General features: G+C 43.8%; 1 protein-coding gene across 3 annotated transcripts; it reads right to left on the bottom strand.

The window, feature by feature from the left end:
- Positions 1–65020: 65020 nt before the first annotated feature.
- LOC137378719 (cadherin-8-like) lies at positions 65021–259598 on the bottom strand. Of its 3 annotated transcripts, none has more exons than XM_068049077.1 (12): positions 259095–259598; positions 234778–235274; positions 194883–195177; positions 159338–159457; positions 130953–131120; positions 112263–112450; positions 108214–108467; positions 102427–102563; positions 96975–97096; positions 95263–95380; positions 69308–69559; positions 65021–66897 (listed from the first exon to the last, which is right to left on the bottom strand). In XM_068049077.1, exons 2-12 carry the CDS (start codon positions 235027–235029, stop codon positions 66404–66406), a joined length of 2400 nt encoding a protein of 799 aa, XP_067905178.1. In that variant the 5' UTR covers positions 235030–235274; positions 259095–259598; the 3' UTR covers positions 65021–66403. The 3 variants fall into 3 exon arrangements, with proteins under 3 accessions (XP_067905178.1, XP_067905179.1, XP_067905180.1); XM_068049078.1 differs by lacking the exon at positions 259095–259598 and adding an exon at positions 258703–258800; XM_068049079.1 differs by lacking the exons at positions 65021–66897; positions 69308–69559 and adding an exon at positions 88226–88532.
- Positions 259599–288358: the final 28760 nt, after the last annotated feature.

Raw genomic sequence — 288358 nt, 5'->3', positions numbered from 1 at the left:
AAATAGGCCAGGAATAATTCTACCCTAAGTTTTACTAAGCCTGGTAATAAAATGGCATTGATCGACAAATAAGAGACTGATACACTTTGGGGACTCGTTATTTTGACTTTGTGTGATAGTGTAAGGCAGGTGATATCATTTCAATCACCCAGTATACATCGCTCCTGATTTTCATTTCTATTGAATTAGCAAATGAAAATTGGGAGAAATGCATAACAGGCATCAGAATCAGTGCTGGTCATAGAGTTATACAGCACAGAAACAGGCCCTTCGGCCCATCGTGTCTGTGCCGGCCATCAAGCACCTATTTACTCTAATCCCATTTTCCAGCACTTGACCCGTAGCCTTGTATGCTATGACGTTTCAAGTGCTCATCTAAATACTTCTTAAATGTTGTGAGGGTTCCTGCCTCTACCACATCTTCAGCTAGTGTATTCCAGATTTCAATCACCCTCTGGGTGAAAAAAAATTTCCTCAAATCCCCTCTAAACCTCCTGCCACTTAACTTAAGTCTCTGCCCCCGGTTATTGATCCATCCGCTAAATGAAAAAGTTTCTTCCTATCTATCCTATCAATGCCCCTCATAATTTTGTATACCTCAATTAGGTCCCCCCTCAGACTTCTCTGCTCCAAGGAAAACAACCCTAGCCTATCCAATCTCTCTTCATAGCTGAAATGCTCCAACCCAGGCAACATCCTGGTGAATCTCCACTGCACCCTCTCCAGTGCGATCACATCCTTCCTATAGTGCGGTGACCAGAACTGTACACAGTACTCCAGCTGTGGCCTAACTAGCGTTTTATACAGCTCCATCATAACCTCCCTGCTCTTATATTCTATGCCTCGGCTAATAAAGGCAAGTATCCCATATGCCTTCCTAACCATCTTATCTAACTGTGCTGCTGCCTTCAGTGATCTATGGACAAATACACCAAGGTCCCTCTGACCCTTTGTACTTCCTAGGGTCCTACCATCCATTGTATATTCCCTTGCCTTGTTAATCCTCCCAAAATGCAACACCTCATACTTCTCCGGATTAAATTCCATTTGCCACTGCTCCGTCCATCTTACAGCCCATCTATATTGTCCTGCAATCTAAGGCTTTCCTTCTCACTATTTACGACACCACCAATTTTCCTGTCATCTGCAAAATTACTGATCATACCTCCTATATTCACGTCTAAATCATTAATGTACACTACGAACAACAAGGGTCCCAGCACTGATCCCTGTAGTACACCACTGGTCACAGGCTTCCACTCGCAAAAACAAGCCTCGACCATCACCCTCTGCCTCCTGCCACTAAGCCAATTTTGGGATCCAATTTGCCAAATTGCCCTGGATCCCAGGGGCTCTTACCTTCTTACCCAATCTTCCATGTGGGATCTTATCAAAAGCCTTACTGAAGTCCATGTAGACTACATCAACTGCTTTAACCTCATTGACACATCTAATCACCTCCTTGAAAAATTCAATCAAGTTTGTTAGACACGATCTCCCCCTGACAAAGCCATGCTGACTATCCCTGATTAATCCCTGCCTCTCCAAGTGGAGATTAATCCTGTCCCTCAGAATTTTTTCCAATAGTTTCCCTACCACTGATGTTAGACTAACTGGCCTGTAATTACCTGGTTTATTCCTGCTACTTTCTTGAATAATGCTATCACATTCGCTGTCCTCCAGTCCTCTGGTACCTCTCTTGTGGCCAGAGAGGATTTGAAAATTTGTGTCAGAGCCCCTGCTATCTCCTCCCTTGCCTCACATAACAGCCTGGGATACATCTCATCTGGGCCTGGGGATTTATCCGCTTTTAAGCTTGCTAAAACAGCTAATATTTCCTCCCTTTCAATGCTAATTTGTTCAAGTATATCACACTGCTCTTCCCTGATCTCTACACCTACATCGTCCTTCTCCATAGTGAACACAGATGAAAAGTAATCATTTAAAACCTCACCTATGTCCTCCGGCTCCACACACAGATTGCCACCTTGGTCCCTACTGGGCCCTACCCTTTCCCTGGTTATCCTCTTGCCCCTAATATACTTATAAAACACATTGGGATTTTACTTTATCTTGCCCACCAGTGTTTTTTCATGTCCCCTCTTCGCTCTCCTAATTACTTTTTAAGTACCCTCCTAGACTTTCTATACTCCTCCAGAGCCGCCACTGTTTTCAGCCCTCTGAATCTGCCATTAGCCTCCTTTTTTTCGCTTATCCAATCCTCTGTATCCTTTGACATCCAGGGTTCCCCGGACTTGTTGGTTCTCCCCTTCACCTTTATGGGAACATGTTGGCCCTGAACTCTCACTATTTCCTTTTTGAATGACTCCCACTGGTCTGATGTAGATTTTCCTACAAGTAGCCGCTCCCAGTCCACTTTGACCAGATCCTGTTTTATCATATTGAAATCAGCCTTCCCCCAATTCAGTACTTTTATTTCCGTTCCCTCTTTGTTCTTTTCCATAACTGCCTTAAATCTTACAGAATTATGGTCACTATCCCCGAAATGATCCCCCACTGACACTTCTACCACTTGCCTGGTTTCATTCCCAGGGATTAGCTCCCGGACTGCCCCTTCGCTTGTAGGACTTTCTAAGTGCTGGCTCAAAAAGCTCTCCTGGGTGTACTTTAAGAATTCTGCCCCCTTTAAGCCTTTTGCATTAAGACTATCCCAGTTGATATTGAGGATGTCGAAAACCCCTACTATTATTACCCTATTATTTTTACACCTCTCTGAGATTTGCTTACATATCTGCTCCTTATCTCTCCCTGACTGTTTGGAGGCCTGTAGTACAGTCCCAGCCAAGTGATTGCCCCCTTTTTGTTTTTAAGTTCTACCCATATGGCCTCATTTGAGGAACCTTCTAAGGTATCATCCCTCCTTACTGCAGTAATTGACTCCTTGATCAACAGTGCAATTCCACCTCCTGTCTTATACCCTCCCCTGTCATGCCTGAAGATTCTATACCCTGGAAAATTGAGCTGCCAGTCCTGCCCTTCCCTCAACCGTGTCTCTGTAATAGCAATAATACCAATTTCCCATTTGTTAATCAATGCCCTCAATTCAGCCGCAAGCTGAGATGAGTGAGCAGGCTGTCTCCACCTCCTCCGAGGCCACAAGAGGTTCACTGCGTAGGAGTGACTGAGCATTGAGGCAACATGTCATGCAGAGCACTGAATGAGTAACTGGGTGTCTTCTCACAGTCTGCCTATTTTTTTTCTGTTTTTGTACCTTATCAATGATGACACTTTAAGCCACACATCTGGGACTCCTTTTATTGTTGTTCTGACAGGAAAAGTGGCATGAGGTGGTGAAAGAGATCATGGGATCCTCCACAGTGAGGGAAAAGCCTCTGGAAAGATGTGCTTCCGTCATTGGCAGTGAGTGATGTTCCTTTCAGGCTGCATCTTCCATCCATGTGTTAGCACAGGTATCCCAGACTCCGGTCCATGCCATATCCCTCAACTTGGGTCAGAAGGGCTCAGTTGAAATGTTCTTGAATCAGGAGATCGCCGACATGCATGGCATCCTCACAAGACCTTCACCACCCACCTCCCCCCAAACCTCCCATACCATGCCAGGCTACCTAATTGTGTACCTAGGGCACCTCTCCATTCAGTGTCATCTCCCTCCACCTCCAGTTCCTCCTCCGCTCTCACCTCCTGCTCCTACATTTCCCCTGATGACCTATCTCCTTCCAGGGACTCACCATCCTCAAGATCCAGACCTCTCTGGAGGAGCATGTTAGGGAGAACGCAGCAGACCAACATAATGACTGAGACCCTTGCAGGAGGGTATAGCAGGGCGCCACTAAACTGGTCCAGGCACTGGAAGCACATTATCAGAAGCCTGATGGCCTGCTCAATGGTGTCCTAGTGAGCAGGTGCCATTGCTTCTATTGCCTCTGTGCCTCTGTCTGGGGCTCCCATAGAAGGGCGAGTAGCCATGTCTTCAAGGAATATCACTTGCACCTCGGATCCATCATGGACTTTGGCAGTTGGAATGAAGATCTGAGGTAGCGTGAACTGCTAGAGAATGAAGAAGACATAGCAGCTGCCAGGAGAGTGAGCACATATGGAGGAAGCTCTTGTAGTGGCCACAGACCAGTTGAAAGTTGAGGCCCTTCTTGTTGATGGATCTGATTGGGTGATCGCTAGGTGTTTGATAGCCACATGGGCACAATCGATGATGCCTTGCACCTGGGTGACTCCAGCAGTAAAACCCAATGCCCTCTGTCCCTGTGAATGTACTGTCACAGCTCTGGCAAAGAGAGCATCAGTGACATGTGAGTTGCTACTAGGATATGCAGCTAATCCTCGGAAGGAGCCAGAAGCGAAGAAGTTCAGGGCCACAGTGACTTTGACAGCTACTGACAGGGCATGGTGACCAGCGCTGCGAGGTGTGAGGTTATTGGTGACGAGGTCACAGATGTCGGTGGCCACATGCCTGGAGAGTGCAGTCTCCTCCAGCACTGGGTCTCAGTCGTCACCAGATAGCTCTGTCTTTGGTGGTAGAACCTGTGTTGAGGGTACAGCCTCCGTTGCTTCCCTGCCCCTCTTTCCTCTCCCGTGTACTCCCGCTGCTCGGTGTTTTGCCCTACTGCAGAGGATGGTGTCACTCATCGCCACTGACAGTCGTGCCACCGTTGTCAGCTGCAGCCTTCCTTTTAGACAGGTGTCCACCCTATTGTGATAGGCAGGCTTGTGCCCTGCTCTTATGCCCCAGAGATGCCAGGAGGGTGATGACCCTGTTCAATGCCCAAGCGCTGACTGCCCACTCTTCCTCCCACCTGTGCAGTACCAAGGACAGCTCCTTTACAAAGACCAAGTCCCCCTTTGCTCCGCTGACTCTCTTATGGGGCTGGGGTAATTCCCTGGGTGGCCATGACTGGCTCCCCACTCTGTACCCACCTCCCTTCAGCTGGTCAGCAATAGACAGCGCATGTAACCCATGCGTCCCTGCAAAAATATCAACCTCTCCCTCGAACAAGCTAGGAATGAGCTGCTTGAATAATTTAACTAGCCTCAATCGGGAAGCGAGCAGGATTGCTGTCCCGTCCTTCCGCTGGCCTGGTGAACAATGTCGATGCTGGGAATGGCGTCTCGGAGGCAACACGCCTGCCAACGCTGGTGATTTTGGGCCCCGCTCCCCCCTCCGTTCCCAACCTCAGAGGATGGGGCGATGCCTGAAAATTCAGTCTTTCGAGTCATATAGCACAGAAGGAGGCCATTCTGCCCATAATGCCTGTGACGGCTCTTTGCCAGACCTACACGATTAATTCCAATCCTCCGCTTTTTCCCCATAGACCTGTATATTTTTTCCCTTCAAGTATTTATCCATTTCTGTTTTGAATGCTACTTCTGAATTTATCCTATCAGACTGAGCTGGAACTAATCACAGGTACCAGAAGTAAAAAGCAATTGCAAAACCCAGACCTATCGTATTTCATTTAAAAAACAGTTGCAGTGATGTCTTATACCTTAATTAAACTCTGTTATATGCTTCTGCAAACCAACAAACAGTGAGTAGAAAGATTACATAATGGACGGAACTCCTTATTATCAGGAACTATAGTCATTAATAAAACTGGAGTCTGGAGTCTGAACTGTTCAAAACTAGAAATAAGCTTCACTCTGTTGTTGAAGATAATGAGCAGTGAAGGAACGTGATGGAAAGTTCTAGCCTGTTTCTCACCAATTTCCAGCTCTCACTGATAAGGCCTGGCAACTTAAGCTTTCAACACTTACAAACAGCCCACACCTCAGTGCTATAGTATGGTGAGTAAAGCATGCAACCTCACCCTCAATGAGTTGTGGATGTGTTATGTTAACAAGGTCCAATCAATCAACTCATCCCTTTCATGACAGATAATCACCTCCAAGATTGATTTGGTCTTGTCTATGATACAGGAAGACTGAGAAAAAACCCGGAGAATGACCAGAAAGGTTTGCATTTATATAGCACCTTTCACAACTTCAGGCGACTCCAACATGCTGAAAAGCCAATTAAGTGCTTTTGAAATTAGGCCAGAATTTACCAGCACATCGTGGGTCCTGCTCCCGGGGCCAATTGTGACTCCTGAGCCTGTGCAGGCAAAGGGTGGAACTGCGGAGGGGATTTTACCGGCGGCGACCTCTTTGTTGGCTGTCACCAGGACTGCCATCCCATTAAGGACGGTGGCCTGCCTCGCCAAGCAGCCGGCCCAATCAGAGGGCTACAGCAGCCTCAGCAGTGCTACCGTTAGATTGAGGCTGCCCTTGAAGGGCCAGGAAGAAGTTTTCTTCATGTGTCAGGGTCAGGTAGGTAGACCCTGGCAATCGAGGGGTGAATGCTCCAGCAGTGGTGTCAGAGCCACAGGGGCAGCCTTTGCTGTCAGGAGCCCCACTACGGGCCATTGAGCATCCGGAAAGGGGATCTCCCTCCTCCATTTCCCCCACCTCAGGAAGCCGCTGACAGGCCACCTCGATGTACCTGGTGACCTCCCAATGCGGCGGGGGGGCCGTGACGACGCAGGTAAAATGCCGGCTGAGATGTAAAATGGCCATTAATAGGCCAGCCAATTGGATTAATTGGCCACCCACCTCTGGTAGGTGGGTGGTCGAGCTGCTGCCATTGCTGTCTTTCGAAGCATCCCGTGCGGCGGGAAGACATTTGGTTCCCCTCTCGACGTCTTCCGCCACCATTTTGCCAAATCCCCCACCTCCCAGCCCATCTCCAGAGAGCGAGTAAACTCCCGGCCATATTCACTGTCGTAATTTAGGAAACATAGGGCTGGATTTTGTTGTCACAACCGGGAGCCCACTTTGGCAGTATGCAGGACCTAGGACCACATCTTATCAGCGGCAGCCAATTAATTGGCGGCTCACTCCCAAAGCTGCTGACCAATTAGAGGGCCAGCAGCTCAGTAGCCTCAGCAGTGGCAACGGGAGCGGTCGCCACAAATGGGGCTGCACCTAGAAGAAGAGGACGCCATGGATGGACGGCACATTCACAATCAGTGAGCCAGACCCCGGCGATGTTGGGAGGTGGGGGTTCCTTGTTGGTGAGGACAGGCGGTGCCTTTGCCGAGGGGAGGAACATTGCTGCCGAGGGGTGCCTCCATGGACCAAAGAGCTCCCGAGTAGAAGGGCACACCCCTGAACAGGCTGGGAGGCCACCAGGGTTTAACTGCTGGTTGCCCCACATGGCGTAGGACCCCCCTGCTGCTGGTAAAGTGCTGGTGGCGGCGGGAAGAGGCCCTGATTGGCCACTTAAAAGTGGCTCAACTGGTCTCTGGGCAGGAGGGCCCTCCTCTACTTTTCTTCCTGCTGGCAAGATGGCACGGTGGCAGAAAGACGACGGGCTGTCCACCCACCTGCATTCTCTCGCTATCTTATGGGCGCCTTCTTCCCCGCCTCCCAGCATGGCCCAGAGGACTGGTAAAATTCAACCGGTGGCAGTTAATTTGTTCACAGCAATCTCCAACATACAATACTATAAGAATGATTGGAAATTGTGTTTTTAAGTGTTTTGGGTAGATAAATATTGGTCAGGGCACTGGGGACAACTGCCTTGCTCTTCTTTAAAATAGTGTCATTGTATCTATTGGTCCTAAGGGTCAGCTTGGTGATATCCCATGCTCCAAGCTGGACCAAGCTGATGGTTTATAAGGCCTGTGTTCTCAGCACCTTGCTGTATGGCTGTGAAACATGGGTGACTTACAGCTACCAGGAAAAGAAGCTCAATAATTTCCATCTTCTCTGTCTGCAGCACATTATGGGTATATCCTGGCAGGACACAATCACAAATGTGGCAGTTCTCTCAAAGGCAGAGCTCCCAAGCGTGTTGACAGTAATCAAACAGAGGCAGTTTCAGTGAATCGGACATATCCCCAGGATGGAAGATGGTCGCATACCCAAGGACTTTCTGTCTGGTGAGGTAGCTGGGACCAGACGACCAGTGGGACACTATAAGTATAGTATAAGGACATGTAAGGGTTAATGCTGGAGACAGTGAGAGCAACCCCTCCCACTGTAAGAGTGATGATGTAACATGCACAGGGTAATGGGCTGTAAAAGAAGAGAGTGGCAGCTCAAAGGATGCCAGCTAAGGGGCTTGAGGAGAGCATCAATCGGGATGTGTAAATAATAAGTTATTCGTTGACCTTATCCAGACTCTGAGACTTTCTCTCCCTAGCTACACTGCAACTGCAACAACAACACACAACACAAAGCTCCACTTCAAGGATGCTGGCAAGCGTGACATGAAGTCCTTAAATGTCGACGATCGCACTTGGGAGTCACTAGCTGGCGAAAGAGGGAAATGGCGACACATCCTGTGGACTGGTATGCACCACCACGACCGACCAGTGGCAACAGCAGCTTGGCAACTGGTGCCAACACCAAAAAAACAACTCACAGCATCACTGGGCAGCTTCACGTGCAGCACTTATGGAAGAACCTGTCTCTCAGGGATTGGTCTTCACAGCCATCAGCAATGGTGCACCAAGAGAAGACACCCCACTTGAATGGATTGTTTGTTGCGTGACCATCATCTTTCATCGATGGAAGGATGTCAACCAGTATCTATTACATACACCTGAGAGGACCTCCGATTAACATCTCACCCACTGAGTCACAGAGGGAAGGATAGCAGCCTGGAAAGGGGAACAGCAGCCACAGAGACAGCGAGAAAGAGAGACACACAAAGCAATTCTGAGTATGCTAGCCCGAGCAGCTTGTACATGCCAATTTATGAAACTCAGAAAAGGTGATGAAAATCTTCAAAGAAGCTGACACAGCCTCCCTCTCTGCAACCCCCCACCCCCACTCCCCCACCCCCCGGCCCCCCCACAAAAGACGATCAACTCAAACAACAAAACTGAAAAAGCAGCAAAACCATTATTCGTCATTAAGAGTTTGGCAAGAGTTAAATAATATGTGACATTTTTTCAACATTAACTACTAGAAACATGTTTTAGTTGGATGTGCACGTACATCTTGAAAGTTAACCTTTTAAAACAAAACATATAAACCTAAACATTTACTATACATAGCCTTTAAATTGTTATATACAGTTACTGCATTTTACTACAGATGCCAGATTTCATATATTTTGAAAGCCTCCCCTCTAATGATGGCCTTTTTGCCTCTAAGCTCTATGAAGCTTTGACAATGTGATCTCTGTGATCTTTTGCTGTGGACTGTAAGTGATAGGACTCCCGCCTCTGAGTCAGAAGGTTTTGGTTTAAGTCTCACTCCAGCTACTTGAATAACTAATCCTACCTAACACTCCCAGTGCAGTACTGAGGGAATGCTGCTTTGTTGAAGGTGTTATCTTTTGGATGGGATGTTAAAACAAGGCCCCCTCTGCTTTCTTGGGATGTAAAAGATGCCATGGCACTACTTTGAAGAAGAACAAGTCTTCTACTCTTGATGGTGCTCACCATTGAAATAAATGACCGATTTTTCAATCTGCTCCTCTAATACACAAAGTTCTGAGCTAAGAGTGTAGCCTGACTGAATTTACTCTGCTGTATGAAATATTTTTGATGCAAGTCTATTTCTCATAATCATAAAAGATTTTGTCGAGAAGAAAATCATTCGGCCATTGTACCTGTGTGAATGTTGCCTCTCCCAATGGAACTGTCTGCTTTAATTCCATTACCCTGTTCGGTTCCCATGCCGTTTAATATCTTTCTTCTTCAAGTACTTCACTTATATGTCATGACTGACTTGTCTTCAATAGCCACTTATGGAAATGCGTTGCTATCCTAGTAACCCATTCGCATGAAAAGATTCCTTTCTAACCTCCCCCATCTGGTATTAATTCCAAGTTTATGTCCCTTGTCACTGATGCACTGACTGGTAGAAGTAATCTTTCACTATTTACTCTTATAATGCTGAATGCGTCTATTAGATCACCCTTAACCTTCTCTGCTCCACCGAGCACAGTCCTAGTTTTTTAAGTCTCTCATCTCACTCTGCTTTTTTCTCCCTGGCATCAACAGAGATGAGGAGAATTTATTCTCTCAGAGGGTCGTGAGTCTTTGGAAATCTTTTCCTCAAAAGGTGGTGGAAGCAGAGTCTTTGAATATTTTTAGGGCAGAGGTAGATAGATTCTTGATAAGCAAGGGGTGAAAGGTTATTGGGGCAGGCAGGAATGAGGAGTTGAGGTTACAATCAGATCAGCCCTGATCTTGTTGAATGGCGGAGCAGGCTCGAGGGGCCGAGTGGCCTACTCGTGCTCCTAATTCGTATGTTCGTATGTTTAAATGTTTGTATTAAATCTTTTACACAGCTCTAATATCCTTTCCATAGCATGATACCCAAAACTGCACACAATAAAATACTCCATCTGTGGTCCAGTGACTGTCTTGTACAGATTTGCTTTTAATTCCTTACTTCTGTGTTCTGCACTCCTGTTGTTCTGCAAAGAAGGAAAAAGAAGGCATCATGCCTTAGAGTGAAAAATGCAAGCAATTGGTCTGCAATATTTGAAAATGTTTTAGTTTGGCTTAATAAAGTTTTGTTTGGTAGACTGTGCACAAGCAATTTCCTCCACTTATTTATTTTATTTTGAGACATAGCATTGAAACAGACCCTTCAGCCCACCGAGACTGTGCTGACCAACAACCACCCATTTATACTAACCCTGCATTAACCCCATATTCTCTACCACATCCCCACCATTCTCCTACCACCTACACTAGGGGCAATTTACAATGGCCAATTTACCTATCAACCTGCAAGTCTTTGGCTGCAGGAGGAAACCGGAGCACCCGGCAGAAACCCACGCGGTCACAGGGAGAACTTGCAAACTCCACACAGGCAGTACCCAGAACCGAACCCGGGTCACTGGAGCTGTGAGGCTGCAGTGCTAACCACTGCGTCACTCATTTCTCTGATGTGGCTTGTGCAGGAATGGAGTCAAGAGACAAGTGACCTCACAGAAGTCCAGCACTGGCCAACTGTTCCATGGGACCACTTGGTCTAAGTGAAGAAATAATATGTAAAGTATCCACACTTGGGGAGTTTTTTTGGTGTTTGTTATGGTTCAGTTGGTGGCACTCTTGTCTTTGAGTCAGGAAGTTGTAGGTTTACGTCCCATTCCAGACTTAAGTGCATAATCCAGGCTGACACTCCTAGTGCAGTACTGAGGGAGTGCTGCACTCTCTGAGATGCTGTCTTTTGGATGAGGCATTAAACTGAGACCTAGGACCGGATTTTGGAATGGGAACGGAGGTGGATGGGCCCACAATTTTCTGCTGCCAGCCCGTGTTTTTGAAGAGGCTGGTTGGGACCAGTGGGGGTGTGATGATTATCTGCCCACAAGTGGTGGGAGGTCAATTAAGCCCCTTAAAGGGCCCATTAAGGTCACTATACAGACACCGGCTGGAATTTTCCAGTGGTAGTTGGGCCCTCCACTGAGGCCAAATCCTGGCTGATGAATGGAGGCGACCTCTTGGTAGCAGACATGGGGGGGGGGAGGGGAGAGGAGGTGGGTGGGCGGCGCTAGCACTCCTTCTATCATTTTTAATCTCCACCCGCCCCGGCCGTAATTGTCAGATGGCCACAGCTGCGACCGTAGGCTGCTATGTAGAGGGATTTCCCATCCACGCTGAATGCCTGGTAGCTATGGCCTTGTTCTATTTCTAATTATTGTAAAAGTCTTCAGAGGGTGCTTCCATCTTGAGGTGTCCTCTCTTTTGCCTATCTATGCTGGCAGCTTCCACCACCGACAGTGGGGCTACTGATCTGTCAGTGCTAGAAGACCTCCTATTGTCCCTCGAGCCCTGGGCATCCACGGTCCAACCATAATTGGATGGCGAGCACGCACCCTGGCCACTAATCGGCCTGCTCAGGCACCAGCATGGTGTGGGGTCAGTTGTGTAGTGGTAATGTTACTGGACTAGTAATCCAGAGGTCTGACTGAATGCTCCTGAGTTCAAATCCCAGCTTGGTTGCTGGGGCTGTTTAATTTCAATTAATTAATGCATCTGGAATAAAATGCTGGTCTTGGTAATAATGATTAGGAACCTACTGATTGTTGTAAAAACCTGTCTAGTTCACTATGTTCTTCACGGAGGAAATCTGCCATCCTTATCTGGTCTGGCCTTCATGTGACTCCAGACCCACAGCAATGTAGTTGACTCTAAAATGGCCGAGCAAACCATTTAGTTTTGGTGGCTCACCACCACTTGCTCAAGAACAATTATGAATGGGCAATAAATGTTGAACTTGCCAGCGACGCTAATATCCCAAGAGCGAACAAAAAATAAAACCTTGAAATGCACCTGACATCAGGGTCTCAGTCCCAGAACAAAAATTCAGCCCCCTGTCATCCCTTTCAGGTGAACACAAAAGATCCCATGGAACTAGTTGAAGGAGAATAAATGGAGTTCTCCCTAGTGTCCTGACCAACATTTAGCACCCAACCAGTGTCACTAAAAACAGATTAGCTGGTCATTATTGCATTATTGTTGATGGGACCTTGATGTGTGCCAACTGGCTTCTGTGTTCCTTACATTATAAAAGTGGCTACACTTCAAACGTATTTCATAGGCTTTAAAGCGCTTTGGAATGACCTGAGGTGGGGAAAGGTGCTATGTAAATACAAGTCTTCTTTTCGTTCTTCTAGTTGTCTCTCCCTGCCCACTCGTGAACTTCTTGGGCTGCTGCTGATGCACAATACCAGAGACATTGACCAACCCACAGTTCCTCACTGGGAGTGCCACTATTCACGCACGAGCTTTGGCACTGAGCGTTGGCAGGTGAGTGGATCAGCTAACCCTGCACAAAACAGAGATGGAACCTGAGACCTTTCAGGACAGTGCATTGCTAGGATCTACTCCAGAGTAATTTCTGCAGCTTCTCTGTTCTTTGCCTGTATTAAGTGTCGCTGAGCAATGTTGTCAAAATAAAAAAACATAATCAGTGTCAACACAGTGCAGTTTTCACAGTGTTTGCAAATTCTCTCCGGGTGCTGGAGGCTCCTGTAATCCGATTTTCCCCTAATTGTCATTTTGCTGCTCCACGGAGCTTTGTGAATATCACCTGCATGCTAATCTGGGCTTGTGCACCTGTGAGAATGAACATTACATGCAGTACTGAGCATAGAAAACCACAACAAAGGAAGTTATTCCACTCACCCCCCCCAACCCAACCATATTTGTCTACCACAGGTCTTCAAAAACAATCAACAAGTCAAATTTTATAGTACTGTAATGGAAAATGCAAACTCAGGTTTGACAAATTTGTGCCATATTTTTGCTTTAGTGGTGCTTTAGAGAATATATTTTCAAGTTTTTATTTTTAAATATATATGGCTGCATACTGTGACAGCACAACTTCCAGCCAGGATGAAGATGATTGGCTAATTGTCTGGTCAATCATGTCTGGAAACCACAATGCTGTAAATGACTGGGATTGATTTGACGCATGTAATTTGTATTATGCAACTATCCTCTGCTCACTGCATATTGCTGGAGAAAATAATCCTGCTTTACTTGGGAGATTCTGTTTGCTGTAGTTCAGAGACTCTTTAACACCACAAGTCCTGTCCTGCCTCCAATTCATTGGTTGACACAATAGTGCCAATATTTATTCCGTAGATATATATGTTTTTTTTTTTGTTCATTCTTGGGATGTGAGCATTACTGGCAAGGCCAGTATTTATTGCCCATCCCTAATTGCCCTCGAGAAGGTGGTGGTGAGCTGCCTTCGTGAACCACAATCCATGTGATGTAGGTACACCCACAGTGCTGTTGGAGGGGAGTTCCGGGATATTGACTGAGCGACAGTAAAGGAACGGCAAAATAGTTCCAAGTCAGGATGTTGTGCAGCTTGGAGGGGAATGTGCAGTTGGTGGTGTTCCAATGCATCTGTTCTTCTAGGTGGTAGAGGTCGTGAGTTTGGAAGCTGCCGTTGAAAGAGTCTTGTAGAGTGGCTGCAATGAATCTTGTAGATAGTACACACAGCCACTACTCTATACCTCAAGTGCACATGCCATTTCAGAGTTGTACTGCGAGTCTGACTAGGCATCTATCACTATCTCCAACTGAGGGGGATAAAAAATTGAAGGGATGAAGAAAAAAGCCCTTGCAACGAGATTTTCAAGATTTTGCATGATGGTATGCCAAGTATTTTATTATAGTTCTTCCTTTTTAACTGAGTAAAGTGAAGCCATAAACCAGCTTTGCTTTATGTGAGGAAACTCACTTTAGTTAAATGGTTGTGCAGTCAAAGAGCTGGGTCCTGATTAAAAACTATTTGTTCCAAGTACGTAAGAAATTGATCGTCAATAACAAAAACACAACAGTTTGTGCGGAGTGCAGAATGAGCATGGTTAGAAATTTATCAGTGCTTAGCTGAAATTACAGATGTTGGTTTAAATGGCTAACGCCTCAGCATTCACGCCAGCATCAAAATCTAGGCAGCCACTCTGTGTGTTTGGATGCTGATGGGAGAACCCAAGGATGTAGTTCACCAGGTTTTGCCACTCCACATTGGCTCAGAGAAATAGCCAATTCAGTTTGACAACAACCTTGGCAGTGTAAATGGAGTTTGGAAATCTTATTCCTGATCCCATTGGAGATGATCCAGGCTGCTCTTCAATGTCCTAAAAATGGGAATGGCCTTAAAATTAAGCTGATATTGTTAATAAAGAGGGTATTTAACTTCTTTTTAACTCCTTTTTCCTGCACTCCTCCAATTTGGGCCTTTTGCATATCCCCAATCCACCATTGGCTACTGTGCCTTCAGTTCCCTAAGCCCTATAATTCCTTTTCTCAACCTTTCCACCTTTCTTCCTCTTTCTCCTCTTTTATCACACACCTTAAGACCTACCACTTTGATCAAGCTTTTGGTCATACGTCCTAAAATCTTCTTATGCGGCTAGGTGTCAAATTTTGATTGATAATCGCTTCTCTGAAGTGTCTTGGGACATTTTACGTTGTTGAAAATGCTATATAAATGCAAATTGTTGTTGCTCAGCCACCTCGGTCACAGTCTCTGAAATTCCCTCCCTTAACCACTACACCTCTCCTTCCTCTCCTCATTTAAGGAATCTCTTCAAAACCCAGCTGTTTGAGCAAGCTTTTGGCCACCCCCCTTGTTCTCTGTGGTTCCCATTTCCCTTACACCACTGTGAATCACTTTGGGATTTTTTTGCATTGATGGCATTATACAAATGGTTGTTGCTTATTTTGGTGCAATTTTCCTGCATCTTCTCCTGAATCCTCATGCAGGAGTACATCTCCACGATTACCTACATCCATCCAGTGCCTCAACAACATTGGCATTCAACAATGAGGTGCGGGCGGAGTGGTGCAGGGACATGAGGGAACATGGAATGATTGAGATGAGTAACTCAGATACATTTAAGAAGAAGCTGGATAAACACATGAGGGAGAAAGGAATAGAAGGATCTGCTGATAGGGTGAGACAAAGTAGGCTGAGGGAGGCTCCTGTGGAGCATAAACATTGGCATAGAGCAGTTGGGTCAAATGGCCTGTTTCTGTGCTGTAATTATGCATAACGAAATGCGATCCTGTATATCACCTCATTGCACAACACACAGACACAAATTGGAAAGTAATCAAGAAGCTCAACACCATCCAGGACAAAGCAGGCCACTTGACCAGCATCCCATCCACCACATAATTCATTCCCTCCACCACCGGCACATAGTGGCAGCAGTGTGTACCATCTACAAGATGCACAGCAGCAACTCACTAAGGTTCCTTCAACAGCACCTTCCAAATCCACAAACTCTACCATCTAAAAGGATAAGGGCAGCAGACGCAAGGGAACACCACCACCTGCAAGTTCCCCTCCAAGCTACCCACTATCCTTGGAACTATATCATTGTCCCTTCACAGTTACTGGGTCAAAATCCTGGAACTCCCTCCCTAACAGCACTGTGTGTGCACTGACATCAAATAGATTGCAGCAGTTCAAGAGGGCGGCTCACCACCACCTTCCCAAGGCCAATCAGGGGTGGGCAACAAATGCAGTCCTTGTCAGTGATGCTTACATATCATGAACAAATGAAAAAAAAGTCTGGTGTCAGAACGATCGATGATTTCTTCTTTTCCCCTCCATTTTCAGCCCCAAGGTAACACTATAGTTGAGCTTGGCCAGCAGATTGGAGACTTGCTTTGCACGGATAAGATTCTTACAACCCTGCCAAGTTTCACCTTCACAAGTAAACAGGGATAGCGAAGAGCATACTGTATTTAAAGATTCTGCAAAGAAGAAAAAGCTGGTATGATTAAATTCTGTGGAGCCAGGGTGCAAATATAATATGTGTCCTGAGGCTGAGACAGCTCTTTGGAATAAAATGCATATCTGATCATTTTGTTTTCTAAAAGCTGAACTGAAAGGTAGAATTTTTTTGAGATAGCATCAGTAATTTCGAAGAGATCTGTATGACAGGAAGATAGACAGTCAAGCCCATTATCACCACGTATTCTGAAGAGGCAGAATAATTAAATGGGAATCGGTATTGATCTTGCTGAGGATTAAGCTTTAAGGGGAATAAAAAAAGAATCAAATGATTTTTTTTTTCGGGGAATTCACCCAGCAATTTTCTCAGGGCCTTGTCTGGCTTTCAGCTCTTAACATAAAGAGGTAAATGTCAAATAACTGTCCCATCACTCAAGCATGAAGACCAATCTGTATCTGTGTTGCTTTTTATGCTATCAACTCAGTAATTCAGAATGATACAAAATTATATCAATTAATGTAGACAACATCATTTACTTTGGAACATAGGAAGATAAGAACAGGAGTAGACCATTTAGCCCCTTGAGCCTGTTCTAATATTTAATGAAATCATAGCTGATCTGTGACCTAATTCTATACGATTAAGCAGTTGTGAAGATACTAACTTTTTTCAATCTTCTCTCCTCTCCTCATATTGCTAGAACAGCAGCTATAGGATCTCAGAATCTGCAGCAAAGAGGGAGGATATTCGTACCATCATGCCTATGCTGCTGCTGCTCATTATACCTTGAGTTCTCTAATTCTTCCTGCCCTTATATCCTATGGCCTTGGAGGGAGTACAGCATAGATTTACCCGAATGATACCTAAATTCCAAAGGTGAATTTCTTTTTTTATTCATTCATGGGATGTGGGCAACGCTGGCCAGGCCAGCATTTATTGCCCATCCCTAATTGCCCTTGGGAAGGTGGTGGTGAGCTGCCTTCTTGAACCACTGCAGTCCATTTGGGGTAGGCATACCCACAGTACTGTTAGGAAGGGAGTTCCAGGATTTTGACCCAGCGACAGTAAAGGAACGGCAATACAGTTCCAAGTCAGGATGGTGTGTGACTTGGAGGGGAACTTGCAGGTGGTGGTGTTCCCATGTATTTGCTGCCCTTGTCCTTCTAGCTGGTAGAGGTCGCGAGTTTGGAAGGTGCTGTCTAAGGAGCCTTGGTGCATTGCTGCACTGCATCTTGTAGATGGTACACACTGCTGCCACTCTGCGTCGGTGGTGGAGGGAGTGAATGTTTGTAGATGGAGTGCCAATCAAGAGGGCTGCTTTGTCCTGGACGGTGTTGAGCTTCTTGAGTGTTGTTGGAGCTGCACCCATCCAGGTAAGTGGAAAGTATTCCATCACACTCCTGACTTGTGCCTTGTAGATGGTGGACAGGCTTTGGGGAATCAGGAGGTGAGTTACTCGCCTCAGGAATCCTAGCCTCTGACCTGCTCTTGTAGCCATGGTATTTATATGGCTACTCCAGTTCAGTTTCTGGTCAATGGTAACCTCTCGGATGTTGATCGTGGGGGATTCAGCAATGGTAATGCTGTTGAATGTCAAGGGGAGATGGTTAGATTCTCTCTTGTTGGAGATGGTTATTGCCTGGCACTTGTGTGGCGCGAATGTTACTTGCTACTTATCAGCCCAAGCCTGGATATTGTCCAGGTCTTGCTGCATTTCTACATGGACTGCTTCAGTATCTGAGGAGCCACGAATGGTGCTGAACATTGTGCAATCATTATGCAGAGAGATTATACAAACTAGAGTTATAGTCCCTGGAATTTCAAAGGTTAAGGGGTGAAATTTCCAAGATCTTAGGAGGACCAGATAGGGTAGATCGGGAGAAACTATTTCTGCTGGTTGGGCAGTCTAGGACTAGGGGACATAGTCTAAAAATTAGACGCAGAGCTTTCAGGAGTGAAATTAGGTACACTTCCTCAAGCAAAGAGTTATACAAGTTTGGAACTCTCTTCTGCAAATGGCAATTGATGCTAGATCAATTGTTAATTTTAAAACAGAGATTGATAGATTTTTGTTAGCCATAAGCATCAAGGAATATGGGGTAAAGGTGTGTTTTTTGGAGTTAGGTCACAAATCATCCACGATCTCATTGAATGGCAGAACAAGCTTGAGGGGCTAAATAGCCTCCTTCTGTTCCTATCTATTTTATATTTGTCCCTTTTAAATGTTTTTCCATTCCAGTTGAAGTGATGTTACAATCTCTGCCTCAACAGTCTCTCAGAGTATACCATTCCACACATAAAGCTGGACTCTGTAGCATTGCTGGTGTCAGCACCAAGAAAGCCCCGACGGCGTAAGTGGCACGAACTGCGCTGTGGCCATTTCAGGCTCATCCTACGTGTTGCACCATGCTGAACAGGGTGTTAGCATGAGGAGAAGTCATGTATTGATGTTGATCAGCTGTTCTAGCTGATTTAACCCACGTCTTTCAAGTACAGTCTGCACAGGTCCCCTGAACACCTGCATTCAGCTGCATGAGAAACCCCCACTAGCGCTACCTAAAGGGATAGCCATCCACCTCGCAGGTTCCGATAAAAGGTCACAGACCTGAAACATTAACTCTCTTTCTCGCTCCACAGATACTGCCAGACCTGCAGAGTATTTCCAGCATTTTCTGTTTTTATTTCAGAATTCTAGCATCTGCAGTATTTTGCTTTTACAACTTACAGGTGTGGTATTTTTGAGTTATTTCTGCTATGGAGAAGTTCGTGGAGGGACTATGGCTTGTTTTTGGAGGTTTGTTGGGGAGTTTGTGTATCCATTCAGGGAAGGCAAAGGATTTGTCATCTGTAGCCTGCTAGAGGTATGGGGGCTGTTGTTGCAGTGCCTCTGGATCTACAATATGACCAATAAATGACGTAGAGGCTGCAGAAAGGGAAAGCTCTGTGAAGATGGAGGAGGTGGAGGAGGAGGGCTTTCCACTGATGGCCCTACCCACCACAGGTTTTCCGAGAACACGTCTCATGCCTTAATCTGAACCTGGAGGTGACTCGGATTCACCAAGGAGTTGGTTACATAACTGTGCTACCTCCTTTAACACCACATGGAGTCTTGCACCAGGGTGAGGATGGCACTGCCAGTGGCCGTGAAGGTCACCATGACATTAAATGTCGATGCGACTGGAACTTTGCAGGTAGGCGCAGGCGACATATCCAACATCTCTCAGCACACTAGTCATTGATGCATCCGGGAGGTGACAGAGGCCCTATGCGCACAGAGAGGGAATTACATTGTGTTCTCCCTGTGCAGGGAGAAACAGGAAGAGCTGACATGTGGCTTTGCTAGAATTGTGGGATTCCTAATTCTGCAGGGAGTCATCAACTGCACACATGTGGATCTGTGGGCCCCGATATCAACAGGGAGAGATATAGGAACCACAATGGCTATCATTCCATCAATGTACAGCTAGTGTGCGACCATGAACAAACCGTCATGTCAGTGAACGCCTGCTACTCTAGCAGCAGATGCAATGCCTTCATTCTGAGGTAGTCCTCTATTTCCAGCATCTTCATACCTCCAAGACAAACCAGGGGGTGTCTGCTCGGGTACAAAGACTGACAACTCTCCACCCAGTAACCCAACCATGTGAGCACAGCAGGCGTATGACGAGAGCCATGGAACCACCAGGAACATCATGCTGAAGCAACACCTCCATTGCTTGGAACACTCAGGTGGGCCAGAGCGGGTTTCCAAGTATATGTTTGTCTGCAGCATCCTCCACAACACTGGCATCATAAGGGCACAGCCACTGCCTCCAGTAATCAGGAGGCCATCTCAAGCGGAGAAAGAGGAGGAGGAACAGAAGGACAATGAGTAGGGATCAGGCATCCAGGATCCCATGCACTCCAGATGCACTATCTGAGAGTTGCTCCTCAGACTTCACTTCCCATTGGACAACTTCCCATTACCACCATGGCTCCACTATTCCCCACCTCACCATCCGTCTGGGACATTCCATTACAGCATCCCTTCGGCCAAGGTTCTACAATAAAAGCCACCAACGAAAAGCTTTTCATTAACATCCTTATCCAAAAATACATTCATTCATACAAACAGAAATGAATTATTTCCCTTGTATACTCCCTTCGTGCATGTGTTGTTGGTGCGTTTGCTCCTACGCAGTGCTACCCCAGTGGCTGCAGTATGGCTGGTGGAAGGCTGCTGACTTTTAGTGTGGGCAACTGCAGATGGCCTTGCTGGGGGCCCTTGAGCAGCTCTGGGCCTTGAGGGCCTGGTTTTGGACTGTACCAGCTCAGCATGGGTGACAGCAGTCTACAATGGCTGACTGAGAGGCAACAGCACCAGTGCAGTGACAGTCAGGAGAGCAGAAATGTTGTTATCATGAGAGAAGACAGCACGTTTGTGCTCCATGGAGCCACTGGCACTCGCCTGGGGCAGTGCCTCAGCAAACCTAATAATCTGCTGGAGGACCAATTGCTGGGCGGCCAGGAGAATCTGCATGACCCTTTGAGATCCACAGCCATAATGGCAGCAGTCTGGAAACCGGACAGACCACCGACATCGACCTAGGCATCGGAAACAATAACGACAAACACAGCCCTGTCGAACTATATTGGCATTCCTTCACTGTCGCTGGGTCAAAATCCTGGAACTCCCTTCCTAACAGCACTGTGGATGTACCTACACCACATGGACTGCAGCAGTTCAAGAATGCAGCTCACCACTACCTGCTCAAGGGCAATTAGGGATGGGCAATAAATGCTGGCCTAGTCAGCGACGTCCTCATCCCAGGAATGAATTTAAAAAATAGTCTGAGCCTGCATGGAAGCAAGCATGGCCTCTGTCTGAACTTCGACTGCAGCACTGAGACATTGAGTGGTTGCAGTGGAAGCTGACACAGCCGCCACCAGGTGTCGCATCCCGGTCGGGTTCGCAAGTGCTGACATGGAGTTGGCCACCACTTCCACAGTGGAAAGGATGGACTCCAAGCTCTGCGGAATGCCTCTGCTAAATTAGAGCTGGACTCCTCCATGTACCTTGACAGCGACAGGAGGCTGTGTGGCAAGCCTGCCATTGCACCAAACATCTTGGTCTGCATCCTCATCAGCGATCTCCAGAACACTGCCATATCGAAGTCCTCAGCTGGGTCCCCTGTCGCAGAACTCATCTGTGACCTTGCCCTCCGGGGAGCTGGTTGACTAGCTATCCTTTCTCACTGACCTGTCTGCAGTTGTAGGCGACCACCATCGAACCCGTAAACTGTATGTAACCTGGTATATGGGAAAAGTAGTGTGTGTGGCTAAAAGTGGTAAATAAGTGTCCACAACAGGGAAGTGGGACGTACTGAAGCAGCAATGTGGTGTAACTGAACTGATAAAGAGGAAGTGAATGAAGTGAAAGCTGCGAAGTGGTCATTAAGGCATGTCTAAACTATAGTCAAATTTGTAACTGACACGCCATGTAGGGCTGATTGCTTAGAGACAGGGTGGGGGGAGGGGGTGGGGGGCAGGGGTCAGAGAAGTGAAGTAATGCCTTGTTTTCAGACAAGGGCTAGAGAACAGAGAACTAGTTATGCAATGTGGTCGAAACTTGAGAGATGAGGCTACCAAAAAGTAGATGTCAAAACCGATGAAAGGTTGACTGACTGTGGCTGACAAAGTGCATCCACGGCGTTAGCAACAGCTGACCAACCAATCACTGTACATCGGGTCGTCAGATCCCGCCCAGCCCAAGCTGATCACGCAGATAGCATGCACGAAACATGGCATAAGAAAGCATGCTCCGAAGGGCTGGCTAGCTAGCTCAGGACTAAGTAGTCTGGTCAACTACTTGGAGACTCGGAAGGGGAGGACTGATCATCTGCTCCGTTCCAACTCTCGGATGAACCGAAGTAACCGAGCTTACGTGGACGTATGAGTATAATCTCTGCTGAAGATAAGATTTTGAAATGCTGAATAAACGTACTATGTGTGAACAATAATTTGGTAGACTTGAGTCGTTGATACCCAGAGTAAAGCTCCGGATCAGTAATGGGGATAGACTACAGATTAATTGGCAAGCCAGCCAGATGGTTAGAGTCATAGAGAGATACAGCACTGAAACAGGCCCTTCAGCCCATCAAGTCTGTGCCAACTATCAACCAACCATTTGTACTAATCCGACATTAACCCCATAGTCCCTACCACATCCCCACAATTCTCCTACCACCTAGCTACACTAGGAGCAATTTACCTATCAACCTGCAAGTCTTTGGCTGTGGGAGGAAACCGGAGCACCTGGCAGAAACCCACACAGTCACAGGTAGAACTTGTAAACTGCGCACAGGCAGTTCCCAGAACTGAACCCGGGTCACTGGAGCTGTGAGGCTGCGGTGCTAACCACTGTGCCACTGTGCCACCCACTGAGCCACTGTGCCACCCCTAAAAGGTAACAAAATGACGAGACTAACCATGGGCGCATCAGTACAAGGTTACATCGGGAAAAAGGTGTCCCTCAAGGAGCGATGGGTGCAGACCATCCTCCAAAGTGAGGACCCGATACAGGAGGCGGTCGAGTGGACACAAGGGTCACACTCAGAAGTCAGCCATAGAAAGGGCCGTTTGGCTGATGGTTTATCGGCAAAAGGAACAAAATGACCAGGAGGAGATGCAGAAGTTAAGACAGAAGTTAGAGGAGAGAGAGGCGGTAGTGAATAGATTATCAAAAGAACTGGAAGAAGAGCGACAAGGTTGCAAGGAGGATTTAGAAAAGCATGAGGTTGAAAAGGAAATGTGGTGCAGCCGACGACAGTCTGTTGAGAGTCAGAGTGTGAACAATCAGCACCAGAGTGACTCCTGGGCTGAGGAAGCACACACTCAATGCTGCATGGCGGAAGAGGCCGAGGGACAGTGCGCTGACCTAAAGGTTGCATACCAGTGCCTGGTTAAGGAGAAATAGCGTAGTCAGTATCAAGAGGGAAATCACGGTCCTTGCTAGGAAATGGTGTGTAGATTGAGGGAGGTGCTGAAACGAACTAAGGGCATAGTATGTGTAATGGGAGGAGTGGTGGACATGAGTAATAGTGAATCTGATGATGGGCAAGGAAACAGAAGGGCTGATGAACTGGCAAAAGAGGGAGCCGGAAAAGGTAGCCCCTGGGACCCCTATGAATCTGGAATGATGGCAGCCATAACAGGCAAGCAAGAGGCCGTATCAGTGCCCCTACCCCCTGATCTCAAGGAGGTTCAACATAAGGATCCAGTTTTGAAGGCTATCATCAGGGCAAAACAGGAAGGGAAAGAATTGGAAGGACCATGGCAAGCTAGAGACATAATGGTGAGGAAAGACATGCTATTCAAGGGAGACAAATGGGTAGTGCCCGAAGGGTACTGACAAGAAGTGAGGGAACTTGGGAATGTATTAAACAAGTAGGATGGTGGCCTGGGATGAGATCAGATGTAGAGGGTTAAGTGAAGGGATGTTTGGTATGCCTGGCGAATAACCCAGATCCCCAGAAAAGGAAGGCAGAATTGGGAGTGACCCGAAGGGTGAAGGGACCCACAGTGGAATCGGATCAGGGAAGTTACTTCAGCGGACAGGTGATTTAGGCAACACCAAAATTGCTGGGGATAGAGGGCAAATGGCATGTGTCACACAACCCCCACTCATTAAAACAGCTTTGTGGAAAGAGTTGGAGGGACGGTCCCAGCGATGGGATGAAGTACTGCCCCTAGTCCTCATGTAGATCAGAGGACAGAAGTCCAAAGGGACAGGATAGTCCCCCCATGAATTGGTGATGGGGAGGCCCATGCGTACCCCCACCCACCTGTTGATACTCACATGGAACAGCAGGCCCAGGAGGTAACTAAACATAAATTCACCCAAGATCTGTGGAACTAATTGCAATTGTTGCATGAAAGTGCCACTAGTAATATCGGGGTGAAGCATCGGCAGAAGAAACTATTGCTGATGCCAGGCAAGTCCCAAGAATGGGACACTGGGGACCAGGTCCTGGTAAGAAAATATGCAAGGGTGGGAGTATTTGAACCCTTATACAAAGGCCCATACCACATTGTGGACAAGGCCAGTCCTATGGTTTATGCCATCCAATTGCACAAATGTGATAAATGGTTCCACATTAACCAAATGAAGAAAGTGCATCTGCCAACCCATGAGACAGGAAAGGTGGCTAGTAGCACACCCCGAAAGGAACCTGACTCCTCGATAAGCCCATTAGTTTTGGACGAGGATGACAATAATAACGACTCAGAAGGGTCGGAAGAAGACGTCCCTCTGATACCCCATTGGGACCAACGAGGGCGACAGTGAAGTCAGTGACAATCCGATTGTGGGGAGGATACCCTCCGACCTTTCGGTCCCGTCGAAGTAACTGGAAACGGCAAAAGCCGCAGCACTGGGCTGAATTCTTTATGGATTTCTAATCCCTCTGGCAAGGCCTTTGAGTAAAAGAGCCTTAGCAATGTGTAAATATTTTGTCTTGCAGAATTAATCACAGCTGACCAGTGATACTGGAGAGGCCCATTGTACCTTGCAGAATGCTACTCATCATACTGATACCAGTGGGATTGGGGATAGGCGGAAGTTCAGTACATATTAATCGCAAAGAAAACTGCTATAGTAACAAAGGCTCAGGTGGCATAAAGATAGATGGCAACAACCAGGGCAATATGGACACAACCAGTACGATTGTGGTGAACATCACCATTCGGCAATGGGTATGTGTCGAGTGTCCAGAGGGAAACAAGATCAAGGTCCCCTCTGAGGATGAATACCCCCTCCTGCTCTCTGTGAGAGAGCCCGACAGCGAGAGTGGCTGTAAAGTCCAATTTAAGTGCGTAAGACCAGGGGGCAGGTTGATCCTCCCCAGAAAGGGAGGGGTAACATTGACAATAGCATCGTGTATAGGCAAGAATGAGTAAAGGCAAAACACCATGGACAGAATTAACGGATTTGCCTTGCCCAGCATTAAGCCCTGGACCAGCGAATGAACTAGTGTTAACAAAAACGAATTAAGTTTTGTATGATAATATACGCCATGAGTTGTTACCCGTAGTCCTAAATATCTCAGATTCGGATTACCCCTGTGGTGCTCAAATCTGACTAGGACAATATATGAAAGATTGGTGAAGTGAGTGATCGAACAGGAAACTCAGAGACAGGGATCCCAGACCAGAGCTCCAGAGGGAGACTGGGCTTGGAGACATGTGACCGGGCCGAGATAAGGGTTTTGGGGAAATTTGAGAAGGAGTAAAAGAGGATTGGTGAATGATGTAGTAACAGGTTTTAATACTGGGACAGGAGTAGTAAACACCCTAGACATAGCCAATTTGGACCAAAAGGTGAGGACCCTCAGTGCTCAGCTGAAAGAAATTCTAAGGGATGGACAAAAGATCCAAACAGATGGATTCCAGAATGCCAAAAGACTGAACAAATGGATTAAATTGTTGGTGTCCACCGTGGAGGATCATGCAAAAACAATCAATAAATTGTCTAGGGAAGTGGAGGAGTTAGGGAAGAGAGCAGCTAAGAACGACACCTGTTCTATCTATGATAGTTGGGTTGTCGAACAGGCCTGGGAAAACCTGAGGCAAATTCACCAAGGAGAGGTACCACTCTGGATCAGTAATGATCAGGTTAAGAATTTGGTTTTGAAACCCACCAATCTGACTGGTTGTCAACTCAGGGGATTAACGTGTGTGTAACTGTATTGAAAAGGGAGGCATGTTATTGGGAATGGTACTGGCAATACCGATTATTACTGTGAATCATGCACCTAAGGATGTATACCGCGTAGAGAACATTGGAGTAATGAGGGACGGCCACCATGTTGTGTATCATCACATTCACCCCTATGTGGTCCGCTCTAGGAAAGCAATGCTGGGAACATCATTGAGAGGATGTTGCATGGGAGAATCGAACAGAGTGTGTTCACGTCCTGTCTATGCCACTGAAGAAGCAATCTGAGGTTTTAATGCGACAGTTAACTGCACTATGGAGGCAGCATCAGTGGTTATGAGTTCAACTCGGTTGGCTTACCTGAGTAAGGGGAAATATTGTGTGACTACCTCTCAGACATCATTCTGGCATGGTAGGACACAGTGCCCCCTAGAGAATAGTACAGTATGTCTTACCACAAAGCTTCTCTCAAGGTTAGGCCACGTGGAAATGGTGGACATACACAGGCAAGATGTAGTGGTCCTCAATGCCACTAAAGGTTTGAGGACAATCTGGAACTGTATTTAGCCAATTCTCATACCCCATACCCCCATTGCCAGAGTGTATGACAGGTTAGACAAGGATTGGGCCAAGTGTATAAGATTTATCACATCCTCCAGGAAAGGAGTGGGTGAGTGCAACGGGACATTGAGAAAATACAGGTGACCACCTGGTGGGAGGGGGAATGAACTTGCAAGTTCACCCCTGGATCAGAACATTCTCACACGTTCTGATTGTAGTTCAGCTTGTGGTGTTGCTCTGCCTCCTCATCATCCTCTGTCAGCTAAGGTGACAAACTAAGAAACGGGAAAAGCAAGCACTTATACGAGAGGTTTTCCAAGAAGGGACTCCTCGGGGGAGGTTAGAGGATCACGAGTTGGAAGGTTTTATCTAAATCTAACTGGACCCTGCAGGGGCCAGGTAAGATTCAAAGGGTGGAGCTCTGGAGGTGACCACCATCCAACCCGTGAACTGTATGTAACCTGGTATGTGGGGAAAGTAATGTGTGTGGCTAAAAATGGTAAATAAGTGTCTTCAGCAGGGAAGTGGGATGTATTGACGCAGCAATGTCGTGTCACTGACCTGATAAAAGGGAAGTAAATGAAATGAAACCTGCGAGGTGGTCATTAAGGCATGTCTAAACTATAGCTAAATTTGTAACAGATGCGCCATGTAGTCTGGTTGCTTGGAGACGGTGGGGGGGGGGGGGGGAGGCAGTCAGCGGAGTGAGGTAATGCCTTGTTATCAGACAAGGGCTGGAGAACAGAGAACTAGCTATGCAATGTAGTCGAAACTTAAGAGATGAGGCAACCAAAAAAAAACAGATGTCAAAACCGGTAAAGGGTTGACCGACTGTGGCTCACAGCGTTAGCAACAGCTGACCAACCAATCACTGTACATCGGGTAGTCAGGTCCGGCCCATCCCCAGCTGATAACGCAGGTAGCATGCATGAAACAGGGTATAAGAAAGCATGCTCCGAAGTGCCAGCTAGCTAGCTCAGTCTTGAGTCATTGTCACCCAGGGTAAACCTCCGGACCAGTATTGGGGATAGACTAAAAGACCACTCATGCCCATTTACTCACCACGTGCTGATCCTGACTCTATACTAGCCTTTAAAGTTGACACAGTGCCAGTATCTGAGCTGGTGGCTGCAAGTGGCAGATCAAGTGGCAGTACTTCATTATCAGTGCTGTGGTTTTGATCTCTCTCTTCCTCCTCAGGCTGCTGTGGCTGGGTAGATGGCTGTTCTTGGGTATCAGAAGGTATACAATTATAAGGACAGGGCTGGAGTGAGGCAGGGTGGATGGTGTGTAAAGCAGAAGGTCCATCGTCACACCATCTCCAGCTTGCAGTTCATACCAGATAGCGGGATGGTGTGAGGAGGGCGTTGAAAAGGGGCGTTGGACAGTAACATACCTTCATCCTCAATGCTCCCGGCAACACCGGATACTCTGGGCATTGTCGCTGCCCATCCCATGATGTGCTACACCATCTCCTCCATCAAGCTCAGGGGTTGACTGTGTGCTTGTCCCCCACCAGTTCAGCTTTGCTCCCTGTGATTGTGGGTGACCTTGTCCTGCAAGACAGAGTTAGTGATTATGTTGTATTGCATTTGGTTGCTCTGTCTGCTATAGCTGAATAGCTGGAAGAATATGAAGAAAGCGATTGGTAGGTGTGAGGCTGAACATCATTGTATGAGGGTGAGGTGGAGTATCTGGGTTGAGCATGAGTCCTGAGTGCCAGAGAGTGCTGCTGGGGGAATGATGGGGGTTAGTGGCGTGCTTGCATTTGAAATATCTTGCATTAAACTCCTTCCAGCACTGCTGCCAGGGTCTCCAGACCAAATTCCGGGATTCACCTCCGTAGCCACGCATTCCCTTTGGATGGTGTTTCTTGAGGGCCTCCCCAGGCACTCACAGAAACATGGCATTTCTCTTCCTGTGGACCTACATGACTAAGGCTTCTCGCTCCACATCTGTGAACCCCAAAGTCTCTCTCAACCCTGGTACTTCATTTCCCTTCTCTCCAATTGCAGCACTGACAGTCAGCAGAAGCCTTCTGTCATTCAGTGCAGCTTCCCTTTAAGAGGGACAGAGTGCCTTTAAAAACTAGAGGCTCGGGTGTTAGGTTAAAATTGACCTGTGATTTCACCTGGGTCAAAGACAGTTTTATCATGACCTCTGTGGATCTATATATTATATCCCTTACTGTGCACCCCAATATTCTCTTTGTTTTTCTAACAGTCTGAGAGCATAGTGCTGATGATTTCAGTGACCAGTCCACTAAAACCTTCAAGATCTTCCTCCTGTTCCAATACCTCAAGTATATTTCCATTTGGCATTTAACTCACATAAACCTTCCCCCGCCAAATGTCAACACAGTTCATTTCTCTGTATCAATCTGCATCTGCCATTTCTCTGCCCACCAAAGCCACCTTTTGAACTTGTACGTACTGATAATTATTGTTTGCCACTGCTTCAAATTCAGTATTGTCTGCAAATTTGACCTTTGAAAGTGGCAGGACATATTGAGAGAGTGGCTGCAGAGCAGGTCAGTGACTGGGAATTCTGTGACGGCCTGAAAATATTCTTACTGATTTCACTCCTGAATGGCCTCTAAGTTTAAGGTTATGCCCCCTTGTTTTGGACATCCCCCACCAGGGGAAATAGTTTTTTGAAATCATTTCAGATATCTCGATTCGACAACCCCTCAACTTTCTAAACACATAGGAATACATGTCAATTTACGTGCCCTGTCCTCATAATTTAACCTTTCGAATGCTGTATGATCCTGGGTAATATTCCCTCCTCCAACCAACCTCCCCCACCACCTCTCAGGCAGTACAGAGTCTCACCTGAGTTATAAATTACAATATTACCAAACAAATCCTTCAAGCATTCTTATCACATTCCCGATAGTTATTTTCAATGGGTTAAGACCTCTACTAAAGTCAGTAATGGTCAACAGACTGTCATATCAGCATATTAGGTGGTCTCCTGTTAATGTTGGCAATTGTAATTTTTAGGTTCAGTTGTATAACTCAGGTATGCATTAACCCAAATTAAATCTCAGTCCCATTGAGGAAATATTTTGCACAGATTGGCTTGGCAGCACTTGTAATTATATTGACCAACTTGGGATCACTTTTAAAGTGCCTTTGTGCTTTCACTGGCTGCTCCATCACTCTCTGTTAATATTAAAGTTGATTTCCCTGGCCAGTCAACAATGTGAAAACTGACTGTGTGACATGGGTCTGCCTGGCCGCTGTATTATAACTCAATGTTAGTAAAGATGATGGCTGTGGGTCAGTGCAGAGCAACTATACCTCTGAACGCAAAGGTTGTGAGTTCAAGTCACACTCCAAAGACCTAACCTAGGCTGAAACTCCAGTACAGTACTGAAGGAGTGCTATACTGTCAAAGGTGCCAATTTTATATGTTAAACTGAGTTCCCTTTTAATACAGAGAGGGTATCAATTGACTGTAAATTGAACAACCCTGGCTCCAAGCAAAACATAAAAAAAAAGTGGATATGCACATTAGAAACAAACTAAACAAACTAAAATAAAATAAACAAAGAAAAAATAAAAAATAACTAAAAATAAAAAGGGGGGCTCTTCATGCTCTGAAATTATTGAATTCAATGTTCAGTTGGGCAGGCTGTAGCGTGCCTAATCGGTAAATGAGGGGCTGTTCCTCGAGCTTGCGTTGATGTTCACTGGAGCATTGCAGCAAGCCAAGGACACAGATGTGAACATGAGATCGGGTGGGGGAGGGAGGGGGGGGGTGTTCAAATGGCCAGCAACCAGAAGATCGGGGTCATGCTTACGGACTGAACGGAGGTGTTCCGCAATGCCTGCCCATGCCTGCCCATTTACCTCCTCTCTCCTCACTATCCAAGGCCCCAAACACTCCTTTCAGGTGAAGCAGTGATTTACTTGTACTTCTTTCAATTTAGTATACTGTATTTCCTGCTCACAATGTGGTCTCCTCTACATTGGGGAGACCAAACGCAGATTGGGTGACCACTTTGCGGAACACCTCCACTCAGTCTGTAAGCATGACCCCGAGCTTCTGGTTGCTCACCATTTCAACACCCCCCCCCCTCCCCCGCTCTCATGCTTGCTGCAGTGTTCCCCTTCTTATTTTTAGTTATTTTTTCTTTTTTATTTTGTGTTTTTCATTTTAGTTTGTTTAGTTTGTTTCTACTGTGCCTACCCACTTTTTTTAATGTTTGTGCTTGGAGCCAGGGCCGTTCATTTTACAGTCAATTAACACCCTCTCTGCACTAATGTTTTGTCTTTCACCACACCATTAACATACCGTTTGCGTTTGTTCCATGACCTTCTGGTCAGTTATTCTCTGTGACCTTGTCCTATCAACACCTTCTCTTTTGTTATCTCTTGCCCCACTCCCGCTTTACTGGCTTAAAACCTTTTACATTTCTAATATTTGTCAGTTCTGATGGAGGGTCACTGACCCGAAACGTTAACTCTGCTTCTCTCTCCACAGATGCTGCCAGACCTGCTGAGTATTTCCAGCATTTCTTGTTTTTATTCCCTTTCGCCCTCTCAGCTAGATCTAAGAAGCAGTTGAAGTGAATAGCATAGATGGATTTAAGAAGATGCTCAATAAGTACATGGGGGAGAAAGAAATAGAAGATTAGTAAGACGGGAGGAGGCTCGTGTAGAACATAAATAGCAAGTGGACCATTTAGGGCCAATGGTCTCTTTCTGTTCTGTAAATTCTATCCTGGAGCATCTTTCTACCATGTCCGAGGACAATGCGAGCCCATCTGTATAACTTGGAACTGCCTGCCCCATGTTGCTATAAGCAATTATTGATTCCTAGCTGGTTGCTGTAATGTAGCAGCACTTTTAAACATAAATAGACAATAACTCTGCATTATAGTTATACCTAATAACAGCAGCAGACTGGTGATGAGGTTTAAGCAGTAATTCAATCACCAACTTCTGCTGACAAACAGAATCTACGGAGCTTTCGCTCTTGTGGTTGAAGACGTCACCGCATCTTCTTGATTGAATTACGGCCTTGTAACTCACTGCATGCCATTTATTACCTGATACAACATGACTGTTAGAGGTCACGGATTGCCAGTCTGTGCAGTGGTACAATCGCTGTTATCCATTCTGTGGGGCAGCTGGTTGACATTACGTTTCATCATAATAAGCACTGCAGAATCACAGAATCACATTTATATTAATATGATTTTCTGAAACACATTTAAAAATCCCTTGGTAAAGATTTCATTTATCTGCCTTGTTTGAATGAGTTACTCAGGGAGGAAATGGAGGGATCGATATTACGGGTGTCTTTTTCATGAATACAACTTGGTACAAGGACCTTTATAATAGTTAACTGTTTAGTTCATTTTAAACAAAAGAGAGCCCATCGGACCCACTCAGCCTCTCAGCTCAGCTCCTTCTGTATAGAAGCTGCTTAATCATGACTCATTCCCACCCATGCTTGTCTATATCTCCTAACCTCACGATCATAGGATTTGCATGATCTCCTTCTTAATATCAGTACAATTTGGAATATTCTGAATACTGCAGGATGCAGTGCAGAAACTCACCTGCGACCCGCACTATCAAGAAGGACAAGAGCACCAATGCCGTGGGAACACTTCCCTCAAGGACCCTGAAGGTTCCTCTCCAAGTCACAGAGTACCCTCACTTGGACAAATGCCACAGTTCCTTCATCATCACTGAGTCATGATTCTAGAATCCACTATCTGATATTGTAATGGGAGCACTATTAGCCTAAGAGCTGCAACAGTTTAAGGAGAAGGTCCCTCGCCACTCTCTCAAGGTAGCCATGGATGGACAATAAATAGGGCTTTGCCAACATTGCCCACATCGTGAGATCAAGCAAGAAAAAAATTAATATTAAATGCTGGAGTGTAATTTGGTTAATTACAAAGAATATTTTTTACAGTTCAGAAACAGGCCATTCATCCCAACAGGTATGTGTCAGCGCTTATTCTCCATGCAAGACTTCACAGCCTACTTCATCTAACCCCATCAGCATATCCTTCTATTTCTTTATCCCTCATGTACATGTTAAGCTTCCCTTCAAAGCATCAGTACTATTCGCTTCAACCCAGAAACCAGAATTAAATATCTCCACAGTATTTAAAATAATTGAAGATTAAATTATTAGTTAGTTCGTATTATTGTCATTCTCAGTGTTCTAAAAAATACAGCCATGAGCTCACTTCCAATCCTTCAAATTCTAGTTACTATTTTTGATTCCTTGGGCATTCTATGAGTAGGGATTGAGTAGATTGGACCTACATTCCCTGGAGTTTAGAAGAATGAGAGGCGATCTAATTGAAACATATAAAATTCTGAAGGGGCTTGACAGGGTAAATGCTAAGAAAATGTTTTCCCCGGCTAGGGAATGTAAGATATGGGGTCACCGTCTCAGGGTAAGGCGTTGGTCATTTAGGTCTAAGATGAGGAGAAATTTCTTCATCCAAAGGATTGTGAATCTTTGGAATTCTTGACCCCAGAGAGCTGTGTGTGCTCAGTCTTTGAGTATATTCAATACAGAGGTCAATAGACTTTTGGATAGTAAGGGAATTAAGGGATATGGAGATAGTCCAGGTAGGGGGAGTTGAGGTAGAAGGTCAGCAATGATCTTGTTGAATGGTGGAGTAGGCTCAACGGGCCAAATGGCCTCTTAGAACCATAGAAAAATTATGGCACAGAAGGAGGCCATTCAGCCCACCGTGTCCTTGCCAGCTGAAAAAACTAGCCGCCCCTTCCAGCATTTGTTCCATAGCCTTGCAGGTTACAGCACTTCAGGTGCATGTCCAGGTACCTTTTAAAAGAATTGAGGGTTTCTGCCTCTACCACCGTGCCTGGCAGTGAATTCCAGACACCTATCACTCTCTGGATGAAAACGTTTTTCCTCATGTCCACTCTAATCCTTCGACCAATCACCTTAAATCTGTGCCCCCTGGTAATTGACCTCTCCACTGAGGGAAAAAGGTCCTTCCTGTCTACTCTATCTCGGTCCCTCATAACTTTGTATACCTCAATTAAGTAACCCCTTAGTCTCCTCTGTTCTGAGGAGAACAACCCTAGCCTATCCAGTCTTTCCTCATAGCTGCAACTTTCTAGCCCTGGCAGCATTTTTGTAAATCTCCTCTGTACTCTCTCCAGAGCAATTATGTCCTTCCTGTAATGTGGTGACGAGAATTGTACGCAATACTCAAACTGTGGCTGAACCAGTGTTTTATACAGTTTCAGCATTACATCCCTCCTTTCGTATTCTATACCTCGACCAATAAAGGAAAGCGTTCCATATGCCTTCTTCACCACTCTATCAACCTGTCCTGCCACCTTCAGGGACCTGTGGACATGCACTCCAAGGTCTCTCACTTCTTCTACCCCTCCCATTACCCACCCGTTTATTGTGTATTCCCTTGCTTTGTTTGCTCTCCCAAATGCATTACATCATACTTTTCTGGATTGAATTCCATTTGCCAGTTTTCCACCCACTCAACTAAATCATTGATATCATTCTGGAGTCCACAGCTATCCTCTTCACGATCAACTACACGGCCAATGTTTGTGTCATCAGTAAATTTCCCAGTCATGCCTCCCACATTTAAATCCAAATCATTAATATATACCACAAACAGCAAGGGACCCAACACTGAGCCCTGTGGAACACCACCGGAAACCGCTTTTCATTCGTAAAAATATCCGTTGACAACTACCTTTTGTTTCCTGTCACTGAGCCAATTTTGGATCCAACCTGCCACGTTCCCCTGTATCCCATGGGCTTCCATTTTACTGACCAGTCTGCCATGTGGGGCCTTGTCAAATGCCTTACTAAAATCCATGTCGACCACATCCACTTCACTACACTCATCAATCCTTCTTGTTACTTACTCAAAAAACTCAATCAAGTTAGTAAGACCTGACTTTCCCTTAATAAATCCATGCTGACTGTCCCTTATTAATCCATGCCTCTCTGAGCGGCAGTTTATCCTGTCCCTTGGAATTGATCCTAATCATTTACCCGCCGCCGAGGTCAGACTGACCGGCTTATAATTATTTGGCTTATCCTTTGCACCCTTTTTAAAAATTGGTACAATGTTCGCAGACCTCCAATCGTCTGGTACCTCACCTGTATTTAGTGAGGATTTGTAGATGATCCTCAGAGCATCTGTTATTTCCTCCCTGGCTTCCTTCAACAACTGGGATTCAATCCATCTGGCCCTGGCGATTTATCCACTTTCAAAGATGTCAGACTCTCTAGTACTTTCTCTCTCAATATGCTGATCATATCTAATGTTTCACACTCCTCCTCCTTAACTGCAATGTCTGCATTATCCCTCTCCTTTGGTAAGATAGAGACAAAAAACTTATTAAGAACCCTGCCCACATCTTCTGCATTCACACGTAAGTTCCCTTGTATATCTCTAATCAGCCATACCCTTTCCTTAGTTATCCTCTTGCTCTTAGTGTACTGATAATACATCTTCCAGCTCCTATTTCTGAAGCTGTTTTTCTAAGTGAAAGGACTGTGGCCATGAGCGTGGTAGATCAGTGAGATTGAAAAAAGTGAAGAGATGAAACAGAAATTTTCGCAAATTCTTCCATGGAACAAAGGAAGCTGCAAATGTAGATTGATAAGGTGGTGGAATGGACAAAAAAATGGCAGGTGGAATTCAGTGTCAGTATATGGAGGTGGTTCAATTTAGTCAAAAGAAAAACGGTAATCATTTTACTTTGAATTTGGGCAGGAGGCTTGATGATATGGAAAGAAAGAGGGATTTGGGGGTTAAGAAATGTCACATTAAAGCAGAACCTAAAATGGATTAGACCATAAAGAAAACACATGGAATACTAGCAATTATAGCAAGAGACATAGAATATAAAAGTCAAGAGATAATAATAAAATTCTATGAAACCTCAGTAAGATCACAGTTGGAGTGCTCTGTCCTGTTACGCCATCCACACTACACAGGAAGGATGTTGAGGCAATAAAGAAGGTACAGATTCACAAGGATGTTGCCTGGTTTGAGGAAATCCAAAGATAAAGATAGACTTGAAAAACTGAAGCTGAGCTGAGGGGGAGTTGCACTATTGATTAGGGAGGACATCACGGCAGTACTTAGAGAGGATATCCCGGGGGGAATGTCCAGCGAGGACATATGAGTAGAACTTAGAAATAAGAAAGGTGTGATCACTTTGATGGGATTATACTATAGGCCCCTCAATAGTCAGAGGGAAGTAGAGGAGCATATAGGTAGGGAAATCACAGATAAGTGTAGGAATTATGGCGTTGTAATAGTCGGTGATTTTAACCTCCTTAATATTGACTAGGACTGCCTTAGTGCTAAGGGATCAGAGGGGGAAGAATTTTGTAAGCGTGTCCGGGATAGTTTTCTGAAGCAATATGTGGATGGCCCTACTGGAGAAGGGGCTACACTCAACCTCCTCTTAGGAAATGAGGATGGGCAGGTGGTTGATGTGTCAGTGGGGGAGCACTTTGGGACCAGTGACCATAACTCTATTAGTTTCAAGATAGTTAAGGAAAAGGATAGGACCGGTTCTCAGATTGAAGTCCTAAATTGGGGGAAGGCTAATTTCGATGGCATCAGAATGGAAATGTCAAAAGTTGAATGGGAGAGGCTGTTTACAGGTAAAGGGACGTCAGGCAAGTGGAAGGCTTTTAAAAGTGAGATAGGAAGAGTTCAGGGCCGGCATGTTCCTGTTAGATGGAAGGGCAAGGCTGGCAAGTTTAGGGAACCTTGGTTGACGAGGGATATTGAGAGTCTGGTCAGGACAAAGAAGGAGGCATATGTCAGATATAGGCAGCTGGGATCGAGCGAGTCCCTTAAGGAGTATAGGGGATGTAGGAGTACACTGAAGAAGGAAATTAAGAGGGCGAAAAGAGTCCATGAGATTTCCCTGGCAGATAAGATAAAGGAGAATCCTAAAAGATTCTATAAGTATATTAAGAGTAAAAGGGGAGCTAGGGAGAGAGTAGGTCCCCTTAAAGATCAGTGTGGCAACCTATGTGTGGAGCCACGGGAAATGGGCGACGTCTGAAGTGAATATTTCTCATCCGTATTTACCGTGGAGAAGGTCATGGAAGCCAGTGAGTTCAAAGGAGGGAACGGTGATATCCTGCAGCATATCAACATTATGAAGGAGGAGGTGTTGGAGGTTGTGAAGCGCATTCTTCTTCTTTGGCCTCCTTATCTCGAGAGACAATGGGTAAGCGCCTGGAGGTGGTCAGTGGTATGTGGAGCAGTGCCTGGAGTGGCTATAAAGGCCAATTCTAGAGTGACAAGGTCTTCCACAGGTGCTGCAGAAAACTTTGATTGTCGGGGCTGTTACACAGTTGGCTCTCCCCTTGCGCTTTTGTCTTTTTTTCTGCCAACTGCTAAGTCTCTTCGACTCGCCACACTTTAGCCCTGCCTTTATGGCTGCCCGCCAGCTCTGGCGAATGCTGGCAACTGACTCCCACGACTTGTGATCAATGTTACAGGACTTCATGTCGCGTTTGCAGACATCTTTAAAGCGGAGACATGGACGGCCGGTGGGTCTGATACCAGTGGCGAGTTCGCTCTACAATGTGTCTTTGGGGATCCTGTCATCTTCCATGCGGCTCACATGGCCAAGCCATCTCAAGCGCCGCTGACTCAGTAGTGTGCACAGGCTGGGGATGTTGGCCGCTTCAAGGACTTCTGTGTTGGAGATACGGTCCTGCCACCTGATGCCAAGTATTCTCCGGAGGCAGCGAAGATGGAATGAATTGAGACGTCGCTCTTGGCTGACATACGTTGTCCAGGCCTCGCTGCCATCGAGCAAGGTACTGAGGACACAGGCTTGATACACTCGGACTTTTGTGTTCCGTGTCTGTGCGCCATTTTCCCACACTCTCTTGGCCAGTCTGGACACAGCAGTGGAAGCCTTTCCCATGCGCTTGTTGATTTCTGCATCTAGAGAAAGGTTACTGGTGATAGTTGAGCCTAGGTAGGTGAACTCTTGAACCACTTCCAGAGCGTGGTCGCCAATATTGATGGATGGAGCATTTCTGAAGTCCTGCCCCATGATGTTCGTTTTCTTGAGGCTGATGGTTAGGCCAAATTCATTGCAGGCAGCCGCAAACCTGTCGATGAGACTCTGCAGGCACTCTTCAGTGTGAGATGTTAAAGCAGCATCTTCAGCAAAGAGGAGTTCCCTGATGAGGACTTTCCGTACTTTGGACTTCGCTCTTAGACGGGCAAGGTTGAACAACCTGCCCCCTGATCTTGTGTGGAGGAAAATTCCTTCTTCAGGAGACTTGAACGCATGTGAAAGCAGCAGGGAGAAGAAAATCCCAAGAAGTGTGGGTGCGAGAACACAGCCCTGTTTCACGCCACTCAGGATAGGAAAGGGGTCTGATGAGGTTTGAAGCACATTAAGGTGGATAAATCCCCAGGGCCTGACCAGGTGCATCCTCGGATGCTATGGGAAGCAAGGGAGTAGATTGCTGGGGCCCTGGCAGAGATTTTTGTAACATCGTTAGCCACGGGTGAGGTACCGGAAGACTGGAAGATAGCTAATGTCGTGCCTTTATTTAAGAAGGGCAGCAGGAATAAGCCAGGGAACTACAGGCCGGTGAGCCTTACATCAGTGGTTGGAAAGTTATTGGAAGGGATTCTGAGTGACTGGATTTATGTGCATTTGGAAAGGCATGGTCTGATTAGGAATAGTCAGCATGGCTTTGCGCGTGGGAAATCATGTCTGACGAATTTGATTGAAATTTTCCGAGGAGGTGACCAAGAGGATTGACGAGGGCAGGGCGATGGACGTTGTCTACATGGATTTTAGCAAGGCCTTTGATAAGGTCCCGCATGGTAGGCTGGTCCAGAAGGTTCAAACACATGGGATCCAGGGTGAGCTAGCAAATTGGATACAAAATTGGCTTGGTGATAGGAGGCAGAGTGTGGTAGTGGAGGGTTGTTTTTCAGATTGGAGGCCGGTGACCAGTGGTGTGCCGCAGGGATCAGTGCTGGGCCCTCTGTTGTTTGTCATATATATTAATGACTTGGATGTGAATGTAGAGGGCATGATTAGTAAGTTTGCAGATGACACCAAAATTGATGGTATAATGGACAGTGAAGAAGGTTGTCTAAGGTTACAACAGGATATAGATCAACTGGGAAAGTGGGCAAGGGAGTGGCAAATGGAATTTAACGCAGACAAGTGTGAAGTGATGCATTTTGGGAAGTTAAACCAGGGCAGGACGTATACAGTGAATGACAGGGCTCTGGGGAGTGTTGTTGAGCAGAGAGACCTTGGGGTGCAAGTACATAGTTCCCTGAAAGTGGCAACACAGGTAGACAGGGTGGTGAAGAAGGCATATGGCATGCTTGCCTTCATCGGCCGAGGCATTGAGTACAAGAGTTGGGACGTCATGTTACAGTTGTACATAACGTTGGTTCAGCCGCATTTGGAGTACTGTGTGCAATTCTGGTCGCCGCACTACAGGAAAGATGTGATTAAGCTGGAGAGGGTGCAGAAAAGATTCACAAGGATGTAGCCTGGTTTGGAGGGCTTGAGTTACAAAGAGAGATTGGATAGGCTGGGTCTGTTTTCCCTGGAGCAAAGGAGGCTGAGAGGGGACATGATAGAGGAATATAAAATTATGAGAGTCATAGATAGGGTAGATAGCCAGAGTCTGTTTCCCATGGTAGGGGTGACTAAAACTAGAGGGCATAGATTTAAGGTGAGAGGGAGGAGGTTGAAAGGGGATCAAAGGGGTAAATTTTTCACACAAAGAATAGTGGGTATCTGGAATGAGCTGCCAGAGGAGGTGGTGGAGGCAGGAACAGTAGCAACATTTAAGAGGCATCTGGACAGGTACTTGAATGAGCAAGGCATAGAGGGATATGGAATTAATGCAGGCAGGTGGGATTAGTATAGATAGGCATTATGGTCAGCATGGACGCGGTGGGCCGAAGGGCCTGTTTCTATGCTGTACAACTCTGGCTCTATGACTATTATAATGTGAATAGAAAGGATTATGCCGTGATTTGATAGAGGTGCTGGAAATAGAATGCTGGATTTTACCAACCTTTTGGATATGGACTGGGAGGCAGGAAGACTGGCAAAATGCCACGGGAAATCATCAGGTGGTGTGCCCATCATCTTCCCACCGCCATCCCATTTTGCCAGTGGCGGGAAAGTAAACAGACAGCCTGCCTGCCCGAAACCCATTTGGAACCACTTAAGTAGCAAATTTACCAGCTGCTCGGGGGCCGTCCGCCAGGTGGAGAGAAAGTCCAGTGAAAACTGATGACCTCCCAGCAAGCTCAGGGATGGGGGTGGGGGGCTCTTCTTTTCGGGCACCCTTTCAGGCAGTGCATTCCAGATCATATCATCGTACTGCATTATTTTTTCTCCTCATGTTGCCTCTGGTTCTTTTGCTGATTACCTTGTGCCTTGTGCAAGTGAGTACATGAATAGAAGGATAAGACAGATGAATGTGTGGCTGGAGGGAGGGATTTAGATTCTTGGGACATTGGGACCAGCTCTGGGGGTGATGAGGCCAGACGTGTTGTGCCTGAACAGAGCCGGGACTGAGTTCGTTGCGGGACGTTTTGCTTGTGCTGTTGGGGAGGGTTTAAGCTAGTTTAGCAGGGGAATGGGGACCTGAGGGTAGACTCAGTTGGTACAAAATCAGAAATGAAAATGGAAGGCAGAGAATTAATGGATGGTCTGGAAGACAGAGGAAACAGAGGTTAGAACATAAAAAAAGAGTTTGGAAGTGCTCAAGGTTATCTATTTCAATGCAAGGAGTATAGCAGATGAGCAAAGGCACAGATAGACATGTGGCAGTATGATATCATAGTGTGATGGAAGTGTGTTTTTATTTTGTTTAAAAACTAAGGGGGTCCGAAAGGAGTCTTTACATTGTTGGAGGTAACAAATTCCTTTCTTTTACTCCCATCTCTCAGAAGTCTCTTTGTCTTTCTGTTGTCTTTTATGTTTCTGGGAGTTCTGGAATTCTCAGGAAAGTTTCTACCATTAGACTGCTCATTTAAAAATCCAAATAGACCTGTTGCTATACTCCTTGTTGAAAGATCTGCATGATGCCTGATGCAGCTGAAGTGCCTTGAACACCTATACATTACAGACTATTCATCAAACTCGCCTGGAAACTTCGAGTGACATCTGACTCTTTGACTCTGGGACACCTCACTGATCCAGGAAAGTAACCAACCAGGACTTATCACCCAGTTGTTTTATTATTCCTAAGAAACAGTTCTAATTTAAACATCATTTTTGAACTGGTTAACCATTGGTTTTTGAATGTATGTGTGTGTGCATGAGGGTTCAGAGGAATAAGAAATTATAAAGTCTTTTCAGACATCGATTTATCTCAGTATTATTTAAATAGTTAAAATAGTTAAAACTAAAATAGTTTAAATAGTTATAGTTTAAATAGTTAAATAGTTATTAAATAGTTAATTTGTTGTTGTTTAAAGATACCTGGTTTGGTGTGGTTTATGCTGGAGGTTAATAAAGTGTTTAATTTGACCAATTTCCAGTAGGTGGGAAACTTTAATAATATGCTGTGACCTGTGGAGTAATGGGACTGAATTGACAGTGCATTACTCCCGCCTCAGTCATAACAATAGCTATGACAGAAACATGGCTTAAGGGGGGTCAGGAATGGTATCTCAACGTTCCTGGTACAGGTTTTTCAGACGTGATATGAAAGGAGGGGGAGTGGCAATTTTGGTCAAATAAACTATTACAGCTGTGAGGAGGGATGATATGTTGGAAAGTTCATCAAATGAGGCCATATGGATTGAGCTAAGGAACAAAAATGGGGCAATCACACTGCTGGGAGTGTACTATAGACCCCCAAATGGTTAGGAGGAGATAGAAGAGCAGATATATAGGCAAATCTCTGAGAAGTGCAAAAACAATAGGGCAGTAATAGTAGGGGATACTATTGTTACTGTGGGGGATAGTAGTAACTACCCTAATATTAACTGGATAGGTTTAGTGTGAAAGGAATTGAGGAAGCAGAATTCTTAAGATGCATTCAGGAGAACTTTTTTGGCTAGTATGTAACAAGTCCAACAAGAGAGGGTACAGTTCTGGACTTATTTTTAAGAAATGAAGCTTGACAGGTGGAAGGAGTGGCAGTGGGAGACCATTTTGGTGGTAGTGATCATAATTCAGTCAGGTTTAACATAATTATGTGCCACAAAGACCCCCACCTGCCTAGAATGTGGCATATTAATTTCGTCATTTGGACATTAATTGTAAATTGTTGCTGGAGTGAAAAAATGACATTTAAAAAGAGATCACCAGACACTTGGCTGCAGGACATTTGCATACTAAGAGACAGTGCTTGGAGGGACAAAAGAATTGATCACTGATTCAATTAGCAGGGATTGGGCTGGGCAATGGTGATCCACATCTTGTCAGGATAAGAGAAAATACTACACCTGCCACCCACCCGCCCCCCCCCCCCTCCTCCCCCCCCAACAACCGCTCCCCCCACCCCACCGAGAGCTTTGGAATCCACAAAGTCAGGACTGGTTAAGCCAGCTGGTCACATGACTAATCAGCTGGTTCAGGCTTTTTGAACTAGACACAGGACAGTTTGAATTCAGACTGCAGATTGTAAGTGAACCTGGAACAAGAGAGCCTCTCTCCTGGCTGGCTCTCTCTTGCTTTCTCACAAACCTCCAGACCCACTGAAGTCACTTAAACCTCAAGAGAGAAACGACTCCTACACTGAAACAAGTTGAAGCGTGCACTGGGCCCCAACAAACAGCAAGACTTATCGGCAATCAAAGACTCCACCTTGAACTTAAAGGACCGTCAATAACTACCACATATTGCCTCAGACTTTTCCCCTTTATTCCTTCTACTTCTTTTGTCACTATCTGCGTGTGTGTTTATCGCATATGCATGCTAGCATGGTTGCGTCACACTTTCATAGTCATTAACCGAATTAGAGTTTAAGATTAATAAACTTCCACCTTTCCTGTTTAAATCTAAGAAAGCCTGTCTGATTTGATTTATTTGCCTTGCAATTGGAAAGCAGTGAACAAGGATTCACTGAGGGAGAGCTAAAAATACGGTGTTTGTAAAAATTAAACCTTGGTCCTGTTAAACCAGGCAAAGGCTGAGAGGAAACCCCTAGCCCCCTTCTCACCTGGTCGTAACATATGAAAAAGGACAAAGATAGAACAGGAGTTAGAGTTTTCAATTGGTGCAAGGCCAATTTTACTCAGCTGAGGAGTGATTTAGCAAAAGTTCACTGGAAACAGCTACTTGAAAGTAAATCAGTGTCAGAGCAATGGGAGGCATTCAAAGGCAAGATTCAAGGAGTTCCCATGAAGAAAAAAGACGGGATGGCCAAATCTAGAATCCCATGTATGTCAAGGAGCTTACAGGGTAAGATAAGGCAGAAAAGGAAAGCTTATGCCCGACACAGAGAACTCAATCCTACAGAAAGCTGAGAGTATAAAAAGTGGAGTGATGAAATCAAAAAGGAAATTAGGAAAGCAAAGAAAGGGCATGAAGGAATATTAGACAGCAAAATCAAGGTGAACCCAAAGATGTTTTATGAAAACATTAGGAGTAAAAGGATAACTAAGGAAAGAGTAGGGCCCATAAAAGACCAAAAAGGTAACGTATGTGTAGGGGTGGAAGATGTTGGTATTGTTCTTAATTAACACTTTGCGGTCTGTCTTCACAAAACAGGGGGATGACGCAGTTATTGTAGTTAAGGATGATGGGTGTGACATATTGCATGTGATCAACATAGGGAGAGAGGACATATTAATAGGATTAGCATCCTTGAAAGTTGATAAATCATCAGGGCCAGATAAAATGTACCCCAGGCTGTTAAATGAAGCAAGAGAGGAAATAGCAGAAGGTCTGACCATCATTTTCCAGTCCTCACTGGATGCAGGGTGTGGTGCCGGAGGATTGGAGGACTGCTAACTCTGTATCTGTTTAAAAAGGGAGCGAAGGATAGACCGAATAATTACAGGCCGGTCAGTCTAACTTCAGTAGTGGGCAAAGTATTAGAATCTCTTCTGAGAGACAGGATAAACTGTTTTAGAAAGGCACAGGTTAATCAAGGATAGTCAGCATGGATTTGTTAAGGGAAGATCTTGTTTGACCAACTTGAATATTTTGAAGATGTAACAAGGAAGATAGATGAGGGTAGTGCAGTTGATGTGGTCTACATGGATTTTAGCAAGGCTTTTGACAAGGTCCCACATGGCAGACTGGTTAAAAAATAAAATCCAATGGGATCAGGGAAATGTAGCAAGCTGGTTACAAAATTGGTTCAGTGGCAGGAAACAAAGGGTAATTGTTGACAGGTGTATTTGCGACTGGAGGGCTGTTTCCAGTGGTGTTCCACAGGGCTCAGTACTGGGTCACCTGCTTTTCGTGGTATATATTAATGATTTGGATATAAATGTGGGGGGGCATGATCAAGAAGTTTGCAGACGTCCGTGTGGTAGTTGGCGAGGAGAATAACTGGAGGCTGCTGGAAGATAGTGATGGTCTGGTCGGATGGGCAGAAAAAATGTCAAAGGGAATTCAACTTGGAGAAGTCTGAGGTGATGCATTTGGGGAGGTCAAATAAGGCAAAGGAATACGTGATAAATGGGAAAATACTGAGAAGTGTAGAGGAAGTGAGGGACCTTGGAATGAATGTTCGCAGATCCCTGAAGGTAGCAGGACAGGTCGATAAGGTGGTTAAGAAGGCATATGGAATCCTTTCCTTTATTAGTCAAGATATAGAATATAAGAGCAGGGATGTTATGCTGGAACTGTATAACTCATTGGTTCGGCCACAACTTGAGTACTGTGGCAATTCTGGTAACCTCATTACAGAAAGGATGTATTTGTACTAGAGAGGGTACAGAGGAGATTTACGTGGATGTTGCTGGGACTGGAAAATGAGCTATGAGGAAAGATTGGATAGGTTGGGTTTGTTCCCCTTGGAACAGAGAAGGCTGAGGGGAGATCTGATTGAAATGTACAAAACTTTGAGGGGCCTGGATAGAGTGGAGGTGAAGGGCCTATTTACCTTAACAGAGAGGTCAGTGTCTAAGGGGCAAAGAATTAAAGTGATTGGTAGAAAGATTAGAGGGGGGATGAGGAAATATTTTTTCACCCAGAGGTTGGTGCGAGTCTGGAACTCACTACCTGAAAGGATAGTTGAGGCAGAAACCCTCAATTCAAAAGAAGTCTGGATATGCACCTCAAGTGCCATAATCTGCAGGGCTACGAACCAAATGCTGGGAGGTGGGATTAGAATGGGTGGAACATTTTTCGGCTGGCACAGACACGATGGGCCAAATGGCCTCTTTCAGTGCTGTAAACTTTCTATGATTCTATGATTCTACCTTAAATGTATCTTTCAGCAAAGGTCACCAATAATAGTCACAACTGACATTTCATTTTCCCTCTCAATTTCCCCTTTTCCTGCAATGAGTCCAGTAACTTCTCTAGTGTTGTAGCCAGAGGTCCCCTTTGGTATTTCACCCAAGTACGGCACAGTGGCGCAGTGGTTAGCACTGCAGCCTCACAGCTCCAGGGACCCGGGTTCGATTCCGGGTACTGCCTGTGTGGAGTGTGCAAGTTCTCCCTGTGTCTGCGTGGGTTTTCTCCGGGTGCTCCGGTTTCCTCCCACAAGCCAAAAAGACTTGCAGGTTGATAGGTAAATTGGCCATTATAAATTGTCACTAGTATAGGTAGGTGGTAGGGAAATATAGGGACAGTTGGGGATGTTTGGTAGGAATATGGGATTAGTGTGTAGGATTAGTATAAATGGGTGGTTGATGTTCGGCACAGACTCGGTGGGCCGAAGGGCCTGTTTCAGTGCTGTATCTCTAATCTAATCTACCCATTCATGAGAGATATGCCCAAACAATCAACTTCAGCAGAGGCATAAATCCGGCGATATTGTATTGGCCATCTGTGAAACACTACCCAATTTTCTTTTGCATTGAACACCAGCTTCTCAGGCAGCTTGGGATGTGGAATAAATGTTAGCCTTGTCAGTGACACACATGTCATCGAAGTAGAAAACAATAATTCCCAATGTTCTGAGGGACTAAGCAGGGTGACCAAATGCTTTAAAGAGCTGGGAACTACATTCAATAGCGGCTCAACTGTCCTCATGTACGTCTCCCCTGTCAACGTGCTGCCCAGATTCATTGAATGATACAGCACAGAAAGTGACCATTTGCCCTATTGTGCCTGGGCCAGGTCTCTGAAACAGCTGCCAGTTAGTTCCACTCCCCTGCTTTTTCCCTATATCCCTGCATTTTTTTTTTCCTTTTCAAATATGTAATCCGATTTGCTGTTGAAAATTACTGTTGAATCTGCTTCCACCACCCTTTCAGGTCTTAAACCTGTGCCTTTTGGTTATTGACCCAGCTGCCAGTGGAATCAGTTTCTCCCAATCTACTCTTTGTTTTGCCAGTTATAATTCCCCCTCTGATTCTCTGCACTCTCACAAAATGTTAGGGCTTCTTCTCTGTCCTACTAATTGTTCTGAAGCCCGAAGCAGGCGTTGAGTGGAGTACTGTTTGAAGTGCTGGCAAGAGGTGGATCTGCACTCTTGTGAAGTGTTGTCATTGAGTCTTGTTCAGGATCCAGCTTAGCACAACCAAATGGCCATCAGTAATGTTATTACATATGTTCAATGGTGCAGATTAACAATACTACAACTGAGGCAATTTTCATTCAACTATGGAAAACTATCTCCAAAATAATCACTATTAATGATTACAATAGCATAGTCTCAGATAGGTTGTGGCTCAGGAAAGCAAATTTTGATCATTAAAGACTGATCATTATGAGCGGTGACTGGCATAACATTCCACTGTGCTATTGATTAATCAAAGCTGGGTAGGTGTTCTCTGATCTCCTTGTGTAGCACAATGGACATCTCATGTATTTAAAGAGAAAGGAAGATTTACATTTATAGAGCATCTTTCACAACCTCTTGACATCCCAAATTGCTTTATAGACAATTAAGTACTTTTGAAGCTGTTTTAATGTTGGAAACACAGCAGCTAATTTTCCCACAGAAAACTTGCATAACTGCCATGTGATAATGACCACATAACCTGTTTTAGAAAGGTTAGTTGAGGGATAAATATCAGGACAGGGCAATAGGGATATTTCCCCCACTCTTCTTCAAAAAGTGTCATGCGATACACTATATCCACCTGTTTAATATCGCAACTGAAAGATAACACCTCGACCAGTGTAGCAATTCCTTAGTACTGCAATGAGGTGTCCGTCTAGATTTATTTTGTGTTGAAGTCTCTGGAATGGGAATTGAACCCACAACTTTCTGAGGTGAGAGTGCTCACAACTGACTCGCAACCAACAACTTTGACTGTTACTGTTACAATCTACAAGGACATTCCAGTGTTTTGACTGATTTCTTTCTTCATTACCACCTTTCAATTTGCTCTGCCTCATACAGGTAATCACTCACTGAATACCAGGCAATGACCATCTCCAACAAGAGAGAATCTAATCATCTCCCCATATCATTCAATGGCATTACTGTCATTGAATCCCCAACCATCAAAATCCGGGGGGTTGCCATTGACTAGAAACTTAACTGGATCAGCCATATAAATATTGTGGATACAAGAGCAGATCAGAGGCTAGAAATTCTACAACAGGTAACTCATCTCCTAACTCTGCAAAGCCTGTCCACCAGCTGCAAGGAGAGTGATGAAATAATCTCCACTTGCCTGGATGGGCGCAGCTCCAACAACATTCAAGAAGCTCAACACCATCCAGGACAAAACAGTTGCATCCACCACCTGAAACATTCACTCCCTCCACCACTGGTGTCCAGCAGCAGCTGTGTGTATCGTCTACAAGATGCACTGTAGAAACTTGCCAAGCCTCTTTCGACAGCACCTTTCAAACCCGTGACCTCTTCCACCTGGAAGGACAAGGGCAGCAGATGCGTGGGAACACCACCACCTGCAAGTCCACCTCCAAGTAACACACCATCCTGACTTGGAACTATATCACCGTTCCTTCACTGTCACTGGGTCAAAATGCTGGAACTCCCTTCCTATCAGCACTGTGGGAGTAGCTACACCACATGGACTGCATCTCCATCTTCACAAAGGCAATTAGGGATGGACAATAAATGCTGGCCTTGCCAGCGACACTCACATCCCATGAATGATTTTTAAAAACTTGACCAGTCATTATAAATATTGTGGCTACAAAAGCAGGTCAGAGACTGGGAATTCTCCAGCAGGTAACTCACCTGTTAATTGCCCAAACCCTGTCCATCATCTATAAGGCACAACTCAAGATTGTGATGCAGTACTCTCCACTTACCTGGATGATTGCAGGTCCAACAACACTCAAAATGCTCGACACCCTCCAGACCAAAGCGCCCCATCTACCACCTTAAACATTCACTCCCTGCACCATCAAGTGTGTACCATATACAAGATGTACTGCAGCAACTCATCAAGACTCCTTCGACACCACCTTCCAAACCGTGACCCGTACCCATTAGAAGAACAAAGCAGCAGGTGCACTGTAACACCACCACCTGCAAGTTCACCTCCAAATCGCACACCATCCTTATTTGGAACTGTATCGCTGTTCCTTCACTGTTGCTGGGTCAAAACAACAATGTGGATGTACCTACACAATACAGACTGCAGCGGTTCAAAAAGGCAGCTCCCCAACACCCTCTCAAGGGCCATTAGGGCTGGCCTTGCCCACATTCCATGAATGTGTGAGAACAAAAAGGGGATGGGAGTAGGACTAATTGAATAGCTCATTCAACTAGCTGGCAAAGGCACAATGGGCTGAATGATCTCTTTCTATGTTGCATCATTGATTCTCTATCATACTAAACCGAGGCAGATCCCATAATATGGGTTGGATTTTAAGGAGCCCTTGATGTCGGGATCTATGGCAGGGGTGGGGGGCCCTGAAGATAGTCCACCATGACCTCGACGCCAGCAGGGCCTGGACCGATCCTCAAGGCAGTGGCGAAGCACTGTGGTGGCCACCCTGCCACTGGGCGATAGGACCATAATTTGAATATTTAAATCAATTAAAATAATTAATTTAAATAAACTTACCTCGCCTCCCGATGTCCCGCTACGACCTTCAGCCCTGCGGCCGGCACTCCCGTGCCTTCGGATCCCGGTCCGGGGAAATGAGGCGCAACACTGGTGGGAAGGGGGGAGGAGGTAAGTTTCTCAGTGCAGAGGTGGGCAGGGGTAGGAACGGGTCAAATTAACGTCATGGGTGTAGGGGATGGTGGGAAGGGTTGTGGGGGAAGGTCAGATCGTAAAGATAAGTGTTTTGTGGGGGGGGGGAGCAGAAAAGGGCAAATAATTTATTTAATTGTTATTGGTGGGGTGGGAGAGTGGCAAAAGATATGTATTTATTTAATTTCATTAACTCTTTCTTTAAACATTTAAATATGCTGATAGGGGTATCAGTCTTTAAACATGGCATCAGTGGCTGCACACCTGCAGCTAACACCATTGCCAGGGACGGACAGCCCACCTCCTCCATGTGAGCGTGAGAGGTGGCCCACCTCAGCTATTTAAATGACCCGCAGCGCTTGGAATCGCAGCGGCTCTTTGCTGTGCGGCCCACATGGGTGAGCCGTCATTTGTTTTGCGGCGGCAGGCTTATAAAATTCAGCCCTACAGTACTGAGGCAGTACTGTATTGTTGAAGTTGCTGTCTTTCTGATGAGGTGTTAAATCAAGCTCCCATCTTCCTGCTCAAGCAGACATCAAAGATGCCACAGCCCCATCCGAAAAAGAACAAGCGAATTCTACCTGATTGATTCTGGACTTTTTAATATGGACTTTTAATACCTATTTCTTGGGAACACATCTTGACCAAAATTAGAGTGCGTGATAGTCTTTGTTTATTTCACAGGATGTTAGGAAAGAGAAATGTATGTGTTAGCAAGACTGATTGGAGCCTTTGGTAATCTATGTAACCTGCAAACAAGGCCTGAGGAACTGTTAGAAAATTATTTAGTGTCAGAACTGAAAGCAACTTAAATTTGGTATTACGTTGAATAGCAGACCTGAAGGAAAACATATAAAACAGCACGTTCTGCAAGAATTTTCAGCTGTATCACATACAATACCACAACAAGACAGGACAGGAGAGGAACCTTCTTATTCCCCTAAGACAAAGGACTTGATTAATCTTTTGGTCTTGAGTTGTTATTGTTGGATAGTTTGCATGAGAAGCTATTGCATTCTTTCTGATCAAATTGTTGTCTCTGTATGTCAAAGAAAATTCTTGGAAGTTAGGAAATGATGACAATGTCTCACTTGATCCTTGACTTTTTGTATTCTGAACAAGAGGGAGGTGAAACGCTGGTCCCAGTCAATATTTGTCCTTCAACCAACACCATCAAAAATAAATTATCTGGTCTGAGATTGATAGATTTTTGTTGGTCAAAGGTATGAAGGGAATGGGGCAAAGGCAGGTAGATGCAGTGGGTCACAGATCAACAATGATCTCAGTGAATAGCAGAACAGACTCGAGCAGCTAAATGGCCTAATCCTGTTCCTATATTCCTAGTTATCTTATTGCCCATTGAGGGATCTTGCTTTGAGCAAATTGGCTACTCCAGTTACCTGCATAGTAACAGTGACTGCACTTCTAAGGCGATTCTTTAGCTGCAAACGGCATTGTGGCCTCGTGAGGAATTGACAAGTGCGGGTTAAATGCAAGTTCTTATTTTTAAAAATGTCTTTCCTCTTTGATGAAAAATAATCAGTGCCTTTGAATCAACCAACACCTAGCTGCACCTAGTTAATGGGACCAAGCTGGTTTTCCATAGTTTCATTCCAGTACACACACAGAATCTTTCACGAGGAAACCAGTTTTTTCTTTACTACGTCTGCAAACATGCCATGAAGTCCTGTGACATTGATCACAAGTTGTGGGAGTCAGTTGCCAGCGATCGCCAGAGCTGGCGGGCAGCCATAAAGGCGGGGCTAAAGTGTGGCGAGTCGAACAGACTTAGCAGTTGGCAGGAAAAAAGACAGAAGTGCAAGGGGAGAGCCAACTGTGTAACAGCCCCGACAACCAATTTTATCTGTAGAACCTGTGGAAAAGTCTGTCACTCTAGAATTGGCCTTCATAGCCACTCCAGGCGCTGCTTCACAATCCACTGACCACCTCCAGGCACTTACCCATTGTCTCCTGAGACAAGGAGGCCGAAGAAGAAGGACAAGTCAGAGGAGGGATTCTGATCCAAATCAAAATTAATTTTGATTGGAAGTCCAATCACTCATACTTATTTGACAGCTATACAAAGAACTAGCTATATCATTTTCTTTTTTTCTTTGTCTGTACTTTAACGCTAGAAACCTTTAGATTAATTTCAGCAAGGATTGCCCAATGGATTTATTCATTGTCTCTTCTCAGCTTAGAAATAGATTTTGAGGATCAAATGGGACTAATGTAAAATACAGTGAAGTCTGTCTTACTGATGAATAGCCACCTCTCTTAAGCAGCTTGCTTTTTTCATTTGGAATGAAGAGCTTTCTCTTCAATTTAATTAAATAGGACCTTCACCTGAATTAAGCATCTGTTCACTAACAGGGGAAGCAGCCACCAGCAGGAATGAAAGATCAGCATTGCAGGTGAATGGAAACTGTGGTCAGATAATGTAGCCATTCTGAAATACGCTAATAATCATCTTCCCCCGAGAAACAGTTAATTCAGACAGTGAGCAACTCAGCCTAAGGTCCCAGGTTTTATCTCCGTTTTTGTGGTACCACTCTTGACCTCTCTCGATCCATCCTCTGTCTCGAAATTGGCAAATTGCTTGTCCAACATCCATTACTGGATGAGCAGAAATTTTCTCCAGCTAAATATTGGGAAGACCAAAGCTATTGTCTTCAGTAATAAAAACAAGAAATGCTGGGAATACTCAGAAGGTGTGGCAGCATCTGTGGAGAGAGAAGCAGAGCTAACGTTTCAGGTCAGTGACCCTTCCTCAGAACTGACAAATATTAGAAATGTAAAAGGTTTTAAGCAAGTAAAGCGGGGGTGGGGCAAGAGATAACAAAAGAGAAGGTGTTGATAGGACAAGGTCACAGAGAATAAATGACCAGAAGGTCATGGAACAAAGGCAAACGGTATGTTAATGGTGTGGTGAAAGACAAAGCGATCGTACAGAGAGGGTGTGAATAGACTGTAAAGCACAAAGCACTCCAAGCACAACATTAAAATTAAAAAACAAACAGGAACAGTGGGTAGGCACAGTAGAAACAAACTAAACACACTAAAAAACCGAAAATAAAATAACCAAATGAAAAAGACCTAAAATAAAATAATCAAATAAAAAATAAAAAATAAAAAAAGCAAAAATAACTAAACATAAAAAGGGGGGTCATCATGCTCTGAAATTATTAAATTCAATGTTTAGTCTGGCAGGCTGTAGCATGCCTAAATGAGGTGCTGTTCTTCGAGCTTGCGTTGATGTTCGCTGGAACACTGGAAAAACCCCAGGACAGAGATGTGAGCGTGAGAGCGGGGATGGGGGCGGGGGGGGGGGAGTGGTGGCGGTGGGGGTTGCTGAAATGGTGAGCAACCGGAAGCTCGGGGTCATGCTTACGAACTGAGCGGAGGTGTTCCGCAAAGTGGTCACCCAATCTGTGTTTGGTCTCCCATTGTAGAGGAGACCACATTGTGAGCAGCCAATACAGTATACTACATTGAAAGAAGTACAAGTAAATCGCTGCTTCACCTGTAAGGAGTGTTTGGGGCCTTGGATAGTGAGGAGAGAGGAGGTAAATGGGCAGGTATTACACCTCCTGCCATTGCAGGGCAAGGTGCCGTGGGAAGGGGATGAGGTGATGGGGGTAATGGAGGAGTGGACGTCTTCACTCCCTGCCACAAACTCCGTTCCCTAGCTACACTGGTTCCTGGTCAAGCAATGCTTCAATTTTAAAATTCTCATCTTTGTTTTCAAATATCTCCATAGACTCGCCCCTCCTCCCACTGTAATCTCCTCCAGCCCCACAGCCCTCCAAGATATCTCTGTTTCTCTAATTCTCGTCTCTTGAGCATCACTGATTTTAATCGCTCCACCATTGGTGGCCATGCCTTCAGCATCCAAGATGCCAAGCTCTGGAATTCCCTCCCTAAGCTCTCTGCCTCTCTTTTTTCTTTTAAGACACTCCTTAAAACCTATCTCTTTGACCAAGCTTTTGGTAATCTGCCCCAATATCTCTTTGTGTGACTTAGTGTCAAATTTTGTTTTGTAATGCTCCACTGAAGCCTCTTGGGATATTTTATTACATTAAAGGTGCAATATAAATACAAATTGATGTTGTTGTTGTCATTTTCAGAAAGATACCTGGACTTCAATGGGTTAAATTACGAGGAGAGATTCAACAAATCAAGGTTGTATTCCCTGAAATTTAGAAGGTTGTGGGGTGATTTGATTGAAGTTTGCAAGATATCAAGAGGAAACAGATAAAGAAAATACAGAGAAACTATTTCCGCTGCTTGGGGAGTCAAGGGCTAGGAGACATAATCTAAAAATTAGAGCCAGACCTTTCAGGAGTGAAATTAGGTACCACTTCTGCATTCAGTTTTGAAACTCTCTACTGAAAATGTCAATTGATGCTGGATCAACTGTTAAATTTAATTCAGAGATTGATGGGCTTTTGTTAACCAAAATTATTAAGGGATGAGGGTCAAAGGATTAAATGGAGTTAAGATGCAGTTTAATCATGGTCACATTGATTGGTGCAAAAGGCTTTAGGATCTAAATGGGCTACTCCTATTTTTATGTTCTTATGTTTGTTGTTGCCTCTGAACCAGAAAGTTGGGGATTCAAATCCCACTCCAGAGACTTGAGCTCATCATCTAGGTTGATACTCCTAATACGGAGGGGGTACTGTACTGTTGGAGGTGCTGTCTTTCAGATAAGGTTTTAAACAGAGGCCATGTCTACCTCCTCAGGTGGACATAATAGATCCCATGGCACTATTTTGAAGAAGAGCAGGTGAGATCTCCCTTGTGTCCTAGTCAATTTTTATCCCTCAACCACATCATTGAAAAGCAGATGACCTGGTCATTAACTCAATGCTATTTTTGGGATTTTGCTGTGTTGATTTTCCCACATGGCAACAGTGACTACACTTCAAAAGAAGTACTTAGATGAGCACTTGAAACGCCATAGTATACAAGGCTACCAGCCAAGTGCTGGAAAATGCGATTAGAATAGCTAGGTGCTTGATGGTCGGCACGGACATGATGGGCCGAAGGGCCTGTTTCTGTGCTGTATAATTCCATGACTCTATGACTCTATGAGAACGTAATTGGCTCTTCAGCACTTTGGGCTGTCCTGAGGTCATGAAATGTGCCGCATAAATCATAAATGAAAGTATTGGATTTGGTGGTGATGCACCACCCTCAACCCCCATAGAACCATAGAAACATTCCAGGACAGAAAGAGGCCATTCAGACCATCATGTCCATGTGGGCTGAAAAAACTAGCCACCCAATCTAATACCATCTTCCAGCACCCGGTTCACAGCCTTGCAGGTTACAGCACTTCAGGTGCATGTCTAGGTACCTTTGAAAGGAATTGAGGGTTTCTACCTCCACCACCATTTCTGGCAGTGAATTCCAGACACCCACCACCCTCTGGGTGAAAACGTTTTTCCTCATGTCTCCTCTAATCCTTCTAGCAATCACTTTAAAGCTGTGCCTACAGTAATTAATCTCCCCACTAGGGGAAATAGGTCCTTCCTGTTTACTCTATTTAGGCCCCTCATAATTTTGTACTCCACTATTACGTCATCCTCAGCCTCCTCCATTCTAAGGAAAACAACCCTAGCCAATCCAATCGTTTCTTATAGCTGCAACTTTCAAGCCCTGGCAACATTCTTGTAAATCTTCTCTGTACTCTCTTCAGAGCAATTATGTCCTTTCTGTAATGTAGTGACCAGAACTATACGCGATACTCCAACTGTGGCCGAACCAGCATTTTATACAGTGCCAGCATTACATCCCTGCTTTTGAATTCTATACCTTGGCCAATAAAGGAAAGCATTCCAAATGCCTTCTTCACTACTCTATCTACCTGTCCTGCCACCTTCAGAGATCTGTGGACATGCACTCCAAGATCTCTCACTTCTTCTACCCCTCTCAATATCCTCCCGTTTAGTGTGTATTCCCTCGCTTTATTTGCCCTCCCCAAATGCATCACCTCACACTTTTCTGGATTGAATTCCATTTGCCACTTTTCCACCCACTCAACTAAACCATTGATATCATTCCGGAGTCTACGGCATTCCTCTTCACTCTCAACTACACGGCCAATTTTTGTGTCATCAGCAAATTTCCCAATCGTGCCTCCCACATTTCAGTCCAAATCATTAATCTATACCACAAACAGCAAGAGTCCCAACACTGAGCCCTGTTGAATGCCACTGGAAACATCTTTCAACTCACAAAAATATCTGTCGACTACTACCCTTTGTTTCCTGGCCCTGAGCCGATTCTGGATCCATTTCATTTTACTGACCAGTCTGCTACGTGGGACCTTGTCAAATGCCTTACTAAAGTCCATGTAGGCCACATCCACTGCACTACCTTCATCAATCCTTCTTGTTACTTCCTCAAAAAACTCAATTAAAGTTAGTAAGCCATGACCTTCCCTTAACAAATCCATGCTATCTCTGATTAATCCGTGCCTTTCTAAGTGGCAGTTTATTCTGTTCCTCAGAATAGATTCTAACAATTTACCCACCACTGAAGTCAGACTGCCCGGCCAATAATTATTTGGCCTATCCCTCGCACCCTTTCTAAACAATCGTACAACCTTCCCAAACCGCCAATCTTCTGGTACCTCTCCTGTATCTAGTGAGGATTTGAAGATGATCCTCAGTGCATCCGCTATTTCCTGTCTGGCTTCCTTAACAACCTGGAATGCAATCCATCCGGCCCTGGTGATTTATCCCCTTTCAAGGATGTCAGACCCTGTAGTACTTCCTCTCTCATTATGTTTATCGTATCTAATATTTCACACTCCTCCTCTTTAACTATACTGTCTACATCAACCCTCTCCTTTGTGAAGACAGAGACAAAAACTCATTAAGAACCCTGCCCCCATCTTCTGCATCCACACATAAGTATCCATGTACATCCCTGATAGGCCCTACCCTTACCTTAGTTATCCTCTTGCTCTTAATGTACTGATAAAACATCTTTGGGTTCTCCTTGATTTTACCTGCCAATAATTTTTCATGTCTTCTCTTTGCTTTTCTAATTTCCTTTTTTACTTCACCCCTGCACTTCCTATACTCCTCTAGGCTTTCTAAAGTGTTAAGATTTTTGTGATCGTCATAAGCTTCTTTTTCTGCTTTAATTTACCCTGTAAGCTTCTAGATAACCAGGGGTCTCTAGATTTCACAGTACCACCCTTTATCTTTGTGGGGACATGCCTACACTGTGCCTGTAGTATCTCATTTTTGAATGCGTCCCATTAGTTTGCCACTGATTTTCCTTCAAGTAGCTGTATCCAGTCCACTTTGGTCAGGTTCTCAGGTTTCTCAGTTTCTTAAAATTTGCCTTCCCCCAACTTAGAACTTTTACACCTATTTTATCTTTGTCCTTCTCCATGATTATGCTAAAACTTACTGTATTATGGTCACTATCTCCAAAATGGTCACCCACTGTTACTTCCTTCACTTGCCCAGCCTCATTACTGAAAACTAAATCTAGAATTGCTCTCTCGTTGGCTTTGTTACATGCTGGCTAAAAACGCTGTCTTGAACATAGTTCAAGAATTTTGTCCCCTATGTGCCCTTCACACTGTTTGTATCCCAGTTGATATTGGGGTAGTTGAAATCCCCAACTATTACTGCCGTATAGTTTTGCACTCAGAAATTTTCCAATGTATTTGTTCTCCTATATCCCTCTCACGATTTGGGGGTCTATAGTACACTCCTAGTAGTGTGGCTGCTCCTTTTTTATTTCTGAGCTCCACCCATATGGCTTCATTTGATGATCCATTGAGCATATCATCCCTCCTCAAAGCTGTTATTGATTCCTTAACTAATAATGCTCTCCTTTTATATCTCTCTCTCTATCCCACCTGAAAACTCCATATCCAGGGATGTTGAGTTGCCATTCTTGCCCCTCCTTAAGCCAAGTTTCCATTATAGCAACGATATCATGTTGCCGTGTGTCTATCTGTGCCCTTAGCTCATTGGCTTTATTTAACATACCCCCTCAGTCATCCTTTGGGCAGCCCACACTTACTGAGTCAAAATCCTGGAACTCCTCACCAAACAACATTGTCCAAAGACCCTCACCACTGGGAATGCTGCAAGTAACTCGGGATGGGTAATAAATGGCAGCCTTGCCAGCAATACCCATATCCTGAGAATGAATTTTCAAAAAGGTTTGTATGTGTTGAATTGCCATTGGGGTGTTTGGCATTGGTGGACATGTACCCCAAAAGGGATTCATTAGGAAAGCAAGATGGGAAAGAAAAAAATAGAGATGTAAAAGAAATATGTAGGAACTACCTTTAAAAAAATCAAAGTAACTACCCAATGCACTCTCATAGTTGTTGATGCCTTTAGAATCCAGGGGCAGGATTTTACCGTGTGCTTCAGGACCCCAATGTCAGATCCAAATGGGGTTCCTAAGCCCACATTTGCCAGCGGTGAGACCAGTTCAGCGATATTCCTGGAGTCAGCCTCCTGTTTGGCCACCTCCCTGCTTGCCATCATTGGGCTCTCAATGCTGCAGGCCCAATCACAGGACTGGCAGCTCTAGAGCCTTGGTAACCCCACTAGGAGAGCTGAGTGCTGCTGAGACACATTGGGGAACTCGAGGGTACCTGATCAAGGAGGCATCTTCAGAAGGCTAAAATAAAATTAACAAATCAGAGAGGCCAGTCCGTTCAGATTAGAGGGGAAACTCCTGCGGATGGCTCGTTCGGGCTGTGGGGGCTGCCTTTCCTGCCATTGGCCCCCTCAGGCTCCAAGAACCACACCCCACCCCCTCCCACCCCCGTCTGCTGCAAGAAGGCTGCTTCCATGGAGCTGGCGGCCTCTGCATGGGGTGGGGCGACCACTTCACCACCGGCAAAATTCCAGCGAACCCTCTAAATGGCCTCTAATTGGAGCCTTAATAATTTACATTGGATGTCCTCCTCCTTGGTGTAGGCAGCCGATCGACATTCCTGCCTGGCCCCTGGGAATCTTCCCTGTTGGTGGGAATAAGTCAGGGAGCCATTCCGAGGTGGCTCCCACTATTTTCCCAGACTCCCTACCTCTAAACGTGCCACCATGGGGCTGGGAAAATTCTGCACTAGGTTTCAGTCAGTCCACTGGGCTCAACAGCCTGACCATGTCTCCTGAAAGCATAGTTCCACAGGCCATTCCCCATATCAGAGGCTCCAAGGTAAGGGATAACAGGTTGTTCTACCAAACTGGGACACAGAAAAATAATCGTTACCCTCAAACGATGGCCAAACACATTCAGCTTCTTGCGGGGTTCACAGGATGGTCCTCAGGAGAGGGACTCCAGCTTGACTGTTTCCCTCGCCAGTCCACTAGCCTCTCTAAACCAGCATGGACCATGGGAAGTGAGGTGCTCATTAAAATAACCTCATCCTGCCCCAGTGAGACAGGAGATCTGGAACTGTTCTGTCATTTTCTGTTGGGTTGAGAGTCCAATCCAAACAATACTATGACTGTGTTGCGATGCAGTTTACAAGTTAAAATGACAAATAAATACATATTGGCCAATTCTTTTTTTTAAATTAAAGTAGCATCCCTTTAAACACTTATTGCTTTTAGATCTGAAGGTGACTACTCCTCAAGGGTTTGGTGGAATAGATTGAAAAAAAAAATCATTACTAATCTTAAGACTCATACGATTTGGAAGCATGGTTCAATTTTCACTGTAAAATATGAAAAATGTCTCGAGAAAAAAAATCAATACATATATTTGCAGGAGAATTTTCTTGCATACAGATCACTAAATTAAAACAGGTTCCTTTAGAGGCCCGAGTAAATGGTAGATATCAAATATCCCAATACATGCAAGCACTAACCTCATTTAAACAGCTTCTTGTAAAATATTCTAAAGGAGTTGTATCAGGAGTGTGGTAAAATGCTAACTTTTCATCTCAAAGAACTAAATCATAATACATTACACTATCTTCAACTTATTGATACTTCTAGAATATTTCAATTGTATCTAATTCCTTGCCTTTGTCCTACAATTTACAGGATCTTAAAACCTGAGACTTATCATGCAACAAGGACCTCTTGACTTAGCTCATCTTTTATCTTGGTGCTATCCAGCTATGGATCTCAGCATTTCAATTGGATTTCTCTAAATGATAGAGATGGTGAAAGCCTCCACTTGTAGAACTGGGGCTAGATGGCACAGCAGGTTAAGGCATGGACCCTTTGGAACCAGATTAGACTTTTATTTAAGGTTGCTCAATGCCTAGGAAATTAGGACTGTCGTTGAACTTGAAGAAATATAATTTATTTGCAAAAACTTCACTTGTCTTTTTAACAATGCTCCATAGGAAAGAAATGCATACCAATGTATTACTGTGGGGGATGGAGGTTAGACATTACAAAGAGAGGAGTGATAGACAAGCCAGTTAAAGAATACAAGGCAGCAGTGAAATAAAGAAAAATATTAATGATGGATAGGAGAGAATGAAGAAAGACAATGGCAAAGTTTCCCAAGTTTGGATTATTTTGCTTTCCAACACGCCAAAGCCAGAAAATAACTTGAGCTCTATAGGAGAGGCATAAATTATAGTTTGAATTGAAGATTCATTCTCTCAATTAATGCTAAATATCAAGGTGGTGATAATACTGAAATTGTACTGTCAAAAAAAGATGAGCGAGGATCAATCAGAGAATAATACAGAATAGAAGGAGGCCATGCAACCCATCATGCCTGTGCTGGCTCTTTGGTTGAACTGTTCAATGAATCCCACTTCCCTCCTCTTTTGCCAGAGTCCTGTATTTTTTTCCCCATAAGGTACTTATCCAATTCTCTTTTGAATGTTACTATTGAATCTGCTTCCACCACGCTTTCAGGCAGTGCATTTCAGATCATAACAACTTGCTTTGGAGGAGACTCAACTGAGATGTTCTAACTAGTATCATTTTAACATTATAAATTTGTTTATTTTAAGTGAATGCCAGTCAGAAATTCTCATCTCTAATCTGTGTCCCTTGAAAGTTTATGTAGGTAAAGTGAATGTAATGGGAATGATTTTCCAGTTCAATAAAAGACAAATGGGATTTATGGTCCCAGGTCTTCTGGTCGATAGTGTCATGCTGTAAAGTTTGTGAGTTTATGTAGATAAAGGTAGCTTGGCAGTCACAAGTTCCTAGGCATATCTTTTCTACTTGAACCATCTCTTCCATAATGATTGAAAGCAATGCATTTCTTTCTTGTGATTGGTCAGATTGAAAAGTGCTTTCCTATTGTTTTAGTTTAGGTTATACACCTGACATATGCCCTATACACCAAGCTCCATGAGTTTTTCATTCCCTGCTGGGAACAGAGCAGAATTCCACAGGATCTTTGTGATGCTGTTATCATCACTGTACAAAAACAAAGGAGAAAAGTCAGACTGTTCTAACTACCATGGGATCACCCTCCTTTCTATTGCTGGGAAGATCCTGACTAGAATACTTCTGAATAGGTTTTTTTTTGTACAATCTATTCCACAGAACCCTTGAGGAGTAGTCACCGTCATACCATTGTGGAAGAAAACCTCTCAGAGAGCTACTGCGGTTTCAGAGCAAACAGAGACACCACAGACATGGTATTTGCACTCAGACAATTACAAGCAAAGTGTCATGAGCAAAACAAAAGCTGGCACGTCACTTTCGTAGACCTCATGAAGGCATTCGACACTGTGAGCAGAGATGGACTTTGGAAAATCCTTGAAAAACTTAATGCCCACCCAGGTTCCTGGCCATGGTGAAGCAGTTTCATGAAAATCAGTACGGACAAGTCAAGCAAGACAGCGACCTCTCAAGTCCCTTCCAAATCTCCAGTGGCATGAAACAGGGATGTGTGCTGGCCCCAACTTCATTTACCATCTTTTTCAGCATGATATTGCAGCAGGCAACAGAAGACCATAAGGAGGGAGTTTATGTACGCTTCCAGACTGAGGGAGGCCTTTTCAACATCAGGCGTCTTCAGGCTCACACAAAGACACAAGAAAAATTCATCTGTGAACTTCTTTTCGCCAATGACTGTGCTCTCCTGGCCCACAGTCAGTCAGACCTGCAACCTATAACAACACATTTTTCTGAGGTGGCACAACTCTTCGGAATAAAAATCAGTTTAAAGAAAACTGAAGTCCTGCATCAGCCTGCACCTCAAGAAGAATATAGACCACCAAGCATTGTCATCGAGGGAACCGAGCTGAATGCCATCAAGTAATTTACTTATTTGGAGAGCGTCATTTTGTTTGATGCCAACGTAGACAAGGAAATGGACAATAGGCTTTCAAAAGCAAACAGTACATTCAGCAGACTCTACAAAATGAGTGTACAGCAACCACAGCCTTAGGGCATAGACCAAACTCAGTGTACAAAGCCATAGTCCTCACCACCCTTTTGTATGGCGCCGACTCATGGCTCCTATACCGGCATCATGTACACCTTCTAGAGTGCTTCCATCAGTGCTGCCTCTGCAGCATCCTCAAGATTCGCTGGCAGGACCACATCACAAACATTGAAGTCCTGGAAACAGCCAACATCAACTGCATTGAGGCCATCCTCCTGCAATGCTAATTGGTTTGGTGAGTCATGTTGCCCGGATGAACAACAGCTGCCTGCCCAAGATCATGTTATATGGAGAGCTGACGACATTTAAAAGGAACAGAGGGGCCCAACGCAAACATTTCAAGGACTCCCTGAAGAAGTCCCTCTCTGTGTGCCACATTGACCATCGTCAGTCGGAAGCGCAGGCCGTAGATCGTGATGCCTGGAGATGCTACATCAGGAATGCTACAGACAACTTTGAGACTGAGAGAAGACCTAGCATGAAAGAGAAAAGGAGGAGAAGGATAGATCCATTTGCCCCCAGCAGTGACTACGCCTTCACTTGTACCCTCTGTGGGAGAATGTGCCGGTCATGGATAGGCCTGACTAACCACCAGCAAGCCTGCAACCGATGACAACAACCTTCCCAAAATCTTTGTCCGTGAAGAAATGCCAAAAGAGTTTAAGCTCCACAACGTTCATCTAAATGAAAAGACGTTAGAACGTTATAAGCAGGGATTCAGAGTTTTAAAGAGGTTTTGAAGAGTTTCAAGAATTTGGAAAGAGAACAAAAAGAATGAAGCAGAAAAGAAAACAATAAAAGAGTATTGGAAAAACTGGAATCAATGCAGTATTGAAACTGACTCAAACATTCAACACTCTGATGAATCTATTGTGATATAAAAGAGATTGTATTTTTGTAATTGACAATCTACGTTAAAGACTTAACCTGAAACAAAGTAATTCTTTGCTCTCTGTCAAGAACATGCTGTAACCTTGGAAATTAAATTTTGTTATTGTAATGTTGGGTTAAATCTACCTAAAGCAAAGCTATTCTCATCACGTTCATGACTGTGCTTATATTGATTCAGATTCTGTTTATTTACACTAAACATCAGTTACCTTTATTGTGATCACAAGTACTGTGTTACAGATATAGTTAAAGAAAAGAAAGAACTTGCATTTATTTAGCACCTTACGTGACCCCAGGACATCCCAAAGAGACAATGAAATAATTTGGAAGTGTTGTAACTGCTGTAATATCGGAAATGCAGCAATTTGCACAGTAAACACCCATTAGATAATGAATAGATATCATAAAGATGCTGGTTGAGGGCTCAATGTTGGCTAGCTCTCCTTTGAAATAATGCCATGGGGTCTTTTATATCCACCTGAGAGAGCAGACAGAGGCTTGGTTTTATGTCTCATCTAAAGACAGCACCTTAAACAGTGCAGCACTCCCTCAGTACTGCCTGGGGTAGTGTTTTTGAGCTCAAGTCTCTGGATTAGATTTGATCCATCAAGTCTTCTCACTCAAAAACATTAATACTACCACTGAGCCAAAAGTGACACTTCTAGTTGTGAGTAAGTGAATTAACATTAGCTCAATAATTTATGTTTTCCACATGAATTAAGCATTTATAATAAATCTTCTCAATACTGAATTCTACTCATTATTCACTGAATGAGGCAGTTTTTTTTTAATTAAATTGTTTTTGTAGGAAAGTTCCAGAACTAAACAACATCACAAAACCCTAGATCTAAACAGCAAAACCCAATTCAATTATTCATACTTCTTTTTGGGCATCATTGGCATTTTTCCTTTAATTATTCCTAGTCAGAAAGGAAAATGCTTCTAACCATAGCCCTTTTACTAAATCAAGTAAGCTTGATAAAAGTTAAAGGTTTCAAGGCTGAAAGAGTAGGAGAGAAGACAAGGTAAATCAAGAAATGGGAGATGATTGAGACAAGCTTGTGTCTTTAAAAACCTGTAGGAGGAAGACTAGTTTGAGGGAGATGAGGAGTGCCCCAGTCCTTGGAATAAGCTGGAGTAGAAGATGATGAAATCTTGTCATTTTAACACAGTGAGCATTCAGGGAGGAGGAAGAATGTGTAAGATCGAATAATGAGATAACTCCTACCATTTTGGGCTGCTAAGTGGCAAATAACATCCACGCCACACAAGTTCCAGGCAACAACCACCTCAACAAGAGAGAATCTAATCATCTCCCCTTGACATTCAAGAGCATTACCATTGCTGAATCCCCCATTATCAACATGCTGGGAATTCCCACTGACCAGAAACTGAACTGGCCCAGCCACATAAATACTGTGGCTACAAGAGCAGGTCAGAGGCTGGGAATTCTGCGGCGAGTAACTCACCTCCTGATTCCCCAAAGCCTGTCCACCATCTACAAGGCACAAGTCAGGAATGTGATAGAATAGTATCCACTTGCCTGGATGGGTACAGTTCCAACAACACTCAAGAAGCTTGACACCATCTAGGACAAAGCAGCCTGCTTGATTGCGCACCATCCACCACCTTTAACATTCACTTCCTTCACCACCGACGCACAGTGGCAGCAGTGTGTACCATCTACAAGATGCACTGCAGCAACTCACCAAGGCTCCTTAGACAGCACCTTCCAAACCTGCGACCTCTACCACCTAGAGGACAAGGGCAGCAAATACATGGGAACATCACCACCTGTAAGTTCCCCTCCAAGTCACACACCATCCTGACTTGGAACTATATCGCCGTTCCTTCACTGTCACTGGGTCAAAATCCTGGAACTCCCTTCCTAACAGCATTGTCGATGTACCTACACCCCAAGGATTGCACTTGTTCAAGAAGGCAGCTCACCACCACCTTCACAAGGGCAATTAGGGATGAGCAATAAATGCAGGCCTACGCCCATTAATTAATTTTTTAAAAATCCCATTCACCCATCGCCTCTGTGTTCGCTGACTTACAACAGCTCAGAAGTCTGGCAACTTCTCAATGAAAAATGCTCATCCTTGCTTTCAGATCCCTCCATGGCCTCACCCCTCCCAATCTCTGAAACTTCCTCCAGCCCTACACCCATCTGAGATACCTGTTCTTCGTCAATTCTGGCCTCTTCCCCAATTTTAATTACACAACTATTGCCTTCGGCTGTCTAGGTTCCAAGCTCTGAAAGTCCCTCCCTAACCCTTCACCTCTCTTCCACTGTCTCCTCCTCCTTTAAGACAATTCTTAGAAGCTACTTTCTGTCACCTGTCCGAATATTTCCTTATGTGGCTCGATGTCCAATTTTGTTTGATAATGTTCTTGGGAAGTATCTGGGCATGTTTTACTACATGAGGAGTCTGGACAGAGAAACTGTTCCCACTCGTGAAAGGATCGAGAATGAGAGGGCACAGATTTAAATTATTTAGTAAAAGAAGCAAAAGCGACATGAGGAGAAACTTTTTCAGGCAGCAAGTGGTTAAGGTCTGGAACGCACTGCCTGAGAGTGTGGTGGAGGCAGGTTCAATCAAGGCATTCAAAAGGGAATTAGAGAGTTATATGAAAAGGAAGAATGTGCAGGGTTACGGGGAGATGGCGGGGGAGTGACACTCGGTGAAATGGTCATTAGGAGAGCCAGTACGGACACAATGGGCTGAATGACTTCCTTCTGTGAATGAAGGTGTTATATCAATGCATGTTGTTGTTGAGAGGAAATTTAAGGGGGTAAATGATCACAGAGAAAATATATAAAGACAACAAAGCTTGTGTGGAGGGAGTTTGAAGGAAGGCAGGCAGGAAGGATGGAATACCTATCAAAGGACAAGCTTGTTTTTACCTAGACTAATTCTAATCTTCTTTGTGTAACACCACAGGCCATCCAAAGCAATAGGAAAGTGGGGCCCAACCAATCAGAGGTCTTACTAGCAAAACAAGCAGAGGCATAATCTGCAATATTTATAAAAATATATTTCACAAAGTAGGAAACAATACAGAGGTTCCTCTGATGTACAATACATGGAGTAAAATAATTGAAACATACAAGTAAATAGCATTAAAGCAACGTATAAAATTAATAAGGGCTCTTTTTGTGTGCGTAATATACAATACTCTGAAATGTAATATTTCCCATTAAAAATTGGCAATGCACGTAGCTTTCAGTGCTGTTATCATCAAATTTGTGTGCAAGAGCTATCGTGCATAGCCAAAGTACATTTTCCAAAAAGAAAAAGCCACAAAAGTAAACAATAAATCTATATATACATAACAAAAAACATTTTTTAAACCATTTTCATTTTTTTTTTGAAATTACACAGTGAAGCACAATAAGCACATGTTTGACACCGCTACTGTACTGTGTAATGAGTGTGTATCTAAAGGTTTGGGATTCAAATATTCACATGATCTCAGCTCCATTCCAGCTGTTGTACTTGGCTTACTGGCAATGGGCCAGTAGGCCTGTGCATGCAAGTACTTTACATAACCCAAAATGATCATTGCCATACATTTTAAATTGTCTGGTCTTCTGGCAAGTTCTCATCGAGAGACTCTCAGGTATTTTATCAACTTTAAACTTGGCATGAGATTTTTTTTTTAAAAGTCCCTAAAAAAGATTTGATTGTTTTCAGTGTGTGTGTGTGTGTTGTATCCTTGAGTCCCCTACCTGAGTTGGTGATTTGCTTCTGCCGTCCTTACTTGCCGCCTACTTTTAGATGCACTCTTTTGACTGGAATGGACATGGAGCATGAGCATATTATGAAGCCTAAGGGCACTCTGATAGAGTGCACTGTGTCTACTTGTGTGACTACCAATCACAAAGAAACACTCGATTACACCTCAGCTAATATTACTGCAGGGGGAAGGAGCTGGTATTGGTTTCAAAGCTTTATGATGTCCTGTCACAGCTATCCCCTTCATTTCCTTTGGTTACTTTCATCAGTTCCGCGATAAAGACATCAATATTGCTTCACTTTGGCTCGGCAAGATCTTGGTCTGCAAGCAGAGAAAAGCCACGGTCTACGGAACCAGGTAGGAAGCACTGTAAGATTCCAGCGTGTCCTCCGCTTGAACATTAGTCTGTACAAGAACCAGGAAACCAAAACCTGCCTAAACAATCCACATAAATCCACACTTCACAAGAGTAAAACACTCATACAATCTGCAATATTTTTTAGTTCAATATTACAATGAGCTGGACTTCAAGGATGAAAGGAGCTAATGTTGACTGCATCTAAAAGACTGGCCAGCTTATCCATTGTTAATGATTGGCAACCCTATAATTATACACCACTGTCCTTTAAAATGTCGGGCAATTGTTAATTCCAAGTTGGAGTCAAGTTTCTCTGTCACTCTCTCCAACTGCATACATATCTCCGAGTTTTTTAAACCGTGGGCCCCACTCCTTGAGGTAGTCAAAGTTCTGCTCTGAATCTGTTGATGTTGTTTCTAGTGAGCTCAGTGAGCCAGCTATTGATCCTCTTCCTTCGTAGCCGTAGATCTGGATGGAATCATAGGGAGGGGCAGTTGGATCAATGTCGGCATCGTGAAGCCTTACATTAATGAACTCATCCACGTCAACTCCATTAGGGACAGGTGGGAAGCCTTGCCTGGGTACGTACTGCAGGTCAGGTTTGATGTCCTTCCGAGGCAGGAATCCATTGAAACCATCAGGGTTTTGTAAAGTGGCGATATCAAATGCTTCTGTGTCCTCTTCTCCACCACCTTCGTCATCATAGCGAATGATGTTTTCTCTCACATCTTCATCGTCCTTAATAATAAGAGGCTCATTTTTGTGCCTTCTTAAAGTTACAAAGAGTACCACAATAACTGTGAACAAAACATAACACAGCAATTAATTCAAGAATGTAGCCCACCAGTCCAATTTTGTTTCCCTTTTGTTTCCAGTCCCCCCCCAACCCCCCAACACACCATTATTCTTTGACTTCTTTTCGCTCTTCCTCTCCTGAAGATACTAGGTGAGAATGGACTGCCCAGGTAACTAATGGAGACAGATAGAAGGGAAAAGCTGATGGAATAATTGGATGGATTTTGAGTGAGTTGGCAAATAAGATGGAACAAGCAAGATGAACTGCAGGTTCTTATAATGGACTGTGATGCATTAATTTCCTATGTTGTGGTTATATGGATGCTGGCAGCCCTCAGCTCCCTTGACCAAGTGCCCATTCTCCCACATAGGACCCTAGACAATAAGGGTTGGCAGTACGCTTGACCACAGTACACACTGCAGCTCAACCCAATCTGTCTAATTGTGCACACTTTCCAACAATAAGGAGCACTCTAATCACAGATCCAGTTGAGATCTGGTAACTCTGCACAGTCTAAGGTTAGAACTTAGAACCTTCTGGGCTGTATGGAAAAGTGTCACAGCTGGTTAGCATATGTACCCACTGAGCTGAAGAATCTCTTGGCTGTCTAACTGGAGAAGACAGTTATTGAACAACATGTTGCATGTTGCTAAACCACTGTCGCCATATTGTTTAGTTTAATATTCAAATTCTGCAATGGGAAAAGTTACACATTACTCTAGTCTCTCATTTAATACAGCTCTTCCATCCTTTGCAAATAGGTTTTGCTGCAGAGAGGTCAGGTGGAAGGAACACACACAATATGGGATTCCATAAAGTGTACTGGCTTTACTGGCTGGACTCAGTCACTGCCTAATGTGGAACTGAGTCATACAGATCAGGAATTCCCAATGTGATCCTCAGTCTGTGTTACATTACCAAATCACAACTACAGTGGTGATAAGGGAACCACAACTGGCTTGAGTGCTCTTGGGATAATGAGAGGAACAAAACATCTTCCAAAGTTCCTACTTTGATCTCAGCTGGAAAGTGCATATGCCTCGGTGTCAGCTGAGGACAAGGTTAGGCTTCGTGTCCTTCTCAAGGCCAAATAGAATGTTGGTATTCACTGTCCAGGGTCACATATGAAAACTTGTAACTTGGGGAGGATTTTGTCGTGGGATGACTTTAAGGGGGGATCATCTTAAGGACTGCAAGTGAACCTCAACAGAGGAAGCAATGTCGAGTCACACATGACCAATTAGTTGTGGGTGGAGCTCGAGATAGTACGATGTGTTCAAGACTAGCTCATGCAATTAATACTTATGTATATATGTTCCAATTCTGTTATAATAAAACCCCATGTTTATTTTGAATATTACTTGTATTCCCATGACTCTTAACAATAGATCACACACCAAGAGACGAGTAATATGACAGGTTTTGTACTCAGAATCAATACTCTAATACTGATTGTCTCTCCGAAGCCGACATACAAATTACTATCCTTTGAAAGCTTTCCATGCACGGCCCTACGGCAGGATGGCACACATAAGGGTTGCAACTTACATTTGAATTTGTTACAACACCGAAATTTTAACAGCAAATTCTCTAACATAGCTTACCTGTGTGATGGATGTTCAGTTACTGACACATAATGCGGGCTGTAGGATAGTCACATTCAAGCCATCAAAGAGCCAGCACTGCGAAAAGTGCATTGGTGCAGTGAAATTTAGCAGTGATATCTGTCGCTGTTGAGCAACATAGATACGTGCTGGCCTTGATCAACAATGCAGTAGTTAATTGTTTGATAGATCTATGAGGAACAAATTAGTTGATACTGCAAATGATGCATAAGTTAAGGGGTGAATGTAGAAAAGTTGAAGGAGAAAGTGACTTCAATTGCATCAAGTGACATTTCCCACTGAGAAAGAAGGGTCACTAGATTTAAGAAAAAAGGAAGGAATGGCTTGCATTTATTTGGCACCTTTCAAGAACTCATGATGTCTCAAAGCTCTATCCAGCCAATGAAGTGTTGTTGAAGTATAGTCACTGTTGTTATATAGGAAATGTAGTAGCTAATTTTTGCACAGCAAGCTCCCACAAACAGCAATGAGATAATAACCAAGTCATTTGTTTTAGTAATATTGGTTGATGGAAAAATGTTGCCAGGACACTGGGAAGAACTCCCCTACTCTTCTTCTAAATACAGCCATGGGATCTTTTATGTCCACCTGAGAGGTCAGATGTAGCCTTGTCTCATTTGAAAAGATGGCATCTCTGATAGTGCAGCACTCCTCAGTCTGGATTGGAGTGGGACATAGACCTATGACCTCCAAACTCAGAGGTGAGGGTGCTACCACTGAACTACAGCTGATAACTCCAAATGTTACTGTTAGCTTATGTATGGCATACTGCAAATTCATACATACCCAGGAGGAGGATAATGCAGGCTAATATTGCTATTAAAGCCCCCATGCTTAGCCCGATGGGCAAAACGAAAGCTTCCACATTGCAGGACTGTACGCTTCCGTCAGTGCTGCAGCCACAGACCCTGATGGTAAGTGTGTTGGTGCTGCTCAGGGGTGGGTTCCCACTGTCTGAGATTATGATGGGCAAGAAGTAAACATCCTGTTTCTGTCTGCTGAATCCATTGTGTCTTGTCAAGATACTGACTGAGTTATCTAGAGGAAAATAAAGTAAAAATCAAAATCCAGGCCACGTTGATTTCCATCGCCACCACAACAGTTTTTCTTTAACCCAGTTCAGTGTTTGGTTTCTATAGAAACCCATGACAATATTTAGCAACAATTTGTATTTATATAGCACCTTTAACATAGCAAAAAAGATGCTTCACATGAGTGTATCAGGCAGAATTTGACACCGGGTCATGTAAGGAGATATCAGGACAGCTAAAAAAAGAAAGAATTGCATTTATATAGAACCTTTCATGACCGAAGGACATTCCGAAGTGCTATCTTTAGAGCCAATTTAAATACTTTGTCATGTGTTCTCATTACTGTAGTCAGGCAAGCCCCCCACCTACCAAGACTGAGGCACACATGATTTCGCCACATGAACAGTAAAACTTAAAATTACAAGCCCCTCTCCATTTTATTTTTCTTCTGTTCTTTTTTGTCCCTATTTGCATGTGTGTATCACGTGTGCATGCTAGCGTGGGCATGTCATATATCCGTAGGCATTAACAGTATTAGAGTTTAAGTTTAAGGGTTAATAAATTTCACTTTTCTTCTTTGAACCTAAAGAAAACCTGGTGTGCTCATTTCTTTGCCTTATAATTAGAAAGCTGTGAACAAGGATTCACAAAGGGGGAGCTCAAAACACAGTGTGTTTAAAATTAAACTCTGTTACAATAAACATAGAAACGTAGAAAATAGGAGCAGGAGCAGGCCATTCGGCCCTTCGAGCCTGCTCCGCTATTCATTATGATCAGGTCTGATCATCCAACTCAGTAACCTGTTCCTGCTTTCCCCCCATATCCTTTGATCCCTTTAGGTCCAAGAGCTATATCAAACCCCTTCTTGAAAACATACAATGTTTTGGCCTCAACTGCTTCTGTGGTAGCGAATTCCACAGGCTCACCACTCTCTGGGTGAAGTAATTTCGCCTCATCTCAGTCCTGAAAGGTTTACCCAGTATCCTTAGACTATGACCCCTGGTTCTGGACTCCCCCACCATCGGGAACATCCTTCCTGCATTTACCCTGTCAAGTCCTGTTAGAATTTTATATGTTTCTATGAGATCCCCCCTCACTCTTTTGAACTCCAGGGAATGTAATCCTAACCGACTCAATCTCTCCTCGTGAAGACAGTAAAGGACACCTAGACACATTTCTCACCTGGTTGTAACAGAAATTTGGGTGCTAGCATCCAGAATTTTTCCCACAAACGAGTGAAATTGGAAATGGGAAGCTAAATTGTTCCCAATCAAAAAGAGAAAAATTTTAATACAGGTTTTCTTGTGGTTGTGTATGATTGAATACTAACATGTCTACAACTGAAGCTAGTAGCTCTCCAAGCCAGGCTGAAGTAACTTGGGATAAGTTAAAAGCACTGTCTATGCAGGAGTTGAGGAAAATGGCTGAGCAGTGTGGGATCACTGTACGTGGCAAGGCTAGGAAGTCTGAACTCCTGAGGCTAGTGGCCAATCATTTTTCCCTTGAATATGAAGAAGCGGAAGCAGTGTTAGAAGCAGACCCCGACAGGGTATTGTTAGCAAAGATACAATTGGAACAAAGGAAACTTGAATTAGGGGAAAGAGAAAAAGAGGGAGAGAGGCAGGAGAGGGAGAAAGAGAGAGCCTTCCAGAAGGAACAGGAAGAGAAAGAGAGAGCCTTCCAAAAGGAACGTGAAAAAAATTAAAGACAGGAGAAGGAACGAGAGGGAGAAAGAATATTCCGGAAGGAATGGGAAGAGAGAGAGTTGAATTGGTTTGAGTTAACTAGGGGGCGACAGAGTAACCCTAGTGAAAGCATGGTCAATATGGAGGAGCATAATTCAGGGCTGGGTACAAAATTGCTAAAATGCATTCAATTAATTCCAAAATTCAATGAGGAAGATGTGGAAGCATTTCACATGTAATTTGAGAAACTGGCAAGTCAGCTAAAATGGCCAACTGAGACCTGGTCCCTTTTAATACCAAGCAAACTAACCGGAAAAGCACATGAGGTTTATTCCTTGTTGCCAGATGAGAGTTCATCAAATTATGTACTGATCAAAAAGGGCAAATGAATTAGTACCTGAAGCCTATCACCAAAAGTTTAGAGCCGTCAAAAAGCAAGCCAATCAAACTTATCTGGAGTTTGAAAGAAGTAAGCAGCTGTCTTCTGACCAGTGGCTGAGGGCTTTAAAAATGCAGCTCGGCTATGAGACTCTCAGAGAAGTAATCCTGTTAGAGGAATTTAAAAACTCTCTCCCATTCTCAATAAAAACCCACGTAGAGGAGCAGCGGGTTCAGGGAACCCGGCAAGTGGCCGTTCTGGCCGATGAGTTTACTTTAATTAATAAGTCGGTTTCCCAGGGAAGAACCTTTCCTAATCACCCCCACAAATCCAAAAAGGACAAATGGTGGGAAGGTGATCTCTGCCCAGGCAGTCCTGGGAGGGAAAGGAAAGTGGAGATACAGGGAGCCCTCCTCTAGCCTAAAAGGAAGGTGCTGTGAGCAAGAGTGCGACCTGGAGATCTGTGTACTTTCATTGTAATAAGGCAGGGCATTTAAAAGCTGACTGCTGGAAACTAAAGGGGGAAACCGGCAGGGTTAATCCGGGCACACCCACTCAGTGAAGGTGAGGGCCTGATGCAAACACAGAACAAGCTGTGGCTTTAACTGCAGTCAGAGTGCAACCCAGGAAGCTTACTATGGCCAGTGCTGGAAAAGTTAAGAGGATTCCTGAAGGTTATCAGGGTTTTGTATTTGAAGGGAAAGTAACCCCATATCCCTTGAGTGGGGCAAGCAAGCCCATAGTGATTCTCAGGGACACAGGGACCACTAGATCCCTTTTACTGGGAAAAGGCCTGACCTTTCCCTCAGAGAGTGCAGTGAACACCAAAATGGTCTGAATGGATTGGAGGGCAGTGTATGCCTGTACCTGTATACCAGGTGCACCTGGAGTGCAAATTAGTTTCGGGACCGGTGACTCTAGGGATCGTCTCTAGTTTGCCTATGGATGGTGTTGACCTGCGCCTAGGTAATGATCTGGCGGGGGTAAAGGTGGTAGCCATCCCCCGGTAGTGAAAGACCACAGGAGGTCAAAAAGACAGGACAGTGGGAGGAAACGGTCCCCTGCAGAGTCCCTGAATGTGTAATGGATTAGTCCATGATCAAACCAGCAACCCCAGAGGAGACTGCATTGGAACTGCAGGCAAATAACCATGAGCTCTGCCTGTCCAAGACTTTCTTTGGAAAGTTAAGAGACCCAAGGAATGAATTAAATGGATTTTCCCTAGCTGAGGCTCAGCGAGCCGACCCAATATTGCAAGAGTTAGCACAGGCTGCCCAGTCTGCAAGTGAAACAGAGGGAGTCCCTGACTGCTACTATTTAAAGAATGAGGTACTGATGACAAAATAGAGTCCTCCTCACAGACTTGAGGGCAAGGAGTGGACAGTAGTTCACCAGTTAGTGGTGCCACAGACGTACTGGGGAGAAATATTAAGAAAGTCCTATGGGACTACAGTGGCTGTACATCTGGTATACGAAACACCAAAGCCCACATAAGACAGCAGTTTGATTGGCCAAAACTCCACAAAGATGTGGTGGAGTACTGCAGGATTTGCCACATGTGCCAGGTTGAGGGGAAACCCCAACCTACAGTGAAACCTGCACCCCTAAGTCCTGGACTGGTGTTAGGAGGACCCTCCAGCAGAAGGCTGGTAAACTGTAAGGGAGACAGGCAGGCACACGGCTGGCAAAAGTTTAGAAAGAGAAGGGGAAAAAGTGACCAAGAAGGCAGGTTAAAGGAAGTCCGGGAGGAATCCCGGATGAAAGCCCCTAATGTCTGGTCAGCCAACCCCAAAAAATTTGAAAAGTTAGACCCCACATCCTCCTATGTAAATGCAGACTCTCGAATCACCCCACTAGTTGCTAACAGCATTTACAGGAACCTGCAGAGACAAAGAGAGACCTCTAAGGGGCAGAGAAACCGTGAGTGTGATGTCTCACCTAGTTGAAGTGCCACAGGAGAGTGCAGCCAAGTCTGCACAAATACCTACAGGTAGGAGTGTCCCTGAGAACAAAGGGGAGAGTAACAAAGACTCCTCCCCCACAGTCAAAGGAAAAGGGAACCACCCATCCTCTGAAGTCAAAAGTCTTTGCATGACTCAGAGTTCAGGATAGCCTCGCCCACTATCAACTCTCCTGCGAGATAAAAGGGGCAAATTAAGACAGCCCTGACACCCAGAACACCATTCTTAATACGCTTTAAGATTGGTGAATGAATGGAAATGGTTGAGAGAAATGCATGGTTTTTCTTTCTATATCTTATATTTCTCTCAAACCCTGTAATGAAATGTGTCATTTTTCCTCAAACTGCATTTCATTTCCTTGAGTGTGGAGTGTCAGGCAAACCCACCACCCCCCCCCCCCCACCTACCAAGACTGAGGCACACATGATTGTGCCACATGAACATTAAAACTTAAAATTGCAAGTCCCTGACTGGAAAGACATTTGCATAGTAACATACAACGTTGGAACAAAGGGACCCAGTCTTTTGCTTCCCTAATAAGCAGAAGAAGTGGTCAGACTAGCTTTAGTCACATGACTGACTGACTGTTGGAGTTTTTATGAATTTGAATTTCCAACAGGGGAAGAAATCAGAAAACACTTTTCTCCTGGACTGAGAACACCTTTCTCCTGTCTGCTCTCATCTCACTCTCACCAGCTTCGGAAACCACTGAAGACATAGGAACCCCAAGATAGAAAAGTCTCCTAAAGTGAACAAGGTTTAAGAAGAATACTGGGCCTCAATGAAAAGTAAGAGCTGTCAACAATCAAGGACTCTACGGCGAGCTGGAAACACAGAACCAGTAACAAGAAACCCCCTTTTACAGACTGTCTCAAACCTCTCCATTTTATTTTTCTTTTGCTCTTTTCTGTCCCTATTTGCATGTGTATCAAGTGTGCATGTCGTATATCCGTGGGCGTTAACCATATTAGCGTTTAAGTTCAAGGCTTAATGGGGCGCACAGTGGCACAGTGGTTAGCACCACAGCCTCACAGCTTCAGCAACCCACTTTCAGTTCTGGGTACTGCCTGTGCAGAGTTTGCAAGTTCTCCCTGTGACCGCGTGGGTTTCCGCCGGGTGCTCTGGTCTCCTCCCACAGCCAAAGACTTGCAGGTTGAAAGGTAAATTGGCCATTATAAATTGCCCCTAGTGCAGGTAGGTGGTAGGAGAATGGTGGGGATGTAGTATGGAATATGGGATTAATGTAGGATTAGTATAAATGGGTGGTTGTTGGTCAGCACAGACTCGATGGGCCGAAGGGCCTGTTTCAGTGCTGTATCTCTAAATAATAAAAATAAAATAATAAATTTCACTTTTCTTCTTTAAACCTAAAGAAAACCTGGTGTGCTCATTACTTTGCCTTATAATTTGAAAGCTGTGAACAAGGCTTCACAAAGGGGCAGCTCAAAACACAGTGTGTATAAAATTAAACCCTGTTACAATAAGACCAGGTGAAGACAGTAAAGGACCCCTAGACTCATTTCTCACCTGATTGTAACACTGTACTGTAGAAAACGTGGCAGCCAATGTGTGCACATCAAGTTCCCACAGACAGCAATATGATAATGACCAGATAATGTTTTCTGTGATGTTGATTGAGGGATAAATATTGGCCAGGACACCGGGGATAACTCCCTTGTTCTTCTTCAAAGTCATGGCATGGGATCTTTTACATTTACCTGAGCGAGCAGATAGGGCCTCAGTTTAATGTCTCATCCAAAAGACAGGACCTCCGACAGTGCAGCATTCCCTCAGTACTACATTAGAGTGTCAGCTAGTATGTATTCACCTGTTTGCTGGATATTTATATATCTGATTTATCTCAGAGCAATGCAGAAATGACACGAGTTCTAAACCAACAACAGGTTTATTTCCAGTACTTTAAAATATCTCAGCACTTACAAGATTTCTACACATTGTCTCTACAGAACTCTCGGTTTTTATCAGAACATTCTTCTATGTAGTTTCAGTTTCATAACCCTGAATCTCCTCCCACAGGCTTAAGCAATTAAGCAGAGTGAACACTGATCAGCGGACAGACTAACACAACCAAACACAGATCAATTAAACTATTGAACAGTCCATCAGCCTGGATTTTTGTTCTGAAGTCCTGGCGTAGGGCTTGACCATAAGAGATTTTAAATAACATCTTAAAGCAGGAGAGATGGAGAAGTTTAGGGAGGAAATTCCAGAGTTTAAAGGCCTGAGCAGCTGAGGACAGCATGAATCACTATCACAAAGGATGAAAATTAGGGAAAATAAATTCATACAACAAACATCTTCCTATTGTTTTATTGGATCTCATTTCACAGGAACCTATTGCTGCAGAACATCTAATATGATAATCCACGTCACTTTCCCTTCTGTCAGACATTTGATTTCTTTATCACTAAAACTGATTAGAGGGTGACCAGATTAACAATGAAGTCACCCGATAAAACAATTCTTTCAGATGGTTTTCAAAAAAAAATCCAATTTGTTTGTTGTCAGGCTGCCAGCAACAACTGTACAATTGAATATCTTGAAGGAGATTGGAGGTTCTCCGCTCTAACTGGAGCGACAGACACCCCCAGGGAGGTTTTCAACATTTAAACATGCCCTTGAAGCAGATCCCACTCACCCATAAAATAATTTTCTAAAACCTGTAGCTTTTCTCGGAGCAGAACATTTTAAATTAAAATGCAAGGCCAACGAACTCCCTTTAGACTTGATTCAAAGTCAAGCATGTGGAACAAGTCACATAGCATCTCACCATTGCAATCAGGCCAAGATTTATACCTGCTGATGCCTAATTGGAAAATATACTCAGTGGGGGCAAGAGTCCAGGGAATGACATAAAGTCAGAGAGGTTTGATAGGTGCCTCATGTTTTTTCTGAGGGCAGTGTTGAAGAGCTGCCAATTCCTGGTTTGGTGTTGTTCACTTGCTGTAAGGTTATTGCTCAGTAACCTCTGAGGTGGGCAGTCTTAAGGACACTGGAATTTTCAGAGAAGGACATGGGGGTAAAATTCATCTTGAATGATAGCGCAAAACTGGACAATAGCAAATTGGCTTCCTCATTTTACATTCCATTAGATATTCATTTCCAAACAGGCTGCTGATTCTGCTCTAATGCCCAAGGCGACTTTCACCTTCAACAACTTTATTCCTTACTGAAAGATCAGTTCCACTTACCCACATCCTCACCTTATTTCTCAATCTGTTCTCTCTCCGGATTACATCTAATTATCTCTTGACCCATTTATACTGTCTGCTTCATTACCTGTCCCTGGTAAATTCTTCCACAACTCTATTAGCCTTTGGATGAAAAGTTCTCTCTGGATTCCTTTTATTCCTTCTACATACTTAATTTTTTTAATATCTTGTGTCCCGTAGGATTTGAACCATTTAACCACAATGAATAATTCCTCTTGATCCAGCATCATCAATTTATTTGGAAGCTTTTATTCTGCAACCTTGAAGTCTCCTTATGTACAATGAGGGCTTCCTTAATTTTTGCTCATATCTTAAATGCTTGATATCTAGTCATTTTATTACTCACTTCTGTCCCCTCTCAATGGTAATCTGTAGGGATAGATGGACAAGTATTTTCATCCTATTGATTTGGGTTGGATACAAATCTGTTTCCTTTAGATCCAAGAATGATATGGTAGGGTGGTTAGAATAAGGAACTTGCGACCTCAAGGAGTAGTTGATGCAAATGGTAAAGATACACTTAAGGAGAAGCTAGATAAACACATGAGGGAAAAGGAACAGATGGATATGTTGGTAGAGTTTGATGAAAAGGGGGAGGAAGCTCGTGTGGAACACAAACATAGCCTGGACCTACTGAGCTGAATAGCCTTTTTTTTATCCATTCTTGGGTTGTGGGACCACTGGCAAGGCCAGCATTTATTACCCATCTCTAATTGCCTTTGAGAAGGTGGTAGTGAGCCATCTTCTTGAACCGCTGCAGTCCATTTAGTGTAAGGACACCGACAGTGCTGTTAGGGTGGGATTTCCAAGATTTTGACCCAGCGACAGTGAAGGAACAGCAATTTAGTTCAAAGTCAGGATGGTGAGTGACCTGGAGGAGAACCTGCAGGTGGTGGCGCTCCTGTGCTGTATATTCTATGTAATTTCATGCAACCTGCTTTACCACCCAGCCCCCAATTTCTAGTTCTATGTCTTGTACCAAAGACTCATTGTACATCAATTAAGTGTTTCTAAACTGGTATTAATTTTTCTCGATATTTATGAAATTCTCCAATATGAGAGATGACAGACAATTTATAATTTACTGATACTGTTGGTTATTGAAGCTATTTGAAACATTGGTTGCTGACCTATATAAAATTTAATAGCAGCTGGAATTTATCTTTGACAATGGCAAAACAGGTGATAGTGAGTCAACAGCCCATTTTACACTATGCTTCATTTTCTTTTCCATTAGCAAATCCTTGACCCATTTATCCTCCCCAACCATCTCCAAACTCACTTTTTTCTCCGAGGTCTCTGTACATGTTGTCATCATTCATCTCAATGCCAATCTCTCCAAACACCTGTCTCACCACCTTCTCACAACATAAAAGCAGCCCTAGTTATCCTTTGCATTGTCTCTACTTATCCTCCTTGATTTACCTGCAGAATTTGATATTGATGACCACGGCATCTTCCTCTATTTCTCCTTCATTATCTATATCCATAGGATCGCCTTTCCATTATTCTATTTCTAACTATTCAAATGCAGCCAGTGTATCAACATCAAAGGTTCTGCTCCCTCTCCTGCACCATTTCCTTTGAAGTCCATAAAAATCTATGCTTAGTTCCCTTTTCATCCTTATTTACATACCGCTCCTTGGAAACATCATCTACAAGCATGGAGTAAGCTTTCAGATGTATGCTGATGATACTCAGCTCTATCTCTTATAGAAAAATTGAATCATAGAATGATTGCAGTATCGGAGGCAATTTGGTATGTCATGTTCATGCTGTTCATCAGTTCCCTTATCCGCTGTGTTTCTCCTTACTGTGCGAATACTGGTCTACCATCACCTCTTGGATGAGGCACAGCTTCCTTCATTTCAACAACAGTAAGATCAAAGCCATTGATCTTTTGGCCCACCACAAACTCCATGCTTATGTGACTGGCTCCACCCTGGGGATTCTCTCTAGCAATTTAGTTTTGGTATCCTATTCAACCCTGATCTTTAAACCCCAATTCCATTCATCACAAACAGCACTAATTTTCACTTCCGCAACACAGAAAATTTACATCAAAAAAGGCCATTTGATCCATTGTGTCCATGCCACCTCTTTACTAGAGCATACAAAACTAATCCCATTTCTCCACTATTCTTACATGTCTCTGTATCTTGCTATTTCAAATATTCAATTTATTCACTTAAAAGATGTAACAGTCTGTAACTCAACCTGTCCCTGAGGCAAAGGATTCCATGATCCAACAACCGTCTGAATAAAGAGATTTCTCCTCTTGATGATAAGTCCCTCTTGACTGACTTGCCTAACCAGAGGAAATAGTTTTTCCCTACATACTCTATCAAAACTCTTATAATTTCATAAACCTCTATTAAATATCATGTTACACCAAGGCAGCCTTGGTTTACTATCTCATCTGAAAGACAGCACCTCTGATAATGCAGCATTCCCTCAGTTCGATTTTGAAGTGTTAGCCTAGATTATGTACTCAGTCTCTGGAAAAGCTTCGAAACCTTCTTTTTTGAAGGTTTTTTGAAACATCAAAGGTGTGAATGCTACCCACTGAGCTAAGACTGACATCTGCACCAAAATCATGGTAGTGGAGCAGGTGAAACCCTGGGAAAATTCTGAGAGTTTGTCTCATTGTCTATCTGCATCGTACATTCTCTTTCTCACTGACACTTTCTCTCAAACCTGTTTTCACTTTTGTTCTCTGTCTGATGCCCTCTCAATCTATTCCTCCAGTGTTTCTATCTGTGGCTCACCTCCTGCGCCCTCAGTCTGATTGGCTGACTCTCTCTCTGTTACTTTCCTCCACAGTCCAATCCTTTGTGCTTTTCATTTTCACATTATTTTGACAATCAGTAACTAAATTTTTAAAGCAAAATCTCTCCCAAAGGTGATGATAATTGGTTCATTGAAGTAATTAAAACATTGAAACATCTCAACTGTGAAGCTATTCTTTCACTGTGATTTTGCAGAGTTGTTTAGAGATACAGCACTGAAACAGGCCCTTCGGCCCACCGAGTCTGTGCCAACCATCAACCACCCATTTATACTAATCCGACACTAATCCCATATTCCTACCACATCCCCACCTGTCCCTATATATTTCCCGACCACCTACCTATACTAGGGGCAATTTATAATGGCCAATTAACCTATCAACCTGCAAGTCTTTGGCATGTGGGAGGAAACCGGAGCACCCGGAGGAAACCCATGCAGACACAGGGAGAACTTGCAAACTCCGCACAGGCAGTAGCCAGAATCGAACCCGGGTCCCTGGAGCTGTGAGGCTGCGGTGCTAACCACTGCGCCACTGTGCCGCCCTGTGTCTACTAACTCTCCCCCATGGCCATTCTTCATATATTAACCCTGACAGAGGGTGTTGGGAGACTATTTGACATTGAACGGCATCAGGAATTTTTTTTTTCATTCCTGAGATGTGGGCATCGCTGGCTGAACCAGCATTTATTACCCATCCCTAATTGCCCTTGAGAAGGTGCCTTCTTGAACTGCTGCAGTCCATGTGTGGTAGGTACACCTACAGTGCTGTTAAGAAGAGAGTTCCAGGATTTTGACCCAGTGACAGTGAAGGAACGTCGACATAGTTCCAAGTCAGGATGCTGTGTGGCTTGGAGGGGAACTTGAAGGTGGTGGTGTTCCCATGCAACTGCTGCCCTTGTCCTTCTCGGTGGTGGAGTTTGCAGATTTGGAAGGAGCTGTCTAAGGGGCCTTGGTGCTTTGCTGCAGTGCATCTTGTAGATGGTACACACAATGTTGCCACTGCACATCGGTGGTGGAGAGAGTGAATGTTTGTAGATGGGATGTCAATAAAGCGGGCTGCTTTGTTCTGGATGGTGTTGAGCTTCTTGAGTGTTGTTGGAGCTACAACTATCCAGGCAAGTGGAGAGTATTCCATCACGCTCCTGACTTGTGCCTTGTAGATATTAGACAGGCTTTGGGTAGTCAGGAGGTGAGTTACTCGCCGCAAGATTCCTAGCCTCTGACCTGCTCTTGTAGCCACAGTATTTATATGGCTACTCCAGTTCAATTTTTGGTCAATGGTAACCAGCAGTAAGTTGATAGTGGGGGATTTAGCGATGGTAATGCCATTTAATGTCAAGGGGAGATGGCTAGATTCTCTCTTGTTGGAGGTGGTGATTGCCTGGCACTTGTGTGGCACGAATGTTATTTGCCACTTATCAGCCCAAGCCTGGATATTATCCAGATCTTGCTGCATTTCTACACGGACTGCTTCAGTATTTGAGGAGTTGCGAATGGTGCTGAACATTGTGCAATCATCAGTGAACATCCCCACTTCTGACCTTATGATTGAAGGAAGGTCATCTTCTATAATCCTAATCTTCTATATTCAAGGGAATACATAGGAAATAGGAACAGGAGTAGGCCATTTGGCCTCTTGAGCTTGCTCCGCCATTCAAATAGTTCACGGCTGATCTTCCACCTTCATGCCATTTTCCTATACTATCCCCATATTCTTTGATATCTTTAATATCTAGAAATCTATCGAGCTCTGTCTTGAACATATTCAATGGCTAAGCCTCCACAGCCCTCTGAGGTACAGAATTCCAAAGATCAACCATCCTTGTGGGCAGCAGAGTTCCAGGTCATTAACATTTGCAGCGTTAAAAAGTTCTTCCTCACATTCTCCTTTGCATCACCTGCCCAAAACCTTCAATCTGTGTCCCCTAGTCCTTGTACCGTCAGTGAATGGGAACATTTTTTCTTTGTCTAACTTATCTAAGCCTGTCATAATCTTGTACACCTCTATCACCTCTCCCCTCAATCTCTTTTGCTCCAAGGTTTGCTGAACGGCAACTCTCTGACACTTCCCCCCACTACCCTGTGGACCAGGATACCACCATCAAACATCAGTTGCTTTCCAAGACTGTCACTGACCTCATCTCCTCTGGAAATCTTGCCTCCACAGCCTCCAATCTCAAGTTCCCCCAACCCCATACCCCACCCCCTTCCACTTAATTTCCAAAATCCACAAGCAGGATTGCCCGGGTAGACCCATCAATTCAGCATGGTCCTGCTTCCTGCACTGATTCCTTCCTATCTCAACTTTTTTTTTCCCATTGTCCAGTCTCTTCTCATTTACATCCACAACTCTTCCGACACCTTCGGCCACTTTAACAGTTTCTATTTCCTGGCCCTAATTGTCTCCTTTTCACCATGGACGTCCAATCTCTACACCTCCATCACCCACCAGGATGGTCTGAGGGCTCTACATTTATTCCTCAAATGGAAGCCCAACCAGTCTCCATCCACCACCACCCACCTCTGCCTGACTGAAATTGTTCTTACATTGAACAAATTCTCCTCTAACTCCACTCACTTCCACCAAAATAGGTTTTGTAATGGAAATCCAGTATGGGTCCTAGCTATGCCTGCCTTTTTGTGGGATACGTGGAACATATCCTTATGTCCCCTCCTTCACCTCTTCTTCTGAAACATTGCTGACTGCATCGGTGCTGTTTCCTGCTCTTGAACCCAAACTGGAAAACTTAGTCAACTTTGATCCAATTTCTACCCTTCCCGCACGTTTACATGATCCATCTCCAACTCTTCCCTTCCTTGAGATCTCTGTTTTCATTTCTGGGGATAGGCTAAGGCCCAATATATGCTATAAAACCACTGACTCCGACAGTTACCTGAACTACACTTCCTTCCACCCCCATTTACTGTAAGGACTCTACTCCATTCTCCCTGCTTATCTGTCTCCTTCGTGTCTGCTCCGACGATGCCATCTTCCAGACCAGTGCTTCTGATACATCTTCCGATACCCTCGACCAAGGAATCCTCCCCATTATGATTGACAGAACCCTTGACCATTTCCCAGACTTCTGTTCTCACCCCTTCCCCTCCTTCCCAGAACCATGATAGGGTTTCTCTTGTCCTCACCTTCCACCCCACCAGCTTCCATATTCAACGGATTATCATCTGCCATTTCTGTCAACCTGGCGTGATGCCACCGCCAAACACATCTTCCTCTTCTCTCCTCTTTCAACATTCTCCCTCCGCAATGCCCTGGTCCATTCCTCAGTTACCCCCAACACCCACTCCCCTTCCCATGGCATCTTCCCATGTAAGTGTAGGAGATACAACAGCTGCCTTTTTACCTTCTCCCTTCTCACCATCCAAGACCCCAAACACTCCCTCCCGATGAAACAGCAATTTACATGCACTTCTTTCAATTTAGTATACTGCATTCACTGCTCACGGTGTGGTCTCCTCTACATCGAAGAGACTATCACAGAATGGGTGACCACTTTGCGGAACATCTCTATTCAATCCACAAGCATAACGCCAAGCTTCAGGTTTCCTGCCATTTTAATTCTCCACCCCACTCCCGCTCTGACCTCCCTGTCCTCGGCCTCCTACTCTGTTCCAATGAAGCTTAATGTAAACTTAAGGAACAGCAACTCATATTTCGATTAGGCACTTCACAGCTTTCTGGACTCAACATTGAGTTCAACAATTTCAGATCATCACCACTGCTCCCAACATTTTTTTATTATTAAATGGTAGCTATTGGTGATGATTCTGATTTCCCATTCACACCTCCTCTAGACCCATATTTTGTTTCTTTACTTGTCCCATTACCATCTCATAGTGCCTTGAACCATCATCCCTTTTGCCATTTAATCTCTCTTGCCCTCTACCCGATCACAAACCTTTCTTTTCATCCACCCTGAGGAAGGATGTTCTTGCTATAGAGGGAGTGCAGTGAAGATTTATCAGTCTGATTCCTGGGATGGCGGGACTGACGTATGAGGAGAGATTGAGTCGGTTCGGATTATATTCGCTGAAGTTCAGAAGAGTGAGGGGGGATCTCATAAAAACCTATAAAATTCTAACAGGACTTGACAGGGTAGATGCAGGAAGGATGTTCCCAATGGTGGGGGAGTCCAGAACCAGGGATCATTGTCTAAGGATATGGAGTAAACCTTTCAGGACTGAGATGAGGAGAAATTTCTTCACCCAGAGAGTGGTGAACCTGTGGAATTCGCTACCACAGAAAGCAGTTGAGGCCAAAATATTGTATGTTTTCAAGAAGGAGTTAGATATAGCTCTTGGGTCTGAAGGGATCAAAGGGTATGGGGCGAAAGCAGGAACAGGCTACTGAGTTGGAAGATCAACCATGATCATAATGAATGGCGAGCAGGCTCGAAGGGCCAAATGGCCTACTCCTGCTCCTATTTTCTATGTTTCTATGTTTCACTGCCTCTGCACTTGCTTAAAACTTGTTACAGCTCTAATTTTTTCCAGGTCTACTGACAGGTCACTGAACTGAAATGTTAACTCTGTTTCTCTCTCCTTCTCAAGGACAATTAGGGATGGGCAATAAATGCTGGCCTAACCAGCGACGCCCACATCCCAGGAACGAATAAAAAAAATGTTGCCAGATCTGCTGAGTATTTCCAACTTCTGCAGTTTTTATTTCACCTTTTTGTATTCAGCAAGAATTCCTGCTCCTGATCACTACCCTTAAACTCCTGCTGGAAAGTTTGAACACGGAAGTTGGATGAGGACAGGATTGGACTCAGCTGTGATGCCAGCCAATCCCTCTCACGTTCCCCCCAAACACCCACCATGTTCAAACGACCTGCTGACTTACTCTGTCTGGGCTCACACAAGAGCAGCCACTTGGGGAATGTTTAGAAGTGGGCCAAGGTCTGTAGATCTTACCTTGGCAAGGATCAAATGAGATAGATCTTTAACATGGCCCAGCTTGGCATAAAGCTGGAGTCAAGGATCAGGAGAGCAGGGGAAATCAAAGAGCTCAAAGCAATCACTTGTAACTGAGTCCAAAAAGGTAAAAGAGGTAGAGATGAATTCTTTCACTTTTACCAACAACCCAATTACTTCCATAAGGTTGAGTTTCACTTCTGCGCTTAGATCAATGTTAATTTGGTATTGCTATTTCCTTCACTGAATTAAAAAGTTGAATGCATTTTACAAAACCGAAATTATATTTTCCGCAATCAGAAACTGGTAGTTCTTTTTGAAATAGTTTTTTGTAGTACGAAGCAATTTATTGTGACAATTCACAGCCATGTGACTATTTGAAGAGTGCTAAAAATATACACCCAGGCAGCTCTATTCCTTAACTTACTGAGATGAGAGTGATTCAACCAGCACCTGCGTCTTTAATATACAGGCAGATGGGTGGGAGGGGAATACAAGGCAAAAAACACAATTGAAGGTTAGGGAATAACATATACAAAACACTAGTTCTGCACTAGTAGGTTATAACATCTGATTCCTATCAATATTTTTTGTCACCTCTTCCTGCCCATCTGTTGTTCTCTGTTGATGGCAGAAGTGCTGGAGTATTCCTATCCTTTCAGTAATAAGAAAGAGAGAACTTGCATTTATATAGCACCTTTCAAGACCTCCAGCTGTAACATACCTTGGTATATTCAATAAAGTGCTTTCTGAGGTGTCGTAATGCAGGAAACACAGCACCCAATTTGTGCACAATAAGGTCCCACAAACAGTGATGTTTTAACAGCCAGATTATCTGTTTTTTTAATGATGCTGGTTGAGGGATCAATTCTGACCAGGATACCGGGGAGAACACCCCTGCTCTTCTTCAAAATTGTGCCGTGGGATCTTTTATGAGAGGACAGACATGGCCTCGGTTTAACATCTCATCGGAAAGACTGCACTTCCAACCCTCTCTCAGAACTACAGTAGAATGTCTTCCCAGGTTGTTTGGTTAAGTTTCTGGAATAGCACTTGAACCCACAACACTCTGACTCAGAGATTAAAGTGCTACCAGCTGAGCCAAGGCTGACACCTGCTATAAGCAGAGATAGAGCAGATAAAATGAGATATTTCACTAATCATGGCAATTTAACACTCCTCTGTGCTCCCAGGCAAATTGCTTACTGTCGTGATAGATTGAGGGTTGTGAATCTTTGGAATTCTCAACCCCAGAGGGCTGTGGAAGCTCAGCCATTGTGTCTGTTTAAAGTAGAGGTTGACAGATTTCTAAACGCCAGTGACATAAAGGGAAATGGGGATAGCGTGGGGAAAAGGCATTGACGTGGATGATCAGTCACGATCGTATTGAATAATGGAGCAGGATCGATGGGCTGAATGGTCTACTCCTGCTCCTATGTTCCTATGTTCCTAGTGCGATCATGTGCAACATAAGAAATTGAAGAATAATAAGGGATACCCAGCAGAGCTTTAACTGCTCAGAGAGTAGTAGAGTTGTGGTGTAAGTTACCAGGGACTGATAATGAAGCATTGAATATTATTACTGGTTCATGAGGCATCTTATTGGGTTTCTGAAGGGAGAGAAGAGATTAAGAAATATGGTGAGAGTAGGTAGTTGGACTGATCTCCAAACTAAAATGATTTGTTGGATCTAATAACATGTTTATGTGTGTAACATTTCTTAAGTCAGCTGTGGCTTAGTGGTAGCACTCCTGCCTATGAGTTAGAAAGTTGGGGGTCCTTGGTCCCACTCCAAAGATTTCAGCACAAAATCTTGGCTGACAGTCCAGTGTAATATTGAGGTAGTACTGCATTGTTGATGATGTCGTCTTTCTTTAGGGCAGAATTACCAAGTCTCTGTTCCCAGAAGAAGCCTTGCTGGACAGGAGGGTGGGTCACAGATAGGAAATAGCATGCAAGATCTGGTTCTCTGACCATGTTTCAGTCTTGCAAGCCTATGCACCGGAAGCACAACCTCGCTTCATTTGCCCAAATCAAAATGGACATTTTAACAGCACAAAAAGAGAAAAGAAGTTAAAAATTGTGAAGGTACTCGATAAATGTTTAATTATTTTGAAAGGAACTGTAGCAGTGAGCTAGATCTCTGCAGGGCACACAAAGGTTGAAAAAAGCTGAAGAGAAAGAAAGGTAAATCAATGAGTAGTGATTACTTGATGCCATGACAGAGTTTTGAAAATGTGTAGAATGTAGGAGGAAAGGAAAATTGAGGGAAATGAGGAGTAACACCATTTTGAGGGCCAGGGAAAGAATGAGTTAAAATAGAATTTGATTAGGTTGATTTTGTTGCAATGAGGAAACAGAAAGGAGGAAGAGAAAGCCAGACAGTGATTGGAGCTTGGGAGGAAGAGGAGAGGGAAATGTGGGGAAGCAGTGGCCGTTGTAGTATTGATAAGATGGAGAGCGATAAGTTGTGAGAGAGAAAGAGAGACGGACTATCAGATCGAGTTTTTTTTATTTATTTCCAGTCTAGGCGAGTGAAACAAGAATTTACATTTATATAGGGCCTTTATTGACCGCAGGACATCCTGAAGTGTTTTGCAGCCAATGAAGTGCTTTTGAAGTGCAGTCACTGTTGTAATGTAGCCAAATTGTACACAGCAAGCTCCCACAAAAAGCAATGTGACAATGACCAGATAGTCTGTTTTTAGTGAAGTTGGTTGAGGGATAAATGTTGGTCGGGTGAACTCCCCTAATCTTCTTCGAAATGGCACCATGAGATTGTTTATGTTCACCTAAGAGGGCAGGTGGAGTCTCACTTTAACATCTCATCTGACAGATGGCACCTCCAACATTGCAGCACTTCCTCGGTACTGGCACAGAGAGCATCAGCATAGGTTTTTTGTTCAAGTTTCATAGAGTGAGACTTGAACCCACTACCTTGTGACTCAGTAGCCAGAGTGTCCTGGCTGGTTCTTAAAGTGAAGAGCTTTCTCAGATACAGGAGCTGTATCTAGAGCTGGAATTAATCTGGGATTTTCTTCCGGATTTGAATTCACTCAGGAAGATATATTGTTTCTTCACACTCTGTGACTCCCACAGGGAAGCTACAGACGAGGAAAAAACTCTCATTGTTAGAAATTGTGCTATCAAGGGGCTGCCTCTCTCATGTCCTTACTAATTGGTACCCACCCATATATCATTAAAAAATGATGAATTGGTGTCTCCTGTGAGAACTTTGGGACGGAGGGACCCGCTAAAGCACAGAGAACAAAATTGCAATCTCTTTCCCTTCAAATCACTGTGTAATTACATGTGTAAGCTTAGGGTGGTGATTGCTAATAGTCATTAATTAAAAACATGCCATTCATAATTATGTAATTTTCCAAGATAACTCATCCATTTTCATTGTTCTTTCAGTAAGAAATATACAAATAGAATCTGAAGCTCGATAGATAGGCTACTGCAGCTTTTATATCTTAGTGCTCCTGAAGAGTCAAGCATGTAACTCCACTGAAAGTAGTCAGATCTGGTTCAGGGCACCAGGATCATTTTAAGCATGTTCACATGATTGAAGAGTTTCCTTACTTCTGATTGAGATTGGGAAGTTGTGACAAAGAAACCTGAGACTTGGAGATAGTCACAGGAAACTTGTGGTTTGGAAGTGGCCACAGGACTCTTGAGCATGGAAGGAAATTTGAGGATGAGAGTTAATAACAGGAAACTTAAGAAGGGGTGTTTGTGACAGGAAGAAAAAGAACTTGCATCTATATATCATCTTTAAATGACTCTTAGAATGTCCAAAGCTCTTCACATCCAATTAATTACTTTTGAAGTGCAGTAATTGTTGTTATGTAGGGTGTAGCAAAGTCCAACAGATAGCAAATAAGATGGATAAGCAGCTGATATTTTTTGTGGTGCTAGTTGATAGTTAAATGTTGGCCAAAACACCAGGGAACTACCTCCTCTTTTCTATACAGTACGCGGGATCTTTTGAGTCCATCTAAACAAATAAATGGAATGTTGGTTGAACTCCATCAGTACTGCCTTAAAGTAGTAGACTAGACTATGTACTTAGCCTGAGAATGGGGCGTAAACTCACAATCCACAAGTTCAGAGGCTAGAGAGCTATTAACTGAGCAAACCTAACACTTGGGGCTGGATGTTGTGGTGGAGGTAATGCTCCAGGCGCCAGGATGAAAAGACAGGGGGAACCTCACCTTGGCCTTTTCGTGCCCCTGCCCCCGCCTCCCGGAGTGATGCTCTGGTGTTTTGAAGCTTAAGTCTCCCCCAGTCACTTTAAAGATGGGGATCCCGCCTCGAAGAGCTGCCGGCCATTCACTAGGCCTGCAGCTCAGCAATATTTGCAGCGTCACCGGGAGCAATGCACACTGCAGATACTGCAGAGACCTTAGACCCAGATCCATCGCTCGAACCCCGGACCTCAGGTAAGAGAGGTGGAGTCGCCAGGGCCAGTCCGGAAGGCCCGGCGAGGCGGGGAGAGGGGAAGTGAGAGGCTGGGCATGAAGTCCAGGGGGTGGGTGTCCAGGGGGTTGTAGGTTTTGCTGGCAAGGGACCTCTGTGGACCACAGATTGCCCATGAAGGAGGGGCCCTCCCCACAACTCCGCTGGGAGGGCACCTTGTTTTACAAGGCGCCCTCCCCGCATGATGGAGGCATTCCCACTGTTGGTTAGATCCCAGCAGCGGCAGGAATTGGTCTCAGGGCGGGAAGGCAGTCATCAGCCTATTCTGCCCTCAGCAAAATCGCTTGGCAATGGGCCCTCCGCAACCCACCCACCCCCCCCCCCCCCTTGGTTCTATGGGCCACACCGCCTCTGACCCTGCCTCAGGGGGGCACATGAAATCCAGCCCTTGAAGGCAAGCTTTCACTTAAATGAAACAATCCAGTGACCAAGATAATTATGAATCAAATGTATGAGGAGATAGGTTACAGAAGGAGGCTTATCCTCTTTGAAAAGAGATATTGTGTGGAGAGCTATTTGCTCCATTCTTGACCCCCGAGCTGATTTTCTAGAGCCCAAGATTTTTAGGTGGGCTCTTAGCAGAACTCCTACTCCACAATGAGGCCCCCAACTTGGGGAATAGTTGGAAAAAGGCTTTGGGAAGTCCTTGGGCACGTGTTGCAGCGTAACGTGGTCATATTAGGCCCCGCATACTCTCGTGAATCCGCATTAAAGCACATAAACCCTTCAGCACTTTCTTAAACCTGGTAGTGCTTGCAAACATCTGTTAGATCCTGTTCACCCTTGCACACCCTCCTTATATACCCTGATTCCCATTCAATCAGTCTGAGCTGTATTTGGACTCAGATCCCAAAGTTAATTGCCAGCAGTTCATTCATCTGATTTTATTTAACACTTCTCTGTTGTTTTCTTATTCATATCATTTCAGTGGAAACTAAATATCCCATTGCCTGGCATATCCATGGATCCTCATTGTGAATGTAGTTTTGTGGAATTACCCCTTTCATATTTGCCCATTTGGCTTGCTTTTCTGATTCATTCCATAGATTTCTCTCTTCATTTCGCTGTCAATTTTGATTTTCTGGCTCTTTAAATCCCTCTTTCTGAAAATGTTAATTTGTTCTCTGTCTTGCTTTCACGTCCCTTATTATTACTGCTGCTGAGTTTGCAGCCATAATCCATCCTTCTGGATCACTCATTTGCCCTTTCGTGCACTTTCTATCTCTGCTCATCTACTTTCTCTTTCAATTCAAAATCTCTTTCCATCCTCTTTAATTTATTCTCTGACTTTCAGCATGGAATGGAACTCACTGAATACATAATTTTTGGGTTGACTTGTTTAATAATTAGTCATCTTCACAGGCCTATTTATAGGAACTGGTAAGAAGCAGTCTATTGGGACCATTGTACAATTCAGCAGAAGAAATCTTGCCACAGTGTTTTTAGTTTAATTGTGCTTTTTTTTTGCAAAACATATTTGAATAGCTTGTAACTTTGTAGCACAGCAACTTAATGAATTAATTCAACAAGAGACCCACAATATGGTTTTCCATGGTACAGTTTAGCTTGAAGTAATATTTTGCTTGGGAGTCAAGAGCTAAACCCCAAGGAAAAAAATAAAGGGGCAAATAGTTGAAACGGAACATTTAAGGGAGTACAGGGAATTGGGAATAAACAACTGGCTCTTTTAGACAGCCATCATAGATGTGATATGACAAATGACCTCCTTCTATGCTGTAAAGGTCTATGGGGACACCTGTTGGATTGGATGGCAGAACCTTTCCAATTTTTATCCCATCATTTTAGAGGAGTCTTACCTTATCTGCACTTTAATAAGTTTATTGACAACTCATCACACTACTACTCTACTATTCCTATTATAACTCTACTACTCCTACTCTAAATCTACTACTCCTACACTAACTCAAAGCTGTGAATTGGCAAGCTGATGCAGTGACCCATGCACCTATGCTAGTCTTCCTCTACTTTTTACAATCTTCAAGCATTTGAAACCCAAACTTCAGCAAATTACTCATTGGTAACTTGCCTTGCCTGCTATTGATTTGCATAAATAAGAACCCTAATCCTTCCTCTCGGTCTCTCATTTTAAAAAAAAATATTTACCTTTAAATTAACTTTTACAAACTGAACTTTTATGCATAAACAGATAAACAGGAGGGGAACAAGGTGGCCTGGTTCATTAGCAAACCATCTTTTCACCTCTAGACTTGGGTTCAGCTGTAGGTTACACTGAAGGGGATAAACTTTTCCATGAGGGCTCAAAATGTCCTAAGTGAAATAAACTTAGGCTGTCTTTGTACAATTCCTACTGTATTAGTACACTGATCAGTACATGATATAGCAATCTGATCCAGAGACATCATAGAGGAGCAGTGGCTTCTGAGATCGTGATCTTGACATGACATGTTGGTACTCAGTAAAGGGAAGCAGTGGTGTAGTGACAATATTGCTGGACTAGTACTCTAGATACTTAGGCTAATGATCTGGGCACATGGGTTCAAATACCACCATAGCAGCTTGTGGAATTAAAGTTCAATTAATAAATCTAGAATTTGAAAAACAAGGTAATCTAATGGTGACCATGAAACCATTGTCAATTGTTAGATTAAAAAAAAAATCTGGAAGGAAATCTGCTGTCCTTACCTGGTCTGGCCAACATATGACTCCAAAACTGCCCTCTGAAGTAGCCCAGCATGTCACTCAGTTGTCAAGGACAATTAAGGATGGGCAACAAATGCTGGCCTTGCCAGTAATGCCCACATCCCATGAAATAATTGTAACTTCAGCCCATTGCTAATCCATGATGTATCTGATTAAATGTGTTTGATGCTAATGCCAGGTGCTAAAAGTAGAAGGGCTTCTTAGTTTCCCACTGATAAGCTGTCATGCAAAGGCAACAAATAACTACAGCCCTCTTCCAGCCTACAATACAGGAGCACTGAACTCCAGGCTAGTAGAACTCCAAACTCAAATGATGTTCACAGCAATAGACTATCCCAAAGCACTCCTGGCTGGTCTCCCATCTTCCACCCTCCACAAACTTGAGTTAATCCAAAACTCTGCTGCCCGAATCCGAACTTGCACCAAGTCATATTCACCCATCACCCTGGTGCTCACTGAACTACGTTGGTTCCTGGTCTGGCAATGCCTCAATTTTAAAATTATTCTGCTAATTTTCAAATCCCTCTACCACCTCACTCCTCCCAATCTCTGCAACCTCTTCAAGCCATACAATCCTCCAAGATCTTGCAGTCCAATTCTGGCCCCTGATTTTAATCGCTCCACCATTGGCGGCCATGCCTTCAGTTGCTTAGGCCCTAAACTCTGGAATACCCTACCTCTCTGCCTCGCTACCTCCCTCTCCTTCTTTAAGATGCTCCATAAAGCCAACTTCTTTGACCAAGCTTTTGCTCAACTGTTCTGATGTCATCCTATGTTACTCAATGTTAAATTTTGTTTGATAATGCTCCTGTCAAGCGCCTTGGGACGTTTTCTTATTTGTTCATGGGATGTAGGTATCGCTGGCAAGGCCAGCAATTGTTGCCCAACCCTCCATCCCTAATTGACACGAGATGGTGGTGGTGAGTTGTCTTCTTGAACTGCTACAGTCTATCTAGTGTCTGTACACCCACAGTGCTGTTAGAGAGGGAGTTCCAGGATTTTGACTCAGCGACAGTGAAGGAACAACAATATATTTGCACATCAGGATGGTGTGTCGCATGGAGGTAAACCTACAGGTGGTGGTGGTGTTCCCATGCGCCTGCTGCCCTTGTCTTTCTAGGTGGTAGAGGTCGCGGGTTTGCAAATTCTGTCGAAGGAGCCTGAGTGAGTTGCTGCAGTGCACCTTTAGATGGTACACACTGCTGACACTGTGGGTGGTGGTGGAAGGGAGTGAATGTTTAAGGTGGTGGATGGGGTGCCGATCAAGTGGGCTGCTTTGTCCAGGATGGTGTTTAGCCTCTTGAGTGTTGTTGGAGCTGCACTCATCCAGGCAAGTGGAGAGCATTCCATCATGCTTCTGACTTGTGTCTTGTAGATGGTGGACAAGCTTTGGGGAGTCAGGAGTTGAGTTACTCAGTGTAGAATTCCCAGCTGCTGACCTGACTATGTTAAAGGTGTTATATAAATGCAAGTTCTTGTTGTTGTTCTTTTGTTGACCAGCTTTTTCAGCAGTGCAGTGGCTGCCCATAATTATAAAGCGAGGGTCTCTTTTAAATTTGGCAGGTGAACTGTGAGGGTGCCAAACAGATGTTACAACTCGACTTGGCACAGAATAAAGACTGGAAGCAGAGCGGAGCTGCCACCAGCAAGGTAAGTGACTGAGGTGGGGTAGTCATGAGTGCAGAAAATGGGGGTCCCGGAGGTGGCAGCAGCTCGATTATATTTGTGGGCCCCAAATATACTCTCCTGTCATTTACCTTTGGCCAGACTTGTTGTCTTCCACTGCTCGTGGAACTGGTAGGGAGTGAACACCGACTAACCTAAAATTGCTAATCAGGTTGCTATTTATGTAATGGGACCCTGATTTCCATGTTAAAAGGGGGGCCCCAATGGTCTAAATCAGACAGGGGCTTCCGACACCTGGTGGGTAACCCCTTCCAAAACGGCGCCGGCTGCATTGCTGGTGTTAATGGGGATGCTGACTCCACTGACCCTATTTTGAGGCCATTAGCGCCATGCTGACACAAGGCTAGGCCACTCAAAATTGACCCCATGATTTTGAGTTTCCCGAATGTACAGTGCTGTCCTGGTAGGCTATGAGGTGGGGAAGAGGAAACTGAGCCAGTTGGAAAAGTATTTGTTCTGCTCCCTTCAAGCATAACTTCCAGTAGATTGTCAAAGAGTTAGAATCCTGTTCACTGGTACAGTAGGAAATTGGGGCACGACAATTGGTCTTGGGGCCTGTATAAGTTTTTGCTCCCAAACACTATGTGCTGACCCTTGCTGTAAGATGCCAGATGTGCAAATGTTAACTGGAATCTCTCAATCTGTTGAACAGGTAGCCAGCAAGGCTCACTCATAAAGAATGGCCACTGGAGTGAGGAACTAGAGGAGTCCAGGTAGTATGTAATGGCAGGAGGCCACCTTCTTTTGATGGGCCAGGCATGGATCAGCATCGCTTCGAGCACAATTCAGAAATGCACATTCCGGATGGGCTTGTTCATTGGTGCTTAGAAATGGGAACTCCTTCCTAACCAAAGGCAACATGGTAATGACCAGACAATTTGTTGGCTGAGTGATAAAAGTCGGCCTGGGCATCAGGGAGAACTCCACTGTTCTTTTTCGAAATAGTGCCAAGGGATCGTTTATGTCTCATCCGAAAGATGGCATCTCCGACAACACAGCCCTCCCCTTAGTTTTGGCACTGGAGGAGTGTCACGACTGATTCTCTGTTCAGATAAGCTAAATCAGCAGAGACTGCAGATCAATCATGGGCCCTTCCTTCAGTGCACAGTTGTTGGGGTGGAAACACATTGATTTATTGAGATGTCACAGAAGCTGCACAACCTGCATTCATTAAATGTATGTAAAGTCCTTGTATTTATACAATATTATACATCCTTCAAGACCTGTACACTTCTCCAATTCTGGCCTCATGAGCATCCCCAATTTTAATTACTCCATCATTGGCAGCCATGCCATCAGCTGTCTAGGCCCTAAATTCTGGAATTCCCCCACTAAACCTCTCCACCTCTCTACTTTGCTTCCCCCCTTTAAGATGCTCCTTAAAACCTACCTCTTTGTCTAAGCTTTTGGTCATCTGCCCTAATATCTCATTATGAGCCTCAGTGTTAAATTGTGTTTGAAATCGCTCCTGTGAAGAACCTGGGGATGTTTTATGACATTAAAATCTGCTATAAAAATGCAAGTTGTTGTTGTATTTATTCTTTCATTGTACAGCGCCCTTGTTGAAATCAGTGCTCCCACATGCTGCCATTCTCACTGAGCGACGCATTTATATGAAATAGGAAGAATAAGTCCAAAGGAAAACTGCTCAGGCATGGTTTCATGGTTTTTCTCTAAAGTGCTGCCAGAGTGACAATTATGCTCGGATTGAGTAATCCTTCAGCTAATTACTGTGAGCTGTAATTAAGATCGAAAAGCACTGCAGCGCAACCTGAACAGTCCTGATTGCTCAAAGGCTTGCATGCAGTGTCATCACTGTTTGGAGGGACGATCTGACATAGAGACATCGCTTTAGGCATTTTACTGTCAAACATGTTTACCTGCGTTGTTCTTGATTGTAAAGTTGGGGTTCCTGGAAACCTCTGCTGCCAGACTATAGAAGAAATACTGCCCAGCCTTTGGGTCATCTTTGTCTGTGGCACTGACCGTCTGAATGACCTGTTAATAATTAAATGAGCAGTAAAGCATTAATAGTAAAAGATAAACACAACATGAGGGTGTGGGGCTCGGTCAAGGTTCTCCTGGTGGTGTTTTTCCATCAGAACAATCATGTAAATTCATAATAACCTTCATGATGTAGCTTATATGTGGTGACCAAAGCAATCTTTATGTCCAAGTGCTTTAACGACTCAAACTCCCAATCTTTAGCTCCTGAAGACTCCTGTTCCTATTTCTTAAAACTATAGTGGCCATGAAGCTGTTGGATTGCCGTTAACAACCCAACTTTTTTTTTTAACTCTGTCTGGGTCCATATGTGACTTCTGTCCCATCCCAGCTTGGTTGGCCAACAAACTACTCAGTTCCTTCAAGAGGAAGCTCCAACATTAGTTTCTATGTGGAAATAGGGATGGACAATAAATGTCGGCCTTGCCATATCCTGAGAATGAATAAAGAAAGAACTTTGGAACATAGTTTTCCTTGAATACCAGACACACTGGTGAATTTATCATCTGAGCTAGCGGGGGAGCTTGCGATTTTAATGCCTGCTCTGTTCTGCGCATGTGAGAAATGTTATTATACACTGTTCTTGTACAGGAGGTGCCAATTAGGCCTATTTCAGACTGGTGCAAGCTGTTAAAGAACCAACAAACGCCTTTTGAAGTGTTGTCATTGTTGTAAGTTGAGAAACGCTGCAGCCAATTTGTGGACAGCAGGATTCCACAAGCAGTAATGTAATAAATGACCAGAAATTCCTTTTTTAAGTGATGTTGGTTGAGGGATATATATTGGCCAGAACACTGGAGAGAACCGCCCAGCCCTTCAAATCATGCCAGGGGATCTTTTGCGTCCACCTGAGAGGGCAGATGAGGCCTCAGTTAAATGTTTCATTTGAAAGACAGCACCTTTGGCAGTGTAGCATTCCCTCAGTACAGTACTGGAGTACCAACCTGGACTGAGTGCTCAAAACTTTGGGGCGGGATTTCACCCACAATTCTCTGAGGTCAGAATGCCACTCCTTAGATTTCTACTCAGCAGGCTATTTGATGACCTCTCCATGTAGGCAGCAGTCATGGATAATGGTCAATCGGCAGAGTTGGCTGGTTCCCCTCATCACCCCCACCTTTCCCCTCCAATCTCAGAGACACTGAGGCGAATTGTAGCACATTTGCTGCTGCCTTCACTGAGATCAGCTAACCATCACAGACCAGGAGTCAAACCTAAGACTTTACTGGTCCATTAGCCTCAGTATCTCAATGGATGCTGTGTACAGACAATACAACATTGGTGTTCACAATAGCAGCAGTGGCATTGTTTTATGTATCCAATGGCCAACACAACTGGGGTAATTTTAACCTAACTCTCAGAGAGGGAAAACCACAAAGATTGGATGTTAGTCTCTGTTGACTTGATTGGATGGCAAAATTGGGCAGCGTTGTAAAACTGGGTTTGCACCAAATCCCATCAGTTTCCTAACTGTTGGGTAAGGTTAAAATTGCTCCCTCTAAGTGTTTTGTTCTCCCTCTAAAAAGGAGTGTCTTGGGACCTGGTCATGGGCATCAAACCCTTTAAATATCTGCCCTGATGTACCCACCTGTCCAGATTTTCCATTTTCACACAGGTATGCTTCAGGTTGTGAGGCAAGCTCTGGAGCATTGTCATTAACATCAATCACCTTAATGGCCACAAGCACTCGGGACACTTGGCTATGATTCCCTGCAGGCAAATAAAAAGGTACTGTCAGTTAACACTTCAAACAGCAACATCCTGTATTTATGTAGTGCCTTTAACATCCCAAGATGCTTCATAGGTACGTTATCAAAATTTGGCTACTAGCTACAAAAGGAGATATTCAAGCAGGCGAGCAAAAGCTTGGTCAAAAAGCTAAGTTTTAAGGAGAGTCTGAAAGAAGGAAAGAAAGGTAAAGAGGTGGAGAGGTGGAGGGAGGGAATTCTAGACTTACAGCCTAGGCAGCTTAAGCCACGGCCATCAATGGCGCAGCAATTAAAATCAGGGATGCTCGAGAGGCCAGAATTGGAGGAGCACAGCTACATCAGAGGGTTGTAGGGCTGGAGGAGATTACAGAGGTAAGGAAGGGTGAGGCAATGAAGGGCTTTGAAAACAAGAATGAGAATTTTAAAATTGAGACGTTGCTTAACCAGAACCAGTTCAGTTCAGTGAGCACAGAGGTGATGGCGAGCATTTGATGTGAGCATTTGGTATGAGTAAGGACACGAGTAGCTGAGTTTTGAATGACCTCAAGTTTATGAACGGTAGAATGTGGGAGGCCAGCAAGGTGGAATGGCCGAATTAACAAAGGCATGGATGAAGGTTTCACCAAAAGATGCTGAGGATGGGTGGAGTTGGGCGATGTTACAGAGATCAAAATAGGTAGTCTCAGTGATAGCATGGATATGTGGTTGGAAACTCAAATCAAGGTTAAATATGACACCAAGGCTGTGTACAGTCTGGTTCTGCCTCAGACAGTTGACAGGGAGGGGGATAGAGTCAATGGGTAGGGAATGGAGTTTGTGGCTGGGACCAAAGACAATAGCTTCGGTCTTCCCAATATTTAGTTGGAGGGAATTTCTGCTCATCCAATATTGGATGTTGACAAGATGTCTGTCAGCTAAGAGACAGTGGAGGAGTCGAGACTGGTGGTGATGAATTAGAGCTCGTGTCGTCAGCACACATGCGGAAAATGAGACTGTCTTTTTGAAAGATGTCGCCAAGGGGCATCATGTAGATGAGAAATAGGAGTGGGCCAAGGATAGCTCCTTGGGGGACACCAGCTGTAACAATGCAGAAGAGGGAAGAGAAGCCACTGCAGGTGATTGTCTGTCTTCAACTGGATGGATAAGAACAAAATCAGTGAGTGCAGTCTCCCACAGATGGACGACAGTGGAGAGGTGTTGGAAGAGGATTGTGTGGTCAACCATGCCAAAAGCTGCTGACAGGTCGAGAAGGCTATGTATTCATAAAAAGAATATATATTTGCCGAAAGTGTTCTTCGTTTTCTGTGGGGTTTTTTTTCTTGCTACCCTTTCTGTTGTTGTACACTAATCAGTGACATTGAGAGTTCCAAATGTTTGCAGTTCTGTTCATCCTTTCATAGGAATGAAAAATTGAGGGAAGAAATTAGTTCAGAGCTGTGAACATTCCTGCATCCCTCAGTTTACTTTAACTCTGCAGGTCTTTAAAATCCAAACTTTGTATCACCTAGCCATTACTTCTCAATTTAATTGTTCTGCTCTTTTTATCCCGGCTGTTGCCCTGTACCCTAAACCTCAGTACTTCACCTAGGGTTAAATAGGAGCAGAATAGGTCATTCAGCCCTTTGAGATTTTTCCGCTATTCAGTTAGATCATGTTTGATCTGCATCTCCACTCTATTTATTCATCTTTGTTATATAATCCCTTGATACTCTTGCTTAAAAAAAAAGATCACTCTCAGTATTGAAAGCTTCAATGGACTCCAGCATCCACAGCCTTTTGGGGGAGAGAGTTCCAGATTTCCACCACCCTTTGTGTGAAACAGTGCTTCCTAATTTCCCTTCTGAACGGCCCAGCATTAATTTGAAGGTTATGTCCCCACGTTATGGATTCCTCCACCAGAGGAAACAGTTACTCTGTTGGGTGGCCCAGGCCTGAGAAAAGCCGCCTGACAAAAGCAGGCGGGGCTTTCTGACAGCCTGGGGGGTGGGGGCCCTCATGATCAGGCACTCTGTGCCCGATGGAGGGTCACCCCCGATGCCCCATCCACCCCAACATGCCTCCGACCTCCCCCAGTCAACCACCCTTGCCTCGCCGGGGCCAGACCGATCACCCCCCGCGTGACCCCAAAATCTTATCTTCTCCCGGGGCCGTCCTTCCCTTTCAGTCTTCAGCTAAGTTGCAGTCCCAGCGGTGGCCACCATTCATGGTGGCGCTGCTGGGACTAAGAGCTGCCAGCCCGCTGATTAGCTGGCAGCTCCATTAGGCAGGACTTCCTGCCTCAATGACGTGCAAGTCCCACCTGAGACCAATTAAGGGCCTGGTGACCTTAAAATGCAGTCCGGATCCCCAGACCAGGAGGAAGTGGGATCGCCAGTGAGTTTTCAGTCAGTGGATGGCTCCCGTCCGACAAAAGTAAAATTCCGGCCTGAAAATCTCTCCCGCAAAAGGCTGAGGATGCTGGAACAATTGAAACTTTTGAGGCTGAGATCATCAGCCCTTTTTTTTAGGCAAAGGCATCATTGGATTATGGAGCTAATGAGGATAAATAGAGTAAAGATACTGATCAGCTATGATCTAATCATTTCATACACCTCAATAGAACCACCCCCTTAATCTTGCAAAGGGATACAAACCAAGTTTAACTCTTTAAGTCCTGGTACCATTCCAGTGAATTTGTGCAGTATCGCTTCTGAGGCCAATAAAAGATGTTTGGCTACTTAATTTTTTTTTAAAGCACTGACAGCAGATACCAAAATGCTAACAAGCCACTTTTAAGGTATGTTGTTCTCTAGCAAATTAAATTTTTCTTCACAAATATTTTCCCAATTCATTAAAATGCAGAAATGTTGCTTCGTAAATATGAGAAGTGTTTAAATCAATATTGAACATTTATTCTGGGGGAGAAAGCATTGCAAGAAATTGATGTAAATCCCGCCAAATGATCTGGCAAATATTTCACTTCAATCTGAAATGTAAACATTAATTTGATATTGCTTCTAATTATTCATTTAAACAGGTTGAATAAAATAAATTATTTCTTGCTAGTTGGAATGCTTGCTTTGTAAACGTGCTATGTTGTACTATAGTAAGCCAAAGCACGTTTGCAGGTTTGGTCTCTGGTCTCTGCTAAGCAGATTGTGCTCAACTGGATCAGAAGTTGGTAGAAGTGAGGCCCCACTATCCTTATGCCAAGGAGCAAAAAAGATCACCCAATCAGACCGGGGTTCCAAGTGTATATTAGCCAGCTGGATTCCCAACTTTATGAGAGAAAGAAAAGGTAACAAAGAACTTGAAGGACAGGAAATGAGCATGCACAGAGCGAGGTAGTGAATGAGTTTAGAGACTGCTAGAAGGAAACAACACGACATTAGTCACCAGAGATAACTGGGCATGGAATGATTTCACAGAAAATATACTTTAAGGAAGGAAATCTGCCATCCTTACTCAGTCTGGGTCTATATTCGACTCCAGTCCCACACCAATGTGGTTGATCCTTAACTGCTTTCTAACAAGCCATTCAGTTATTACCTTCACCAATTCTCCAGCAGTTCAAGCGGAAAGCCCACCATCACCTTCCCAAGGCAACTAGGGGATGGGTTATAAGTGCCAATCTTACCACATTCCGAGAATGAATAAATGAAAATAACGAGCAGCAGCGAAGAAGTTAATAGAGAACTTGAAGAGTGAGCAATGAGCTCATGGAGAATTTTAAAAGATTAAATTACAGAAACTGGGCATCGCTGGCAACATTCCCTCTTTTTTTTATGCAGTGCACGGGTGATTTATTTAAGTGTGTGACCCCTTGAAATGCTTTTCTGCGGCTGTGCACACGTGGTAATTTAACATGGCTGACTTCTGCACCGCCTGCGTCGGGACTTGCAGGTTGCTGCACAGCCGCGCAGCTGAAGGAACGTTGATCACTGGTAAAACTGGCATTAATTGCCCATCCTTAGTTTTTGATACAACTGAGTGGCTTGCCAGACCATTTCAGAGGTCAGTTAAGAGTCAACCACATTGCTGTGGCTTTGGAGTCACATGTAGGCCAGGCCAGATAAGGACAGCAAGTTTCCTTCCCTAAAGGACATTAGTGAACCAGTTGGGTTTTTATCACAATCCAACAGCTTCATGCTCACTTTCACTGTCACCAACTTCTTATTTCCAGTCCTTTTTTTGAAAAAAAGCTGAATTAAAATTCTTAAACTGTCTTCATGGGATTGAATTCACTCTCTCTAGATTTCAGGCCCCTGGATGTCTAGTCCTGTAGCATAATCAATACACTACCAAACACCTGAATAAGGGCTGAGCTCAGAGAAATTGAGAGCGAGGGAACGAACCTTTATAACTTGAAGGGCAACAAATGAACTCACAGAGATTGAGGTTCAGGGAATAGACTTACAGAGCAAGATTTGGAAGCAGAGAGAATAAGCTGGGAGAAAGCTTCCAATTACAACTCACTGTCCACAGGTTGCAGGAAGAGAAAGGGCTTAATATATCCAAAATTTTCACAACATGAATGCATTAATTATTCACTAGTCAATCTCCCTTAGTGTTGCACATGGGGATTGCAAGACCAAATACAGTTGTCAAGTTGCTGTTTTCATTACTTCGCACTCTTCCCCTGGAGAATAGTGTGAAGTGGTGGAAGGATTCACAGTGTGACAGATGTGAATGCTCCTTCCCTGGGCATTTTTACACCAGTTAACAGGGGTATATGGTGGGAGGATTATATGGGCCCGCACAACTCATACCATGATGGAGAGTCCACCCACTCACATTGAACTTGAGCATCGGGCTAGATGTCAACCCAGATTTCAGTTTCAGTCTCTGCTTGCCAGATCTATTGGTGCATAGGGTTCAAACCCTGCACCTCCCAACTCCTGAGGTGGCAATACCATCACTGGGTCAAAGGTTTCCTCTTAGTCTAGAGGTCAAGAGGATAGGGAATAATTTCACCAGAGTAGCCAAGCATATTTCAGTGGCCATTTTAAAGTCATGTTCTGTCCTGATTATTATATTCCCATTATAACTTTGTATCCCAATATTGATAATGTAAACTGGTCATGCTGTGATTACTCACTCCCACCAGTGAAGGCGCTGTAGTCTGACAAATATAAGTAAGAATTTCCATCATAAGTGAGAAAAGCTGACAGGAAGATTATGCTGACTTAAGGTTTTTTTAAAATTATATATGTTAGATAGATGTAATTAAGTTTCTTCATGACCCATCTCGTGTCCTGCATCTATTCTACTCCCATCCATTTTAGAGGCCATGGGAGCTAGCTACCCTGAAGTTTAAGGTTCTACCAACCAATCGGCCAACCTGATACATACTGGTTTCTGTGGCGATAATGGTGATGTTATGCCAAACATCGGTCTCCCTGTCCAGAGGTTTAGCCAGAGTTATTTTTCCATCATCAGCATTAACGTTGAACAATCTTTCAAGGTCGGTATGCCGATCAATTGAATACCTACGAAACAGATAAGTTCACTAGTCATCCCAGGTTAAATACACATACTCATGACAAAATGACAGGGGGAGGGGAAAGGGAGGACAATCTTAACTTTTGCCAATATTGCAGTATAGGCAATATTTGATCGACCACCTGTTATACAGCTTGCCCAATCTTCCTTTCCATTAAATTCATCAGAAAAGAAAATCAAGTGAATTGCGATCCAATATTGTCCATTTGGTACTAGAAAGAAAGGTTTGCATTGATGATCTCACAAACTCCCAAACAACTTTACAGCCAATTAAATTCTTTGTATATTGTAGTTACTGTTCTAATGCAGGAAGCAGAACAGCCAATTTATACACAGTCCGACACACAGCAATGAGATACTGGCCAGATAATCTTATCTTAGGGGTGCTGGTTGAGAGCTCAATCATAGCCAGGACACTAGGGAGAGCGCCTCTGCTGTTCTTTGAAATAGCCCCATGGGATCTTTTACTATACTTCAATGGGACAGATGAGGCTGTGGTTTAATATCGCATCTGAGAGACAACACCTCTGACAATGCAGTGTCACCCCCTCCCAAGTACTGCACTGGGGAGTGCCAACCTAGCTTAGATAAGCAAATCTCTGAAGTGGGACATGAACCCACAGCCTTCAGACATAGAAACAAAAGTGTTACCTACTGAACCACATCTGACACACGACCAACAAAGCTTAAAATTACCCCTAACAATTCGGACTAACCCTTCAACACCTAATGGATTCATTGCGAGAGGTTTATGGATCTCAACAAGTACATGGATGATAGATTGATAGTGGGCTAAGAAGAGCCATATACACCACCAAAGGGCTAAATAAATGTTGATTGTTACTCAAGTGCCTCTTACCACAGAGTGACAGCCAGCTTGATACCTGCAGTTAGCATCTTTTAGATCTCCTTCAAAGCTCAGCATGTGCAAATATTATTTTGTTTTAAATTAGACTGTGTTTTGTACAAGATGTGTGCATTATCACAGAGAAGAAAAAAAGGCAAATGCTTTGAATTAAGTACAGTAAATCATTTGTAGAAACAAGAGAGATTGTCAGTCTCTATTCATGCTCCTTGGAAGTGCTTGGATTTTCTATTTATGGAGGAGATACTTAGCTGCTATATTAGTGGTAATTCTTTCACATCTACTTGTATTATGCTGCACAGCCTACAGACTTGGCTGAAGACAACAATGAAAGATATGCAGGAACATAGATTTTCCCAATCCCTATATTGTTTTAATCTCACAAGGACCTTTCAGAAGCTTCTTATTGCATTTGAAATTCCGGTGTAGGGTTGACAACTCTGGTTGGACACATTAACTAGAGAGTTCAGCAAATGACCTTCTACCTCCACCCACCCTACCCCCACACCCTCACCACTGGTCGCCCAACATGTCAACCCTCGCAAAGTCCTGCCTTCCTTAATTAATCAAAAAATGAACAGATTCCTCATTACTTGATTGGATGATTCTTGACTGACAGCCAAAGAACCTTTTTCTTCATATTTGATATTTTTATAACGAATAAACAAAAGCGTTCAAAGAAAATTTTAAAAATACTTTTTACACTTAGCACCAGCACAAATGCCAACACTACGACAACAATTTGTATTTATATAATGCCTCTAATGTAGTAGAATACGTCACAGTGTGGAAGAAAAACAGTCACAATAATTGGCCTCAGTGCACTGGGTTAGGAAGCTAAGCTAGGGAGTGCTCCAATTCCTGCTTTGCATTCAGCAGCCTCAGCTGGAAATGTGTATGTGCCTGTTCACATATGCCTGTGTATGTGTGTGCACACATGTATGTGCATGCATATGCATATGCACATGTGTTAACATGCATATTAGTGTGTAAATGCAGTGTGTGTGTTCATATGCATGTGCGTGAGTTTATTTAAGCATGCGTGTGATTCCATGTATATGTGAATGCATGTGTGAGTTGTACATTCATGTGTTAGTGTGCATGCCCATGTGTGTATGTAGCCATATATGGGCATTTGCATGTGCATATGCATGTGGTCCATGTGTTCATGAATACATGTGTACTTCTGCATGTGTGTTCACATAAATGTGTATGTGCATGCATGTGTGTACTTGTGTATGCATGTGTATGTCTGCCTGCACACACACTCATTTGGCCATTTATTAAAGAAAGGATTCTCCAGTGGTAAAACATCTGCTTGGATGCACACAGAAATAACAGTCATTTAGACAAAATGCTACAGAATGTTCAGTGCTGTAGAACTGCAACCCACCAAGGAACCATCACCTTAAGGAGAGGAGGGCAGACGATAGACATTGACAGAGAAAATCAACAAGAATTAATTTTTTCATCCCTGCAAGTTACCTCAATATGAAATGGACTGCTCATTGCCATTGTTTGAACAACACTTTAATGAAGTTTTTATATTTGTCTCTCGCCCATCTTGAAATGGGTTTTAAATATTAATTGGGTTTTAAAGTTTGATTGGCTATCTCAACTATGCATTTGAAAATCCTAAAATTACTACTTTGAACATTGCTCTGCTGTAAATTACATCGCTGTATCAGACTGTCAGGGCAAAATAGCATTCTACACTCTCCTATTATGCGAAGCTATTTGCTGTGCCATGAATAAATCAATTGAATAAATAGATAAATCAAACACTCCCAGGCAAGGTGTTAGCACAGGTTATATAAAGGGCACATGTCTCTGTATTAAGACAAAAAGAGACTTGCATTTATATAGCATCTTTCGCACACTCAGGACTTCCCAAAGCAAATTACGGCCAATAAGGTATTTTAAAAGTCTAGTCATGTAGGATCTTTAAAGCCAGCAGACAGATCCCCACCTGACACAACTGAAATCAGCTGCTTGTATGGTGGAATCCAGACATAGACTAGCATTCCTGAGGCTGACTGGATTTGTAGCCCTCAAGCTAGTAGAAATAATGAATAAAGTGGGTTGGAATCGTCTACCAACAAGGCTAAGAATCTCTGTCCATGATGACAGTGCAATCACTGCCGATTATTTGTACCTCACCAAAGTACACCTGAGCAAATAAGCTCTTCAAACAGTTCTGTAGGGTTCAGCCATAAATTATCTTGACATCTTTCTGTCAATAACTGAGTGGTTTGGTTAAGTTACTGCCTCACCACCTTGTGAACCAACCTAGGCCCTGTTAACAGCTTCCCACCACTGGCAATCATGAAAAGAAGCAGAAACAAGAAATGCTGGATTCACTCAGCAGATCTGGCAGCATCTGTGGAAAGAGAAGCAGAGTTAACGTTTCGGGTCAGTGACCCTTCTTCGGAACGTTCCGAAGAAGGGTCACTGACCCGAAACGTTAACTCTGCTTCTCTTTCCACAGATGCTGCCAGACCTGCTGAGTGAATCCAGCATTTCTTGTTTTTGTTTCAGATTTCCAGCATCTGCAGTATTTTGCTTTTATGAAAAGAAGCAGGTTGGTGCCCCGGGACTTCATGCCAATGCAAATATTTACATACTGAATGCATTGGATCCCCTCAACACAAAGAGGGCAGCATACTGAGAAACTGCTCAGAATCATGATAGGGGTTCGACACAGGAAAATGGAGTAGGTTCTGAAAGGGGCAACACAGGGCAGTGGGAGTACAGAATCATTGAACAATACAGCACAGAAGGAGGTCATTCAGATTGTTATGACAGTGTTGGCACTGCTGTAGCACTAAAAGAATGAGGAAATCCTAGGCCATGAGCTTTAATCCTATGTGCCTCAGCTTCGAGTGCTGCCATCTAGCAAGGATCTGGGAGCGTAGCTTAAAAAAATTGATACATCTTTAGATCTTCTTGCCAGGCCCCCAGCTAGTTTCACTACATTTAGTTCTGGCACCACTCCTCGGGAAGGATATACTGGCCTTTGAGTGGGTGCAGCACTGATCCATCAGAATGATACCAAAATTAAAAGGGTTAAATTATCAGGACAGGTTGCATAGACCAGAAATGTATTCCCTTGAATATAGAAGATTAAGGGGCTATCTAACTGAGGTGTTTAAATTGATTAAAAGACAGGGTAGATAGAGAGAAACTATTTCCTCTGGTGGAGGAATCCAGAACACGGGGGATAAATCTTAAAATTAGAGCTTGGCCATTCAGGAGTGATGCCAATAAGCACTTCTTCACACAAAGGATTATGGAAATCTGGAACTCTCTCCCCCCCAAAAAGCTGTTGAGGCTGGAGGCCAATTGAAAATTTCAAACCTGAGATTGATAGATTTTTATTGGACAGGAGTATTAAGACTTATGGAACAAAAGTGATTAGATGGAGTCCAGTGTGGACTTGATGGGCCAAATGGTCTCCTTCTGTGCTGAAATGACTCTATGACCGTATGACTCTGAAATACAGATCAGCCATGATCTAACTGAATGGCCCCCTCCTGTTTCTATGTTCCAAACTGCAGTCAAGCCTCATTCATTGGCCGAGTGAGAAGGTTCTCCCCCCCCCCCGGTGTTGTACAGAATAGATTCGCTTCTACATCCAGTCCTTGCTCTGTGGTGAGTTTGTTTGTCCCACCCTGGCCATCAGCCGAGGCAGCACCATAGGTCTCACAGAGCATATATAAAGAAAAATCAGCCACCAACCATTTTCCAGTCAGGGTAAGCTAGCCTAGGGGGTTATGGTAATGGGCTAGCAATCCAGAAGTCATGAGTTCAAATTCCAGTATGGACCACAAAAGCTGCCAGACTGTTGTAAAAAATCCAACCTGGTTCACTAATGTCCTTCAGGAAAAAGGAACCTGCTGCCTTATCCAGTCTGGTCTACATGTGGTTCCAGTTGTATACTATGTGGTTGCCTCACTGCCCTCAATTAGAGAATGGCAATATAACCACATTGCCTATACAACCCACTTCCCAAGCACCATTTACAAAGAGTATATGCATGTGGATGTTAGATGATCAGGGCAACTATGGTATCTTCCACTGTTCAACAACCCAGTGATACTCAATGACCACCCACAAATATTTTTAATTCATTCAAGGGATGCTGACATAACTGGTAAGGCCAGCAATTATTGCCTATCCCTAACTGCCCTTGAGAAAGTGGTGGTTGAGCCCTCTTCTTGAATACAACTGTATTCAATCATAGTTGTTTGCTCGGCCATTTCAGTGGGCAGTTCAGAGTGAAATTGCTATGGGTCTGGAGTCACATATGGACCAGACTAAGGATAACAGATTTCCTTCTCCCAAGGACATTCGTGAATCAGTTAGATTTTTATGACAATCTGGTAGTTTCAGAGTCACCATTGCTGATGCTAGCTTTGCATTTCAGATTTTATTTAAATGAAATTAAATTGCTCAGCTGCTGTGGCAGCATTTAAATTCATATCTCCAGCTCAATAGTCTAGATTACTAGTTCAATTACATAACCATGATACTACTGGACACCCTCCTGCTCCACCCCAATGAAGACAGTCCACACATGGAACCATCCCAGCAAGTGGTCAATTTTCCACTTGAATATCCTGCTACTGATTGCTGACCACATACACGCAGGGTATGGGAGGGTAACTAGGATCTGAGGGAACTTGCACCCTCAGCAAAGGATTAAAGACATACAGGCAGAACAAAGAAGTAGGAAAAAAGAATGAAAGAAAACATAAAACGAGCTTCCATACCTAACAGGACTAACAACAATATCAGGGTCACGAGCCACTATTTGTCCAATGACAGAGCCCACGGCTACATTCTCCCTCACTTCCAGGAAATAGGCAGGTAATGAGAACACTGGTGGCTCGTCAGCATCCTCGACTGTGATCTTCACGGCTGCCGTGTCTTTGAAGGGTCCCTTGCTGATGAAGCGAGGATCAATATGTGCATTACCTGCCTCCACTTTCAGGGTATAGGATCTCTTGGTCTCGAAGTCCAGCGGCTGTTGGAAGTGACAGAGATGAATGATTTTCACTAATGACTTAAAACTGCAAGGGAACAAATGAATTTAAAGCTGATGGATGGCAGTTATGGGGGATTAGTACATCTACAACAAATTCACCAGAACTGCCCTAGTCTATGAGTATTAATCCTCGAAAATAATCACTGATGACTGTTTATTAAGCATATTTTGTTTGGAGGGTGAGGAATTGCTTACAGTGCTGTTAATTCTTTCCAGCATTAAAACACTCAAGGTCTTTTTCCTTTCCTACCCATTCATTCTTCGAGACAAATGCATTAAAATTTTAACAGTCATTACACAGATGGGGAGCCAGTCTGACTATTTCTTCATTATTAAAGACGTTCATGAGATGAGAACTCTTTTCTCGCAGCAGCTCTTCCGAGGCTGCACTTATAGTGCTACATGGTCAAGGCAAGACAGGGTTCGAGTCCGCTGATGGTGGTGGTGAGGCGGTTGCCAGGGGAGGGATTAATTTAAATCCAACGTTGACGCAGGCTTTGCCCTTGTTACAGATTGCGTGGTTCACGAGCTTTCAGCGTCTCCCCTTGCGGAAAACCATCCCCTGCTTGCATCTTGTGTTCTAGTAGGAAGAACAGATGACATTACCTAAAGGAGCTGGCTGGGATGATTACTGAGTGACAATATGAGGGAACTGGATTAAAGCTACAGTTAGGAAAATGAGGAACTGGCTGGAGCCTCATAGTGCCCACTACTGTTATGGTGCAATAGATGGGAAGAACACTGTGTGACATATTCCTGTTCTTTGTTACCCATATAAGAACATAAGAATTTAATAGGGGCAAGAGTAGGCTATATGACCCATGAGATTTCTCCATGAGATTTCTCCGCCATTCAATAAGCTCATTGCTGATTTTCTACATCACTTCTACTTTATAACCCTATCCCTTGATTCCCTTGGTGCCGAAAAATCTATCTCAGTCTTGAATATATTCCTGAAGACACCGATTTAAGGGAACTGGCAAGAAACAATGGTGACATGAGGAAAAAAATCTATGCAGCGGGTGATTAGGATCTGGAATACACTACCTGAGAGTATGGTGGGGGCAGATTGGATCATTGCATTCAGCAGAGAACTGGATAATTATCTGAAACGAAAATATTTGCAGGGCTGCGGGGAAAATGCAGGGAAGTTGGACTAGGTGATTCACTCTTGCAGAGAGCCAGCACAGACAAATGGCCTCCTTCTGTGCTGTAACCATTCTATGATTCTATTCAATGACTGAGCAACCACAGTCCTCTGCAGTAGAGAATTCCAAAGATTTCCAACCCTTTGAGTGCAGAAATCTCTCAGTCCTAAATGGCCAACCTCTAGTTCTAGACTGTCCAGGCAGGGGAAGCAGCCTCTCTACATCTACCCTGTCAAGCACTCTATTTTATATATTTCAATGCTTTCACCTCTCATGCTTCTAAACTCCAGAGAATGTTAGCTCATTCTACTCAATGTGCTGCGTGACATCAACTTGGGCAGGAAGACCTGGAAATGTGGGTGGCAGGGAACTGGCATGACATCCCTTTTCCAACCTTTATCCCTATCTGTTGGGATTGCTCCATTTTGTGGTAACACATGGACATAGACTGAAAGAGTTACGGAGGCCAACTGTGTGAGGGAGTTGGTTGAATATCAGTCCTGATACAAGCAGAGCGATTTTTAACTGGAGGTGCAGTCATGAGGCAGAATGAGTGTGCCTTCAACCCTTTATAACCGCCGTGAGGCCTGGGCCAGTGCTGATGTCCGGGCACCAAACAGTTTCCCATTGCAGGTCACTCTGAGAAGACGAAAAGGAGTTAAAAGTTAATCGCCTTAAGGACACTTCTGCAAGCAAAACCCAGGAAGAAAATCATAGGGGCATTAAAAAAGTATGCATTTTCCCCTCATTTTCTTTTAATACTTCTGTATATTAGTTATAAAAATATTGGAAATGGGGATTAAAGCTGTTTGACTGGGCGAGGCGATTGGAGGTGAGAGGTCATGTGATGAAACTTCCAGGAATGACCTATCAGCAGAAGTCTGGAGTTTTTTGTGGACTCGGAGGGCCGCTCTTGCTCCTTCTATCCCCACCAATTAAACATTTCCTGGGTTGTTTTCTGAATGGCCTCCAGAGGTTCCTTTAAGGAACGCTGGTGAGGCCTCTCAACCCCTGGTGCAAATGAGCACGTGAACCGAGCATGCTCTGTCTATTTATGCCTCAAAATTGGAATCACGGTCCTACATGCTTCCTAGAATCCCCATTATCATATTCCAAGTGGCCCTCCACCTAAAACAGGCAAGTACTCTAGCCATCTGCCTCCAGAGCCCTATTCAAGATGGCGGCAGTAGAGCCCCATCGTAACCAGGGGCGATAAGCGATCCCAATGCTATTTTCAGGTCACTACCATCCCAGTTACACAGAGAAGAGTGAGTTTAAGTTAGCTGGTACAGTTTGCATAAGATTGAGGATATCATGGAACATACTGGTGAAGGAGCTGGCTGAACATCAATTGAGACACAGTCTGCATCATACAGCACTGACTGAGAGAATTAGGGAGATTTGATAGTGTGAGAGAACTGGATTGACAAACAGACACAGCTGGAAGCAAGATACTGCTGTGCTAATGACAGGATAACTACTGGTGTTAATCCAACTTCCTCACACTAACAGGTTCAGCGATCCTTCCGAGCTGTCTCTTCCTGTTGATGCCTTTTGGTACTTGAAGCAAACTAAAATATTCAAAATAGGCTTGAAGAAAAATATAAAGGTCTCAAATACTCTAATTATTTTGAAAAGGGATTCTGATATTGTAGATCTTACTTTAAAAAGAGTCCCCAAATGAGATTTCTAATTCAAGAAGAGTCCTGATGGTGAGTTCCTCTTTGGCAGGGGTGAACTTCCCTCTTTAAGAAGAGTTCTAATGGTAAGGCTGTCTTTTGGTAACTCAGCTTTATTTTGTTTTACTCTTAAATGAACTTTACAAAAAAAAAAGTGATCAACTGAAGCCTGACAATTGCACAGCTACGCAGAGAGCTCACAGAAATTAAATGTGTAGTGACACATTCAAGTCGAAACCTGAGAAACATTCCATTTTATTAATGCTGATGAGGCCATTACTATGATTAATGCTCAAGTCTTCACTCTGAAGCTTAATGTTCTCATAAAATCCTTTGGGGAAAGGACCCTCACAGGATGGTTAACTGTTGCAGCAGTTCATGAGCACATGAGAGATTAAAGTAGTATCATTGTCAAAATCTTCTACAAAAATATAAGTGATATGGTGCACATCAGAACTAGTTGTAGTGATACTGCTTTTGTACCCTTGGTAACAGCACTGAATTGCCATGATAGAGGCACTACTGGGGGTTACAGTGCCTCTAAGCTAGGGAAGGTAGTGGGACAAAAAAAAAAATCAGCCAGCATTTCCCCTCTTGATCACTCGAAGAGTTAAGGCATGCATGGTTCAGCTGTAGTGCCTCCATGGTAGAATAGGCTGCTAACGTTCACTCTCTTGGCTCACTGATGATGAAAAGTCATATGAACAAAGTATTGAGGGGTGCTTGTTGCCCATGGCATCTTTGCATCAACTAATTGTTGCCCCAGTTATAGCAGGACTAATTTCACAAGGCAAAGATAATAAATTAACAGGGTGGGGGTAGCAGAGGGGTTGAATTCTGATGTCACTTAGTTTGAAATATTCCATATTTCAATTCCACGCCTGGCTGCCTGTTAATATGCGGAACATGGTTGCTTTCAAGGAATTAAGAGAAAGTATAAAGCTTACTTTTTTAAGAGTGACGACCCCCTCCTGAGTCTGGGCATCTGTTGTGATCTCAAACATGCCCATCCCATCTCCATCAATAATTTCGTACAGCGACCTTGCATTCTGTCCCACATCCCGATCATTGGCCTTGACCCTTCCTGCAACATCACCGATTGCCATGTCCTCAAGCACAGACAGATGGTAGAGGCCTTGAAGGAAACCAAGAGGATCAGTGCTCACAAGTCATCAGTGCTTGATGAAATGGGGAGGGAAAAAGCAGGAAACATTATACACTAAAGCTGATGTCACAATATTCACAAGTTACTTTTTTTTCTTCCCGATCTCCCATGAGCAAAAGGATTTTGTTCTCTTCTATTTCAATCAATTTGAAACATTAGCCTAGCTAATATTCATAAGTTTGAGGGAAGACTGAACAGGCTGTGGCTCTTTTCTCTAGAAAAGGCTGAGGGGTGACCTGATAGAGGTCTTTTAAGTTAGTGGTTCTCAAACCACTGGGCGGCACAGTGGCGCAGTGGTTAGCACTGCAACCTCACAGCTCCAGCTACCCGGGTTCAATTCTGGGTACTGCCTGTGTGGAGTTTGCAAGTTCTCCCTGTGTCTGCGTGGGTTTTCTCCGGGTGCTCCGGTTTCATCCCACAGCCAAAGACTTGCAGGTTGAGAGGTAAATTGGCCATTATAAAATTGACCCTTGTATAGGTAAGTGGTAGGGGAATATAGGGACAGGTGAGGATGTGGTAGGAATATGGGATTAGAGTCATAGTCATAGAGTCGTACAGCACAGAAACAGGCCCTTCGGCCCACCGCGTCCATGCTGACCATAATGCCTATCTATACTAAATCCCACCTGCCTGCATTAATTCCATATCCCTCTATGCCTTGCTCATTCAAGTACCTGTCCAGATGCCTCTTTTATGTTGCTACTGTTCCGGCCTCCACCACCTCCTCTGGCAGCTCATTCCAGATACCCACTATTCTTTGTGTGAAAAATTTACCCCTTTGATCCCCTTTAAACCTCCTCCCTCTCACCTGAAATCTATGCCCTCTAGTTTTAGTGTAGGATTAGTATAAATGGGTGGTTAATGGTCAGCACAGACTTGGTGGGCTGAAGGGCCTGTTTCAGTGCTGTATCTCTAAACTAAACTAGACACCTAGGGGCCCATAGAGACATTCCAGGAGGTCAACATAGTAATTGAGCGATTGGCGGAGGCAGGCTTGGTGTGAGCAGAGAGGTAGAAGTGGAGTGTGGTCACCAAATGCGCAGTGCAGAGTGGGCAGGTTGTCTCACCTAGGAAGGGAGTGCTCATGGATGCATACAAGGGGAAGCTAGATGAATACATGAGAGAGCAAAGTATAGAAGGTTATTTTGATAGTGAGATGAAGTCAGGTGGAAGGAAGATCATTGGGCTGAAAGTCTTGTTTCTGTGCTGTAATTTCTGTGTAATCCTATGCAAATGAACTCAATGTAATTTCCACAGAGCATTAACACAACAAAGCAATACGGTATTTTTGAAAGCCTTGTACAGTCAACTTGGCCAAAAGGCCAATTTCAGCATTCACTTCCCCAGTATGTTTACCACCCATGATTTAGAATAAGTGACTAAAATCATGGTTATTCCAAAATGCAGCATTTATCTTCTTAATCCCAACACTCAAGCAATAGATTCCCTAAGCAAACCAAGCTGACTGCAGTTGGCAAACTGATTTTTCTTTTAGCTTTTTCAGGAGGCGACATGCCTGGCCTGAACCACACAGATGGGGCCCGCATGCGGTCGTTGTGGAAGCTGGTAGTCCTCATCTCACTGGGCATAATGAACAGCACCGCAAAAACCAGCAGGCTGAGGATCTTAGAGATGCCCTGCCCCTGACTCCACCTCAACCCATCATTAAAGGGCAAACAGAGGTTCTGCCCTTTGACAGCAAAAAAAAATGACGTGACTGGCTCAACACCATTTCCCTGGGGGTTCTAGAGGGAGACTGGCCAAGTCATGACTGGGGACCAATGGACCTATAGCACCCCCCTCATCCCACTAACCAACTGCGTGAGCCCCCCTCCCTTGGCCCCTAATAATTTCATGCCCTGAGGATTTGGCTTAAACACTGGACAACTCTAGCTATGCCCAAGTCACATGAATGTAGAGGAATACTAGCCACGACTTTGCTCTCCTTTGCTGTTTATGCTCAGAGCCAAACATGTTGAATTTGTTGATATTTTTGACCTCAGAGGTTTCCTGTTTTGTGAGGGAAGGGTCTTCCAGCTGATGAATTTAATGACATTCTGCAAATCGAGGAGGCAAGATCTTCTGCTCAGTATTCTTTTGAATATACTGTCTGAATTTGAAGATCTGTGCTTCCTTTCACATTGCAAATACACACAACAGCTCCCAAAATCCATCAGACAGTGCTGTTGGAAGCAGCTCAGACGGGTCAAAAGTAACAGGATGAAACAGTCAGCTTATTAACGCTGCCAGCAATTCAGCTGTTGAAGACTTTTTTTTATCATAACCAATGTATTTTTAAGAAAGCCCTCAAAGCAGAGTCGCAGATAACATAAATAAAACTGTCACTTCCCAGTGTTTCCAACAATTCCAGAGATCCATGGGCTGAATTTTCAAAATGGAGTCAGGAACTCAACACCCGGATGATTTCTGGGTCCCGACTCCATGCCTCAGCTGCATTGCTAACTCGACATGATCTTTAAATGTTTTGCCTAATTGGGCAGAAGGCAAGCTGAGTGTCTGCAGGAGGCGGTGGCTGCCTGCAGAGCGTGAACAGCAAAGGCAGGCAACAGCCATGAAGGGGTGTGCCGCTGCCTTGTCAATGAGAGCAGGCAGCTCCATGGAGGGCCTACGGAATAAAGAGGTGAGACAGTGCTTCCAGAATTTAAAACAAAATGTCTTGCGTTTGGCCCAGCGCAAGATCTCCAAAAGCCCAAAACATTTCATCTTCCAACAATAAAGTTTGCTCCTCTGCCCACTGTGTGCCCAATTATCGTGTACCAGGGTGGTCGGGCTCGCTGGAATCTTAAATGAAAATTACTGTCCGGCCCCCCCAGGCCCATTAATGAGCTCCTTCATGAGCTTAATGGACCTTTCATTAGAGGCGATCAGCTTCCCCGTTCCCTCCCCACCCTGCCCTCACGTTGAAAATTGCAGACTGTTTCTGAGGTATTGGGTTCCAGAGACGATCCGCGGGACTGAGTTTCAAATCATATCCACGCTCCGCCCCAGCCCTGAAGGCATTTGATAATTTAGCCCCATATTTGACAACGATTTGATTTTTTTTGCCTCCTTCCATTCCTGTCTACTCTCAAAGCACTGACTTTTGTTGAGGTTATGATGACATGGGGGTCAATTACCCTCCAATATCTTGAGTGGCCACTCTTCACATACGCACATAAAGGAGTGCAGGAGGAGTGTAGTAGTTATGTTACTAGACTAATAATCCAGATTGTTAGAACAAGCATGATTTTGAACTTCTAGTCACCTGTCATTTTAATTCTCCACCTTCTTCCCACTCTGACCTTTCTGTCCTTGGTTGCTATAGTGTTTCGATGAAGCTCAACGCAAGCTTGAGGAACAGCACCTCATCTTTCGACAGCCTTCCGGACTCAACACTGAGTTCAACAATTTGAGATCACAAACTCTGCCCCTATTTTGTTTCATGCTTCTTTATTGGCTTGATTTTTTTTCTCTTATTTCCTTTGCTTTGTATTCAGAGGGCAGCTATTCTGCCATTCACACCTCCTCGAGACAGATCATCTGTTTCTTTACTTGCTGCATTACCACTTCCTTTTACCCTGGACCATGAAATCTTTTGTCATTTAATCTCTCCTGCCCTCCACCCTATCACAAACCTTCCCTTTTGTTCATCTTCACACCCTCCCCCCCATCGCTTGCTCAAAACCTAATATATTTCTAACTTTTCCCAGTTCTGGTCACAGGCCTGAAACGAAGCTTGCTGAGGTCATGTTATCAAGGCCCAGGTCGCATGCCATCAGGAACAGGTGGGCTAATTGACCAACTTCCCAACCATTTCGGGCACAAGTTGAAGATCCCCTCCCCCACCCATGATATCAACAAAAACTCCCAGCCAACTGCTGTTGGAATCCCTTCTCCATTTCTTTCCCCTTGTGCCCTCATTCGATCTCACAGAGCCACTCATGTTTGCCTTGGCAAGAACCTTGCTCCAGTAGCTCTGCCAGTGGGCCTTTATGTTGCGAAGAAGTACAGAAAAGTAACCTGGGTTGACTCTCAGACTGATCACCTGCTCTCATCAGCCCAGTCTCTGGTTTGCACATCTCCTCGACAGCCACATAACCAACAACTTGTACGTATATAACAACTTTACTGTAGTTAAACATCCCAAGGCACCGGAGCTTAACCAGACATAATTTGGCACCAAGCCACATTGGAGATAATGGGACAGGTGATCAAATGCTTGGTCAAAGAGGTAGGTTTTATGGAGCACCTGAAAGGAGAAGAAAGAGGCTGAGAGGTTTAGGAAGGGAATTCCAGAGCATAGGTCCTAAGCAGCTGAAGGCATGTTCACTAACGGTGGAGTTGCGGAAACGCGGATAAGTGGATCTGAGTCCACGAAAAGATCAGCCATGATCTTATTGAATGGCGGAGCAGGCTCGAGGGGCCGGACAGCCTACTCCTACTCCTACTTCTTATGAAACCAGGGATGCTCAAGGCATCAGAATTGGATTAATGCAGAGTTCTCAGAGAGCTGCAGGTCTAGAAGAGGTTATGGAGATGGGGAGGACTAGGCTATGAGGGATTTGAACATGAGAATGTGAATTTTAAATTCAAAGATTTGCAGAATTGGGAGCTAATGTAGGTCAGCAAGCACAGGAGTGATGAGTGAATGTGACATCGTGCAAATTTGGATACAGGCAGCAGAATTTTGTTTGAGTTCAAGTTCAAGTTTAAGGTGACCATGAGAGCATTAGAATAATGGAGTCTAGAACTAACAAAGACATGGATGAGGGTTTCAACAGTAGATGAGCTGAGGCAGGGGTGGAGTCAGGCAATGTTACAGAGGTAGAAATAGGAAGTCTTGGTAATGGAACGGACATGGGGTTGGATGCTCAGCACTGAGTCTGTAATGTGTCATCTGCTGACCCATGCCTTCTAATATTGCATGTGCTGAAGTCTCTAACACTATCCCATGAATAACCCATTTAAGGGCATAGGTTGACACAAGCAAAAAGCTAAAAAGAACAATGTCAAAGAGGTGGGCAATGGACTCATCCAGGAAAGATGCCAAATGACTTTGTTTTGTGCACTTACTGGAAATCAATGAAGATTAGCAAGTGAGAAAAGCTACTGCTTGCTTCATAAAGGAATTCATTGGACTCAGGATATCAATGTTGGAAGCTCCCAAACTATTCGGCTTTGAAGAAATAAAAAAGATAGCCCCTCTCCACTGCCTGAAGAGTAGGAAATATACTCCACACCCCTATGTTATTGACTTAGATAGATCAATAAAACCCCATGTGTAATCATTAGTCTAGGCCCTGCCCCTGAACCAAGGAGGGAAGAAAAGATTAGTCAATTGTCAAATTCCTGACAGCAATCCACTAACCCCTAATTAAACATGAGGTTCCTAAATTCCAACATTGACTACACTCCAAAAAGTATTTAATTAGCTCTAATGCACATTGGGACATCCATAGATCATATAATGCACTATATATATTCAAGTTCTTTCTTTCTTTTTGGCTGTGATGCCTCTATAGTCAAATACACATATGATGCGCCAGGCCTCCCTCCCTGGTCTGCCATCTGGAGACCGCCCCAGGGCAGTTGGCCTGTTCCCTAGTGCCTCGGGGGTCCTGGAAGCTAACTAGAAAATTCAAGTCAGACTCTGACAATAGGTCTTAATTGGCCTTCAACTATCTCTAAGTGGCTACCCGTCACTTGCCGTCATATAGCCCTGCTGTCTCCGATCCTGCCTCCGGGAAAAGGGCTTGCAGGGATGGAGCCGGCCAGCGGCACGAATTTCCGCACCCGCCAGTCTCTGTTCTCATCCCATCAAGCCTAAAAATCCAGTCCTTGGTTTCATACAGAGTTAAGTTGGCTGACTTGACAGTAAGTGCAATAAATTCTCTTCTAGAAGGATAAAGGAACAGGCGCAGCCTGGATACAAAATTGCCAAAGTGACAGAAAGCAAAGAGTAGTGGTGAATGGATAGCTTTACCAAACACCTGGCACAGGCACGATGGGCTGAATGGCCTCCTTTTGTGTTGTATCATCCTATGTGTCTATGATTCTATAAGGCCTGATGATGGGATGTTGAGGCTCATTGCCCTGTGGCATGGCACACCAGGACTTTCCAGGTGTGACCCCTCACTTAATTGTTTCAAATCTCATTTGAAGGAGACAGGACAAGTTGAGAAGGCTGTTTGAAAAAAAAAGTATACAGGATCCTTGGCTTAATGATCAGAAGTATGGAGCACAAAATCAAGGGTGTTATGCCAAACCTTTATAAATTGCTGATGAGGCCTCAGCTGGAGTTTTGTGTCCAATTTAAGGATGCAAGGCCTTACAGAGGGTCCAGAGGAGATTTATTCGAATGATACCAGGGATGAGGGACATCAATTATGTGGAGAGACTGAAGAAACTGGGATTGTTCTCCTTAGAGCAGAAAAAAGTTGAGGAGATTTAATTGAGCTGTTCAAATTTTGAGAGGATTTGATAGAGTAGATAGAGAAAATTTGTTTCTCCTGGTGGGTACGGTGGGTAACCAGAGGACACAGATTTAAGCTAATTGGCAGAAGAACTGGAGGGGAGATGAGGAGAATTTTTTACACAGTGAGTTACTATGATCTGGATTACACTGCCTGAAAGGGTAATGCAAGCAGATTTAATAGTAACTTTCAAAAGGGAATTGGATAAATACTTGAAAAGGAAAAAGTTACAGTGTTGATTTCTATAGTGCCTTTCACTACCTTAAGATGTGCCAAAGCGCATTACAGCCAGTGAAGTACTTTTGAAGTGTAGTCACTGTTGTAATGTGGGAAATTTTGTAAGGGGAAAGAGTAGTTGAGGGGAGGCAGGGATTGATACTAATTGGATAGCTCTTTCAAAGAGCCATCACAGACATGATGGGCCAAATGGCCTCCTTCTGTGCTGGTTGCGCCTTGTCCCAGTTTCCTTTACATTACCTTCGGTGATTTTCCCTGCAGCTCCCAGAATTGCCAGGGGATGTATGGGCCAGTGTTCCGAATGTGAAGTCCAGTCGTGAAGCCTTGTATGGGAACATCACAGTCATGATCACTGTTATTTTAATGACCGGAATATTTATGGGGATCGTGCCCACAATGTCCCAACAAAGCTTTCCTGGCAGGTGACACTCCTGAGCTAAAGTGTGCTTTCGGAAAACTGTACACCGCATGGCACAGTGCATGCATGAAACCCATGGTCCCGCATAATCTTTATTAAACAACCAACGTCTATTTGTGAATTGAAAGTGCAATATTCTTTGTGTTCATGTTCAACTTAAGAGAGTCTCTCGGGGTTAATGACACAGACAACAATATAGTCAACAATTATTTCATATTCAATCCTAGAATCATGGAGTTCTAGAGTAATACAGCACAGAACAAGACCATAGTGTCCATCGTGCATGTGCCAGCTCTTTAGCAGGGCTTTCCAATTGGTCCCATAACCCTGCTCATTCTCTACAGGCCTGTAAATTTTGTCCCTTCAAGTACCTATCCAATTCCCTTTTGAATGGGAGAGGAGAGGAAAGGACGCGAGGAATGAAGAGTGTAGAGGAATGAAGAAGGAGGTGAAGTGAGAAGTGAGAGGAAAGGGGAGAAGTGGAGAGGAATGGAAGAGAACAGAGGTGAAGAGGAAAGAGGAATGGAGGGGAGGAGAGGGGAGAAGGGAAAGGAGAGATGAGGGGATGAAAGAAAATGATGGAATGAGAGGAATGGAGAGAAGGGAATGAAGAGGGGATGAGAAGAAAAGAGGGAGGAGTGGAGAGGAGGGGAGTGAGAGGAAAGGTGAGGGGAGGAGAGCTGAGAAGAGGGAAAGAGAGATGAGTGGGAGGGAAGGAGAGGTGAGGGGAGGAGAGGGGAGGATAGAGAAGAGGGGAGGAGAGGAGATGAGAAGAGATGGGAGAAAAGGATGGAGGAGAGGAAAACAGAGGAGTGTAAGAAGAGGAGAGTTGAGTATCAGAGAGGAAAGGAATTTGACATGCAGCAACACATTTTGAAGTAATATGATTTAATAAATCTTCATTTAAGTAAGGCCAGGTTTTGGAACTTTCCTTGAAAACACAATGTTGATGATGTCAGTAGCACTCACAAGGGAACACTAATATTTTGAGGGAAAGCATAGAAATAAAGCAAGAGGATGTTCAAGCTCATATTTAGTTGCAATCAGATTTTATTATATATTGACAATCTTTCAGATGCAATAGTTGGTGAACACTTTTTGTATTGCTGAGTAGACAATCTCCAATGCAGCGTTATGGGGGTTGTGTGTTATTCCCAATGCATACACTGCTTTACAAGAGTGCAAGGTCATCAAAGCATATATGAGGCTCTAAAATATTTCATTAAGCAACAATGGAATCATGCCCAGAAATCAGAAGGAACAGGGCAGTGAACTATAGGTCAAACATTAGGCCGAGATTTAACCTCAGTGCTGTTGCTGGATTTCATGACCATTACCTGAGGTTTGAATTATTAACCCACATTGGGAGGATTTTAGAATTCAACAAAGGCTGACCAAGAAATTGATAAGGAGAGAGAAAATAGAATATGAGAATAAACTAGTAAGAGACATTAAAACAGGTTGTAAAAGTCTCTATAGGTTTGTAAAAAGGAAGAGATTAGTGGTAATAATTGTAGGTCCCTTATAGGCAGAGGCAGGAGAAATTATAATGGGGATTAAGGAAATGGAAGAGACATTAAACAAATACTTTTACGGAGGTGGCAGGAATCCCGCCGCTAGGGCCAAAAGCGGGAGTGGGGTGGACAACCCCGCTTCGGTGGATGGTGGACGGCAGGACCCGGGGCACCAATTTGCTGTCATCCTATTATAGATGGCGGCAACCCGCCCCAAGAGCTGCTGACCCAATCAAAGGGCCAACAGCTTAGCAGCCTTAGCAACGCCACCGCTAGCAGTGACCAGCACTGAGGCTACAGCTGTGGGAAGAGGGTGCCTCAACGGCCGAGGCGCCCTTGAACAGGGGTAAGTGCTGTTGGTGGTAGCTGCTGCCTGGCAGGCAGGCCGTGGCGACTGGGGTGGGGTTGTTGCTGCGGGAAGGCAGTGTCATTGTCACGGGGGCAGCGGGGGGCTGCTCCATGGGCATGGAATGCACTTAAAGGAGGGCACCGGAGTCCGCTGGGAGACCCGCCAGGTTTCACTGGGCAGTCTCCCCACATTGTTGCGGGCACTCTCGATGTGGGAAAATGCCCGTGGATGCGGGAAGTTGGACTTAATTGGCCACTTAAGCGGCTCAGTTGGGTTCCCGGCGGGCAGCCGATCTGCCAACTTTCCCACTGCTGGCAAAGTGGCATGGCAGCGTGAATATGTTGGGCCCTTCCCCACATGCCATGCTGCAGCATTTTGCCAACCTTCCTGTCTCCCAGCCCATCACCATAGGCATGTTAAGATTCCAGCCTTCGTATCTGTCTTCATGGTAGAAGGCACAAAATAAATTCTGAAAATTTTGGGATATCAGGATCTGGATTTTGTGGTGCCGGCAGAGCACCCAGCACTGGGCTGAAAAGACTGGGGAGCCATTCCTCGGCCTTTCTGAGGACCTCCAAACACAATCCAATGCAATCCTACATTGTTCCAGAATCTAAGTGCCCGACGCCGGGATCTCTGTCCCTTTAAAAACACGGATCCGGCCTCCAAGAGCTGCCGGCCGATCACAGGAATGGCAGCTCAGCAGTATCAGCAGCGCCACCAGGAGCAATGGCCACTGTCGGTACTGCATAGGCCTTGGACCCAGGCCCAGCGCTGGAACCCTGGACCTCATTTAAGAGAGGCAGGGTCGCTGGCGCAGTCTGGAAGGACGTAGCGAGGTGGGGTTGAGAAGGTGGTAGTCTAGTACAGGGTGAGGGGAGGGGTCCAGAGAGGTGGTGTTTTTCTCAGAAGCAGTCATCGGTGGACCATAGATTGCCCACAGAGGGACCCACCTCCCCACGCCCGCAGGGAGGGCACCTTGTATTACTGGCAAACTCCCTGTGTGACAGAGGCACCCCTGCTGCTAGTTAAATCCCGGGGGAAGAGGCTCTTAATTGGCCTTTAAAAGGCCACTTAAGGGCCCCAATTGGCCTCTGGGCAAGAAAACCGTCATTGACTTATCCCGCCGCTGACAAAATTGCTTGGCAACAGGGGGGCGACGGACCCTCCACACAGGCACCCAAGACTTCAGAGGGTGAGAGAAAACTACAGGCCAGTTAGCCTGAAATCAATCGGAGGGAAAATGCTATAATCTATTATTGGGGACATGGTAACAGAGCGCATCGAGAATTATAATATGATTAAGCAGTGTCAACAAGCCTTTATGAAAGGAAAATGTGTTTAACAAATCTGTTCGGAGTTTTTGAGGTTGTAATTAGCATGGTAGATAAGGGGGAACTGGTGGATGTGGAGTATTTGGATTTTCAAAAAAAGCATTCGATAAAGTGCCACATAAGAGATTATTGCACAAATTAGATCTTATGGGATTGGGAGTATTATGTTGGCATGGATTGAGAATTGGTTACCCCTGTTTTCTCTCACCCTCCTTTCTTGAATAGTTGGGTTATATTTGCTACCTACCAATCCACAGGGACCATTCTGGAATCTGGAAAATTTTGGAAGATCAAAATTAATGCATCCACTATCTCTGTAGCTACCTCTTTTAAAACCCTAGGATGCAGGCCATCAGGTCCAGGGGATTTGTCAACTTTAAGTCCCATTAGTTTTTCCAGCACTATTGCTTTGCTAACGATAATATCCTTAAGTTTCACATTTCCACTGGACACCTTGGGCTGGATTTTATGGGCCCACCTGAGGGGGAGTCAGAGGCGGGGTCCATAGAATTGCAATGGGAGGTGGGGGATGGAGGGCCCGACGCCTCCCTGTCACCAAGCAATTTTGTCAGCCGTGGGGTAAGCCGAGAATAAATGGGTTGGCAGGCTGTAACTGGCAGATACCACAAGGATTAGAGCTGGGTCCTTAGCTACATACAATCCAAATCAACAAATTAGATGAGGGGACTGAGTGTAATGTACCTAAATTTGCTCTGAAGAGACTGCAAAGGGATATGGACAGGTTAAATGAGTGGGCAAGAACATGGCAAATGGAATATAACGTGGGGGTGTGAAGTTATCCATTTCAGTAGGAAAAATAAAAAAAAGCAGAGCTTTTTTTTTTAAATGGTGAGAGAATGCGAGATGGTAGTATTCAAAGGGACATGCATGTTCTTTTACATGAATCACAGAAGGTTAACATGCAGGTACAGCAAGTAATTAGGGAATCAAATGGCATATTACCCTTTATTACAAAGGGAGCCAAAGAATTAGAATAGACGAGTGAAGAAGTCTTACTGCAATTGTGTAGCCTTTTAGTGAGACCATATCTGGAGTAATGTGTCCAGTTTTGTTCTCCTTACCTAAGGAAGGATATACTAGACTTGGAGGGAGTGTAACGAAGTTTCACTGGACTGATTCCTCTGATGAGGGGATTGCCCTGTGAGGAGAGATTGAGTAGATTAGGACTATATTTCCTAGAATTTAGGAGAATGAGTGGTGTTCTCATGGGAAACATATATTCTTAAAGGGCTTGATAAAATAGATGCTTAAAAGTGGACAAATCTCCAGGTCTGGAAGATTTGTGTCCCAGGATGCTGTGGGAGGCGAGGGTGGAGATTGCAGGGGCTCTGATCCTAATTTTTAATTCCTCTCTGGCCACGGGGGAGGTGCCAGAGGACTGGAGAACAGCTAATGTGGTCCCACTATTTAAGAAAGGTTGTAGAGATAAGCCAGGGAACTACAGACCAGTGAGTCTCACGTCAGCGGTAGGGAAACAATTGGAGAAAATTCTGAAGGAGAGAATCTATCTCCACTTGGAGAGGCAAAATTTGATTAGGAATAGTCAGCATGTCAGAGGGAGGTCATGCCTAACAAATTTGATTGAATTTTTGGAGCATGTGACCAGGTTGTGTAGATGAGGGTAGTGCAGTTGATGTAGTTTACATGGATTTCAGCAAAGCCTTTGACAAGGTCCCACATGGGAGACTTATCAAGAAAGCAAATGCACATGGGATACAAGGTAACTTGATAAGGTGGATTCAAAATTGGCTTAGCTGTTGGAGACAGAGAGTGATGACAGACGGTTGTTTTAGTGACTGGAAGTCAGTGTCCAGTGGCGTACCACAGGGATCTGTGCTGGGTCCCCTATTGTTTGTCATTTATATAAATGACATAGATGACTATGTGGGGGGTAGGATCAGTAAGTTCGCGGATGACACAAAGATTGGCCAAGTGGTTAACAGTGAGGTTGAGTGTCTTGGGTTACAGGAAGATACAGACGGGATGGTCAGAAAAGTGGCAGATGGAATTTAACCCTGAAAAGTGTGAGGCGATACTCTTTGGAAGGAGTAATGTGACACGGAAATATTCAATGAATGGTCTGACACTGAGAAGTTCCGAGGAACAAAGGGACCTTGGCGTGTTTGTCCATAGATCTTTGAAGGCAGAAGGGCAGGTTAATAGTGTGGTGAAAAAGGCATATGGGACACTTGCCTTTATCAATCGAGGCATAGATTACAAAAGCAGGGAGGTCATGTTGGAGTTGGGTAGAACTTTGGTAAGGCCACAGCTGGAGTACTGTGAGCAATTCTGGTCACCACATTATAGGAAGGATGTGATTGCACTGGAGGGGGTGCAGAGGCGATTCACCAGGATGTTGCCTGGAATGGAACATTTAAGCTATGAAGAGAGGTTGGATAGGCTTGGGTTGTTTTCGCTGGAACAGAGAAGACTGGGGGGTGACCTGATCGAGGTGTACAAGATTATGAGGGGCATGGACAGGGTGGATAGGGAGGAGCTGTTCCCCTTAGTTGAAGGGTCAGTTACGAGGGGACACAAGTTTAAGGTGAGGGCAGGAGGTTTAAGTGGGATTTGAGGAAGAACGTTTTTACCCAAAGGGTGGTGACGGTCTGGAATGCACTGCCTGTGAGGGTGGTAGAGGCGGGTTGCCTCACATCCTTTAAAAAGTACCTGGATGAGCACTTGGCACATCATAACATTCAAGGCTATGAGCCATGGGCTGGCAAATGGGATTAGGTAGACAGGTCAGGTGTCTTTAATGCATCAGTGCAGACTCGATGGGCCGAAGGGCCTCTTCTGCACTGTATTATTCTGTGATTCTGTGATTCTGTGGAAGAATGCTTCCCTGGCTGGGGAGTCTAGAACACAGCGTCACAGCCTCAGGATAAGAAGTCCACCATTTAGGACTGAGATGGAGAAACTTCTTCACTCAAAGGGTTGTAGATCTTTGGCATTCTCTACCCCTGGGAGCTGGGGATGCTCAGTCGTTGAAAATATTCAAGACTGAGGCAGATAGATTTTTGGATACTAAGGGTTTTAAGGATATGGGGATAGTGCAGGAAGATGGTATTGAGGTAGATCAGCCATGATTGTACTGAATGGTGGAGCAGGCTCGAAGGGCTGAATGGCCTACTCCAGCTTTTATTTCTTATATTCTTATGGCTTCCTCTCCTTTCCTCTCCTCTCTTTTTTTCTTCTCTCCTCTTGTCTCCCATCCATTCAGTTCCTCTCCTCACCTCATCTCTCCTTCTTTCTCCTCTCCTTTTCTCTCCACTGTTTTCTATTCTCTTCTTGCCTCGTCTTCTCTTCTCCTGTCCATTCCATTGCACTTCTCTCCATTCATCTCATCTCCTCTCATCTTTTTCTCTTCTCTTCTTTTCCTCCCTGCAGCTGCCGCTATCTGGTAACTCAGCCAAATGCTTATTCCTCATGTGTGATGCTCGACAATGAACATCAATGGGGGCAGGGAGGTCATCACAGTTGACGTTAACCCTGTACTCCCTGAAGTCCAAACATACCTTTAACAGCATTAACAACACTCAGGCTAATATACTCCTCCCCAGGCTAGAGGCTCTGCAGCTTATGATATGGTACTCAGAAGCACAGATGTACACTGACCAAGGACTGGACCTTGTATAATCACATGATACAATTTGGTTCAGATCCATGTTGGGCTATGTCACTCGGGAAGCACATGCTGCTAATTTTTAATGAGATTGCTAATAGTGAGATTTGGTCTTTGAACGGGTCCTGACAGTGAGTCAAGGAAATGAAATTTCCAACACAGGCCAGTGATCTTTAGAAAACTTTGCAGGGTGAACATTCATAGATGTTTATTTTACAGTTGACACAGGTGTTATATTTTCTGGTGGGCTTGTTTTAGGTAGGTGTCAAGCTGGTTATTTTACGTAAGTCAACAACCACTAAAAAATGGCACATATCAGAATTAATTGCAGCACATAAAAGATTTAGACTTGAATTTTCCCGATTGGAAAATACACGCCATTAGTAATGTGTGGGTTTTAGTTTGAAGGCTTGAGCCCTATGTACAGAGCGCCTTTTCCAAGAAACAAACATTCGGGGCAGGATTGTTGCCCCCAATTGGGGGCAAGTATGGAGGAGGGTGGGCGCAAAAATTCACACTGCCAGCTGGCCTGCTGGTTTGATGCCTCCATCCCTCCACCAAGCCTAGAAGCAGTGGGTAGCCAATGAAGCAGGATAAATGGCTAGTTAAGGCCCATTGTCAGAGGCCAACTGAAATTTTCCAGTCAGCCTCTTGGCCCCTTAGGCATCATGGATTCGGCCAGTCGTGGGGGGCAGTGCTCCATGTCGGCATTGAGGCCCTCCCCGCCTGCTTGGCCTTAGCTATGGCCACAGACTGCCCTTTGGGGGCTCCCCCTCCACAATGGTGACCCAGATGCTGAGGCTACTTTTTAAGTTAATACTTTAAAAATGTGCAGAGAGGGTGCATCAAAATGGAGGCGTCCTCTCTCTCTCTTACCCAAACTACAGTCTTCATCTCCATGAGAGCTGGAAGGCCTCCTGTTGGCCCTCCAGCTTCGAGAGCCCACCTGTCGACCTTAATTGGATGCATGCCTGCCCTCTGGCCACTAACTGGCCAATTCAGGGAACATTACTGCCAGGAGACTATTGCCCACACAATGCGAGGTGGTAACTCACATTTGATCCCGTCGGGGTCCCAACCCAAAGAGCAAATTCCTGCCCAAGAGTCCTCAGAACTGAGTATGTAGCCTATGAATTTTTATGCAATGATTTATTTTAACAAATATGTATTTTGATTAGTTTCTGGGAATTCCTTGATTTTTTCCCCCATGTGATTATATAACAGTTGTGTCTAGTGTTCATAATCCTTTTCTCCCACTAAGCAGTGGAAGAGAAGTAACACTCCAATGTCTCAGTGAGTTTTCTAAGTTAGCGATTGATTCCATACACATTGGCACAGAGACCAGAACTCATTTCCAACTAGCCAATCTCAACTAGAGTAACGTTAAGGCTGTGATACGTGGCTTTGATGTCATTGCTTGGGCAAGGGAAAAATTAGCTGATCTTTGTGCTCCTGATCACTGATCAGTGACACTGGTTGGAAATCTCTTTTAATTCTTTCATGGGATGTGGGTGACACTGGCAAGGCCAATATTTATTGCCCATCGTTAAATGCCCTTGAGCAGGTGGAGGTGAGCCACCTTATACCACTGCAGTCCATGTGGTGTTGGTACAACCACAGTGCTGTCAGAGAGGGAGTTGCAGCATTTTGACCCAGTGACGATGAAGGAACAGCAATATATTTCCAAGTCAGGATGGTGTGTGACTTGGAGGGCAACTTACAGGCTATGGTGCTCCCATGTGTCTGCTGCCCTTGTTCTTCTAGGTGGCAGAGGTTGCGGGTTTGGAAGGTGCTGTCAAAGATGTCATGGTGAGTTACTGCAGTGCATCTTGTAGATGGTACACACAGCAAACCAAATTGTGCCAGTGGTGAAGGGAATTAGTTTTTAAGGTGGTTGATGGAGTGCCAATCAAGTGGGCTACTTTGCCTCGGATGGTGCTGAGTTTCTTGAGTGTTGTGGAGTTGCACTTGTCCAGGCAAGTGGAGAGGAATCTATCACACACCTGATTTGTGCCTTGTAGGTGTGGAAAGGCTTTGATGAATTAGGAGTTAAGTGATTTGCCGCAGAATTCCCAGTCTCTGACCTGCTCTTAAAGCCACAGCATTTATGTGGCTGGCCAAGTTATGATTTGGTCAATGGTGACCCCCAGGATGTTGATGGTGGGGGAGCCAGTAATGATAATACCATTGAATGCCAAGCGGAGGTGTTTGGATTGTCTCTTGTTGGAGATAGTCATTGCCTGACATTTGTATGGCACGAATGTTACTTGCCACTTATCAGCCCAAGCTTGAATACTGTCCAGGTCTTTCTGCATGTGGGCGCGGACTGCTTCAGTATCTGAGGAGTCGTGAATGGAAATAAACACTATGCAATTATCAGGCAGGCAGCCAACATGCCTGTGCCAGCTCTTTGAAAGAACCATCCTATTAGTCTGACTCTGATGCTCTTTCCCCATAGCTCTACAAATTTCTCCTTCACAAGTGCTGTGGGATCTTCCACGTATGAGGATTTTAAATTTGTGGTTTTAATGGATCAGGAGTAAATGTTGATCAGCAAGGCCAAGGGTTACAGGCGACCAGGAGTTGGTGCAGAATAGGATACAATAACACACTCTTGCATGGGGGCATGGAGGAGACACAGATATAGAGATGTTATGATGGAGGAAAGGTCATTGATGAAGCAGCTGAAGATGGTTCAGCCTACGACATTGCCCTAAGGAATTCCTGCAGCAATGTCCTGGGGATGAAATGATTGGCCTTCAACAATCACCACCATCTTACTTTGTAGGATGGCTCCAGCTATGTGTGTGGATGTTGAGTAAGGAGATGATTGGACTTAGCTGTGATAATATCTACAGTCAAATCGCATGCTGATGTTCAGTGCCATTTCAAGCACAAGGAAGACTGTGTTAATACAAGAGGATGAACAACGTCAATGCAACTGTACCAACAGCATGGGTTGGGGTGGAGGAAGTGGGGAGGGGTCAGAACTTTCAGCAAAGGAGAGGGGAAATAGAAACTAGTATGGGGGTGGTGTCACCATTTACAACAATGACATGTATTTTCATTTATAAGCATTCTTAACATAGACCACAAGATAACTTTCAGAGGTACAATTAAATAAAAAGACACCCAGCCAAAGAAGATCACAAGTTTGGTTAAAGAGGTGGGTATACCTCTCTCTCCTCCTTTTAAAAAAATATTTAAAACCAACATCTTTAACCAAGCAATTGATCACCTGTCTGAATAGCTCTTTCCTCAACTCAGTGTTAATAATGCTGCTGTGAAGCACCTTGGGACACTTTGCTGCATGAAAGGTGCTATATAAATGAAAGTTGTTGATGCTGAAGGAGAGTTTTAAGTCAGGAAGGAGAGGTTGGAGAACCAGGGAGGTTTGGGGAGGAAGTTTCAGAGTGTAGGACCGAGATAGCTACAATCACGGCCATCAGTGATGGAATGGAAGGAGTGTGGGAAATGCACGAGGCCCGAGTCAAGAAGAATTGAGCATTTGTGGGGAAGGAGGAATTGCAGGGATGAATGATGAATGGGAAAAGTAAGGCTATGGAAGGATTTAAATATGAAATGGATTTAAATATGAGGATTTTAAATTTGTGGTTTTAGTGGATCAGGACTTTACGATCAGCCAGGCCAAGGGTTATGGGCGACGAGGAGTTGATGCAGGATAGGATCCAATAACACACTCATGCACAGGGCCATGGAGCAGACACAGATATAGGGTTGAGCACCACTCTTTTCAAAAAACAATTCGAGCATTGAGCAGGATCTAGCATAGCCTTCAGCACCTCCCCATGGGAGGGAGGAGGTAAAGTCAGAGGGAAATTCATGTCTGGTACCTTCTCGAGGGCGGTTATTGGGGATCAGAACTAGTATGGAGATAAACTCTCAGATGTGATTATGAAGCAGGCAGCCAACATGCCTGTGCCAGGTCTTTGAAAGAACCGTCCTATTAGTCTGACTCTGCTGCTCTGTCCGCATAGCTCTACAAATTTCTCCTTCACAAGTACCGTGGGGTCTTCTCCGTGCATCCAAAAGGGCAGAGATGTCCTTACTTTAACGTCACATTGGAAAACAGAGAAATTAGGGAGAAGATTAAACAATTTGAAATGCAAATGGCAAAAGAAGCTGTAGTGACATCTAACGCCACACTCGATCATGTGAAAACTCCAACAATGAGAGACAGGGCATAATAGAAATGCAGACAGAGGCGGTACAGTGAGAAGCCACGCAGGGTGTGTGACAATCGCAATCACATTCACTGGAGGATTGAGGAGCACATTTCGCCTTTGGAGAAAAGGCACTGAGCCATATCAGATCGTGCAGATGGAAGCTGTATGGATGGCTGCTCAAGTGATGCTTATATAACGTAAACCTGTTCCACAGGTTTATTTTAATAACCTGCATGCCTTCAATGTGTAATAAGAAAAATTTTACATTTAGGTTACAATCGAAGCACGAAATGGTCGTGATTGATGGCACTTACTCTGTGTAAACTTGGGTGGGTTGTCATTAACGTCAGTCAATGTAACTGTAACAGTTGTCGTCCCGGAGAGACCTCCCATGTGGCCTCCCATATCCTTCGCTTGTATCACCACGAGATATTCCTCCCTCGCCTCTCGGTCCATATTCGGAAGGGCAGTCCGTATAATTCCTAGAGCAGAAAATGACACAGCATTTAAAAAGAAACATGAATCGTGAAAGGAAAAAAAACATGAAATGTTAAAACTGCTTTGAAAATTCCTTAAACTTTTCCTATTTTTATTAAAATCTTTTTTCTGTGAAAATGTATTTTTGGAATGGGAATATGGATTCACTCGTGCATTGCATTCAAGTGAGACAGCCAGGGGAAATTTAATCTACCAGTCTTGCTGTCTAGTCTTCGAAAACCATGACACTCAAGGGATTTCTAATATGCTTGGGGGTGACTAATCCTGATCCTGATTTTTATTGCCCTTTCCTTGAGGACACTACTCTTTTGGAAAACAGTTCAATCATTGAAAAGTCAGCAATTCTCTTTACCCTCCTTTTACCTTGTATATGTTTAATCGTAGCAGCCAAGTACATTCTCAGCTAAGTTAATTAAATGTCTACCTGAGAGAGGGACAACTCTCCTTTCACCTCTGGTGGTTCAGAGTTTAAAGCCAGCCCAGGCTGATGGAATGACAGTTGCTTTTCACTGGTGATTGCACAAGGCTCAATGTGAAATGAATTTGAGCCCTATCTCAGTTCAGTTTCCAGTATGTTGCACAGTAGTCATTGCTTTTTAAGCAATTCAGAAAGATCACAAAGCATGATGGATGCAGGAGGTGCAGGGGTCATTCTGGTAGAGTAGGAGTTAAGACATTGCACTGAGAAAAAGCAAGGGAGAGCTTGACTCTTCTTGCAATCCATGCTGGACCTCACATCGGATGCACAAATTGGACAACAAAACCCAAAATTTCTAAGTACTGTTTGAAATAGGGAAACACTTTAAGTAGTATTAGCAGCCAGGGCTCAGTGGGGAGTATTCTTGGTGTCCAAATCACATTCCACAGACTTGAGCATTAATTTTTATCTGACACTCCCAGCGCAGTACGGAAGGGGAACTGCACTGTTGAAGATGTCATCTTTTGGATGAAGCTTTAAACCGAGGCCCTGTCTGACTTCTCAGCTGGATATAAAAGATCCAATGGCATGATTACAAAGAAGAGCAGAGGAATTCGCTTGGCTGTCCTGGTCAACATTTATTCTTCAACTAACATCACTATAAAATCTTTCTGCCCAAAATGCTACCCCAGCCCCAGCATCCACTCAAATCATGCAGCTTTCTGTTCCAGGCCCCCGAGGATTTCACAGCCTTATCTTTTCATTCATTTCTCCTTTTCAGTGCTCCACCCTACAAAATTAATTCTGTGGCCATTATCTCATTGCTGTGTGTGTGGGCTTGCTGTGCACAAACTAGCTACATTACAACAGCAACTGCAGTTCAAACAAAAAGTGATTAATTGTCTGTAAAGTGCTTTGGCATAGCTAAGGTTGCAAAAAGTACTATAGAAATAAATTAATACTTTGTAAAAGAAAGCTGTTTAAAAGTAAAATTAACATCTCCCCTCCCCTCCTGATGGCTGTCACTTTTGATGGAGTTCATTCACTTGTGCCACCAGCAATGGGGTGCTTGCCCAAGTGGTCAGTTTTTACTTGCGAGCCTATATAACTATCCACGTTTGCAGTGGTGAGTGAGATGGGAGCGGGATTAGCATCACCGCTGGGCCTATTATGACTCTCATCTAATGGCAGCCCGACTCACAACTGCCAGCCCGGTGATCATGGCTGAGCATTAGCTGATCAATAGGTCAATTACAGCCATAGGATGTATTTCCATAATTTCCATGGCATTGTAATGCTCTCCCATACCCCAGGCAATTTCACTGCCCATTTCTGAAGGTAGCAAAATGTGCAGTGACCACAGTCCAACCCCAAATGCCACCCCCTACTCTTCAGTCAATGAATTGCCCCAGGGCCCATAAAATTTCAGGTCCATCTCATTCGTTTCTCCATTGTCATCCTCCATCCTTCAAAATTAATTATTATCGCCTGTGTGAGTACAATTCATCGATGGATTTGTGCCTCGTTCTCACAAGGTACTGTTAGAAACTTGGGACTGTTTTCTTCTTTCTGTGTGTGTGTGTGTGTGTGTGTGTGTGTTGCTGTATGGCAGGAGGGAAACTGTAGCCACCAAGACACAACTGAGGATAGTGAAGAACCTCCCACAATCTCATTAGTGAACGTTTCATAAGCAGGACAATCAACATCTTCAGGTTAATGGACTTGAACTCCAGCATCAGTGCTGACTGGCTTGTAATGGTTATGTTTTCCATAATGATCAAGTTGACTACAGGAAGGGATGAAGTGAGGGACAAATTGGCCATTGGGGTGCCGATACCCTCTGTAACTGCCCTCTGAATTGTTTAATTGCTGCAGTATTGCTTTCTATCAGCACCAATTTTAGTAATTACTCTGCATTGTGTTGACAAATTATATTAAACGGAAACGTAGGATACACGGTAGATACAGTACCAAAATCAAGAAGAAGCCATCCTTTCAGGTGACACTATCTGAAGAAATGATGCATCTTAACAGTTAAATTATTTATAGGTTTAAGCAGAGATACATTAAGCGAAGTTGATTGTGGTGCATATGATTGGTACGGCTGTTGCAAAGGTGATTCTACTTAATTTAAGCGATTCATTTCTTCTGGGAATGGAATGCAAATCTTGACCTCTTCTGAAATTTCTTGGCACTGGAATTATGCAACTCAGAGGATTTTTGATGGCACCAAATTGTACATCTATTAGTGAGAATGAGCCGGTAATTCATCCAGTGCTATCACATAACAGTTTTGCATTCATAGAATTATTTTTGCAGGGTTTTTTTTTCAGTGTATCTACAAAATGGTTTATTTATAACAATATAATGGAGATTACAAAATGCAACAATTTTTTTCTTATAATGATACGCATATAAGTACCAGTTGATAGTTCAGCTTCTAGAGTTAATGGATTGACTGAACTATTCAGACTGCAAGTTCCCAGGTTCAACTCCCAGCCTGTGCTACGCTAGCTGATCTCAGTTGGGTGAAGTTAGGGGGCTCAGGGGTGAAAAATCAGCCACAATTTCCACACCTGATTGCTATCCTGTGAACACCTCCATTGATGGAAACTTTTTGTATGTGGCCAAAGGAGCTACAACTCCATGACCTCATGTTCCCAGTAGGGAATCGGGTTTGACAGTAGAACAGGTAAGAGGCAGCATAACAATAATTTAGCACTGATGCTCTGATCTACATTCTTCTCCGTGTCTGGCTCTGTGTTGGGGCATGGTATTGATGAATTTATCCTGAAGTGAGGACAGGAATGGGCCTCAGCTGTGATGTCCCCTTGGTTAAATAGCTCAATAACATTCACTGTCTGGGCTTATGCAGGAGGCATGGCCACTTAAAGAAAGTAGAAAGGAAGCTAGGCACCTATGCAATACTATGTTAGAACAATGTTGTCTACAGGTGTAGCAAACACATGCACCAATTCTCGTAGCAAATGTAATATTCTGATGCTGATTAGGCTTATAACAGAATATCTGAGAAATTGACTGTTACAGGAACAGGAGTTTATTTACGTACATCTGCTATCTATGGCTTCCAGTTTCACTCTATACAAGGTTCTATACAAGTTCTGTTACATCACTTCCTGTGATGACATACTGATGATTTACATACTCTGCCGAGTAACAACCCTATATTACATTTTACTACAGAAAATGGCTCACATAACGCAGGTAACTTTATTTCACGTGTTTATTATTTTCTTTTTTGTCGCAATCTGTGAGCAGACATTTCATCAGCAGAATCACTTCTGATATTGTTTGTCATGAAGATATAACTGGAGTAGCTAAAAACTACAAAATGAGAAGAGGCTCCTTGGCCCATTTAACTCCCTTCATTGATTACATCCATGCTCCGACAGTTTTCACCTTTGTTCCTGCCTGAAGAATAAGCTGATGAACCCCCCCACCACCAATCCCCCGCCATCCGTGTTGAGTTTTGTAATTTGTTTCTTCACTGCAAATTTCAACTGACTGGGGATTCGCTTTGAAAGGTGAAAGCAATTTTACAAGCTAACCAGTCTTGAGTGGGCGAAGTCAGATCCCGGATCTCTCTCACATGGCTGGGCAAGAAACAAGATCTCCTTTGCCTGACAGGTGAATCACAAAGTCATAAAATGTTTACGACACAGCAAGAGGCCACCTGGCCCATCGTGTCTGTGCAGGCTGAGAAAACAGAGCCACCCAGCCTAATCCCACTTTTCAGCATTCGGTCCATAGCTCTGCAGGTTACAGCACTTCAGGTGCAAATCCAGGCGCCTTTTAAATGAGATAAGGTTTTCTGCCTCTACCACCCTTTCAGCCAGTGAGTTCCAGACCCCCACCAACCTCTGGGTGAAAGAACTTTTCCTCATCTCCCCTCTAATCCTTCTACCAATTAGTTTAAATCTATGCCCCCGAGTCACTGACCTCTCTGCTAAGGTAAATAGGCCCTTCACATCCACTCTATCCAGGCCTCTCACAATTTTGTATATCTCAATCAAATCTCCCCTCAGCCTCCTCTGTTTCAAGGAGAACAACCCCAGCCTATCCAATCTTTCCCCATATTTGCAATTTTCCAGTCCTGGCAAAATCCTCGTAAATCAGAAGGAAAAAGCCAAAAAAATTAAAATCACTGGAATTTCCCAAAGAGCCTGATAACTGTGAAAGGAGAAGTGAGAGAAATTCCAGTGTTGTCTCAGCACAGAAGGAGGCCATTTGACCCATCGTGCCAGTGCAGCAGTTCAAGAAGGCAGCTCACCACCACCTTCTCAAGGGCAATTAGGAATCGGCAATAAATTCTGTCCTAGCCAGCAACACCCACATCCCCCGAAAAAAAAAACACACCAGAAGCTGTTCCTAATAGAATTGGACAATCACATTTTCAAAAGCTAGCCATCTAAGATGGATGTGGAGAAAGTGGCAAATTCAAAACTACATCTTTAAGTTTCCTTTTTCTGCCAGCTCATCCAACCCACTTAAACTACAGCAATACCTTGTATTAATATAACGTCTCAAGGCACATCACAGGAGTGTTATGAAGCAAAATTTGACACTGAGCCACATAAGGTGATATTAGGTGAGATGGCCAAAAGCTTCGTCAAAGAAGAAGGTTTTAAAGAGCATCTTAAAGGAGGAAAGAGAGGTAGAGAGGCGAAGAGGGTTATGGAGGGAATTCCAGAGCTTAGGAGTTAGATAGCTGAAGGCACGGTCATCAATGATGGGACGATTAAAAGCGGAGATGCTCAAGAGCCCAGAATTAGAAGAGCATCTCAGAGGGTTGAGTGGCTAAAGGAAATTATAGAGAGAGGGAGGAGCGAGGTAGTGGAGGGATTTCAAAACAAGGACAAAAATTTTTAAATTGAGATGTTGCTTGACCAGGTATGTCAGAAAGCACAGCGGCGATGGGTGAATGGGAGTTGTGCGAGTTAAGACACAGGCAGCAGAGTTTTGGATGATTGCAAGTTTACGGAGGGTAGAATGGGGGAGGTCAGCCAGAAGCACATTTGAATAGTCATGTCTAGCGGTAACAAGAGAATGGATGAGGGTTTCAGCAGAAAATGAGGAGGCGGCAGGGAGAAGTTGGCCGATTTTAAGGAGGTTGAGACAGGCCATCTTACTAATGGCACAGATAAGGGGACAGAAGTTCATCCAGGGGTCAAATATGACACCAAGGCTGTGAACAGTCTGGTTCAGCCTCAGACAATTGTCAGAGAGAGGGATGGTGTCAGTAGCTGGGAAATGGAGTTTGTGGCGGCAAAGTGCCACAGAGATATCCCTCCCCTCCCACCACTCCATATCTCCTCCTATCTCCCACATGCTACTGAAGTAGACAACACACCTATAAACATAAAAATGGGATGGATGCCAATCCAAAATAGACTCTTTCTCCCTGAGATTTTGATCAGGTTCAGGAGATCATCCAACGGCTGGGTCTACCTTTCTCCAGAACTATCCTCAAAACCCCTCCCCAGAGGAATTTCAGGTCTTCACAGAAATCCTAGCACCCCAAAACCATCACATCTAGTCCACTGGTTTAAGTCTCAGCCTGAGTTCAGTGAGCAGATAGTGTAGGTTTATCCCCACTCCAGAGAATAGAGCATGTAATGCATCGAGGGAGCACTGCAGTTTTGGGGTGCCATCTTATTCATGAGATGATAAACTGAGGCACCATCTCCCCTCTCTGATGGATGTAAAAGATCCCATGGCACCACTTGAAGAAGAGCAGGGGAGTTCTTCCCTGTGTCCTGACCAACATTTATCCCTCAGCCAACACCTAAAATAGATGATCTGGCCATTTATTTATTATTGTTGCTTGCAGGCATATTGACTGTGCATTTCTTAAATTACCTCAGGGAATACACTTCGAAAATGCTTCACTGGCTGTAAGCTCTTTAGAACATTCTGAGGTCATGAAAGGTGCTATAACAATGCAAGTCCTTCTCCCAGTTGTCTATCCTTGTCCGCTGCTGAAATTTTGACATTGCTAATATACTGTTCGAGCAGGTTGTGCTTTCTTCTAGATAATCTTTGTCCAGGAAATCAGGTTTCAGTCACTACTAGAAATTAGTAGATGTTGACGATTGATTTCCGTCCAGTACTGCCTAGCTCCTGTAGCTCACGTGTACAGCACATGGGTACTGTAAGCTGGAATTGGCTCCACGTTCATCACCACAGCAAAACCAATAGAGTAAAACAGGTCAAGCTTGAGTGGTGGGCTGGGAAGTGGAGGGAGATGGGAAAATAGTGGGAAGCGCATCGGGACTTTCCCAGGGGCGGGCAGGACTCGATTCGGCTGCCAGCACCACTGAGGCGGGGAGCCAATTTACACAAGCAAGGCCCCAATTAGAGGTGAGTTAGAGCACTCGCTAGCATCTTGCTGTTGGTGAAGTGGCCCCCTGCTGCATGTGGAGGCCACCAGCTTAATAGAGGCAGCCTCCCTGCAGCAGTCCAGGGGATCTTTGGAACTGGAGGCTCCATGCCCCAAAGAGGAGTCTTATGACACAAGAGGCAGCCCCTATGCCCCAATGATCCGACTGGAGGGGTCTCCACTCTGATCTGAAGCGTCTACCACTTTCCCCCCCTCTGAGTTATTAGCTTAATTTTACTCCTCCAAAGGCAGCTCCATATTGAGGCACACTCGAGATCTCTTATCTGCCTTAGCAGCACACTGGTGAGGTTGCTGAGGCTCTAGAGCTGCCGGCCCTCTGATTGGCATGGTGAGCCTGCCCACATGATACTTAATAGGACAGCAAGTATGGAGGCAGCTAATTAGGTGGCCGCCTCTGGGAATATCGCCGAGCTGGTCTTGCTCCTGGCAAGTGCAGACTCGGATCCCTCAGTTGCTCCCAACATCAGGATCCCAAAGCCCATGGGAAAATCCTGCCCATTAAATGGCCTGAGGATGATTTGAGGTTCATCTTCCCACGATAGGCTCCAAAGATTTGCAGAACTACATAGGAATAGAAGGATCCCATTCAGCCCCTGTTTCATCATTCAATTATATCATGGTTTCTCTGTGTCTTCAGTCCACCTGCCTGGCTTGTTTCTGTAACCTTGACTAATGAAAATCTATGAATCTCAATTTTGAAATTTGCAATTGACCCCTCGGCTCAATATTTATTTGGGGAGTTCCAGATTTCAATTCACCTTTGAGTAAAGGCGTGCTTCTTGACATCAACCCGAAATGGCCTAGCTCTAATTTAAAGGTTATTTCTCCTTGTTCTGGACTCCCGTACCAAAGGAAATAGCTTCTCTCCAACTACCCTATCAAATCCTTTAATTGTCTTAAACACCTCAATTACATCACCCTTTAATCTTCGACACTCAAGGAAGTACAAGCCTAATCTATTCAACCTGCACTCATAAATAAACCCTTTTAGCCCCAGTATCATTCTGGTGAATCTACACTGCAGCTCCCTTCAAGGCCGACAGATCCTTCATGTGGTGTGTTGTCCAGAATTGAATGCAATACTCTAAATGGGGTTGAACTAGAGCTTAATATAAATGTTAGATAACCTGGACCCATTTGTATCCCAGCCAATTTGAGACCAAGACCAACATTCATTAACTTTTTTAATTATCTTTTTTACACATCCACAAGCTTTGAGTGATTTCTGCACTTGGACCCTGAAATCTCCTTGCTCCTCGACAGTTCCTAACTTTTCGCGATTTAGAAAATATTCTGAACTTTCTTAGGTTGCAAGTAAATTTTTTTTTTTGTTTTATTTCCAAAATATACTTTATTCATAAAAATCTGTAAAAATTACATTGCCAAACAGTTTCAAACAGCACCAAAAAATACAAACATTGCAAGGGAGATCAGTTTCCTTCAATACTATCATGAGTTTCTTCTCAACCCTTCCATTTCACAATTGTCGTGCCAATTACAGTTTTACATTTACAGCAAATGAAAATATTAACGATACAGTTCGAGGGGGTTCCCATGGATCCAGCCCCTCAGTTCAGCTTGGTGGGGGGACCTTACACTGTGGTCTTTCCCCATTGAGCCTTTGCTGCGGCTGCCCCAAGCTTTAGTGCGTCCCTAAGCACGTAGTCCTGGACCTTGGAATGTGCCAGTCTGCAACATTCGGTCGTGGACAACTCTTTGCGCTGGAAGACCAGCAAGTTTCGGGCAGACCAAAGGGCGTCTTTCACCGAATTGATAGTCCTCCAGCAGCAGTTGATGTTTGTCTCGGTGTGTGTCCCTGGGAACAGCCCGTAGAGCACAGGCTCCTGTGTTACAGAGCTGCTTGGGATGAACCTCGACAAAAACCACTGCATCTCTTTCCACACCTTGCAAGTAAATGAGGAGCCCTTAGGCCTTAGTTCCCTCAGGACAGGTAGATAGAGTAGCACTGATTGGCACTGCAGCTATGTCATTGCACATTTAGACAAAGTGATTGCCTTGTGAAAAGGAAGAACTTGCATTTATATAGCACCTTTCATGACTTCAGGATGTCACAAACTGCTTTACAGCTGATGAAGCACTTTTGAAGTATAGTTACTGTTGTAATGTAGGAAAATTCAACAGCTAATTTGCATACAGTAAGGTTCCATAAACAGCAATGTGATAATGACCAAACAATCTGCTTATGGGTGTTGGTTGAGGAATATTGGAGATTGGGGTAAACCCCATGCTATTGCTTGATACGTGCCAGGGAATGCTTTAAGTCCACCCGAGAGGGCGGACGGGGCCTCAGTTTAACGTCTGACATGAAAGACGGCTCGTCCGACAACACAGCGCTCCCTTAGTATTGTACGAGGTGTGCCAGCATAGATCTTGTGCTCAAGTCTCTGGAGTATACTTGAACCCACATCATGCATGATGACTCACGATTAACTTTGGCCGTGGCGGGCCAGGTATTAATTCAACTGAAATGTCTATCCTGCTATTTATTTATTTCTTTTCCTTTCTGTGATGTTTCTTGTCAGTGTTCAGAGATTAAAAAAAAGAAAAAAGGCAAATGCTGCAAATCTGATTTTTTTTTAATGAACAAAATACTGTGAAATGGTCAGCATCAAAATCTTAGACAAAGCACAGTTTAACATCCTTCATCAGATCTAGGACCCTTCATATGGCTGGAGGAGCCTCCTGTATCGGACAAAGAAGGGAGTGAGTTATCGATTGATAAAAGCAAGTGCACACCGAGTCTAATATGGGAGCTGAACTCTCGGAGCTGCCATCTTTTGGATGAGCCATTAAATTGAGGCCCAGTTTGCCCTCTTAGGTGGACATATTTGGTCCCATGGCACTATTTGTAGAAGAGCAGGGGAGTTCTCTCCAGTGTCCTGGACAATAATTATCTCTCAAGAACACTGCTAAAACAGATAATGTGGTCATTTATATCATTGCTGCTTGTAGGAGCTTGCGGTGCACAACTTGTCCACCACACTTCGTTACATTACAGTGAAGAGACTTCAATGATACTTAATTGGCAAGTTTCTTCCTTTCTAGGTAGCAGCGTATGAGTTTCATTTGTCGGGTACTGTACAAACGCCATTTCTGATGAGAGACTTCACCCGAAGCAATAACGTATCCCTTCAGAAACTGACTGATCCACTATCTCCGACATTTCCCCTTTCTATTTACCTCAGTACCTCTGTGCCACCTAGCCTTTTTGAATATTGCATTACATTCTTCCAACTCTGCTGCAGTTCTTGGGACTAGCACCCAAAACATTAAATTTCATCTGCATCCCAAAACCCACAGGATCTTGGCAACAAAGTCAGTCTGTAAGTCATTCTAGGAACAATTGGGCACATGCACCAAAGTTCATTGGAGAAAATAAAAAGATGCTTTCATGGGAAAATTGCAACAGGAGGAATTTTCCAAGGATGCTATTTCCTGCAAGAAGAATAAAGTCGGCTGAAGAAGATTGAAGGGAACTTGCCAAAGGTTTGAGTAAAATTGTCGGAAAGAGAAGTAAACCAAACTGAAATTATTTATTTAATTTAGAGCTACAGCACTGAAACAGGCCCTTCAGCCCACCGAATCTGTGCCAACCAACAACCACCCATTTATACTAATCCTACATTAATCCCATATTCCCTACCACATCCCCACCATTCTCCTACCACCTACCTACACTAGGGGCAATTTACAATGGCCAATTTACCTATCAACCTGCAAGTTTTTGGCTGTGGGAGGAAACCAGAGCACCCGGCGGAAACCCACGCAGTCACAGGAAGAACTTGCAAACTCCACACATGTAGTACCTAGAATTGAACCCAGATCGCCGGAGCTGTGAGGCTGTGGTGCTAACCACTGCATCACTGTGTCACCCATTGTTTAGGTGGGCAGGTGGGAGTGGATGGGTATAAATTATTGAAGAAGCTGCATCAAGGAAAAACCTATCTGGGATACAACTGGAAAAATGGAACCAGAAACCTAACTATCAACCCTCACTTCTGGGAGGAGTGGAGAAAAGAATATGGGGCAATTGCCATGGTGCCTTCTAAAAAGAAGCAGTAGAAACACACACAAGCAAGAGAGAGAAATAACCATGGGATCATAGGACAGGAGGTGGCCATTCAGCCCCTCCAACCTGCTCCACTGTTCAGTTAGGTCATGGCTGATCTGCATCTCTAACTCTTTTCTCAACTTTGCTTCATATCCTTTGGTACGCTTAACCAACAGAAATCTATCAATCTCAGTTTTGAAATTGACCCCAGCTTTCTGGGGGAGAGTGTTGCAGATAAGGACTGGATTTTATGGCAGCCCTGAGACGGGGTTGGAGGCAGGGGGGCCCATAGAATCGTGACGGGTGGCGGAGGTAGATGGCCCGTTGCTGCCCCATTTGCCAGGAGCAGGATAGGCTGATGACGGCGGATGTACCCGGCGATCCCGCCTCACGTATTTGAAGTCCTGTGTTCCTGCGCTGGGCCTGGTTCCAAGGACTCGACAGTACTGGCAGTGGTCACCACTCCCGGTGGCACTGCCAATACTGCTGAGCTGCCAGCCCTGTGATTGGCTGGCAGCTCTTGGAGGCGGGATCCCTATATCTTTAAAGGGACTGTAATCCCAGCACTGGAAACCTCACCTCTGGAACAGCAAAGGATCGCGCCAGTGGGGGGGTGGCCTGAAAAGGCCAAGGCGGGGTTCCCCGTGGCCTTTTCCGCCCAACACCAGGAGCCCAGATGCCTCCACAAGATCCTAGCCTATGAGAATAAGCTTCCTGAATGACCTATATATAATTTTAAGACTATGTTACTGGATCAATTTCTCTGTATCTACCTTATTGAATCCTTTCACCATTTTAAACACCTCAAGCAGATCAACTTAATTCATCAAATACTTAGCAAGTAGGACAAAGGTGAAATTACTGTACGGTTAAGCCAGAATGGCTTGTGAGACTGTACAGGAAAATTACTTTGTAGGTGAATAGACTGCATCATGTGATACAGAACCACGCAGAACAAGAATTTCCTAGATTCAGCCACTGGTTACTGTTCACTTCACAGATGTTGGCCGAGATGGTAGAGGGGACACAGTAAAAGGCCTCAGTTTCCATCAGTCAGAGAGGAGACAAAGAATTATCTGCTCAGGGTTCCTATTCACTAAACCCAAGGTGGAAACTGAACGTTGAGTGAAGACTAGATCGAGATTGATGAGATCTCATCAACTTTCACTCTCTGAGCTGGTACACAGAACATGGCAATTTGAAAAGAAAGAACTTGCATTTATATACTGCCTTTAGTGGTCTCAGTATGTCTCAAAGCACTTTACAGCCAATGAAGCAAATTTTGAAAATGTAATCACTGTTGTAATGCAGGAATCGTGGCAGATAATTAGCGTACAGCAAGGCCCCTCAAACAATAAGATAATGAATGGCCAGATAATCAGTTTTTAGATGCTATTTGAGGAATAACTATTGGTCAGGACATCAGAAACTTTACTCGTTGACTGCAGGTGTCTGGAATGGATTCCAGCATCAGCCAGCACCTTCAGAAAGGCAGGAAGCAAATTGGACAAAAATTTAAAAAAATGTAAATATTGTTGACTTAGGAAACAAAACAACACACAGTCTATTGAAAAGATCCACCTACATGTTAAATTGGTTATTCCAACTCTTCTATGTCTGAATTTCAAGTGATTTTTCAATTTAACATGGAATGAACTTGACAGTGAGTAGATTTAACAGGGAGAGAATGCATTATTATGTGCTTTTGATGCCAAGGCACAAGCAAAGTAGGAATGATATGAGAAGACTCTAGACATTGATCTAAATGCCAGTCAGTAGTAAGGGTTGCGTGAGCTCTGTTCTTTATGTGCAATTGGGCTGGACGTTCCTCCTCCCTCTTTGCCTCACTTGACATGAGTCTTACTTATATTTGCAGGTTCACATCATTTTGCAGTTATTATGATCTAGAATGCACTACCTGAAAGTAAGGGTGGAAGCAGTATTAACTTCCCAAAGAGAATTGGATAAATATTTCAAGGGGAGAAAATTTGCAGAGCTGTGTTGAAAGGGCAGAGTTTGAGTGGCACTGATTGGATAGCTCTTTCCAAGAGTTGCACAAGCACAATGGGTCGAATGCCCTCCTGCTGTGCAGTTCAATGTGCTGCTTAGACTGAACTCTTGACAGTGACCTTTGATATTATACTGAGGGCAGAAATCAAAACAGCAACTTATCCAAGCGTTTGGTCACCTGTCTTAATGTCTCCTACTTTGGCAAGTTTTTACCTGATTCCCTCCTGTGAAATACCTTGGGACATTGCATTATATTAAAGGTGCTATATAAAAGCAAGTTTTTCATTTTCGTTCATGGGGTGTGAACTTCGCTGGCAAGGCTAGCATTTTTTGCCTATCCCTAATTGCCCTTGAGAAGGTGGTGGTGAGCTGCCTTTTTGAAATGCTGCAGTCCAGTGCTGTGAGGAAGGGAGTTCCTGGATTTTGATCCAGTGACAGTGAAGGAATAGCGATACAGTTCCAAGTCAGGATGGTGTGTGGCTTGGAGGGGAACTTGCAGGTGGTGGTGTTCCCATGCGTCTGCTGCCCTTGTCCTTCTAGTGGTAAAGGTTGTTAGTTTGAGGTTACTGTCGGAGGATGCTTGGCAAGCTGCTGCAGTGCATCTTTTAAATAGTACACACTGCTGCCACTGTGCACTGGTGATGGATGGGGTGCCGATCAAGCGGGTTGCTTTGGCTTGGATGGTGTTGAGGTTCTTGAGAGTTGTTGCACTGTACTCATCTAGGCAAAGGGGGAGTATTCTATCACAATCCTGAATTGTGTCCTGTAGATGGTGGACAGGTTTTCAGCAGTCAGGAGGTGAGTTACTTGTTGCAGACTTCCCAGCCTCTGACCTGCTTGTGTAGCCACAATATTTATGTGGCTTGTCCAGCTAAGTTTCTGGTCAGTGGTGACCTTCAGGATGTTGATTGTGTGGGATTCAATGATGGTAATGTTTTTGAACATCAAGGAGAGGTAATTAGATCCTCTCTTCTTGTTTATGATCATTGCCTGGCACTTGTTTAGTGCAAATGTTTCTTGCCACTTATTTACCCAAACCTGAATGCTGTCCTGGCATACGGCACAGACTGCTTCAATTGCTGAGGAGTTGTGAATGGTGCAGTCAGCAGTGACTTCTGACCTTATGATGAAGCAACTGAAGAGGGTTAGGTCTAGGACACTACCCTGAGTAACTCCTGCAGCAATGTCCTGGAGCCGAGCTGATTGGCCTCCAGCAGCCACAACCATCTTCCTTTGTGGTAGGTATGACTCCAACCAGCAGAGAGTTTTCCCTCTGGTTCCCATTGACTACAATTTTGTTAGGGCTTCCTGATTCTACACTCAGTCAAGTGCTGCCTTGATACCAGGGCAGTCACTCTGATCTCAAATCTTAAACTCAGCTCTGTCATCCATGCTCAGACAAAGGCTGTATTGAGATCTGGTGCCGAGTAGCCTGGTGGAACCCAAACAGCGCATCAGTGAGCAGGTTATTGCTGAGTAAGTGTTATGATGAAGACCAGGGGGAGCATGTGTGAGCTGTCGTCTGAACAGATGATTTGTCGAATTTTCTATTAAATGCACTCACCTTCATTTCAAAGTTTGTTTTTTGTTTTTTTTTTCTGAGACAGACCCGAACTGAAAGAGAAACTAAAACTGAAACAGAAATTGAAACTAAAACTTGGGTTTCTGGGGAAGCTGAAACTGGTTGGAACCAGATAAAAGGGACATAGACCCATTCAAGCTCAGATCATGCAGGAGTGGAGTTCAGGCAGGCTGAACAAAGTGAAGGCTGGATCCAAGAGCTGTCCATAGGTTGCTGCAGCTGTTTCTGTTACTTAAAGTAACTGTTTAACCAGACCTGGCCATATGATGCATAGGGTTGTCACTGAAAGGCTGGGATAGAGATAATACTGGTGGATCCACATCATCAATTCCACACCATTGTGAGCAGAGCTGAGGAGATTCTGGAGAAATCCACCATTTTGGATGAAGACCACACCCGTGGATTTCAGATTGAAGGGGAAATGCTGTCGGATGAGAATTGGTTGCTGCATCTTGGAAGACAGGAGCTGGAGATCTACCTGAGGAAGCTCAGAGCTGTGAAGAGCTTTCTGGCTGTAACTGTTGCCCTGCATGCAGAGTGGACTGCTCAGACAATCTGTAAGATCTATCTTAGTTGTATCGGATAGTTGTTGTGTAATTTGTAATATATTTTGACTGTGATTTTTCTGTTACTCATATGTAATTTATGTTGATTATGGTTTGATTGTTAAAGGTGATAAAAGTGAAATCTTGTCCATTTGTTTTTTTTGGGGGTCGTTGGTAAATTCGGTTCTTTTGGTTTGTTCATCTCCATAGGGATCATAACAGTATCACTTGATAGCACTGTCAACAACACCTTCCAACACTTTGTTGATGATTGTGAATAGACTAAGGGGGCTGTAATTGGCCGGATTAGATTTATCCTGCTTTTTGTGGACAGGACATATCTGAGCAATTTGCCACATTGTCAGGAAGATACCTGTGTTGTAGCTGTTCTTGAACAGCTTGACTTGGGGCACAGATGGTTCTGGAGCACAAGTCTTCAATACTAGACCTGGGATGTTGTCAGGATCCATAGCCTTTCTGTATCAAATGCATTCAGTTGCTTCTTGATATCACATGGAGTAAGTAGAATTGGCTGAAAACTGGCGTCTATGATGGTGGGGACCTCAGGAGGAGGCTGAGCTGGATCATGCACTCAGCACTTCTGCTGAAGTTGGTTGCAAATACATCAGCCTTGTTTTTTGCTGGGCTCCCTCATCCTTGAGGATGGGGATGTTTGTGGAGCCTCCACCTCCGGTTAGTTGTTTAATTGTCCACCACCATTCATGACTGGATGGGACAGGACTGCAGAACTTTGATCTGATCTATTGGTTGTGGGATCGCTTAGTTCTGTCGATTGTATGCTGCTTCCGTTGACTATCGTGCATTGTATGTGTTGTAGCTCCACCAGGTTGGGACCTCATTTTTATATATGCCTGGTGCTGCTCCTTGATACCCTCCTGCACTTATTGAACTAGAGTTTATCCTTTGGCTTGATGGTAATTGCAGAGTGAGGGATATGCTGGGCCATGAGGTCACAGTTTGTGGTTGAATACATTTCTTCTGCTGCTGTTGAATCACAATGCCCAATGGATGCCCAGTTTTGAGCTGATAGATCTGTTCTGAATCTATCCCATTTAGCACAGTGGTAGTGCCACATAACACAATGGAGGGTAACCTCAGCGTGAAGACCGGACTTTGTCTCTACAAGGACTGTGCAGTGGTCATTCCTATCAATATTGTAATGGACAGACACATCTTTGACACCTATGACTTGTTGCGGCTGCTGCTGCTGCTGTAATGGATGCTGGTTTTCGAGCCTTCGAGCTGTGTTTAAAAACAGCCCAAAAGGTCCATGGGGGAGCTGTCTTTTTGGGTCCTCCATCACCTAGGTGCTTTTTCCTCTTTGCATCTCAAGTGTAAGAGGGAAGGACACACATGTAGAAGACCTAATGCCTACTTCTCCTGGGAACCTATCATACATGCACAAAAATGGGTGCGAGAGGGAACCTACTGACTTGGGTGTGCTTGTACAAGGAAAGCAGAAAGTTAACATGCAGGTACAGCAAGTAATTAAGATGGCAAATGTTATGTTGACCTTTATTGCAAGGGGATTGGAGTACAAGAATAAGGAAGTCTTGCTACAATTGTACAGGGTTTTGGTGAGACCACATCTGGAGTACTGTGTGCAGTTTTGGTCTGCACATTTAAGGAAGGATATACTTGTATTGGAGGTAGTACATCGAAGGTTCACTAAATTGGTCCCGGGAATGAAGGGGTTGTCCTAAGATGAAAGGCTGAGTAAATTGGGCCTATATTCTCTGGAGTTTAGAAGAATGAGAGGCGATCTCATTGAAACATATAAGTTTCTGAAGAGGGCTAGACAGGGTAGACACTGAGAGACACTGTTTTCGCTGGTCGGGGAATCTAGAACACGGGGCACAGTCTCAGGATAAGGGACCGATCATTTAGTACTAAGATGAGGAGAAATTACTTCACTCAAAGGGTTGTGAATCTTTAGAATTCTCTACCCCAGAGGGTTGTGGATGCTCCATTGTTGAATACGTTTAAGGCTGGGATAGGCAGATTTTTGGTCTCTCGGGGAATCAAGGGATTTGGCGAGCAGGTGGGAAGGTGGAGCTGAGGCCTAAGATCAGCCATGATAGGGTAGATAGGAAGAAACTTTTTCCCTTAGCAGAGGTGTCAATAACCAGGGGGCATAGATTTAAGATAAGGGGCAGGAGGTTTAGAGGGGATTTGAGGAAAGATTTTTTCACCCAGAGGGTGGTTGGAATCTGGAATGCACTGCCTGAAGGGGTGGTAGAGGCAGGAACCCTCACAGCATTTAAGAAGTATTTAGATGAACACTTGAAAAGCCATAGCATACAAGGCTATGGGCAAGTACTGGAAAATGGGATTAGAATAGATAGGCTTGATGGCCAGCGTGGACATGGTGGGCTGAAGGGCCTGATTCTGTTCTCTATAACTCTATGACTCTAAGAGCAGGCTTGTTGGGTCATACAGTCTACTCCTGCTCCTATTTCTTGTGTACTTCTTGTGTACTGAGGCCTTCCTGTCACATTGAGACGGTAGCACATGCTAGTAGCGTAACTGTTTTACTACCTCCCTTGTCCCCACGCAAGGCAATTTCCAGGAAGTCCCTTGGGCAATATAATGGGAGAGGAGACTTGACTAAATGGACTATGGCCCTTTTCCCTGTGCTTGTCACCTGGGAATGATGTGTTGCCCAGACAGCAAAACAAGAAGAAAATATTGGGAAAATTTTCTTCTTTTACATTTGGCAGTAAATAATCACATTGGCGCAGAATGGTGCAGAGAATTGGGCTAGAAAAGTCCAATACCTGTTGAGTATTTGTCATCCATTTGTTTTCAGAATGTGGGCATCACTGGCAAGGCAAACATTTATTGTCCAGTTCTAATTGTCCTTGAGAAGATGGTGGCAAGCAGCCTTCTTAAACCACTGCAGTCCATGTGGTGATGGTACTCCCACTGCGCCGTCAGGTTGGGAGTTCCAGGATTTTGACTCAATATTAAATCGATTATATAGTTTCAAGTCAGCATGGTGTGTGACTTGGAGGTGATGGTATTCCCATACATCTAGTGCCTTTGTTCTTCTAGTGGGCGGAGGTTGTGTGTTTGGGAAGTACGTCAGGGATTGGGGCTCCATTACAACCATGTGACCCTACCATCAGACGTTCCTCCCTGCGCTTTGCCAAGGCAATTATTTACCAAGTGTGAAATAAGAAACATTTCATTCAAACGGGGTGTGGATTTGATGCTTTTTCTAAAAGGGTTGGATTTTGTTCCTGTCTTAGAACCTGTGATATCTTCGGAACAAAGTGAAAATGGGTTGATTCTCACCCAACTCACCTGGGGGGAAACCAAACAGACTGATACTTAAAAATCACCCCGGTTACTTACCCACCTGATAATGTCATGGGGACACAACTGCAATTTTACCTTGGTGGCCAGTGTGGGAAGACGTAGTGAATTTCCTGTCTGTTGAAGACAGTGGACAGAAGGATAAGAGCCAGACAAGACTCAAAAAGGTAGGGTTTTCTTTTCTATTTATCTAATGAGGCCAGAAGGAGCACAGAGTGTCACCAGGACCGGGTCCAGGAAGGCCAATGACTATCATGGATATGCCAAAAATACTGGGTCTTCCTGGCCACTGATTTTAAACAACATACAGAGTTTAACACAGAAGCAATATAGGGGTAGCACAAGTAGTACCTTTAGTTATTTCTGCCAATTTTACAATTTCCCCAAGTTATCTGCTACCAGGTTTGTGTATAGGCAGGAGCGCAAAGAAACTCGATCAATGGGTTTATTCAAAATGGGCTTAAAGGATCCAATTTGGATCAAATGAGGAAGCAAAAGATCCAACTGGGATCCAATGAGCAAGTATTAAAAATCTCAAATTGCTCTCTTGTTAATACTGGCTTTGTGGATCGATTGCTTATTATAGAGACTAACTGATTTTTAATTTAAATTGGAAATGATAGGTGGCTAGTTTCTCTATTACTGAGATGAGGGTGGGGAGAAGGAGGGACTAGTGGAAGTGAGTTGGAAAAGCAGAGTATCTATTGACACCACTGTGTCAGCCAATAAGTTGCAGGTACAGCAGGACCTATGACAGAACTTATAGCAAACAGTCTATTTTACACCAAATTCTAATGTTAGTTATTGACCTGCCCTTCCCCCCATTAGAATGCAGAGCTTCTCTGCTATCATCACCCAACGGGTTTCATTTCCTCTGTGCACTATTTCTGATGCCTGCTTCAAATTGCCTCCTGAGCTTTTTGACATTAACCTGTTTGAAAATCGCTTTTAAAATTAACGGGATAATGATTACGGTGAAGCAGCATGGAGAGAAACTCATACGAATGCATTAAAATAGCACTAAAATAACACAGGGAGGGAATTAGAAGCATTGGTGTCCCAGTGAGTTGATGATTGTATGGTATGTGAATAAAAGACTCCATTATCACAAATCATTCATAGAATTTCTATGTGCCAAAGCTGTTCCTTTTTAATCTTGTTGCATAGAATTCTGGTCTAACTAACCCCTTACTGCACTCTCTAAAGAGGTCTATGCTAAGAATTGCCAGTGTCATTAATTCAAGGCTTATTATTACATATAAAGAAAAAGCAAATTAAAAACCTTTCTGGACTTCCAGGGATCACAGATGCACCCAAATCCAGAGGTAAAAAGACAGTGGTCTATGCCACTCTGCTCTTTGTTCCCTGCCTAAAACCTTCTCTCCATTTATAGAAGTTCTGGAGGAAATATTGGATCATGTGAATTCAACTTGATAATCGAAACACTGCAACACAGCTACTTACACCTAGGTCCCAATATAGAGTCATAGAGTCATTTATTTACAGCAGAGAAGGAGGCCATTTAGCCCATCGAGTCCATGCCAGCTCTCTGCAGAGCAATCCAGTCAGTCCCACTCCCCCACTTGATTCCCGTAATCCTGCAAGTTTATTTCCTTCAAGTGCCAATCCAATTTCCTTTTGAAATCATTGATTGTCTCCACTTCCACCACTCTCGTGAGCAGCGAGTTCCAGGTCATTACAAAAAAACGTTCTTCCTCACAATAAGGTGCATAATGTGGGAGTGTTAGACCGTATTAGAAAAAGGAGTAGTTCCATTTTATGTAGGAGCAGACTGAGGAGGGCAGCAACAGAGGGACCTGGGGGTGCATGTGCATCGATATTTGAAGGCTGCCCCTGGATTCCCCCTGCATCTCTTGCCCAAAACCTTCAATTTGTGCCCCCTAGTCCTGTACCATCAGTTATTAGGAACAGTTTTTCCTTGTCTAACTTACTGAAGCCTGCCATAATCTTGCACACCTAGATCAAAACTCTGCCTAATCTCCTTTGCTCCTGGGAGAACACTAGCTTTTCCAACCTAACCTTGTAGCTAAAATCCCCCATTCCTGGAATCATTCTGGTAAATCTCCTCTGCACCCTCTCAAGTACCCTCACATCCTTCATAAAGTGCAGTGACCAGAACTGGGTGCAATACTCTGGTTGGAGTCTAACGAGAGCTTCATAAAGGTTCAGCATAACTTCCCTGCTTTTATACTTTATGCCTCTATTTGTGAAACCCAAAATCCCATATACTTTGCTAACCACTCTCTCAATATGTCCTGCCACCTTCAAAGATCGATGCACATCCCAGGTCCCTCTGTTCCTGCCCTTCTCAGTCTGCTCCTTTCTAATATGGAGCTACTCCCTTCTCTAGTACTGTCCAACACTCTCTCATTATGCACCTTATTCCTCTTTTCTACTTCTATATGCTGGTGCCCTCCCCCCTGCCAATTTAGTTTAAACTCTCCCTTTAAACATCTGAAAGAATTTTCCTCTCAAAAACAATGGATTAAAGGATCAAATTATGAAGAGAGGTTGCATAAGCTTGCTTTGTATTTGGCATTTCCTTGAGTTTGGAAAGCTGAGGGGTTATCATTTGAGGTCTTGAAAACGTTAAAAGGATTTAATTGTATATATACGGAGAAACAATTTTCTCTGATAGGGAAATCCAGAATATGCAGGGCAGAACCATAAAATGACAACTTTATAAGTGAAATCAGGAAGCATATTTTCACACAAAGAGTCATAAAAAACTGGAACATTTTCCCCACCAAAAGAAAACTGGATACTGGGACAATTTAAATTTTCAAGACTGATAGATTTTTGTTGGCTAAGGGTATTGCCAGCACTTTAAAATATTTCAGCTCTTTTAAGATCTCAGCACAATGTCTTCTCAGAACAGTCTCTATTTCTTTTGGTTTCAGTTTCAAACTCTTCAGCTCCACCCTAGGTTTCAGCAATCAAACACAATGAACACAGATAAGTGGACAGACTAATACAATCAAACCCAGATCAATCAAACACTATAGTGTGAGACCTCAGTCAGCATTGAGCTGGCACCTGTGCAATCCTGGCCCCCTACCCTGTTTTTTCCATTCGTTCATGGGATGTGGGCATTGCTGGCTCGGCCAGTATTTATTGCTCATCTCTAATTGCCCTTCAGAAGGTGGTGGTAAGCTGCCTTCTTGACCTGCTGCAGTCCATGTGGGGTAGGTACACTCACAGTGCTGTTAGGAAGGGAGTTCCAGGATTTTGACCCAGCGACAGTGAAGGAATGGCGATATGGTTCCAAGTCAGGATGGTGAGTAGCTTGGAGGGAAACTTGCAGGTGGTGGTGTTCCCATGCATCTGCTACCCTTGTCCTTCTAGGTGGTAGAGGTATTGGGTTTTTAGCTCCCCCTCAGTGAATCCTCATTCACTGCTTTCCAATTGTAAAGCAAAGAAATCAATCAGACAGGTTTTCTTAGATTTAAACAAGAAAGGTGGAAGTTTATTAATCTTAAACTCTAATTCAGTTAACGATTACGAATATGTGATGCGACCACACTAGCATAAACACACACACAGCTAGCGACAGAAAAAGTAGAAAGAATAAAGGGGAAAAGTTTGAGGCAATAGCTGCATTTTGGTTATGTTCCCTTTGAGTTTGATGTAGAGTTTTTCGTTGCCGGTAAGTCTTGCCATTTCGTTGGGGTCCAGGGCACGTTTTAAAACCTGTTTCGATGTAGGAGTCTTTTCTCTCTTGAGGTTTAAGTGACATCAGTGAATCCGGAGATTAGTGAAAGAGAGCCAGACATGAGAGAGGCTCTTGTTCCATGTTCAGTTACAATCTGCAGTCTGACCCAAGCTGTCCTGTGAGCAGTTCAAAACCAGACCTGGGCCAACAGGTTAGCCATATGACACTTTTTTTTAAAACAAACTCTTGCGTTTGTGGATTTCAAAGCTCTCGGTGGGGGCAGGGGTGGAGTGTTGTCTCTTACCCCAACAAGATGTGGATCACCATTGCCCAGCCCAATCTCTGTTAATTGAATCAGTGAGCAATTATTTTGTCTCTCCAAGCACTGTCTCTTAGTATGCAAATGTTTTCCCAGCCACTGCTGATCTCTTTAAACAAGTCATCTCTTCATTCCAGTAACAGTGTAAAATTGATGTTCACATGACAAAATTCATAAGCCTCATTCTTGGCAGGTGGGGGTCTTCATAACACCAACTTAATGCCATCAAAACATAATCCGATTTAAAACACATTTGTCCCTATTTAGTGAGTACCTGCATTGTTTTTGCTTGCAAAAAGTAGTCAATGTCTACCCGCACACTGGATGTAGTGATGTGGAGAATCCAGATAGATATCCATCTGTGAGGTGTGATCTTGATCTCTTTCTCTCCCCTCTCAATCTCTCTCTCTCCGTCTCTGTGTCCATCCCTATCCCTTCTCTGTGTCCATCGTCCACCTCTCTCTCTCTCCCCTCCCTCTCCTTCTGTGTCCATCCAGCTCCCGCCTCTCTTCCCCTCTGTCTCTCCCCTCTCTCGGTCCCTTCTTTCTCACCCAGTCTCTCCCCCTCTCTTTCTTTTCCCTCTCTCCCCCTCTCTCCTTTCTCTCTCTCCTGTCTCTCTCCCTCCCCCTCTCTCTCTCCCTTCTCTCTCCCCCCTCCCTCTCTCCCCTCTGTCTCCCCTCATTCTCTCCCTCCCCTCTTTCCTGTGTCTCTTTCTCCCGTCTCTCTCTCTCTATCTCCTTTCTTTCACCCCCTCTCCTCCCATCTCTCTCCCCGCTCTCTCTCTCCCCGCTCTCTTGCCTCTCTCCCCTCTCTCCTTTCTCTCTCTCCCCACTCTCTCTCCCTCCCCCTCCTCTCTCTCTCTGCTCCTCTCTCCTGTCCTCTCTCTCTCCCTCCATCCCTCTCTCTCTCTCCCTCTGTATCCATCTCTCACTCCCCTTTCTTTACCCTGTGTCCATCTCTCTCCCCTCAGTATCCATCTATCCCCACTCTCTCCCTCTCTCTCTCTCCCCCTCTCTCTTCCTCGCTGTGTCAATCTCTCTCACCTCTCTCTCCCTCTTCTTCTCTGTGTCCATTTCTCTCCCCTCTGTATACATCTCACTCCTTTCTCTCTGCCCCTCTCTCCTTCCTCTGTGTCTATCCATTCCCCCCTTCTCCCCCCCTCCCTCTGCCTCTCTCCTTCATCAATCTGTCTCCCCTCTCTCTCCCCCTCCCATCTCTCCCCCCCTCCTCTCTCTCGCTCCCTCTCTGCCCCCCTCTGTCTTTCACTCTTCTCTGTCCCCCTCTGTCTTTCTCCTCTCTCTGTCCCCCACTCTCTCTCCTCTCCCTCTTTCTATCCTCCCTCCCTCTCTGTCTGTTGGCTCCCTTGCCCTCTCTGTTCCCCCTCCCTCTCTCTCCCTTTCTGTCTGACAGTTGCAGAGAGCAGGAACTCTTCCCAGAGCAGCTTTGTGATTAGTCAGTTTTTTTTTTAAATTCACAGCCAGCAGTTTCACAGCTGACAGTGGCTGGGAGTGGGAACAGCAGCTTCCGAACTCAGGACAAGTTTGGGTTTTCTTAGCGGGCTTTTAAAAAAAAAACGAACACCCCGAACTTGTCCTGAATTCGGAAACCGCTGTTCCTGTTGCCAGCACCTGACGATTGTGAATTTTTTTAAAAGTTGGGCTTGTCTGGAAAGAAGAAGCCAATGGGAAATTTCTCGATCCTGAAATTATCAGTCACGGATCCCAAAGTTTTTACCATGAGTACTGGTGTCCGTGTATGGACAAGTTGCTGACCCCTGGTTGCAGTTACTGGTAGCTCACCCTAATAAGTTCTTCATGTACAGCCTGGGTGGAAAGAGGGCATCTAGGTTGCTGCCTCCCTTCTTCTTCTTCCTCCTCCCTCATCTAGCAGCTTGCCCTGCTTTGTGTGGTCCCTGCTCATTCTCCCATTCATGTTCCATTCCAAGGGGAAGGTCTACTGGTGCATGTCTGACAGGCTTGTGCAGAAGTCTTGAAGTCAGATTAGGGTTCTCTAGCACTTGCCACACCATTCCCTGTAGACTTTTGAAACTTGAAACAACTATGGAAAGCACCAAAAACTTGAATGCTGGTCAACAGCCAGAAGAAATCAATCAGCAACTAACTTGTAAATAGCTGATGATCCCTTTGAATGGCACTGGTGGGGCCCCTTCCTGCTGCTTAATGCATGACAAGCTGTGTAAAATTAAGAGAGAGCATCGGCTGGATTACCGAGCTCCAAAATGGCAGCACTGAAATCACATAGCAGCATTGAACACTGGTGACATCATAACCTCTGGTGAATGTTAGCACAGCAGCTAAAATCTTCACCATTGTATCATCTGGCTCAATTTGTGGCAGAATTTATGGCGCTCATATCGGATGCAATTTTGGTCTCCAAATGGCATCCATAGTGGCAAACAACAAGCATCACTGAGTCTAATTTTGCTCCCAGTAATTGTATACCAAATAAATGTTAAGTTTTCATAGGCTAACTCAATGCAACATTGCAATCTTTTCCCAGCATTCTCATCTCAGCCTCAACTCTACTTTCCTGCCCGTTCTCCATAACCCTTCAACCCTTTGCTAATTAAAAATCTGTCTATCGCCTCCTTAAATTTACTCAATGTCCCAGTATTCACCGCACTCTGGGGTAGCGAATTCCACAGACTCACGACCCTTTGAGAGAAATTTCTCCTCATCTCTGTTTTAAATCTGTTACGCCTTATCCTAAAACTATGACCTCTTGTTCTAGATTGCCCCACCAGGGGAAACATCCTCTCTACGTCTACTTTGTTAATCCCTTAATCATCTTATATACCTCAATTAGATCTCCTCTCATTCTTCTAAACTCTAGACAGTAAAGGCCTAAACTGCTCAATCTCTCTTCATAAGGCAAACCTCTCATCAATCTAGTGAACCTCCTCTGAACTGCCTCCAATGCAACTACATCCCTCCTCAAGTAAGGGGACCAAAACTGTACACAATACTCCAGGTGCGGTCTCACTAATGCCTTGTACAGTTACAGCAACACTTCCCTACTTTTATATACTCTATTCCTTTAGCAATAAATGCCAAAATTCTATTTGTCTAACAGTAACTCATTGGTATATTGATATAAGAGGCAAAACATTTGTAGATGCATTTCATGGGAAGCTGGGTTAGATGAAGGGTGGGAAGAGATTCCAGTGGAGTATCAACACTAGCATAAACCTGTGGGACCAAATGGCCGGTTTCTATGCTGTGAATACTTCATAATTCTTTGTGATCAAGATAAATATTTTCTCTGCAAAATGTTAGATCTCCACACCAACTGGATGGTACAAACCTGACTTGTGAATCTTTCTTCTAACTCGTCTATATTGTTACACTCTGTAGTCCAACAAAAGCACTGTATTTCATTTGCTACCATGGTTACTGGACTTAAGCAAGAAATGAATACCAACACCCCACGATCAATAAAATAATGGCCTCTTTCTACTTCTTGTAATATTTACTTTGTCTGTTATACTCATTTGAAACAACCTATAACCTTGCCCACCCTTTAAATAGGAGATGTTATAGATATCTATCTTTTCCCTTATGGGGGTATTCAACAGATTTGAGCTTTGACCTTCTAACTATCAGCTCAGTGCTTTGCCATCAGGCTACTTGATCACTCAAAGGATAGATTTTGCTCATAAACAGCTTACTCAAACAATACCAGCACGATGGTATGAATGTAGCCCCATAACACAGTCAAGTACGAGGGCTATGAATCAAAAACTTGAATAAATCATGTTTCAGCTTATCTCACAAATAATGCAAGTGTCAAAGTTACCCCTTTCCAAATAACAAATGCAATACTTTCCAGTTCCAAGTTCTGCCGATAGGTGCTGATGGTTTTCTGAATGAGCACTGCTGCCCTTCATTGTCTCACTCAAGCAGATATTCTTCATGTATGAATCGTGCCAATCAATGTTGGAAGCTGCTCAATACTGGGCTGAACCTCAACGCAGACAGATCTCAGCTTCACCATGCAATTCCTGGCAAAATCATTAGACATTTCCATTGCTCCACCACTGATGACTATACCTTCAGTGGCCCTAAGTTCTGGAATTCCAGCCCTAAACCTCTCTGCCCCTCTAACCATCTTTCCCCCTTTAAGATCTTAAAACCTATCGCTGACCAAGCTTTTGGTCACCTGCCCAATGTTCCTCATATGTGGCTTGGTGTCATGTTTTGTTTGATAACGTCTTTAGGAAGCAAGTTGTGATGTTTTATTATGTTAAAAATGCTATATAAATACAAGTTATTGTTGATACTAGCTCAGGTGTGCTCTGCAAGGTTATCAGGGACCTCCACTGGTTCTGCTCTGACAAGCGGAACATTGCAAAAAATATTTTACAGGACACTTACATTTATACATGATTTTCTTTTTGGTCCCACTTTCACAAACATTGATTGGATTTGCAATACGGTTTACATTTGACTGGTGGTAAGCTCATATTGTGAGGTAGAATTATCATGAGGTTATAACATTTCTAAAGACCATTGACCTTAAACTCATTTTAACAAGTACACAGTGTAGCCTTGCATACTGTCCTCCCAGCTCCTATTAATGCTTAACTATGTCAAGGTTGTCCTCACATAGGGGTTGACTGGCAATCTACAGCCGAGCAGAATATTTTTTGACATTTCATTTGAAACTATTATTTGTCAACCATTGTCTAATTGCTCGATTTCACCGGTGCAGAGGAGGTGCTATAAAGAAATATCTCGGTTGTAGACTCACACAAGCAAAGAAGGGATTTATGGTGTGCTTGTAAATCTTATCAGGCCTTCATAGAAAAAAAAATTACCTCAATCTTAACAGCAACACATATCTCCTTTTGAGAAGGAGAAAAAAAGAGGAGGGAAAATGAGTCAACAAATTGGAATGAATGGTTTGCTTTGCTTCTGTAATAATCTCTCCCGACCAGCTGCCAGAACTGCTCCTCTCTAACTATATAGAGAAAAATCACCTAAAAGGAGGAAAATGAATAATGCTTTGCGAAACATATGCGCAGAATGTTAGCTGACCTGATTATTTATTCTGTGCCTGTTCCTCTATGTGCCTTTTCTAAATAAACCAATAAAGAGACATTGGGTGCCCCAGCCTCAACAAACAAAAAACAAGCAAAAGTGCCCTCTTTTTAGGGGACAAAACTGATAATGAACTAAACCTTTGAAAAATGTTACTCAAATAACAATGTTACTTCTGGTATCGAGTCCCTGCAGCACCCACCAGTTGCGGAAGGCCCCAAGCATTCTAGCGGACAGGATGGGAGCAATTTTAAACAATCACGCCAGCTGTGATACTGACTGAATTGGATGCAATGGTGAGTTTATACTCCACCGATTTTGCTTTCCACTGAAGTCAGCGAATAATATTAGGTGGGGTATAAAATCAGCATTGCACCTGATCCTGTGGGCAGTGGTTAGCACCGCAGCCTCACAGCTCCAGCGACCCGGGTTCAATTCTGGGTACTGCCTGTGTGGAGTTTGCAAGTTCTCCCTGTGTCTGCGTGGGTTTCCTCCGAGTGCTCCGGTTTCCTCCCACATGCCAAAGACTTGCAGGTTGATAGGTTAATTGGCCATTATAAATTGCCCCTAGTATAGGTAGGTGGTAGGGAAATATATAGGGACAGGTGGGGATGTGGTAGGAATATGGGATTAGTGTAGGGTTAGTATGAATGGGTGGTTGATGGTCGGCACAGACTCGGTGGGCCGAAGGGCCTGTTTCAGTGCTGTATCTCTAAAAAAAAACAACAAAGGAAATGTGGAGACTTGGTTGTAATCACATACCTGTATGTGGCTCGACAGAAAAATACGGCTGTCCTTCGAGAATGCTGTACACCAGTTTCGCACTGTTCCCATAAACTGGATCATCAGCGTCAGTAGCTGTTATTCCCATGACTGAAGTGCCTGTTGGAACATAAAAACATAAGGATTTTTAGGAGCAAGAAAAGGTCTTAAGAATCAAAATCCCTGTCTCTCATTGATATATGAACTGCACCTTCCCATCTTCTCACCATATTCCTGATATCCATCAATCCCTTTTCTCACTGCAAAAACATCGAGTTACATCTTAAAGTAAAAACAAACAGAAAATACTGGAAAGGCTCAGCAGGTCAGGCAGCAACTCATAAAAAGTCAGAGAGGATAGTGAAAAAAAAAAACAAAGGCTGAGATTTGGAAAGAGAGATGGGGCCAGAAGAAAGTGATGGGGGAGAAGAATTAAGAGGGGCATTGATAGCTAAGCGTTTGTTGAAGATTGCAATCCTTAACACCTGAAAGGAAGAAAGAAAAAACATATCATTTTTATTTCAGGTTTCCCACATCCGCAGTATTTTGCTTTTCAAATTATCTCTTGAACCCATTTGTCCAAATTAATGGGCTACTGGGGAATTTATTGCACACTTCAGTTACCTACTGGATTAAAAAGTTTTGCTTGACTTCCCTCCTTACTCCTGCTTTGCTAATTTTTAAAAGCAGGAACAGAAAAGCAATTAAAATGCTAACAAAGCACTGGGATTTATTTCTTGGGATATATAACAAACTAGTATAGGACCTCGCACTTAGGGGAGTGTGCACAATTCTGGTCTCCATACTGTATAAAGGGCAGAGAAGCACAGGAGAAAGTGCAAAATATATTTACAAGGATGGTACTAGAACTGAGAGATTACAGCTACTGGGAAAGATTGAACAACTTGGGGCTTTTTTCTTTAGAAAAGAGAAGGCTTAAAGGAGATCTGATTGGGGTCTTTAAGATTCTGAATGGTTTAGACAGGGTAGTTGTGGAGAGAATGTATCCACTTATGGGAGAATCCAAAACTAGGGACCAGAAGTACAAGATAGTTACTAATAAATTCAATAGGCCAGTGGGGAGAAATTTCTTTATAGTCAGAACTTTAGTATTGCTGAAAAAGGAGACATGCTGTCAAAGCTTTTCGTCATACACTCATCAGGACAGTCACAAGAATGCCACATTTCAAAGGGAGCCACAATTTATACTGCGTGTGAAAAGGGTGCTGATTAGTTGGCAAGTAGTTACACTCAGTATTTCCCATTTACTTTTGCTTTCTAATTCATCCCTCTCATCCTCCACTCTTAATTTTCTTTCCACCCAGCTTACAAATGGCTTACTGAAGCAAAAATTTCCATATACAAATCTGATGCCAAATAGAAGACAGTGTAACCAGCCTACAGATTGAGATGGTACATTAACAATTCCATGAAGGGTACGCTATCCAACACAACCTGTTGGGAATTGGCATGAATGAGGGAGCAAGGCTGAATACCAGGAAGCCTAAGGAAAAAAAACTGCAGAACCATTCAAATCCAACACGGACAATTATGTCAATTGTTCAGATACTGGGCTGTCTGCCACTGTCACAATGTATTCATGCTACTGCAGAAGGATTAATTAATGAGTATATTACTCCATCAGGGATTCCATGGCAGTCAAGGCAACAGCAAAGAGAAATTTTTCAGTAAACTGTTGACATTAAATAAATTCTGACTAACGTCGAAATTCCTTTGTCACATATTAATCCCTCATACCTTCCCTCTCAGCAACCTGCCCCAGCCAGCACAGAAGTGTGGAAACCAACATTTGTGACTTTTCCAGAAAGGTTGCTAATTGGGCCGCGTTTCGGCTTTAAGTTATAGTTGGAGGTGGAACCTTTGCCACAGAGCCCTTCATCATGGGAGAATGTGGGACTGAGGTTGGGGTGTGGGATCCCAATTTAGGAAGTTTCGATGTTCCAGGACCTTCAAAGAGACAAATTGAAAGGTTGGCAGTGGTACATATGGCTCCAAGCATTCAAAAGGTTAAAGTGAGGTCTCTGCACCTGTGGAATCAGCTATCTCTGTCACAGTTTGTGACCAATGAAACAAGGTTGATGCCCTTGATGCATTCTGGTGGAGCAGGCACCTGCCAGTGGTATTAAAATGAAAGAACGTGCCCCTGACCCTGTCAAATTTGGCAAAGCAAGTCCCAGGCGGGTTCATCCTAACACCTATGTCAGTAGGTACCATCTCAGGTAGGTTGTCAAATCCCATATCTCTACAAACTTAGCTCCTTGCATTGTTGGATTTAGTAATGCCTGCCAGCTAGTGCTCTGTGTCGTAACCTCTACTAAATTAATATAGCCCGCTTACTGGAAGGCTAAGTAACCCCTCCCAAGCAGCACCCTGTGTAACTGACTGTATCTCTATTGATATTAATCTAGCTCCTTCACACGATCAGGCTCAGTAATTCATTCCAGCAACTTTCCCAATGATAGAATCAAGGCATAAAAGGACATAAGTTACTAATAGTTGTGTTGCGCACTATACTTAGAGTTAGGAGTGATATAAATGGAGATAATAAGATGATGAAGGGACTATGAGTGGACAGTTTATTTCAACTAAATAGGTTAGGGAGGACTCGGGGTTACAAGTTATGTAGAACTAGGTTAGAAGTTAGGAGAGAACAGTGGATCTGTGGAGATGGTGGCCAGCACATACAATGAACACTGATTTGCTGAATTACTTCAAGTGAGAGCTGGACCCATTTCTGGATGTGGTGGAGATCACCTTGTACAAGAGGTCAATACTGTGTGACGTTAATCAGGGCCAGAGTGATCTCGTGGACAAGTTTCTATTACATAAGCTGGGGGGGGGGGGGTTGGAGAGGAATTTTCCAGATTTCCCCCTCCCCTCATCCCCAATTGGCCAAGGGTTTTTATCTGTTTCAATTGGTCTGTTCCAGGAGATCTCATGGTTTTCAAGTAGGGTGGGGAATATATGTCCCTTGATGCACTAGTCATCGCAGTTGTATGGGACAGGATGGACCCTGGGTAGAGGGTCTTTTCTTGTCTGTCATTCTTCTCATATTTATTGAAACTTGATCTCATATTATTTCATTTTTCATGACTTCCTTCTTCCCTCATCCCCCCCTGCCCCCATTATTTTATTTTCTTCCCTTTTTTACAAACAGCAGCTGGTGGAACACACCACCATGTAACCAGCCTTCAGGAAGTGTGGGTTTAAGGTGGCATGCCAGGGCTTGCATGACGGGTACTCAATCCAACAAGACCAGCTATGAATTTGGCAGTAATCACCCAACTGAGACAAGCAAGGATAAGTAGCGGGCAACTCAAGGACAGAAACATGCAACCAATCCGAGCCCAGTATTACATTTAAGTCAAGTGCTTAGATACTGGGCTGCCTGCCATTGTTGGACTGCATTTAGGTTCTAGCAGACTGAGTAATTAATTAATGCACCACTACATTAGGAACTCCATGGAAGCCAAACCAGCAGCACAGCACTGTTGGGAACTTCCTATATCTTTGTTTTAACTAAAGTGTATAATTATACGTTCTCCTCAACCGCGGCCCGTCTGTCCTCTCAGGTGGATGTAAAAGATCCCATGGCACGATTTGTAGAACAGCAGGGGAGTTCTCCTTGGTTCTCATTGCTGTTTGTGGGAGCTTGCTGTGCGCAAATTGACTGCTACATGTTCTACATTACAACAGTGAGTACACTACAAAAGTACCTCATTAGCTGTAAAGTGCTTTGGGACATCCTGAAGTCATAAAAGGAGCTATGAAGATTCACGTTCAGTGAAGACACCCAGTGAAAATGTTAACCCAGTATCTTCAATATTTTTTCCTTTGAGATACTTAGCTAAAAGACAACAGTAGGATTGTGAAAGGAAGGCTAGACTGAGGCTAAAATGAATAACTTGTTGAAAAATAATGACGGCAACACTGTAATTGGCCAACCCATGCCCAATACTTCCACACCAAATGTCACCTTCAGAATGTTAGTTGCATTGCCCGCATGTCTCTGTGTACTGACTTTTCTCTGTTGCTGCCGTTATCCATCATTGAGATTTAAAACTCCAGCTGGTGCCTGTCTAACAGCTCTGTAGCATTTCATTTCTGTTATGAAAAGGCACAGCTTCTGTTCAGTGCAGCACCTGACATCAGGAAAGAGCTCCAAGTTATTCAATATATCAGAGTTCATATCCTTCCAGTCAGTGTTCCCACCTGTGTGTTATGTATTGGTGTCAACACACTGTGCAAAAAGTCACATATTAGCCTGCTCACATTAATGCACTAATATGATTGGTGTCCAATACTCCGAGCTCTTCACCTGCCACCACTACACCATTTCTTCCTTCATTCAAATGAAGTCTCAAGAAGAAAGAACTTGCATTTATATAGTGCCTTTCACAACTCAGGATGTCTGAAAGAACTTTACAGCCAATGGAATTCCTTTGAAGTGTCGTCACTGTTGGTGTTGGAGACACTCATTTTGTGCATAGCCAGTTCCCACAAACAACAAAATGATAATAACCAGATAATCAGTTTTAATGCTGCTGGTTGAGGGATAAATATTGGCCAGGACACTCGGGAGAACTCTCCTCCTCTTCTTCGAAATAGTGCCATTGGATCTTTTACTTCCATCTGAGAGAGTAAACGGGGCTTTGGCTTAATGTCTCATCCGGAAGATGAAAGACAGCTCCTCCGACAGTGCAGCACTCCCCCTAGTAAGTGCTCAAGTCTCTGGAGTGGGGCTTGAGCCCACAGCCTTGCGAGGCATGAGTACCACCAAGTGAACCATGCTGACATGAGGGTCGAGTTTCAGATTTGTTTACTTCTCTCATAAATGGGTCATGCACTGATGCTGCCTTCTTACGTGGCACTATTTTTATGGAGCTGTAAAATAAACCATCCCTGGCTAAAAATAGTGAATAAAGGAATGTAGTAGATGGGCTTAGGTATTTGTGCATGAAGCTCACCAATATAAATTTTGACCTTGATGTCTCTTGCTTTGAGAAATGCCTTCCCAGAACCACAAAGCTGTGAAATTCTTTGTCTCTCTGTCAGCTTTTTATTTCTCCTATAATCTAGTAGTGTTTGGTATCACCGAACCAATACTTTTTGTTTTGGCTAGTCTTTCCTCCAACTCTTTTTGTCATCATCAACAACAACATCAAAAGCAACAGCTGCCACAAGTTTTTCAAGCGTGATAATGTTCTGAATGATGGGCTTCGACCTGTCAATTAGGTTGCTGTGAAGAAACGATAGGTGTGACTCTGCACTTCCATATGCCCAGCAAAGGGTCATGTAGAGAAATCTCACACCCACAGTTTGTGATTTTCCTCCAATAAGTTTCAAAACTCAAGGGCTTTAGCTTTGAAAAGTGAAGTGGAAATTCTCCCCTTTAATGTTCTTACAACCCAAGTTTGGAAGGAGAGCATGTCACCTGAAAACAGGGGAGCAGTGCAAACTTGGTGCATTGAAACCTACATCTAGATCTCTGATTTGCTCTCCCATTGAGCAAACTCTGTGCTAGCATCAGGGTCCCACACCCTCAACGTACTCGTCCAATGTGCCTCTGCTCCATTCTTCGTGACCTTTCTCTTCCAGGAATAAGCAATTGTCCACACACTGAAAACAACAACAACTTGCATTTATGTAGCACCTTTAACATAGTAAAACACCCCAAAGTGCTTCACAGGAGTGCTATTAAACAAAATTTGATACCAAACCACGTAAGGAGATATTAGCAAAGGTGACAAAAAGCTTGGTCAGAGAAGTAGGTTTGAAGGAGCATCTTAAAGGAGGAGAGAGAGGCAGAGAGGTATAAGGACAGAATTCCATGGCTTGGAGCCTAGGCAGCTGAAGACACAGCCACCAATAGTGGAGCAATTAAAATTGGTGATGAGCAAGACAACAGAATTGGAAGGTGCAGAGATCTCAGATGGTTGTAGGATTGAAGGAGGTTAGAAAGATAGGGAGGGGCGAGAGGCATGAAGGGAATTGAAATCAAGGATGAGAATTTTAAAATCAAGTTATCTCTGGACCAGAAGCCAACATAGGTCAACAAACACAGGGATGCTAGGTGAATGGAACAATGCAATTTAGGATATGGCAGCAGATTTTTGAATAAGCTCAATTTTATGGAGGGTGGAAGATGGGAGAGCAGCCAGAAGAGCATTGGAATAGTCAAGTCTTGAGGTAAAAAAGGCATGGATGAACCCTAGAAAGTTGGCCAGATTGTGTTCTAGACACATGGGCCGGGATTTTATCCTGGTGACAGGGGTATCGATGTCTGGAAAAAGCATCGCTGAGTTGCCTCTCCTAGGGGAGGCCCACCAAATCTAGTACCAATTAGGCACTCACGTGGACAGCAGCGGGCCTTCCACAGGATCAAGGACCCCGGAGACGGAAGTCCTGCCCTGGGAGAGCTGTTGGCCAATCAGAGGCCAGCAGCTCTTTCTCTGAGCAGGTGCCACCGCTGAGGCGATGGCTGCTGCCAGTACAGCACCTACCTGAATTCCAGGAGCAGTGCTGAACTCAGGCCACAGGTAGGCCAGGGTGGGAGGGATCTCGCAGGGTGGGGGTCGCGGGGGATGTGGGTGTAGGGGGTTGGTAGCAAGGGCAAAGGGGTAGCTCTCAGTGGGCACCTCCCACCCCCACTCCTTCCTGATGCCAGGTCCCTCGTTCAGGCACTAAGTGCCTTTTAACAAGGGACCTTCCCCCACTATCTCCCTTGGAGCTTGGAAGCAGCCACAGGATTTTCCGTGCCATGCTTCCCATACACCAGTTGCATGGTGAATTGCGATGGCAGGGGCATGGGCCCAATTGTGCATTAATTGCCCAGTAAAGGGCCCCGATTGATGGCAGGGCAGGAAGGCCATTAATAGACCTTCCCGTCCTGGTCTTAATTTTGGCGGAGGCAGGAAGGTGGCGGGGTTCTCCCCCATCACCATCCCACACGAATTTATGCTCTCTCCACCGACAAATCCACTGTGGGGGAGAACATAAACTCCCCCCGCATTCGTGACAGTTGAGAAAAACAATTCTTGCAGTGGGCTGCCTTTCACGAATGTGTTACTTTCACAACTCTGAAACAATAGATCCAAGGTCTCAGAGCTGCCTGCACCTCAGATCTGTCAACCTCATTTTCTAAGGGGTTTTGTCAACCTTTGGCTGCCCTACCAGACGAACCATCTCACAACTCTGCAACATCCAACCGTAGGCAGAGAAAAAAGACTCGCAATTCCTCTTGTCTCACCCCATTGCATGTGAGTTTCTATTCCCATATTGGGGAGAGGGTGCAGAAAGTTTCTGTCACGACAAGGGTGCGTGTGTTTTTGGCTTGCATCAGAGAATTACAAAGCATTTACAGCACAGAAACAAGCCATTCAGTCCAACTGGTCTATGCTGGTGTTTATGTCCCACACCAGTTTCTTCCCATGCCTACTTACATCAATTCCTGGAGTGTATATAAAAGAATGCTAGTTGTCTCTTCGGGATCTGTCATATCAATACTATTACTATCATCAAGGATAATCTAAGCATCATAAAAGGTGAGCATACTGTCATGAAAACCACACCTGCCAAAGTGAGACATATTGGTTTTGTCATATGGAGCATTAATTTTAAACTGTTATTGAACTGAAAAAAAAAGTTTGGTTCAAAAGACCACTGAAGACTGCTTGTTTTGCATCGTAAAAGACAGTTGAAAAAAAGAGACAATGGGAATTGCTCACTGATTCAATGAACAAAGATTGGTGTCAGCAACCGTGATCCACATCTTGTCTGTGTAAGAGACAGCACCACACCACCTCCCCCCCACCGAGAGCTTTGAAATCCACAAACTGCAGGAGCAGTTGTTCCAAATAAGGGGTTAGTCACATGACTAACCTGCTGGCCAACTTGGAGTTTTGAATTGTGCTCACAGAACAGTTGGAAAAGAGACGGCAATTTGAAGAGAATAGAGAAGGAAGGTCTCTCCCTTTCTCTCTCACAAATTTCCAGACACCCACGGAAACCACTTGAACCTCAAGAGGGAAGACTACTGCAGCTAAACACTTGAAAGTGTGCACTGGGCCCCAAGGAGAACGGCAAGATTTAACTGCAATCAAAAACTGTACATCTAATCCACAAACAGTAAATGAACTCCAGCTATTGCTTCAAAGTTTTCCCCTTTATTCTTTCTCTTTTTCTGTCTCTATTTGCGTGTGCATTTATCGCGTTTGCATGCTAGCGTGGTCGCGTCACGTATTTCTAGTAGTTTTAACCGAATTAGAGTTTTAAGGTTAATAAACTTACACTTTCTTGTTAAATCTAAGAAAACCTGTCTGGTTGATTTCTTTGCTATTACAGTTGGAGAACAGTGAACAAGGATTCACTGAGGGGAAGCTAAAAACACATTTAAAAAAAAATTAAACCCTGTTACGGCCAAACCTGGCAAAGTCTGAAAGGGAACCCCTAGACCCCTTTCTCACCTGGTCTTAACAATACACATTCCTATTCCTTTTTAGCTCCACCCTGTGCTGAAACTACCACACCATCTCCTGCTCTAACTTATTCTTAAACTGTACCTCAAAACTGTCCAACTCATTCCCACTTGCTGTGACGTGGGCCACTTATTTGCGGTATGTGCGTGATCCTGTATCACAGTCATGTGTTTCCTGTGTAGCTTTCTCACTGATTTTCTCACTGGTGTGTGTGAATGTGTGTATGCACGTGTGCGTGTGTGCATGCGCACATTCGTAGGTTGGATTGCAGACTTGTGGATCTCAGAACTGACTCCTGCAACTCACATAGTTTTAACTTGCTTTAGTTTGTTAATAAAACATTGATACTTTCTTAAACATATGGCTTCGACTACTCGCTAAAGAAGTATCAGCACAGTGCTGGGTAAGTGAGCTTATATATTCGGGCAGTGGCTAAACCCGAAACACTACACGTGTAGTGTCTCCCACCCATCCTCCTCCTCTAGCCAAAAAAGACTCTTGTGTGGAGGGTTTGGTAAGGTAAGGTTTTCCTTTATTTTATTTTTTTTATTCTCTGTTGTCAATTTAGAGCAGAGGGGATGGAAGCTAGGGCAGTTGCATGCTCCTCTTGCAGGATGTGGGAGGTAAGGGTCACCACTTGTGTCCCTGCTGACTTCACCTGTGAGGTGCACCCAACTCCAGCTCCTCACAGACCGCGTTAGGGAGCTGGAGCTGGATGAACTTCGGATCATTCAGAAGGCTGAGGGGGTGATAGAGAGCAGTTATAGGGAAGTAGTGACACCTAAGTTACAGGATAAAGTTAGCTGGGTGACCGTCAGGGGAGGGAAAGGGATCAGGCGCACAGTGCAGGGATCCCCTGTGGCCGTTCCCCTCAATCATAATTATACCATTTTGGATACGGTTGGGGGGGACGACCTACCAGGGGAAAGCCACAGCGGCCAGGTCTCTGGCACTGAGCCTGGCTCTGTAGCTCAGAAGGGAAGGGGGGAGAATAGGAGAGCGATAGTGATAGGAGATTCAATGGTTAGAGGAACAGACAGGAGATTCTGTGGTCGCGAACGAGACTGCCGGATGGTATGTTGCCTCCCGGGTGCCAGGATCAGGGATGTCTTGGATCGAATCTACAGGATTCTTAAGGGGGAGGGGGAGCAGCCAGAAGTCGTGGTACACATCGGTACCAATGACATAGCTAGGAAAAGGGATGAGGACCTGAAAAGCGAATATAGGGAGTTAGGTTGGAAGCTAAAAGGCAGGACGAGCAGAGTAGTAATCTCAGGATTGTTACCGGTGCCACTTGCTCGTGAGGCTAGAAACAGAGAGCGAGTGCAGCTGAACACGTGGCTACAGAGCTGGTGCAGGAGGGAGGGCTTCAGATATGTGGATCATTGGGATACCTTCTGGGGAAGGTGGGACCTGTACAAGAAGGACGGGTTGCATCTGAACTGGAGGGGCACCAATATCCTGGGCGGGAGGTTTGCTAGAGCTCTTCGGGAAGGTTTAAACTAGTTTGAAAGGGGGTTGGGAACTGGAGCTACGGATCAGTGGATGGGGTAGCTGTTGAGCAGGCAGATACCGAGTGCAGAGAGTCTGTGAGGAAGGTTAGACAGTTGACAGGGCAAAGTTGCAGCCAGTATGATGAGTTGAAGTGTGTCTATTTTAACACAAGAAGTGTCAGGAATAAGGGTGATGAACTGAGAGCATGGATCAGTACTTGGAGCTACGATGTTGTGGCCATTACGGAGACTTGGATATAACAGGGGCAGGAATGGATGTTGGATGTTCCGGGGTTTAGATGTTGCAAAAGGAATAGGGAGGGAGGTAAAAGAGGTGGGGGAGTGGCATTGCTTATCAGGGATAGTATCACAGCTGCAGAAAGGGAGGTTGTCGAGGAGGGTTTGTCTACTGAGCCATTATGGGTGGAAGTCAGAAACAGGAAAGGAGCAGTCACTTTATTGGGAGTTTTCTATAGCCCCCCCAATAGCAACAGAGACACGGACGAACAGATTGGGAGGCAGATTTTGGAAAGGTGCCGAAGTAACGGTTGTTGTCATGGGTGACTTCAACTTCCCTAATATTGATTGGAACCTCCTTAGTGCAAATAGTTTGGATGGAGCAGTTTTTGTCAGGTGTGTCCAGGAAGGTTTCCTGACTCAATATGTAGATAGGCCGACTAGATGGGAGGCTATATTAGATTTGGTGCTTGGCAACGAACCAGGCCAGGTGGCAGATCTCTCGGTGGGAGAGCATTTCGGTGATAGTGATCACAACTCCCTGACCTTTACTATAGTCATGGAGAGGGATAGGAGCAGACGGTATGGGAAAATATTTAATTGGGGGAGGGGGAATTACAATGCTATTAGGCAGGAATTGGGGAGCTTAAATTGGGAACTGATGTTCTCAGGGAAATACACGACAGAAATGTGGAGGTTGTTTAGGGAGCACTTGCTGCGACTGCTGGATAGGTTTGTCCCGATGAGGCAAGGAAGGGATGATAGGGTGAAGGAACCTTGGATGACAAGAGATGTGGAACAGCTAGTCAAGAGGAAGAAGGAAGCTTAAGGTTGAGGAAGCAAGGATCAGACAGGGCTCTAGAGGGTTACAAGGTAGCCAGGAAGGAACTGAAGAATGGACTTAGGAGAGCTAGAAGGGAACATGAAAAAGTCTTGGCGGGTAGGATTAAGGAAAATCCCAAGGCGTTCTATACTTATGTGAGGAACAAGAGGATGGCCAGAGTGAGGGTAGGGTCGATCAGGGATAGTGGAGGGAACTTGTGCCTGGAGTCGGAGGAGGTAGGGGAGGTCCTTAATGAATACTTTGCTTCAGTATTCACTAGTGAGAGGGACCTGGACGTTTGTGAGGACAGCGTGAAACAGGCTGATATGCTTGAACAGGTTGATGTTAAGAAGGAGGATGTGCTGGAAATTTTGAAAGACATGAGGATAGATAAGTCCCCAGGGCCAGTCGGGATATCCTCAAAGTTATTAAGGGAAGCGAGGGAAGAGATTGCCGCGCCTTTGGCGATGATCTTTGCGTCCTCACTGTCCACTGGAGTAGTACCAGATGATTGGACAGTGGCAAATGTTATTCCCTTGTTCAAGAAAGGGAATCGGGATAACCCTGGGAATTATAGACCAGTCAGTCTTACGTCGATGGTGGGCAAATTATTGGAGAGGATTCTGAGAGACAGGATTTATGATTATTTGGAAAAGCATAGTTTGATTAGAAATAGTCAGCATGGCTTTGTGAGGGGCAGGTCATGCCTCACAAGCCTTATTGAATTCTTTGAGGATGTGACAAAACACATTGATGAAGGAAGAGCAGTGGATGTGGTGTATATGGATTTTAGCAAGGCGTTTGATAAGGTTCCCCAAGGTAGGCTCATTCAGAAAGTAAGGAGGCCTGGGATACAGGGAAATTTGGCTGTCTGGATACAAAATTGGCTGGCCCATAGAAGACAGAGGGTGGTAGTAGATGGAAAGTATTCAGCCTGGAGCTCGGTGACCAGTGGTGTTCCGCAGGGATCTGTTCTGGGACCTCTGCTCTTTGTGATTTTTATAAATGACTTGGATAAGGAAGTGGAAGGCTGGGTTAGTAAGTTTGCCGATGCCACAAAGGTTGCTGGAGTTGTGGATAGTGTTGAGGGCTGTTGTAGGTTGCAACGGGACATTGACAGGATGCAGAGCTGGGCTGAGAAGTGGCAGATGGAGTTCAACCTGGAAAAGTGTGAAGTGATTCATTTTGGAAGGTCGAATTTGAATGCAGAATACAGGCTTAAAGACAGAATTCTTGGCAGTGTGAAGGAACAGAGGGATCCACGTCCATAGATCCTCAAAGTTGCCACCCAAGTTGATAGGGTTGTTAAGAAGGCGTATGGGGTGTTGGTTTTCATTAACAGGGGGATTGAGTTTAAGAGCCGCGAGGTTATGCTGCAGCTCTATAAAGCCTTGGTTAGACCACACTTGGAATATTGTGTTCAGTTCTGGTCGCCTCATTATAGGAAGGATGTGGAAGCTTTAGAGAGGGTGCAGAGGAGATTTACCAGGATCCTGCCTGGACTGGAGGGCATGTCTTATGAAGAAAGGTTGAGGGAGCTAGGGCTTTTCTCATTGGAGCGAAGAAGGATGAGAGGTGACTTGATAGAGGTGTACAAGATGATGAGAGGCATAGATAGAGTGGATAGCCAGAGACTTTTTCCCAGGGCGGAAAGGGCTATCACCAGGGGGTTTAATTTTAAGGTGATTGGAGGAAGGTTTAGGGGAGATGTCAGAGGTAGGTTCTTTACACAGAGAGTGGTGGGTGCGTGGAATGCACTGGCAGTGGTGGTAGTAGAAGCAGATACATTAGGGACATTTAAGCGACTCTTGGATAGGTACATGGATGATAGTAGAATGAAGGGTATGTAGGTAGTTTGATCTTAGAGTAGGTTAAAGGGTCGGCACAACATCGTGGGCTGAAGGGCCTGTACTGTGCTGTACTGTTCTATGTTCTATGTTCTATTGGCATGGCTCCTTTCCTTTTTGAACTATCCAGGATTAAAACCCAAGCTTGGTCAACACTACCCAATGGCTTCATCTTTTTCCTTTGACTCTTCCACCTTTCATGTCCTGCCATACAGTCATTGACCCCTCCACCTTGGTTTCTAATTAAAACCAAATGCACAATGCCTCAGTTACAAGCGGGGGTATCAATGAAGAAGGAAAATTAAAATTGGCCCATGAATCTGAAAACTCCATTGTCAACATATCCTTAACACAGCACTTCAGAGCATGTTAATTTAAGTATGAAAGGAAAAAAAGAGAGATAGGAACTGGGGTGTGGTGACCTCAATACTGTAGATGTCATTTAATGAGCATGTGCTGAGAAGGGGCATTCTTTCATTTGGGAAATTTTCCTCAGGTGCTAATTAAATCCCAGTGTCTTGAACACAACACCGGTGGGTTTTGCATAATGGGGTAATCTGATATATGGGATAATTTCAATGCCAACAGGAACAGACAAAAATATTCATGTCACTGAAAACTACAATATCTGTAGTCGAACATTACATTGTACATTGCAAATGCTAAATTAATCCACTTAGGTAGATTGAAATGACCCTGCCATCTCACATTTCATGCCTGTGGACATGGACTAATAACTCAAAAAAGAATTTCAGATCCTTGACTGTAGTGTCTTCTAATATACACACTGTAAGACTCACATTTATGCCATGTGGAAGCCATATACCCTGAGCTGGTTTATTCTGTATACTGGAGATTTATAGCTAGTTTTTCACACTATATAGTTGGATGACTCTGTAATTTTTAAAATTCTCATTCCTGTTTTCAAATCGCTCCATGGCCTTGACCCTCTGAAGCTCTGTAATGTCCTCCAACTCTATTCTCCAATTATGTGCTTTTGTGCAACTCTGACTTTCACTGTCCCATCATTGGTGGTCCTGTCTTCAGCTGCCTAGTCCCTAAGCTCTGGAATTCCTTCCCTGAACCTCTCCACCTCTCTACCCTTCCTGCTATAAGGCAGTCCTTAAAACTTACCTCTTTAACAAAGCTTTTGGTTAACTGTCTTAACATCTCCTTATGCAACTCAGTGTCAGACTCTTTGTGTTAAACACACCTGTGCAGTGCCTTTGGACATTTCACTATATTGAAGGTGCTATGTAAATGCAAATTGTTGCTGTTGTATAGATTCATGATGTACCTCATTCTACAACTTCTTTGTTGACCCAAAATCCTGCTGTCAATCCTGGATTGCTCTTTTATTGCAGGCTCTTGGTTGGCTTTAATTTTTCTTTAATTTAATTTCTTTAATTTTTCATCATCTCCCTGTGCAGCAGGATTTTAGTTGAATCTGTATCCTATAAAGTAAATTAAGTGAGGATATGTTCTTGATACAGAGCCTTGCTTAAAAGGAGAGTGAGTTTCAGATACATTGCTTAACATTATAAGGCCTACTCTACAAACTGCACTCCCATTGAGTCTTGGGGGTACACCCTTTGCTGACCTTACATTTGTATATCTTGACTAACCCAATATCCTGCAAATTCTCTCGATTGCACACTTAGCTTCTTTCCTTTAGAAATGCTTCCTGTGCAATGAGTTGCTTTGTCAATGCTTTATGTCTGCAAGGTGGTAGCCATTTTGTGCACAACAAGATCTCACAAACTGCAATGAGATAAATGACCCTGTTTGCTTATGGTGTCACATGAGGGAGGAACGTTGGCCAGGAAACTGTTTGTTCTTTGGAACAGTTGGATTTTTAATCATTGGAAACAAGGCCTTGGTTTAACATCTCTTCCGAAGGACAGAATTTCTGAATGTGCAACATTCTTCCTCAGTACAGCACTGGGCTCATCCAGACAACCTGAGAAATTGTACATTTGTGAAAAGATGGCCAAATGGGCAGGTAATTTCAATGTCACATGATATCAGACCGTTGGCTATCTTTGTGACATTCGCTATTACATGGGGGTGAATTATCTCAAGACATCTCCCACTTTACCACCGTGACCTCAGAAGTGGTTGGCAGAAAACCCATTTATGCTGATTAATAGTGGCAGAGCCGGAAAAGTGCTGAGGAAATTCACCGCCACAAAAGAGGAATGGCCAGTGGCTTCAGAAAAGGAAGACGATCTCCTATTTGAAACACCTTTTCGCATCCCTTAGAAGCATCTCAACATGCTTCACACATAAATTAATTACCTTGACTGTCTTGTCTCTGGAACCATACAACAACAGCAGACCAAGACTTATACGATGCGGGCAGGAAGAAACAACTGGGAGGATAAAAAAGAAAGAGAAGAAAGATTTGCATTTATATAGCATCCTTCATCAATTTAGGATGCCCCAAGGTGCTTTACAGCCAATTAACCGCTTTTGAAGTGAAGTTACTGTTGTAATGTAGGAAACGTAGCTGCCAATTTGCACATAGAAAGATCCCAGAAACAACGTTAACATGATTGGCTAGCTAATCTGGTTTTAATTAAAGGAGCAATGTTGACCAGGAAATTTGCTCTGTTCTTTATTGGATAGTGCCAAGGGATCGTTCATTGCCCACCTAAACATAACAATCACAATCTTGGGTTAACAACTAACCCAAAGGACAACACTTACAACAATGATGCATGTTAAATGGAGGGACAGTTTAGAATGTATTTCAAGTGGTGATTTGAACCATCTGACTGAGAGGTGAGATTTCTACAAACTGAGCCAACCAGACAATACTCCTGCTGTTGTACTGTGTTGTTTGGATGCTCAATTTTTGATCATGAGCCTGTCCATTTATGTTGTCAGCTGTGGCTTAGTGATAGAACTCTTAGAAGGCTGTGGGTTCAGGCCCCACTTCAGGGACTTGTCACTACAGTGGAGGAGTGCTGTCTTTTGGATGACATATTAAACCAGGGCCCCATCTGCCCTCTAGGTGGACGTAAAAGATCCCATGGCATTACTTGAGCAGAGCAGAGTTATTGATGGTGTCCTGACCAACACCTAAAACAGATGAACTGGTTATTATCTCATTGTTGTTTATGAAACCTTGCTTTACACAAATTGGCTACGTTGCAACAGTGGCTACACTTCACAAGCACCTCAATGTAGTGAGGGACATGAAAGGTGCTGTATAAATGCATGATCTTTTATTTTTATTGGAGAACTTTGCTAATAAGTTACAGAGTGTGTTTTCACATTTTATTAAGGTACTCAAACAAAGAGTTGAGCAACGGTGCGAGCCTCAAACAAGGTTGAAAATCAAAGAGGGGATGAGGTACATCAAGAAATAATAATTGCCCAACATCACACTTAGATTTTAAAAGGCTGCAGCTGTCTGCTGACACCAATGGTTTAGCAAGTTAATCATGTCAGTATCAAAGCCATAAAGAAAACAAGGGTGCAGGTTCAATCCTTTGTTTATGCTGAGTTAACTGATCTCAGTCAGGTCAGCTGGAGCAAAACTGGCCATGGTTGCTGTATGCGATTGCTAATTCATGAGTCTTGCTGGAATTGGTGTGTACAGGTGCTGAGGTCTCAGCATTACTAACCTCACTGACAAAGATTGACTCCTGATCCCCCAACATCTCCAAGTTAAAACTCTCATCCTCATGGCCTCATCTGAGGTGGACACAATACCCCCCTCTGATCTCAAAACATACTGGCTGCCGAAGGAAATCGGGAAGAAATTGAGGGGGGAGAAATGCAAACACCATGTTAATTTACAGTTACGATAGCCAATCACTGCTCAACAGCAGCTTACCAACACCAAAGCAATAAGGGAGAGTTCCTTTTAGGCTGGAATTTATGGTGCCAATAGCGGTGAGGCATTAAGCATTCGCCGCTACTGGACATCGGAGAGGTCCCGCAACTTCCAGAGGGCACACACTGTAGTGCGCTAATCCGAAAGGTGCAGTTAGCCAACCAATGCTACTCCCAAGGGTTTGCTACTTCAAATGCCAAGCAAGGAACCAGCATGACTTTGGGCTAATTTCCCATCATTTCTAAATTAATTGCACTTTTAAATTTTCAGGCATAAGCGGCCACCTCCCAATTTGCAAATAGGTAATGAGATGATGGTGTAGTGGTAATGTCACTAGGCTAATAATCTAGCGGCCTGGGGTAATGCTGTAGGGGCATATGTTCAAATCCCACCATTACAGCTGGTGGAATTTAAATTCAATTAATTAATAAAAGTCGAGAATTAAAAGTTAGTCTCAATAATGATGCCATGAAGTCATTATCAATTGTCTTAAAAACCCATCTGACTCACTAATGTCCTTTAGAGAAGGAAATCTGCTGTTCTTATCTGGTCTGGCCTACATGTGACTCCAGCCCCACATCGATGTGGTTGACTCTTAACTGCCCTCTGAAATGGCCTAGCAAGCGACTCAGTTGTCAAGGGCACTGAGGGATGGACAACAAATACTGGCCTTGCCAGCAACACCCACATCCCATGAAAGAACCATAGAAATGAGGAGGCCTGTGTCGTTTTAAAAGTGAAACGGGATTTTAACATTTCTTCACATGAAACCTTTTAAAAATCCGATAAATCTTGTTGACAAGTAAAACTTATGACTTTGTCAAAACTTTTAAACATTACTTTTTAAAATAAATTATCTGATCAAAATTATTGTACTTTTTAAAAATATATTAACATTTTTAATTTTGTAAAATAAATTATGTTGGCTAAAAATGTGGTTTTCCAATACCTTTTTATTGCAATGGCCTTTTTCCTTCAGTTTTTATGACAGAGTCATAGAGAGATACAGCACTGAAGCAGGCTCTTCGGCCCACTGAGTCTGTGCTGACCAACAACCACCCATTTATACTAATCCTATATCCCCTACCACATCCCCACCATTCTCCTACCACCTACCTACACTAGGGGCAATTTATAATGGCCAATTTACCTATCAACCTGCAAGTCTTTGGCTGTGGGAGGAAACTAGTGCACCTGGCGGAAACCCACGTGGTCACAGGGAGAACTTGCAACCTCCGCACAGGCAGTACCCAGAACCGAACCCGGGTCGCTGGAGCCACGCTAACCACTGCGCCACTGTGCTGCCCATGATGCAGTGCCTGTAAACCATGCCCACAACTGCTTGTCACCTTTGCCCAAACTAACCTGCGATGCTGGACCTCACTGCAACCCATGCCAGGAGAATCGAGGCAGGTTCGTGCGGAGATTTAATTGATATCAGCGGCGAGAGCTGCCACTGCACCTCTGACCGCAAAGCCCGGGGCTTTATTTTGAACTTGTTGACACATGCATCTAATTTTGCCAGAACTGTATACAGCTCTGGTCTGATACCTTAGCGATTATTTGGTCTGTTGCTGAAATCTCAGTACGCAAAATCTTTGGAATCAACAAAATCCATATAGGTTTGACAGCATTTGGGGGAAACAAGAAACAGGGTGCATTATTCTGCTGCACCATATATACAAACTCCTCTCAAAGCTGCACAAATCCACAAGTAATGTTGCCAAAGTCAATATTATTCTTCTCATGATGCATTTAAGGGGAAGCTAGATGTGCGCATGAGGGAGAAAGAAATAGAAGGACATGCTGATTTTTAAAAATTATTCGTCATGGGATGTGGGCGTCACTGGCTGGGACAGCATTTGTTGCCCATCCCTAATTGCCCTTGAGAAGGTGCCGGTGAGCTGCCACCACAATTCTGTCAGAGAGGGAGTTGCAGGTGAGATGAAGTAAATAGAGAGAGAAGAGGCTTGTGTGGAGCATAAATGCTAGTTGGGCAGCATGAGCTGTTTCTGTGCTGTAAATTCTATTTCTATGTCTATTTCATTTAGAGATACAGCACTGAAACAGGCCCTTTGAGTCTGTGCTGACCAACAACCACCCATTTATACTAACCCTACAGTAATCCCATATTCCCTATCACCTCCCTACACTAGGTGCAATTTCCAACAGCCAATTTATCGATCACCTGCAAGTCTTCGGATGTGGGAGGAAACTGGAGCACCCGGCGAAAACCCACACGGTCACAGGAAGAACTTGCAAACTCCACACAGGCAGTACCCAGAATCGAACCCGGGTCCCTGGAGCTGTGAGGCTGCGGTGCTAACCACTGCGCCACTGTGCCGCCCAAATAATGTCTTCCAACAAAACCAGTAGCTTCAACAGAAAATAATGATAGCTGACCACAATTAAGATACAATCATTATAAAATAGACATTGCTTAAGAAGCGGCCATTGATCCCATCAAGCCTGTTCTTTCCACAGCTCATATGCCATCTACTCATCATGGGCCCCTTCTTAACATTTAATTCTTCAACAGTGCTGATGAAACGTGATAAACCTGGTGGTTTATAAATGCAAGCTGTTGTTGTTGTTGTTGTTATACTGGTAGCAGCAATACCTAGAATACCGAGAATCGTGGAAAATGGCAGATGCTAATTTACATAATATTGAATTTTGTTTCAATATAGCACTGCACCTCTTTAGATCTTCCTCTGTCAGTATTATGTCTGTGTTGCATTAGACCTAGCACTTGTGTTCTCGACCTAACTTCCCGTGCTCCTAAGTGTTCTGTCTGCCCACTCAGATTGATGTAAAAACTTGCAGAACACCTTTCAAAAAAGAGCATGCGGAGTTCCCTCAATATTCGAGCCAACAATTATTCCTCAAACAACACCACTGAAATCAGATTATCTGATCATTTAACTCATTGCTGTTTCTGATATCTTGCTGAATGCACATTGGCTGCTCTACTTCCTACATCATAACAGAGACTACACTTCAAAATTTCTTCATTGTCTGTGAAGCAATTTGGGACATCCTGAGGTCATGAAGGTCACTACTTTTGTTTAACTCTGTGCCAAAATAGCGCCATGGGATCTTTTACATTCAACAGGGAGAACAAATAGGGCCTCAGTTTAACATCTCACCCAAAAGATAGGCCCCTCTGACAGTACAGCATTCCTTCAGTGTCAGCTTAGATTTTGTGCTCACGTCTCCAGAGTAGGACTTGAACCCATGACCTTCTGATTTCGAGGCAAAAGTGTGACCAACTGAGCTACAGCTAACAAAGAAGCCTACTGTAGAATGGATATATGACAGGGTGTAGAGGCCTGCTTTCAGTTGGGAAAAAGAACCCGACCCGAGCCCGACCTAACCACAGTGGGCTTGAGCCCCACCCAGCCCAAGTCCCTCCGATTTTGCCCTGAGCCCGACCTGACCCGAACTCACCATTAGTTGGCCTGACCTGAGCCCGACCCAACCATTCCTTTACTTATGTTCCTGACATCGAAGAAAGGAAACATTTTTTTTGGTGCATCACAAAACACTGCATCATGGTGGTATGCCAGACAAAATAAGTCATTTTTCTTATTCCTGGTCTCCATAGATTCCTATTCAATGCCGGTGAGTTGTGAAGTTGGAGGCTTAGATTAAACAATGTGTGCATTGTCCTAAATACTTTCAGTTCAGCTATCATAAAGTGCTGCTTGTGCGAGTTTGCCAACAAGAAATGTAACTTTCCTCTTAGCTATATCCTCATTTCAGCAGAGTCCTGGTGCCATGATCTAGGTTCAGCATCTTAATGCAATGAAGCTGATTCATCCTGGCAAATGACTCCACTTCTGGTCAAGACTGTTTACTTTGTTCCCCAAAGGGTAAAACTGTCCTGATGTTAAGAGACTCTCATATTTGGTGAAGGGCCCCGGAGGAGCAGTCATCAAACAGAGATCCCCATCATGGCTTCTGTGTCTCGCTCTCTGTTGTACATTTTGCCAGCAGCTGCCACTCCTGTTGTATGACTGTGACCCAAGATTTTCATTGCTACTGACTCAGTGTATTTACTTTTGAATGGAGACTGAATAGCAATTCACAAGACTCATAATAATAATATACAGAATTTATTGCACAGAAACAGGCTATTTGGCCCAAATATGCTGGTCTTTCTGCTCCACGTGAACCTCCTCGCACCCTACCTCATCTAATCCTATCTGCATATCCTTCTATTCCTTTCTCCTTCATGTACTTTTCTAAATTAACCTTAAATACTTCTACGCTATGCACCTCAACTACTCTATGTGGTAGTTTTAGACTCCCTCACAAGTGGAAACATTTTCTCTGGAACTCGAGCGGCAGTTGGAGTCACTGTGGTGCATCCACAAGGCAGAGAACTACGTGAATAGCATGTTTAGGCAGGTGGTCTGTGCAGGTTGAGATGGAATGGTGATCGCCAGGCAATCTAAGACAACCAGGCAGGTAGTGCAGGAGTTCCCTGAGTTGATCTCGCTTGCAAACCAGGTTTCCATTTTGGATACTGGTGAGAGTGATGGTTCCTCAGAAGAGTGCAGCAAGAGCCAAGTCCATGGAACCAAGAATGACTCAGCTGCACAGGAGGGGAGAAAAAAGAGTGGAAGGGCAATCGTGATAGGGGATTCGTTAGTTAGAGGAACAGACAGGCGTTTCTGCAGCCGCAGTCATGACACCAGGATGGTGTGTTGCCTCCCCTGTGCCACGGTCAAGAATGTCACAGAGCAGCTGCAGAAAATTCTGCTGGGGGAGTTTGAACAGCCAGAGGTTGTGGTCCACATTGGTACCAACGACATATGTAAGAAGAGGGATAAGGTCCTGAAAGCAGAGTTTAAGGAGCTAGGAAAGAAATTAAAAAGCAGGATCTCAAAAGCAGTAATCTCAGGATTACTCCCCGTGCCACATGCTAGTGAGCATAGGAATAGGAGGAGTAAGCGATTTAACATGTGGCTGGAGAATTGGTGTAGGAGTGAGCGCATCAGATTTCTGAGGCATTGGGACCTGTTCTGGGGCAGGTGGGACCTGTACAAGATGGACGGATTGCACCTTAGCAGGACCAAGACTAACATCCACACAGGGAGATTTTCAAGTGCTGTTGTGGAGGGTTTAAATTAAATTGTCAGGGGGCTGGTATCCTAAGAGGGTCCTCAGATTGGAGGGAAGCAAAACCGGTAACAGGAAGTAGAAAAATAGTAAGCAAAATTGGAAGGCAGACAAGACAAAGGCAAACATCAACTAGGATAGGAATGAGAAATAATGTTGAGACAATGTTAAGGGCACTCTATCTGAATGCATGCAGCATTTGCAACAAAATAGATGATTTGAAGGCATAAAAAGAGGTAAATGGGTATGATTTAATTACCATTATGGAGAAGTGGTTACAAGGTGACCAGGACTGGGAACTGAATATTCAGGGATATTTGTCATTTAGGAGGGATAGGCAGAGGGGAGAAAGAGGTGGGGTAGCACGGTTAATAAGGGGCAAGATCAGTAAATTAGTGAGATAGGATCTTAGATCGAAGGAGCAAGATGTAGAATCAGTTTGGGTGGAGCTAAGAAACAACAAGGGGCAGCAAACATTGGTGGGAGTTGTTTCTAGATCACCAAACTGTAGTGGTAATGTCGGGCACGGTCTAAATCAGGAAATTAGAGCTGCATGTAGCATGGGCAATACAGTAATAATGGATGACTGCAATTTACATAAACCTAATTGGGTAAACCTAATTAGCACTAAAGCTGTGGAGGATGAATTCCTGGAATGTGTACAAGGTGGCTTTCTGGAGCAGTATGTTGAAGAACCAACAAGGGATCGGGCTATTTTAGATTGAGTATTATGCAATGAGAAAAGGCTAATTAACAACCTTGCTGTAAAGGGGCCATTAAGAAATAGTGGCCACAACATGATAGAATTCTATCTTAAGTTTGAAAGAGATATAGTTCATTCTGAAACTCGGGTCTTACATCTGAACAAAGGAAACTATGAAGGTATGAGGGACAAGTTGGCTATGGTGGATTGGGAAAATATATCAAAAGATTTGATGGTAGACAGACAACAACTAGTATTTACAGAAGTATTACACAGTTTACGACAAATATACATTCCTCTCAGACACAAAAACCCAACTGGAAAGGTGAATCAACCATGGCGAACAGAAGAAGTTAAAGATTGCATGATGTCAAAGGAAGTAGTTAATAAGGTCACCAGAAAAAGTGGTAAGCGCGAGGATTGGGAGCAATTTAGAGTCCAACAAAGGAGGACCAAGAAACTGATAAAGAAAGGGATTATGATTGCAAGTTAGCTGAAACATAAAAGTGGACGGTAAAAGCTTCTTTAGGTATGTGAAAAGGAAACGATTAGCAAGGCCGAATGTGGGTCCATTGCATGTGGAGACAAGATAGTTTGTGGTGGAAAATAGGGAAATGGCAGATAGACTAAACAATTACCTTGTGTCTGTCTTCATGGAGGAAGACACAGAAAATCTCCCAGAAATATGAGGGAACCAAGGGACTTGTAAAAATGATGAACTGCGAGTAATTGGTATCAATAAAGAGGTAGTACTCAAAAAATTAATTGGATTGAAAGTTGATAAATCTGCTGGACCATGAGCTACATCACAAAGTATTGACCGAAGTGGCTACAGAGGTAGTAGATGCATTGATGGTTATCTTTAAAAATACTATACATTCTGGAAGGGTTCCTGCAGAAAGTCTTGGTGAGACCGCACTTGGAGTATTGTGTACAGTTCTGATCCCCTCATCTAAAAGGTTATACTTGCCAAAAAGGGAGTGCAAAGGAGGTTCACCAGACTAATCCCTGGGATGATGGGATTGTCTTATGAGGAGAGATTGCAGAAACTGGGCCTGTATTCTCTAGAATTTTGAAGAATGAGAGATAATCTCATTGAAACTTACAAAATTCTTCCAGGGCATGACAGGGTGGATGTGGATAGGATGTTTCCGCTGGCTGGTGAGTCTAGAATAAGGGGACATAGTCTCAGAATAAGGGGCAGGTCATTTAGGACTGAGATGAGGAGGAATTTCTTTCCCCAGAGGGTGGTGAATTTTGTGGAATTCTCCACCCCAGAGTGCTGTGGAAGCTCAATCATTGAGCATGTTCAAGACAAAAATCAATAAATTTCTGGATACCAATGACATGGTTCTATGGACATCAAGGGTTATGGGTCAGTGGGCTGCTCCACACACCACTGACCACCTCCAGACGCTTACCCATTGTCTCTCGAGATAAGGAGGCCAAAGAAGAGAAGGGTTATGGGGATAGTGGGCAAAAATGGCATAGAGGTAGATGATCAGCCATGATCTGTTTGAATGGCGGAGCAGGCTCGACAGGCCAAATGGCCTACTCCTGCTGCTATTTCCTACGATCCTATGATTCTCGGCATTTACTCTATCATAATTTTAAAGACCTCTATTAGGTCATCGCTCGGCTTTTTACCTTTTCTAGGGAACCAAATAATTCTGCAGTTCAACTGGCAAAGCTGAAACCATCCTGTTTGGACCCCAGCAGAAACTATCCACCTTAACCCCTGATTCCTATGCACTTCACCCATACTGTAGCACAGCCTAGCTGTGAGCAATCATAGCCTCCTGACTTTCAAATCCCAGTCCATCACCACCATAGTTTACTACCAACTCCAAAATATCATTCATCTCCAAGTCTACCTTATTCCCAACATCCACTAAAACCTTTTCAAACACCTTTCTCACATCCAGGCTCAACTTTTTCAATTCCCTTTCTATTGGATCCAAGGCACACTGCACATAAGCTTTAACTTATCCAGAATTCTGCCAACTGCACCCTATCCTGCTCAAACTTCCTCTCACCTCTCATTTCTGTCCTTACTAATCTTTATTGCCTCTCTCAATGCCTCAATCTATGGCTTTAAAATCCTTTGTTCAACTTCAAAATCATTGTTTTCATCTATACAGCCCTCCATTGCTTCTCTCCTTCCTAATTCTTTCAGCTCCTCCAACTCTATGTCCCTACTTATACCCTCCACTCTTCCAACTCTGGTCTACTGCTCATTATGCGCTTCATCTGCTTATATTCCCATGAATTTAGATAGCTGAGGGGTGATTTAATTGAAACATTTAAAATGATAAAGGAATTCAAAAGCATAGACACAGAGAAACTATTTCCTCTGGTGGGGAATTCCAGCACAAGGAGGCACAATCTTAAAATTAGAGCTAGACCATTTAGGAGTGCTTCAAGAAGCACTTTTTCACACAATGGGTAGAAGAAATCTTTCTGCAAAAAGCTGAGGATGCTGCGACAAGTATTTTTTATTCAATAACAATATAAAGGGATATGGAACAAGGCAGGTAAATGAACTTGAGGTCAGCCATGATCTAGTTGAATGACGGAACGGGCTGGAGGGGTTAATGGCCTCAGCTTCTACTTTATCACTGTTAGTAGATCCTTCAGCTGTCTTGCTGCCCATACTTTAGAACTTTCTACAAACCTGACCTCCTTGTTTTTTCCTTCCCCAGCTTCAGCAGCCTCCCAAAAAACCTAAATCTTTGACTGAGTTGTGAATCATCTTCCCAAATTCTCCTCTTGCTCCTCCTTGTGTCCATACCTGAACCGAGTTGGCTTGGAATGTTTTTCTGCTTTAAACATGCAATATAGTTATGCATTGTTACTAAAGCATCATTGGAGAACTGCCTGAGATGCACAGTGCTGAACTATGTAGGGACAACAAACCATTGATGTCATGTTGATCCAAGACCAATTTTACTTTTGCCTGATGTCCACAGAGGTATATGTCCCAGGCATGGCCATTGGGTGGAGATCATGAGTAGCCACCATGAATGATTTTCCCCTCCTTCATCCCAAGGATGTTGAGGTTAATTGTACCATCTCTAATTGCAGCTTCAATGAGCTTAGCTCACTCAATGCAGACAAGATGCAGTAAAAGAGAAAAAGGCGCCGGAAAATGTGGTGGCAGACTTTGACGATAAAACAAATTCTTTAACAATAATTGAGAAACTGGTACTGAAAAGCTCGACATGCATGCATTTATTTTGAAGCTGGATGTTTTATCCCTGGAAGCTAGCACATTTTATTGCCAGTCTGGATCAATTGACTGGGCTGTCATCATTATAACCTCAGCTAAAAACTGCAAACTATTCATAGTCTCCTGGGAACTAACCATTTTTGATATAATAAAAAAGGAGATAAAATGATTTTCAAGGGAGCATGGTCCTTTCTCCTTCCCCACCAGTATAAATATTGGTCTGGGCTTTGCGTGCTATACACTCACAAACCTATAAGGGTTTGCAGCATACAATATATCCTGTGCAAGGGTAGAAACTTAATTAAATATTGACTATTTAATGATTTTAATTTGTTCACATCAACCAGTCGCATAAAAGTCACAGAGAATGTGTTGTAAGGGGCCACCCTTACTGAAGGCTCTGCTCTAATCGTCCTCTTTCCTTTGCCAATGATTTCCTCTGTGATTTTGGGTGCAGAGCATCATATATCAAATATATAACAGCCTCTCCAGTGTGGGGATGGCAACAGGCTTTGGGTCATTTTTATTTGTACAGCATTCAATACAACTGGCACGGGTTGCAAAGGCCAGCAGAGAGAGTGAAGGTGAGAAGGAGGTGCAGGAGAGAGAAGTGGGGAGAGGGATGGAGAGAAAATGGGAGATTGAGGTGAGAGGGAGGGAAAGAGGGACTGAGAAAAGAAAGAAGTAAAGAGAGAAAGAGAAAAGAATGGGGAATGAAACAACAACTTACATTCATACAGCATGTTGACCCAAAGCACTTCATGGAAGCATTACAGAAAAAAGAATAGCTAAAGAAGGATACATTATGACAGTTGACTGAAACCTTGGTCAAAGAGATTGGCTTCAAGGAGACTCTTAAAGGAGAATAGAGGCAAAAAGATTTAAAGGGAATTCCAGAACTTGGTGTCTAAAAGAGGGAATAAAAGGGCATGAAAGAAAGAGAAAATGAAAGAAAAAGAAAATAAAAGAAAGCAGAGAAAATAAAAGAGAGTAAAAGACAGTGAGGGGAAGGAGAAAATGAAAAACAGCGAGGGGATGAAAGCAAGAGAGAGATTACGAGAGTGAGGGAATGAAAAAGAGATTTACAGTTATTGTTTATTATAGCTCATGCTCTATATGCTGGAGATAATTTTTTTCTGCATTGCTAGAAAGCTTTGCCAAAGAGCTGTGGGTTGCAATTTCAGTAAATACTTTAAAAAAAAGGAAATCCACAGGCTAAAACGTCTGCCTGCGATCATTTTGGCGTAAGATTAGAAATGATTAAAAAGCATTATTTCAGCTCCCAGTGATTTGTACAACCATAGCAAAATTACAGTCAATATTTACAGCCAGAGGACTACTTCTAGTCCAGGGCACTGCTGGCAGGAGAGGGTTTGTGCAGCTAATTACAACAGTAAAGAGCCTGAGAGTGTTACACGGTCGACTCCACAGCAAAAATGTGGGTTTTATTACAGCAAGATATACATTCTTAAAAAGGCTATGCACTAGATTAAACAAATTCTTTGATGGAAGGATGCAACCCTAGGAAAACTCATTGGAATCACAATAATTTTAAAATAAAAAGTGTTTTTTCAAAGAAAAACAACTTATTGTTACAATGTTTCTGATTGCATCTTAGAATGAGTCAGGAAGGCTAATGAATGATTAGAATTAGAACATTACAGCGCAGTACAGGCCCTTCGGCCCTCGATGTTGCGCCGACCTGTGAAACCATCTGACCTACACTATTCCATTTTCATCCATATGTCTATCCAATGACCACTTAAATGCCCTTAAAGTTGGCGAGTCGACTACTGTTGCAGGCAGGGCGTTCCACGCCCCTACTACTCTGAGTAAAGAAACTACCTCTAACATCTGTCCTATATCTATCACCCCTCAACTTAAAGCTATGTCCCCTCGTGTTTGCCATTACCATCCGAGGAAAAAGACTCTCACTATCCACCTTATCTAACCCTCTGATTATCTTATATGTCTCTATTAAGTCACCTCTCCTCCTCCTTCTCTCCAACGAAAACAACCTCAAGTCCCTCAGCCTTTCCTCGTAAGACCTTCCCTCCATACCAGGCAACATCCTAGTAAATCTCCTCTGCACCCTTTCCAAAGCTTCCACATCCTTCCTATAATGCGGTAACCAGAACTGCACGCAATACTCCAGGTGCGGCCTCACCAGAGTTTTGTACAGCTGCAGCATGACCTCGTGGTTCCGAAACTCGATCCCCCTACTAATAAAAGCTAACACACCATATGCCTTCTTAACAGCCCTATTAACCTGGGTAGCAACTTTCAGGGATTTATGTACCTGGACACCAAGATCTCTCTGTTCATCTACACTACCAAGAATCTTCCCATTAGCCCAGTACTCTGCATTCCTGTTACTCCTTCCAAAGTGAATCACCTCACATTTTTCCGCATTAAACTCCATTTGCCATCTCTCAGCCCAGCTCTGCAGCCTATCTATGTCCCTCTGTACCCTACAACATCCTTCGGCACTATCCACAACTCCACCGACCTTCGTGTCATCCGCAAATTTACTAACCCACCCTTCTACACCCTCTTCCAGGTCATTTATAAAAATGACAAACAGCAGTGGCCCCAAAACAGATCCTTGTGGTACACCACTAGTAACTAAACTCCAGGATGAACATTTGCCATCAACCACCACCCTCTGTCTTCTTTCAGCTAGCCAATTTCTGATCCAAAGCTCTAAATCACCTTCAACCCCATACTTCCGTATTTTCTGCCTACCGTGGGGAACCTTATCAAACGCCTTACTGAAATCCATATACACCACATCCACTGCTTTACCCTCATCCACCTGTTTGGTCACCTTCTCGAAAAACTCAATAAGGTTTGTGAGGCACGACCTACCCTTCACAAAACCGTGATGACTATCGCTAATGAACTTATTCTTTTCTAGATGATTATAAATCCTGTCTCTCATAACCTTTTCCAACATTTTACCCACAACCGAAGTAAGGCTCACAGGTCTATAATTACCAGGGCTGTCTCTACTCCCCTTCTTGAACAAGGGGACAACATTTTTTTTGCTATCCTCCAGTCTTCCGGCACTATTCCTGTCGACAATGACGACATAAAGATCAAGGACAAAGGCTCTGCAATCTCCTCCCTCACTATGACTGAGCTTCCATCTATGAGACATGCTTTCAAATCCAGCCCAGACTGAATGCATGAAAGACTGCTGTTGTAAGGCTCTTATGTGAAATGAGTTTTGAATTCTATGGAATGAAAAAATGGGCAGGCTGATCCATTACTGTGTTCTTTATACCTCCTCAAAGTTGAATTTCTCCCCTATCCACATCACCTGCGCCCACCCACTCTCAGGGTTTAACCTTCTCAAACATTCTTTTCCATAGCCTTAAAACTGTGAATTTTCACCTCCCTCAGACTATTCCGTTGCCACAAGCTAATGAAACCTCTTCTTCCACCGCCTTCGCCTTTGCACCCACTTCTTTGACCAGGAGACCTCCCCACACACAGCAGACCCTTTTACCTGACTCCAGTATTCTCCATCCACCTGGACCCCTCCCTCTGGCCTCTTACCCTCTCTCAATCTTTTCATTGAGATCTGAACATACAAGTTAGGAGCAGGAGTAGGCTACTCGGCCCCTCAAGCCTGCTCCACCATTCAATAAGATCATGGCTGATCTGATTGTAACCTCGACTCCACATTCCTGCCAACCCCCAATAACCTTTCACCCCCTTGCTTATTAAGAATCTATCTACCTCTGCCTTAAAAATATTTAAAGACTCTGCTTCCACTGCCTTTTGAGGATGAAAATTCCAAAGACTCATGACCCCTTAAGAGATGCGACCCCTCTTAAATGTGATCCCTTTTTTTAAATAGTGACCCCTAGTTCTAGATTCTCCCACAAGGGGAAACATCCCCACCTTGTCAAGATCCCTCACGATCTTGTATGTTTATATGTTTCAATCAAGTCGCCTCTTACTCTTCTAAATTCCAGAAGATACAAGCTTAGCCGATTCAACCTTTCCTCATAAGACAACCTGCTCATTCCAGGTATTAGCCTACTATACCTTCTCTAAACTGCTTCCAACGCATTTATATCCTTCCTTAAATAAGGAGACCAAAACTGTTCACAGCACTCCAGATGTAGTCTCATTAATGCCCTGTATAACTGAAGCATAACCTCCCTACTTTTGTATTCAATTCCCCTCGCAATAAATGATAACATTCTATTAGTTTTCCTAATTACTTACTGTACCTGCATACTAACCTTTTGAGATTCATGCACTGGAACACCCAGATCCCTCTGCATCTCAGAGCTCTGCAATCTCTCACCATTTGGATAATATGTTTATTTTTTATTCTTCCTGCCAAAATGTAAAATTTCACATTTTCCCACATTATACTCCATTTGGCAGATATTTTCCCACTCACTGAACCTATCTATATCCCTTTGTAGCCTCCTTATGTCCTCTTCACAACTTACTTTCCTACCTATCTTTACGTCATCAGCAAATTTAGCAACCAGACCTTCGGTCCCTTCATCCAAGTCATTTCTATAAATTGTAAAAGATTGAGGCCCCAGCACAGATCCCTGTATCACACCACTCTTTACATCTTGCCAACCAGAAAATGACCCACGTATGCCTACTCTCTGTTTCCTGTTAGCCAGCCAATCCTCTATCCATGCCAATATGTTACCCCCTAATTGCTGGCGTTAAATTCGACATCCCAATTTCTCTGCTGCCCTCACTCACTCTAACCTGTCTCCCTCTGAACTTGCTGCACTACTGCACCATGACCCCACCACCAAACATCAAGCCATTGCTTCCAAGACTGTCACTGACCTTGTATCGTCTGGAGATCTTCCCTCCACTGACTGCAACCTCACAGTCCCCCAACCCCAAACAGCCTACTTTTACCTCCTTCCCAAGATACATAAGGAAGACTATTCTGGTAGACACATTGTTTCAGCCTGTTCCTGCCCCACAGAACTGATTTCTTTCTATCGTGACGATATTTTTTTCCCCTTGTCCACTCTCTTCCTACCTACATCTTGCGGTGCCCTCCATCACTTTCATAGTTTCCAGTTTCCTGGACCTAAGCATTTCCTTTTCACCAATTCCTCTACACCTCCATCCCCCAACAGGAGAGTCTGAGAACTCGCCACTTCATCCTTGAACAAAGGCTCAACCAGTCCCCATCCACTAGCACCCTCATCTGCCTGGCTGAACTTGTTTTCATATTGAACAACTTCTCCTTCAACCGCACTCACTTCCTCCAAATAAAAGGTGTTGCTATGGGTACCCACATAGGTCGTGGCGATACCTGCCTTTTTGTGGGATATGTGGAACATTCTTTGTTCCAGTGCTACTGAGGCCCCTTCCCTCACCTCTTTTTCCAATATATTGATGACTGTATTGGTGCTGTTTTCTGCTCTCACCTTGAACTGGAAAATGTCATCAACTTTACTTCCTATTTCCATCCTTCTCTCACCTTCACATGGTCCATCTCCAACTCCTCCCTTTCCTTCCTTGACTTCTCTGTTTCCATTTCTAGTGATAGGCTATCAACCAATATTCACTCTAATCCCACTGACTCCCACAGCTACCTTGAATATACTTCTTCACACCCCAGCTTCATTGTCCCAGCTTCTCCATCATCATCGCATCTGTTCGGATGTTGTAACCTTCCATGCTCGCACTTCCAATATCTCTTCCTTTTTCCTTAACCGAGGATTTCCCCCACCATAGTTGACAGGGCCCTCGACTATGTAGTTTCCATTTCACACAGTTCTGCTGTCACCCTTCCTCTCCCTCCCAAAACCACGATCGGGTTCCCCTTGTCCTCACCTCCCACCACAAAAGCCTCCGTATTCAACCGATCATCTTCCACTATTTCTGCCACCTCCAGCATGATGCCACCACCAAACACATCTTCCCCTTCCCTTTCAGCATTCCAAAAAAACTGTTCCTTCCACAATACTCTGGGCCACTCCTCAATCACCCCCAACACCTCCTCTTTTCCATGCAAGTGCAGGAGGTGCCACACCTGCCCTTTAGTCTCCTCCCTTCTCACCATCCAAGGCCCTAAATACTCCCTCCATATGAAACAGTAATTTACATGTACTTCTTTCAATTAAATATGACACTGAGCAGATGATCAACAGCTTGGTCAAATAGGTAGGCTTTAAGGAGAGTCTTAAATGAGGAAAGTGAGGGTAGAGGCGAAAGGTTTGTGGGGTGGGATGGGGGGAATTCCAGATCTTAGGGCCGAGGCAACTGAAGACATGGCTACCAATTAAAATCGGGGATACTCAAGAGAGTATACTCAAGAGAGTATACTCAAAATTAGATGAGTACAGGGTTAGGGGCTGGAGGAGATTGTATTTGCTTCTCACAATTCTATAATGGGGAGACCAAACACAGACTGGGTGACCGCATTAAAGAACACCTCCATTCAGTCTGCAAGCGTGACCCTGAGCTCTGAGAAACCTGTCATTATAATTCTCCACCTTTCTCCTACTCTGACTTTTCTGTCCTCGGCCTCTTGCAGTGTTCCAATGAACCTGAACGTAAGCTGGGGGGGTGGGGGGTGAGGTGTGGGCAGTGAAATAAGGGTCAAGGACAGGGACTTGCTATGTCGGGAGGTCTTGCAACCCAGGCCTTCAGAAGTCACAGCATATGATTGACACAGGCACACGCTGATCATCTGCTGCCTGGACCCATGGTGAGCTGGGCACCATTGATTTTCTTTTCAACTTCTAAAGCAGCCATCTTTGTAGGGGAAACCTGCATGTTTCTTCTGGGGAGCAGGTATGGAACGTCCCTCAACAATCTGTGGTCAAACAGGTAGGTTTTAAGGAGTGTCTTAAAGGAGGAAAGAGAGGTAGAGAGGTGGAGAGGTTTAAGGAAGAAATTCCAAAGTTTCCAACCAGTTGCCCAACCAGCTGAGGGCATGGCCACCAATGTTGAAACAATGCTCCTTCTATGGTGAGAGGTTAGGATTAAATGAGCAGAGATATATCGAAGGGTTGTAGGGATGGAGGAGATTACGGAGATAGGGAGGGGGTAAGGCCAGGGAGTGATTTGAAACAAGGAGGAAACTTTTAAGATTGAGCTGTTATTTTTTCAATGTAGACCAGCAAGTACAGAGGCTATGGGTGAACAGGACTTGGTGATGTGAGGACACGGGGCAGCAGAGCTTTGGATGACCTCAAGTTGTCGAAGGGTAGAACATGGGAGGCTGACCAGGAGTGTGTTAGAATAATCAAGTCTAGAGGTAACAAAGGTATGGGTGATGATTTCAACAGCAGATGAGCAGAGACAGGGGCAGTGTTGGCTGACGTCACAAAGCTGGAAATAAGTGGCCTTAGTGATGGCGCGGATATGTGGTTGGAAGCTCATTTTGGAGTCAAATATGGCACTGAGGTTGCAAACAGTTTGGTTCAATCTCGGAAGTTGCCAGTGAGAGGGATGGGGAGTCTGTGGTTAGGGAGCCAAGTTTGTTGCGGGGACCAAAGACAATTGCTTCAGTCTTCCCAACATTTAAATGGACAAAATTTCTGCTCCTCCAGTACTGGATGTCGGACAGTTAGTTTGATAGTTTAGAGACAGTGGAAGAGTCAAGAGAGGTGCTGGTGAGATAGAGCTGGGTGTCATCAGCGTACATGTGAACACTAACACTCCTTTCAGATGACAACGCTGAGGGGCAGCATGAGAACTAGAAGGGGTCCAAGGATAGATCCATGGGGGACACCTAGGTAATGGTGTGGGAGCTGGAAGGGAAGACATTGCAGGTTATTCTCTGGCTATGATTAGATAAGAATGGAACTAGGCGAGTGTAGTCTCAATCAGCTGGATGATGGTGGAGAAGCTTTAGAGGATGATGGTGTGGTCAACTGTGTCAAAAGCTGCTGGCAGGTCAAGAAAGATGAGGACGGAAAGTTTACTTTTGTCACAGTCACATGGGATGTCATTTGATAAGAGGTAATCCGGTTCTGCAGCAAGGGCAGAAACCTGATTGGAGGGATTCAAACATGTGAACGATGACATGGATTTGGGAGGTGGCAACATATTCAAGGACTTTGGGGAAGAAAGGGAGGTTGGAGATAGGGTGGTTATTTGTGAAGACAGAGGGGGTCAAGGTAAGCATTTGACAAGAGTGGTGATGATGACAGATTTGATGGAGAGGGGGTCAGTACTTGGGAGAGAATCGTTAACAATAGCAGTTAACGCAAACTGTACTTATACAAGGTCTAACATAACCTCAGGACATTCCAAAACGCTTTGCAGCCAATGAAGTATTTTTGAAGTGCAGTCACTTTTGTAATGTAGGAAATGGGGTAATTTGCACATAGCAAGAACCCTCAAACAGCAATGAGATAATGACCAGATAATCTGTTTCAGGGATGTTGGTTCAGGGATAAATATTGGGCAGGACATCAGGGAGAACTCCCTGCACTTCTTCGAAGGACCACAGATAGGGTCAGAGGCTAAAGCCTCACTCAAAGGATGGCACCTCCCACAGCGCAACAGGTTTCTTGATTTTAAAAAAAAGAGCTTGTGATTGGTGCTACAAGTCTATTTAACTTTTTAGATGACTCAATATTTGATAAAAGGAAACAGAGATCAAAACACAAACTTTGCAAGGATGTGTCATTAAATATTTCCTACAGTCGGAATTTCCCAATCCTCCGCAAAATGGTTCTGTAAAAGGAGAATTTTTTCTGAAGGAATCGTGCGTGATCAGTGCAATTACATCCCTTAAACAACAAAATCTGGCATTTATATAGTACCTTTTAATGGAGCAAAGCGTTCCAAGGTGCCACACGGAACATTGTCAAACAAAATGTGACACTGAGCCACATATGGAGATATTAGGTCAGGTGACAAAAAGCTTTGTCAAGAGGTAAATGTTAAGGACTGTCTTAAAGGAGGGGAGAGAGTTGGAGAGGTGGAGGGGTTTAGGGAGGGAATTCCAGACCTTAGGGCTGAGGCAGTTGAAGGCATGGCCGCCATTGGTGGAGCAATGGAAATTGGGGATGTGCAAGAGGCCAGAATTGGAGCAGCACAAAGATCTTTGAGGTTTGTTGGGCTGGAGGAACTAACATAGAAACATAGAAAATAGGAGCAGGAGTAGGCCATTTGGCCCTTCGAGCCTGCTCCGCCATTCATTACGATCATGGCTGATCATCCAACTCAGTAACCTGTTCCCGCTTTCGCCCCATACCCTTTGATCCTTTTAAACCCAAGAGCTATATCTAACTCCTTCTTGAAAACATACAATGTTTTGGCCTCAACTGCTTTCTGTGGTAGCGAATTCCACAGGTTCACCACTCTCTGGGTGAAGAAATTTCTCCTCATCTCAGTCCTGAAAGGTTTACTCCATATCCTTAGACTATGACCCCTGGTTCTGGACTCCCCCATCATCGGGAACATCCTTCCTGCATCTACCCTGTCAAGTCCTATTAGAATTTTATAGGTTATTTAACGGATATAGGGAGGCGGCCAGGTCATGGAGGATTTTGAAAATAATGATGAGACTTTTACAAGCAGGAGGCGTTGTCGATCAGTGAGCACAGAGTAAATAGGTGAAGGGGATGGTGCGAGTTGGGATCTGGACAGCAGTACTTTTGGATGAGCTGAAGTTTACAGAGATTATAATTTAAGATTCAGTTAATGTCATAGGAAGAAAGAAGAATCCAGAGGTGGTTTTATCTTGCTGAACGTGAACTGGAGAAGTGTGCATAGACTTACCCACAGAGGACATCTCTGGCACTGTTGCATGATAAGGTTCATTTGAAAATTCAGGTGCGTTGTCATTGATGTCCTGAACCTTGATGATGAACTCTGATGGGGGCTCCAGAGGTTTATCAGTCTCCCGGTCAATAGCCTGTGCGGTCAGTGTATACTCAGCCTTCTCCTCACGGTCAAGTCTCTTCATAGCATGAATGTCCCCTGTCTTGTCGTTGATCATAAAGATTGTACCAGCGCCCTCTCCCGACAGGATGTACTTGACATTTCTACTTGCTAGATCAAGATCTGTGTGCAACTAGAAAGGGAAATGGAGAATAAGTGTTAAAATATATTTATTTTCTTAATATATTAATGTTGTTTCCTTCCTCCCTTCCTTACATTGTTTCCTACAGTAAAATGATTGATTCTAACCAGGAATCCTATGACATTGTTACTGTCATCCTGATCAAGGCATGAAGACAATGATACAGATAATACATTTCCCGGTTGTGGATGTCATTGGAAAGGCCAGATTTGCTGCATATCTCCAGTTGCCCTTGAGAAGGTAGTAGACCTTCATCTTCAACTGATTGGTATTCAGAGGGAGTTGAGAGTCATTGTATATGAATCACAGTAAGTTAACATACAAGTGCAGCAAGCAGTGAGGAAGGCAAATGGTATGTTAGCTTTTATTACAAGGGAGTTGGAGTATAAGAGTTATGAAGCCCTGCTGCAGTTGGACAGGGTTTTGGCGAGACCACACCTGCAGCACTATGTACAATTATATTCTCCTTACCTAATGAAGTATACAACTGCCTTGGAAAGGGTGCAACAAAGGTTCACTAGATATATAACTGTGATGAGAGGACTGTCCTATGAGGAGAGATTGAGCAGAATGGGCCTATACTCTCTGGATTTAGAAAAAAGAAAGTTGATCTCATTGAAACCTATAAAATTCTTTGAGGGCTTGACAGGATATATGTTGAGAGGTTAGCCCTTTCGCTGGAGAATCTAGAAGAAGTGGGTATTCTCAGGGTAAGGAGTCAGCCATTGAGGGCTGAGATGAAAAGAAATTGCTTCATTCAGAAGGTTGTGAATCTTTGGAATTCTCTACCCCTCAGGACTGCTCAATCACTGAGTATATTCAAGACTGAGCTTGAAAAACATTTGGACATTAAGAGAATCAACAGACATGGGGATGAGGCAGGAAAGTGAAGTTGATGTAGAAGTTCAGCCAAGATCTAACTGAATGGTAGAGCAGGCTCCATGGGCCAGCTAGCTTAATCTTTCTCCTATTTCTTATGTTCTTTTGTCTCTGCAACTGAGTAAGATGCTAGGCCATGTCAGAAGGCAAGAGGAGGTAACTACGTGGCGCGAGACTGGAGTTACACATATAGATCTGGACAGAATCCGTTCCCTGAAGAATATAGTAGCGAAACTGTTGGATTTTTACAGCAATCCAGCAACTGTTCTGTTCCTTTTCTGCTGGCAGCCCATACATTGTCAATTTATTGAATTCAGCTGCACCACTGGTGAGATTTGAACTCATAACCTCTGTATTGTTAGCCCATTAAAGCCACTAGGCTACTCTACAGACTAAAGAAACCCCATTTCTGATGCAAACTGCTCTCTTCACAACAGCAGTTAGAAGGCAGTTAGTAATCATGAGATTGCTTAAGTCATTGAGTTGCCCACTATTGGCTGAACAACTAGCAAGGCCAGCATTTATTGCCAATCCTTGACAGTACAGCACTTGTTCAGTACTGCACTAGAATGCCAGCCTAGATTTTGGACTGAAGCCTGCAGGAGTGGGACTTGAACCCACCAGTTTCTGCCTTAATGAGCAGTGTGAAACTCACTGAGCCAGTGAACTGCAAACAAAAAGTCATTTGTGGTACAACAGTGTTGTAAGGAGAGATTATTTTTGCTATTCGGCATTTTGTAATAGTCTCAGATACTTTAAATACAGCTGGAACCATTTTAATCCAGAGTTGCCTCCTATTTCACACACATGATTCACCTCAATTTAGCCTCATAACGACATCTTCTATTGTATGACTGTAGCATTTCCAGCCTCCAATTTTTCTGTCCTTCATTTAAGAGTGAGATTGCCAACAAATTAGTGCCACGTGGCTAGCTAGGCAAGCTGAGAATTGCAGATGATTGAAGCTTACTTTATCCAATGCTCGAGACAACTACATCAGAGACTGCAGGCTTGTTTTTAAATCAATTTTTCTTACCCTGATGTTTCAGTACATTCAAAGAACAAAGAACAATACAGCACAGGAACAGGCCATTCGGCCCTCCAAGCCTGTCTAAACTAAAACCTTCTGCACTTCCGGGGACCGTATCCCTCTATTCCCATCCTATTCATGTATTTGTCAAGATGCCTCTTAAACGTCGCTGTTGTACCTGCTTCCACCACCTCCCCAGGCAGCAAGTTCCAGGCACTCACACCCTCTGTGTAAAGAACTTGCCTCGCACATCCCCTCTAAACTTTGCCCCTCTCACCTTAAACCTATGTCACCTAGTAACTGACTCTTCCACCCTGGGAAAAAGCTTCTGACTATCCACTCTGTCCATGCCGCTCATAACTTTGTAAACCTCTATCATGTCGCCCCTCCACCTCCGTTGTTCCAGTGAAAACAATCCGAGTTTATCCAACCTCTCCTCATAGCTAATACCCTCCAGACCAGGCAACATCCTGGTAAACCTCTTCTGTACCCTCTCCAAAACCTCCATATCCTTCTGGTAGTGTGGCGACCAGAATTACACGCAATATTTAAAGTGTGGCCAAACTAAAGTTCTGTACAGCTGCAGCATGACTTGCCAATTTTTATACTCTATGCCCCGACCGATGAAGGCAAGCATGCCATATGCCTTCTTGACTACCTTATCCACCTGCGTTGCCACTTTCAGTGACCTGTGGACCTGTATGCCCAGATCTCTCTGCCTGTCAATACTCCTAAGGGTTCTGCCATTTACTGTATACTTCCAACCTGCATTAGACCTTCCAAAATGCATTACCTCACATTTGTCCGGATTAAACGCCATCTGCCATTTCTCCGCCCAAGTCTCCAACCGATCTATATCCTGCTGTATCCTCTGACAATCCTCAAAACCATCAACCTTTGTGCTCTCTGCAAACTTACGAATCAGACCAGCTACATTTTCCTCCAAATCATTTATATATTCGACAAACAGCAAAGGTCCCAGCACTGATCCCTATGGAACACCACTGGTCACACCCGTCCATTCAGAAAAGTACCCTTCCACTGCTACCCTCTGTCTTTTATGACTGAGCCAGTTCTGTATCTATCTTGCCAGCTCACCTCTGATCCCGTGTGAGTTCACCTTTTGTACCAGTCTGCCATGAGGGACCTTGTCAAAGGCTTTACTGAAGTCCATATAGATAACATCCACTGCCCTTCCTTCATCAATCATCTTTGTCACTTCCTCAAAAAACTCAATCAAATTCGTGAGACATGACCTCCCCTTTACAAAACCATGCTGCCTCTCGCTAATAAGTTCGTTTGTTTCCAAATGGAAGTAAATCCTGTCCCGAAGAATCCTCTCTAATAATTTCCCTACCACTGACGTAAGGCTCACCGGCCTATAATTTCCTGGATTATCCTTGCTACCCTTCTTAAACAAAGGAACAACAGTGGCTATTCTCCAGTCCTCTGGGACCTCACCCGTAGCCAATGTGGATGCAAAGATTTCTGTCAAGGCCCCAGCAATCTCTTCCCTTGCCTCCCTCAGTATTCTGGGGTAGATCACATCAGGCCCTGGGGACTTATATACCTTAATGCTTTGCAAGACACCCAACACCTCCTCCTTTTTGATAATGATATGACTGAGACTATCTACACTCCCTTCCCGAGGCTTATCATCCACCAAGTCCTTCTCTTTGGTAAATACTGATGCAAAGTATTCATTTAGTACCTCGCCCATTTCCTCTGGCTCCACACGTAGATTCCCTTCTCTGTCCTTGAGTGGGCCAACCCTTTCCCTACTTACCCGCTTGCTCTTTATATACGTATAAAAACCCTTGGAATTTTCCTTAATCCTGTTTGCCAATGACTTTTCATGATCCCTTTTAGCCCACCTGACTCCTTGCTTAAGTTCCTTCCTACTGTCTTTATATTCCTCAAGGGATTTGTCTGTTCCTAGCCTTCCAGCCCTTACGAATGCTTCCTTTTTCTTTTTGACTCAGCTCACAATATCCCGCGTTATCCAAGGTTCCCAAAACTTGCCAAACTTATCCTTCTTCCTCACAGGAACATGCTGGTCCTGGATTCTAATCAACTGACGTTTGAAAGACTCCCACATGTCAGATGTTGATTTACCCTCAAACAGCCGCCCCCAATCTAAATTCTTCAGTTGCTGCCTAATATTGTTATAATTTGCCTTCCCCCAATTTAGCACCTTCACCCGAGGACTACTCTTTTCCTTATCCACAAGTACCTTAAAACTTACAGAATTATGGTCACTGTTCCCGAAATGCTCCCCAACTGAAACTTCGACCACCTGGCCGGGATCATTCCCCAATACCAGGTCCAGTACAGCCCCATCCCTAGTTGGACTATCCACATATTGTTTCAAGAAGCCCTCCTGGATGCTCCTTACAAATTCTGCCCCATCCAAGCCCCTAGCTCTAAGTGAGTCCCTGTCAATATAGGGGAAGATAAAATCACCCACCACTACAACCCTGTTACCTTTACATCTTTCCAAAATCTGTCTACATATCTGCTCCTCTACCTCCCGCTGCCTGTTGGGAGGCCTGTAGGAAACCCCCAACATCGTGACTGCACCCTTCCTATTCCTGAGCTCCATCCATATTGCCTCGCTGCATGACCCCTCCGAGGTGTCCTCCCGCAGTACAGCTGTGATATTCTCCTTAACAAGTAATGCAACATCCCCACCCCTTTTACATACCCCTCTATCCCGCCTGAAGCTTCTAAATCCTGGAACATTTAGCTGCCAAACCTGTCCTTCCCTCAACCAAGTCTCTGTAATAGCAACAACATCATAGTTCCAAGTACTAATCCAAGCTCTAAGTTCATCTGCCTTACCCGTTATACTTCTCGCATTGAAACAAACGCACTTCAGACCACCAGTCCCGCTGTGCTCCGCAACATCTCCCTGCCTGCTCTTCCTCTCAGTCTTACTGGCCTTATTTACTAGTTCCCCCTCATTTATTTCACTTGCTGTCCTACTGCTCTGGTTCCCACCCCCCTGCCACACTAGTTTAAACCCTCCCGAGTGACACTAGCAAACCTCGCAGCCAGGATATTTGTGCCCCTCCAGGTTAGATGCAACCTGTCCTTCTTGTACAGGTCCCATCTGTCCCTGAAGAGATCCCAATGGTCCAGATATCTGAAACCCTCCCTTCTACACAAGCTGTTCAGCCACGTGTTTAGCTGCACTATCCTCCTATTTCTAGCCTCACTGGCACGTGGCACAGGGAGTAATCCCCAGATTACAACCCTAGAGGTCCTGTCTTTTAACTTTCTACCTAACTCCCTAAACTCCCCCTGCAGGACCTCCTCACTCTTCCTGCCTATGTCATTGGTACCAATGTGTACCACAACCTCTGGCTGTTCACCCTCCCCCTTCAGAATGCCCCCTGTCCGTTCAGAGACATCCTTGACCCTGGCACCAGGGAGGCAACATACCATCCTGGAGTCTCTTTCACGTCCACAGAAGCGCCTATCTGTGCCCCTGACTATAGAGTCCCCTATAACTATTGCTCTTCTGCGCTTTTTCCCTCCCTGCTGAACAACAGTGCCAGCCGTGGTGCCACTGCTCTGGCTGCTGCTGTTTTCCCCCGATAGGCCATCCCCCCCAACAGTATCCAAAACGGTATACTTGTTAGAGAGGGGGATAGCCACAGGGGATACCTGCACTGACTGCCTGCCCCTTCTAGCGGTCACCCATCTATCTGCCTGCACCTTGGGTGTAACCACTTCTCTAAAACTCCTGTCTATGACACTTTCTGCCACCTGCATGCTCCTATGTGCATCCACTTGCCACTCCAACCGATCCATGCGGTCTGTGAGGAGCTGCAACTGGGTACACTTCCTGCAGACTTAGTCGTCCGGAACGCCGGAAGCGTCACAGACCTCCCACATCTCACAGGTGAAGCATTTCACCCCTCTAACTGACATTTCCAGCACTAATTAATAAATTAAATTAAAATAAATAAATACTTATTAAATCCTTACTAAATTGTTATAATTAACTATCTGGTCCCTGGTGCTAGATTCCTACTATAAATATTAAATGCTAAGTAAATACAATGATCTGCTCCCTCTGGTTTAGTTACTCTACTTATTAGTTAGTTAATTAGGGTTTTAATCAATTTTTATCAATGGTTTATTTTCAAATTCAGTAAAAAAAATATCCCTCCCAGCCAATCAGGTCACAGCTTTCCTGTGACGTCACTTTCAGGTTTTTTACCAGAGGTAAGATTTTTTATACTTACCGGTCCAGAACTCCGCCCTCTGAGTCTTCTCCCAGTCACCTGTGCTCTTTGGAAGCTCTCGGCTCCCCTCACTCTGAGGACAGGTACGAAATAAAGGAGCTCCTCGCTCCCTCCTTACCGAACTTCCTCAGTTACCAAACTTCCACTATAGCACTCTAATGCAACCCAAGTCAGCACTCTAATGCAACCCAAGTCAGCATTGTCAGCTGGCTCACTTTTATACTGACTGACTCTAGCCCCCTGAAAACTGGTTTAAGCCAGTTATCTAATTAACAAGGCGTAGCTGCAAGCAGAGCCTGAGTGAACTCTGTTTAAAGCTGGTCTAAAACTCACCTTCTCCAACCCTAACAGCAACTGTTAAGTTAATCTGCTAAATAAAAGACAGATTAGATTTAAGATAAAATTAACCCTTAATTATCCTCAGTTACCAAACTTCCAATATAGCACTCTAATGCAACCCAAGTCAGCACTCCAGTGCAAACAAAGATGTATGTTTATCTACCGCGCAAGCACAGAAAAGAAAGAAAGACTTGCATTTACGTAGCACTTTTCGTGAGCTCAGGACATCCTAAAATGCTTTATAACCAATGAGGTACTTTTGAAGTGTAGTCACAATTGTGATGTTGGAATGTCATGGGACTATTATCTCATCCATGTGTGCGAAATTTTAACCCAGATACCAGAAGTGAGTGGACAGTCTCATAATACTGTAGCACTCAGTATAACTAAATAACCTCAATTTCTTTTTCATTCATGGAACCTGGATGTCACTCGCAAGGCTGGCATTTATTGTTCAACATTAGCTGTCTTGAGAAGGTGGAGGCGGGGGTCTTCTTCTTGATGGTGAAGGTGCACCTATAATGCCGAATCTTCTCTTCATTACACCTGGGGAGCGCTCAATTCCCAGGCATAGTGAATAGGAGAATGGTGGTGGGGGGGGGGAGGGGGAAGAGATCCATTGAATTAGGTATCCTCCCCCATTATATAGCCTGGGAATTCTGCACCACCCAAGCTGATGTAAGTGGAGCTCCCTAGGAGTAGCTTTAGGTCCAGCTCAGCAATGCTTTTCTCCCTTCAATACCCTATAATTCTATTCATGGGAAGTCCATGTCGTGAGGTTCGTGAAGAAACCTAAATGCAGTGGTCTCACCAGGAGCCAGAAAGCTCCAATGCCATTGACCAGGAACGTAGCCCAACACAAGGCCCTTCCATGGATACTGAAACAACCATCCATCATTTAGGACTGTCAAATAATGGTGCACCGTATGCTTTTGCAAAACAGTTGACAAATAAACAAAAAGAACTTGCACCACGGGATGTCCCAAAGCTCTTTATAGCAAATCAAGTACTTTTGGATTTAGTGGGGCCAGCGGGGCTCCCGGTGCCAAGCCTAAAAGGCAGTGAGAACCCCACTTCGGCCTTTCGGAGCCATACCAACTCTATTTAACGGTACTAGGGCAATCACCTGCCCGACGCCAGGATCTCCATCCCTTTAAGGATGGGGATCCGCCTCCAAGAGCTGCCAGCCAAATAGAAGACCGGCAGCTCAGTAGCATCAGCAGCGCCATCGGGGGCAACGGCCTCTGCCCTTACGACAGCAGGCCTTGGAACCAGGCCCAGAGCTGGAGACCGGGACCTCAGGTAAGTGAGGCGGGGTTACTTGTGCCACTCTGGCAGCCCCGGCGACGGGTGATGAGTGCAGGAGGGGTGTTCAGGAAGTTGGGTTGTTTGCCCATGGAGGAGAGACCCCTCCCCAAATCAAACCCGCAGGGAGGTCACCTCGTTTTACTGGGCGACCTCTCCACGTGGCAGAGGACCCCCTTGCCATTGACTTAATTCCAGCTGCAAAAGGGCAGTGGCTAATAATAGGCCACTTAAGGGCCTAAATGGACTCTGGAAGGGAAGGTGATGGGCACTCTGCCCTCTGCCTTCTGTCGCAATGCAATGGGCCGCCCCACCTTCTAGCCCATCTTCAGGGGGCCCATTAAGTCCAGCCTATTGTTACTGTTGTAATGTAGGAAACATGGCAGCTGATTTCTTTGCACAGCAAGCTCCCACAAATGAATGTGATAAATGAGGTGATTGTCTGTTTTTTAGTGGTATTGGTTGAAGGGTAAATATTGGCCAGGACAGAACTACCTTGCTCTTTTTTTAAATAGTGTCATGGAATCTTTTAAATACAACTGAAAGGGCAGCTAGGGCCTTGGTGTAACATCTCATCTGAAAGGTGGTACCTCTGCAAGTGCATCACTCCCTCAGTAATCCACTGATCTGGAGAATCATCTGGATTTTATGCTCAAGTCTCTAGTTTGTGAATATTATTTTTTTATTTAGAGATACAGCACTGAAACAGGCCCTTCGGCCCGCCGAATCTATGCCGACCATCAACCACCCATTTATACTAATTTACATTAATTCCATATTTCTACCACATCCCCACCTGTCCCTATATTTTTCCCTACCACCTACACTAGGGGCAATTTATAATGGCCAATTAACCTATCAACCTGCAAGTCTTTGGCATGTGGGAGGAAACCCACGCAGACACAGGGAGAACTTGCAAACTCCGCACAGGCAGTGCCCAGAATTGAACCCGGGTCGCTGGAGTTGTGAAGCTGCGGTGCTAACCACTGCGCCACTGTGCCGCCCCTATGCTAAAGTATTTAAATTATAACTATTGATGAGAGGAGTCAGCATTTACTTTTCCCACTTATTCCATGTCTGTTCGATCCAAATAAACCCAGAAGTATTTTGCCAAAGTTTCATACATTGATTAGGATTTTACTTGGATCAAGAGTTCTATAAAAACACAATAAAGAACAGCCAATTAGAAAATCTTTGCTTCACAATTAAAAATTAAACATAAATTCAACAACTCAGTAGAAACATAAACAGAAAGCACCAGGCAAAACAACTTATTCCAGGCAAATGGTAGTTATTCTTCCATGATGCTCTTCTGTACCTCAGTCAAAAGTGACAATGGACTGTATATAGGATAGTCAGGAATCTTTTACAACTGAATCAGATTTTGTTGTTAAGTGTTAAGCTTAGACCAAGATGTCATATGGTGGCAATGTATGGAAAGTGGTATGGAGCACTCCTGTTAGAGTGATTACAATGCATTTGGTCAAGTTGAATACTATGGGCTGTATTTTACCCCGACGGTGGCAGTCCTGGTGACGGGCCTGTAGGCGGAGGGAGGCCACCCTGCCTCAGCCCTGTTAAGGACCCAGCCAAATTCCACAGCAGGCAGCCAATTAACTGCCTGGTGCAGGGGTTCCCATCCAATCAGAGGGCCGGCAGCTCAACAGTACCAACAGTGCCACTGGGAGTAGTGGCCACTGCTGGTGCTGCAGGAGACCCAGGACCAGGACCACCCATGGAGCCCTGCGCCTCAGGTAAATGGGGCGGGCACACCGGGGTCATTCCGGCAGGTCCCGGCGAGGGGTTTGGGGATGTGGGTAGTTGAGGGAACGGGCTGCCTGGTGGCACAGGGGCAGCCTATGCTGCCAGGGGCAGTCTGTAAGCCACACAGATTGTCACAGAGGAGGGCCTCCCACCACATCCCACCCACCACACCCCCCCTCCCCCCATCGCCAACCAGCTCATACAGAGTTCACCTGGAGTTACTGCTCAGCTTCCTCACATGACGGAGGCATCCCATTAATTGGCCACTTAAAGTCCTCCATTGGCCGCCCTGGACTAAATTCCATGGCACGTCGGGAAGGCAACAGACACTCCAACCCCACCCCCTCCACCCTTCGCTCACAATTTTATGGCCCCCTCCACCTCTTCTGGTCTGTAAATGGGCGTGAATGGAAAGTTGTTTGGTCTATTGGAATTGCATAAAGTCGGACTGAATGGAATGGAGATTGACCACTGGAATTGTACAAAGTGGGAGTCAATGAGAAGGGGTTTGATGCATTGGAATTGTGTAAGATGGGAGTCAACAGGAAGTAGTTAAATCAATGGGAATTGTGTAAAGTGGGATTGAATGGGAAGGGGTTTACTCCATTGGAACCTTCAGGATTATTTACTGAGAAAAGTAGTCAACCATCAAGGCTCATAGTCCAGAACATCACCAAGATTGAAAGGAATAGCAGAGAATGAAGAGCAGGGAGCAGTGATTAGGTGAAAGAATGCCTAGATTGTAAAGGCCTGTAAAATATAGAAGCAAGATAGGGGGATGTTACGACCAGGTGAGCAATGTGTCTGGGGGTCTTTTTCTATCTTTCCCTGGTCTTATTGTAACAGGGTTTAATTTTTAAACACACTGTGTTTTGAGCACCCCTTTGTGTGAATCCTTGTTCACAGTTTCCAATTATAAGGCAAAGAACTGAGCACAAACAGGCTTTCCTTGGTTTAAAGCAGAAAGAGGAAATTTATTAAAACCTTAAAACTTAAACTCTAATACTGTTCATGCCTATATGACGCGCACACGCTAGCATGCACATGCGATAGAAACATGCAGATAGGAATAGAAAAGAGCAGAAGAAAAGATAAGTAGAACAGTTTGAGGCAATATCTTGTTACTGTTTCTGGAGCTTGTTGCAGTCCTTGATTGAAGATATGATCTTGTGATTATTAAAACTTTGTTCACGTGGCAAACCCTTCTCTCTTTGAGTTTCACGTGTTTTCACATGATTCGGTTCCGTAGGAAGAGATGAAGGCAGGCAAACAGAAAGGCAGAAGAGGAGATGTTCTCAGTCCATGAGCACATGGCATTCTGCCTCAAATCCCTTTGTCTGACGTTCAAATTCAAAAACTCCAGCCAGCTAGTCATGTGACCAAAGCTGGCCTGACCACTTTTGTGCATTGGAGAAGCCACTGCTGGATCCCTATTTTTCAACATTGTCCGTTACCATGGAAATGTCTTTCCGGTCAGGGCTTGCAATTTTAAGTTTTAATGTTCATGTGGTGAAATAATGTGTGCCTCAGTCTTGGCAAGTGGGGTTTGCCTGACAGGGAGGTAGAATTCTATAGCTTTGAGATCTCAGGCAAGATTATTTTTTGTCAGCCAGGTGACTGAAGCATATGGCATCCCAACAGCATTCTTAAAATCATTTAAACTAAACTACTGATATATCTACAAATAATGTTTCCTTTGCCTGATCTGGAGTAAGCATGACCGAAAGGGAAACACCTAGTCCAGACACAGATTGGCTGAATCAAGGTTTCAGAAGGGCAAAGAATGCATAGGAATGCTGCAGGAGTTTAAATACCTAAACAATGCTGACCACAAGTAAGTCACCACAGTATCTCCAGCTGGGACCACCTCGCCCACTAGCTTGCAGATTGACGAGAGATGAGTGTAGAATATGTTAGCCCCCACTGAAAGGTTGACACTACCAGATGCTATCAAGAACTAGGCAGGCTGGTCAATCAGTTATCTCTCTAGAATAACAGGGAGTGATCTGTCCCAAGTATTTTGAGTTACCGAGTCTGTTGCAGAGGATCAATTTGCTTCCAATCTTCCATCATTGATTGTGTTTTTTTGGCCCTGATGATTCTCTGCTCTGAACACTCAATTAAAACAGTTTGGACGTGTATTTCCTATTCCATAAGCTTCTCCTGAATCGGAGCTTTTCTGCATTTAAGGTAAGTTTAGAAAGACCAAAACTTAATTTTTCCCATCTCAATAGGGTCCTAAGATAAAGTTGGTCATCACCAAATCATTGAAACAGATTGGGGCAGAAAATTGTCTCAGATGGTGGCGCAAAATGGGCAGTATCGAATTGCCTGCCTATTTTTCGCAGGGCCTGATATTTAATGCCATTGACTACAATGGAATGGAATATCAGGCACAGTGTATAATGGGTAGCCAGTCCAATACCACCTATTTTGAAATAAAAACAGAAAGTGCTGGAATACTCAGCAGGTCTGGCAGCATCTGTGGAGAGAGAAGGAGAGTTAATGTTTCAGGTCTGTGACCTTTCATCAGAACTGGCAAAGGTTAGAAAAGAGTTAGGTTTTCAGCAAGTGAAGGGGGGCGTGGGATTGGTGGAGAAGAGGTCAAAAGGGGAGGCGTGTGATAGGGCAGAGGGCAAGAGAGATTAAATAACAAAGCTGTCATGGGACAAAGGCAAAGAGCTTGTGGTGAAAGACAAAGCATTAATCCAGAGACAGTGTTAATGACAGAATAATGAGCAGCTCTGTCTACAGCTCTGAAAAACAGGCATCTGGTTAAAAAATAAAACAATAAAAAAATAGAAAAATATTTTTAAAATGTCCAGTCATGACATCTGAAATTGTTGAACTCAAGATTGAGTCTGAAAGGCTATAGAGTGCCTAATCGAAAGATCAGGTGCTGCTTCTCGAGCTTGCATTGATGTTCACTGGAATACTGCAGCAGGCCAAGGACACAAATGTGGGCATGAGAGCAGTGGGGGAGTATTGAAATAGCAATAAACCAGAAGCTCGGGGTCATGGTTTCAGACTGAGCGGAGGTGTTCTGCAAAGCGGTAACCCAATCTGTGTTTGATCTCCCCAATGTAGAGGCGACAGCATTGTGAGCAGTGAATACAGTATACTAAATTGAATGAAGTGCAAGTAAATCGCTGCTTCACTTGAAAGGAGTGCTTTGGGGCCTTGGATGGTGAGGAGAGAGGAGATAAAAGAGCAAGTATTACACCTCCTACAATTGCATGGGAAGGTGCTGTGGCAAAGGAATGAGGTGTCGGAGGTAATGGAGGAGTGGACTAGGGTGCCGCGAAGGGAACAATCCCTTCGTGATGCTCACAGGGGAGGGGAAGGGAAAATGTGTTTGGTGGTGGCATCACGTTGGAGGTGGCGGTAAATGATCCTTTGGATGTGGAGGCTGTTGGGTGGAAAATGAGGACAAGGGGAACTCTGTTGCAGTTCTGGGAGGGAGGGGAAGGGGTGAGGGCAGAAGTGCGGGAAATGGGTCGGACATGGTTGAGGGCCCCGTCAACCACAGTGGGGGGGGTGGGGGAGGGCATCCTCGATTGAGGAGAAAGGAAGACATGTCAGAAACGTTGTTGTGGAAGATTGTCTCTTCAGAACAGATGCATCGGAGATGGAGAAACTGAGAGAATGGGAAGGAGTCCTTACAGGAAACAGGGCGTGACCTATTAGAGCCAGCATGAGAGGTATTTCTACCCCATTGTCTGGTCATTATCACAGTGCTATTTTGGGGGCCTTGTGTGTGCAAATTTGCTGCTGCATTTTTTATACTATAAAAGAAATTACACTTCAAAAGTACTTCACTGGTTGTGAAGCATTTTAGGACATCCTTGGGTCATGAAAGACGAGATCGAAGTGCAGTCTTTCTTTTGTTCTTCCAGTCAGTAATAAGGTCTGGAACCGAGTGGTCCTGGCGGAACCCAAACTGAGCATCGGTGAGCAAGTTTTTGCTGAGAAAGTGCCGTTTGATCGCACTGTCAGCGACACCATCCATCACTTTCCTGATGATCGGAAGGAGGCTGAAGGGGAGGTAAATGACTGGGTTGGATTTTTCCTCGTTTTTGTGAACAAGACACCTGGGCAATTTTCCACATTGTCAGGTAGATGCCTGTGTTGTAGCTGTACTGGAACAGCCTGGCTGTAGGCGCGGTTAGTTCTGGGGCTCGTCTTCAGTACTACAGCTGGGATGTTGTCAGAGTCCATAGCCTTTGCTGTTTCCAGTGCATTCAGTCATTTCTTGATATCACATGGTGCGAATCGAATTAGCTGAACACTGGCATCTGAGATGCTGGGGACTTCAGATGGATTATCCATTTGGCACTTCTGGCTGAAAGTGGTTGTGAATGTTTCAGCCTTGTCTTTTGCACTGACGTGCTGAACTCCCCCTTCAATGAGGGTGGGGGTATTTGTGGAGTCTCCTCTTCTGGTTAGTTGTTTCATTGACCACTACCATTCACAACTGAATGTGGCAGAACAGCAGAGTTTTAATCTGATCCATTGGCATGCTGTTTAGTCCTATGTTGTAGCTTCACCAGGTTGGCACTTCATTTTCAGGTTTTCCTGGTGTTGCTCCTGGCATGCTATCTTGCAGTGCTTATTGAATCAGGGTTGGTCCCCTGGCTTGATGGTAATGGTAGAGTAAAGGATATGTCAAGCATGAGGTTACAGATTGTGATTGAATGCAATTCCGCTGCTGCTGATGGCCCACAGCACCTCAAGGATGCCCAATTTTCAGCTGCGAGATCTGATCTGAATCTATCCCATTTAGCACAGTGGTAGTGCCACACAACACGCTGGAGAGTGTCCTCAGTGTGAAGACAGGACGTTGTCTTCACAAGGACTGTGTGGTGGTCACTTCTACCAATACTGTCATGGGTAAATGCATCCCAGGACTTCTCCCTCCTTACGGTATACCATTGTGTCACCACCTCTGCTGGTGGGACAAGACAAACCCAAGGATGGTGATGGATGGTGATGGAAGGTTGTGGAACATTGGCTGTTAGGTATGATTCCATGAATACAATTATGTCAGGCTGTTGCTTGACTAAGCTGTGGGACAGCTCTCTCAATTTTGGCACAAGTCCCCAGATCTTAGTGAGGAAGACTTTGCACAGTCGATTGGGCCAGGTGTGCCTTTGTTGTGACTGATGTCTAGGCCAATTCTGTGTGGTCCATCCTGTTTTTTTCCTCACCATAGACTTTTTGCAGTGATTTTGATAGAACTGAATAGCTTGCTAGGCTACTTCACAGGCAGTTAAGAGTCGACCACTTTGCTGTTGGTCTCGAGCCACATATCGGCCAGACCAGGTCAGGACAGCAGATTTTGTTACCTAAAGGGAACTAGATGGGCTCTTACGACAATCCATAGTTTCATGATCACCATCACTGATACTAGCTTTTTATTCCAGAATTATTTAATTAATTACCTCTACTACCTAGAAGGACAAGGGCAACAGATGCATGGGAACACCACCACCTGCAAGTTCCCCTCCGAGCCACACAACATCCTGACTTGGAACTATATCGCCTTTCCTTCATTGTCACTGGGTCAAAATCCTGGAACTCCCTTCCTAACAGCACTGTGAGTGTACGTACACCCCAACAACTGCAACGGTTCAAAAAGACAGCTCACCACCACTTTCTCAAGGACAATTAGGGATGAGCAATAAATGCTGACCTAGCCAGCGATGCCCACATAGCCCGAACGAATAAAAAAAATTGACTAAATTTAAGCTCCCCAGCTCGTGTTGGGAAAGGAATTCATTTTGCCTGATCATTAGTCTGGGCCTCTGAATTACTAATAGAGTAACATAACTACTACACTACCATACCCCTTCTCAATAGGGTGGCAAGGTAAAATTGGTGATCACTAATATCACTAAAGCAGATAATTGGCCGTTATCATCGTGCTATTTGTGGGACTTTGCTTTCAGTTGTTTCATTTCTTACATTACCACAGAGACTGATGGCTGGATCTTACCAGCCTTCTGAAGAATGGCTGGAAGGAGAAAGGCATTAGGAGGGGATCCCAACATCTTCCTGCTGCCACGGGATATTCTGAATGGTGGGAACGGCAGTGGCACATCCGTTCACCGACCAGACGTGGGTGGCTAATTAAACCAATTAATAGGCTAATTAAGGGCCACTTTCTGCCCCGGTATCATTTTACTGCCATGTGGGGTGACCACTAGGTAAACCATGGCAACTTCCCAGTGGATTCCTGGGGTGGGGGCGGGGTGGTGCAGGAGGCCTTGCTTAATGGCTGCTTCATGGTGCATGAAGGGGCGCCCGGGCGGCAATGCCCCTGGCGACTCCGACGCCACCGCTGGAGAGTTCACCCATCCAATCGCCAGGGCCTGCCTACCTGCCTGGGCCTAGCACATTAAATAAAAAAAGCTACCTGGCCTTCAGGGCGCCCTAACATGGATACGCCATCTACTTCATCCTGCAGCCTCAGCAATGGCCAACTCTATCGATGGTGCTGCTGAGGCTACTAAGCAACCGGCCCTCTTATTGGAGAGACGAGCCGCTATTCTCAATTTGCCACCACCAGTAAAATGCCACTCAGGGTCCTGCCACCTGTTCGTGCCCCTGCTTTCGGTCCAGGCGGGACAACCTTGGAGTTGAGAATGTTCTGGCATGCACTTTAAAATACTGCATTGTTTGCACTTTAGGACATCCTGAAGTCATGAAAGATGAGGCAGAAGAGCAAGTTTTTCTTTCAGTCAGAAAGCATTAAGTTGGAGTATCCAACAGCACAATCGGCCTGTTATGACTTCTATTGACAGATTTCAAAGACAGAATTACTTCTTGTGCTGCATCATAAGGCCATTCTTGTTTATTTATTATTTTCGTCTTAACCTCATTGTGAAAGCATATGCCCACATAAACTGAGGGGAGAAAAACTGAATTATCACGGCTGATTTTATTAAAAGCTGTCAAAAATATTCAATCATCCATGTTGACTGAAGAAATGCCGGCTGTTGGTGAAAAATGATTAAATGTTATTAATACCTATTGATATGAACCTTGGGTGAAATTGAATGGCTCAACTCCTAATAACCTTCAGTGTTAATCACGAAGTGTCAGCCTCAGAAATCAGTCAGAAAATATCAGGGTCCTTGCTAAGGCTTCAGGCATCCCACACAGTATTAGGAGCAATACTTTACCATTTCACTCTGTAATATATAGCCCCCTGAACACAATATACCATCATAAACTCCAATGTAATCCACTGCATACAGTCCAGCCCACAACATCCTCTAATATGCCACACCCCTCAAGTAACACCCTGTAACATATCACATCTCTCACCATAACATCCTGTAATATATCAAACCTGCAAATTGCTCAAAATTATGAAGTGGTTTGGTAGAGTAGATAGGAAGAAAACTGTTTCCAGTGATGGACGATCTATAGCAGGAGGACACTGATTTAAAATAATTGGCAAAAAGAACCAGAGGGCAAGAGGGGAAAAGTTTTTTACGCAGCGAGTTGTTATGATCTGGAATCCACTACCTGAACGAGTGGAGGATGCAGATTTAATAGCAATTTTCAAAAGGCAACTGGATATATCGTTGATACTAAAAAAGTTACTGAGCTCTAGAGATTGAGCAGGAGAGTGGGACTAATTGGATAGCTCTTTCAAAGAGCTGGCATGGGTACGATGGGCTGAATGGCCTCCTTGTGTGTTGTATGATTCTATGAACATCCTGCAGTACATTGTACAACACCCAGTAACAGGTCACACCCCTCACTGTGACACTGTATTCGATAGGTAACACTTTGAATAACCCTTTGAATAACCCTTCACAGATAATCGATCTCACATCTTGATGCAAGACTCTCCATCATAGCTCACCACTTGCTACAATATTTTGCTATACTTCACACCCCTCTAGACAGTACTGAGATAATTCACTCGTCACTTAAATGGAATCTGACCCCTCATCTGTTACTATGACATTCTTCAATAAACACCACCCACTCACTTTAACACACTTCATTGCACTGCGATAGCATATTCCCAAAAACAAAAATTTCTAAATTACTACACACATTTGTTAGAAGTCCCTGACATACCCCTTGTACACCTGCTATGATAGTCTCTGATATACCCGTTGATAGCACTCCAAACCTCCAGATAGTAGGCTTTGGGTTCAAGGATTTAGGTTGACACTTTAATTACTAAGGATTACTGAGACACGTCCTTGTGATGGGACATTTAATCAAGGACTGACCCATTGGTGCAGATGGATGTTAAAAATCCCAAGGCACTCTTTGTAGAAGTGCAGGAAGATCTCCAGGTGTCTTGTCCACATAACAACAGTGACTGCATATTAAAGCAATTCATTGCACACAAGGTGCTTTGAGATATTTCTGACAGATGTGATAGATACTATATAAATGCTTTTTCACCTATACACCTGCAACAACACCTTATATACGATATTTCCCTCACAGCAACCATCCCTCTTATGCTACAACAAGCTCACATAATTTGTGATGTTGAAGGCTCTTTGCTGATATAAAATTATAAAGGGAAATGGAAGCAACTTAGATGAAAGTATATTTGTCAGTTCAATAAGTCAATAATTTATCCACATATGGATCTCTCTCAAAACAAGAGTGAGGCAAATAAAAGCAAAATACTGCGGATGCTGGAAATCTGAAATAAAATCTGGAACCACTCAGCAGGTCTGGCAGTATCTGTGGAAAGAGAAGCAGAGTTAACGTTTCGGGTCAGTGACCCTTCTTCGGAAGAGTGAGGCAACATTGGCTATCATCACCCATCTTATTCAATGTCTTCCACAATAACAACACCTTGCATTTACATAGCACTTTTAACATACGGAAACGTCTTAAGGCACTTCACAGGAGCAATTATCAAACAAAATTGGACCCCAAGCCACATAAGAAGATATCAGGAGAGGCAACCAAAAGCAAAGCGATAGATCTTAAGGAGCATCTTAAAGGAGAAGAGAGAATTAGAAAGGTGGAGACGTTTAGCGAGGGCATTCTAGAGCTTCGGGCCTTGGCAGTTGAAGACATGGCCCCCAAATAGTGGAGCAATGAAAGTTGGGGACGTGCAAGAGTTAAGAATTGGAGAAGCGCAGAGATCTCAAAGGGTTGAAGAGCAGGAGGACGTTACAGGCACGAAGTCAGGGACGGATTTGAAAACCAAGATGAGAATTTTAAAATCAAGGTGTTGCCGAACCAGGAGCCCATATAGGTCATCGGGCACAGAGATGATGGGTAAACAGGACTTGGTGCGTGTTGAGATTCAGTCAGCAAAGTTTTGGATTAGCCCAAGTTTACAGAGAGTTTAGGGTCGGAGGCCAGCTAGGAGAGCTTTGGAACAGTTGAATATAAAATGTATTGGATGGGTTTTTAATCCAGGCTTTTCTGAATCTACTGAGGTGCTCCTTTTGCCTGTATTCCTGCAGGATGCACCTTGATATCTAGTGCTTTGTACGCTATCATAAAAGGGACCCATCAGCTTGATATAGCGGCAAATGTTTACAAATTCAGTGTTATTTTAGGAGATCTGGAAAAGTTCTGATGGGAGGATGCAGCTGTCTCAATTATTAAAAATAAGTTTGCATTTATATGGTATATTTTCATATCTCTGAGAATTGTCTCAGAACATAGCGTATGAATTACTTTATTTTTAAAATGGCAGTCATTATGCAGGCAAATAGCAAATAGCAAGGTGCCACAATGAGCTGTGAGATCTGTTTTAGTGATGTTGGTTCAGAAATAAATATTGGTCAGACACTAGGAGAACTGCCCTGCTCTTCTTTGAATAGTCCCATGAGATCTTTTATATCAAAAGATATTAAAAAAAGAGGGCTGTAAGTACCTTGGTTTAATGTCTCATCTGAAAGTCAGCATCACTGACAGTGCTGCACTCTTTCGGTACTGCACTGAGTTTCAGCCTAGATTATGCGCTTAAATTGCATGAGGTAGGAGGACTTGAAACCACAACCTTTGAGGCTCCCAGGTGAAGATGCTACGACTGAGTTATGGCTAACACCGTGTAGGATGTGCCCCTACAGAGATAGAATGTCTTCTTTGGCCTCCTTATCTTGAGAGACAATGGATAAGCGCCTGGAGGTGGTCAGTGGTATGTGGAGCAGTGCCTGGAGTGGCTATAAAGGCCAATTCTAGAGTGACAGGCTCTTCCACAGGTGCTGCAGAGAAATTTGTTTGTCGGGGCTGTTACACAGTTGGCTCTCCCCTTGCGCCGCTGTCTTTTTTCCTGCCAACTACTAAGTCTCTTCGACTCGCCACACTTTAGCCCCGTCTTTATGACTGCCCGCCAGCTCTGGCGAATGCTGGCAACTGACTCCCACGACTTGTGATCAATGTCACAGGATTTCATGTCGCGTTTTCAGACGTCTTTAAAGCGGAGACATGGACGGCCGGTGGGTCTGATACCAGTGGCGAGCTCACTGTACAATGTGTCTTTGGGGATCCTGCCATCTTCCATGCGGCTCACATGGCCAAGCCATCTCAAGCGCCACTGACTCAGTAGTGTGTATAAGCTGGGGATGTTGGCCGCCTCGAGGACTTCTGTGTTGGAGATACGGTCCAGCCACCTGATGCCAAGTATTCTCCGGAGGCAGCGAAGATGGAATGAATTGAGACGTCGCTCTTGGCTGACATACGTTGTCCAGGCCTCGCTGCCATAGAGCAAGGTACTGAGGACACAGGCCTGATACACTCGGACTTTTGTGTTCCGTGTCAGTGTCCGTGAGGATGCTATGACTGAGTTATGGCTAACACCATGTAGGATTTGCCCCTACAGAGATAGAATGTACACTTCCCAAAATTTACAGAGTAGAAATTTGTTCCAGGCCCACTGCACTGCCTGACCCCAGGGAACTGACATGAATTTGCATAGAGCTGCTAGAAGCAGCAACGCACAAACACATTTCTCTCCCTCCATGTCCACACATCTTAATAGTTTTGATTGGCGACTAACATTAGGTTCCTGTGCATATTAGACACCCCACTGCCTCAGTCAAAATGGCAGCCAGGAACATTACAATGGAGTGAACGAAATTATAAAACAACATAAAAATGTAAGTGGCGTAACATCCACCCATCCTGGTTCTGACACTTCTTCTGTAACACAACAGATTGTTTAAACCTGGTTGATGGAGTTGCCAACTCTCCAGGGTTACCCTGGATTCTTCAGAAATTAAAGACTATTCTCCCAGACACATCTGCGAGAAATCTAGGTGATAAATCATTGAAGAGATAAAAATTTGTGGTTTTTTCACAATTTTCTTTGAACACTTTTATTCACTAGTTATAAAATAGTGGGCCTAGGGTGTACAAAGGCTGTTCGACTGACAGCAAGAATCACCCAAATGGGTAATGAGCCTATTTGGTTTTCAATTAGCGTGGCAAGACATTGTGCTATGAGAATGGACATGTCAGGCGACCAATGATAAGAATGTGGGGTTGTAGAGATTAGAGGCAGGAGGTCATATGATGAAACGTCCAGGAATATGCTCAAGCAGAGTTGGCAACCCTACCATTTAATGGAGCTTGCTAAAGTCCCGGAGCCTTTCGGAGGGGCATTCTCATGGCTATTGACAAATGGAAACCCATAATTTCATTAGAAGAGAGCTGTTTACATCTTTGTTTCTCTTTCTATTGTGTTCTGTGCAAATTTTCATCCTGTTATTGAGGTCTGTTGGAAGGTTTTGATCCCAGTATGATCAAGAAAAATGAGCTCGTGCCTCAAAAATTTGATTATGTGCAGGTACTCGATTGACACCATTTCAAATCTCTGGGGCAAGCTTATATTAAGTAGGGAATAGAGATAGTGCATAAAGAAAGGAAATATTTTCCTGTTTCATTTTCTAAACAGTGTTGAAAAGTAATCTCTGGGTGAATGTTTTAGGGAATGGTAATTGCAAAGGGCCTGATACCTAACTCAGCTGCAATAACACAATAACCGAGAGTTTAGTCTTAATTTTTTGGAGTGATTCCAATATATTAAACAGTTATTGAACTACCAGGAAAAAAATTGGAAATATACAACAGGTCAGTCTGCATCTGAAAGAGAAAAGTAAGGTCACGTGACAACAATGGATGAGGAAGACCTTTTGACTCATCTTACCCTGCTTGAAATATCCTGCAGGTCTCCCCCATCACAGCATCCAATTGTTCTTTAAATGCTTCCAAAGGTGTTAACCTCCACTATCTGACTTCCAATCAGATGCTTATTCTTTATAGACGGCATGTTAATTCAGAAGGTGAGAAGCTTCACCAGAATCAATTCTGTTGAATGGGCCTTACCCAAAACATTAACACATCACTTGCCTTACAGGTGCTGATAGATCTGCCTGCTCTGCATTTTCACCATTTCCCGTTTTTCATTTGCAAAGAACCAGCATTCAGAATTGCTTTTTTTAGTGATAGTACGTGTTTTGTGTGCTAATACCACCACGACACGTTTTGAGTCTATCACTGTCAGCTTGGCTCCATGGATTGCATCTCACCTCTGAGTCAGTCAGAAGATGTTGGGTTTAAGCCCCACTCCAGGAGTTGCATATAAAATTCCTGTGCATTTTTTGTAAGTACCATCCTTTGGATGAGGAGAAGTCATGATATTTTTTGAAGAAATGTAATGTGGGAGAAGCTTAGCAAATATACCTGAGTCAACCAAAACTATCAGAACAAACAAAATACAGGTTCCCTGGCCATTTAGCACATTGCTGTTTATGGGATCTTGCTATGCATAAAAAGGCTCTGTATGTCATTGCATTTCAAAGCAGTTTAATTTATGTGAATTGCTTTGAGATGCAATCTACCATTTCATTAATGAAAGTCTTTCAGTTTTTTAATTCATTTGCCAAATCATGTGCCCTCTCCTGTTAAAATAAGATACTAGTTACTAATAATTATAGGACAGAAGATAGTTGATAGCTCAGTGAGTTTCGCCATGGAGAAGATAGGCTGTAGAAGATACCAGGCTAGTTTGTGCTGAGTTGGCTGACATCAGTTGGGATAGTGATATATTCAACACAATTGGAAAATTGCCTTGGGTCCCTGCTTTTGCTCACTCGTCAAGGTATCCCTATTGGAGGTGCAAGCTTGTAGAGGCTGATAAGGCTTGCTGCAGGCTCAGCTTTGATGCTCCACATAGACTTTCTGACATCGCACTGCCAAGGCTCCATCTCTTGGGTGAGGCACAGGAAAGTGCAAGTGTCCATGGAACCATAGTCCAGCCTTTGAGAGCAGAGAGGTTGGAAGAGAAAATGGTGAGAAAATAAGAAAAATAAAAGGCAAGAATGAAGAAGTTGACAGACAGCCGCTTTACACTTGGGAAAGGATAACAGCATCATTTTAGTTGCAGACATGACATGTACTAACGACATAATGACTTTTGCAATGCAGTGATAGTTTTGAAAAGAATTTTCATTGTCACTTTGCAATGGTTAACAAATCTGGAAAGGTTATTCCCGAATACTCGTTTTTTTTGTCTTGAGGGATATGCTCTTGAAGTGAAGAATGTCAGCGCTGGAGAATAATTCCACTTTGTAAAATTTATTCAGTGGGTGTGGGCATTGCTGGCAAGGCCAGCATTTATTGCCCATCACTAATTGGTCTTAAGAAGGTGGGAGTGAGCCACCTTCTTGAACTGCTGCAGTCTATGCAGGAACAGCGATATATTTCCTAGTCAGGATGGAGTGTGACTTGAAGGGAAACTTACAAGTGGTGGTGTTCCCATCGTCTCCTTTCCTTGTCCTTCTTGATGGTAGAGAACCTGGGTTTGTGAATTTCTGTCAAAGAAGCCTTGGCAAGCTCCTCAAATGCAAAATGTCCTGATGTGTACAAGACAAAAAGCTTCGACAACATGCCTCTATTTTTGGCAATCCTCAAGTTCTGTGCTACCAAACAACTATTAGCATTACCATTGTTGAATCAACATCCTGGGGGCTCGCCATTAACCAGAAACTTAACTAGATCACCACATAAATACAAGAGAAGGTTAGAGTCTGGGTGAGCATAATGCTCTGGTGGTGCAGGGGGTGAATGCTTAAGATGATGGATGGGATGCCATTAAAGCAGGCTGCTTAGTCCTGGATGGTGTCGAGCTTCTTGAGTGTAACTGGATCTGCATTCATCCAGGCAGGTGGAGCATTTTCCATCACGCTGCTGGCTTGTGCCTTGTAGGTAGTGTAAAGTCTTTGGGGAATCAAGAAACGTGCCACTCACCCAGACTCTAACCTTCTCTTGTATTTATATGGTGATCTAGTTAAGTTTCTGGTTAATGGCGAGCCCCCAGGATGTTGATTCAACAATAGTAATGCTAATAGTTGTTTGGTAGCACAGAACTTGAGGATTGCCAAAAATAGAGGCATGTTGTCGAAGCTTTTTGTCTTGTACTCATCAGGACATTCCGCAAGAATAACAATGAAAGGGAAAACAACAACTTTATACTGTATGAGAAGAGAGAACCAATCAGCACTCTCTTCTCATACAGTATAAAATTGTTTTCCCTTACATTGGTATTCTTATGGATTGTCCTGATGAGTACAAAATGAAAAGCTTCGACAACATGTCTCTATTTTCAGTGTGCTGAAAGCCACACTGGCCAAGAATGAGGCATAGGGAACATTAATTTTAAACTCTTATTGGACTGAAAACATGGCCACACCTGTATTCTAACAGGACAGTGGCTGGAAACATTTGAATTCTCAGAGACTGTTGCCTGGATAAGACAATGGAACTGCTCCCTGATTTAGTTAACCCAAATGGATTTTGATCACAAGACACTGATTGTGTGAATGTTAGCATTCCAGCCCCCCTACTGAGGATGTCTACTAAGATTGAAAGAATTCACAAAACCTTGCCGGGCAGGTTGTCCTGAAATAAAGAGCTAGTCACATGACTGGCCTGCTGGCCCAGGTTTGGTTTGAATTGTGTTCACAGAACAATTTGAAGTCCGATTGCAACTGAAATTGAAGAGAAAGCATCTCCCTTTCTCTCTCTCTCCCTCATGCAAAGACAGGGACTCATGGAAGAAACTAAGCCAAGACAGAAAACCATTGAAACAAGTTTGAAAGAGTGCACTGGACCCCAACGAGATGGCAAGATCAAACTGCAAACAAAGACTTTACATCAAACTCAAAAGACAATAAATGAACTCCAGCTACTGCTTCAAACCTTTCCCCTTGATTCTTTCTCCTTTTCTGTCTCTATCTGCGTGTGTGTTTAACGCATATGCATGCTAGTGTGGTTGTGTCATGTATTTTTTGTAGTTTTAACCGAATTAGAGTTTTAAGGTTAATAAACTTAAACCTTTCTTGTTCAAATCTACGAAAACCTGTTTGGTTAATTTCTTTGCCATTACAATTGGAGAGCAGTGAACAAGGGTTCACTGAGAGGAAGCTAAAAACACAGTGTTTTAAAAATTAAACCCTATTACGGTCAAACCAGGAAAAGGCTGAGAGGGAACCCCTAGACCCCTTTCTCACCTGGGCGTAACATCAGCAATAATGGTAATGCTCTTGGATGCCAAGAGGAGGTAGTTAAACTTTCTCTTATTGGAGATGGTCTTTGCCTAGCACTTGTGTGACATGACTGTTACTTGTCAAATTATCAGCCCAAGCCTAAATGTTGTCTAGGTTGCTACATGTGAACATGGGCTGCTTCATTATCTGAGGAATTGCAAATGGAACTGAACTCCATGCAAGAATCAGCGAACATCCCCACTTCTAACCTTATGATAGAGGAAAAGTATTAGCGAAGCAGCTGAAGATGGTTGGACCTTGGATACTGCTCTGAAGAACTCCAACAACCACAACTACCTTCCTCTGTGCCAAGTCTGACTCCAGTCAGTTTTCCCCCGATTTCCATTGAACTCAATTTTATTTGGGCTCCTTGATCCCATACTTAAGTCAAATGCTGCCTTGATGTTAAGGGCAGTCACTCTCACCTCACCTGCAACAGTAGTAGACTCGCCAACTTTCAGGGCATTTAAGTGGTCATTGGATAGACATATGGATGGAAATGGAATAGTGTAGGTCAGATGGTTTCACAGGTCGGCGCAACATCGAGGGCCGAAGGGCCTGTACTGCGCTGTAATGTTCTAATTCTAATTCACCTCTGGAATTTGCATATCCTTGCACCAAATTCTTCCATTTATGCCTCAGCTCAGGTGTGGAGACTGGTTCAGAAGGCTGTGGGTTTGAGTCCCATGCCTGGTTTTGAGCACCTAATTCAGGCTGACATAGCCTCAGGATATCCCAAAGCTCTTTACAGCCAATGAAGTACTTTTGAAGCACAGTCACTGTTGTAATGAAGGAAATGTGAGCAGAGTAAAATTCTAGAAACAGCAATGTGATCATGACCAAATAGTCTGTTTTAGTGATGGTGATTGAAGGATAAATATTGTTCAGTACACTGGGGAGAAACCCCCGTCTTCTTAAAAATGCTACCATAGGATTTTGTTATGACCACCTGAGAAGGCCTCAGTTTCAGGTCTCAATCTAAAGGTGCGCCCTCTACCAGTGCAGCAATCTCTCAGGGCTAGACTGGGCTGTAAGCCTAGATTTTGTGCTCAAGTCCCTGGAGTAGGAGTCGAACATGTAACCTTCTAACCTAGCAGCAAGAGCGCTGCCAACTGAGCCATGGCTGACATGGCATATTGTGCCCTTATATTCATCAGATTGAGGAGAATTTCATTCCTATCAGTTCAGACTAGATATGATCCCTGGGCACTTGGGAAAAGACTAGTGTCCCAATCCACTTTGTATTAAATAAAGACAGTGCCCTTTTGACATTTTTCTTTCCATCTGTTGAATTTCCTTTCCTCCTGATGAAATATTGCTGCTTAAAAAATCAATGCTGAATGCATCATTGGAAGAACTGGCAGCAAGGTGTTCGAGTGGGTGTGGGAGCTGAATCAACATCAATGGATGTGCAGTCATTAGCGTTCAGATGTCTTATTATTTCAACTGCATGTGTTAACTCAGTTCCCTTTCATCATTGGCACTTTTCAAATCACTTGCCACAATAGCATCATTCAGATTAAAGCGGATGGAAAGGTGACGACAAAGAGTTGAAGTCTACACCCCTTATTTAGGGAAGCTTATCCAGCTCTCTCACAGACCCCTAGGCAGGACGCAAGAAAACACCGAAAATAAAAGCAAAATACTGCTAATGCTGGAAATCTGAAATAAAAACAAGAAATGCTGGAAATACTCAGCAGGTCTGGCAGCATCTGTGGAGCGAGAAACAGAGTTAACGTTTCAGGTCACTGACCTGAAATGTTAACACTGCTTCTCTCTCCACAAATGTTGCCAGACCTGTTGAGTATTTCCAGCATTTCTTGTTTTTAATCACAAGAAAACACCTGTCTGGTGGCAGAGATGATCCATCTGTCACCTCCTGTCTCCAACTTCTATCCCTCTATCCTTTCTTGTGACTGTCATATTTTATCAACACTCGCAATAACATTGCATCTCTGAGCTTTTTTCTTTGTTCTGCTGTATTCTAAATACACTGTGTTCCTCCTTCCTACTTCCTCACTGTGTTAAAACAGAATCTCATTGTGCTGCCTCCTACTTAAATCTATTGACTGAAAGGAACCCAATAGCGTAACTCCTTACCTGCCTAATTCTTCCGTTCCTCCTGTGAGCATTAAATACTAGTTTTGGTGTCACTTTCCGTATTCTTTCCTTTCAACCTTGGTGCTGTCCCATACTTTAACCCTTTCACTGTGGTTTCGCAATTAGTACTAGCTTTCCCCCAGCTTGGGTAGTTCTAGAGCAGCCTTGCAGCTTCTCCAAAGTGTTGGCTCAGATAAAATTGACAGGAGCTATTCTGAAATATATAAGGTTCAATTCTCTCCTCCATCGCCACACCTGCCCCCTATCCACTCCCCAGCGATGGCCCAGAATTTGTTGGAGCGAGGTATCTCACAGCATGTCCTGTTAGACTTATTCACTTACCCTTAGCTCGAAAAATTTTGCCCTGAAACTTGCTGGAAGTGTGAGCTGTTAATGACATACCAAGGGCAATAGGGGCATCTGAGACCTTAGTGAGCGACGAGACCAAAAGCTATATCCGTAAACAATGAGATTTAAGGAGTAAGAAAGACACAGAGGAACCATAAGGAAGAAAATAGGGTGATATAGAGTCAAATCATTTGCAGAGAAATAAAGAGAGTGAGACATAAATTGAATAGAGCGAGGAAAAAGAGACAGAAAGGAAAATGGAATTAAATGAACAACATTTTAATTTTTTTTACTACCTATAGGAATTAGACTCCACAGTTTCAATTATTCCCTTTCTGTATGTCTTAGAAATTGAGCATAGATCCAAAAATAGCAGGTCTACACATAAGACAGGTAAGGGAGAATTGGCTTAAAATTAAGGCTACCTGCCAACAGGTCAAAGATGTGTTACAATGATGGGAGAGCCCAGCACATCAGTGCAAAAGACAAGGCTGAAGCATTTGCATCCATCTTCAGCCAGAAGTGCTGAGTGGATGATCCATCTCAGTCTTCTCCTGAGGTCCCCAGCATCACAAATGCCAGAATTCAGCCAATCCGATTCACTCCACGTGATATCAAGGAACAGCTAAAGGCACTGGATACTGCAAAGGCTATGGGTTCTGACAACATTCCGGCAATAGTACTGAAGACTTGTGCTCCAGAACTAGCTGCGCACCCAGCCAAGCTGTTCCATTACAGCTACAACACTGGCATCTTCCAGACACTGCACAAAGATGACAAATCCAACCCGGCCAATTACTGCCCTATCAGTCTACTCCTGATCATCAGCAAAGTTATCGAAGGTGTCGTCGACAGTGCTATCAAGCAGCACTTGCTCAGCAATAACCTGCTCAGTGACGCTTAGTTTGGGTCCTGGCAGAGCCACTCAGCTCCTGACCTTATTACAGCCTTGGTCCAAGCATGGACAAAAGAGCTGAATTCAAGATGTCAGGAATGACTGCCCTTGACATCAAGGCAGCATTTGACCAAGTGTGGCATCAAGGAGCCCTATCAAAACTGGAGTCAACGGAATCAGGGGGAAAACTCTCCACTGGTTGGAGTTATACCTAGCACAAAAAAAGATGGTTGTGCTTGTTGGAGGTCAATCATCTCAGTCCCAGAACATCACTGCAGGGGTTCCTTAGGGTAATATCCTCGGCCCAACCATCTTCAGCTGCTTCATCAATGACCTTCTCCCCATCATAAAGTCAGAAATCAGTATGTTCGCTGATGATTGCACAATGTTCAGCATCATTTGCAACTCCTCAGATACTGAAGCAGCCCACGTCCAGATGCAACAAGAGCTGGACAACATCCAGGCTTGGGCTGATAAGCGGAAAGTAACATTCACGCCACACATGTGCCAGGCAATGGCCATCTCAAGCAGGAGAAAATCCAACCATCTCCCCTTAACGTTCAATGGCATTACCATCGCTGAAGACCCCACTATTAACATCCTGGGGAGTTACCATTGACCAGAAACTGAACTGGACCAGCCACATAAATGGTGTGGCTACAAGAGCAGGTCAGAGGCTGGGAATTCTGCAGACAGTAACTCACCTCCTGTCTCCCCAATGCTTGTCCACCATCTACAAGTCACAAGTCTCCACTTGCCTGGATGCAGCTCCAACCACACCCAAGAAGCTTGACACCATCCAGGACAAATCAACCTGCTTGATTGGCACCCCATCCACAACCTTCAACATTCACTCCCTCCACCACCAACACACAGTAGCAGCAGTGTGTACCATCTACAGGATGCACTGCAGCAAAGCAATAAGGCTCCTTAGACAGCACCTTCCAAATCCGCGACCTCTACCACCAAGCAGGACAAGGGCAGCAAATGCATGGGAACACCACCACCTACAGGTTCCCCTCCAACCCACACACCATCCTGACTTGGAACTATATCACCGTTCCTTCAGTGTCGCTGGGTCAAAATCCTGGAACTCCCTTCTTAATAGCACTGTGGGTGTACCTGCACCCCAAGGACTGCAGTGGTTCAAGAAGACAGCTCACCACCACATTTTTAAGGGCAATTAGGGATGGGCAATAAATGCTGGCCTGGCCAGCGACACACACGTCACACGAACGAATAAAAAGAAATTATTTTTGAATAGTACCGATAGGTGACTGTCTTGTGCAGGTTGAAATCCTAATTTACTTCCTCTAAACAACAATGGAGAACAATGAACTTGACTTGAAGTATTTTGTAATTTTCTCAGTTGCAGGAGAAAATTTTACATTTTATGAGACAAAAGCATAGTTGCTGAAGGATCTGGGGGCTTCCAAGTTTCAGTGTAGTTGCACTGGCTCCTCCAACTGGGATTGGTCTAGTTAGCCCCTTTGAAAAACAATGAACTTTGAGCAGAATCCAAGGGAGTGCAAGGTAATGGACCGCTCAAATGAATGCCCAAACTTTCAGCCCCAAGAACATTAATCAGTGGCAAGCTTGATAGGCTTCTGCTGCCCGAGAAAGTTGACTTGATGGTCCACGGCCTTGTCTTGTCTTGCCTCATGCTTGACTCCTGAATCCAATCCCTGCTTCTTCACTACCAGCTCAATCTCACGCCCTCCCCCATTCCCTTGAATCTACCATCATTAGTCATTCTTTCACCCAGACCTTGTCCTGTGCAATGAATCCTTCTCCCTACCATTTTCCAAAGTCTCTTAAAGGTCTTTCTCATTTTCCACCTTTCCTCTCCCTACCCCACCAAAGTTATGACATTCCTTTTCTCACACTTGCTTGGTGTCTATTTCTTTGCTGAGTGATGTGATAGATTGCAATATATTGTCATTGGTAGTGATAAGGTGTGGACAAGCTTGGATTTTAGAAGTCTACATTATGAGAGGAGATAAAGGGAGATAAAGAATTTCAGAGTTGGGATATCCTAGGAAAGAATGAGAGACCAGAAAAGCAAGGAAAGACTTGTATTTCTGTAGCACCTTTCATGACCTCAGGATGTCCCAAAGTGCTTTAGAGTCATTGAAGTACTTTTGAAATCACTGTTGTAATGTAGGAAATGTGCCAATTTACACACAGCAAGCTCACACAGCAAGCAATGTTATAATGACCAGATGAGCAGTTTCAGTGAGGTTAGTTGAGGAATTGATATTAGTCAGGACACCAGGGAGATTCCCTTGCTCTTCAGAACAGCCTATGGAATCTCTTCCATCTGTCCACATCTCAGTTTTACATCTCATCTGAAAGATGGCACCTCTGACAGTGCAGCACTCCATCAATACTGCACAGGAATGTCAGATTAGATTTTTCTTTCTGGAGTGAGGCTTGAATCCAGGGCCTTCCAACTCAGAAGCAAGCGTGCTACCTACTGAACCATGACTGACACAGGAGATACAGAGGAAGAGCGTATGAGACTGCACAGAAGCCTAGAAGAAAAATAAAAGGTGATGTCTTATCAGAGGTATAAACCTCTAACAATAAATTTTAATCTGCCAGTCTATAAATAATCAAACCATTGCTTGTAAACAGTGCAATCACGACGTAGAAATCACTGCAGAAATACTCCAGAAAAAAGTGTTTTAATTTTGCCATAAGTAATTCGGATTCAAATTTTTTAAAAATTGTGTAAATCATTGGCACTGAGTGACTGATCAAAGCAAGCTCTGACAGACCAGAGAGTTAAGAAGTACCTGAGACTGCTACTTTATATGCACTTGTCAAAAAAAATTTTAGTTCAAAACTTAGCCTCTGAAAATTATTGTGAAAGGTTGGGCTCAGAGCAGTTTTATTTTCATCTTGCTTTACTGCAGACCTCTCAACAGCGACATTTGGAAAACTACAGAGGTCCTTCACGTAACACTGCTGAGTTCTGCTCACACACAAGGAAGATCAGGCCATATAGTATCACAAAATACAACGATCCTATCTGACTAATCTCCTCCTTGGAGAGACCCAATTGTGTCATGGAAAATATCACTTCAGTCACACATGAAGGAGATCGTCAATCAAGAAAAGGTCTATGTTTTTTTCTACATTACCACTCCCTGCTGCTTTTGCCTCCTTTGTGATGGTTAGGAATACCTTTATTGAAATAAAGCCTAGGCTGACCTGAGAATGTATGGCATCCTTCACTTAAAAACAGACTGCAGCCATTGATACAGGACAGTCGTGTCACAAAAATAGCAGGGAAGAAGAAACACAATGGCTGGAGTTATAAGATTAAACAGAAGGAGCACAGGTTTAAAATTGATAAGCTCACGAAGAGCTGGCTAGCCTAGAATGATCTCCTTTTCTTTCTTAAGACTGGGTTCGCTGAGCTCTATCAATGCCATTCATTTCCTCCTCAAGAGATATTCCTGTTCGTCTGCTCCCTGCAGAAAAGGTACCTGCATCTGCATTCCTGCAGACTCACAATCTTCAAATCTGCCTTTCCATTCTGTGAGGTGAAGGATAATAATTCTGCACCAGGGGCCGCCCTTTCTCCATTTGCAAGCGATAGGAACAGCAAAGCCAGAAGCCATCAATATAAGCTAGTCACCAAGAAATCAAATAGAGAATTCATGAGAAACATCTTTACCCAGAGAGTATTGAGATGTGGAACTTGCTTCCATAAAGAGTAGATGAGGCTAATAGTATAGATACATTCATGGGGAAGCTAGATAAACACGAGGGACAAAGGAATAGAAGGATATGTTGATGGGATGAGATGAAGTTGAATAGGAGGAGGCTCGAGTGGAGCATAAACGCCAGCATGGACTGGTTTGGCCGAATGGCCTGTTTCTGTACTGTATATACTAAGTAATGCTCTGCAAATAAAAATGTTTACATCAAATTTCTCCAACATCTAAATCTGACAGGCATCATACTGAAGGAGAAATTTCCTATTTTTCCTACTCCTTGCTACTGAAAGATATATTTGCCTTCTTGACTCAAACAGCCTGCCTATCAATAGTTGCTTTGTGCCTTTTTTTAATTGTTTCCTGTATTTGTAGTGGACAGAGATCCTTCCTGATGTGCCACACGATAATCTAGAATATGTATTGCCTTTCTCAATACACTGTAATTGGATAGGCAGCTGTGAAGACATATCTTGACCAATATGCTTTAGAATCAGAGGATGCCTTTTGTTCCCTCTTTGAGCTGTTGCATGTGTTACTGGAGGTATAATAACCCTGCCAAGTCAGATATTAGTTTGTACTTAACATCACTTAGAGCTCACTCTGCCTTCATCCATCATCGTAATCCCTCAGCAGTTACACAATAAAGTAATATTTCTCATTTGTCTCTTCAATATTCTATCCTCCTTTCCTGAAGGAGCTGAATTATGTTGGGGTATCATTCTCTTGTTATATCGCTCCACTCTCCATCACTTCACCCAATTCCCTGGTATTACCAAGTATTTACAGCAAAGAAACAGGCCATTCAGCCCAACAGGTGTTTCTGATCCACAGAGGCTCCTCCCATTCCTCTTCATCTAACCCCATCCTTTCTCCCTCACGTGCTTATCTAGCTTCCCCTTAATTGTGTCTATTCTATTTGCCTCAACTACTCTCTGAAGTAGCATGTTCCATATTCTCACCACTCTCTAGGTAAAAGAAGTTTATCCTTAATTCCCTATTGGGATTTATCACCCAACACTTTGCTGTTTCATTACAGTAGCTATACTGCTTCCTCAGCTGAAATTAACAACCAAATGAAACCTGGGACCTCCCTGGTCTACAGGCTCAGTTTGACACTAAGCAGTGCACCTGTCAACTGGGCATTTGGGGCATGGTTCTGAGATGGTGGCCCTTGATAAAAATGCTTTACGCCACAACATACAAACCTATTACTTCTGGGAAAATTGAAAAAAAAGCATCATTTGTATTACAAGTATGGGAATAAACTTTAAGGTGATAAGTTTTCATTCTCACATACACCTGGAAAATAAAATCAATATAGTGGGTGCTGTGATCAGCTCATTGGATGAAAACATTCTTTTATATCTCAACATGAATTACATTCATTATATGGTATGATAACACCATGAATGGAATTGACCCTCTCTAACTGTTGCCAGAAAGCTACTGTCCTCAGCCAGTTACATCAGTATTATGGCTTACTGATAGTGATAAAGGGCATTCATGTTTTATATTCACCAGCTGTCATTAAATTCAGCAACATACTAAACCAAAATATTTTCAATTGACTTAATTAATGTTCTCCGGAACTACCAAAATTGGCAGACTTGGTTTAACTTTCTGGTCAAGAGAAGGCACCGTCCTACAGTTCAATGTTCCATTTGTCCAGTGTTGGAGTGTCAGCCTAGATCATGTGCTTAGTTCCTACAGTTTCCACCCACAATCTTCCGATCTGGAGACAAGGACGCCACCAAACTGATAGTGATAGACAAGTTAATGCTGAATAATATCCCAACTTTAAAGTCATGACAACCCGTTAAAAAGTCTACAACTGGGAATACAAGAAAATTATAGTAATGGGTGGTAGCCGAGAGTCTCGATAAGCCCAACTGCGTTTGATAGATCAATGTCATATTTAGAGATACAGCACTGAAACAGGCCCTTCGGCCCACCGAGTCTGTGCCGACCATCAACCACCCATTTATACTAATCCTACACTAATTCCATGTTCCTACCACATCCCCACCTGTTCCTATATTTCCCTACCACCTACCTATACTAGGGGCAATTTATAATGGCCAATTTACCTATCAACCTGCAAGTCTTTGGCATGTGGGAGGAAACCGGAGCACCCGGAGGAAACCCACGCAGACACAATGAGAACTTGCAAACTCCACACAGGCAGTACCCAGAATTGAACCTGGGTCGCTGGAGCTGTGAGGCTGCGGTGCTAACCACTGCGCCACTGTGCCGCCCTAGTCATCGTCCTCTTATATCTCTCAATCCCTTCACACTCCAGATGCACATCGCTTAAACCCACTTATACTGTCCTGTCCATGCCAATGTTCAACCCTGGTAAGTTATTTTTGGGATGAGAGGGTTGTCCTATTGGGAAACATTGGATTGAATGGGCTTATATTCTCCGTAGTTCAGAAGAATGAGAGGTGATCTCATTGAAATGTACAGCAGGCTTGACAGGGTAGATGCTGAGGGGCTGTTTTCCCTGGCTGGAGACTCTAGATCTAGGGATCATAGTCTCAGGAATAGGGATTGGCCATTTAGGACTGAGATGAGGAGAAATGTCTTCACTCAGAGGGTTGTGATTCTTTGGAATTCTCTACCCTTGAGAGTTGTGGATGCTCAGTCGTTGAGTATATTGAAGACTGAGATTAATAGATTTTTGGTTCTGGGGAGTCAAGGGATAGAGAAGGAAAGTGGCATTACTCAGGAAAGCTCAGCCTTGATCTTATTGAATGGACGAACAGGTTTGAGGGGTCAGATGGCCTATTCCAACTCCTATTTCTTAGTTCTTACGTTCTTATTTCAGAGCTCAATTATTATTTGAGTGAAAGGTCCTGCCTGGCTTTCCATCATACTGCTAATTAACTTGGACATAATTACTTACCTTTCATGCTGTGCCAGATTTGCATCACTTGCCAGTGATAAGCTACTGAGATCGCTGTATGAAACAAATATGAGAACAATTCGACCAAACGCCAGGTCTTTAGAAATACTTTTACCTCTGTCACTAGGAGAACAGTACATCTTAAGAAATACAATGTTTGTATATTCTACAAGATGTACATTTTAGAATCGTAAGGAAATACAAACATGCAAATTAGGAGCAGGAGTAGGCCACTCGGCCCTTCGAGCCTGCTCTGCCATTCAATAAGTTCATGGCTGAACTGATTACTCCACATTTCCACCTACCCCCCGATAACCTTCCACCCCCTTGCTTATCAAGAATCTGCCTTAAAAATATTCAAAGACTCTGCTTCCACCGCCTTTTGAGGAAGAGAATTCCAAAGACACATGACCCTTTGAGAGAAAAATTTTTTCCTCGTCTCCAGCTTAAATGGGCAACCCCTTATCTTTAAACAGTGACCCCTAGTTCTAGATTGTCCCACATCCACCCTGTCAAGACCCCTCAAGATCTTATATGTTTCAATCAAGTCACCTCTTACTCTTTTAAATTCCAGCGGGTACAAGCCTAGCCTGTCCAATCGTTCCTCATAAGACAGCCCGCCCATTCCAGGTATTAGTCTAGTAAGCCTACTGCCTCCAACATATTTACATCCTTCTTAAAAAGGAGACCAGTACTCCATATGTGATCTTACCAATGCCCTATATAGCTGAAGCATAACCTCCCTACTTTTGTATTCAATTTCCCTCGCGATAAATGATAACATTCTATTAGCTTTCCTAATTACATGCTGTACCTGCATACTAACCTTTTGCAATTCATGCACTAGGACATCCAGATCCCTCTGCATCTCAGAGCTCTGCAATGTCTCACCATTTAGATAATATGCTTATTTTTTATTCTTCCTGCCAAAGTGGACAATTTCACACTTTTCCACATTATATTCCATTTTCCAGGTCTTTGCCCACTCACTTAACCCCCTTATGTCCTCTTCACAAGTTACTTTCCTACATATCTTTGTGTCATCAGCAAATTTAGCATCCATACCTTCGATCCCTTCATCTAAGTCATTGAGATAAATTGTAATAAGTTGAGGCCCCAGCACAGATCCCTGTGGTACACCACTCATTACATCTTGCCAACCAGAAAATGACCTATTTAATCCTACTGTCAGTTTCCTGTTAGCTAACAATCTTCTATCCATGCCAATATGTTACCCCCTACACCATGAGCTTTTATTTTCTGCAATAACCTTTAGTGTGGCACCTTATCAAATGCCTTGCGGAAATCTAAGTACAATATATCCACCAGTTCCACTTTATCCACAGCACATGTAACTCCCTCAAAGAACTCCAATAAATTGGTTAAACATGACTTCCCTTTCACAAAACCATGTTGACTCTACCTGATTACCTTGAATTTTTCTAAATGCTCTGCTACACCATCTTTAATAATAGCTTCTAACATTTCCCTAAGACAGATGTTGAGTTAACTGACCTGTAGTTTCCTGCTTTCTGTCTCTCTCCCTTTTTGAATAAAGGAGCTACATTCACTATTTTCCAATGTAAAGGAACCTTCCCCAAATCTAGGGAATTTTGTAAAATTAGAACTAATGCATCAACTATCTCACTAGCCACTTCTTTTAACACCCTACGATGAAGTCCATCAGGACCCGGGGACTTGTCAGCCTGCAGCTCCAACAATTTGTTCAGTACCACTTCCCCAGTGATTGTAATTTTCTTGAGTTCCTCCCTCCCTTCCATTTCCTGACTTACAGCTAATACTGGGATGTTACTTGTATCCACAGTAGTGAAGACCGATGCAAAATATCTGTTCAGTTCATCTGCCATCTCCTTATTATCCATTATTAATTTCCCAAACTCACTTTCTATAGGACCAGCACTCACGTTGTTAACTCTTTTCTTTTTTAAATATCTATAGAAACTCTTATTATCTGTCTTTATGTTTCTAGCTAACTTTCTCTCGTACTCCAATGTTACTGTCTTTATCAATCTTTTCGTCATTCTTTGCTGTTTTTTATATTCTGTCCAATCTTCTGACCTGCCTCCCATCTTTGCGCAATTATAGACTTTTTCTTTAAGTTTGATACTATCTTTAACTGTATTAGTAATCTGAAGAGACAAAGCAGCTGAACCCATCAATCTCACTCGACCCAGAGTCCATAAAGAAGGGTCACTGACCCGAAACGTTAACTCTGCTTCTCTTTCCACAGATGCTGCCAGACCTGCTGAGTGATTCCAGCATTTCTTGTTTTTGTTTCAGATTTCCAGCATCCGCAGTATTTTGCTTTTATCCATATATAATGTCATTTTTTATGATAGGCTGCTGAACTCAGTGCCAGTTTTACACCCGGACAGCCAGTTGAAAATCTGCCACAAAGTTCCTTCCTGTCATCCCGCTGAAGATAAAATCAAGCAGTACTGTTTGTCACTCTCAATCCTCTTTCTTGACAGATATATGGAAATTTATTGGCCATTCCTTCATTGTTGCTGTGTCTAACTCCCTACCTAACAGCACTGTGTATGTACCTACACCACATGGACTGCAGCAGTTCAAGAAGCTGGCTCACCACCAACCTGTCAGGGCAATTAATAATGGGCAACAAATGCTGACCTTTTCAGCGTTGTCCACATCCCAAGAATGAATAAAAAAGTTCATCCAGCTCCTTTTTAAAGGTGTCTGTTAACCGATTTTTTTTTCTGTGAATCTATTTGCTCCTTCTTGGAGGGACTAAATAAAAAGAGCTTCTGCTCCTCAGCCTTGCTTCTGGCGTGTGAATTATATACTGAAGTCCATTAATGCTATGCTGATTTTCTAAGTTAAAAAGCTTGTTTACTTCAATAACTTACTTTCATTGTTTGAAAAACATGTACCTCAGTTCTGATGCAAATGAAAATATGTTTCCTTGTTTGAGTTTTTGTTGATAATGTAGTTCACTCAAGACTGCAATAATTCTGGCCACTCTTTTCTTTCTCTAAGTGTGGATGATATAGAGAGTTGTACACACATGTAAAAATGTCTGTAGCAACAAACCATGCATTTAAAAAAATTATTGGCCCAAACGTAATGGAAAAATAACAGTGAATTCACAATGCAAAATGTTATTAATGTGCAAACCAGCCAACAAGTACAAGGGCAAAAGAGATGCTCGGTGAGCTGCAAATTGGGAGAACTTGCTGTCAATTTATGCTGTTCCTCCTTTTGCCCAAACAGCATCTCGCCCTCAACTGTCCCATTGTTATTAAGAACTTGATGAATTTGCATACTAAACTTGCTGCAGCAATTTGAACTGACGCTTTACAGCATATTTACCCTTTTAAAGATGTGGTAATTGTTAATACAATGCCAATCAAGCACTATGGCTGGAACTTTACAGTGGGCGGACAGAAGCCGGACTCCGAGGTAAATGTCTGTGACGATCCCGCTTCCGCCCAGCCTGGGGATCCGTCCCGTATTTTATGGGTCCCCAGGCTTTAATTGGCTCAAGATGGGACTTCCACCCTCTTGAGGGAGGAGGTCCCGCCTCAGTGAGCCACTGGGAGCGGTGGCCACTGCTGGGACTGCAGCCCAGCCGACATGATGGAACCAAGAGAATGGGTAAGTTTGGGCTGCCTCACCAGGGGGATCAGTCGTGCCCTGGTGAGGCTAGGGTGGTCGTTTGGGGAGAGGGGGTGTCTTGGATCCCGGGGGTGGGTTGGGAGGCGGGGACGACTGCCATGTCCCCCACCTCCCCTCCGGGACGTGGAATGGCCGGCAGCTCTCGCTGGGTGGCCTTTCACGTCCTCGGCACACCCACTTGCCACGGGTAAAATACCCAGAGGCGGGCAAGGGCCCTTAAGTAGCCCTCCCCTGCCCCCCCCCCGCCAGACCTCCTTAAACTTGTTCGGAGGTGGAATCAGGGCGTGTAGGCCTCCCAGAGCCTGCCACTCTATTTTACGCCACCCCCACGCCACCATCCGATCCGCTGGGGAGGCGTAAAATTCTGGCCTAAGGCCCTGTAAGGGAACAATTGAAACTGTTGAGTCTCATTCCTGCAAGTAATAAATTCTTCTTAGAGATTGAAAATAAATCCTTCTTTTTCTTTCTTTTCTGTTTTTTCACTCTTAATCCACTCTTCCTTTTCCTCTCTTTATTTCTCTTTCTATATCCGATTTGGCATCAATTCATTTCCTATTTCCTGTTCCATCATTCTGTTTCTTTCTCAATCCTTAAATCTTACAGGTTAAGGTGATAGATCGTTGTTCCTGTCATTCACTAAGGTCACACATGCCCCATTATCAACTCACACTTTCAGAAACATACAGGCCAAAACATTGTTGGAGCTCAAGGGTTAGGGAAAATGTCTGTCTAACGAGGAATGCCGCAAGTGCCTCATTCCAGCATGATTTGTGGCCATTATATTGCCCTGCAATTTCCTGTGCTTAGAGGTTCATTAAAATAATTTTATAAACATACCCGGCCAACAAGGATAGGTTCGGGACCAGAAAATTCTTCCAGCACAAACATCTGATTCCAGACCCAACCTCTCTTGGCACGATTGAGAGCTCCAGGGTCACCGTTCAGCCCATTGAGCGCTAAGACTGTTCCATCCTCTAAATTCTGCGGAGGCTCCAGTGGGATCGACTGCATGAAGGGAAGCACACTAATCCATGCCAGTACCAACTGAGTCCGTAAAGCCATCAGCACTGTTCCCAGTCTCTCAGGCATAATTCCGTTGACGACTTAGGAGGTTTTGAGGGGTGGGGGTGGTGTGTGACAAGAAACCGAAATGCTCCTCAGAAAGTATTCCTGATTACTGTGGTCCTTTGCAGTTGAAAGTTGCCCGGTTTGTCATGTGGTAAATCAGCCTTACTTGCACAGATCCTTTGCTGAGTTTATAGGATACTGAGTGTAAAGAATAGAGATGCCTTTAATCTATCTGAGTTCATGGCTTGCTCATTCATGAGAATTCCCTGGAAACATAATAAGAGAGAGTCATTAGTTTACTTCCTTGTCACAGTAGCATAACCTTTACCATTTGAACATTTTTAAGGAGCACTTAGATTCACAGAAGGAGGCCATTCAGCCTTTAGTGTCTGTGCCAGCTCTTTGAAAGAGCTTTCCAATTAGTGTCACCTTCACTGCTCTTTCTCCCAAAGCCCTGAAAATTTCTCCTTTTCAAGTATATATCTAATTTCCTTCTGAAACTTACAGATGAATCTGCTTCCATCACCCTTTCAGTCAGTGCATTCCAGATCAAAACAACTTTCTTCATGAAAAAAGATGTTTGAAAAATCTTTTTCTTCATTCATTTACAGACACACAAGTTACCTTATGGATAATCTGTAATCAAGGACAGTCCTAGCAACTACAGCTCAGTTAGTTTAACAGCCATGATCGGTAAGATTTTAGAAACAATAATTAGGGAAAATATCAACTGACATTTGGAGAGGTTTCAGTTAATTAAGGACAGCCAGCATGAATTTGTAAAAGGCAGATCACACTTGACTGATCTATTTGAATTTTGAATGATGACGGGAATGCAGTGGATGTTGTTTATATGAATTTTAAGAAAGCGTTTGATAAGGTACCACATAAAAGGCTGGTTAACAAAATTGAGGCTCATGGAATGGGAGGGTAAGTGTCCAACTGAATACAAAAATTGGCTGAAGGTCAGAAAACAGCGAGTCGTAGTAAATGGTTGATTTTCAAACTGGAGGATGGTAGACAGTGGTGTTCCCCAAGGGTCAGTGCTGGGACCACTGCTTTTTTTGCTATATATAAATGACTTGGATATTGGAATGCAGAGTAGAATCTCAAAATTTGCTAACACACCAGTGAAGATGATATGAACCGCCTGCAATAGGAGATAGATAGGCGTGCAGAATGGGTAGAGAGGTGGTAGATGGAATTTAATACTGACAAGTGTGAGGTGATGCATTTTGGCAGAAGGAATAGGGAGAGGAAATATATACTTAATGGCACAGTTCTGAAAAGTGTGCAGGAACAGAGGGATGTGGAGGTGCATGTGCATAGATCTTTGGATCTGGCTGGATATATTGAGAGTGTGGTTAATAAAGCATATGGGATCTTGGGTTTCATAAATAGAGGCATAGAGTACAAAAGCAGGGAAGTAATGCCGGACCTTTATAAAGCTCTGGTTAGGCCCCAAATGGAGTATTGCGTCCAGTTCTGGTTACCACACTTTAGGAAGGATGTGAGGGTCCATGAGAGGGTGCAGAGGAGATTTACCAGAATGGCTCCAGGGATGGGAGATTTTAGTTACAGTGTGAGGTTGGCAAGCTGGGTTTGTTCTCATTAAAACAAAGGAGATTGAGGGGAGATTTAATATAAGTGTACAAGATAATGAGAGGTTTAGATCAGTTAGACAGGGAAGAACTGTTCCATGAACAACTAGTACAAAGCCTAGGGGACACAGATTGAAAGTTTTGGGCAAAAGATGCAGGGGAAATATGAGGAAGCACTTTTTTACACAACATGTGGTAATGACCTGGAACTCGCTGCCCACAAGGGTGGTGGAAGCGAAGACGATCAACGACTTCAAGAGGACATTGGATGGCCACCTGAGAGAAACAGACTTGCAGGGCTATGGGGATCGACCTGGGGAGTGGGACTGAGAGCATAGCTCTGTGGAGAGCCGGCATGGACTCGATGGGCTGAATGGCCTTCTTCTGTGCCGTAAATGACTCTATAATGTGAAGATAATTACTTGCCGGTGATCATAATGAGCCTGATATATACCCTTTTTCCCGCCATCCATCTGGCACAGACATGGCCTGCTTCTGTGCTGTAAATTCTATGCGACACAAAATTGTTTTCCAAATAATAGTTTTAGAAAGACAGTGGCTTCAATAATTTGATTGATACTCATGCTGAACCATGATTCCACAGAATCGTGTCCAGGTGGCGATGTATTATAACATGAAGAAGTCAGTGAGTATCACCACCAAATCCTTTTTTTTTTTAATTTATGCATTCACAAGATGTGAGCATCACTGGCAAGGCTAGCATTTATTATCTAACCCTAACTGCCCTTGAGAACCTGGTAGTGAGTCACCTTAATTGACGACTGCAGTCGGTATGATGAAGGTTACTTTGGTACAACGGCATAGCTTGTTAGCCCACTTCAGAATCAATTACATTGCTGTTGGTCTGGAGTCACATATTAGCCAGGTAAGGAAGGCAGATTTCCTTCCCTAAAGGACATTAGTGAACCAGATGGGTTTTTACAACAATCCAGTCGTTACATGGTACCATTACAACTATCAGCATTTTTTTTAAATTACAAATTTATTTAGTTAATGGAATTTAAATTCCCAGCTGCCATGGTGGGATTTGAACTCGTGCACAAATCATTAGTCCAGTAACATAACCACTATTCCTGTACCCAATCTGGTTTCTCTCCAGATGTTGCAGAAGGGCATGTTTTTCAACATGAGAGAGGTCACTGGATGATGACCAAAAGTAGGGAAACTGGATGAATATTTCCCCTTCCTGATTTTTGCCCATTGTAACAAATTCCTACTTCTAGCCTGAGAGAGATCATTAATTCAGCACACAGTAAGAATTAAACCTGGAATCTTTTCTTGGTCTGTATGACTCAGTACTACATTCACTCATGCATCTACCCATTGAGGCATCAAATGAACAAGCCCACAATTTATTGAAGTAAGTCAACACTTCTAATTTGGTTCTGAAATGTGTTACCAAAACAATTTGACACTGAGCCATCTAAGGAAATATTAGGACAAGCAACTAAAAGTTTGGTCAATTTTGGTCTATGTAAGAAGCATCTTAAAGGAAAAGAGAGATATAGAGAGGTAGAGAAGTTTAAGGAGGGGATTACAGAACTTAGGGCTGAGGCAGCTGAAGGCACAGCCACCAATGTTGAAGCGCTGAAAATCAGGGATGTGCAAAAGGCCAAAATTGGAGGAGTGCAGAGATCTCGCAGGGCTGTAGGGCTGGGGGAGGTTACAGAGCTAGAGAGGAACGAGGCCATGGAGGGATTTGAAAACATGAAGGTGAGAATTTTGTCAGGTAAGGCCCCCCCCCCACCACCTGCCAAGAATGAGGAAAATTAATTTCACCACATGAACATTGATTTTAAACTGCTGATGGTGAAGAAAGAACTTGCTTTAAAAAAATAATTGGAAACTTTTGCTGGAGAGGGACATTAGCATATCAACAGACAAGTACTTCAAAGGACAAAGGAGCTAGTCCCTGCTCCAATTTAATCCACAATGGACTTTTGATTACCAGATGTTGAAGCATTCCAGGTTAATTATTAAAATGGTCAAAGACACAAACAAATGTGGTCGAACAAGTTTGGTCACATGACTGACTGTTGGAGTTTTTTGAATATCAGCTTCCAACAAGGATTTTGAACTCAGAAGGCTGTTAGCTCCTGTACTGAGAACACCTCTCCCCTGTCTGCTCTCATCTCACTCTCACCAGCTTCAGAAACCATTGAAGACATATGAACCCCAAGAGAGAAAAGTATCCTACAATGAACCAGATTTAAGAAGAATAGTGGGTCCCAACAAAAAGCAAGACTACCTACAATCAAGGACCCGACAGCGAGCTCAAAACACAGTAAACAAAATTCCTTCCTCAGAGATTGCCTTTATTATTTTTATTTTATTTTTCTTCTCTTTTCTGTCTCTATTTGCATGTGTGTATCGCGTGTGCATGCTAGCATGGGCACGGCATGTATCCATAGGCGTTATCTGAATTAGAGTTTAAGTTTAAGGTTTAATAAATTTCACTTTTCTTCTTAAACCTAAAGAAAACCTGGTGTGCTCATTTCTTTGCCTTATAATTGGAAAGCTGTGAACAAGCATTCACAAAGGGGGAGCTAAAAACAGTGTGTTTAAAAATAAAACCCTGTTACAATTAGACCAGGTGAAGACAGTAAAAGACCCCTAGACATCTTTCTCACCTGGTCATAACAATTTGAAAAGTCAAGCTGTTGCCAGACTGTAAAACATCAACTTTCCTCAAGTTCACTGGTGCTCGAGATATGGTCTGTTAATGTAACCTTTCTATAAAATTCAGATCTTTGCAAACAACTCCTCAGCACATAAAGTGATTAAATGTATGCTTTCATTCAAAGGATTAAGAAATCCTCCTTCATTCCAAGGGTATAGACAATCAATTCTCATCCCACACACTACATTCAGGTTAGATACTTAATTTCTTTCCAACAGAGTAGCATTGATTTCAAAACTTAGTCTCCAGCTGTAAGACCTTAACAGTTATCAGAAACTTCTGTGCAAAAGTATATGAGCAGTAATATTTAGTTGGAATATGAGGAGTTTCATGTCAACAAGTAGCAGGACCTGAAAAGTTTCCAAAAGATAATGGGGTAGAGTTTCTGCTTGAAATTGTGTGGGTTAGATCACAAATTGCATGTATGAAACATATAAAATTCTTAAGGGTAGATGGTTAGAAGATGTTTCTCTGGTTGGTCAATCTTGAACATGGGTTATCATCTCGAAATAAGGGGTCAGCCATTTAAGATTAAAATTCCCCCTAAAATTCATTTGTATAATTACAAGTGTAAAATCTTCCATGAACCAACACATTCGGGTAGCATATTGGAACATAATATTTCTTCTTTTCCTCTCCATTAAAAAGTATTCTTTAATGTATTTAAGAGCAGTAACGTGGTGCAGTTTTATTAATACAGCTGAAAATGGTTTATCACCAAACATAAGCATTTTTAATAAAGGTATCCACTAGTCCATCTGTGAGTAACCGGATAGAAATCATTGAAAATGGCAAACAAAACTATATGAGCATTTTAATCATTCCTGTTACAACCAGGTGAGAAAGGGGTCCAGGGATTCCCACTTAACCTTTGCCTGGTTTAACCGTAACAGGTTTTAATTGTTAAAAACACTTTTTAGCTCCCCCTCAGCGAATCCTTGTTCACATCTTTCCAATTGTAAGGCAAAGAAATCAATCAGATAGGTTTTCTTGGATTTAAACAAGAAAGGTAAAAGTTTATTAACCTTAAACTCTAATTCAGTCAATGACTACGAATACACAACGATAGCAGGGTTTCTATTTATGGTCCTATGAGTTCAATGTGGACTCTTTGGTTGCCGGTAAATCTTGCCGTTTTGCTGGGGCCCAGTGCACGCTTTAAAACTTGTTTCGATGTAGGAGTCTTTACTCTCTTGAGGTTTAAATGACTTCAGTGGCTCCAGAAATTAATGAGAGAAAGAGAGCCAGACAGGAGAGAGGCACTCTTCCAAGTTCAGATGCAATCTGCAGTCTGACCCAAGCTATCCCGTGAATAGTTCAAAACCAGACCTGGGCCAGCTGGTTAGTCATGTGACTTGCTTTTTTAACAAACTCCTGAGTTTGTGGATTCCAAAGCTCTCGGTTGGGGGTGGGGGGGTGGTTCTGTGCTGTCTCTTACATTGACAAGATGTGGATCACCATTGCCCAGCCCAATCTCTGTTAAAAATCAGTGAGCAGTTCCCATTATCTTTTCAAGCACTGTCTCTTAGTATGCAAATGCTTTCCAGCCACTGCTGATCTCTTTAAACAAGTCATCTCTTCACTCCAGCGACAGTTTAAAATTGATGTTCATCTGACGATATTAATATGCCTCATTCTTGGCAGGTGGGGATCTTCATGACAAGTTTCACTGGTACACATAAGTCACTTTCTGAGTAAAGCAAATATTTTTTGATATGAAAAATGTTTAAAACGTGCTGACTCGTGCCCAAGTGCCCAAGAAAATTAGCACAATATTGAAGACTTTTCCCGACTCAGCGCAAAGAGTGGAATCACGGAATTTTGACCTGGGATGATGGCCAGTTTTGTGCATGGCACCTGATCCGGGCAAATTGAATCTTGAAGCAACATAAAATATCGCAGAAAATGTTAGCGTAAGTGTTTTCGGCTGTAACTCAGTTACTTTTAATAATTCCACAATCTTTTGCGCTGGTTCTGCCGATTCTATAGGGATTGTGCTGAAGTAAAGTGAGTGGAAACTTTGATAGAATTTTTCTACACTGAAAAGCAAAGGTGAAATGAAGTGGAGCTCTTTAGGCGCACAAGGAGAGAGTCATTATAGATATTAGATAATTCATACAGTAAATCCAGAACATTATCTCATGCCAGTGATAGTCTGACAAGAAGACACAGGTGAATTTAAGATTTGTCATACAAAGAATGATCAACACTTTGAATAGATATCAACTTCCAAGGAGAGTTGAGTATATTCAAGGCCAAAATCCATGGATTTGTATTCTAAGGAAATTAAGGGATATGGGGGTCAGGCACAAAGTGGAGTTGAGGTCGAAGATCAGTCATGATTTTATTGTAAGGCGGAGCAGGTTTGAGGAACCATATGGCCAACTCCTACTATTTCTTATGTTATTATGTTCTAAATGAAGAGGAGGCAAAAACCTTTGATAATTAAGAGACAGTTGAATGTCTGTAGAATTTTCTTTCTAGAACTATGATGAGCTGAATGGTCTTTCCTGTCTGTACTTATCCAGTGACTTTATGATTATGCAGTGCCTACTGGTCAACTCTGCAGCCTGTACCACAATATTGTAATCTTATTGATGCATCATAGCCATTAAAATGAAACTTGTTATCTGACATTACAATCTGTCTTCTTGATATTTCTGTAGTAGGTTTATGTGGCAATAATTTTGGGAGAGAATGGAAGAGTCCATTATAATCCAAGTTCTTGATTAATGTCATGCAGGTCCCCACCTGTCAAGAATGAGGCATATTAATTTTGTCATATGAACATTGATTTTAAATTTGCTGTGAAGAGAAGGCCTGTTACAAGGCTGCCAGACACCTGGCTGAAAAACATTTGCATACTAACAGACAGTGCTTGAGGGACAGAATGACCATTCCTGACACATTCAACCCACAATGGATTTTGATCACCAGACACTGAAGGTGTAAGGAAGAGCATTCCAGAGACTGCTAAGGTGATAGAATCCACAAAATCTAGGACTGGTTAAACGAGCTGGTCATATGAATAACTGGCTGGTCCAGGGTTTGTTTTTTGAATTAGCCACAGAGTTTTTGAACTCAGAAAGACTGTTTGCTCCTGGAGTGAGAAGACCTCTCCTGTCTGCTCCCATCTCTTTCTCACAAGCCTCTGGACCCACTGAGGACACATGAACTTCAAGAGAGAAAAGTCTCCTGCATTGAACAAGGTTTAAGAAGTATACTGGGCCCCAATGAAAAGTAAGACCTACCTACAATCAAGGACTTTACAGCCAGCTCAAAGGACAGTAACCAAAACCATCTTCAGATATTGCCTCAAACCTTTCCACATTATTTCTTCTGCTCTTTTCTGTCTCTATCTGCATGTGGGTATCGCATATGCATTCTAGAGTGGGTGCAGCGTGTATCTATAGGCATTAAACAAATTAGAGCTTAAATTTAATAAAGTTCAACGTTTTTTCTTTAAACCTAAGAAAACCTGTTTGGCTAGTTTCTTCACCTTATAATTGGAAGTTAGTGAACAAGGATTCACTAAGGGGGAGCTAAAAAAAACAGTGTGTTTAAAATTAAACCCTGTCATGGGAAGACCAGGTGAAGGCTGCATGGGAACCCTAGACCCCTTTCGTGCCTGGTCATAACAATTAGGTTAAGCCAAAGTTCTTGAATAAATTAAGCCCAATGGACAACTACATTTTCTGCTTTCGAACTGAAACCCTAGCAGTTTTGCCATGTTAAAATCGAATGCAACAAAGCCCCATTAATTTAATGAGTCCTTATGCACTCATAAGAAATCTTGTCAACCGTGGAAGTCTGGTAAGTAAAAGTGGTTATTGTAAGTACATATGATTATAAGAAATAGCAGCTGGGATAGGCCATTTGGCCCTGTGAGCCTGCTCTGCCATTCAACAAGACCTTCTACTTTAACTCCACCTGATTGCACTATCCCTATATCCCTTGATTCCCTTAATTCCTTCGTACCCAAATATCTATTGACCTCTACTTTGAATATACTCAACAACTGATCATCCACAGTGCTCTGGGGTAGAGAATTCCAAAGAAGTGAAGAAATTTCTGCTTATCTCAGTCTTAAATGGCCGACCCCTTATTTCAAGACTATAACCCTGTGTTCTAGATTCCCCAGCCGGGGAAACATCTTATAAGCATCTACTCTTAAGAGTTTTATCTGTTTCATCCATGCAATTTTAATCTAACCTGCTCATTAGGAAAGTGACGGGATCATTAAAGTCAATGGAGAGTGATATTGGGCGAGGTGTAAAACCGATGTTTCACCCGATTGCATGGGTTTGTTTCCTCCTGAATTAGGTTAAAATAATCCCAATGAATTCCTGTGAAGTGTAGTGACTATTAAACACAGCAGCCATTTTTGTGCATGAGATCCACAAACAGCAATAAGATGGAAAGCCAGTCAATTATTTTTTTTAATGATGTTGTTTGAGGAATGGGTAGGATACAAGGAGAACCTCCTGTTCTTCTCCAAAGTATCAGGGAATTTCTAACATATACCCAAAATACTGGAAAAGGCAGGCAGGACCTCAGTTTAAACTTCTCATCAATATTGGAGTCTCCGACCATATTATAGTTCAGATCATGAAATGAGACAGGATGCCCACAATCTTCTGCCTAAGGCAAGAATGTTACTATTGAGCCAAGTCAAGCTGTAAAGAGGAAGTAACTGTTTGCAGTGGTGGGTGGATTGGTAACCAGAGATCATAGTTTTAAGATAACTGACAAAAAAACTGGGGCAGTTGAGGAGAATTATTTTTTCCGCAGTGAGTTATTACAATCTGGAATGCACTGCCTGAAAGGGTATTGGAAGCAGATTCAGTATTAATTCTTGGAACGGAATTGGAACTTTATTGAAAAGGAAGAAAATTGCATGGCTGTTGAGAAGGAGCTCGAGAGCAGAACTAATTGGCTAGCTCTTTCAAAGAGCCAGCACAGGCAAGATGGGCCAAATGGTCTGTTTGTGTGGTTTATGATTCTACGAAGAACGAATAAATGTAAGAAAGGCGACCAGCCATTCTATTTATTTCCCATTGGGGCTTGTCTTTTAACATGAGAGAATCCTGGCAATACCCTCATGAGGTTCTGTTTCATTGACTGTTTATTGCTGAGCAGTTAAGAAGGCAAATGGTATGTTTGCCTTCATAGCGAGAGGATTCGAGTACAGGAGCAAGGATGTCTTGCTGCAATTATACAAGGCCTTGGTGAAACCGTATCTGGAATATTGTGTGCAGTTTTGGTCTCCTCATCTGAGGAAGGATGCTCTTGCTATGGAGGGAGTGCAGTGAAGGTTTACCAGACTGATTCCTGGGATGGCAGGACTGACATATGAAAAGAGATTGGGTCGATTAGGCTTGTATTCGCTCGAGTTTAGAAGAATGAGAGGGGATCTCATAGAAACCTACAAAATTCTAATCGGACTGGACAGACTAGATGCAGGAAAGATGTTCCCGATGGCGGGGGAGTCCAGGACCAGGGGTCACAGTCTAAGGATAAGGAGTAAGCCATTTAGGACTGAGATGAGGAGGGATTTCTTCACCTTGAGAGTGGTGAACTTATGGAATTCTCTACCACAGAAAGCAGTTGAGGCCAAATCGTTAAGTATATTCAAGAAAGAGTTAGTTATAGTTCTTAGGGCTAAAGGGATCTAGGGATACGGGGAGAAAGCAGGAACAGGGTACTGAGTTTGGATGATCAACCATGATTGTATTGAATGGCGGTGCAGGCTCGAAGGGCCAAATCACCTACTCTTGCTCCTATTTTTCTATGTTTCTATGAGCGAAACTGCACCGTGAAATAGAACTAGGTAAGCAGTGACCAGTCCATAGAAAAGTTACGGCACAGAAGGAGGCCATTCAGCCCATCATGTCTGTGCCAGCTGAAAAATACTAGCCTCCCAATCTAATCCTACTTTCCAGCATCTAGTCCATAACCTTGCCGGTTACAGCACTGCAGGTGCAGGTCCAGATACCTTTTAAATGATGTGAGTGTTTCTGCCTCCACCACAGATCTGGGCAGTGAGTTCCAGACACCCACCACACACTGGGCGAAAAAGCTTTTCCTCATGTCCCCTCTAATTCTTCAATAAATCACCTTAAATCTGTGCCCTCTGGTAATTGACCTCTCCGCTGGGGGAAACAGGTCCTTCCTGTCTATCTAGGCCCCTCATAATTTTGTATACCTCAATTAAGTCATCCCTCAACCTCCTCTGTTCTAAGGAAAACAACCCCAGCCTATCCAATCTTTCCTCATAGCTGCAACTTTCAAGCCCTTCTCTCTCTAGAGCAATTATGTCCTTCCTGTGATGCGATGACCAGAACTGTGTGCAATACTCTAACCGTGGCCTAACCAGCATTTTATACAGTTCCAGCATTACGTCCCTGCTTTTGTGTTCTATACCTCAACCAATAAAGGAAAGCAATCCATATGCCTTCTTCACTACTCTATCTACCTGTCCTGCCACCTTCAGGAACCTGTGGACATGCACTCCAAGGTCTCTCACTTTTTCTACCCCTCTCAATATCTTCTCGTTTATTGTGTATTCCCTTGCTTTGTTTGCCCTCCCCAAATGCATTACCTCACACTTCTCCAGACTGAATTCTATTTGCAACTTTTCCACCCGCTCAACCAAACCATTGATATCATTCTGGAGTATACAGCTATCCTCTGCACTATCAACTACACGGCCAAATGTTGTGTCATCTGCAAATTTCCCAAACATGCCTCCCACATTTGAGTCCAAATCATTAATAGATACCACAGACAGTAAGGAACCCAACACTGAGGCCTGTGGAACGCCACTGGAAACAGCTTTCCATTTGCAAAAACATCTGTCAACTACTACCCTTTGTTTCCTGTCACTGAGCCAATTTTGGATCCAACTTGCCATATTCCCCTGTATCCCCAGTCCTGAAACATAATAGAAAAAACAGCCTGCGAGACTGTATTGAGAAAATAACTGACAATAATGACCGATACCTCCTAACATTAGCCAGAATAATACATCAGTTATTTAGCTTCTAAAAACTTATGGGAGACTATCCATCTGTGAAAAACACCTGATGCAATAGATGGATCTCATTGTAGTTTTACTCGAGTTTTGATATTTTCTGATGAAGGTTAAAGAGAATTAGGAGAAAATTTTTGTACCTCATGATCTAAAAAATAGCCTGCTTGCTTCTGTTCTACAAATTAACAGGGACGAACAAGCAGGGTGGTGCTGGGGTCTGGATGTTCTATTAACCGTCTGCTGAATAAAGCAATTCTGTAGCATGCAGAAACTAATGTTTTAGTGCTCATTTTTCTGACTGAATAAAGCCTTAGTTGAAACACAAATTATTCTGATTACCAGTTAACCCTTACTGTCCTGAATGCACAAGTGCCAACAACAACGTCTTGCATTTATATAGCGCATTTAATAGCTGTAAAATATCCCAAGGAGCTTCACAGGAGCATAATCAGACAAAATTTGACACTGAGCAACATAAGTAGATCTTCGGGCACGTGAACAAAAGCTTGGTCAAAGAGGTAGGTTTTAAGAAGCGACTTAAAGGAGAAAGAGAGGTAGAGAGACAGAAAGGTTTAGGAAGGGAATTCCAGAGTTTAGGGCCGAAGCAACTGATGGCACCACCACCAATGGTGGTTTCAATAAGAGTAATTGGAGACCAGAACATGCTGAAAATACTCAGCAACTTAGAAGGTATTCATTGCAATAGAAACAAAGTTAACGGGCTGAATTTTACCCTCATCAGATGGGAACTGTCCATCGACCGAAAAGTTGGTGGCAATTCCACCTCCGCCTGGCCTGGGGATCCAGTCCGGATTTTACGGTCCCCAGGCCTTAATAGGTCTTAGGCAGGACTTGCACCTCATTGAGGCGAGAAGTCCCGCCTAATGGAGCTGCCGGCCAATCAGCGGATGGGCAGCTCTTAGACCCAGCAGCACCTCTGGGAGTGTTGGCCACTGCTGAGACTGCAGCCCGGCTTCATGAACAAGAGGAAGAACAGACCAGGACAAGGTAAGTTTTAGGGGCCTCGCTGGGGGTGATCGGTCAGGCCCTGGCGAGGCAAGGAGGTCGATTGGGGGGACAGGGGGCGTGTTGGGTGTTGTGGGTGGTTGGAGCATCAGGGGTGTCCCGCCGTCGGGCACAGGGTGCTTGATCAGGAGGGCTACCCCCTCCCACCACCTCCCACACCCCCACCACCGCCCAGGCCATCAGAGAGCCACGCTTTTGTCAGGTAGCTTTTCTTAGGCCTTGGCCACCTCACCGGCCATGGGTAAAATCCCAGTGGAGGTGGGCGAAGGCCCATAATTGGCTGTCAATTGGCCACTTACCGGCCTTGATTGGCCTGGAGGGGGCGGGCCATTTCCCGCTGCCGCCGGCCCATGTAAAATAGCGGCAGAGGCAGCAGCAGGTCAGGGAGGGCTCCCTCAGCCTCCCACTCCATTTTTGGCCCCGCCCCCGCCACCAACCTACTCTTTGGGGGGGCAGGGCCAAATTCCAGCCAATTTTTCAGGTTTATGCTGTTTCACCTGATCGCAAAAAGTCAGCACAGGCACAAAGGGCCAAATGGCCTTCTCTGTGCTGTATAACTCTATGACTGGTTGTGGGTTCAAATCCCACTGTACCCTGACGAAAGCTCACCAATCTTAAATATCCGCTCTGGCCGGGAATTTCTTAGAAGTTCTGATGCCGGGACCAGATGCGGGTGAGCAGTGGGAAAGCAGTGGCCAATCTTCCTGGAGATGGCCTCTTAATTAGTCGCCACTGAGCCCACTGCCCAATTAAGGATGGCGGGCTCGCTCTCCACACTGCCGGCCCAATCAAGAGGGCCAGCAGCTTTGCAGCCTCGAACGCATCACTGAGAGCGGTGGCTGCTGCTGAGACTGTGCAAGGAGAATGAGAGTGTGCCTCCATTTGAGGCTCCCTGGCAGGGGAGTCAGAATTTTTTTTTCTCTGCCGGGCTCAAGCAGTCGGAGGGGTTATCCCTCCAGCAGCAGTGTTGGAACCATGGGAGTGGACATTGCTGCCAGGGGCCTCCTCTAAAGGCCATGGAGCCTCCTGCTCCGATGGCCACCCCTTGCCCCCTACAGGAAGCTGCAGGTCAGACACCTCCTTGCAGCTGGATGCCTCCCCACGTGGTGGGATGGAGGGGTGAGGGGGCCCATCCGCTACCGGAAAAATGCCAGTGGCCCCTTAAAATGGCTTTTTTAAGGAACCCTTAGTTATTTAAATTAGCTGCCCACCCCTGCTTGGCAGGCAGCTGCTATGCTTCTAGTCCTGCTACCGATGAAATGGCTCGGCAGCAAGACTGTGTTGGCAAGCCATCCGAACACAGCTTCCAGGCATTTTAGCAGCCCCCCCCACCCCATCCCCCACCTCCTAACCCATCACCCAGTGCCAGTAAAATTCCACCCTGCTTTTCTCTCCACAGATGCTGCCTGGCCGGATGAGTATTTCCAGCACTTTCTGTTTTTATGTCAGCTTTCCAGTATCTGCAGTCTTTTACTTTTGCAATTGGTGACCTGCTCTCTGAACACTAGCTAAGAATTCTTCCTATCACCGTGTGCAGCAACGTTGTAAATAGCCTGGTGAAGATTTTGTCAGATCCTGACTTCAATTGAAATGATGAACATCATCTACAATTACATCTTTCTAGGAAATCTTTCTAAACCCCTTCACAATTCCATCAAACACGGAGGATACTTATCTCACTGGAACCATCTGTACTCATGCACTGAGAGCTCTTGCATTTCCAAGTGTCCATTAACTATCTCAATGAAATCTACTTAAAGCCATTTTTATTTTGCTTTGAGCAATGACTTCAGCCTCATTCAATAATTCATTAAATTTTTCAATGTAGCACAGGAGGGGACTGTACAAAACATATGCTTAATTTAATGACCCCCACCTCACATCTAATTGTGCAACGGCTGGTGTGATACTACAAGCCATAGGAAGAAGGGAGCTGTGACAATGCCACAGAGATGTTGGCTTGTCAAACTGAATCACCAGATTATGCCATTAACCCCAGCAAGAGACAAGTGTTGAGTAGTAATATGCTAAACATAATGAACAATTAAATGATTTGTACACAGTGAAACTTCTCAGCTTGATATTTATTTGAAAAGGGAACATTTGCAGATCTACGAGGAAGAAGCGGGGGAGTGGAACAAATTGGCTAGCTCTTTCAATGAGTGAACACAGGAAACAATGGGCCAAATGGCTTTCTTTCATGCTATATGATTCTACAATTGGTTGTGGGTTCAAGTCCCACTCCAGTGTCTTGAGCATAAAATCTAAACTGATATTTTGCAGTGCTGAGGGAATGCAGAACTGTCAGCGGTGCCCACTTTCCAATGCGATGTTAAACTGAGGCCCTGTCTGCTCTCTCAGGCGAATGTAAAAGATCCCATGGCACTATTTCAAAGTAGAGCAGGGGAGTTCTCCTTGCATCATGCTCAATATTTAACTCTAAACCAGCATGTTCATACGTTCCCGTAACACCACCCGAAATAGATTAGCTGGTTATTTATCTTATCACTGTTTGTGGGAGCTTGCTGTGCACAAATCGGCTGCAATGTTTCCCTGCATTGCAACAATGACTACACTTCAAAGTACTTCATTGACTGTAAAGCTTTTAGAACCATGCTGAGGTTGTGAAAGGCACTACAACAATACAATCTTCTTACTTCCAATGTATATACAGTGACAAATTTCAGTTCCTGCATTTTAAATAAACACTTTCTTAAAGCAAATGTGTGTGTTTTTTAAAATAAGTCTTGAAGATGTCCAAGATGACTTTTAATGGATCTATCACACTGTATGGTACTCAGTCACAGAGACCAGAGAGGTGCCCATGTTGATCTTATGTTTTCTACTGGACTGTGTGCAGGTGCACAGTATCTTTATTAGCTAAGAGTATCAAGGGAAGTGAACGAAATGCGGTTGAATAGAGTTTAACAGCAGGTCAGCCGAAATGGAGGAGCAGCCTCGAATGGCTGAATGTGTGGATGTTGAGAGAGGACATGATCACGTTTCGTTTGTGACGCCCCCCATAGTTAAACAGCCTGCTGACGTTCACTGCCCAGGCTCACGCAGCAGGATTTATTCTGCGACCCCGCGCTCCCAAAACGCGGAGCTTCGCTGAATTGTAGGCGGGTGAGAGAACCAACACTAACACAGTACAATCCTGTCTATTCCCCATTTAGCAAGGTTTCATGCTGAGAGGGAATGTTCCCTGAAAATTAGAATTAAACAGTTTGGCAAGGTACTGAGCGCAGCCACGGAACTGTACTGCAGCAGCAGCCAGAGCTTTGGCGAGGGAGAGAGGTAAAAAGGACGAGTCTCTTTTCCTATGGCGTTTTAGACACTGCAAGAGTCTGGTCTGAGGGGACATAGCTGCAGGATTCCGAAACCTGCTGCGTTACCAGATAATACAAGGACATTAACAGGCACCTACCCACTCACAGGCAGTGAACGGCAGCAAGCTGTTTAACTATGTGGGGGGGGGGGGGAGGGTGGTGTCACATTTGTCAGGTGTCACACACTATAGCAGTGAAAATACTTAAAGCCTCACTTACTGGCTGGTAACTAGGAACGTTCTCGGAATTTTGCCTAAATTCACTTTTTCATTTAGCCCATCCCGCCCTAAAGAAAACCTCTTATTTGTCATTTAAGTGAAAAAGCAACACTTAACGGAATTCACTTTGAGTCTGTTTCAGGAGCGAGTTCACGTTCGATTACAATTCTCATCTTTGGGATAAATCTTTGCACTCATTGCTAATTGAAAGGACGAAAGACTTTTCTTTTTTTTTAAAAATCACAATTTAAGCAGAGGACTACAAATTCCATTTCTTTCCAAATTGATTGCTGGCTGCCTTTCTCAAAAGATAAAATGCCACAGAATAATGTCACACCTCATTCGGAGTTCTGTCTTTCACTAACTACACAATGAAATGTGCCGCCATTAGCATGATTGCTTTGTGTGAAAGTCAAAGTGATTATTGATATAAACTGGCCACACATGATTTTTAACCTCTCTTTTAATGATACTTAAGGAATACACTCCCAATTCCTACTTCCAGTACCCACACGCCTCAAACATAGTTAGATGCTGAGTAAAGTTCCTTTTACTCTATTGAAACTAGCTGCCTCGACCCGCAAACTTGTAAGGGTACCTTTTCCCGACAATAATTCATCAAGCTGCCAAATATGGTAGTGTAATCAATATTTCAGTCGTCAAGGGCGACTGACAATTTCTCTTTGTGGTTAAACAGGAAGTGGCTACAGTTAGGGCTATGGCCAACACATCATTGAGTCTGCTGGAGAGGGAGGCAGGCTAATAGTGGGCACACCTCTTGTCTTAGACCCTTAAAAGAGGGCCTTAATTAAGCAGTTAGTGATGAGTCAGTCTGCTTATTACTGGATTTGGACATCTGAAACATTAAACTGGTTGGCATTGCACAGGCGGTTCTGTGTAGCTCCTTCCATCACACAGAAAGTCCCATTTACCCATCACCTCTGGGCTTCCTGGCCTACATGGCTCCCAGTCCAACAATGCCTTAAATGTAGAATTCTTATCCCTATGTATATCCCCAGGTAATGCATTTTGTGAGGTGCAACAAAGCAAGGGAATACATAATAAATGGAAGGAAACAGAGTAGTGTGGAGCAACAGAGGGATCTTGGAATGTATGTCCACAGATCCTTAAAAGTAGCAGCACAGGTTAATACGGTGGTTAAGAAGGCATATGGCATCCTTTCCTTTATTAGCCGAGGCATAGAACATAAGAGCAGGGAGGTTATGCTAGAACTGTATACAACGTTAGTTAGACCACTGCTTGGGAACTGCAGACAGTTCTGGTCACCACATTACAGGAAAGATGTGATTACACTGGGAGAGTGCAGAGGAGGTTAATGAGGATGTTGCCAAGACTAGAAAGTTTTAGCAATGAGGAAAGATTGGATAGACTGGTGTTGTTTTCCTTAGAACAGAGGAAAGTAAGGGGCGACTTAATTGAGATGTATAAAATTATGAGGGGCCTAGATAGAGTAAATAGGGCCGATCTAATTACCTTAGCAGAGGGGTCAAAAACAAGAGGACATAAATTTAATGTCATTGGCAGAATGATTAGAGGGGAGATGAGGAAACATTTTTTCATCCAGAGGGTGGTAGGGACATGGAACTCACTGCCTGAAAGGGTGGTAGAAGCAGAAACTCTCACCACATTTAAAAAGTACTTGGAGTATTACTTGAAGAGCTGTGACCTGCAGGGTCAGGATGGGTAGCTCTTCGTTGACTGGCACAGACGTGATGGTCTGAATGGCCTCCTTCTTAGTCATAAATTATCTATGAGTTCTACGAATAGGTTAATATAACACCTGGAGTAGTGACTGGCCAGGTCACTGTGGTTTGTGGCAATTTTCTGCACTTCTTCCAGGCATACTGTTGCCCAATCATGAAATTGTTATGTTTCATTGGACAAACATAACTGCAGTATCAATGCAGAAAACAGGACTTTTTTTTAGCAACAGGAAAAAGAGGTCATTTGATCCAACAATTCTATCTATTTTTGATAGATCTCACCTCCACTTACCTACCTTCTTAGCATAGGTCCCAACCCTTATTTTTTCCAGTAACACATGGAGAGAAGTGTGATTTATTAAATCACCCTATCAGTTTCCCAATCAGTTGTCAAATTATCTCTGTGTGATTGCCTTTACCCTATACAAAATGTTTGCCTATATGCTTTTGCTGTGATTTCCCTTCCTATGTCAAACATCCTTTTTTTTTAAAGTGTGTTTTCTGGTATTAGAACCTTAGCTATCATAAAGAATTCTCTTGGATCAATTTTGGCAATTTTGTTAATAAAATCGAATCATACAGCCACTTGGCCCATCATGTCCGTGCCAGCTTTTTGAAATAGCTATCCAATTAGTCCCACTATTAGTCCCACTCCCCTTCTGTTCCCCATAACCCTGAAATGTTTTTCTTCCTGTTTGTTTATATATGCAATTCTCTTTTGAAAGTTACTTTGAACCTACTTCCATCATCTTTACAGGCAGTATATTCCCGATCATAACAACTTGCTGCGTAAACAAAAAAAAATCGCCTCATCTCCCCTCTGGTTTTTTTTGGCAATTATCTTAATTTTTTTTAATCTTGAAAATTTCAGTAAGGCTGCACAGAAATTTCCAGACTTTTGAAGAATAATAGTCCCAACTTCTTTGACTTTTCCTCATTACTTAAATTCCTGATACCTGAACTCATCATTGTTACTCCCCTCTGTACCGTCTCAAGGACAACAGCATCACTCCTCTCATGAGGTGACCAGAGTATTAAACGCAAAATGAGGGTTTGATCAACATCTTCTATGATAACCTGACTGTTGATAGTGCTCATGCCCCGGGTTAGAAGTCTGTTGATTCAAAGCTGGTACCAGAATGAATGTGCAATCTAGGCTAAAAATCCAACACAGTACTGAGGGAGTGCTGCATTATCAGAGATTAACATCCTTCATGTGAGATGCCAAAGCAAGGTCCTTGTATGATGATTTAAGTGGATGTTAAATAACCAACTATTCAAAGAAATACGGGGGAATCCAAGTGATATCTTATTCAACATTCGTGCCTCAGCCAACATGCTCAATAAAATTAACTAATCATTCATATCATTGCTGTTTGTGTAATATGCTTTATGACATCTTGAGATGATAAGGTGCTAGCAAATACAAGTACTGTTGTACATAAACCCTTTTATTTTGGACTCCGTCCCTTACTTACCCTTTTAACTGTATTTTAACAAAATCTAACAAGTATATTTTTGTATACTCGCTGAAAATGAGTTTTAACTGGTGATTGTAAAATTTTCAAGATAGCTCAATATATAGCAACTGGTTTATCTCCCAGTAATCAACCAATAATTATCAATACTGGTGATTACATCAAAATTATGAATCCCACAGCGATGACAAGATCACACAATAGCAACCGAGAATTGCCACAATAGCTGCAGTCTGTTAAACGGACAGAGATCATATTCCAATTCCCAACCTTACTGGTTGTTCAGCAGAGGTTGTAGCAAATAGCGGACAACAGAAACAATTTCAAGCCTGCAATCTAATTTTGGGGTTCGGATAATGCTTGTAAACTGTTTGAACTTTGCTCTTATGATTTAGATTCCTCAATTAAATCCACGCAATCAGACTTTATTATTCTCCATATTATTCATACAGTACTTATGGTCCAATGAATAATATGTACAGTAAATGCAATAAATATTAAGCCCATATAAGACAATGTAGAATTTGTGTGTGAGGAAGTTAAGCCCAATTAACTCATACTATGATATAAAATGTATAAAAAAGTACAATTTTAAATAATATATATGCAAAAATTACATACATTGAATAACATGCAGGACTATTATAATTATGTAAATAATAGTGTATTTCAATATAGTCAAGAATGTTAAATCCCAGTATTGCATATACCATACAGTGTAAGCCATTGCATTATTTTTCAGTAAGAGCTCCCAATTACTAGGCTTGGTCTAATGGCACAAAAAATACTCATCACCCTATTACACGATGCTGAGCCATACTGTAAATCGCCTATCTTTTAATCTCTATATTACTTTACTGAAGATTCAGCCAAATGAGAGTGAATTTCTCAAATGCAACAAAGACTTTTGAGGGAATTAAGGTTTTTTTTTGAAGGGGGGAATGCTATTCAGTATCTGGACGTCTATGTTACTCCCCACAACTCTTTATAATCAGCTCCGTCCATCAGGGCAAGCAGTCAGGACCTTGGCTGGATATCTCATCTCGACAGTGGCTGTGACCTCTCAGCAGTCCATGGCTCCTTATCCCTGCTCCTTAGCAGTGCCCTTCTACCAGTCATATCATTAATGAACTTGCACTTGCTTATAATATCATGCTTCTAACCACCACCTTCCAATATCGGTGGAAGGAATGCTATTGATAAGGGTAAAGCTATAATTGTCACTGAAGTATGAAAGAGAATCACATACCTATGAGGTAGTAAGACATTTATGATCTTTAAAATGTTGATTTCTGGTGGACACAGTTAATTAGAATATATGGGAAGGTTGTCCCAATTTTCAAGGGTGTAGACCTCCCACAGGGCATGCAAAAAGGCACCTTTTGCAGCAAAATTACATGTTACATGTGCCCTTCAGTGTCCTCTCCCACACGCCCTTCCCCCTGCAATATGCAGCGTATACTTGGACTGCACCATTTAGCGGAATCTGGATTCATTGTGGGCAAAAGACTTCACGATTCCTGTGACTGATTTGATCCAAAGACCCCTGCTGGACATTTGAGCTGATGGGATGGTTTGTGAGGACAGGATTAGGTCTTGGCTGTGATTGCCCCCATTCCAACACCACACCTTTGCCTGATCAAACGTCGCCTGCCAACTCTCATTGTGTGGGCTCACACCTGAAGAATGGTCATTCAGGTTAGGTAGCAGTGGAATCATGATCCAGCAAGGAACAGTGCCTTCGGGGCAAGTCGGCACTAAGAGAGGCAAAAAATTACAATGCCCAGTCAAGTGCAAGCTACATCTTTCTTGCCCTTGCTACTTATCGAAGGAAGCAGATATGAAATGGCTTCTGGTTTGTCAGTTGCATTGAGCAACCCATATAACAAGCTATGGTTGGAATTGGCGAATTGTTATATTTCCTCAACTGCTCATTGCTTACCCTACCTTACGCACTATTGCCAGACCTACTGCTTGTCCCTGTCAGAGTTAAAAAGGAGGCACTATTTACTGTCAGTGTTTTCACTGCAACATTTATCCTGGAATAAAAGCATAATTGAAAAAAGGGATTAAAACTACAATCTGTGCACTCTATTATATTTGTCCACCGTTCAGATCTAATATTTAAATTTTCAATGGCAAAGCTGATTGTTGGATTCTGAAGCCTTTCATTCGTGACAGCTATACACTGTGTAACTCTAACTCCTACATATTTAATTAAAGTGGGGCTTAATAGATTCAAATGCATTCACTGCTAAATGGGTTTTAGCACACTTTATGATTTTTTGAAGGCTACGTTTTTAGACAGAGAAAAAAAATGATTAGATCACATCGTGAATCTATTGGAATGGATTTGTTTCCTGATATATGTGACCTTGTTTCAGTGTCAGTCATTGTTTTTTTTTCTCCATAAGAACAAGACATGATAAAGCTAATGTATATTTTTGTACATTGGCGATATGAAACGATTTTGTGATATTTGTGTTTTTTGAAATCTCGGTCACATGTTCGAGAGATATTACTTGTTCACGAGCGTGTGAACTGGACAGATTATTCCTGATCTTTCCCTTTCCTTTGCTGCCTTTCGCACCCGCTAATACTGCAAAATTTAATTGCCTTGCGGTTCAGATATGAGGGTGAGGAACAATTAACCACCGTCGCATTATTTTGAGGGGCTCTAAGTCTTTTTTTTAGCCTTCAGACGTTTTCCTTCAAGAGCTAGGCAACATTTTAACCAGCGACTCGTCTGTGCAGGGCTGTATTTTCACAAGATTTGCCTGAACTGAACTTTTACAACGAAGTGTCAAATTTATTCACTGTTAGTGATCAGTGAAGGGGAAAACATAGAGTAACTTTTGTGCAATGCCCCTTATCATCGTGACAATGGTGAGTTACATTGGCAAAAATGTAAAGGTGTTCCACCAGTACAGCCGTTACTTAGCAGACTTGTTTGAAAACATATTTGGCAATATTAAAACAATTATTCGCAATTTTAACATGTGCAATTTCCATACTGGATCCCACATGAAAGATTTTCTGCCGTTTCCGTGAAGGAAACGACCTGAAGAAGATTTCATTTTGCACGTTTAACATTTCCTCGGGCAACAAAACTGTTAACATTCCCGCATTCGCACAAGGAGGGGGAGGGGGCGGCGGGGGGGCAAATCTGTAAACCGCGGCGGCGTCAAACTGGAAGATCAAAGGGAGGAAAACACCAAGGAGCTGGGTAGGTGCACGCAGGACAAGTTGGAGTGAAGGTGTGAGTTGGTGGGTGAGTGTGCGTGAGTCAGTGGTGAGGTGGATTTTCCCTGGATTAGTGGGCTGGGATTGAATAGACCAACATGTTCCCGCATTGACTATCTGCGGGTGTTCTGTCACCCTCCGCATGAATTGGGGTTAAAGGGTTGCTGGCTCGTCAATTTCAAAGGAAGATTAGGGAATTTGTCCATCAGTTTTAGCGGGAGAGTAGGTTTGTCAATTTTACTCCTATTTGAGAACTCAAACGATTCTACCTGTAAGCCCGGGACATTAATGATTGAGTCTTGCTGAGTTTCCAATAAATTTGAAGATGCGCTCAAATATCAAGAAAATGCAGGACATTTACAAAATAAAGAGCACTTAGTTACTATATACTGTGGTGGATATGATTTTAATTCCTCTTCATACTAAATTCCTTTATGCTTCCATGTGCCTCTTGCAGAGGACACATTGATATTCATCATCTGTAAAGTGATTTAAATTAAACCGCTCAAACCATTTTCTGTTCCACATCAATTTATTAATTATTCTAATTACTACTAAATGTTATTAATAGGTTGAAGGAGCGCCACCGAAACTCTGAGAATAAATAAATGTAATCTGGGATCCTCGGACAAATGCGTTCAACATGTCGGTGCTCTGATTTTATGGGGTTACTGTATTCTTCACCTTTAAATCTCTAAAATATATATTTATCGCTGAGAACTAAAATGTCCCAAGTCCTCTTAAGAATTGATGCAATGTCCTTCCATAAAGAGGTTAGCCGGGAGGATTAGAGCAGCCTCTTCAGTTGCAATGATGTACAAGAGGATTGTGGCACACCTTCACACTCCGTAAAGCCATACTTTGTTGTCTTTAGATTTATATATGTATACACAATCATGAGTATATATGATCATTGCTTCACTGTAATGTATAATCCGACAGCCTTATTCTCTTGATGGCGCCATTTGAGTGGGCAACCTTTAAATGGATGGGGTGATTTACACTGAGCTCAGATGAACGCTCTCTACAGATCGGGTTAGACCCGGGGCTGAGTTGGCTGTGGTGGCGCAAACGGTCCAGTGTATGCTTTACCCGTTGAAATTGGGGAGGCGGGGGGGGTTGGTTATTGTAACTCGATCGCCTTTATATTCTATATGTCCCGATGTCATGTGCCTTGGCAATTCAGGAGTAAGTAACACCTGCAAAGATGCATGATGGAGAAGGAAAGGTTGAAGTAGATAAAGAGAGGGAAGATAAACAGAGCCGGGCAAAGCGAGAGAGCAAAGCGCTCAGAATAGAGTGAAATGCATACTTCAAAGTTGGAATGTTTCTTCGTCTTACCCGTATTGGAGCGATAGGAATGATACGAAGCTCCCTTTTGTGACATGTCAAAAAACATGTTATTCGCATCAGAGTAGAATGGTTTTCGAAACAACCTTGGATTCCTCCAATGCACCAGTTACACGTTCAGTCCCAAGAACTATCAGACATTGATGGAATTTACTGCTTCCGATTTACAGGGTGGGACATACAATATTTACTCTCGAAGACCTTTACTTTTAACTTTGAACAAACCCCGTTATAAAGCGCTTAAACCCCCCGTCGGTCAGCCTGGCTCACGCTCTCCTCCTGTCTTCCATTTGAACGATTACTAAAAAGAGCGAAAATCAGAATTCACATTCTCAGCACGCAAACTGTACATTTATTCCAAAAAAAAACCCATAAGACTTTACCTTATTCAATGGAACAACCGGTCTGTCAGAATGATCCTTTTTTTTTACCGCTTCAGCTTCATCCTAGTAACAAGAGCAAAATATTGCTAGTGGGAAGAATGCAGCAATCACAATCGAAGGTGATCCGTTCAGCTACTTGTCATGGATCAGCCTGGCTTTCATGCGATTCCTTCAGCACAATGCAACGTGCAATTTTTCACATAGAACGCAACCACCTCTTTCCCAAGTGTTCGTCTTCTCCCGGTAGGTGAGACAGAGAGCGAAGAAATTCACATCTCATCCCCTCCTTTCTCCCTCCCCCCTCCCTTGTTTAAAACGCTCAGTGTTTTTTTTGTCTGGTTGAAGAAATCCTCAAAATAACTCCAGTTATAAAAATGTATGAGCTGTACAGTGTGTCTTGCTGACTCTCCTGAACTGCTGGTACAGGCTCCATCGCTGAGGAGCCTCCCCTGACAGCTCTTATTGGACTGTTGGCGTAGGAAGGTCCAGCGTTCCGTAATTAATGCGAGCTCTTTCATGAAGTGTGTGTGTGTAAGAGAGAGAGAGAGAGAAAACACACAGACACCAACAACTTTACAATCCAGGCAGTCGGCAGTCAGGTCGCTGAGGACAATAACCCGTCATGTACAACACCCTACTGTTGATTATTGTTGCCTTGAGCTCACAGTTTACTACACAGTGAATTCCTCACAGCTTTTAACATACTGCAGTCACATTTGACTCGCTCGCTTTCTTTTTTGATGGGGGAAGCTTTCTGAATGGGAGCGTTTCAACGGATCTCGGTATCTGAGTGTAATTAAAGTTAACACAGGCCCGGTTGTGTTATCCAACGTAATTGTCAATGAAGTTGAACGCCGGTTATTCCCACCTCCCCAGTCACTGCCGATTTATCTTTCCGTATCATTAGTGAATTCACACCCACTTAAAGTAAAGGGCAGATCAGATTATTGATATCATATGTGCAGGGTATTTACATCTAATCTTTGTTTTTAATTAACATTTGCACTTTTTTGTTGGAAACACTGATGTGAAGTTGACTGGGATATAATCTTCAGTGCAGTAAGTCATCATTAACATGCATCATGTATAGTGAGAGTGCTGGAGCTCCTCCAAGGTATTGTCATACCTGTGTAATGAAAGGTACACAAAGACACGTACACTCATTTATTCACACCCACAGGTAAAAAGGCAACCACTCACAGAAATGCACTTACACTTGTGGTATACTCAATGAGGATCACATCGGTATACAGTCATTTTAGAACAAACACACATACACAATAACACAATCACACACATGGTCACACATATAGTCACACACACATACTATGGGAGCATAGTCACGTTCAAAGTCACAGGTTAGCCATACAATTTGCATATACATGCTGTCACATAGAATGATATACTCACACAGTCACAATTAGATACATAACCACACAAGCCCAGTCTCAAACACACACAACTGCACATGCATGGCTGCAATAGCAGACATAAAACTATTGGCAATTCTCAGGGTTGAGGAACAAAGATGAAATTCCTATGCATGGTGACTACAGTGAAATTTACTTTAGGGACCAGGTGACTGCAAGCCAATCAATCCCCCAAATATAATTAGAAATTGGATTATTATCTGCACTGCCCTACTTTAAACTTCTCATTTTTCCAATACACATGACTATGTGTTAAGAAAATAAATGCATTCACTCTGATCAATGTAATGAATCTGAAAATGTAAGCACTAAAATATAGTTTAAATTGAAGGATGGAAGCTATGAACACAAACTGATGAAGAAAATACCCTAACAATCTTAAGAGGGGAAGTATAATTGAAATAATCCATTGGTGCATCATTCAGCAATCAGGTAGTAAAAAAAAGTATCCCAAGTTAAACATTGGTTAGTTTATTTCTCAGAAACTAATGGTTCATATAACTCATTGCAAAACAATTATCTGACAGGACCACGCAAAGGGAAAGAAAGAGAATGCTTACATTTATATAGCACCTTTCATGACCTCAGGACATCCCAGAACACTTACAGCCAATGAAATACTTTTGAAATATAGTCACTTGTAATGTAGGAAACACAACAGTCAATTTGCACACAGCAAGCTCCGGAAAACACAATTTCTCTTTGCTGATGTTGGTTGAGGGAAAAATATTAGTCAGGACATCAGGGAGAACTCATCTGCTCTTCTGCGATATAATGGATCTTTATCATCACCTGACAGGCCAGATGGGGCCTCATTTTAATATCTCATCAGAAAGATGGCATCTGCAATAGTGCAGCACTCCCTCAATACTGCACTGGAGTGTCAGTCTAAAATTTGTGTTCAAGTCCCTGGAACTTGACCCTACAAGCATCTGACTCAGAGGTAAGAGTGCAAAGTCTCCAGGAGCTACTAGTAAGTACAGTGAAGCTTGACAGAATTCCTCAGGACAAGAAGCACCAAATGTGTCAGAGCCCCGAAAAGTATTGCTACTTCACTGTTCATCTCATGTAGATTTTCGAAGGCTTTGAATTCACAAAAAAAATCACAAGTTCTTGCGCTTTACTATAGCCTGAGATTCTCCACGCCCTGTAATAAAGTTAGAATTAAAATGATACAGCACTACAGGAGATTATCAGCCCACCATGCCTGTGCCAGCTCTCTGATCGAGATATCCAATTAATCCCATTCTCATTTTCTCCATAGACCTGTAATTATTTTCCCTTCAAGTATTTATCCAATTCTCTCTGAAAGTTACTATTGAATCTGCTTCCCCCTCCCTATCAGTCAGTGGACTCTAGATCACAACAACTCACTGTGTTTATTGCCCATCCCTAGTTGGCCTGAGAAGGTAGTGGACCTTCTGTGTTGCTACATTAATTTAGAGGGTGGTGAAGAGTCAGCCAAAACATCAGTGTGAGACTGGAGTTACATGTAAGAAAGATAGGAAGACTTTCATTCAGAGATGACAAGGTTCCTTCCATAAATGACATTAGTGAACTAGTAGGCTTTTATGGCAATCTGACAGACTCAAGATCACTTTTACTGGTACCAATTTCTTATTCCAATTCTCAGACTGATATTAAGGGCCATTGAGGCTAACTGACACTGACCTGGAACTTTCTGCCCCTTTTGGAGTAAAGCAAGACTGCTATTTTTGTACTGATGTAAAGTTACAGAGGTAAAGTACACACCAGCATACAGCTCGCTGTATAACTCAGGAGGCTCGAAAACAAACTATTTGGTAAGCTGTATGATTTACTGCTCACTCCCAGCATATGGCTTTATGTGGGGGAAGTGGGGTGGGAGAATCACTTGCTGAGATATTGAATGTAGAGTTCAAGTCCCATTGCGAAGACTTGAGTACAAATTCTTGAATGACAGTCCCAGTGCAGTCCTGAGAGAGAGCCATCCGTCAGATGAGACATTAAACTAACATCCTGTCTGCCCTCTGTGGCAGATCTCATCTATTTTGAAGAAGAGTAGTGAAGTGCACCCATAAAAAAAATCATTATCTGGTCATTATCACATTGCTGGAGAGAGAAGCAGAGTTAATGTTTCAGGTCTGTGACCTTTCATCAGAACTGATGATCAGAACTCCACAGATGCTGCCAGACCTGCTGCGTATTTCTGGCACTTTCTGTTTTTATTTCAGATTTTCAGCATCTGCAGTATTTTGCTTTTATTATCACATTGCTGTTTGTGGGACCCTGTGTGCAAATGGGCTGCTCCAGTTCCTTTATTGCAAAGTGATTACATTCCAAAAAGTAATTAATCAGCTGCAAAGTGTTTTGTGGCATCCTGAGGCTATGAAAGATGCTATATAAATGCAAGTTCTTCCTTTACTTTATGAGACAGAGGCTGGTATCAAGGAGATAATCAATACTTACTTTTATTGGCACAGACTTTCTACTCAATGCCTCCTGGTTTAGGAGGAGGAGCTCCATTAATAAGATACATCTGGCTCCAATATCTTGTTTAGCAGCATTATGTGACCTAAATTAGGAAACCATCATAATTCAGTCCAAAGGGGGTATGGATTCACTTCACAAATTGTAAAGAGTCACATGAACTTATACAGCAGTTTTAAGATAATGAAACAAGGCACTTTCACAAGAGCAGGGAAACAGCAACAACAACTAAATGTCTTTACTCAGAGAGTTGTTAGAATGTGGAACTTGTTATCATAGAAAAATAGTTTTGGTGCTTTCAAAAGGAAACTAGACATGAGAGAAAAGGAAATAGAATGGCATGCTGAAAGGTTGAGATGAGGCATCTGGAGTAGGAGGAGAGTATGTGGACTATAAACACCAGCATAGATGAGTTTGGTTGCATGGTCTATTTCTGTGCTGTATATTCTATACAATTCTATGTAACTTGCATTCATATAGTGTCTTTAGCATAATTAAAAGGCCCCAAGATGCTTCAAGAGAGCATTATGAGCCAAAATCTTCCAGAATTCTCTAGATTCTAGAACACAGGGCAGCACAGTGGCACAGTGGTTAGCACCGCAGCCTCACAGCTCCAGCAACCAGGGTTCGGTTCTGGTACAGTCTGTGTGGAGTTTGCAAGTTCTCCCTGTGACCCCATGGGTTTCCTCCGGGTGCTCTGGTTTCCTCCCAGATGCCAAAGACTTGTGGGTTGACAGGTAAATTGGCCATTGTAAATTGCCCCTCGGGTGGGTAGGTAGGTAGTATGAGAATTGAGGGAAGGTGGGGATGTGAGAGGGAAATGGGATTAATGTAGGATTAGGATAAATGGGTGGTTGATGGTTGGTGTGGACTCAGTGCGCCAAAGGGCCTGTTTCAGTGCTGTATCTCTGTATGACTCTCTAACAGTCACCAAGGATTGGAGGATAGCAAATGTTACCCTGCTATTTAAGAAAGTAGGGAGAGAGAAAAGAGTGAACTATAGGCAAGTTTACCTGCCATGCATAGTAGGGAAAATGCTAGAATCTGTTTAAAGGGACACAGAATCAGGGCACTTACAAAATCATAATATAACTGGGCAGAGTTTTCATGGATTTATGAAAGGGAAATCATATTTGAAAAATCTGTTTTGTTTTTTGAGGCTTTAACTAACTGTTTGGATAAGGGGGCATCAGTATATCTGATTTTTCAAAAAGCATTTGAAAAGGAGCCACACAAGAGGTTATTGCATAAAATGAGAGTTCATAGAATTGGACATAATATGTCAGCATGGATTATCAGTTTGGCTAATGGACAGAAAACAGAGGGTAGGAATAAGTGGACCATTTTCAGGTTAACATTCTGGAACGAGTGGGGTACCACAAGGATCAGTGCTGGGGTCTCAGCTGTGTACAATCTATATCAATGACGTAGATGAGGGAACCGAATAAATGATCTTTAAATTTCATTAGTTTAGGAGATAGACTATTGATTTTGTCATTTTGCAAAGTCCCAGATCCCCCGTTGACCTGGCCGCATCATTATCAATTCGCACTTCCAGTAATTTGGAACAGAAAATTAATTGGAGTTGAAAGGCGAGCGAAAAAATCCAACTTATGGTGTTTGCTATGAGATGCCCCACTCCAGCCAATTCTGGGCCAAAATCTGTATCCGTTTGCTGATAATACAAAGCTAGCCAGGGAAAGTAAGCTGTGAGGAGAACACAAAGAGGCTGCAAAGGCAAACAGACAGGTTAAGTGATTGTGCAAGAATGTGGCAGATGGAATACAATATGGTGAAGTGTGAAGTTATCCACATTGATAAGAAAAATAGAAGAGCATAATATTTTTTAAAAGGTGTGAGACTGTGAAATGTTGGTATTCAGAGGGCTCTGGATGTTCTTGTGTATGAATCACAGAAAGTTAACATGCTGATACAGAAAGCAATTAAGAAAGTAAATTGTATGTTAGCCTTTATTACAAAGGGATTGGAATATGAGATAAGACATCTTACTGCACCTATAAAGGGCCTTAGTGAGCCCACACCTGGAGTACTGCATACAGCTTTGGTCTCCTTGCATAAGGAAGGATATACTTGCCTTAGAGGGAGTGCAACAAAGGTTCATGAGACTGGTTCTTGGGATGAAGGGATTTTCCTATGAGGGCAGATTGAGTAGACTTTGCTTATATTTCCTAGAGCTTAACAGAATAATTGAAACTTATAAACTTCTTAAGGAACTTGACAGGATAGGAGCTGCAGGGATGTTTCCCTAGGCTAGGGAGTCTAGAACTTGGGACATAGTCTCATGATGAGTGGCCGGACATTTAGGACCAAAATGAGGAGAGATTTCTTCACTCAGAGGGTTGTGTATCTTAGGAATTCTCTACCCCAGAGAGCTGTAGATGCTCAGTTGTTGAGTATGTTCAAGACAGAGTTCATTAGATTTTTCGAAACTAAGGAAATCAAGGGATATGGAGATAGGACAAAAATGTGGAGTTAGGGTGGAAGATCAGCCATGATCTTGTTGAATGGCTCAAAAGGGTAAATGGCATACTCCTGCTCCTATTTCTTATGGTCTGGTGTCCTTAAAATTTGACACTGAGACACATAAAGAAATATTATGACAACTGGCCAAAAGCTTGGTCCAATAGGTCGGTTTTAAGTAGCATCTTAAAGGAGGAGAGGGAAGTAGAATTATTCAGAGTTCAGCTATGTGAGCAAAGGAGGCCAGGAGAGATGGATTTAGAAGAGATATATGAAGATGGGAGGAAAAATGTAGTCAGACAGACAGTTTTCAAAAGGGAATGATAATGGCTACCAACCACTTTAAGCTGGACCTTGACATATTGTGAGTTCAATGGACAAATAGCATATTGTATACTACTTATGAAGCAGTTACAATGGCAGCTACAACTTACAGATAAGTATCTGCACAGTTGGACTGTTGACTAAACATTACTGTGATTAGCACTCATGTCACCTGTAAAGGTATAATGTTTGTTTGAATGTAGCTGCCAAGCTCTGTTTCTGGAGCAAGTCATTTTGTAATATATGGAGAGCTTGTAGTCTGCACCCTTGCATTCTCCTAACATTAAATCCAGTGGTCAAAGAAGACAGACTTTGAGGAGTATTATTGAAAGCAGGAAGAGAGGTGGCAAAGTAGAAGGGAACTGAGTAAAGAGTTCTAGAGAGAAGAAGCATAGCAACTGAACAAGTAGCTTCAAATAATGGAGCGGAGGGTGTGAGGGCCAAAGAGATGAAATGTTTTCTTTTTATTTTTCCACAGAAATTACCAAAAAGTAAACGGTTCACTAATTTACACAGTTGTAAGCACTCCAGAAAATGTGAAAAGCGATGATTTAGCTGCTAAAACATCAATGGTAAAATGGATGGAGAGGGGATAAGATCATTTTAAGTGCAGAGTGACATCCAGTAAAAAGCTCCTGGGAGCTCCTAAAATTCTTACTGCACAAATACTGCAATATCTCATAAAAGGTTCCAGAGGCAGTGAAATTATAGGAAATTGCTGTTTATGAAAACTCACGATTTGAAAATTGGTGAGGAACATAGGAGCAGGAGCAGAGGTAAAGAATTTTCAAGATTCACCACCCTCTGAATGAAGTAATTCCTCCTCCTCTCAGTCCTAAATGGCCTGCCCCTTATTCTGAGACTGTGTCTCCTGGTTCTAGACTCACCAACCAGGAGAAATATCCTATCCACATCCACCGTGTCATGCCCTGTAAGAATTTTGTAAGTGTCAATGAGATCACCTCTCATTCCTCGAAACTCTAAAGAATAAAGGCCCTGATTCCTCAATCTCTCCTCATAAGACAATCCCGCCATCCCAGGCATAAGTCTGGTGAACCTTTGTTGCACTCCCTCTATGGCAAATATAACCTTCCTTAGATGAGAAGACCAAAACTGTAGGCAATACTCCAAGTGCAGTCTTACCGAGGCTTTATACAATTACAGCCAGACATCTTACTCCTATACTCAAGACCCTTTGTGTGAAGGCCAACGTACCATTTGCTTTCCTAATTGATTGCTGCACCTGCATGCGAGCTTTTAGTGACTCATGAACAAGGACACCCAGGTCTCTTTGGAAATCAACACTTCCCAACCTCTCACCATTTAAGAAATACTCTGTTTTTCTGATGTGTTTCTCACATTACAACAATTAGTCCTCTTCAAAAGTACTTCTAATGGCTATAAGGAGATTTGGGATGTCTTGAAATCATGACAGACACTCTAGAAATGCAAGTTCTTCTTTTTCTTTCTAAATGAATCTGATAAATATAAAATCACGATCATAACCTTGATAACGCATTTCTTGCATCTGACAATATCACTGAGATTCATTTCTGAGACTTCAGTCTTCTCTATATATCTATGTGTGTATATGAATGCACATATATAAATTTGCAAAATCAATATGAGTACTTGCATCTGTTCAAGCATGACTGCCAGAATCTTTGTTTACCTGCTGTCTGAATGTGTATGTGAATGTCTGCGAGCTCATGAATGTGTTTGTCTGTGTCCATGTTCCATCTGAATGCCTATGCGAGTTAAGTACCCACTATTGTTTGTGTCTGAATGTGATTATATGTGCTTATCTGACAGTGGTTATGTGATTTGGCTTGTGTGTAAAGGTGCCTGTGCTTATATATGAATAACTTGTGACACGACATATGGTATATGTAGTGTGTTGTGAAAAACAGATGACTTTGGTTCCCAAAGCTGTCTACCACTGGGGTTTTCCACACCTCATGTGTAAACTAATTGATGGAAATTGACTGCAATGATTAGTTGATAATTCCATTATAATTAATTATGTGATAACCAGGATAGTTGAAAGTAAACTAGATGGACATTTCTTTTCTTTTTCTTTTGGGCCTCCTTATCTCGAGAGACAATGGATACGCGCCTGGAGGTGGTCAGTGGTTTGTGAAGCAGCGCCTGGAGTGGCTATAAAGGCCAATTCTGGAGTGACAGGCTCTTCCACAGGTGCTGCAGAGAAATTTGTTTGTCGGGGCTGTTGCACAGTTGGCTCTCCCCTTGCGCCTCTGTCTTTTTTCCTGCCAACTACTAAGTCTCTTCGACTCGCCACAATTTAGCCCTGTCTTTATGGCTGCCCGCCAGCTCTGGCGAATGCTGGCAACTGACTCCCACGACTTGTGATCAATGTCACACGATTTCATGTCGCGTTTGCAGACGTCTTTATAGCGGAGACATGGTGGGTCTGATACCAGTGGCGAGCTCGCTGTACAATGTGTCTTTGGGGATCCTGCCATCTTCCATGCGGCTCACATGGCCAAGCCATCTCAAGCGCCGCTGACTCAGTAGTGTGTATAAGCTGGGGGTGTTGGCCGCTTCAAGGATTTCTGTGTTGGAGATATAGTCCTGCCACCTGATGCCAAGTATTCTCCGAAGGCAGCGAAGATGGAATGAATTGAGACGTCGCTCTTGGCTGGCATACGTTGTCCAGGCCTCGCTGCCATAGAGCAAGGTACTGAGGACACAGGCCTGATACACTCGGACTTTTGTGTTCCGTGTCAGTGCGCCATTTTCCCACACTCTCTTGGCCAGTCTGGACATAGCAGTGGAAGCCTTACCCATGCGCTTGTTGATTTCTGCATCTAGAGACAGGTTACTGGTGATAGTTGAGCCTAGGTAGGTGAACTCTTGAACCACTTCCAGAGCGTGGTCGCCAATATTGATAGATGGAGCATTTCTGACGTCCTGCCCCATGATGTTTGTTTTCTTGAGGCTGATGGTTAGGCCAAATTCATTGCAGGCAGCCGCAAACCTGTCGATGAGACTCTGCAGGCACTCTTCAGTGTGAGATGCTAAAGCAGCATCGTCAGCAAAGAGGAGTTCTCTGATGAGGACTTTCCATACTTTGGACTTCGCTCTTAGACGGGCAAGGTTGAACAACCTGCCCCCTGATCTTGTGTGGAGGAAAATTCCTTCTTCAGAGGATTTGAACGCATGTGAAAGCAGCAGGGAGAAGAAAATCCCAAAAAGTGTGGGTGTGAGAACACAGCCCTGTTTCACACCACTCAGGATAGGAAAGGGCTCTGATGAGGAGCCACCATGTTGAATTGTGCCTTTCATATTGTCATGGAATGAGGTGATGATACTTAGTAGCTTTGGTGGACATCCGATCTTTTCTAGTAGTCTGAAGAGACCACATCTGCTGACGAGGTCAAAGGCTTTGGTGAGATCAATGAAAGCAATGTAGAGGGGCATCTGTTGTTCACGGCATTTCTCCTGTATCTGACGAAGGGAGAACAGCATGTTAATGGTCGATCTCTCTGCACGAAAGCCACACTGTGCCTCAGGGTAGACGCGCTCGGCCAGCTTCTGGAGCCTGTTCAGAGCGACTCGAGCAAAGACTTTCCCCACTATGCTGAGCAGGGAGATTCCACGGTAGTTGTTGCAGTCACCGCGGTCACCTTTGTTTTTATAGAGGGTGATGATATTGGCATCGCGCATGTCCTGGGGTACTGCTCCCTCATCCCAGCACAGGCATAGCAGTTCATGTAGTGCTGAGAGTATAGCAGGCTTGGCACTCTTGATTATTTCAGGGGTAATGCTGTCCTTCCCAGGGGCTTTTCCGCTGGCTAGAGAATCAATGGCATCACTGAGTTCCGATTTGGTTGGCTGTATGTCCAGCTCATCCATGACTGGTAGAGGCTGGGCTGCATTGAGGGCAGTCTCAGTGACAGCATTCTCCCTGGAGTACATTTCTAGGTAGTGCTCAACCCAGCGGTCCATCTGTTTGCGTTGGTCAGTGATTATGTCCCCCGATTTAGATTTGAGGGGGGCAATCTTCTTGATGGTTGGCCCAAGAGCTCTCTTCATGCCCTCATACATTCCTCTGATGTTTCCGGTGTCTGAGGCTAGCTGAATATGACTGCATCGGTGTTGCCAGTAGTCATTTGCGCAGTGCCTAGCTGTTCTTTGTGCAGTACTTCTGGCTGCTTTAAGTGCTGCGGATGTTAAATCGCTGGGGGCTTTCTTGTAGTTCAACAGTGCAATGCGCTTAGCGGCTATGACAGGTTCCAGCTCTTCATTATGAGATTGAAACCAGTCTGCATTTCTCTTCGCACTTTTGCCGTAGGTGGTCAAAGCTGATTCATAGATGGCGTCTCTGATGTGGGCCCACTTGGTCTCAGCATCCCCTGTGGGAGTGTTTTGAAGGGCTGTTACAAGTGAATTTAGAAATTTTTGTCACAGCTGTGGGTGAGAAATTCTGCTCGTGTTGATGCGCGGGTGGCCCTTCTGCTTGGAATGATGCAACTTCTTTGGTCTGAGTCTAACCTTGCTGCACACCAGGGAGTGGTCGGTGTCGCAGTCTGCACTGTGGAAGCTGCGTGTGATTTGAACACTGTTTAAGGCGGCTCGCCTTGTGACAATGAGGTCTGGCTGGTGCCAACGACGCGATCTTGGGTGCCTCCATGAAACCTGGTGACAGGGTTTAGTGTGAAAGAACGAGTTGGTGATGCAGAGGTTATGATAGGTACACAACTCAAGCAGTCTCTGCCCGTTCTCATTCATCCTTCCAACGCCATAGCGCCCAAGGCAGGAGGGCCATGAGTCATGGTCGGCCCCAACCCTGGCATTAAAGTCCCCCAGCAGGAATAGGTGTTCGGTGTTGGGGATGCTGCTAATGATGTTATGGAGTTGTTCATAGAACTGGTCTTTAGCTTCAGGTGGGGAGCAGAGTGTTGGAGCATAGATGCTGAGTAGGTGTACTGGACCAGAGGAGGTGAGCAGTCGGATGGACAGTATGCGTTCCGAGCCATTTGAGGGAGGCTCTATCATGCTGAGCAAGGAGATGGACATTGGTGCTTTGGTATCTAGCAATTCCTATGTTTATGTGTGTTTATTCTCGGTGCCTCTGTGTGTGCATTGTGATTATGTTTGTGTATTGTTGCTAGTGTTGCTCGTGTGTGTATGTTTGTGTTTGGGTGTCTCCGTATTGTGATTTATTTATGCATTGTTTGTGACTGGGTGCCTGTGTATTCTGATTATAATTGTTTGTGTGTGTTTGTACATTTGTGATGATTATCTTATCAATCCCAATATGTTCACAATAGAATAGATTCAGCACAAATCTCCCGCTCCCTGCCTTGATATTTTAGAGCTGCCACCTCGAGCAGTGGTGAAAAATCAGTTCGAGTCACACAAAACGTCCAAAATATACGGAGCAGAATATCAATGGCAGGAATGTAAAACGGAAGAAAGAACAAAACGTTGATTGCTAAGAAATAACTAAAGCAAAACTGCCAATTATAGCAAAGACGGGAGAGAATTCTGAAATAAAAACAAGAACTGCTGGAAATACTCAGCAGGTCTGGCAGCATCTGTGGAGGGAGAAGCAGAGTTAACGTTTCAGGTCAGTGACCCTTCATCAGAGGATTCTGAGTTATCTTATAGTAGGTACAATTATGAAACAAGTGCGGAAGTAATATTTGAGGGTGCAAGCACTAAATGTCTAAATCCAATTTAACAAGGTGTGTGAATCTGTCCTTTAGAGACAGTTTAACGCGTTGAATTGGAAGGAGTGGAAAACAACAAGCAGGATTTTCATATCAATTCAACAATAACGTACAGGATTGTTTCATATCCTGAAACAAATATGTTGACCGATTCCAACTCCCTCCCCAGTTTCTCGCCACCCTTTTCACTGTGAGATTCTCCATTTGGGAAAATAGTCCATCGGCTCGAATCGAGATAAAGATCTAAGAGGATCATTTATCCCAGGTGATTTTCTCTTTCAGCATTAACCAGCCACATCCCGATCAAAGATGCCAGCTCAAAAGCGATGGAATATGACTTAGATTCTCTGCATCTTACCCACAACAATCTGTTGCAGTTGTCACAGAAACATGATCCAACGGCGCCCCCTGACTTCCACAGGGTTTGTCTCTCAATTTCACCTCTCGTGCAATCCTGGTTATTTCAAACGTGGAGATGCAGACAAGGAGAACATTTGTTCAGTCATTTGCTCCTTTTCTTCTTATTGACGTGTTTTATTTTACTTCCTCTGTTCATGCCATTTTTCTCATTCCCTGCTCTATTCTTACACTCCTCCCTCTCTCTTCCTGTATATAAACCTGGAGAGTACACTGTGTTATTATCCTCCCAACACTTCAACACCTCCTCATCATATTATTGCCCGCAGCCCACTACTTTTTTGTTCCCTCTGCTTATTTCAAACTGATTAAAAGAAAGAACTTGTATTCATAACAATCCTTTCACACTCTCAAGACATTCCAAAGTGCTTTGCAGCGAATTAAACATCTCTGAATTGCAGTCTGTTGTAATATTGGGAAAGTGGCAATCAGCTGGTGCTCAGTAAGGTTCTACAAACAGTAATGAGATAATGGCCAGATCATCCATTTCCGTGATGGTGTTCGAGGGATAAATATTAGTGAGGACAGCAATGATATCTCCACAGCTCTTCTCGAAAATAGTTCCCCAGGATCTTTTATGTCCACCTTGGAAGGCAGATGGGAACCTCGGTTGAAAGTTTCATCTGAAAGAGGGCACCTTGTGCTTGCTGACCTACTTTGGCTCCCAGTCCGGTAACATCCCAATTTTAAAATTCTCACCCTCATGTTCAGACCCCTCCATGGCCTCATTCCTCTCCATCTCTGTAACCTACTCCAGCCCCACAACCCTCTGAGATCTCCGGGCTCCTCCAATTCTGGCCTCTTATGCGTCCTCGATTTTAATCGCTTAATCACTGGCATCTATGCCTTCAGCTACCTGGGCCTTCAGCTTTGGAACTCTGTCCCTATAACCTCGCTAGTTCTCTCTCTACAGAATGTATCCTGATCTGTTGCAACTTTGCAGCATTTTCCGTCTTTATTTCAGATTTCTAGAGTATTTTGCTTTTGTGACTTTACGGCACCCATAGCTCTGATCGTTGCTGAGTCATCAGCCTGTGTTTTTGTAATTTGAGGAACATTGTGTGTTGACAAGAAGAGATATGGAGTCCTCAGTCATCTTGTTTACACTATAGTATAAACAAGGTGACTGGGCAGCAGCCACAAGCCAGTTATGTAATTGGAAAGTGATATGATCCTATCAAGTATCAGGGGAGTAATAAGGAGAAATAGTTTTATGCAATAAGTTGTTATAATCTGAATGCGCTGCCTGAAAGAGTGATGGAAACAGATTCAATACTGACTTTCAAAAGAGATTTGGATAAATACTTGGAGGGGAGAAACATTTCAGGGTTCTGGGTTATGAGCAGAGCAATGGGACTAATTGGATAGCTCTGTCAAAGATCCAGCACAGGCGCAAAGGGCTGAAGGGCCTCCTTCTGTGCTATATGATTCTATGTTTCAATGAAATATACTGGCACAACATTAAAGAATGTTAGATTTTGGCAGCTGTACCTTCAGCTGTTCAGGCACTATGCTCTGGAACTCTCTCATGAAACCACTCCACCTCTCTCTCTTCCTTTAAGACACTCCTAAAATCCCATCTCTTTGACCAAACATTTGATCACCTGTCCTAATATCTCCTTATGTGGCTTGGTGTCATTTTTCTTGTCTGATAGCACTCCTGTGAAGTGCCTTGGGACATCTTACTACACCAATGGTGCTGTATAACCGCAAGTTGGTATTGTGTGAATTTAAATTGTTGCCAATACAACTAAGAATACCCAACAGCTACTTGCTGGAAGTGTAGATTAATAACATAAACTTGCAGGAATGGACAAAAGACAAATAGACTGCCTGATACCATTTGTCATGTAGAATACGCCACTTTAATTTGAGTTCTTGCCAGTGAAAGGCAATTAGCAGAGTCTGGGGTATAACCTTAGGCCTAAACAAATTATATATATTCCCAGTGAGTTAGTCAATTCTTATTTGTTTATTTCCAAATACACTGTCATCATCCAAATAGGCATCATTTCATATCTGAGGGAGGGAACTTTTCACTAATGACCCATTTTACTTTAATAGACCATGTATAAACACAATTAGCAGTCAGGGAGAATTTAAAATAAGTAAAAGCGCAGTACAGTATGTGATATTGGATGCTATGAATGTGTTCAGGGGTCTGGAAAATTATAATATGATCCTTGAGGGAAATATTACTGCTGAATTGAAACAAGTGAGACTCATGAATATATTTAAGCAGTGAACTGATCATCCTTTGTTGGATCAGAGGGTAAAGGAAATCCACAGTGCACTAGTGACCCAAATGGATTGGGTCCCATCTTCGATTCTCTGTCTGTGTGGAATTATCTGCCTCCGTTGCTTAATAGTGGCCTGCATCACTCTTTTGCTTGGGGGGGGGGGGGGGGGTGGTTGGTGGTGGGGGGGAACCATGAGCCAAGGTTCCTATTATATAGCCAGAAACCCAACACCTTCATTTTAAAAATGCAGGCACGTGGATGACGAGCAGAAACAGGATGTGGGATCCTGACTGTGATGCCTTCCAAGGTCAAAGAGCCTGCCAGCCCTGATCTGAGCACACAAATTGGGCCCCTTAGCGAAGGTACCATATAGTGATGAAATAATTGTAGAATGGCATCCCAGCAGCCTCAGGAGAGTAAAGACAACTGGGAAAACAAATGATAGACTCATAGTTAGGGAATTCAACATTGTTATTATTCTTGCAACTCAGCCTTTGAATCTTTAAGGGCATTACTCACCTCTCATTAGCTAGTTTGAGTACATGTTTTGTGTCACTGTGAAGTGGATTCAGATTTGAAATAACACATTTCATTCCATAATAAATGAAGCCAACAGACTATTAGTTTAGGTTGGCACACTGTGTTTTTGTTGCATTGAGTTTACAACGGTTGACATTTGAAAGTTTAAAGTTAATGTCCATAATGATCAGTCTCACCATCTTAATTCTTTTTACAATTTAAACAAAGGTTCTGAGTTTAAAAATGTCCTGGGCTGCTGCAGGCCTTTCTGGCTAGAGTTCTCTATCTGTGTTACATGTGATCAGCTTCTCCTGACTAAATTAGCATGAATGAGTCATAGTCATAGAGTCATAGAGAGATACAGCACTGAAACAGGCCCTTCGGCCCACCGAGTCTGTGCCGACCAACAACACCCATTTATACTAATCCTACATTAATCCCATATTCCCTACCACATCCCCACCATTCTCCTACCACTTACCTATACTAGGGGCAATTTATAATGGCCAATTTACCTATCAACCCGCAAGTCTTTGGCTGTGGGAGGAAACCGGAGCACCCGGTGGAAACACACGCAGTCACAGGGAGAACTTGCAAACTCTGCACATGCAGTACCCAGAACCGAACCCGGGTCGCTGGAGCTGTGAGGCTATTGTATTAACTAGTGACAATGAATGAACGGTGTTATATGTCCAAGTCAGAATGTGCATGCCTTGGGAGGGAACTTGGAGGTGATAGTGTCCTCACTGATCTCAACCAGAGCAGCATTGCAATTGAGAAGTTAGTGGTCAGCCTTCTTGAAGTGTTACAATCTGTGTGGTGAAGGTAATCTCACAATGCTGTTAGGGACGGAGTTCCAGAATTTTGACCCAGCAATGATGAAGGAACAGCTGATATATGTCTGAGTAGGGATGGTACATGACTTAGAGTCAAACTTCTCTTTATTCTTGCATGGGATGTGAGCATTGCTGGCAAGACCAGCATCCATTGCCCATCCCCAATTGCCCCCAAGAAGGTGGTGGCAAGCCACCCCTCCAAACCGCCGCAGTCCACGTGGGGCGGCCAAAGTAATTCTTCCCTGGCCATTTGAAGAGTGTCCCCATTACTATTAAAAAGAATAACGGCATCAAGACCCAATCAGATCTGTAAGGGCCTTGGCTCAGTGGTAGCATTCTCACCTCAGAGTCAGAGATCATAGGTTTGATTCATATTTCATGACAGTTGAGTGTCTAATCGCTGCGAACAGGTGAGAAAGGGGTCTAGGGTTCCCTTTCAGCCTTCACCTAGTCTTACCGTAACAGGGTTTAATTTTAAACAGATGATGTTTTTTGCACCCCCTTGGTGAATCATTGTTCACCGCCTTCCAATCATAAGGCAAAGAAACCAGCACAAACAGGCTTTCTTATGTTTAAAGAAGAATAGTTGAAATTTATTAAATTTAAACTTAAACTCTACTTCTGTTAATGCCTACGGATACACACTGCACTCCACACTAAGCGATACAGACAAAAGACACAGAAAAGAGCAGAAGAAAATAATGTGGAAAGGTTTTGAGGCAATATCTGAAGAGTTGTTGTTACGGTTCTTTGAGCTCACTGTAGAGTCCTTGATTGTAGATCAATCTTGATTTTCATTGGGGCCCAGTATTCTTCTTAAACCTTGCTCGCTGTAGGAGACTTTTCTCTCTTGGGGTTCATGTGTCTTCAGTGGGTTCAGAGGCTTGTGAGAAAGAGATGGGAGCAGACAGGAGAGAAATCTTCTGAGTCCAGGAGCAAACAAACCTTTTTGCCCAAACTGTTTGTACAAATTCAAAAAATTCAGGTTGCTCAGCTGGTTAGTCATGTGACTAGCTGGTTGACCATGTCTATTTGTGTATTCGGCCATCCTAGCAGCCAACCTGGAATGCGAGCTCCCCCACCTTCAACGTCTGGTGATCAAAAGTCCATTATGGGTTCAATGTGTCAGGGAATGGCTGCTTTGTCCTTCAAACACTGTCTGTTAAAATGCAAATGTCTTTCCAACCACAGCTGATCTGTTTAACAAGTCCTTTCTTCACTCCAGCAACAGTTAAAAAAAATCAATGTTCATGACAAAATTGATGTGCCACATTCTTGGCAATTAGGGGTCTAGCATGAAAGCTCCACACCCAGCAGAATGAAATGCAATTTAAGAAGACCTCATTTCATTAAAAGGGTCACAAGAAAAATGTAAGATACAGAAAAAACATGCATTTCTCTCATTCATTCCCATTCATTCATAAAGCCGAAAACTTATCACAGCCTATCTTCTCTTGGTGCCAGTGCTACTTTAATTGCCCCCTTTTTGGCATCCCACTTTTTTTTTTTGGGAAGTTTCTCTTCCGTTTGCCCAGTTCCATGGTTGCTTAGGGTCTTTGTTCCTGCTGAGGTAGTTTTTATCCCCCAGGAGAGTCAGTAGTGGGCGGGTCTATCCTGAACTCTCCTTCAGTGCTTTGCTGAGTCATGCAAAGGCTTTTGAATTTAGGGGGATGGGTGGTTATTTTTTATCTGACTGCGGGGGAGGATTCTTTGCTAATCACTGCTTTGTCCTCTGGGACACTCCTGCCTGCATGTATTGCAGACTCTACTGCACTCCCCTGTGGTACCTTGACTAGGTGAGGCATCACCCTTACAGTTTCTGTGCCCCCTAGAGGTCTTTCTTTGTCTCTGCAGTTTCCAGTACATGCTGTTAGCAACTCTGGTGGGGTGCTTCTTGTGTCTGCATTTACCTAGGAGGATGTGGGGTCTACCTTTTCAAAATTTGTGGGGTGGGCTGACCAGACAATAGGGGTTTTCATGGTTTTTATAAGCTTGTATCAGCTGGAATTTAGAAGAGTAAGAGGGGACTTGATTGAAACTTATAAGATCCTGAGGGGTCTTGACAGGGTGGATGTGGAAAGGAAGTTTCCCCTTGTGGGAGAATCGAGAATGAGGGGGGTCACTGTTTAAAAATAAGGGGAGGAGAAATATTTTCTCTCAGATGGTCATGTGTCTTTGGAATTCTTTTCCTCAAAAGACAGTGGAAGCAGAATCTTTGAATATTTTTTAAAGCAGAGATAGATAGATTCTTAATAAGCAAGGGGTGGAAGGTTATTGGGGGTAGGTGGAAATGGGGAGTCATCAGTTCAGTCATGAACTTATTGAGAATGGCGGAACAGGCTCGAAGGGCCGAGTGGCCTGCTCCTGCTCCTAATTCGTTTGTTCGTAGGTTCATCCAGGATTCCTCCTGGACTTTCTTTAATCTGCCCTCCTGGTCGCTTTTTCCCCTTCCCTTTCTAAACTTTTTCCAGCCTTGTGCCTGCCTGTGCCCTTTTATTCTCAGCGGGGGTCCTTTATAGTTCACCAGCCCTCTGCTGGAGGGTCCTCCTAACACCGGTACAGGACTGAGGGGTGCAGGTTTCATTGTAGGTTGGGGTTTTCCCTCAACCTGGCACATGTGGCAACTCCTGCAGTACTCCACCACATCTTTGTGGAGTTTTGGCCAGTCAAACTGCTGTCTTATACGGGTTTTGGTCTTTTGTATACTGGCATGTACAGCCACTGTAGTCCCATAGGTCCTTCTTAATATTTCTCTCCGGTACCTCTGCGGCACCACTATCTAGTGAACTTCTGTCCACTCCTTGTTCTCAGGTCTGTGAGGAGAACTCCATTTCCTCATCAGTAGCTCATTCTTTAAATAGTAGAAATCAGGGACTCCCTCTGGTTCACTTTCAGACTGGGCAGCCTGTGCTAACTCTCACAATACTGGGTCAGCTCGCTGAGCCTCAGCTAGGGAAAATCCATTTAATTCATTCCCTGGGTCTCCTAACTTTCAAAAGAAAGTCTCTGACAGACAGACCTGGTCATCTGCCTGCAGTGCCAATTCAGTCTCCTCTGGGGGAGCTGGTTTGATCATGGCCTGATCCACTACACATTCAGAGAAACTGGGAGGGGTCCATCTCCTGCCACTGCCTTGTCTCTCTGACCTCCTGCGGTCTTTCACTACTGGGGGCCTACTACCTTCACCCCAGCCATATCATTACCCAGGAGCAGAAAAAAAACGTCCACAGGCAAACTAGGGATACTCCCTACAGTCACCGGTCCTGAAACTAGGTCGCACGCTAGGTGCGCCCGGTGTACAGATGCAGGCATACACTGCCGTCCAATACCATTCACCACCATTCTGGTGTGCACTGCAAACTCTGGGGGAAAGGCATGGCCTTTTCCCAGTAAAAGGGATCTAGTGACCCCTGTGTCCCTGAGAATCACTCTGGGCTTGCTTGCCCCACTCGAGGGACGTGGGGTTGCTTTCCCTTCAGACACAAAACCTTGATAGCCTTTAGGAATCCTATTAACTGTTCCTGCACTTGCAGCCATAAGCTTCCTGGGTCTCACTCTTACTGCAGTTAAAGCCACAGCTTGTTCTGCTGTGCTTTCCATCAGAGTCCCATCTACACTAAACGGGTTTACCCTGATTAACCCTACAGGTTTTCCCTTTAGTTTCCAGCTGTCAGCTTTTAAATGCCTTGCTTTATTACAATGGAAGCACACAGATCTCAGGGTCTCAATCTTGCTCACAGCACCTTCCTTTTTGGCTAGATGAGGGCCCTCTGTACCTCCTGCTTTCCTTTCTCTCCCCAGACTGCTTGGTCTCCTATCCCACCCTTTGTCCTTTTTGGATTTGTGGGTGTGACTAGGAAAGGTTTTCCCCTGGGAAACCGACTTATAAATTAAAGCAAACTCATCGGCCAGAACAGCCACTTGCCGGGCTCCCTGAACATACTGCTCCTCTATATGGGTCTTTATGGAGAGTGGGAGAGAGTGTTTAAATTCTTCTAACAGAATTACTTCTCTGAGATTCTCATAGCTGAGCTGTACTTTAAGAGACCTCAGTCACTGGTCAAAAGCCAGCTGCTTACTTCTTTCAAACTCCAGATAAGATTGATTAGCTTGCTTCGTAAGGGTTCTAAACTTCTGACAATAGGCTTCGGGTACTAATTCATATGCCCCAAGGATAGCATTTTACGTCAGTTCATAATTTAATGAACTCTCATCTGGCAACAGGAAATAAACCTCATGGGCTTTTCCAGTTAGCTTGCTTTGTAGTAAAAAAAGATCAGGTCTCAGCTGGCCATTTTAGCTGCCTTGCCATTTCTCAAAGGACACAAAAAATCTTCTCCATCCTCCTCATTGAATTTTGGGATTAGTTGAGCTAGTTTTAACAATTTTGTACCCAGCCCTGAATTATGCTCCTCCATATTGGCCATGCTTTCACTGGGGTTACTCTGTCGCCCCCTACTTAACTCAAGCTGCTTCGGCTCTCTTTCTCCGCATTCTTTCTGGAATATTCTTTCTCTCTCTCTCCTCTCTCTCTCATTCCTTCTCCTGTCTTTCTCTCTCTCTCCTCTCTTTCTCTTCACATTCCTTCTGGAAGGCTCTCTCTTTCTCCCTCTCTGTTTCCTCAAATTCAAGTTTCCTCTGTTCCAATTGTATTTTTGCGAACAATACCCTGTTGGAGTCTGCTTTTAACCCTGTTTCTGCTTCTTCAGATTCAAGGGAAAAATGGTTGGCCACTAGCCTTAGGAGTTCAGACTTCCTAGCCTTGCCACGCACAGTGATCCCACACTGTTCAGCCATTTTCCTCAACTCTTCCATAGACAGTGCTTTTAACTTATCCCAAGTTACTTCCCCCTGGCTTGGGGAGCTACTAGCTTCAGTTGCAGACATGTTAGTATTCAATCACACACAACCACAAGAAAACCTGTATTGAAATCTTGCTCTTTTTTGATTGGGAACAATTTGGCTTCCCACTTCCAATTTCTCTCATTTGTCTGTGGGTCAATTCTGGATGCTACCACCCAAATTTCTGTTACGACCAGGTGAGAAAGGGGTCTGGCTTCCCTTTCAGCCTTCACCTGGTCTTACTGTAACAGGGTTTAATTTTAAACACACCGTGTTTTTAGCTCCCCCTTGGTGAATCTTTGTTCACTGCTTTCAAATTATAAGGCAAAGAAACCAGCACAAACAAGCTTTCTTCAAAAGAAGAAAAATTGAAATTTATTAAACTTAAACTTAAACTCTAACTCTAATTCAGTTAACGCCTACGGATACATGCCATGCCCCAAGCTAGCATGCATGCACAATACACACATGCAAATAGAGACAGAAAAGAACAGAAGAGAAATAAAGTGGAAAGGTTTGAGGCAATATCTGAAGTGTTGTTGTTACGGTTCTTTGAGCTCACTGTAGAGTCTTTGATTGTAGGTAGATCTTGCTTTTCGTTGGGGCATAGTATTCTTCTTAAACCTGCTACTTCTACTGATATTCATTATAAGCCCACCAACTCCCACAGCTACCTTGACTACAAATCCTCACACCTTGCCTCCTGTAAGGACTCCATTCCATTCTCCCAGTTTCTCCATCTCTGACACATCTTCTCTGATGATGCAACCTTTCACAACAGCGCTTCTGATATGTCTTCCTTTTTCCGTAACCTAGGATTCCCCCCCACTGTGGTTGACAGGGCCTTCAACTGTGTCCGGCTCATTTCCTGCATCTCTGCCCTCACCCCTTCCCCTCCCTTCCAGAACCCAAAAGGGTACCCCTTGTCCTCACTTTCCACCCCACCAGCCTCCACATCCAAAGGATCATCCTCTGCCATTTCCGCCATGTCCAGTGTGATGCCACTACCAAACACATTTTCCCCTCCCCTGTCAGCATTCCGAAGGGATCATTCCCTCCGTGACACCCTGGTCCACTTCTCCATTACCCCGAACACCTCGTCCCCTTCCCACGGCACCTTCCCTTGCAATCACAGGAGGTGTGATACCTGCCCTTTTACCTCCTCTCTCCTCACTATCCGAGGACTCCAACATTCCTTTCATATGAAGCAGCGATTTATTTGTACTTCTTTCATTATAGTATATTGTATTTGCTGTTCACAATGCTCCCTCTTTATTAGGAAGACCAAACGTAGATTGGGTGACCGCTTTGCAGAACACCTTCGCTCAGTCTGAAAACATGACCTCGAGCTTTCTGTCACTTGCCATTTCAACACTCCATCTGCTCTCATGCGCACATGTCCTGGGACTGCTGCAGTGTTCCAGTGAACATTAATGCAAGCTCAAGGAACAGCACCTCATTTACCAATTAGGCACACTAAAGCCTACCGGACTGAACATTGAGCTCAATAATTTCAGAGCATGACTGACCTCCCCTCCACCCTTTTTTTTTTAGTTTTACTATGTATTTTTTATTTGTATTTCATTTTATTGTAGTTTGTTTCATCATTCCACTTTTTTTTAACCATATGCCTGCCCACAGTTTTTTTTTCATTTTCTTTTCATGTTTTTGCTTGTGGCTCGGGCTTTCATTATTCTGTCACCTAACACCCCCTCTGCACCAATACTTAACACACTCTTTGTCTTTACCTTTACCCCAGGAGCTCCTTGTCAGTTATTCTCTGTGATCCTCTGACCTGTCAACACCTTCCCATTTGTTCTCTTTTGCTCCACCCCAACTTTATTTGCTTAAAACCGATTACATTTCTTAACTTTGCCAGTTCTGATGAAAGGTCCCTGACCTGAAATGTTAACTTTGCTTCTCTCTCCACAGATGCTGCCAGACCTGCTGAGTATTTCCAGCACTTTTTGGTTTTATTTCAGATTTCCAGCAACTGCAGTATTTTGCTTGTATTCTTCTTAAACCTTGATCGCTGCAGGTGACTTTTCTCTGTTGGGGTTCATGTGTCTTCAGTGGATTCAGAGGCTTGTGAGAAAGACAGATGGGAGCAGATAGGAGCAAGGTCTTCTCAATCCAGGAGAAAACAGACTTTTTTGCCGAACCGTTTGTACAAATTCAAAAAACTCAGGTTGCCCAGCTGGTTAGTCATGTGACTAGCTGGTTTGACCATGTCCATTTGTGTATTCAACCATCTTAGCAGTCAACTTGGAATGCGACCTCCCCCACCTTCGACGTCTGGTGATCAAAAGTCCATTGTGGGTTGAATGTGTCAGGGAATGGCTGCTTTGTCCTTCCAAACACTGTCTGTTAATATGCAAATGTATTTTCCAGCCACGGTTGATCTGTTTAACAAGTCCTTTCTTCACTCCAGCAACAGTTAAAAATCAATGTTCATGACAAAATTGATGCCTCATTCTTGACAGGTGGGGGCCTAGCATGACACTAATCCAGACTGAAGGTCCCAGTACAGTACTGAGGGAGTGCTGCACTGTTATAGGTGCTGTCTTTGCAATGAAACGTTAAACAGAGACCCCTGTTGGGTGGATAAAAAATATGCCATGGCATTATTTCAAAGAACAGCAGGCAAATTCTCGCCAGTGTCTGGGCCAATATTTATTTCTCAACCAACTTCACAGAAGAACAGATGATTTAGTCATTTATCTCACTGCTGATTGTGGGATCTGGCTATGTGCAAACTGACTGTGAATATACTTCAAAAGCATTTAATTGGTTATTGAAGCACTTTGCGATGTCCTGAGCTTGTGAAAATAGCTATAGAAATGCAAGTTATTTATTTCTTTTTTTACTGGACAGTGAACCTCCCTCCATTCATTCCTGATTTAGGCAGCAGGAATAAGGAACGGAATTCGTCACCACTAAACATGAAGCCTAAAAGCATTTTATTGATATCACTCCCCAATTTATATTTACTGGTTAAGAATGATTGAATAATTAGCAGAATTAATCATTTCTCACTGTTTGATTACCGTTTCACTCTTGGTAAAACTCTGACTTGTAGCGATTTCCCTTCAAAGAAGTACAGCTTGCTGCAACATTATTACACTAACCCTTAATGCATCGCAATAGGATTCCTTCATTCGCTATTTTAACTGGGGCATTCAGTCTATTTTACCCAGATACACAATTCACTAAAAGAAGTGATGCAGGTTAATAAGGCCACAGAAAATTGCAAACCAAGCACTTGGGTTCATTTCTAAAGGGATAGAATTGAATAGCAGGGAAGTTATATTAAACTTGTACAGAACTTTGGTTAGACCAAACATGCACAGTTCTGGTCCCTATTATGAAAAGCATATAGATGCACTGGAGAAGGTGCAAAAAAGACTTTCTAGAATTATATTGAGAACGGAAAGGTTATACCTGTCAGGAAAGAAAACAGGCTGGGACTCCTTTCTCTTTTTGGGGCATAAAATGGCCTGTTTTTGCACTATAAATAGTTGGTAATACCTTCTAACTTTGTAATACAACAGTGACTGCATTCTAAATTAGTGTCACTCCAATGTGGACAGAACTGAAGAAAACTCTTCTGCTGAATTGTTTCAAATTAAATGTTAACAGTGGAAAAATATGCTTTATAAAACACTGGTTAGTCCCCAGCTGGACTTTTGTGTCCAATTCTGGGCACCACGGTTTAGGAAGGATGTCAAGACCTTAAAGAGGGTGCAGATGAGATATACTAGAATGATAGCAGAGATGAAAAACTTGTTATGTGGATAGACTAGAGAACTTTTTTTTATTCATTCATGGAATGTAGGTGGCGCTGGCTAGGCCTGCATTTATTGCCCATTCCTAATTGCCCTGGAGAAGACGGTGGTGAGCTGCCTTCTTGAACCGCTGCAGTCCATGTAGGGCAGGTACACCCACAGTGCTGTTAGGAAGGGTATTCCAGGATTTTGACCCAGAAAAAGTGAAGGAACAGCAATATAGTTCCAAGTCCAGATAGTGTGTGACTTGGAGGGGAACTTGCAGGTGGTGGTGTTCCCATGTATTTGCTGCCCTTGTCCTTCTAGTTGGTAGTGGTCGCGGGTTTGGAAGGTCCTGTCTAAGGAGCCTTGGTGCATTGCTGCAGTGGATCTTGTAGAGGGTACACACTGCTGCCACTGTGCGTCGGTGGTGCAGGGAGTGAATGTTGTAGATGGGGTGCCAACCAAGCGGGCTGCTTTGTCCTGGATGGTGTTGAGCTTCTTGAGTGTTGTTGGAGCTGCACCCATCCAGGCAAGTGGAGAGTATTCCATCACACTCCTGACTTGTGCCTTGTAGATGGCGGACAGGCTTTGGGGAGTCAGGATGTGAGTTACTTGCCTCAGGATTCCTAGTCTCTGACCTGCTCTTGTAGCCACGGTATTTATATGGCTACTCCAGTTTAGTTTCTGGTCAATGGTAACCCCTAGGATGTTGATAGTGGGGGATTCAGTGATGATAATGCCATTGAATGTCAAGGGGAGATGGTTAGATTCTCTCTTGTTGGAGATGGTCATTGCCTGGCACTTGTCTGGCACGCATGTTACTTGCCACATTATCAGCCCAAGTTTAGATATTGTCCAAGTCTTGCTGCATTTCTACACGTACTGCGTCAGTATCTGAGGAGTCACGAACGGTGCAATCATCAGCGAACATCCCCACTCCTGACCTTATGATTGAAGGAAGGTGATTGATGAAGCAGCTCAAGATGGTTGGGCCTAGGACACTACCCTGAGAAACTCCTGCAGTGAGGTCCTGGAGCTGAGATGATTGACCTCCAACAACCAGAACCATCTTCCTTTGTGCTAGGTATGACTCCAACCAGCGGAGTGTTTTCCTCCTGATTCCCATTGACTTCAGTTTTGCTAGGGCTCCTTGATGTCATACTCGGTCAAATACTGCCTTGATGTCAAGGGCAGTCACTCTCACCTCACCTCTTGAGTTCAGCTCTTTTGTCTATGTTTGAACCAAGGCTGTAATGAGGTCAGGAGCTGAGTGGTCCTGGTGGAACCCAAACTGAGCGTCACTGAGCAGGTTATTGCTAAGCAAGTGCTGCTTGATAGCACTGTTGTTGCCATCTTCCATCACTTTACTGATGATTGAGAGTAGGCTAATAGGGCGGTAATTGGCCAGGTTGGGCTTATCCTGCTTTTTGTGTCTGGGACTTACTTGGGCAATTTTCCACATTGCAGGGTAGATGCCAGTGTTGTAGCTGTACTGGAACAGCTTGGCTGGGGGCATGGCAAGTTCTAGAGCACAGGTCTTCAGTACTATTGCTGGAATACTGCCAGGGCCCCTAGCCTTTGCAGTATCCAGTGCCTTCAGTCGTTTCTTGATATCATGCAGAGTGAATCGAATTGGCTGAAGTCTGGCATCCGTGATGCTGGGGACTTCAGGAGGAGGCTGAGATGGATCATCAACTCGGCACTTCTGGCCGAAGATTGTTTCAAATGCTTCACCCTTATCTTTCGCACTGATGTGCTGGGCCCCCCCCCCATCATTGAGGATGGGGATATTTGTGAAGCCTCCTCCTCCAGTTAGTTGTTTAATTGTCCACCACCATTCACGGCTGGATGTGACAGGACTGCAGAGCTTAGATCTGATCCATTAGTTAGGGGATTGCTTAGCTCTGTCTATCGTATGCTGCTTACGCAGTTTGGCACGCAGATAGTCCTGTGTTGTAGCTTCACCAGGTTGACACCTCATTTTGAGGTATGCCTGGTGCTGCCCCTGGCATGCTCTCCTGCACTCTTCATTGAACCAGGGTTTGTCTCCTGGCTTGATGGTTATGGTAGAGTGGAGGGTATGCCGGGTCATGAAGTTACAGATTGTGGTTAAGTACAATTCTGCTGCTACTGATGGCCCACAGCACCTCATGGATGCCCAGTTTTGCATTGCTAGACTTGTTCAAAATCTATCCCATTTAGCACGGTGGTAGTGCCACACAACACGATGGAGGGTATCCTCAATATGAAGGCGGGATTTCGTCTCCACAAGAGCGGTGGTCACTCCTACCAATACTGTCATGGACAGATGCATCTGCGGCAGGCAGATTGGTGAGGACGAGGTCAAGTATGTTTTTCCCTCTTGTTGGTTCCCTCACCAACTGCTGCATACCCAGTCTAGTAGCTATGTCCTTTAGGACTCAGCCAGCTTGGTCAGTAGTGGTGCCACCGAGCCACTCTTGGTGATGGAGATTGAAGTCCCCCACCCAGAGTACATTCTGCACCCTTGCCACTCTCAGTGCTTCCTCCAAGTGGTGTTCAACATGGAGGAATACTGACTAATCAGCTGAGGGAGGGCGTTAGGTGGTGATCAGCAGGAGGTTTCCTTGTCCATATTTGACCTGATGCCATGAGACTTCATGGGGCCCGGAGTCGATGTTGAGGTTGTTTTCCTTCTTGCAGAGAAGGTAAAGGAGAAATTTATTAGAGGTGTTCAAAATCATGAAGGGTTTTGATAAAAGTAAATGTCCAGTGGCAGGAAGGTCGGTAACCAGAGGACAGAGATTTAAGATAATTGGCAAAAGCAACAGAGGTGACACGAGGAAAAAAAATCTTTCCGCAATGAGTTGTTGTGATCTGAAATGCACTGGAGGCAGCAGATTCAATAATAACTTTCAAGAGGGAATTGGATATGTACTTGAAGAGGAAAAATTGGCAGGACTATGGGGAAAGAGCAGGGGAGTGGAACTAATTGTATAACTTTTTCAAAGAGCTGGCACAGGCATGATGGATGAAAAGATTTGCATCTGTGCTGTATGATTCTATGATTGTAACATTTAAAACACTTCCTGCTGGTCTACTGGACCATCTTAAAATTTAAAATTCAAACCAAGAGCCAACCAAGACGATTTGTTTCTCAGCTAATTTCTCCTGTAATCGTATAATGTTCGCTGAGCTCTCTGGGTGCATTCAGCTGCACACGTGCAAGATTTTGCTTTCTCCTGATTTGACAGCTGTCTTACTAGCTTAGTGATGCTGTCTCTTGATAGAAAGGCATTAGGAACTGAATTTGAACTAGGCCAGATGTAGTCCTGTTTCTAATCAGATGTGCCCCACATGCGAAGTTACGCCATTGTATTTTAACACTGTAAAATGCGCTGATGCCTTTTATCAGGTATAATTCGGGAACTGAAATACCTTTTTGGAGCAGAGGAGAAAGTAATAGTTTTGATATTACAAGACAACTGCCTCGCATTTCTTTCAAAGAAGGGGAAATCTAGCTGTCATTGCTTTGCTTGTAACAAGCACTTAATTGACCAAAAAAACACTGGCCTTGAAATTACTACATGTGATATTAGGTTGCTTATGTATTTGGTATCAAATTGCTCTGGCCTCTATCTTATTTTAAATAGGTTAACACCTCCAGTAAAATAGGGGAGAAAGGAGTTTGATATGAACCCATTAGCAATCATATAAAAATATTGTACAGTGCAATTTCCAGTTAATAACTTTCAGTATGATTCTTTCCATTGTTTTGCTTCCATTTTTCTTTATTTATGGACCTACATTTTTTAACCATTTGTATCCTTTGCCTGAAGCAGAAATGTTGGAAATTCACAGCATTGCCAACCTGAAAAGAAAGTAATTGTTGATGTTTTGGGTACAGCCTCTCATGCAAGTTGTCCATCAAGACATTAACTTATCTATTCCTTCAGATGTTGTGTGCTTTCAGTATTTTTTGTTGGTATTTTATATCTTATGCACTTAGTTGAGTTTTGGTCAATCCATTTTTTTCCCTTTTATTTTCATCTTATTCCATTTATTTTTGCCATTTCTCTGATCCGTGCAGCATAACTTCATCTTGCCCATTCTTCCTTGACTTCATTTCCATGCCATTTCATAGAGAAACATTCTATTGCCTTACAAATCCCTTAACTGGTTCCATTCCATTAGTTGACATGACTGTCTATACTCTGACATGCTCTAATGTCTTTGTTTTTCCCTTCCCTGCTTTATTTGTCTT

Source organism: Heterodontus francisci, chromosome 17, assembly GCF_036365525.1.
Source record: "Heterodontus francisci isolate sHetFra1 chromosome 17, sHetFra1.hap1, whole genome shotgun sequence".
Taxonomy (NCBI): domain Eukaryota; kingdom Metazoa; phylum Chordata; class Chondrichthyes; order Heterodontiformes; family Heterodontidae; genus Heterodontus; species Heterodontus francisci.
This window is presented reverse-complemented; position numbering and strand designations above follow the sequence as displayed.

Coding starts and splice junctions, on each gene's coding strand:
- LOC137378719 (XM_068049077.1), bottom strand. CDS start 235,029: ATGCCTGAGAGACTGGGAACAGTGCTGATGGCTTTACGGACTCAGTTG. Junction 195,178..234,777: donor AACCTATCCTTGTTGGCCGG/GTATGTTTATAA, acceptor TTCCCTTTCTAG/TTGCACACAGATCTTGATCT. Junction 95,381..96,974: donor AAAATGGAAAATCTGGACAG/GTGGGTACATCA, acceptor AATTATTAACAG/GTCATTCAGACGGTCAGTGC.